This window comes from Aricia agestis, chromosome 5 (genome assembly GCF_905147365.1).
Source record: "Aricia agestis chromosome 5, ilAriAges1.1, whole genome shotgun sequence".
In the NCBI taxonomy this organism is placed as follows: domain Eukaryota; kingdom Metazoa; phylum Arthropoda; class Insecta; order Lepidoptera; family Lycaenidae; genus Aricia; species Aricia agestis.
The window spans coordinates 9,077,258-9,321,050 of NC_056410.1; the positions used below are offsets into that span (position 1 = coordinate 9,077,258).

Below are 243,793 nucleotides of genomic sequence, written 5' to 3' on the forward strand. Positions count from 1 at the left end.
ATCCCAAAAGGATAAGACATAAATTATTTTCTGATGGATGAAACCATAGGTTCTTGGTAGTGCCTCGTGTACTTAGAATACCTGCGAATTTGTGTAGCTCTAAGTGTGACACACTCTTTTTTTATTTGTCCTTTCTCATACTCTAAAGTCTAACGGATAGACGTGGGGCCGCGCCGGTCCCTATAAACAATATTGAGATACAGTTATAAGTTATTACAATATTTACTATCAGAGAAGTTTATTACTTCTCTGAAACTGAAAAGTAAAAAAAAGACAATCCAATGATCTATAATGTTTTTAACAATTACCTTTTTCTTATTTTTTTCGACACTAATCAAAGGAGAATTCCCCTTTGACCTCTTATAAATATTTTATAGAGGTTAAGTAACAAAGCCGAACTGTGGCTTTGATATAGAAAATTATTATCTACTACTATTAAATTACTATCTAATACTATACTATGTCGCATTACGGCTTACAATGATAGGCTGGTTTATTCTTAAAATCATTTGTGTTTGAGTTCTTATTGAATTGTTGAGATTTCGTTAATCCTTCCAAAAATTCCGAGAAATGGTCTGAGAATTTTTCATATTTTCTTGTATGTTTTAGCTATGTTTTGAGCTAACGCCGAGCATCTGAATAAGTGATGGATCGTTAGAGAAATGGCATGACACGCGAACCTTTTTATAAACTTATAGTGGCACGGAGCCCTTGGTAATTCATAGCTGTTTAAGGATTTTCGTAGTAAGTGACTTTGTAAAATTATTTCAAATTAACTTGATTACCATCTAATCTAATACCACGAACTGGTACGTGAACAAATCATTTAAGTGAGTTTAAAAATGAAATATTTCAATTTGTATTAAAATTTAAATGCGTATTAACTTGAGAAAGTGCATTTCGCGATATTGTATTTACTAGTTTGATTAGTTTTGTTTTTTGAATTTGAGATTTTAATAATGTGCACTGTTGCGACGTGCGCTTCCACTACAAGTAAACATAACTTCAGTGCCTATTTAACTTTAATATTTTTTTTATATTATCGTCTAAAGGCCTTTGAGGTTATTTCCCACAATTTTTGCCACAGCTTTTAAATTGCAGAGCAAGATAAATTCTATTTTCTTTAACTGGTGAATTACGTCTAAGTGCTGTAAAGTACAGAATAAAAATAGCAGTCTCGATAACTATTTATTCTGTTTTTAACGAGCCACTGCAAGAAGCTAAACGGTACTTTGTGCCTTTAAAATGTTTCCAGACAGCTCACTGTAATTATTAAATAATAGAACTTAAAGGAAACACTAAATTGAATACGTTATGTACTTATATTACTATGATGTATTAAAATCTTTGCTTGTTTTCATGAAATATTTTTCGTAACTAATATACGAATAAATACTGCAACAGTTTCGATTAAATTATGCATATAGACATAAAGTTGATGAACGTCAGTTCTCAAGTGACAGTCATAAGTCGTTATGTCATTAATCATTAATTATTATCTAATATATAAAATTCTCGTGTCACGGGGTCCGTGGTTGAACTATTCTGAAACGGCTCGACCGATTTTCGTGAATATTAGCGAGCATATCGGCTAGGGTTGAGAATCGGACATCACACCATCTACTTTTTATATTGATAAGTGTATTTTGTTGAATAAATAATAGTAAATTATTACAACTCGCGACTGACGGCGACCATTGTTTGTGCGACGGGATAGCGATGGACGTTGCCATGGTGACATACTTAGTCACTTCAATAAAATAATATGGACGAAAATCGAAATACTTTGTACGGCAAAACAACGTTTGCCGGGACAGCTAGTTATTTCTATAAGCTAATAGTAGTCTACCTTCGTAACAGGAAGGTTTGAGTCAACAAAAGATTCGGCACGAATTAGTTGGACCTTTCTTGGTAACTCGCTATAGACAATATTGTCGTCTCTTATTTACTTAGTTTTAATTGCTCGCTGACTATCACCTGATACTGCCTGATAATGAGTCAGTTAGTACTTAGTTAGTGTTCATAAGTTGTCGAGTCTTTGTACAAGTTGTTTATTGTTTTCAAAGCGCTAGTTCGCTAGACGGCGAAATCTTATTTAAACTTAATTATTAGTACCTAAAATTTAGAGAGGTAACAACAGTCAGACGCATTTGATTGTATAATACTCGTATGTACCTAATATACCATGTGAAGTTTATTGAAAGCTTTCAAATAACTGAATGTTACAAGCGTTTTCGGGGCTGCGTTTTTTACTAAAATTTGAATTGCTCTCGTGCGATTCCAGGGGCCTTACTCCCGAAACTGATATCGATTTCGATTTTCGATTTCAACGGTTTTTGACACTTTAGACATCTAAAATAGCCCTATTTTAGACGTCTAAAGCATGTCTAAAGTGTCAAAAACCGTTGAAATCGAAAATCGAAATCGATATTAGTTTCGGGAGTAAGGCACCAGGTCCGAGCATTTTCAGGTGCTGGGGCTCAATTTTCACTCATCGACTATCGCTACCATCTTGGGATGTCTTACTCGTACGTGACTTCGCGTGATTGAGACAGCATTCGATCGAAGCGACATTCGAGGAATCGAGTTCCCGAGACCCACGACGAATGTGTGAGCACTCTACCGAGCCACATTTACATTGTATTGACCTAGTGCTTAATGAAGTTTCAAATGCTTTATGGACGTGCGCTTAGTCGGTCCAGCTTAAATAAACACACTCTAATTTAAACGATATTTAGATTTTCGTTGTGTTTTGTTTTTAAACGTAGTTTAAAGTTAGTCAGAGGCCGAACTACAGTCGCGTCAAAGCTGGGATGGAGCGTGGACGCCGAACTCCGCTTTACCATGTTAATGCACCAGTTGATACGAAGAAAGGGATAAAAATGTACGAAATATTTTACTAAAACAACTTTCTTATTCGGGGAATAAAAATATTTCCGAGTGTTTATATAAATATTTGCATCATAAAGGCACTGTTAGTACGTTTCGCTACAGAATACACCTGTAAGAAATAAGAAAAGATTTCGCTTTTTTATTTGAAGAGGCTTGAAAATATCAGAAAATACGTATAGGCTAAAATAGGTAGATATGTTATGTGCTTGATATTTATATTTGTACAGTCGGTCACTTGATACATTTTATCAGGCTGTCGCGCGTCGTATAGCCGTCGAGTTTTCTCCTGAGAAAACTGGCTTATAGTGGTTATATATTCTAAGGGTTATATTTTCTAAGAAATACTTTAACCTTTATCTTATTCACTTTTATCTTTATTCACATGACCTGTTATTAATAATGAATGACGAAATATCAACCCTACTTTCGAGGTCAACCCACATTTATTTCATAGTAAAGACAGAAATAGTTTAAGATTATTCCACCGTACCACGCGATCGGCTCATAAACTTGAGTTTTGCGTTCCTACTTATTATTTACTATTTCAAGTCATGACAGTCTCTTTCATCGACATCGAGAGTCTGTTTGTCAATCTGTTACTACCTTAAAAGCTCATGTAAATAAACCAACTTTGATGTAAGGAAAGTTTTTTGAGACCCGAGAAAGGAAATTTTAAGTATAACGACCTCTGTGGCTCAGTGGTGAGAGCGTTGGTAGCTCAAGCCGGGGGTCGCGGGTTCGAATCCCGCCGATGGAACAAAAAGTTTTCAATGTTCCCGGGTCTGGATGTGTATTAAATATGTGTATGATATAATAAAAATCTTAAATATATGTATAGTATAAAAGTATTAAATATATTTCCGTTGTCTGGTACCTGTAACACAAGTCCTTTAGGTACTTAGCACGGGGCCAGACTGACGTGGTGTGAAGCGTCCATAGATATTATTATTATTATTATTACATAGCCATGTCGATAACTTTACACAATTGACCTTCAGTAAGTAACTTAATGTAAACTCTGAAAACTGAAAGAAAAATAGAAGAAGTTAACAATAAATTTGATGAGACGGCAGATTTTAAATTTGAATAAAATTTCGGGATACTTACTTTATTGAGTCAATTAATTTTATGGATGAATGGGCACATTTTAGAAAGATCGTCAAATCTAGACCGGTAACAATATCATTCAGTATCAATTTCACAGTATCTCTACACAAAATTTATAATATTAAATTGTGATAAGCTTTGTCCACACCGTGCCTTTTCTGTTCGTCAAGGGCATGCGTTAAAGCGCAGTCAACAGTGAACGTGAGACATGCCCGCGACGCATGCCCTCTGACCGTATCCAAAACTTAAAAAACGACAATATTGGCTTTGCTTTTCTTGACTGCGCATGCAATTATTGAATGCGCCAATATGAAAGTTGATGACGAAAATTGAAAATGAAAGTGCACAGTGTGGACATACGGCGATACTTTGAGTCCTGGGAAATGTTTTTGTCGATAGATTGCATAGTTTTTATCGAGGCAAAACATACGGTTACCGCGCAATTAACGAAATTATGCAGGCATCAAGTAGTTTATTATTCAGAAGCAATTAATCACAGTGTGCTATTTAAACTGGCTTCGCCCTAATCCTCGAGCTGTCATACGTAGTTAATACGAGGGATTATTAGTGAATAGTTTGATATTATGAAGTTGTGAAGGCAGAAACGGGCCTGTGGCGACATAATAATGCCGTCTATAACTTCGCTTAACGTTGAGCCGTTACTAAATTCAATAGGGTCCATAACTTTAACTATATGAGTGACTAATCGATACAGTGACAATTCTCGTGAAAACATTAGTATGAAAAATCAATTTGATAAATTATCAAATTATTGTATTATACTAGCTGACCCGGCAAACGTTGTTTTGCCATAAAAATATTTTTTAATAATGTGAACAGCCCTTATTTTCATACCCCTAAGGGGTATGAAATATAGATGTTAGCCGATTCTCAGACCTACTCAATATGCTCACAAAATTTCATCAGAATCGGTCAAGCCGTTACGGAGGAGTACGGGAACGAACATTGTGACACGAGAATTTTATATTATATAAGATTACTTAAATTAATTTTGATATCGGGTAGACTAATACATTGAATGTCACTTCGATATCAGGGTAGTCCGTAGTACACGATAACGCGCGCTTGAAACAGCCTATTCGCGAGTAATAGAGACGGTATTCGAACTAAGAGAATTGGGCTCTTGAATGGAATAATAACCTATTGTACCTGCCTGGCTTGTGAATATTATTAACAAGCGGGTCCGTATATAGCATAAAAATTGTACAGTACTAGCTACTCGTTTATCATACGGCATATTTTAGTTAAGTCTTAAAGTTAGTTAAAAATTTGCTTATTCAGCTAATAAATAAATATGAATAATCCACGTAAATTCAAAGCGAGTGCACGTCTGCTCGATTCCATCTTGAAATGAATATGTATAGGATGTGTGGATGACATTAAGTTGTGGCTGAGTTTGATAAATGTAGATTGGAGCTATGTATATCTAACTGGGGCGTCCAACAGTCTGCACAACTTCAAACGGAATTCAATTGTTTGTCTATTAAATTTTAATCAGCGCTTTATTATCATCTATAGAAATAAAACACTGTATAGAGCAGACTTCAAACGGAATTCAATTGTTTGTCTATTAAATTTTAATCAGCGCTTTATTATCATCTATAGAAATAAAACACTGTATAGAGCAGAAGTTCTCAAACTGTTTTTATTTTGTATACGATCGTCAAAATTTCGTCGCTGTAGATTGAAATCAAGCTACATTATAGAAACTTAATTAATGCATCACTTTTTGTCACGCACGATTTAGACCCCGTGTCTCCCGTGGACCCCTGGGGGTTCACCTAGACCATTTTTGAAATGACTGGTGTAAAGTAGCTAAGAGTTTAAAGCTAGCTTTCAGCGAAGAAAACAGTACTAGAAGTGGCTGTAAGTTTTTACCTTTGATAAACGATTATTGGGATATACGTAATACGTCGTCTATATGTTTTATGCAGAATACTAGCGACCAGCCCTGGAGTCGTACGGCACAGTGTACGGAGGAGACGAAAAATCGGAAATTTTCAATTTTCTTTAATTTTGAATAGGCATTAGTAAAATCAATGCGAGAGTAGAACACCCGCGTGTCAATTCACAATAGTTTTGATGCTACGAGTTACCAAAATTTAGCGTTTTTTTTGCGGCCCGGAAGGGAAAAATCCATATTTCTCCAAAACATTTACGTAATAAATAAAATTTTGTATTACACCTGAAAGCCTATTAAATAAGGTATATTTCAAGCCTTTTTCCTGATCCGCTGGGTCGATATTTTACCTACAATAAAATAATTTTCATTTTTAGTTTTTTTTTTTTTTTTTATGGGCTATCTAACACTGAAATAATCATCATAATTAAAGGAAACAAAGGGACATGAGGGAAAAAGCGAATTAATTTTTATAATATGTATAAGTACATCATACTTGTAGGACTGCGCTACGAAGTGTTGTATTGTGCATCGTTGCTACACGTAGCACTGTTAACTGACCCTTAGAATATATAAGAAGAATCCGAACCACAATGACAATAAAAATGGCGATAAACATAATAAAACTCCATTATCATAGGCAATTAAACAAACACGATAAGGACGATTCTGTAACTGAACAGAAGCTTTCGGAGGCAACGCTCATTAGCCGTGACAAACGGTCCTTCCCGTGCTAAACATTACCATTAATGCTGGAATTATGACTGGATACTTACTTCAGATGACGTTTTGACTAATGTCCAGACTCCAGAACAACAGGAAGGACGTTTACTCAAAACGCATTTGATAAACTTCATAAACTTCGGAGAAGTTATGGTGACCGCACATCTATCAGCACCGCAAAGCGCCGGAGTTTAGAATTCGATGTTAGAAATTATGTGAATCCTCGCACATTCGTCCGCACCTTATTTTCCTGTTCTGAGGTCCGCACCGTACACGCCGCATTTCATATAATATTATGCGATTCGTTCGACGCGTACGGCTCGTACAGTGCCAACAATTAATGTGCGATCAGCTTTAGAAAACCAAAATGGTATTCGACTTATGTGATAAGCACATGTTACCTTACCGTGGTTGCTGGTGATTTCAATCTTCAACTGGATCTTTTTTCTACAAGCAGGTTCAGAGAGTACTTGTGATTTTACTTTACACCAAAAATAGGAACTTTACTTCCTTATACGTGGGAGAGCCATGCTTCGGCACGAATGAGCCGGCTCGACCGGAGAAATACCACGTTCTTACAGAAAACCGGCGTGAAACAGCGCTTGCGCTGTGTTCCTCCAACCCTCCCCTATTCCCTTCCCTACCCTCCCCTTTTACCCTTTTCCCTCTTAAAAGGTCGGCAACGCACCTGCAGCTCTTCTGATGCTACGAGTGTCCATGGGCGACGGAAGTTGCTTTCCATCGGGTGACCCGTTTGCTCGTTTGCCCCCTTATTTCATAAAAAAAATGGGTGGTATTCTTTACTCAACCTCTAAACACAAATGAAGGTAGCAAAAGATGCCTATTCTTGTATATCTTGTACATTTTTTTTAACAAATAAAACATTACACACACTAAGGGAGATCGCAGACGACAGACAAGCCTATGAACACACGAATTGTACTCTTTTATTTATGGTTGAAGACTGTTGTCAAATTGAAAATTTATTTAGTTTCTTTTATTGAATCTTAAATACTGCATTAGACAATTATTACACGGCCAGTCTGTCATCATTAGACTTTATTAATCTCAGTACCGTATGTCGCAGAAATTATGTCTAAAAAATTATAAAGTCAATATTTTGACATTATAGAATATCAATAGAAATGCAATGATATTCTATAAATGCATTGGAAAATTATACCTAATTTAATTTTTTTGTTTTTTATTTGACGATTGGGTGATCTCTAGTATTTCTAAATATTCTGTAAAATAATTAACTGATCTGATTGATTGTGAAAACCATAACGTATTATTAAATTGCATTTTCCACGACAATATTCTTGAATTAGCTAAAATATTAAGCGCGTACACCACAAAAACTTTTTAAAAAGTAATTCATCAGTAAGCCTTCTGACATACCTAGCACATAGCCTAGCAATCGTGCTAGGCTTTGTGCTAGGTATGTCAGAACTAGGCACTAATTGCTTTAGTATTTAACTAATATCTATTAGTTAAATACTAAAGCAATTAGTGCCTCACGCTGGCCTCCATTACTGAAATTTGACACAAAGGAAAAGTAGCAACGAAAATATATTTATTAGCCTAATTACTTTATTGGCTTACATGCTAATATTTTCCAATGTGAATTACTGATTACACAGACATTATCGTAATTTTGTAATGTTAGTGGTATATCTATAATATTGCTAATAGCTTCTGCACTATTGAAAATGGGCAACTTCAACACTTTCAACAAAATCCTTCACTACAAATACAAAAAAACAGTTTCCATCAAATAGAACATAATATTATATTAAATTATTGTGTGTCAAATGGTAGGTCAAATGTATATGTATTTGTATGTATGCGTGGGTGAGCGTGTAATTGCGATTGCTCTTGTTATTTCTTTACACGATAACTTTACTTTGCAGAAGCTCGTAAGTTTGAGTTTTAAACGACCTGATGGTCGGCCATTATTGCCATCAAGATCACCGAACTATTCAGGAAGTATAATTACTCGGAGATAACGACACAGATGTCATTTTAGCCTTCATTTCAAACGCTTTATATGCAAAGAATTCTATTTAGTTTAAATAGAAGTTTTTGTTTATATGCAAGATCCATTGTGTACGTATATGTGAGTATATATTATTTCCGATTCCTAACTCATTTTCTTAATATTAAGCTATCTTCATTTCATAAACTATGACTATAATTCTAGTCTTTTAGATTTTTTTCGGTACAACTACTAAGTTGTACCATTAAACTCAAAACGGCAAAAAAACGAATCAAAATCCGAATTCAATACTCTCTCGTAGGCTCTAGGTCTGCAGAGAACTCGTCACATTTACAATTTTGTATAAACTCAAACTCAAACTTTTTTATTCAGAATAAATTTTTGCAAATGTTCTCTGAACGTTTACATGATGCCTACCACCGGTTCGAGAACTAACCCGGCGAGAAGAACCGGCGTAAGAAACTCTCACAGGTTTAATTATACACCTGTATAATTAAACCTGTTTTCGTAGACCCAATACAATACGCTTTTGATTGACACCTTCAGAAGTTTTCGTAGACCCTGTACAGTTCTCGTAGACACCTCCATATTTTCGTACACACATACATGTACGGTACTCGTAGACACCTCAGTTATGGTAGAGACCCTGTATGGTTTTCATAGACACCTGCAAGGTTTTCTAGAAACTTATATGGTTCTCGTAGACACCTGTACGGTTTTTGTAGACACCTCTACAGTTTACGTAGACACCCGTACGGTGGATGGACGGACGGATGGACAGAGCAATGACGATATAATGGTTCCTTATAGTTACAACAGAATCTGAAAATGGTGCATTAAATACTCGTAGTATTGTCGTCGATAAGACGGAAGCTATTATACTCATCCGCTTCTAAAACACCCACGACTATAATAGAAAGCTGTAACCAAGTGGAAGTCGTCTGCTTTGTAAATTAATCTAGACAGACTCTACAAAGTAAATGAGTTATTATAGGTATAACACGTTTACTTTTAAGGATTGTTTAATATTAAACCGCTCTTTTAAAAAAAATGCCAAAGTTTTGGGTCGTTCGGGGACCTAAGAAGAGCAATTACCGATCACATCAAAGATATCGAATGTCACTTTAATAAATAATGTTAGTTCGATTATTCGGTTATAAATCAATATTGAGTATCTCATTTGAAATACATTTTGACCAAAAACAGAATAAATCTTTTTAAAATTCCAACAACTTGTCTTTTTGGTGAGAAGTGGAAACAGCTAATAGAAAATAAAAAATACTTAAGTCGCAAGATTATACGTAGGTTTCATTCTAATTCTCTCCATAAAGTATTTGCAATAAAGCAACAGTACAAGGCATTCCACATTTTATTCAATGATTTATGAGTTATGACCAAAAGAAAACTCTCGACAAAAATCCAAGTATAAAGTTGTCAGCTATATTTTCTTTTACTTACGTACGTAAGATATATTTTCTGTTTAAAGTCTCAACTACCGAGCAAGAGTTTATCGTCTGCACAAGTGCGGTAAGTGGATATTTTAGTATTCTTGCGGCGATTCGTCTGCTAAACTTACTTTTGAGTAAAATATATTTTACATTTTTCGCTGATTTATACAATTCTAATGAAGCCGCAGTCGTACTTTCCCAAGAAAGTCGCAATCAACAAAAAAGTTTTGCTTAATCCGTTCATTTTATTTCATGGTTGAAGTATCGAATTAAATAATTAACAAATGAGTCAAATCGGTACCAAAATCCTTCGCTATATATAATATCGCATGAATAATGAGTTATAGCTTTGCTATTGAGCCTAATATTTCACAAGGTAATTTAAGAGTGTAAGATCTAAAAGTTGAATCCTTATTAATGCATTCGCGTTATTTATGATATCGTTTTTGTGTATTACAAAGCGATTATTTTTCCAAAAACTGAGCTAACCGCTGCAGATCTGCTTCAAAACAATAACTAAGCCATGAAAACGATGACAGTTTATTAGTACTGTCATATTCCCTCGAATAATTGAGTTTGGTCCCTGCTGGTGACGGTTTAATGGAACAACAAAATCCACGCGATTCTTCATGTCTGAAATCTGGGGTGTAATTCTCATTTATCGATTTCGATTTTCTGGCTGTCTTGCTCATACGTAGGATTTGACGCGTATTGCAAATGAGTCAGCACGTTGACCAAAGTGAGATTATGGCTATTAAAGTAGTTTGACCTTGAATTAGTTTTGTCCTGACTTTATTTAGTATTTTGGGTGTACCTAAAATCGTGAGTCAACATTATGATTATTTACAGATAATGCCGTGTATAAAGAGTTAGGACCGTTCCACACAACTTTTTTTACACTCGTTTGTATCGATACAAATGCAAGTTGAACGCTAAGCAAACGGAAGGAAGCCGTCACGTTTTAAACTTTATATCTGCAAAATCGCGATGAAAATGCGCAGAAGACAGAAGCGCAACAGAAACGCGCGTCGTCAATGTGCAAAAAATACGTCGTGAGGAGAGGCCCTAAGAGACAATATTAATATTATTATTATGTCGACGGTCTGAACTCTGAAGGGTCAACTTCTCTACATTCCGAATTCCTACATTTGGCAAGCAGCCAAAGACGAGGCCTTAAGAGCAAGTCCACACGCCGCGATGCGTTACGTTGCGTCGTCGCAACGCAAATATTTTGACGCGTAGCACGGGTGCTACGCCATCGCAGCGTTATCACGAAGCAGTCTTAACGTCCACTTCGTCTCGGGGGCTACTGTCCGTCATGTGTAGACGCAGCGCGCCGTGAAAACACCTTGGTTATTTGTATGTAAAACAACGCAACGGCAGCGCTGCGTCGACGCAACGCTGACGCAACGCGCCATGTCGACTGGCTCTTAGGGCACTTTAGGGTTCCGTTCTTTAAGGGTAAAATGACTATGTGGGATATGCGTGGAGGCCGCAAAAGAAGATCTTCCGACCGAGCGAGGTGTCATGCTCGGTCACGCCGAAGCCCACCTGATACATTTCAGCTATCGTATATATTATACCGACGCTCCTCGAAAACTTCCATAGCGGCACGCAGGAATGTTTGTGGGTACCGCCACATCACTCCCCTCCGAAGACCGGAGGTCGAATCTTAAAGTCTTGTCGCTTGAGTTGCCAGTGCCAGAGAGTTCCAGCGAGTCGGAACTGTTGCAGTGAGTCCCAGTGAGTCAGAACTGATGCTGCTGCACGGGATCCAGTGAGTCGGATAGCTGCCGTGCGGGGCCGATGCTACGTGCTGACCAGGAGAGATGTGCTCTGCTTGCTGACCGGACGGTGTAGTGAGAAAGCCCGATGATGCCGATGCGGAGTCGCCCAGCCCCTGTAGACAAGTAGCAAAACGCTAACGCTAACGCTAGCGCTAGCGCTACAAAATGTATGGATTTGACATTAGTATTCGCTAGCGAAGCGATGACTTATGTCAAATCGCATACATTTTGTAGCGCTAGCGTTAGCGTCAGCGTTAGCGCTTTGCCATTTGTCTACAGGCCCTGGCCGCGGTACATTGCGGCTAGGGGACGAGGTACCCGATGAGGCGTTTGCTGGCTGGCGTGGTGCGGAAGATCTTCCGACCGAGCGAGGTGTTATGCTCGGTCAGGCCGAAGTATATATACCGATTACCGACGCACTTAGAAACTTCGATAGCACGATGCAGGAATGTTAGGCGACTTGTGGGTACAACCATTAGTCTGTTTTGTCTGTCTGTCACCATATCCTAGGCTGTTAGTCCAAAGATTTTCTGACGCTAAAACAAAAGTTCCACCGACACTTAAACACCAAAAAGAGAATAATAAAAAATATTATTTCATCATACAACAAAAATATTATTACGTAACCTTTAGAGTGCATCTTCGAACGAACTTCACTATGGTTTTTCCACCCTAATGTGATCCTGTCGTATATAATCCATCGTAGGAAATGAAAGGCTCCATATCCAGTAATCAGTGTCCTACTAGATAGATGATCTTTTATTCTACGCTTACAGCGACAGCGGAGCGACCGAAGAAAATTTCTTTTATATTACCATCACGCAACGAAGATGATACCTATACTTACTCAATAGTTAGTTATCTTTTAAAAGAAAGACCCTTACAAATATTTAGGTAGTAAAAAGTTTTAAACTGCTTTTTTCGTAATTCATCAAATGCACCCTTTTGATGATATTTAGCGTCTTTGTTTGTCTCTAGCACCACTTCCAATATGAAATAACTTAATCTTTTTCAAGAAAAACCCTTACAAATATTTAGGTAGTAAAAAGTTTTAAACTGCTTTTTTTCGTAATTCATCAAATACACCCTTTTGATGATATTTAGCGTCTTTGTTCGTCTTAGCACCACTTCCAATATAAAATAACAAAAAATATTTTTTTGGGTATTTGAAATTATTGGCTATGTATATTTCACAATAAACGTAAGGATACAATATATTGTATCTACTTATATAATATACAGCCCGTCAAGGTATAATACTGTGCCATGAATCATGATTAATAATTCATCTGTGAAACGTCTACCTGAATTACAATAGTTGTAACAATGACGAATTTAATCAAAGTCTAACAAAAAGCTAAGAAGATGTCTTGACAATGGTCAAAGGAAAGAGAATAGCTGGGAATATCAATGATACTCGTAGCTAGGGTTACCAATTATTATACTCTTTTGAACAGTATTTTACTGTTATTCTGTATTCACAAAATTATTAATACCTTTACAACTCTTTAGTGTTGAAAAAAAGTTTTTCATTCATTTTATAACCGAGGGTCATAAAACTTGTATGAAAAATGCTGCTCGCAGCGCAGCGCCCCGTCCTAATGTGCGCGTACCTTTAAAGTATCTACACTAGAACGTCGCTGTTAAGCATATTTTGTGTTACATCAACCCATAAAAATGTGGTGTTTAGTTTTGAATGTAATCTAGTTTGCATAAATGCAAAACTGCATTCATTACGCGACAAAACGTATTTCTTTGTGTTGACACACAAATGCTTAACTGCGTCCAGTTATTCGCTTAGAGCGCCAGACGAACGGCACGTGTCGGCGGCACGCGTCGGCGGCAGTCGACGGCAGATGACGGCACGTGTCGGCGGCAGTCGACGGCAATCGACGGCACGTGTCGGCGGCAGTCGACGGCAGTCGGCGGCACGTGTCGGCGGCAGTCGACGGCAGTCGACGGCAGCAGACGGCAGCTGTAAGCGCTCTAAGAGTCGAGCGGTTAAGGACCCTGTTGCCAGACCCAATTTTAATTGTATACAAGTGGTTAAAACTAAATAGTGAAAATTAACCTTTCAAGTTACACCTAACTCATAACTATTTTATAATAGAACGAGCTTTTGCCCGCGGCTTCGCTCACATTAAAAAATATTATTTAATAATTTTAAAAATTATTATTATTAATCAGTCAGTCACCTTTGAGTTTTATATATTTAAGATATCCAATATTATCCATACTTACATCCATACTAATATTATATATAGTCTGTCTGACTGTCCGTCTATCTGTCAGTCTGTCTGTCAGTCTGTCAGTCTGCCTGTGTGTCTGTCTGTTACCTCTTCACGCCCTAACCGCTGGACCGATATTGTTGAAATTTGGTATGGAGATACTTTGAGACCCGCGAAAGGACATAGGATACTTTTTGTCCCGGAAAACGTACGGTTCCCGCACGATAAACAAGTTTTGGCGCAACGGAGTTGCGGGTGTCATCTAGTAATATTATAAATGTGAAAGTGTGTCTATCTGTTACTTCTTCACGCCCAAACAGCTGAACCGATTTTGCTGAAATTTGGTGTGGAGATACCTTAAGCCCCGGGAAAAAATATAGGATACTTTTTATCGCGGAAAAATGTACGGTTCCCACGCGATAAACTTATTTTCATCTATACTTTGACTACTTAAAGCGTGACTCTCGTAGCATACACTTAGTAGCATACGAAGGTTGCACTTAAACTGGTCGCACTATAGTTATCTATAAGTATATATAAAAATGGATTTTCAAATGTGTTAGTAACGCTAAAACTCGAAAACGGCTGAACGGATTGGGCTAATTTTAGTTTTAAAATATTCGTAGAAGTCCAGGGAAGATTTTAAAGTGACACAAAGTTCACCGGGACAGCTAGTTTTATATAAAAGTCGCATTATAAAGAAATAAAGTACGTCCGAATGTAATTTGAAGTCAATTTCATGTGTCGTCACGCAAGCTGCAATTATTTTTCACTCACACTGAAGCCATTCTCGACGCCTCTCCCCATCAAGCAGTTTAATGGAATAGAACGTAAACACATCTGTGATGAGGACCCATTATTAAAAGTGGAATGTAATAATTCTAAATCCAATCTTAATTTATCATAATACATTACTCAGGAAGAGTACCTAGTTTTGTTTTTGCTCTTGAAATTCATCATACAGAAGTAAGTAAGTACATTGTTTTGCAACTTTAAGTTATTTGAAAGAATATTGTGAGCGTGTGCCGTGCAGCCGCCAGTGCTTTAAATATTATACCAATTGAAGCTTTTCCAATGCACGTCTCAGATTTCATAAAGTTTCGTCAGCCTTATTAATTCAACTAGCTGTTGCCCGCGACTTCGTCCGCGTTAGCATAGTAGACCACGTCCCAAGTACTATTGTACAAAAATATTCAATGTACAGAATTGACCTTCCTACGATTTTATTATATTTAGATGTTCCGCGCGGCTTCGCCCGCGTAATTTAGGAATTTCACGCAACCGTACATTTTTCCACAAAAAAATAGCCTATGTCCCTTCACGTGGTCTATTCTTCATGTTTGCCAAATAACATAAAAATTGCTTCAGTAGTTCTTAAGATATAATAAGCAATTTCATATAATTTCCCCCGTTTTTTCCACATTTTCCTCTATTTCTTCGCTCCTATTAGTCTTAGCGTAATAAAAAATAGCCTATAGCCTTTTTCGATAAATGGAATATCTAACACTGAAAGAATTTTTCAAATCGGACCAGTTGTTCCTGAGATTAGCGCGTTCAAATAAGCCCTTTCAAATAATTTCTTCCCGTTTTTTCCACACTTTCCTCTATTTCTTCGCTCCTATTAGTCTTAGCGTAATAAAATATAGCCTATAGCCTTTCTCAATAAATGGGCTATCAAAGACTGAAAGAATTTTTCAAATCGGATCAGTAGTTCCTGAGATTAGCGCGTTCAAACAAACAAACTCTTCCGCTTCATAATATTAGTATAGATTTTCCACAGTTTCCTCTATTTCTTTGCTCCTATTAGTCTTAGCGTGATTTAATATAGCCTATAGCCTTTCTCGATAAATGGGCTATCTAACACTGAAAGAATTTTTCAAATCGGACCAGTTGTTCCTGAGATTAGCGCGTTCAAACAAACAAACAAACAAACTCTTCCGCTTTATAATATTAAGTATAGATAACTAAGTTCGTACAATAAGAGGGAAGCGGGCCCAGTAATTTATTTGCTGCGGTCGCTTCCTGCTGCGACCGAGCGTTCGGGGCAGGATATTGAATAAATTACACTAGTATGCTCGCATTCACACTTTTCTCTATTTCACGAAGTGGTATACAAATATTAGGCAGGGCCGGAATTTATATTAAAAAATAAAAAAGCCTTTATTTCATAGACGATTATTACACTAAGAATAAAAAAATAAACATTAAAAAACATTTTTACCACTAATGCCTTACTTATTATTATCACGATTAAGGGATTAAACTAAACATAAAAAATCTTTTTTGCTTACAAAAATACCGATTGAAAAGCCCAAAAAACGTTGTTCAAAACTTACGTACATTTAATAACATTATAATAAGTACGTAAGTTTTGAGGCATTCTTTGGCCATTCCTATGGTTTATTATTTAGCGGAACGCCTCCGTGGCCCAGTGGTTAATACTTTTATTACATGAAATATGCAGACCGACTCCTTTGTTATGTCCTAGTATTATTATTTTTTTTCCTAGTAAGTAGGACATAACATTACACGCTTTTGACGCTTATACACCGATATAAAGCTCTGTAGTATAGTCTATCAAGAAAGTGAAGAAATTAAAAAGTGGCAACATCGTAGTGTCATCCCTTTTTTCTAATGCGGGCGCCAGACATGTGATCAAATACGCAAATTCGCCAAGTGTGGCACTGACATTTGCCTATTTGTGCAAAGTTTGCTCAAACTTTGAAGCCCATGTCTGGCGCCGGCTTAAGATTGATTTGAAAGGGATGACACTACGATGTTGCCACTTCTTATTAATCTTCCCTTTTTTGACAGACTATATGTGGCAAAGTACACCCGCGGTGTCAGTGCCAAGAGCCAAAAAAAAAAAAAAAAACTGACGTCTGACAGAGGTGAGACGACAGCTGACAGACTGTCAGTGACAGTTGCCCTTTAGAGTTTAGACAAACATAAAACATTCATGAAATTTAACAAAATTTAATAAAATATCTTTGATATTTCAGTAATTTAATTAGTATTTTGTAATTTAATATTTGCTTACAAAATGTCAGCAAATGTTTCGCCTGTTAAACCATCAAAATCACAGAATTCAATAGAAACAGTAGAAGATTTCGAGAACCAAGTATGAGTTTTAGTATAATAAATCCACCTACTTTTACTTTGCAAGTTAAGAAAGTAAAATATTAATGTTGTTGCAGGATACTTTGATAAAACACGTAGATATATCTATCGTAGAGTCTGAGAAACGTGCAAATGGAACACTACATGTACGCGACCATTATACAGTCTATTTAATCGATCTCAAGTAAGTCACAAAATATGATCTTACCAATACTACTTAACTACTACTACTCTAACAAGAAATTATATGATATCTCAACCCATTTTTCTAAAGTCCTGAACTACTACATATTGTTTTCTGTGTTAATATTTCAACTACAACTTCTAGGGTCAAGGAACCAGATTATAAACTAGTGCAGTCTAAGATTAGCACTATTTGGAGACGTTATACAGAGTTTGAACAAATTCATGACTATTTACAAGTGACATACCCTCATGTTGTTATTCCTCCACTGCCAGAGAAAAGAGTAAGTCAATGAAAAATATGTTTCTAATAATTAAATGTTTAATATAATTATTCTACATGCACTTACAGTGACTTGGAAAATTCATTCTGCTTCAATTTAAAGTATAATTATGTGATGGCCTATAATACATTACAATATTTTAATGCAATTTACTACTTTAACTACAAGACAATATAAAAATAATAAGTACAAAGTGTTTAATGGTCACAATAATAAGACAAGTCATAAAATTTCATACAAAATATTATGTTGACAGTGACTATGTTGTCTGGTGAGTTTGCAATTTGCAACTTTAATCATTTATCAACTTAAAAATTTGCTTTGCAGGTTCTCTATGCTTGGAAAAAATCTGATACCACCGACCCAGAGTTTATAGAAAGGAGGCGGGCTGGACTTGAGAACTTTTTACTACGAGTGGCCTCTCATCCGAGACTCTGCTTTGATGATCAGTTCCTCAACTTCCTTCAACAAGAGCATGGCTGGAGGGAAACTATTACTGACAGTGGTAAGAGGGTTTTTTACTATATTGCTTATAAACTGGTTTTAAATGTGTTTTGACAATGCTTTTAGTTTTTGTTCCAGGAGTTATAGGTGGCAAGAAAATTAATATTGACTACCCAATTATTTATAAACATAATTAAATAAAAATATTTCAAGGGTTATATTGAACAAATTATTAATAACAAAAACTTTACTTGCCACTTAATAAAATAAGTTTTTCAATATGTCAATAGAAATTCTGATTGTAATTATTGTAATTAATAAAAAATTTCAGGATACATTCTTCAAGCTGAAAATAAATTGAAATCTCTGTCAGTCTCAATAAGACTAAAAAAACCCGATCCAGAGATAGAGAGCGTCAAAAACTATGGCAAACAACTTGAAACTAATCTAGGCAACTTTCTTTATACAAGGTATGTATAACTTTGAATATTAATTTGAATAAAAAGGAAAATTAACTGAGTTGTTGAGCCAAATTATGATGAATGCTTTGTTGTTATAATATTTTCTTATCCTTTTGCTTAAAACATTTTTTTTGTAGATCAAAAATAATAGAAAAAAATTATGCTCTCTGTAAACTCCATGCCCATTATGGAAAACTGTTCAGTGAGTGGAGTGTCATTGAGAAGGAGATGGGAGACGGGTTGCAAAAAGCGGGACATTATTTTGGTATGACTTAAGACTTTACATCCTCATAATTTTATAAATATTAAACTTTCCATCTGTGACAGTTTCATGCTTAAGCTTCTGAACCGTTTCAAATGATATTTATAGAATTATTGTTCTATACTATAATTTTTATTTCAATACAAATATTTTTATATCGTGGAAAACGAGATACAATAGCTTATCTATTGTTATCGCGGTCGGATGTGACCGCTTGGGGCTTCATGAATTAAATGGTTTAAACTTTAAGGTATAAAATTAAATGTTTCAGATTTTATAGCGGACTCTATTGAGTCCATAGCTGAAGACGAGGAACAGCTTGCAGATCAGCTAAAAGAGTATTTGTTCTATGCCGCCGCACTTCAGCAGCTGTGCGCCAATCATGAGGCTTTGCAGAGGGCACTCGAGAATGCCAACGATGCCTTGAATAGCCGGTAAGATATTTTACTTATTACTTACTCAGTTAAAAGAGTAGATGTAACTTTACTCTGACCATGTCATTTTAATAGTTTCGAATTGGTTTTGATGCCTTTGAAAATTTTTGACGACATTTGTCGACCATTGATTGAGCGTGTGGAAGCTCAAGCCGGGGCCGGGGTCGCGGGTTGTTGTAAGGCTGCCTTCACACTAGCGTTTGTCAAGCACAGGCGTTCGATGAACGTATGCGCGGCGCAGACGCCGCGACAATGCGACGCGTGCGTCGGGTTGTCGCCACTTCTCTACTGGAATAATCAGTACGCTGCGCTAGCGCCGCGTGTGCGTGACGTATGATAAATATTGGTTTCGCCATTCGAAAGTAAGAATAATAAAAATAATTTGAATCATTTTTGTGTTTAGAATAAAGCACAAAATAATCACTTTCACTTGACCATACACTGTATAATGGATTCTCCCATTATATCCTTTTATTTTTATTTTCTCGTTTCCGCCCTAATTTTCTTTTAAAAGTAAAGCCATAAAGAGTGCTTCCTCATCGGAATCCATTTTGTTAATGATAATATCGAAACGACAACGAAATTGTGTAACATCTGCGCCACGCTATCGCAGCGTTAGGACAACGCGACGCACGCGCTGCGTTGTCGCGACGTCTGCGCTGTGCATACGTTCATCGAACGCCTACGCTGGACAAACGCTAATGTGAAGGCAGCCTAACAGAATGTCAGTCAAATCTGAAGAAAGTCGTATGACATTTTTTCAACGTGAGAATACTATATTGCCGTTTGATATGATCCAGACAGGATCGAAGCTGTATTGACTTCTTTAGCGCATTACAATTTAAAAAGCTCGCTGTTTAAATATATGTCAATGTATTTCAAGTAAATAATCGAGTGTCGTCCACACAGCAAATTTAAACCGCGCGATTTTTCTTTCGTGAATTTATTCATATTATAATTTTTTATTGACTGTGCCGATACTTTCAAAATATTCCATGTGTTAAAGGATTGCAAGAATAAATCCGCGCGGTGAAAATCCGCAATGTGGACAGGCCCTAAGTTTCGGATTGGCGACACTAGTTCGCAGCGCCTTCGTTGCGCTTGTTCCTCGTTTAGTACAATTAAAAACTTGTTTCCAGGATATCGGAGCGCGAGCGCGCGGCGGCGGGCAAGGCGGGGCTGATGTCGCGTCTGTTCGGCGGCACTGCCCCCGACATCGTCCGCGACCAGACCACGCGCGCGCTCGACACCAAGATCGCCGCCGACCGCGCCGCCATACAGCACGCCGCTGCAGACCTCACGTAAGGGCTTCTATGGGAGTCAACTGCGAATTCCCATCGCATCGCATCGTAATGTTATTTTTACTATGAATTTTGTCGCAGATATATGTGACGCGATGGGAACTCGCAGTTATGTGTAGGAGCCCTAAGACAAACTCTTATATTTTTACCCGACTGCCCCGAAAGGAGGGTTACGTTTTTCGAGAGTATGTACCATCGTGGAAATTGATTCATAGGCAGTTGACGGACCAACGTCATTTGGTCGGATCATGTTAATTCAATGTTAATTGTGATCTGTCGGCTGGGTTTGACGTAACGCGACCAAACTACGTAGGTACCCCATCTGCCCTGCATAGTAAAAACTCTTATATTTTTACTCGACTGCCCCGGAAGGAGGGTTATGTTTTCCGAGAGAGTATGTATGTTTGTATGAGGGTCTTTGATATTTCAATTGTTGTTCAGTAGCCCTAGCACGGCCACCCGTAGAAATGCGAAAGTATAGACAAACCGTGGAAATAAACTTAAGGTGGCGTTCCGATCTTTTTTCGTTACGAAAAATTCAATTAAAATGCCACTTTATGACAGACTATAGTCCTAAAAATTCAAATAATATCCTACTCTATGACATATACTATAGTCTGTCATAAAGTGGCATTTTAATTGAATTTTTGCTGGTCGCGATTGGCCGCGGTAAAGATCGGAACGGCACCTTTAGTTTATGTATACTGGTGAAGCTACGCCATAGGCAGAGTAGACAGAGTTATAGAGTATACCGACTTAGAACTGAGGTTGAAATTTTTAAGTTTGACGTATAATGACAAAAGTCGTCGCTAGGGTCGTTACCTACTAATTTAGTTGTTTATATTTTGGCACATGCAAAGAAAACTGTCAGAATTCAATTTAAAAATCTTCATTTTAAAAATAAATTATACCAGCCAGCGCGCCAGCCCTTAACTTATCCTGGCGAAACCCGAAAGAAATGACAGGTATTAATACACGTCCGTCTCTTAGCAGTCGAAGTACTGGTAGTTATGTCTATTGTGCCATAGGTCGTGTGACGTGTCACAACGATATCAAAATACTTAGATACGACGTATGCCGTCAAAACTGTAGCAATATTTTTGCATGCAAAATGTGTATCGAGAAAATATTGTCTTCCTTTTTTGTCTTACAGTAATAACATATACTACTTTCTCTTTCGCTCATTTTACGCTTTAATCGAATCGAGAAAATATTGTCGTCCTTTTTTGTCTTAAAGTAATATCATATACTACTTTCTCTTTCGCTCATTTTACGCTTCGCTTTAATTTTTCTCTTAAAATAGAAGACAATAATTTAAATACTAATAAAATCTTAGTAATTACGTGTGAAACATTACACCTTTGGCTTTATTTGTATTCCTCGTTTTGTTACTGCACTGTCGGGAGGCACATGACGGCATTCTGGAGCGAAATGTAGCGAAAAATAATGCGGTAATTAATGAATTAAACACGTCCGGCTGTTACCGCGTCCTAAGGAACACTGCTCTCAGATGAGTGAGCTCACTCATTTCGAGGGTGACACATTTTTTGCGCTGACGATTGTATGGAATGCCTTTTCTAACGTTCTAATTCTATGACGTGTCAATATCGTCTTGTCAAACAGCTGTCATAATATATCGTAATATAGCTGTCATATTATATCTGTTTGACTCGATAGCCTACATAACTTAACTTTGCGGCAAATGAATTATCAACCCTTAAATTGTTGGGACGCTCGACAGCCAAGACGGTTGTCATAGAGTATAATAATAAGAAAACCAATGGGCAAATTTTTTTAATTCATAAATCGCCTAACTATACCCTGTTCGTTTTAGCCCGGCCGCACATTGTCCGAATTCCGATCAGAAACAGTTGAATTTCGCCGGACCGCCACCCCGCACACTATCCGAAATATCCTTCCGGCAAGTTCGAGCTCACTCGGCTCAATACAAAATGTAAGAGACAGCGCGGACGTTCAACTGTTTCGTATCAGAAATTTCGGACAATGTGCGGCTGATAATATGTGTGACACATAATAATTGGCAATAGTAGGGAAGTTACCTAAAACAATTAATCGATAATTTAAAAATATCGAATCACTTCCTAAAGGAATTGCAATCGAAATTATCGATTTCGTACTGACGTTTCATAGTGGCGCCGGCGATTTAAGATGACCGCCCCTTTTATCGATTTGATTTCGATTCAACAGAGTCAATCTCTATTGACATGAGTTCAGTTTCATGCATCTAACATTTTTAAAATGTTTTCTTAACAATATTTTTATACTACACAGCACACAGTTAATATTTATAATTTTATATCAATAAGTTAGCATTTAGCAACTTTACATTTTTATTCATTTACAATTATAGGAAACATTTGTTTTTGTAGATGGAATATAATTTATTACATTTTGTTTTTTTTTTTTGTTTTCTTGTAAAAAAAATCCGTAGCAAGAAATATGAAAACTGTCACATAGCATCTTAAAACGCACAAACTATAGCTGCTAACAGGGATATTTTGATTTCAGGGAATTTACAAAGAAAGCACTAGTTGAAATAGAATATTTTCAAAAGCAAAAGGACAAGGACCTGCACGAGTCGCTGGTCAGCTACATCACGCTGCAAGTTAAAGCTGCTAAAAAGGTTAGTTATCATGTTAATAAATGTTATCCTACTGCAAATTACTGAATCTAGTTTATAAGCCATACAATTTTTTGTGTGATTTTTTTATTATAGTTTGTGCGTTTTAAGATGATATGGGTGACAGTTTTCATATTCCTTGCTACGGTTTTTTTTACAAGAAAGCAAAAAAAAAATCAAAATGTAATAAATTATATTCCATCTACAAACTATAATTGTAAATGAGTAAAAATGAAAAGTTGCTAAATGCTAACTTATTAATATAAAATTATAAATATTAACTGTGAAATAGGAGTATAAAATTATTGTTACGAAAACATTTGAAAAATGTCAGATGCATGAAACGGAACTTATGTCAATAGAGATTGACTCTGTTGAATCGAAATCAAATCGATAAAAAAAGGCGGCCATCTTAAATCGCCGGCACCAGGGAAATGTCAGTACGAAATCGATAATTTCGATTGCAATTCCTTTAGGAAGTGATTCGATATTTTTAAATTATCGATTAATTTTTGTTAGGTAACTTCCCTACTATTGTCAATTATAATGTGTCACGCATATCATCATAAAACGCACAAACTATAGTAACTTGTATAATGTCGGTCACAAAATTTATAACTTATCTCGACATTGTTAGTGACTCTTGTAACTTCTTTCGAAAATATCAAATAAGTACCTAAAAGCGTGTTCAATAAGTATTAAGTGAAGAAACCTCAGTGAAAATGGCCTTTTATTTGTTTTAGAATCTACACACCTGGATGCAAATCAAGGAGTGTCTACAGAACATGTGAACACCATATCCAAAGAACCAATATTTGAAGTTTACTACATAAATATAAATTTTGTATGTCGAGTGTACAGTATTCACGTAAACGCTTGTAAATTATTTTGCGCAAAGTATAAAGTTTTGTAAAATCGAGGACGGAAACGACTTTCATAAACGCAATAATTAATATAGCTATTGAACAAAGTTCTCCCGCGATGCCTATAAGATAAGCTACTCTACGGTGACGTCATAATCGAGTAGCAATTTGTTTGGAGCATTTCGGGCAGGACTATTTTATGACATAAGTATCTATTTAAATTATTGTTCTATCTTGGAAAGTTTTTTAGCTAACAGTAATTCTTTCACCGATGTTTCTATTTCGGAAACGTCATTTAATTACCATCACGATAAAAATAATATCATCATGCCTATTCTATCACGAGTTATTAAACTCCACTCGGGCTAACTTGTCGCTAGCGGTCATTGACTCCTTGTCAAAAACTTGTCATTTTCCATTTAAAACCACGATTGACAATATCTGACACTTCATTGTCAATCGCGGTTTATATGGAAAATGGCAAGTTTTTGACAGGGAGCCAACGACCGCTAGCGACAGTTAGCCCGAGTGGAGTATAGTTGGTAATGAGTAGACATCGGATTATATGCATTTGCATATTTGCATACGAAACTCTGCAAATACATGTAATCCGATGTATGGCATCCATATTTCGGTACTTTGATCGTGCATATAATCCGTTGTCTAGTAATGAGTAATGACCATTGACCATACACGAGCCATCCATCCAACCTAGTGGTGTTGTCACAGTCCAAAAATTCCATGAGTTGTGAAAATATAATTATTGCAACATATATTTTGGCGACTGTGGTTACATGGTGCCATTTCGTATGGTCCATACGAAATGTAAGGACGGTATGGACGCCTCGTTTGTGGCTCTAAAGCTATAAAGATTCTTCAAAGACGTTTATTACTCCACCCATCTGATTAAAATGGCTGTAAATATAATATTCAACTTATTTTACATAAGTCAGCTGTTAGTTATTGTTCAATTGCTATTTTGGCTAAACATCCTCATTTAGCAGGTTTTGTGCCTAACATGGGAACATTTGATTTTACAACACGTTATATTATTATAATATTAATAATTATTGCTGGTGCATTCGAGAAATGAGATTTTGAACTGAACTGAAGAGTAATCTTGCAAATTGCAGGATTTGAGCGGGCTCTGACCCAAGGAGTCAGATTTTTTTAAATTATATATTGATCATAATAAAATTTCTAAGGGCCTGTTTCACCACTTCCTGATAAAGTGCCAGATAGGCTATCCACAACTTGTTTGACAGATTCTCCATACTCTATTTGTCAAGTTAAGTTGTGGATAGCCTATCCGGCACTTATCAGGAAGTGGTGAAACAGGCCCTAACTCTTTTATAGAGCCAACTATGTATTTTAAAAGCGATTAACCTAATTTTTTCTATTCAGCATTCCACATTAATATTTTTCTGTATGAAAATTGATTTTATTACAACATACTATTTTTTATATAATTGGTATCAATTTCTCAGAAAGTAATAATACTTACATGATAATATATTACCCCTATCCCAATAAATATATTACTTACCCCTATTATTATTAAGTATTATAGTCATTAAGTTATTTCGTCCAAAGCATTTCTTATCTCGATGTTAACACAGTTTTATTTAAACAATTCTATTACTGTTGCCTTGATGATATTATTTAAATGTATATTTTGCTGATATTTTATTTCCTTAAGTTATTATCTGTATATACGGAGATCAAACATGTTATATTCGTTTGTGTATTTTGTGCATCAAATTCACTAAAATAAAACCTTTTTCTAATAAAAAATAACATATTTTATTTATGTTCTTATAAACGTTTTAATACATAATAAATCTTACATACTCTTCGTTTTGCTTGTATAGTCTGTAAAAAAGGTGAAATTAAAAAGTGGCAATATCGTAGTGGCATCCCTTTCAAATCAATCTAAGAAAAAAGGGATGACACTACGATGTTGCCACTTTTTTGACAAACTATATCTCTTAAAACCATTTTTTTTTTAATTGTAACTAAGTGAACTATAAACCAAATTTTTCAATAATAGCTTATGTATATCGTGGACGGACAAAAAAGTTGTAGGTTACTTAATAATTCAACACAATGGTAAGTTGCGCCAATACCTAATAATAATTAATTACTATTATTGCTTATCCTGTGTTAGAATAGCACGACTTTTTATTTATTTTAAGAACAATGTGAAAGAAAGACCCGTCATTGTAAGTGTCGTAACATTGTAATATAAATAATAATAAGTGAGATTTAAGGCGCAAGTAACCTATATAAAGCCACAAACTACAGTATATTAGGGTATAATATGACAAGTTTTTTGAGGGGGGGGTCAATGACCGCTACGGACAGGATTCGGCAATACGAGGATAGTTCTACCAGATTTATTTAATTGACTAATAGGTCTACCACAATCTGATGGCCAAAAATAAGAAAAGAAATTGACTCTAGCAATACCGGGGTAATTGAAATACTTAAAACATTTTGATTCTTTTTTTTCCTTATAGCGGCTGATTCTGTGTGTGAAACATGTACAAATATAAAAATTTATCCAATGATCAAGGATATTTTTTGAAAATCTATTATCATCAGATCCTGGTAGACCTATAATTCAGACTATTCTCGTATTGCCTAATCCTGTCCGCAGCGGTCATTGACCCCCTCTCAAAAAACTTGTCAAATTATAATATTATCATTGTTTTCTATACAAACCGCGATTGACCAATGTCAATCGCGGTTTGTAGTAACAGCTATGTTTCTAGTCCGATATCGTATTTTGCATACTCGATGAGAATTCAGTTGAGATTATCATTTTAAGAATTTCCAAGAGGTTATTCGATTAATGTCTGATGGTAAGTAGGTATGTGTCTTTATAATAAGAGTTCATTTTTCATATAGCTTCTAGACTAAAAAGGTTAATGATTGCAAACGACAACTTATTTCATTTTGACTATATACTCCACTCGGGCTAACTTGTCGCTAGCGATCATTGACTCTCTGTCAAAAACTTGTCATTTTCCATATAAAACCACGATTGACAATATCTGACACTTCATTGTCAATCGCGGTTTATATGGAAAATGATAAGTTTTTGACAGGGAGTGAATGACCGCTAGCGACAAGTTAGCCCGAGTGGAGTTTAGCCGCTAGGACTATCCCATTAGTCTGCAGCTAAGACGGCACCGGAACATTTGTCACTGTCCCACGACAATAATAGCACGTGATGCGGCGAGTACGGCAACTATCGATCCTTGCTTGACCTTAACTTTATAAAGTCAACATTTTGTACACTTATAAAATATCATTTAGATTAGTATTTAATTGATATAAGAAACGCACGCCTGAAATGGATAGAGGATTATTATTGATTTGATTTATTTTGATTGAATAAAGGGCCCTTGCCCAGCAGTGGGACACCATATTATGCTCTTATGCTAAAAAAGGTAACTGCAATAACTTTCGTTCGTTCGTGAAAAAGGAATAAGTTTTATCCCCTTATGCTGTTACTTGTTACGCACTTATGGGGAGTTTCTGTTAAAGAGATTTTGAGTAGTTTTGATAAGTTAATAAATCACAAGATCCTCCTATAAACGCGGTTTAACACAGCAGTGTCCTAAATGTGGGGATAGACAAGAAAAACTTTTTTTATCTTGTTCTTAATTATACAGCCTATAGCCAATTTATCGAAAATGTATCTATCAACGTAACAGTTTGCTACCTCTGATACATAAATAATTGGTGGCGTGTCGGCATTGAATCGATAGGATATAGGTCATTTTGTAGTCACCACCTGCAACAGTGGACGTCTATCTACCATAAATAGAAAGATATTATATACAGAAAGTAACAACAAAGTGTTAATATAATACTTTAGGGTGTGTATATTATGTGTCAGCCACGGTCACAGCTGTACAGAGTTCTCTGTGAAAGTAGCAGCGCTGAATGAAACGTTGGGGCATTTCTCATAGAAACATAGAAGTTAAAAGCAACTCTTTCAGCGTACTTTCACAGTTAAGGGTGAAGTCATACGAGCGTAATTTGTTAGTTGTGAGTCGCAGAATTTCAGCTGGCAGAAATTCTGCTGCATCCAGTTTCATACAAAAGGCCTGTTTGATTCACACGAGCGTAATTTTGTGAGTCATGATTTGTATAAAAAGATATTTACGCGGCAGAAATTCTGCCACTCACGAATCACAAAATTACGCTCGTTTGGCTTCACCCTAACTCAACATAAACACATACACATTACACACCCTAAAGTATGTAAAGTATTGAACTTTGTTTTTACACCCTGTATATTTTTAATACATAATTGTTATTAAATAGTTGAGTATTACTGCTAATTAAGATGAAGCACCAACAAGTGAACGTGGACTACTGGACGATGGGCAAAACGATGATGGTGTACGCGTTTCTGGCGGTGCTGGTGTGGCTCATGTTGAGACTGTTCCAAGTGGCATTCATGCTGCCGCGGCGACTCCGAGCGCAGCAGTACAATGTTCAGAACGCTTTGAAACAGCTTCAGGTAAGATTAAGCAGCCTAGCGCCTGATTCTCTTATAGTGAGTGTGGCAAAGTGCGCCTGCCCGGCAAGTGCGCCATACAGCTATTTTTCCATGCTACTGTCTGTCTGTCTGTCTGTCTGTTACCTCTTCACGCTCAAACCGCTTAACCGATTTTGCTGAAATTTGGCATGGATATACTTTGAGTCTCGGTAAAGGACATAGGATACTTTTTATCCCGGAAAATGTACGGTTCCCGCGCGATAAACGAATTTTAGCGCAACAGTTGCGGGCATTATCTAGTTATACTTATATAGCGCACTTGCCGGGTAGGCGCACTTTGCCACATTCACTATAATATTATAAAATGTCTCTTTGCTAAAACCTCTTTGTACTCCACTCCCCGCGTAAGGTAGAGTCATGAAAACGATATAAGAACCTTTTGTAAATATTTGTTGTTCCTATTTCCTAATTCATATTCGCTCCACAAATTAAATTATGTTCAAAACTATTTTCACGTTATCTTCCTAGAAGTATTTGATACAATGTTGATACTTAATATCTCTTAATGTCTATTATGATTTAAGTGTCTGTCCATATACTTAGGGTGGGTTGCACCAGAGGCGTGGTTAAAGTTAAAGTTATGGTCAAAGTTATGGTTATAGTTAAGGCTAACTTTAACCTTAACTTTAGGAGAACTGTCAAAAATGGACGCCATATTTAATCATAACCTTGAGCTCGACAAGGCTTTGAATGAACGTGGCGAAAAAAGGAACTAACGCTGTCATCATACAAAAACGCCATTTTTGACAGTTCTTTTTTACCAGCAGCGCCCCCGCCCACGTTCATATATAGCCTTGTCGGACCAGCTGTCATTTGTCAAATTCTGTGGTCAAAGTTAAGGTTAAAGTTAATGTTAGCCTTAACCATAACCATAACTTTGACCATAACTTTAACTTTTACCACGCCTCTGGCAGGCGCGGTCCGAAGGGGGTGGGTCACAGGGGACATGACCCCTCCCCCCAAAATCTAAGGTCAAATTGAAAAGGTAATAATAAAAGGAAATTTCTAGCTATCCCCTAACCGTCACTGCGTCCGACCTTATATAGCTGTCAACCCAGAATCGTCCGAGGGCGCAGATAAAAAATAAATAGTGTAGTGACTAGTGAGTGCCCCCCCCCCCCAAATTTCAGGCTGCGACCGCGCCTGGCCTCTGGTGCAACCCACCCTTAGTAAATAAGTAGAGTAGGTTTCAGATGTTGCGATGAAGTGTTATTTTCTGCACTGTGTTAATAAAAACCAATACCTACATTGTCGTACCTAGATAAACTAGGTACTAAGTACAAGCATTGATATTTAATAAAGATAGATAAAATAATTATTATTATTGATGGTATTTTATTTAATTTTAGGAGAGGTATCCCGATCTGAATATAACGCAAGAGGAAATAGACAATTTAGAGACTGACGTGGAAAAGATGCTTAATGAAGACGACGATGAAAACAAAACAGAAGCAGAGAAATCTAAAACCGCCGTTATAGAAGAAAACAAGAAGGAATTATAAATCAGATGACGTAAACGACTTCTAAGATTCCTAAGAGTCGCGACTCATATTAAGAAGATTAAGAACCACAATTAACAAATTTGACCTATACCTAGGTATGGATTTCATATTGAGTGACTAACCAACTTAACTAATGACCAAATAAATTATCTTTTTATCAATAAGTTAATTAAATCACAGGTGACTTTAGGGCCTTTTCACCACTTCCTGATAAGTAAGGAATAGGGTATCCACAAATTAACTTGACAGATCAAGTATGGAGAATCTGCCAAAAAAGTTGTGAATAGCCTATTCGGAAGTTTATCAGAAAGTGGTGAAACAGGCCCTTAGTATTTTCTTGATGTAGCTGTGGTAGTTTGTAGAGACTGATCGTCTCTATAATCCAGTTCCCCCTAATGCCAATAAAGGCATGAAACTCTAAAAAATACTAATAGATACGCAAATTCCTAGACCTACCTATTAAAAACATAATTAAATTTAGTCATAACTCATAAGTATTATGTAAAAGATGATATAAATTGAACATAACAACAATATTAAGCAAATCACTAAATAAAAAGTTTATTAAGTATCAATTTTATTTTTCATGCCACAGTCAAGTGCAGAATTCTTTTTATTGATGCACCATCCTTATCCACTTATGAAAGCCGAAGATAGAGAACCCTCGGATGGAGTTCATAATGACATTGTGAACAAGGACCCTTAGGACTTTCCCACAAATACCGCGAGATGACGCTACGAATCGCAACCGGCCGGGTCGGAGGCGTGGTTTCCGCGAGCTTTCACCCCACTATTGATCGTGTCATTCAACAAACGTAAATACTTTTGTAAGCCGTTTTCGGTGTTTTTATTATCTATCAATGTCGCTGATACGTTATCAGCGGCGTAAACAATGAGCGCTGGTGTTGTCAGTATCTGTGTTGTTCGCGTGTGAAGATGACGAGGTCCAGCTACCGGCCGCTCGTGCCGCGCTCCTCCAACAACTCCATTGATAACAGAGATACCGGGTGAGTACTTAACTAGTTGTGGCACTTGTAGGGTGTGAAACTTGGGAACTGTCTCGTGAAAGTGATATCCCAAGTTCTATCAATGAAACCAACAAGTAATAAGTTCTAGTTAATTAACAAAAGAGCTGTAGCGTTTTAACTATTTCCTTACCTCTACGAAATATTATATTTTAATATTTTTAATACAAAAATGATAGTATTATAACCCATATCAGTGGTTATCGGCCCTGACGTTAAATTGTTTTGATTGTAATTGAAACAAAATATTATGGTTGTAGGGTACCTATGTTAGAAGTTACAATATACTTACTAGGTTAACCTTACTCATCCTAAAGGGGATGTTTAGGCCGATACGAAATTGTTATTTTAGGAAGCCGAAAAGTTAATTTTTATATTATATATTGTATTATCTATTATAAGTTGATTCCGAAAGCTTATTGACTCAAACTTAACTCAATTTAGCAGCTGTACCTGTGTCCGACCACGTTTTCTCTACTATAATATTTTATTACTAGATGTCCCGCGCGGCTTCGCCCGCGTAAATTAGAAATTTTACAGAATCCGTAGCTACATTTTCCCATAAAAAATATTTCCCCCGTTTTTCCCACATTTTCCTGAGTTTCTTCTGTCGTATTAGTCTTAGAGTAATAATATAATATAACCTTCTCGATAAATGATGAGTCTTACTCGATAAATGATCTATCTAACACTGAGATAAGTTTTTAAATCGGACCTGTAGTTTCTGAGATTGACGCGTTCAAGCAAACATACTCTTCAGGTTTATAATATTAGGTAGATATAGATTTTTTTTAATTATCGCTTGACAAACTCGAGTCTCGATCTAAAAGACTATGAAATGGTATAATATGGTAGTGATGATGATGATGATGATGATGAAGAATGTAATTTGCATAGTAGCATATGCTTTCTGTTCTTAAAACAACGCCGAAACTCCCAAACTTGTATCTATAAAGAATCAGGAATTCTCTCAGCACCTTCCGAACCACGGTATACCAGGTATATCTCGGTGCAAAATCTTACTTGTTGGTAGCATATGCTTAGAATACTTCTCACGAAACCGAAGTCACCATATGTTTCCCTATAAGTTTTGAGGAGTTCCCTCGATTACTTATGGATCCTTCATCAGATCACCACTTTTCTGAATATAATACCAAATTGGGATGATAGCCTATATACCAAAAGAAAAATTTTGAAAATCGGTTAACAAACGGCGGAGTAATCGTTGAATATAAGAAAACGAACATAACACCTCCCCCATTTTGAAAGTCGGTTAAAATTGTAGCCTATGTGTTATTTATTTAATATTTTAATCAGCACATGAATTGAATAACAAATTTTTTTTCAAATTAATCGTAGCACCATCTGTCAGGACAAACTAAAATTGAAATAGAATAATATTGAATGCGATGATAGCGCCGTCCGCCGGATCTAATGTAAAACATTCCAAAATCAACAACTCCTTATAAATAAGAAATTAATTGAAAAAACATTTTCCAGTAGACCAAACTGTAAATCTAAACCATTCTCGAATCTCCACGAACACACACAAAAAATTTCATCAAAATTGGTCCAGTCGTTTAGGAGGAGTTCAGTCACATACACACGCACACAAGAAATATATATTAAGATATTCAGAATATTAAGATACTCGTGATATGAGTTGTGACTTACCTACTACCATTAATTCGAAAACATTCCTCTACACCTCATGTTTAAACCGCTGAACCGACTTTGATGGAACTTGGTTCACTTACGGCCGTTCCCAATATTTGATCTATCTCTGGTTTTGCCCTATTAAAGATAGGAATAGCTCACATTAGACATTAGGGACATATATTTTATGTCAATTGTGAGCTATTTCTATTTCTAGTAGGGATAAACCAGAGATAGATCCAAATTTTGGGAATGGCCGTTAGATACGCAATAGAAGATATATGAGGAAAAATATATACGGTTTTGTGTGCTCTGCGCCATCAATGTTGCAAGCAGCCCGCAACATCCACTAAACAATAAATAATATTTCGTCCAAAAAAATTAAGCTCTCATGTATATTTTTGCAGATTACCTACCTCCGTATCTACTGTTTATTTCTGTAATATCCTTACATGCTGGTTAGGTACAGCATAGTGGCTGCCAACAAAGTCCCATCTGTTAGAATTTGGAAAGAAAAGAAAATCGTATCGTCGAGTTATAACATAATAGTAGCGCTTTCAAGAATGTAGACTAATGGGCACGACATTATTACATTTTCATTGTATTAATAATGTTGTAGTATTGCGTCAATACTTACTAATGCATTAAATATTCGAAGTGTCTAGTCGTCCGATTAGCGGGTGAATAAAATAATAGGACGACTAAGATTTATTTTATTCATCCGTTTACCGGACGACTAGCAAGCCATTAAATATTATGATATTAAGACGACACATTTACAAGTACCTAAATAATTGATAGTACAATGATTGTACACATAAAGTTATCTTGAAGGCGACGTATTTGTTGTAACTAAGGTACTTACACTAAAATGTAGAGAGGCACGACGACATTTATAATGTACCAATTACCATCGAGGAAGATTCCTATGCAATTGACAGACCAACGTTATTTGGTCGAATATGTCAATTCAATGTTAATTGAATAGACTTAATAGGTTTATGGTTAATTGTGATCTGTCAGCTGGGTTTGACGTAACGCAACCAAACTACTTAGGTCCCCGATTTGCTTATGAATCAACTTCTCTGATAGTACCTACTTATATCTAATTTTTTTCGAAAATTGGGCGCGTATCAATAAAAGTTTTAAAAAATACTGTAGTTAAATTTTATTATAATAATTGAACTTCAAAATAATTAAAAAAAAAAGACTTTAAGTACCTACTGTGAATTGAATAGAGGAAGTCGTTTTATATTACAAAACGCAAGATGCATTGTGGTTAGCCCTCTGTGGTTACCACACATCACAGGTTTATAAATAGTGTTCATCACGACCGATAAATCTACAGTATTCGATCCTATAAAATACCCAGTTAGTTGATAATATGCTAATGCCCAATTTCACCAACGTCTGATAGTGTCAAAAGCTTGTTAAAATCTCATGTCTTCTCTTTTATTCATATGAAAAACGAAAGAGGTAACGTGATACTGAATCGAGCATTAACTTTAACAGTCGTTGGTGAAATTGAGTTTAAAGCAAATAAGTAATAATTTATGGTACCATCCGATCTACTACTACTAAGTACTAGCACAGAATATAATATATTAGTAGTACCACAGAATAGATAATAGTTGGTAGTACCTACCAACTACTATAGTTACATCTATGATCTACTTCACGTTGGTCCATGATTGACATCGTGCATGTTATGCACTGCATCGAATTTATGGTGACATGGTCTTCCGTCATGGCCCAACCCTGAGGGGGAGAATTACAGGTATGAGGTAGGTGTCGTATTATGTTAATGTTATATCATGTAATTAAGTACTTATTATTATTAAACCTTAGTACTGGTATTCTTATGATAATTGGGTTTTGTTTGTATTGTCTGGAGTATGCAAACAAAACGTGTTTACCGTTCAAGCGGTATTGCAATTGATAAGTTATCTACAGAAGACATTATCAAACTTCCCAATACTGCGTAGAATATTATATTTAATAATAAACTGTAGATAATATTAAGTATGTTTATTTATAGGGATCTCCTTTTCATGTTTTCATGTTTCAGAACGTAATTTTTAGCATTTTGTATGCAACTTATTCTGAATTACTTTGTGCGATAGTGACAGAAACAATAGAAAGCCTAGTCATAGTTTACCACTGCATGGCGTAATATTTCTAATCTCGACAAGGGTAGAGAAGTAGAGTTGCACACTTGCACAGTAAGTAACAGCAGGCTCTCTTGCTACAATTTGTGTTAAAATATAATGCCTTCTATTATATTTATCGTGAAAGAACGAGATAGGAGACATACTATTTGGGGTTAACCTTAACACATAGGTAGATACCTACTTGGTGGACGTGAACGTGAACCTGCTATTAGAACTAAATGGCGAAAATATTAAAATTTAGGGATAGTAAAATCGTTGGTATGATGTTATTACTGCGATTGTATTGTCACACGAAGCGCATAAAATTACCACATTAAGCCGTCATAAATGTATGTAAAACCTTCTAAAACGCAGTAATCCTACATTTATAATCATAAATGAAAACATTATCATAGAAGATACCACTTCGTGCGTTCTTGTAATACTCTGGAGGAGTTGCCAAAATTGTGCACGTAACATGTAGAAAACTTGATCTTCACTAATTACCCTTCTAAATATAGCTCAGAATATTATGTTATATAAAATAAGCCGTATTCTCCGTTCAGTGCTATATGTCTGAGTTTCTATGGACCTTGTGTCGTTAGCATAAAGCCCCTAGGTCAGAGGTGAAATAGCTGAACAGTCTGTACCCACTACCCTGATTTCGCTATAATATTATGTAAGTAAGTTTTTAAAAACGATTTGTACCTAGTTGTTTTATAATATTATTTTCTAATTATTGTTTTTCTTTTCTTTTTATTTTGTAACTGCATTTTTGTTAGCATTAAGTTTCTCAAATAGGTATTCATTGGAAGGATGAGCGAGACAACCCCAACACAAGTTATTAACTTAATGGGGAGGTCTTATGTTATGATGTGAAGCAGGGAAAAAGTACTGTCCACCTTTTCTATTACTAGAAGGAGCTACACAGCCAAGCGAGAGAGAATAGGCGAAAATAAAATACGTATTTAGCGCGAAGCGGGCAAGGAGCAAATCAGCGATAGTCATGCGTCCTGCGTAAAAGCATCGATCAGACTACTGCGCGAGCGCCCGGCCGGCGGGGCGAGGGCCGGCCGCCCGGCCGAACCGGTTCCGCGCGCGCGCGCCACGGAATGTTACAGCTAGTGTGCGAATTTCTGTACACTGCAACATACATTGCGAGTAATTGCCGACTTGCCTAATTTGTTCGCTGCCCGTTATAATTTATTTAACTTAGAATTCTACTTTACAATTCTTATTCTAATTTATGTAAGTAGTTATTTAATTTATAATACTAGTTGTAAATAATCTATGATTTTGTTGTAACTAAGTTTAGGTTTAATAGTAGTTATAGTATACAATATAGGATAAATGACTAGATGTTGTCAGTCGTGAAATTAATAAAGTACAGTTGTATAAAAAAGTGTAAATATAAAATCAACTTTTGTAAATATGTAAAAACTATCTTTGTAAATATAACTTTTGTAAAATCTAATGTTGTAAATAAAATTTTGATAAAATTTGTAAAAACCTACTTCTAAAACTTATTTAAATGTAAATTTAGGAACTATAAATTTTGACAAAGTAAAATAAACTTTGCTACAATAATAGAATACGTGACTGAGGTCACTACACCAGCCCCCCCTTGAGACCGTCAAGGGCGATAATAATCGGGAAATCTAACTGTACGTCCGGATCTCGTTCTATAGGCAACTCTTTCGCGATCCGGTGGACTCTGATTCTCCGGTAGTGTCACGTGTGTATTTTTCTGCCTTTTGGGCTGTTGTGTTTGTGGTGTATGTGTGTGTGGCGTGGTGTCTGGGTCGCTAAGTACGTAGGCCGGTTTGACCCGGTCTATCGATACCGTGACTTTCTTGCCATTTACCAGTATAGTGAAAACTTTGTCGTCACGTTGCAGAACCTCGTGAGGTCCAGAATAAGCGGGTTTTAAGGCGCCACCAACAGTACAATCACGCAAGAATACGTGAGTGCAAGTGGCTAACTCCTTGAAAACGAATGTCGGACGTTTCCCGTGGTGACGAGACCCAGGTGAAGGCTTCAGGCTCTGGACTATGCCTCGTAGTCTTGACGTGAACTCAGTCAAGTCTAGAGGACAGTCAGGCTCTGAATCGAAAAATTCACCAGGTAGACGCAAAGGTTCGCCATACACCAGTTCAGCTGAAGTGGTCTGCAGGTCTTCCTTAAATGAGCTGCGGACGCCAAGCAGCACAAGAGGAAGTGACTCCACCCAGTTGCTGTCACCGTGACAGACTATGGCAGCTTTTAGCTGTCTATGAAATCTTTCCACGAGACCATTACTAGCTGGGTGATACGAAGTGGTTCGGTGATGCGTGAATCCAGCGATCCGAGAAAGATTTCGGAACAGCGCCGACTCAAACTGCCTGCCACGATCTGTCACGATGTCAGCAGGACAACCAAACCTTGAGATCCATCCACTTACGAGGGCTCTCGCTACGGCTTCAGCCGTCATCTCCTCTATTGGTATTGCCTCAGGCCAACGCGTGAAACGGTCGATTGCGGTGAGGCAATATCTGAAGCCCTGGGATGGAGGCAAAGGACCTATCAGGTCGATATGAACAAATTTGAAACGGGACGAAGGAAGGTGGAAGTTGCCAAGTGGAGCGCTGGTATGGCGAGTAATCTTGGACTTCTGACATGCTAAGCATGCCCGTGTCCAGTTCCTACAGTCCCGTCTAACTCCGGGCCATACGTATCGCTCAGAAACTAGCTTAACAGTAGCACTGGCACCAGGGTGACTAAGACTATGCAGACTTTCGAACACCCTTTTGCGCAGCACCCTGGGTACATAAGGCCTCCTGACGCCCGTACTGACGTCGCAAAACAGTTCCGTCTTCGCACCTTGAAATTGGATTTTTTCGATGCGTAGCGACGTCGTGCCTTCCGCGAGTTGTTTCAGCTCTGGATCGGACAGTTGAGCAGCGGCCAGCTGTTCAAGATCAATCGGCTGGGCAATCTCCTCAACTCGCGAAAGAGTGTCAGCTACCACATTGTCTTTACCAGATATGTGGCGAATATCGGTGGTAAACTGCGCGATCAGATCCAAATGACGGAACTGTCTTGGCGAGCAGTTTTCCTTCCGATTGTGAAACGCGAAGGTCAGGGGCTTGTGATCGGTGTAGACTGTGAAGTCCCGGGCCTCGAGCATGTGCCTGAAATATTTAATGCTCTCATAGATAGCAAGTAGTTCTCGATCGTAGGGTGAGTACTTCCGTTGAGAAGGACTCAACCCACGAGAGAAAAATGCCAGAGGCTCCCAGGACTCACCGTCACCACTCCTTTGCTGTAACACCGAACCAATGGCCCTGTCCGATGCGTCGGTGACAAGCGCTAACTTCGCCTCACAATCGGGATGAGCCAGCAAGGCGGCCTCACACAGACCTTCTTTGCAGGCTTCAAAGGCCTCAAGTGACTTACCACTAATGTTGACCGGGTGCGAACCCTTCACCGATCCTGTGAGCAGCTCGTTCAATGCAGCTTGTTGTTTAGCAGCGCCTGGGATGAACCTGCGATAAAAGTTCACCATTCCAAGAAACCTACGGAGTTCTCTTACCGTCTTCGGAATGGGGAAGTTTTTGATGGCTTCGACCTTTGTTGGCATGGGTTTCGTACCACTCTTTGATATTTGGTAGCCCAAGAAAGTTACCTGCGAGACACCAAAAACGCACTTGGCCGTGTTGACGACCATACCATACTGCCTTAGCCTCTCGAACAGCTGCCGTAAATGGTCTTTGTGGGTCTCCTCGTCTCTGGAAAAGATCAAGAAGTCATCCAGGTAGGCATATGTAAAATCCAGACCCCGTAGCATCTCATCAACAAACCGCTGAAACGTCTGTCCGGCGTTACGAAGTCCAAATGTCATAAATGGAAATTCGTAAAGTCCGAACGGCGTCGTGATCGCGGTTTTCGCGATATCGTTGGGATGAACGGGGATCTGGTTATAAGCCTTAACCAGGTCGATGGTGGAGAAGACCGTACAGCCCGATAAACAATGAGCAAAGTCGTGAATGTGTTTTATGGGGTATCTGTCGGGAATAGTTCGGGCATTCAGCATGCGGTAGTCCCCACAAGGACGCCACCCATTGTCCTTCTTGGGCGCGAGGTGAAGGGGTGAAGCCCATGCTGATTCCGAAGGTCGACAGGTACCACTCTGCAACATCGACTCAAACTCAGACTTTGCTATCTTAAGTTTATCGGGTGCAAGCCTGCGTGGTGTGCAAGAAACCGGTGGCCCAGGTGTTGTGCGGATGTGGTGAATGGTGTTGTGGTGTGTTGTGCGATGTATCCCGGGTGGACGTGTAATTTCTGGGTATTGAGCAAGAATGTCATGATACACAGAGTTACCAGATACCACCTTCACGGAAGAAATGCTATCGTTACGAGACGCGAGTGAAGCCGCCGTAACAAGCGTAGTCTTACCGTCTATGAGACGTTGATTTCGGACATCTACTATTAGGTTGTAGTGTGATAAGAAATCCACGCCTATTATAGCCCTCGTGACATCGGCCACAATAAAATTCCAAGGGAAGTCACGACGTAGCCCTAAATTTAAAACAATGTGGTAAGTACCATAAGTGTTAATAACTGAACCGTTAGCGGCACACAATTCAAAATTTGTTTTGGCACGACATTCTTTTAAAAATTTACGGGGAAAAACACACAAATCGCTACCAGTGTCCACTAAAAATTGTAGCTTAGTCTGCTTATCCGTTACAAACAGGCGACCGGCACTTGGGCAGTCGTCGGCCGCCATTACCGACTGCCTGCCGCATTTCCCGAATAGTCACAGGGTTTCACGCACCTGTTTGCCTTGTCCGCGAACTTGAAGTGGAACCAGCACATCGGATGTCGTCTGTAGCTCGACTGCGACCGTCTCGTCGAAGATGAACGACCCGGACGTTTTGAAGAATGTCCGGTTCTAGAGTGTGACCGCGACATACGCTCAACTTTTTGTGCTAGCGCTTCTACTTGCCGCGTTAACATCGCAATCTCACTAGATCCACTGGTGGCTGGTGAAACTGCTGCTACCTGCACGCTAGGGGATACTGCATCCAGAACCTGGTCAGCAAGCTCGGCAACCTCGTCCAACTTCATCTTGGCCTGTGATGCGATTATCGGCTGCACGCTGCTGGGTAGACGGCTGGCCCAAAGGGTCCTGAGAAGGTCATCAGGTACTTCCGAACCAGCTAAGCCTCGTAACCGCCGAAGAAACTGCGATGGCTTCCGGTCTCCTAACTCTTCGTGGTGCAGCAACTGCTGGACCTGCTTCTCACGTGACGCAGACAACCTCTTCACGAGCTCCGATTTCAACAACTCGTACTTGTTAGGTAAAGCTGGCCCCTCGACGATGTCCTCCACGATCTCCACGTACTGAGGTTCGAGGTGTGACACGGCGTAGTGATACTTCGTAGCGTCTGATGAAACTCCAGCCAGAGCAAATTGGCTCTCCAACGACGCAAACCACAGCTTCGGTTTTGAAGGGTAGAAAGGCGGTACCCGCACACCAACGCGATTTAACTGAAATGGCTCGCCTTTGTTCTCGTTATCGCTACCCGACTGCGACATCGTGTTCTTCGGATGGTCACCAATGAAGCAGGGAAAAAGTACTGTCCACCTTTTCTATTACTAGAAGGAGCTACACAGCCAAGCGAGAGAGAATAGGCGAAAATAAAATACGTATTTAGCGCGAAGCGGGCAAGGAGCAAATCAGCGATAGTCATGCGTCCTGCGTAAAAGCATCGATCAGACTACTGCGCGAGCGCCCGGCCGGCGGGGCGAGGGCCGGCCGCCCGGCCGAACCGGTTCCGCGCGCGCGCGCCACGGAATGTTACAGCTAGTGTGCGAATTTCTGTACACTGCAACATACATTGCGAGTAATTGCCGACTTGCCTAATTTGTTCGCTGCCCGTTATAATTTATTTAACTTAGAATTCTACTTTACAATTCTTATTCTAATTTATGTAAGTAGTTATTTAATTTATAATACTAGTTGTAAATAATCTATGATTTTGTTGTAACTAAGTTTAGGTTTAATAGTAGTTATAGTATACAATATAGGATAAATGACTAGATGTTGTCAGTCGTGAAATTAATAAAGTACAGTTGTATAAAAAAGTGTAAATATAAAATCAACTTTTGTAAATATGTAAAAACTATCTTTGTAAATATAACTTTTGTAAAATCTAATGTTGTAAATAAAATTTTGATAAAATTTGTAAAAACCTACTTCTAAAACTTATTTAAATGTAAATTTAGGAACTATAAATTTTGACAAAGTAAAATAAACTTTGCTACAATAATAGAATACGTGACTGAGGTCACTACAGATGTATTATGGCTAATTTGAGAAAATAAAGATATTTTTTTTTCTTATTTTTAAGTATATAAACTAATGATTAGCTTATATATACTTACGTTACATTAGTTACTAATCCAATATTAATACAGCTTCGATCCAGTGTAAATCATCTCAAATAGCGAAATAATATTGTTTTTATGTACTTCGTCAGCTATAAAAAATGCCAACGACTGTTTTTGCAATTTCAGTCAATCAGAACGCGTTTGCTATTATTTTGACATTTTATGAAAACACAATTTCGTAGTTTTTTCTCCTGAAGCTAAGCGAAACAATATCGAAGCTATATTGTTAAGCAGAATCGACCTAGTATAGTTGAGGAGCGATGAAAGCTCTGGCGCGACGCCAGCGAGTACGGTCAGGGCTACTACGACATTTGACCTTATCGATTTCAGCTGGCAACCGATGACCGTGTTGTATGTGAAATCAAAACCTGTACTTATAAGTCACGAACACTGAGGAAATGTAACACTAGAAGCCCGCATTGCAAATTACCTATGTGGAGCATGAACCCTAGATTATAATACGTTATAACAATAAACGAACAACGAAAAAGAAAGTGGGGGCATTTTTTCACCCATGTGTGAGTCAAAATACGCTACCGCGCTGCCAACTCCGCGTGAATTACGCATGAAGACATCGTGATTCGTGTAGCGTAGTTTAAACTTTAATGCAGCCTTTCCCAAAGTGGCCGATAATGCCCCCTTGTGGGCGCTGAAGGTCTGAAGGAAGAGGGCGGTGTGGGACCCAGAAAAAAATGGGGGCGTTGTGTAGTGGGCGGTGATTTGTAATTTTATTTCATCTAAATGCATTTTGAATGGAAACAATGGGGGGGGGCGATAAAACATAATTTGTTCTCAAAGTGGGCAGTAGACAAAATAAATTTGGGAACCCCTGTAAAAATTAAGTAGCCTCTTAAGGGCTGTACGCTTTGTTACGGTTGGATTTTAATGATACATATTTTTTTAATTAGTTCAACATCCTTAGGTTTAATCTAGGTCTCTTGTCCTGATCTATGTCAGTCAGCATCATTATGAAACTACATAAAAGCATGAACAAATGATATCAATCGTTATGATATTGAATGTACTGTCACTTCTTGGTGGAAATTCATCTTCAATAATTAAATAATTATACACTTTCCTTGCACTTATTCCACTTTATTTAAGATATTTATTACAAAATTGTTAAATACACGACCGGTTTCGAAAAACACCTGATGATGATTTTTTCGAAACCCGTCGTGTATTTAACATTCTATATGTATATATACTTATAATAAAATCGTAGAGGTAAAATTTTTGTAGTTTGAAAATAAACTTGAAAAAACGAGTCAGGGGCATATTAGAAGAGTACTAGAATACATTTTAACTGTTTTTGAAATTTTTGTTTCTCTGTCTGTTTGTCTGTTTGTCTGTTTGTACAGGCTAATCTCTGAATCCGCTGGACTGATTTCAATGAAATTTGGCATGATGATACCTTACATCCCTGGTCAACATCTTAGATAAAATTTTTAACCGACTTTAAAAAAAGGAGGAGTTAATGTTTACTTTGCTGTTTGTGGTCAGATTTTCAAAATTCTTTTTTTGTTGTATAGATTGCCCGAATTTGATACCATGTTTACAATAAAATCGGCCAAGTGCGAGTCGGACTCACGCACGAAGGGTTCCGTACCGTTATAGAGAAAAAATAGGCCAAAAGTTGTGTTTTTGTATGGGAGCCCCCCTTAAATTTTAATTATATTCCAATTTTATTATTAATTATTAAATAACACATATATATATATAAGGATTCTGTGAAAATTTCAACTGCCTGCCTGTTGTAATTATTGGTATCGAGCAAAAAAGGCCAAAAAAATCATGTTTGTTGTATGGGAGCCCCCCTTAAATATTGATTTTATTTTGTTTTCAGTATTTGTTATTATAGCGGCAACAGATATACACAATCTGTAAAAATTTCAGACCTCTAGCTATAACGGTTCTTAAGATACAGCCTGGAGATAGACAGAAGGACAGACAACGAAGTCTTATAGTAATAGGGTCCCGTTTTTACCCTTTGGGTACAGAACCCTAAAAACGGTGACTTGATAAGTAATGGAATTGAAGAAACTCCTCGGAATTTACAACGACAACCAAAGTGATTACCAATTCTAGCAAAGGTCGATCTTTAAAACTTTTCCTAATATTCGTAAACGCTTATCCAAACACTGGATGGATATTGACCACTGCGTATCTCAATTCGTTACCAGCCATGGAAATTTTAAAGTCAAACTTTATGGATCTAAGTTACTAGCATCGGTCGAGCACATAGGTAGAAATGGTAGAATATGTACGACCGAAGGCAGTATGTTTGAATCATGTTCTCTGGGAGAGTTTTTTCTGCCAAGACGAAAGAACTACAATGCTAGACAACCTACAGTGTAAATCTGATGTCGCATACTACGGTGATCGTGGACAGCAGGAAATTAATCCGTGCCTTCAAGCGTTTTTGTCATAATTATTATTGGCAACAGTCTAACACAACAAATTCCAATATTAATTTAGCTATACTTAGTACAGTTACAATTTTTATAATTATAGTTTATTTTCGTGGTGCATTAAAAATTTCGTGTGTAATGTAGATCCAAATAAAATAGTCGTAGATGGTGTTCAATTTTGTAAATCTCGATTTTAATAACATACATTCACGCGGACGACGTTGCGGGCAACAGCTAGTTTTGTAATAAATATCTTAAATAAAGTGGAATAAGTGCAAGGAAAGTGTATAATTATTTAATTGATATCAATCGTGATTCGTGGCCAATCATCCTGAGCCAACTTGGAGAGAAAGCATTTAAGTCTACAAAATGTATAAAATATTTACACCACACACTTATCATCAATATGCAAAAATCAAATCTATAACCAAATGAATATCGAATTTATTTGTATCCACCCCGCTATACCTACGTTATTCGATCATAGACGTGTCGATGTATCGTATGTGCACACGTACGGAACGGTTTCGGCGAGATGTGATTCGATCAGCCCCAGCCACTGGGTTTTCCATTTCCCGCTACATTAGCGATGTAGGTTGTACCGAGATATCTTGGTACACTCTTTAAGGATAACATGTTGTACAAGATTTTTGCTAACCGATTCAGTGCGGATGACACGGGAGCCGTGTCATACGCGTTTTTAACGTGTGGCGTATGACACGGGACCCGTGTCATTTGAAAAACGATTGTATCACCCTCAAATTACACTTTAGAAGGTTCTACTCTGAACAAAATCATCTTAATTTTCCACGTAGAACAATCCTATAGGCTTCGCCTCTGAATATTCTGTGATTTGAAAAAAAGTAGGGGCCGTCAACTTTTTTTAAAAGGTGCATTCATTGCGGATTATACAGCAGCCGCATCTTATGGGTTTTTAACGTGTGGCGTATGACACGTGAGCCGTGTCATTTAAAAAGCGATTGTATCTCCCTCAAATTACACTTTAGAAGGTTCTACTCCGAACAAAACCGTCTAAATTTTCTACGTAAAACAAGCTTATAGGCTTCCTCTCTGAATATTCTGTGAATTGAAAAAAGTAGGTGCTGTCTCCTTTTTTAGCCCACCGTACATTATCCGAAATTTCTGATCACAAAAATTCGGACGCCCGCCGGCTAACTAGCCGCCAGCTAACTAATCGCCAGGTCTATGACAGAATAATGTAACTGCAACTTATAGAACTTGTACTGACTTCAAAATTATGAAGATTGAGAACAGAAATACTGAGTACAGAATAAGAATTATTATTCAATACTTTTTAGTTCAGTTTAGAAAATTACCATTGTTTTGGACCTTGGAAGTCGGTTTAAATTTTTTTGTTTAAAAATAGTAATTTTACTCTTTTTAGTTATTCTTAAGGTTTTCTACCAGTTTTGGCGTTTTTTATAAACATAATTGTCACCAACACACCTTGGTAGCCATAACATCAAATTCGAATAATAGTATTGTGCTTTAAAATAACAAAATAATATTAAAATCATTAGACAAACTACAGAATAATGATCAAAAATATCAGTCTCGATCTATAAGACTATATAAAGTACTAATAACAGGGTCATAATTTGATGATGCATGGTGTAGTGTTGATGATGATGATTAATGTAATCATCATAGTAGCTTATGATTTTGGTATTTTAAACAACAGCGAAACTCCCAAACTCAACTAAATAAATCAAGTTAATACAAGCGTAAAAACCAAAAAAAACCATAAAGCTTTTTGAACGTGGCGGATGACACGGTAGCCGTGTCATCTACTTCTATGGCCTATGACACGGCTCACGTGTCACGGGAAAATTGTATGCCGCCACGACTGAAAGTCTTCAAAAAGGTGCGCCGCATTGAATCGGTTAAGTAAAATATCCCCCCTTTGAGTATATTAAAGGAAAATACAATATTTGTGCTGTATAAATTTTTTGTGATGTAAACTGCACTGTGCAATACATTTTTCTACATTAGAAACATCCAAGCAGTTTAAAACTCACATAATTACACAATATATTCAATTTAATCTGCCTAGAGATTCTTGTCACCTGCTTAAGCTATAGATTCAATATGATTTTTATCATAGGACAGGTGCTGGGTGGAGTTGAGTATGCAAAATATGTATACCTTATTCTGTAAACGGGGTTGAACTCAAGAAACATGCAGATTATGATTCTGAATTTTACCAGGAGTATTATTATTTATATTTATCGTATTGGTCTATTTTTACATATTTTTCATTGGACCATTACGTTTCTGGCAACATTCAGAATCACAATCTGCATGATTTTCTGAGTTCAACCCCATTCACTGCATGCGGTCCTTACATTTTGCATACTCAACTCTACCCAGCACCCGCTCTATCTCGTACTGTTCCGATAGTTGCCGATAGCGGCACGGTCAAGCAACTCACCAGTCACCAGATAGCTTCATAGCTATCAAAAGATAACGGACAATGTGTAGTAAAATCAATAACAGTACAAATCACGTGTTACATTATCATGTGTAATTACCGACATCAGACATGTGTCCGCGAGTCGCAATGCAATTATCGCTATTATTGGCTCATATCATAAAGTTAATATACCTAGCGGAATAGAGCAACAATCTCGAGCTGTCAAACGTAACCAAAATTGGTTTTCATCTGTGTGAAAAATATGTGTACGTACTACATATACACTTACACAAGCATGATTGAACATGAATTCTATGAGATTAAATTGTCAACGTGCGGCACGTGCCGACTGGACGTCAAAAAAAAAGTGCTGCTGTCATGTATCACACGTCTCTTTTTACCACGCAGTGCTACTGATAGTGGCATCTCTCTTGCTCAGGCCTTGGTTTCTCTATTCCGCTAGGTATATTAACTTTATGGCTCATATACGTCACCGCGGCACCGGCATCTCGGTGAAAGAGACAAGGGAATACCATATTGTGTTTATTTATATGCAGCTATGATGAGAACTCTATAGGTAAATATAAGAACTAGAGATGTTGCCGGCAACTCTGTAATCGAAGCCGCAACTTCGTTAATCGTTGCACAGAAAGTTTATGGCGCGGGAAATGAAAAATTGTTTTGTGATAAAATATATGTTTAAAATGGTTTAAATTAGTTTTTATTATTCGTAGGTTTAAATGTACTTTTCCGGGTAAGTATCAAATTTAAATGTATATCAAATAATTATCATTTAAATTCATTCAGCATTCATGTACCTGTACTTAAACAGACACTTGAATTAATAATAATATTTTCCAAAGGAAAATCAGTTTGAAGACAACATAAATTAAAACAAATGCTATCCCGACTATTACCAACGTCATCTACATGATAAGAGTGGCCCTTTTATAATAGCTGACCCATTTACGCCAGAAGCTACTGAGGGTTATCATTAGCGATAAAGAGATCACTGCACTTCAATAAAGCTAAGTGCGTAAGTGCCTGTAAATGGGAACAAAGTTTATCTAAGTCGGTATTTAAGTCAATAAAACTACTTACAATCAAACTGCAACGATCATAGAGACTGGAAAGTGTGAAGCAAGAATGGCAAGCTGACAACTCTCTGAAACACTGAACACATTATAGAATATACAGTGTGTAACATAAATAAGTGATAATACTTTAGACTGTGTACGTGTTCCTTGTAGAGAGTTCACTGTGAAAGTAGCAACTCTGAAAGACGAAAAATTTTTTTCACTTTTGTATGGGAAGGGCCCGAGCGTCACGAGTTACCCCATACAAAAGTGAAAAAAAAATGTGGTCTTTCAGCGCTGCTACTTTCATATTGAACTCTCTACAAGGAACACGTACACACCCTAAAGTATTATCACTTATTATTTTTAACATCCTGTAGAGCAGGGGTCACCAAATGGCGGACCGCGGTCCGCATCCGGACCGCCGACCCATTGTGTGCGGACCGAGCATGTTCGAAGATGATCTTTGTTCATCCTAGGACTTCAACATCTCCAGGATTTAATGTCAATATCTACAGCTTGCATTCACATTTCACTCCAAACTTCAGAGAGATAACATAATAGCTACTTACAAAAAAATGGTTACTTTTCTCATTGACATCTAAAAAATACCTTTGTAATTTCCATAATTACCTTTGTTTAATAAATAAAAATTAAGTAAGTATATAAAATGTGTGGACCGCGATGGTCATTTCATGTCTTAAAACGGACCCCGAGCGAAACTAATTGGTGACCCCTGATATAGAGTGAATTACAAGAAATAAATGAGGAATTTATTAATGATCTTCAAGCAGACTACTTACTCTACTACACTAGAATACATAATATACAAAAGATACCTTCAAAAAGGCGCGTAAGGCTAGCAATACACAACTCATTCTTTTGTAGTTTTTTTCTATCCTATTTCTTAAAAAAAAATAACGATCTATCGAAAACTCAAACGGAAATACAAAATATTTGTATCTAACCTTGTTAAGTTAGATACAAATATTTTGAATTTCCGTAAGTGGTAAGTTTTTTCGGCAAGACAGTTTATCAGAGTAATTTATTCACTTTTTACTTCCCCGTAAGCTCTCTTCCTAGCCGCGTGAATGTTGCTTGATCCCCCATCAGATCAACTCAGGTACTTAACGAGGCAGGCATTAGGCTGGTACTTTACTGTCACTTTCTAAATGCATGAGTGGGTGTGTTATGTCATGTTGTTAAGCCCTCATAATCCAACTCTACAACTTCTCTAAATACTTTGGACCGTCCTTTAGACTTACTCTTAATAACAAAAAGTTGTAACAAGTAACAACACTGCCAAACCAGTAACTATAATATAATATTAACTTAGGTACCTATACTACCTATCTAATATTGTAATAAAATTGTAGACCGTGTCTTCTCTAACTAGTAATTTTTATAAAATTAGGAAAACTAAATAACTTTTTCTAAACATATAATATTTTAAGAAACATAGATTGTATTACTCGTTGTTAGAGCAAAGTGCTCAATTTAATACATTTATTTTGGTTACTAGCAAGTTATATTTAATTAATTGAATAGATATTGCGCACATATAAACATTAGTCAGTGTTGAAACTTCACTATTTATTTGTTGAAACTTGTTAAAAATGATATTTTATGTGGCAATAATTTAGTTCATTTGTTATTGTAATTAGTGTGCCGAGACCGGACATGTTTTATTCGTCGATAAATCGTTCAATATTGGCATTAGAGTTTAAAAGCGTTTTTAGATGTTTCTGCTTTAATTGTTTTTACGTTTATTGATAATAATTAAAAAGAGTTAGAGAAGGAAAACTGGGTAATTTATCTATCCCGCTAATTAAGTCGTCATTCTTCAATCGTAGTACACTGTCTGTGAAATGTGAATTGTGATTGTCGCCCTTTGCGACTTAAGGGCCGAGGAACCTCTTTTTTAGGGTTCCGTACCCAAAGGGTAAAAACGGGACCCTATTACTAAAACTTCGATGTCTGTCCGTCTGCCCGTCTGCCCGTCTGTCCGTCTGTCCGTCTGTCCATCTGTCCGTCTGTCCGTCTGCCCGTCTGTCTGTCTGTCTGTCTGTGTGTCTCCAGGCTGTAACTCAAGAACCGTATATAGCTAGCCTTCTGAAATTTTCACAGATTGTGTATATCTGTTGCCGCTATAACAACAAATACTAAAAACAAAATAAATTAAACATTTAAGGGGGGCTCCTATACAACAAACGTGATTTTTTTGCTATTTTTTGTTCGATGTGAAATAACGGCCACACATAGGCACTCGAAATATTCACGAAATACTCAGTTGTATTTGTACTTAATAATTAATAATAAAATTTAAATAAATTAAATAATTAAGGGGGCTCCCATACAAAAAACACAATTTTCAGCCTATTTTTGCTCTATTCTGGTACGGAACCCTTCGTGGTCGAGTCTAACTCGCAATTGGCCGATTTTTTTATTCCCGAAGGCTCTCTCCGCCACTGGCCTCAAGTGACACATTATAACTGGGTAGAACTAAACTGGGTAGAAAAAAACTAGATGTTATTCGCAAGTAAAGAATTTAAATTGCGAATAACATCTAGTTTAGTTATAAAAATAACACGAGAAATACACTTATTAAATTATTTTAACAAGAAATCCATATTTTCAAACCTATGTTTCCGCGAAAACAGAATAAAAGAATTGGCAAATTTCCAATTCGGATGTTTGAAAAGATACGATTATCTCCTGAATCATGTTTTCCGTTAAATGAATTCAGTTCTTGATAAAAAATCTATGACTATGCTGAACTACTAACGAAGTTTAAAATATACAAAAATACAATATGGTTTTAAGTTTTAATAATAAGGTATGGGGCTTATGTTAAAATCATCATTAATAATAATTAATTATTACAGTTAAGTAATGAATACTCGACTTCTCTGAGTAAGTCCATACATGCTTCAGAGTCATTTAAGTTAAATGCTTATTTTAGGAAAAATAAAAAAGGGATATGAAAAGATTGAACCTGATTATTTTCTTGTATTCTCTTTTAAGAATAATCGGCCAAGTGCGAGTCGGACTTGCGAATGAAGGATTCCGTACCGGTATAGAGTGAAAGTAGACAAAAAATTGTGTATTTGTATGGGAGCCCCCTTAAATATTTACTTTATTTTAATTGTGAAAATTTCAGAAGTCTAGCTCTAGTGGTTCTTGAGTTACAGCCTGGAGACAGACAGACAGACAGACAGACAGACAGACAGACAGACGGACAGACAACGAAGTCTTAGTAATAGGGTCCCGTTTTTACCCTTTGTGTACGGAACCCTAAAAACAATCTAGTAAGTGTAATCGGAGCAATGGTAAGTGGTAGTAAAATAATAACTCCATCTGAGAAAACAGCGGGAGCCGTAAAATGGCGATACCATAAAAGTGTTTATTTACAGTTACGAATGGTCGCTCACAATGATATTAGGTTTCGGATTGAACGACAAAGCCTTATCCGAATTTGCGCAAATATATTAAACATATCACATTTCTACAGACTACGGGCTATATTCGTAATAAGTATTTAATAATAGTTTTCGTCTCTACCTGTTTTTCCTTAATTCTTGCCTTCTTAAATACAAATAGTGTAACGTATGAACTTCATACTTTCTCACGCCATCTAAGCTGCGAGTTAAATTTTTCTTACCTTACCTACCACAGACATAAAAAAATCTTATTAGAGGCAGGAATAAAGGAAAACGGGTAGAGAAGACGTATAAAATCATACTGTCTCACGCTAGCGAGTCCGCGAAAAATCAACTGCTTTATCTACCTCAGAAAATAAATATTCAAAATTTAGGGGCAAGAATGAAGAAAAACAGATAGGAAGAAAACTAACAATTTCCTTTACAAATCCGCGTTACTCATTTGTGATTATGAATCAGTTTTCCTAAAATTTGAAACATTTATTTATAATACAGCGGCGGATTATTTACGCAAACGTTTCTGTTGCAACTCTCGCCTCAATAGCAGTAATAAAATCTTCGGGTTTCCGTGTTTTCAGACAATTCAGAGAATGTTATTTTAGAGTATACCCAATGCACTAACGATGAAACATCATTTGTTTACTCGTTTACCTTTTGATAGATAGATATTGTATATTGATACATTCAAAGCTTTCTTTCAGGACTTTTATTTCCCTCAATGAAATGAGACCACGGCCAGTTTTGTATCTTAAAAGTCCTAGAATTGCGTCAACAGATTCGAGTGTTAATCTTTCTTTGTATTTCGTAGTATTCTAAATATTATGGGACTTGGGAGAGGGCGAAACTGGGTCGAGCTATTTCAACTTCACTGGCGGCTCGTGATAAATCTATTTTGGTATTTAACTAAACTTTAATTTCGAATTGTTTGGCAGTCTTAAAGGAATTATGACTGCAGTAAATATCAGTCCACTAGAAAGTAGGGCCAGAGGCTCATTTGAGGCAAATAATCGTAAATTGGGCATTGTTTGAGTTATCATATTAATATTAAATCATGATCGGGCTGAGTTTTCTAGGAAGTAACAGCTTTTGTAGTCTCTGGATTGGCCTCTGTTATATTATTATTATTACCTCACTCGTTGTATGTGTAGTAGATAATCATAATTCTAAGCACTTGTGGTAAGTACTTAAATACGTGGGAGAGCCATGCTTCGGCACGAATGGGCCGGCTCGACCGGAGAAATACCACGTTCTCACAGAAAACCGGCGTGAAACAGCGCTTGCGCTGTGTTTCGCCGAGTGAGTGAGTTTACCGAAGGCCCAATCGCCTACCCTATTCCCTTCCCCCTCCCCTATTTCCTTTCCTTCCTGTCCCTACCCTCCCCTACTACCCTATTCCCTCTTAAAAGGCCGGCAACGCACCTGCAGCTCTTCTGATGCTGCGAGTGTCCATGGGCGACGGAAGTTGCTTTCCATCAGGTGACCCGTTTGCTCGTTTGCCCCCTTATTTCATAAAAAAAAATACGAGTAAAATATAAGTTTGATCAATTATATTCAATTTCATACTAAGGTGCTCAGTAAACAATTTTGATAGCGAAAGTATACTCGGAAGTACCAGCTGAGCGCTGATATCTAGATTCTAACTTCTAGGTGATAAATTGAGTTTGTACATTGGTGTGACAACTTCACAGACCTGATAGATCAGTTGTAGACTAAAAGGAAAGTTGTCTAGCTCGACGTAACCGGTATGGACTAGGACTATGAGACTACTACTACTTATATTTTAGGTATTAAGATAACTACACGCGACGCCGCCCGGGGCATTCAGTACCTACTCCATCTACAGTTTTGTTACAGAATGTAACAAAACAAAATGATAATACTGTAGGCAGCGCTGAATGAGCAAAATTGTTTTCACTTTTGTGTGGGAAAACTCATGATGCTGGAGCGCATGCCAATAGAAAAAAATCGCTCTTTATTTGTCTACTTGCGGGCAGAACCGGAAGATATTTAAAAACCTTTCCTTGACGTAAATATAAATGATTTTAATATGTCTGTCAATCTTCGCAGAGACGGATTAGGAAAACAAAACAAAATTTTTCAACTTTAATATTTTGAAGTTTGAACTGAAAACTAAATCGGGAGTCACTACTCAGGAGTGTGATAATAAATATTAATTTTAAGGTATTTAATTAATATTTATTATTTATACGGCTCTTTTTAATATATATTTTTATACGACGCGATGGTTTCTGTTTATCCCGGGTAGTTCCGAGAATACATTCCTCTTTAAACTGTCTATCATAAAATTGATGGTAATGAAAAACCTTAAACCGACAGTTTAGTGTTTACTGATAGTAAAAGAGTGTTGGTATAATGATTATTATTCTAATTGCTACTATAGTAAAGGTAAAATCGTAATATAATAAAGCCACGGAACGTAATGTCTTGACAAACACACATAAGCTGGTTAAATAAACAGTAGCTTTATCTTATCAAGTACAATTACTTCACCTAATGGATTAGGAAAACCATGTCATTGTTTCTATTTTTGTTTTTTAGTGTGACATTCTCAACGACTCTTTGTTTTAAAGTTTTCTCAATAATCTTATGAATGAACGCGTCCAGAATTCGAAATATCGAAAACAAATCTAGAGGTTTTTCCTCATTTCTAATTTTACACAAGGTGTTTGGCTTCAGCTTATAAAAACTTGTAGGTAGAATAGATATAATACACTAAATTAATATTTATACACCACACTAGTAAAAAAATCCATGCTGTTTTAACTGGTCTTTCAAGCGACTTTTCTAACGAATCAAATAATATAATATAATAATATAATAATATCTATGGACGCTTCACACTACGTCAGTCTGGCCCCGTGATAAGTACCTGAAGGACTTGTGTTACGGGTACCAGACAACGGAAATATATTTAATAATTTTATACTACACATATACTTGAGATTTTTATTATATGATACACATATTTAATACACATCCATAACTCAGGAACTTTGAAAACTTTTTGTTCCGTCGGCGGAATTCGAACCCGCGACCCCCGGCTTAAGCTACCAACAGCCCACCAACTGAGCCACAGAGGTAGTCGAATAAGGATATACATTGGAAGAGGAAGATACATTGGTCAACAATTATTGGACAAATACACTCAGACAAAATATAGAACGTTACATCGGTTGTTTGCGGGTTTGAGTATACAAATTATAATTATTAATAATTCAACGAATAGCATGCGAGAATCAGCAGAGCTTTGCGCCGCTCCGCCGCGGTAGGTACTATTAGGCACCATTATTAATGTTACTCAGCATTAACATTAAATTAAATTTTAACATGCTAGCAGCTCTGCCAATCCTAAAACTGCTTTAATTAATGTCTTACGGTTTTTGCTCTTGTACACAAATATAAAATATACATTTTACTTTACAACAAGATATAAAATGTACAAATCCTATTTGCTACCATTTCTAAAGCATCTTTATTTTTTGTGATTTTTGCAGCTTCACTTAGTTAATATTATAGATGCTCATAGCAGACGAAGATATATCACGTATGTTATTGTAACCATTTAATCAACCTTCAAAACAAGTCATGTAATAAAGAAATTTAATCTTGTGTGCTGCAGAAGGCGGTCTGCGCAGAATAGTAAACAACATGGGATCAATACGACGGGCTCAATCACAGAATCACTCTCTTTCGGCCCCTCGGTGAAAAACAAAACTATCAATGTTACGTCACGTATGTAACGGTCCCAACTAATAATAAAATCTTATACTAACATTGATATCAATGAAGTTTTAGTTTTGTGTATCCGTCTCGCCGTTGTAAAACATTGCATTTACACAAATTTAATAGTATCCTAAGAAACTATTTCAGAAGCGTAGCGTATATAGAATATTTGTTTAGGAAAGATTGCCTTTTTTACTTTTCTCGTCTTTTGCAAGATAGAAGGAACTGGCAAGTTTCAGTTAGTTTTGCTTACGCAGGTTGGGGGCCCCAGTGGCCCGGGGGCTCATATAATTGGTACGGCATATATATAGTAAGTATACATATGTATATAGGTAGCTATACCGCTGAGCTATTTTATTTCTGTGAATGCACACTATTTCAATTAATTTGACGATTGTTGGAATTCCGTTAAAATGAAAAAAACTTCAGTACATTGTTAAATTTATAGGTACCTACACTAGTACATAAACAAAAGAAAAACACTGTACTGCGCAATTTCTGTAACCTGTCAACCCAGATTACAATATTTGGTCCTCCGTGAGTAATTTGTATTCTGTGATTTTGTCCATCGACAAGGCCATCGTATCTCTCCGATATCATCGAAGTATAATTTGACATTTAATTACAAGGAGTATAAAAAATAAAGTATTGTGATTTATCGCAGCTTGGGCAGACTTCGTGACCCCGCCCGCCCGGCGCCACTATGTTTTGTTACGGAGGGCGGAAGAAATAGAGAAATCTCATCTTCATAACTTTCGCCTAGAAATAAATCAATACAGCCTACAGGTGACATGTCAATAGCGAGGTTTTTGAACAAATAAATAGTCACTTACGAGACATATAATGTATAACAATTTTAACATGGTCCGCATACAATCTTTACCTATTGTATTATACCTAAACATATTTTCAAAGGTTAAATTCAAATTCGCACGCATTAACACCTGAAATAAATAGCAGTATTTTATCGATAGGAATCGAATTAAATAAAATCCAATAAAGATTGTCATCGCTCGGGATAGGACGTTGGGCACGTGTTAGCCCAGACTCGCGCTGTTCTTGAACTACGGCTTCAGCTTACACTTAGTCACCATGTCACGGTCCCGATCAAACCTAAATATTTCTGTATTATATACCATTGAAGCAAACACTGACGTTATAGGTGCAGCTTGTTTTTTTTCCTCTTTACTTTAATATTGTATGCTATTTTAAGAAATAAGTGGCTACATTATACACGTTCTTCGAATATGGTTTGTAGACCTACACTTTTTTTATGACTGTCTTCACTAGATTCCAAAAAATTGAAAAATTATAGTCAGATATTTATTTCAGTAAATAACATAATATTATTTCCTATTAACATTCACTGAAATAAGTTATTTTATGACAACAGTAAGTATAACTAACATCGTAATACCTAATTCAGCCTCAAGCGCCAAGCGGTCACATACTACCGCGAAACAATAGAATAGTTATTGTCTGGATTTTTCACGATCGAGGTACTACAAATCTAGTTCATAGTTTTACCATACGGTAAAAGGTTTACCATTTGCGGAAAGGTCAACTTTCTTCGAGACATTTGTAACAATAGTTATTTTATTCTCTTGTGAAGCTAGAATAGAAGAAAAGTAGCCTGCGGCTAGGTCAACGTGACGTCACAGCACAGATTAATAAAGAGCTGTTTGTGAACTAGAAACGAGGCTAACTTTCGATCTTATTCTTCTGAGTCTGGAGACTACGTAAATTGGAATACGTCCATATTATTGTAACTATACTCGCAATGTTTATTACATGATATTTTTTTAGTAAAAACTTTTTCTTCGGTCATAAATACAGAAACTTTTTTCCAGCAAAAAAATAGCGAGATTTATCTATTGTGGCACACTTTTATCATTTGTCATCTCCTTCGCAATAAAGGCAAGGGATCATTAGTCGGTAGGTTAAGAAAGTAGGCTGTAACTATCTTCTCTTTCACATTAAAGGAGTGCTTTTTAACACCTACATAGGTATACTGATCATGTTTTTGTAGACTCGGTTAGTATTTTTCCGGCCGTTTCATAGCGAGTAGCGACGTCATTAAAATTATGTTTACAGATATTTTAATCGAAAAGTTTATACACCTTTTCGGTGGTAGTAGGTTTAACTAGGCTAAGTACACTTGAGTAACAAATGTTTTGTTACAAAGACCAATTTCAAGTTAAAAATTACTTTGACATAGTTACTTCTGTAATCCATACCTACTTGTTTACTTCACAGTTTATACTCACTTGTTTTTAGGAAATTTATTTCTGCTTAATATAATACTAGCTATTTGACCGAGCTTTGCTCGGTATTCGATGAAAATGTCATTTTCTAAAAATGATTCCTAGCTAGATCGATTTATCGCCCCCGAAACCCCCTATATACTAAATTTCATGAAAATCGTTGGCGCTGATTCCGAGATTCCAATCTTTAAACGAGCAAGTCTTGTATATATATACAAGACTTGCTCGTTTAAATTATAAGTAGAATCAATTTGCATTCAAATGTTTCACAACATCTTATCTGCCACGAAATAGGCACAAACTTGTTTCTAATCCCACCTAAGTGAATCTGGCTAGTCTCATATTTTGAAATATCAACGGACGGAAATTGCTAAGTCCTACAACAAGCTCGCCTGTCTATGGCCGTTTTGTAAATTAAAATACAATGCTACTTTATGCCCTAGGCTATAGGGTTTTTATCTACCAACATTGGTCTAGCGACCCAGCCGACGCCGCTCTGTAGTGGCGCAGAGCAAAATGAAATCTATAGGGTAAAAAAATTGCATTTTATTTGAATTTTTGTCAGTTGGGTCCATAAATTACTTGAGGTGTTTAGGGGAGGGAGTCGAGTCTAATCTCACGTAATTTTTTTCTCAACAAAATAATACTATGTTGGTCCATTTCATCCAGATTGTACGTATGCTTAAGATTTAATCGTAAACGTAATCGTTATACGATTAAGATCATTCACATATTCCTTTGAAAGAAAATCTACTGACTGTCAAACCATACGTTTACGTAAGAAACCCACATTTTGAAAAATCTCACGTGATATTTGAGGTGGGAGGGGCGTTGAATAAAATCTCATCAGGGAGGGAGGGGAGGTTAAAATTTCAAAAAAACACCTCAAGTAATTTGTGGATGCTCCCTTACGTCCCGGTGATGGCATCGGTAGCAACTGGCAAGGAGAATGTATGGAGAATGTAGAGCTTTTATGCAATGGATACCATGTTTTGTTGGGTGTATAATTTCAAATAGTATAAATTGTCTTGTTGTGTTTTAATATTTAAAATAATTCTTAATCTATATTTACACAGAAAGGCAAAAATGTGTCTGGTTTCTATGTTAAGATATAGTAGTTTTTTTCGTAGAAAAATGTACGGCTCCTTTGTGATAATACAACACATAATATTGTCTGGGCAACGAAGTTACAGATAGCCTTTACTCATTAATTCAGGTTACATTTACAATTAATATTTCCGTCCTCTGTAGAGAGTTCATTATAACGAATAATAATTAACTGTATTCAAACCAAACGGCCAAAATATAGACGCAAAAATTAAAAATGAATGCACTGTTTTTCGAAAATAGCTCTCTTTAAAGACCTATAGCAATATTTGTTTTGTATTTTATAAAATTTTCATGTGGAATTATTCAAAATATGTTCCATTATATAACGCTCTACATTCATGTTCAAACTTCACGCAAGCTCGAACATTTCACAAAAACCTCCACAAAAATTTGCTCTACATACTCACTTTACTGTTTTTGCCTCAGCCGCGCCGTACTTTGAAAATTGAGAAGTGTATTTTTTCTTTTCATTTCCTCGCTAATGACTGAAAATCGGAAAGATAACTTTAAGTTATACATTCCTTAAGAATCATTAGATAAAACATAACAAAACCTAACAAAATCAAAGTTAGCGAAATTTAAAAATATCTCTTCTTTGTCATAGACACGTGAATACTTTTAAAATGATGCCAATTTTTAACTTAATGACGTCAACGTTGTTCAAGTTTTTTTGGAACCTGGCAATACTGAAGGTGGATGAAACGCTGCCAACTTTAGATTATTCCCTGTCGGGTTGTAAAAATGCTTTAATTAGGAGGGCGGAGGTGTAGCCGTGTAATATACACTATCTGTATGCGACAGTGACCGCAATGTTAACGCTCGTAAGTCGTAACCTGCAGCATCTACTGGGAAATGTTCCTACTTTCCTCTGCATCTAGTTTCGTATACAAACAAGAGTGTAAATTTATACTAACGTCGACGCTAATTTCCACCGTATCGTTACGAATAAAGGTCGAATTTTCCCCGCGGAGAACGTCCACAAGTCACTTTTTTGTGCCGCATTTCGGAGCTGGGAGTTGTTTGACTCTGTAGTCTGTAGTCTTACGGCGATCGTCGCGCGAGGAGGACGCGTGTGTTGTGTGCCAACTGTGTGATTTATATTCGGATCATGTGTTGTGGTAACTATGACCGGTGAAACTTAACTGTAGTGTGGAGGGTGATGCACTTGCGCGGTCTGCTACAGACAAAAGCGGCCGACATGAGAGGACAACCGGTTTGGTGAGTTCACTCACGTGTGAGATTAGAAAGCTTCTAATCACAACAAGGCGACGTTTAAGAAATCTGACATATTTTCCTAAATATAACCTCTACGAACGTTACAGTTCGTTTCCAGGCGTTTTCATAAAAGTCAATGCCAAAGGCTATTAGGAACGTGATTTTTACAGTAAAGATGTAGCGATTATAGAGAGTTATCTCAGCTACAATAACAAATTATGGGAAAATTGACGTGCCTCTACATTTAAGCTAGAGTATAAAGAAAACTGAAAATGTGGTCTGAATTTCATAAAACAAAACGACGGTCCAGTAATCTAAATTTTATTTTAAAAGAATTAGTTTACATCGTTATAATGCGGTATCATTTTGTTATATTTTTAATGATTTACATACTTACTATGATCATAATAGAAATATTATACATGTTCCATGTGTATAAACAATTGAATTTAAATAATGCGAAATATAATTAAAACAATGGGTATTTAAAAATTTTAATTTTTATTCAAGAAAATGTAGAGTTTTCTGTAATCGAGGGTTTACTATAAAGTCATGAAGCTATAGTTTGTACAAAAAAAAATCTAATTTATTATTCGTATTCCACAAAAAAGGGTCTTTGTGATTTTTTCGCCGGCTGTTAAAAATTAATTAGCTTCATGGTTTATAGCTACAACTTAATTCTTGTACGTGTAGAGAAAAAAGTTGCATATCCTGTTATACAAGTTTTAGTTACAGAATCACATACAATTAACGAATATTTAATTTATATTTAATTAATTTTTTCGTGGGAGAGCCATGCTTCGGTACGAATGGGCCGGCTCGACCGGAGAAATACCACTTTCTCACAGAAAACCGGCGTGAAACAGCGCTTACGCTGTGTTTCGCTGAGTGAGTGATTTTGCCGGAGGCCCAATCCCCTACCCTATTCCCTTCCCTACCCTCCCCTATTCCCTTCCCTTCCCTTCACATCCCTACCCTCCCCTTTTACCCTATTATCTCTTAAAAGGCTGGTAACGCACCTTCAGCTCTTCTGATGCTGCGAGTGTCCATGGGCGACGGAATTGCTTTCCATCAGGTGACCCGTTTGCTCGTTATTTCATAAAAAAAAAGAATTGAAAAGATTCAAGAATCAAGGCTAAAAGTTACTGTTAAGTGATCAGAACGCGACGTGATTTTATTCTGTAGAGCTTTCCCGGGTCTCTTTTATGCAAAAGCTATGGCGCGGGCGGCAGCACATTTCTAAGAACTCTACGTGTATTTTTTTAAGCAAACACTGAGAAAATGAGATTATTCACAGCAATATTAAGAGAGTGTCTATCAGTCTATTACTTTTACTCGTGAGCTACTGAATTTCGGACCAATTTTGATCAAATTTAGGATGGATATATTTTGAGTCCTAAGCTTTTTCTATAGGACAAACTAATTTCTGAACATATGCATTATGGACGATCCAAGAATATCTTGTATTCATTTTCATATTACATAATTTATTACATTTAATAATAATAATAATATCTATGGACGCTTCACACCACCTCAGTCTGGCCCCCGTGCTAAGTACCTAAAGGGCTTGTGTTACAGGTACCAGACAACGGAAATATATTTAATACTTTTATACTATACATATATTTAAGATTTTTATTATATCATACACATATTTAATACACATCCAGACCCGGGAACATTGAAAACTTTTTTGTTCCGTCGGCGGGATTCGAACCCGCGACCCCCGGCTTGAGCTACCGACGCGCGACGCGCTCGCCACTGAGCCACAGAGGTCGTCAAAAACATTTATTTTTTGTGTTATGAAAATAAAAGAATTGTTGCCATAAAAAGTACCTACCCTTAAATTACCTAATTTGTTTAGACATTACGAACAACATAGCTCCTGTAATTTTCTAGTATGAATTTTCATTACCATTTAATGTATTTAAGTAATTAAGACTTTTTTCACTTCAAGGAAGTAATCCTTAAAAAAATAACCTCCCAAAATAATTATTACGATTTTAAATTGTCTACAATTGTTATACGCATAATAAATTGTGTTCATGTTATTTATCATAATATATTTGCAAGGTTCTACTATAATAATTAATGTTATCATAATAAAATATTAAATTCCAGTGTCATGATATATTATGTTCCCAATGAACACTTCACCAAGTGAATCAATTGTGATGAAAGTTGGCATTTTATGTGTAAGTTGGTCCAATAATTGTCCTTATAATTTATAATTAACAATAAAACAAATTATGGCAGATCATTTTAATAATGGCCAATATACATTGTCGAATAGAAACTCTTTTCAGTGTTGTCAGTACAAGCAAGTTCCAATTTTTTTTAATTATTCATTTATTCGTAGCCAAGCAGGCCGCTAGTTACTTAATATTTGCTACGCAGGTACTAGAAATCGTAAACTGTTACCTAAATATTTTGATTTTTATCTTACAAACCAATATCCTTATTAATAGAGAGTTGGGATGAAAGTTTCACGTGCGTCAATTTTCTTTCGGCAGGGCTTACAGCCTGAAACTTACTATCTAGACACACGGTAGCGTGTCAAGCCAAGTTCGAGTATATAATATTATTTTCTACATATGTTCATAACAGGCCTATTTAAGATCCTGCAGGCTAAATATAGAGCCAGTTAGGCTATTAACCAATCATCGCTATTTGAAAAGGATGCGACACATTATCTCGTACACTTTGTGCACTAAAATAGAATATAGATAGTGTCTTAGGACATAATCTAATTTTATTCTAATGTCGAATATTAGCAGCCAAATAGAAACCAAGCATATTATAGAGGTACATAATATAATAGGTGTCTGATGCTGATTGAAATAATAATGATCGGAATTAAGAATTATAAAGACAAACGTGCTATGATTTTTAATTAGTAGTGCTTTATACATGAATAACATGGGATAATTAAGACGTCAAAAGTGACCATGAACTGTATTAATAAAACATCGCAGTTTTTTAAGACTGACAAGTAACAACTCACGATGCAATGGTAATTTCATTTTTGAATAGGAAAAGTTTAGCAAAGTTTGGAACAGAGGGCGCTACTTGCACATACAGCAGATAATCCGACCAAAATCTGACATATTGTTGCACACGTCTTATAAGAGTATCGACAGAAATGTTGTCAAACGCCGAACAAAACTTTTTGTGTACAGTCTAATGTCCATGCTAGTGCTGCAGCTCCCTCTATTATAGCTTTCTGCTTTGGACAAAATATTATAATTTATATATCCTATTGAATGAAATGAAAAATATAAACCTTGTGAAGTTATAAATAGGAACGCAATACAAAATATAAATAACCCAAATGTTAAATATTTTCATATTTTAGTATAATCTTGTTCACTGGTAAGTTATCATACTGCCTTGGACTAGAGCAGATAACCTAATTATTGTGTTATCCACTATGGAATTTGTTATTCAAATTAATTATTATTAAATAAGTGTTTTATATTTTATACTACAATGTAGAAAATATTGAAATAATTCGACGGAGAGCTGGCAATCAAATCGGTCATATCACATGTGGCTTCAGCTTTATTAAAACTTCGTTCCCACCACCCGATCGATTTAAAAATTTTTTGGGTGCACAGGAAGTACAGAGCAACAGTTTGGAAAATTTTTTAAAGCCCTGAACTTTTTCCCATTTTTTCCCCACCCCACCCCACTACACCCACACCCACCTTCCACGGCCTGTCAGCACGCAGATTATCAGAAAAGGTTGTTCAGACTTCAGGGAAGTAGCTGACGGAGTTTTAATGCAACTGAAGCCACATGACCGATTTGGTCATCAGCTCTTAGTCGAAATCTTAAGTTAGTAGTAATAGGTCTCGCACCAAACGGTGTGAGGTTCTGTGTCACGACTCATGATGGATAACCAAGATTGCGAAGCTGTCTATACAGGGTGTAACAAAACTAAGTGATAATACTTTACTATATATAGACGAAATTCAAGTGAAGATAATCATAATTATTGTTAGCCCAAACAGCTTCGGCTATCAAAATCGATATAAATCAAAGACACGAGCCAAAATAGCAACGTCTATTATTATCGGACTATAAACTAAAATTATACAGAAGATACGTCAGCACCCCGACGCGACGTATAACATCGAATAGGGTCGAGGTACTTGGAACTGATTCTATTTATTACATAGTGCTTTATAAAAATTATTGTTTTGAGTATTCATTTGTTATATAGACGATAGCGAAATGTAGAATATTCATTATTTGAAAAGATCCTGCTATTTAAAAGTTATTATTTTAACTATTCATTTATTATATAGGCAATAGCAAATATGCTTCATTATCTGACATGAAAACAAACCTGCAAAAATACGAAAACTAAAACAGCATCGTACTACAGGATTTTTAATTTTTTAACTCCAGACCTCGAAAACATTTTAGATTTAACTTTTTATTTCAAATCCATTAATTCGATTTTAAGATTCACGCAGTGACGGATTAACACTTAATCAAATTAAGCAATTGCCTAGGGCATCAGTTCTGTTGGGGCACCAGAAGAAGCACAAATAGGGCGTCGCGTCTCTCTCTGTCACGAATTTCACGTCACCAAAAATCACACCAAAACAAAACTAATGTTTGAGGCGGTAAAGGTTTAACTTAGACTGATTCTAGTTGACATACGGATAGGGGGGCTCACAGGCATAGATTGCTTAAGGCATCAAGTAGTCTTAATCCGTCACTGGATTCAAGGAATATTTTCTTGTATCATGTCTGGAAATTATTGTTCTTCAATATAAAAGTGAACAAATCCTGGCTTTATGCAGAATGTTAATTAAAAGCGCGTTTATTTTCGGCCAGGGTAAACACAAGACAATTTGCTCTGGCTATCTTGTCCGACCGTTGTGTGAACTACAAATTACGCAAACACGATGCTTAACGCTTTAATACCTTTTAAACTTTTATTATTCGTAGCTTGTAAACCAATTACAAAGGCAAACGAAGGATCATTAATAAAAACACAACTAATTTTTAAAATATAATATTAAGAGCTTTTATTTTTAAGACACACAGAGTCAGCTTCTATAATAAATGTGTGTCTGTCTGTCTGTGTGTCACCTCTTCACGCCCAAATCGCTGAATCTATTTAATTTTGAAATTTTGTATGGAGATACTTTAAAAGTTTGAACCCCGGGAACATCTTTTTTTAGGGTTCCGTACCCAAAGGATACAAGAGTAAATATAGAACCCTATTACTAAGACTTCGTTGTCTGTCTGTCTCCAGGCTGTAACTCAAAAACCGCTATAGCTAGAGTTCTGAAATTTTCACAGTTTGTATATCTGTTGCCGCTATACCAACAAATACTAAAAATGAAATTAATACTTAAGGGGGCTCCCATAATATAAGAAACGTGATTTTTTGGCCCTTTTTTGCTCGTTATCAATAATGACAAAATCTAGGTACTTGAAATTTTCACAAAACCTTAATTATATTTGTATTTTAATAAATATTAAATTAAAATAAATATTTAGGAAGGGCTCTCATACAAAAAACACAATTTTTTGCCTATTTTTGCTCTATAACCGTACGTAAACCTTCGTGCGCGAGTTTGACTCGCACTTGGCCGATTTTTTTAAACATAACCATATTGGATATTTTGTTTTCCATAGAGTACTTTTTATATAAATAAGCACATTGAGGAGAAACAAACTTTTCAGCGGAAGTAAATGGGTCGATTCAAAATAACAATTTTAGCACAGATCAATACACTTTAACGGTACCGTCGAATACTCATGTAACAGTAGACCGTACTCGCATAAGTGGTAACCTATTTTATCTCTACAATGATCTCGCCATAGTAATTTAATTACGGTTTAAGGTAAGACTAGTTTAGTAGAACAAGTAAGAAACATTTAAAAAGTCTTGTTCCAGGCACTATGTCAGTATTTCAGAAAATACTCTTTAAATGATTTACTACGGATGAAAAGGCCTTCTTTAGTAGAACAAAAACAAAGTAACAAATAAGTTACTTCAACAGTAACTTTTAACTTAGATTTCTGTATGTCTTTTGTATAAAGAAATCTCGAGTAAACTACAAATTGGATACTTACTAATAATAAAATCAATGGTTATTAATTTTTGTATGTAAACAAGTTCATCAAACTTATATCTATTTAAACTTTAGGCTTATGTACAGCTCTACATGGCTATTTTAAAACTGTAGATATTAAAACCTCAGCTTTTTAGACAAGTTATATCTTTAGCTTATCATAAACTTAACCAATTCGAACAGGAAACAATGAGATAATTGACCAAATGCATAATATCTACAACACCTGATATAGCTCAAAAGCGATAAAACGGTAAAGTAGAATAAGTATTCTGAAACTCTTTTTGGAGCTCGTTAATTTCGCTTTTACGTACGTGGTTCGTGTGTATCCCACAAACCCAGATACGAATTTTTACCGCGTGTTAGCTAATTTGTGATGGTTCGACTGACTCATTGATTTGGGATGTGGATTGTGGGTCGCAGTGGCCAACGACCTTTATATCTAGATCATTTGGGGCGTATCCGAGATAACATAAATTCGGACATTTCAATTAATGCAGGAAGTGTCTATATTAGTATTATTAAAAACATTTACTTACGGGCTTACTACAAAAGATTTAAATACCCGTTTAACAGTTGATTAGCGAAAAATTCAGTACAAAATGGTTTAAAAACAATTACTGTTCAACAGATGTTTATTATTTTGTGGTAAGACCGTTATATTTTTGTATGGTCCCCGCGTCACTTAAATGCTGGACCGATTTTGATCATTTTTTTCATCATCAAATTGATACAATATTTTTATAATATGGTATAGGCAGTTTTTCATAATCACCATCGCAAGTAAAAGTATTTTTCTGTTATAACGTCTACGTAGGTCTGCTGGTGTGTTGGGTATACTTTTCCTGTTTCCACCTAGCTACGCAAATCATCATCTATACAACTATAGCTATAATTATAGGTAAGTAACCTATTGCTATGATTTTATTATTTGCATATTTTCGTCATGTTTTGCATCAATTTACATCTCGCTTGTGACGACTGACGAGTCGTACTCGTAGCGAATGTCAATAGTCGTTATTGACATTGAAGCGAGTGAATTCGATTTTAATAATTCAATCACAATCGCGAGGGGCGCGTAATCGAATAAACGATTATTACACTCGAGACTGCCTCTTAATTCCAATTACACGATAAAAGTAAAAGTTAATTGAAACAATCGAATCGAATTAATGACAAATCCGAGTGAACGCCTGTAGAGGACCGAATGGCGTGTGCGGACGAGTAAGATATTTGGTTTTGTAACGAAACACGCAACACTTTTGGCACCCTGTGTGTAATGACATCGCTATTAATATACATATAGTATCGAGTTAACAGCATAATTCTAAATTGGTTGAAAAATTGTTAAAAAATACAGACATTCATCATTACATGGCGTCTTTATTTTATTTTTATTTATTTAACTCTTTATTGTACACAAGAAAAACATAAAAATACAATTAACATGGAAAGACGACACAAAGGAACTGCTTATTTCTAAAAGAAATCTCTTACAGCAGCCCTACCGCCCTACCCCCCATCTGCAAAGAACGCCTGCAAAGAACAAACCAAAAAATTATTTATTCCGGTAAAAAGTAAATTATATTACTGAGTACTGAGAGAATTATAGCGAGACCTTTGTTCTTATCCTTTCTCTGAAATTACAATATTATTTCTGTACCAAATTTGATCACAGTCGATTAAGCGGTAGCGTTAAGAGGTGTTGTCAGACAGACAGAAAGACTTTCGCATGCATAGTAATATGGATAACCACAATATGCCTCTTACTTATAACCGTAAACGAGAAATTTAAAGGTCACATCCATCAAGTTCCACTGAACATTTTTCAAACGTACGTATATTTTTTAAACCCATTGTGACTACATTTCACCTGCAACCAGACCTTTAAATGCCAGTGACAAAATTGAATACAGTAAAAATAAGAAAGAATAAGAACATTTCTGATATAAGTGAGGTATTCTGAATAATGTTAAAAGTTTATTGATTCCAATAGATAAATAGAGCATAAAAAACACAGACTTCATACAATCGTAAATTTCACAAAGAAAATCAACAGCTATACCACTCTGGGAGTGCCGGCAAAAGTAATTAACGAAACAAGAAAAAGCGGGCATTAAAAAGACAGAGATCTATTTTTCCTTACTTCTAAGTTACACAGCGCTAAAATATGCTCCCTGCGTCTTACGAATTTTGAATCAGTAATGAGTCACGTGTCTGACACGTGTTTAACATTTTTGAACCAACCCAATCAAAGTGCACCACGCAACTAAAGATCGACGACCAAAGAGAATAATGTAATCACTACGTTTTATCGACGACCTCCGTGGCTCAGTGGTTGAGCTCATGCCGGGGGTCGCGGGTTTGAATCCCGCCGACGGAACAAAAGTTTTCAATGTTCCTGGGTCATGGATTTGTATTAAATATGTGTATCATATAATAAAAATCTTAAATATATGTATAGTATAAAAGTATTAAATATATTTCCATTGTCTGGTACCCGTGAGTCGTGACACAATGTCTTTCAGGTACTTAGCACGGGGCCAGAGTCCAGACTGACGGTGTGTGAACAGTGAAGCGTCCATAGATAATATTATTAAACATTTTTTTACTATAATTTTAATACATTCGTGATACTTTTGTTGAGTTTTAAATTCTAACATATTATCGCGCTGCTCATATAAATGTTTTCAACTCAGACAGGATTTGCTTCGTTTGAGACAGCGATCGTAGATAGGCCGGTCAACGAACTCAATTTTGAATGTGTCTTTTTTCTCCTCAATCCAGTTTGGTATCCTTGAGTCGTGGTACAGATGCCAACGTTTCTTATAATGGTTTTATGAATGTAGGTATTTGCTGATTATGATATCAAAATATCTACTGCTTAGTACTCACGTACGGTTTTACTCGATCGAGCAATCACGTAGAGTAAAAATAAAAACCGCGGCTCCGGCTATCGTCCACACATTCAGCATTGCTTGATAGTTTTGCTCCAAATCGAATAATTCTAATCCAGGAATCGAATTAGATATATTTAATTCCATCGAGGCCGGCTCGATGCGAGCTGTGGCCTGTGAGTTTTGCGGTCCACACGGTGGTTTTTGCTCAAAACTGAGTAAAACCGTATGTAAGTACTTAGCATACATGGAAATAATAAAGACATCGTTCTAACTTTTACTACGCCAAACTGTAGAAACAAAGACTTCAAAAATTTGGCTGCAGTCGAATGCAAGTTTTTTAAAATTGTAAATTCAGTTCATTTACTTATAAGATATATATTAGACCAACTTTACTTGGTGATTCGCAAAAAAACTACCTACTTACTTACAAAACACATAAAGCATATTAATTTATGTGCATTCATTTAAATACGAAACATCAAATGAATCATCTTTAATAACTACGGACAAAGGTAAACTTTTTTACTAACCAGTTTGTTACATTTAAAAGTGCATATTTTGCACATTCATGTAACTTAAATTGCACTTAACTTAATCTTCACATGACAAATCTATTATATCATTAGAATTCTTTCAATGTTAACTAGAAACCGTACCTTTTGCGCCAGGTTAGAAACTATCCTTTATCTTTTCCTGGGACTCAAACCAAGTTTAGCGGTAGCAACGTGAAAAGTAGCAGGCAGACAGACAGATTCGCATTTAATATATGAATTTTAATTATAAAAATATTATTTGTGAGGACATTATGTTAAGAGGGAGACTTAACTGAGAGTTAATTGGATGTCTGATCCCAATTCAAATCAATAGTTTAAACATAGACCGCCGCCACTTCAGCTCTTCCCACAACATTCTGAAAATAGGAGCCAACTCTGCAAGTCTCTGACCGAATAATTTAGTATTCAAATTTCAAACTAGCATTCGTTTTCTGTGTGTGCTCAAATCCCAAAATAAAATGAGATTCAAAAACTAGCATTCGTTAAACGTTATAGGTACTTATATTAAGGTATGGTAATAAAGCACGGAAATGTTATAAAGTCCTGTCTACTAAAGAAAAGCTAGTTTTATGGTGAGAAAATTAAGCCTCCGTTTAGTTCTTTCGTCAAAAATACTTTGTTGAAAAAAAAATACACGATATAATTTCTATGTAATTTTTATATTTTTTTAAATAATATTGCGACAAGGTATAATATGGTATTGACCGTTTTCTTTAAGCTTCAAATTAAGGCTTAAGAGGCACTTGACATAAATAAAGCAAACGAAAAGCATACTTACTACCATACTTATGATTCGAAGTTATGGACCACGATGTCAAAGAAATTGAAAAGAAAATGTTATGAAAAATTTTAAATTATTTTATTCGTAGCGTTGACTAATGAGGTCGTCAGGGAGAGCTTATAAAAATATATTTTTTAAATTGTCCTAAATATTTAATTGCTGTATTAGGTCGGTAAGGTAGTATATTATCAACATAATAATATTTAAAAATATTGGTTTGCGACTATAACTTTTTAGACTAGTTAACAAGTAGCCCTGGGCTAAATAATAAAAATACAAATAATTTGCTGTCCGAAAAATTACATAATATTATTATCTACATAATTAATTTATGACAAATCGCCACACTAGGCGTAGCCTGTCCTATGGGGCCAATCAAATAATAAACAATTAAATAGGTAGGTACTTACTACCTAACAATAATTACTGTTGATATGTTACAAGTTACAACTTATACGAGTATTACTGTTATATTTCCCATGATTATATCCTCCGTGGTCTAGTGGTATAGAGCGCGGCTCTTGACTCGGAGGTCGTGGGTTCGATTCCTGCGTTGGAAACATGTTATTTCCAAGTTTGGTTAGGACAATGCAGGCTGCTCACCTGATTGTCTGATAAGTAAGATGATCCATGCGACGGATGGGCATGTAAAAAGTCGGTCCTGCGCCTGATCTCTCGCCGGTCGTGTCGGACTTCCGAACCACATGGTTATGAGAGTAAAGGAATAGAGACTGCTCTTGTGTACTGCGCACACACTTGGGCACGATAAAATTACTCCTGCGTAGCTGGCCTGGTTTCAATGAAACCGGCCACCGTCACTGAAACCGGTGTGGGAGCTATTATATTATAATATTTCCCATTACATTTTTTTTCCAAATAAAATTCTCATTGTGTACGTAAAAAATTTAGGATTCCATTTTTACGCGATGCGTACCTATCTAAGATTTCATCGCTACGTATTGAATCTAATAATTTCTACAGCCCACGTGTAGAATATGTAGAGAAATAGAAGCTAGAAATAATTTTTCGATTTTCCTATCTAATTTTAATCGTCCACAAAACAACAATCGTAATTACCGCCACGACAGAATTAGGGAATTAAATATTCACTGGTTCGTACATCACATGTGCAGATTATCCAATTGATAAATGACTGAGTTATTTTTACCAGCATTTTCTTATTTTTACCTACTGAGATTTCGACGCCATGATTATTTTGTTAATTATTGACTAGCTATTTGACCCAGCTTTGCTCGGTATTCGATTAAACACGAATAAAATGACATTTTCTAAAAATGATTCCTAGCTCTAGATCGATTTATCGCCCCCGAAACCCCCTATAATATACTAAATTTCATGAAAATCGTTGGAGTCGATTCCGAGATTCCAAATGGGGGGCGTCCACAAATTACGTGAGGTGTTTAAGGGGGGGGGGGGGGGGAGGGTCTCGACAAATCTCATCAAATCTCACGTTGGGGAGAGGGGGGTCTCGGCAAATCTCACGTAATTTTTTCTCAACAAAATAATACTATAAAAAAAACACCTTACGTAATTTGTGGACGCCCCCTTATACATATATATATATATATATATATATATATATATATATATATATATATATATATATATATATATATATATATATATATATATATATATATATATATATATATATATATATATATACAAGAATTGCTCGTTTAAGATTTGTTGAAGTTCGAAATCTAACGGTGCCTCTTCTCAATGGATCATGCTGGCCCACTACAAGCTATCGCCATTGTGTAGACGTTGTAATAGTGGCGCGCAATGACGTGGTCTGCATCCTGGGCCATTGTGTACTGGCTACTTTAAATGTATTGGTTTTGAAACGTCATGATAGCAAAATACATGGCACTTCGCAGCCCGTTCATGGATTAAGGAAAACATCTTGACTAAGGGTTCACTAATTAAACTTACATAATATTATATTACAGTCAACTCAACATATTTGCAGATTCTGCACTTTAAGAAAATTAACACAATAACCAATCTATTTGTTTTCTCATATTAGTGGTAAGTATATTTAATTTTCAAAACAAAATTTTAATGTTAGTAATTTTTTTCTTGTTTCAGGTAAGCATCGCATTATCGAGTCTGGATACTACAAACGGTTCAAATTCCAAATTAAAGATAGAGAAATTTGTATTGAAATTTGAATCATAACTCTACTGTTGGCTCTACATCCATCCATCTATTCTAATATAATAAATGTGAAAGTGTGTCTGTTACGTACCTCTTCACGGTTTAAGCGTTGGACAGATTCAGGTGAAATTGTTATGGAGGTGCCTTGGGTAATTTGGATGTTTATTTTGTGTAAAATGAACGATTATCATTATCGAACGATAAAAATTTTGAAATTACTGTGCAAAATAAAAACAAAGTTGCGGTTGCATGTTGCAACTTCTATATTTTAAGTTAGTGCAAAGGAAAATGTTGGAAAGTGTTATCTGTGGGTAACCTTTGGTCTTGAACTTGTGACCTTCTGTTACGACTTCACGCAAAATGTCTAATTTCAAAGGCACATCGCCGCTACCGCTCGCTCGTGCTCGCTCGGTACCGTATAATTCCCTGCAAACATGACATTAATCTCGAATGAATTACTAAGCAAACTCACGCTTAGATTGTTTTGCATTAGATTAACATTTTTATTTAGGAGATGCAATTAATTTTATTAGTAAGTGAATAGTAATAGATTCATACTTTTGATTGATACACAAAGTGCGAAAGAAAGTGGATTTTAATTTTAAAATTCTTAAAAAGTACCTATACAGTCAATATGTTTAAACTTGGGTTCTATTTATAGCGACATAAACATGAAAGGCATTTGAAAATAACGAGAACAATAAAAGAAGACATGTTTACTGTAAACAAATTCAAATAATGCATTTTCGAGTTTCCACTTCCAATGGTAATTTGTTGGGAAAACAACGGCTGAATAATAACATTTAAACACGACATAGCCGGCCTTGGAGCCAACAAATTGGCTAGGCTTTATCTAGCTTATAATATATCATATTATAAACGATGTTTTAGACCAAAATATCCAACATGGCGCGTAACATTTGCGAAAATTGCGCATAACGCGATATATCTGCCACGTGTAGACAATAAATTAAGTGTGCGTTTGCGACAATATTAATATTAAATGCATTATAAACTGATAAGTATAAATTATATTATAGTTATACATTTTAATAAGCGTAAAACCATTTTTGGAAACGCAATAAATTTTCTCAATTTTAACTTTTTTTTTGTCTAACTATTGTTTATTTTGATCTTGCTGTAAATTTTCGCAAGACTGTGTGTTTATTTGGCGAAGTAAAGAAAATGTTTTGCAACATTATAGGAAATGATATTATGTATTTGGATAATGCCTGGTATAACATGCTTGCAGCCAACCAAGTGCATTCGATAAGTTGTTACAAATGGTTGAAACGTTTGCGCATTAACTAACAACAAGATTTGATTAAATTTTAAGTAGCTTTTTCCTGCGGCTTTGCCCGGATGAATTGGTTTATTATTAAAATAGTATAGACATATCTACAAACTTTGATCTCCTATTCATAAGCTATTAGGGTAAGTATATTTTACTTCATAGGGTACTGCCATATCAAATTTATACGAAGTATTTAAGTGGTAGATCCATGCTTCGGCGCGAATGGGCCGGCTCGACCGGAGAAATACCACGGGCTCACAGAAAACCGGCGTGAAACAGCGCTTGCGCTGGGTTTCGCTGAGTGAGTAAGTTTACCGGAGGCCCAATCCCCTAACCCTATTCCCTTCCCTACCCTTCCCTATTCCCTTCCTTACCCTCCCATTTTCTCTCTTAAAAGACCGGCAATGCACCTGCAGCTCTTCTGATGTTGCGAGTGTCCATGGGCGACGGAAGTTGCTTTCCATCAGGTGACCCGTTTGCTCGTTTGCCCCCTTATTTCATAAAAAAAAATTAAAAAATACACTATTTTTTTTATTAGAAACTAGCCTGGTGTACACTTACTCGTATTAAGCCAGCGCATTGGGCCAACTTGTTGAGTACCTACGGAGTGTTGCTCCTAACTTATACCAAGTAGGCCTCTACATTGGCCCGATGCGCTGGCCAAGTGTGTACAACGGGCTTTTTTATAAAATAAGGGGGCAAACGAAACGGGTCACCTGATGGAAAGCAACTTCCGTCGCCCATGGACACTCGCAGTATCAGAAGAGCTGCAAGTGAGTTGCCGGCTTTTTAAGAGGAAATAGGATAATAGGGGAGGGTAGGGAAGGGAATAGGGTAGGGGATTGGGCCTCCGGTAAACTCACTTAATCGGCGAAACACAGGGCAAGCGCTGTTTCACGCCGGTTTTCTGTGAGAACGTGGTATTTCTCCGGTCGAGCCAGCCCATTCGTGCAGAAGCAAGGCTCTCCACGTATAAGAACTTTAAGAACATCTGTCACAATAGTAGCGAGATTTCTTCAATCAATCCATATAGGTACTCTGCATGTGTTTTACGATCATCTGTCACAACAGCCGGTTGTATAATCCAATAGTGTGCCAATGCCGCGAACTAATTACACACTACAAGATAAACACTGTAAATCTGCCCCTAATAAGCCTTCTATTTACAGTAAAGCCTGTAAAAATGTCGCATGTCACGTTTACAGGTTATCCAATTACTGCTACAGTCGGCAGTCCACAGTCCATACCCCACAGCACCGCCCACATCTCCGACAGACGACTGTACGCACAGATTACACAGTACACACTTAGCGAATCACAGTGGAATTTATATTGATCTTATCCTGCACGCTCAGTCTCTTTGTCTATCTACAAAATCATAGACAAAGAGACTGACAGAGGAGAATCTAAGATTTTGTCCCCAAAATCTATCAGTCATTATATTGTTTCGCATTTCTATTATGGTCACGCTAATTCTGCAGGAAGTAGTAAGCGACATCCATAAAGATGCTTGAGTTGAGAGGAACATTTTGAAGGTAACAAAAGACATTCACTCGAAAGAACTCTTTAAGGAATATTCCCTAATTTCGATGCTCAAACCTCTCATTATTATAATGGGGATTGCCGAGGGCTCGTCACGTTGTCGACGGTTTTAAGAATCTTCCAAAATATCGGCCCCCGTTCCTTTAATGTCAATAACATTATTCTTACGATGTAAGTGCTTTTAACAATTTTAAGGGCGTAATAAATGTACTTCATATCGAAATTGACATCATGAAAGCATTGTATGAAAGTATTTATTTTAGATTATGAAAGTACTACATGCGTTGGTGCTTGGAAAGCACTTAATATTAATTACTAAAGTGGTGTTTAATAGTAAAACATTTTTATAGTTTCCATTAATTATAAACATGAATAGACTTTAATATACGAACAAAATAAATGGCTATAGCCTAATAGGTATGCATTTACCTACACTTAAAAATCATGATTTCTTCTACTACTTACCATGTCTTTTCCAATTCCAATTCGTTCTTTCCTAGTCTTAAACTTTCTATTTGGTCCAAGAATCTTATATATTGATTCAGTCCCAACTCCCAACAGGAAAAGTTTCCCGGTTTATTTTTAGTAACATAACAGATATCTCTTGTTATCCGCATCGGGAAGTCTGTTGCTAAGCGGAGTCGCGACAAACGGCTGAGCCGAGCTGTATCGATTCCGACCCGGGTCTTCAATTCGCAGGTCAAGTTTAAAAATATTCCATTTCAATATCAACCCAAGATCAACCCCAACATTGAAATTTTAACGTTTAGAAAGAAGGTTTGGAAATTTCGAACAATGACTATCCTTTGAGGTCTGCGATTAAAACTTGATTGAACTATTAATAACCATGCCAATTAATAACCTGATGATGATTTTATCGAAACCGGTCGTGTGAAACATAATTGTAATAAAATAAATAATTAATAAAAGTGGAAAAAGTGCATGAAAAGTGTATGTTATTACTGTGAAACATGAATTTCCACCAAGAAGTTACGGTACATTCAATATCATATATTAATAACCAAGTCCTCAAGATTCATGCTTAACCGAGATTTAATTTTAAACTTCACTCGCAAACTATTTATTTTTTTTCAGTTTCAAAATTAGGCAATTAACAGCAATTAACTATTTCAATTCATGTCGTGCCCATAATTTATCATCAAACGTTGATAGACAATAATAATCTTTATCGACAAATAATTAAAATAATTGGACGACAAATTGATAAATGCCACGGTAAATGATATTTCTTATCTATTTTTCACACGAACCAAAAATAAAAAGTACGTCACAACTTACATAGGGGTTGTAATTATAGAACAGACAATAACCGTGGTCCGTGACTGACATCTCTTACGGTGACGTCATACTCATGATAACGTAACAATTACATGTCATATTCAAACTTTTTTAATGAAAATTGTGATAAATTGTGGTTTTATGAGTTTTGTTAGATTGAATATTTTAAAAATAAGTATAATACTTACTTTTAATGTTAGTCATGAAACGACTTATTAAAAAAATAATTAAAAAACTATGGTTTAAATATCCACTGACAACGCTCCTACTTTTAGATATTGGGTGTCGAACAAATCTTATAATAGTACATACAATGCAGACAAAATCACAGCCATTATCCCTACGAATAATAAAAACTAAGGAAAAGTAACTCCGTCAAAAAACATGCTCCACAATACTTGTCAAAAAAGTGGACCTTAGGTACACATTTCAATACATTTGCAATATTTAGGTGACCTTGAGCGGTACTAGGCTGACGATACATGACATACTTTTTTTACGTCCGTGACATGACAGATAAAAAGGAACCAAACTTAAAACGGTAATAGTATGGGAGTTACGATTCCTTAGTTTTTATTATTCGTAGCATTATCCCTAAACCATTATTCACATCTCTAATGGCCGTTCCCAATATTTGATCTATCTCTGGTTTTGCCGTACTAGAGATAGGAATAGCTCACATTAGACATTAGAGAATGTCAATTGTGAGCTATTCCTATCTCTAGTAGGGCAAAACCATACATAAATCAAATTTTGGGGTGATAGGGCAAAAGAAAAGTCTTCTTTACACAATCACACCACTAATTTTATTAAACGTGTTCAGTATTCCGTGCAACAGTTCTAAATTGGTACATTACAATTCACAAAAGTCCACAAAAGTTGTTAACGTACTTGTTTCACTAATCACTTTCAAAATCTGTAACGACTGTCTATGTGTATCATTATTATTGTTGTGTGACGCCAAGCCAAGACGTGACGCCAAGCGTGGCAGTATTGCCAACATAATAATTGCAGATGGCCAACATTAAACAAATTATCTAGTGTTGCTATCTATAATTAATCTATACATTATAAAACTTAAACTACAGTTGCGACAGAGTCGCCACACCACCCCCCCACGGAGAAAGGTAACCCGACGAAATTAATAACTAAGCATAATAATCGTCGAACTTTTTAAAACGTACACGTCTGCCAGACCTTGTGGTGTACGGCTGTTTAGGCTGATCTGTGTTTGGAGATGGTGCTAATTTATTTGTGGAAGATGTAGGAACAGAAACTGCTGTGTTTGGAGATGGTTGCTGAGATATCGGAGAAGTCGGTGGTGAAGAATCTAAAGTTGGAGAATTGTCGACATAGGCTGGTTTGAGTCTGTCGACGCTGACAACAACGGTCTTGCCCTTAACATCAATGGTGATAGTTTTGCCGTCAGTGGCCCGTTCAAGGACTTGATAAGGACCATTGTAAGGGGGCTGTAAGGGGCGACGGACAGTATCGTCTCGCAAAAATACGTGCGAAGAAGTAGCCAAGTCTTTAAAAATAAATGTAGATGGAACCGAGTGTCGTGAAGCTGGAACGGGTCGGATGGATGCCATGTGGCTCCGGAGTTTCACCACAAAGTCGGCAGGGTCCTCGAATTTGTTCGATTCAGCCACTGGAACCAGTATTTCTCCAGGAAGACGAAGGGTTTCACCGTAAACCATTTCAGCAGCTGTGGCCTTCAAGTCTTCTTTGAAAGCCGAGCGTATTCCAAGTAAGACGAGCGGAAGAGCCTTGATCCAGGAATTGCCATGGCACATTAGGGATGCCTTTAATTGGCGGTGGACGCGCTCTATCATTCCGTTGGCGCCCGGATGGAAGGCCGTTGTACGAATGCGTTTCGCAGCGAAATTCTGCAAGAGACGACAGAACAGGTCGGACTCAAACTGAGTACCGCGATCCGTGGTTATAATCGACGGAATGCCGAAACGAGGTATCCACTCCCTTGTAAAAGTGTCAACAACTTCTTCGGCTGTGATGGTACGCATAGGCCAGACTTCAGGCCACCTAGTAACCCGATCGATTGCTGTAAGGCAGTAGCGATACTCAGAGCAAATCGGTAACGGTCCAATAATATCCATATGGATGTGAGAGAACCGACCGGATGGAGTGTCGAAGGTGCCTAAGGGAGCAGAAACATGTCTAGATATCTTACAACGCTGACAAGCTTCGCAAGTGCGGGCCCACTCTCTACAATCTTTGTTTATGGAGGGCCACACGTAACGGTCAGCTACGAGACGAGCTGAGCCCCTAATGCTAGGATGACTCAGGTTATGTAGTTTGTTGAATATCGTGCGACGCAAGTCACGGGGTACATACGGCCGAGGCTTGCCGGTCGCAAGATCGCAAAACAGGGAGTAGCCTGTGCCAGGTACGCGTAATTTTACCAAATTAAGACTGGAATTGCCAAGTAATTGGGTCAACTCCTCGTCTGCTCCTTGGGAAGCGGCAAGAGCCTCATATTCTTGCTCTAAGGAAATGGCTTCTACCCGAGACATTGCGTCAGCGACAATATTGTCCTCGCCTCGTATATATTTAATGTCCGTCGTAAACTGACTAATAAAAGACAGTTGGTTAAGTTGTGGTGGGGGAAGCTTCTCGCGACGTTGTACGAAAGCGTACAGCAATGGCTTGTGGTCAGTGAAAATTGTCACGTGTTGGACTTCCACAACGTGTCGAAAATGCTGTACACTTTCGTACACGGCCAAAAGTTCGCGGTAATAAGCCGGCCACTCACACTGTTTAGGGGTCAACTTCTTGCTAAAGAAAGCAAGTGGGACCCAATTTCCGTTGACCAACTGTTGGAGGCAAGCACCGACATGAAGGCTAGATGCATCGGTAAACAAACCTAAGGGTGCATCAGCAACAGGATGGTGAAGGATTGTCGCGCCTGAAAGGCTTTTCTTACAGTCCTCGAAATTCTTCAGCAGTTCAGGCGTCCAGGGATATGGTTTGGAACCCTTACTCTTGGTAGCGGCCAAAGTCTCGATAAGCGGAGCCTGAAATTTTGCGGCGTCAGGGATAAAGCGCCTGTAGTAATTGAGCATGCCAAGAAACCTGCGCATTCCTTGGGCATCCTCAGGAGGCTTAAAATCTATCAGGGCCTGAATACGGTCCTGGGGTGGGCGCGTGCCATCGGCGCATATGGAATAGCCGAGGAACACTACCTCGCTGGCGCCAAGGACGCACTTGGACGGGTTTAAAATCACTCCATATTCTTGGAGGCGTCCAAACAGAGTGCGTAGGTGCTTCTTGTGAGTATCCTCGTCTGGTGAAAAGACCAAAATGTCATCGATGTATGGAAAACAGAAATCGAGACCCCGTGTGACCTCATCGATAAATCTCTGAAAGGTCTGACCAGCATTACGAAGACCAAAGGTCATGTAAGGAAATTCGAAGAGGCCAAACGGAGTCACGATGGCCGTCTTCGGAATATCGTCCTTGAAGACGGGGATCTGATGGTAGGCTTTCACCAGGTCGAGGGTACTGAAAATTTTGGCACCAGAAAGATTGTGCGTAAAATCATTGATGTGACGAACCGGATACTTGTCCGGGACAGTCCTGGCATTCAAGCCCCGGTAGTCGCCACAAGGTCGCCACAAGCCATCCTTCTTGAGCACCATCTGCAAAGGAGCGGCCCAGTCACTTTTAGATGGCCTTGCGATCCCGCATTTCATCATGTCCTCAAACTCCTTTTTGGCAGAAATAAGTTTGTGTGGAGCCAAACGGCGAGGACGATACGATACAGGAGGACCATCAGTAGTTTGGATGAAATGGACGGTGTTGTGCTTCACAACTCGGGGTAAGCCAGGAGGACGTGTGATCTCAGGAAACTCAGCGAGCACCTGTGTAAAAACTGAGTCGTTGCAGGCTACAGCCTTGACACTGTCCTGTGAAACCTGAGCCGTGACAGCAGATACAAATAATTTAGAATTCCCGTCGACAAGACGCTTGAGTCGGCAATCTGGCAAAAGGTTATAGTAACTAAGAAAGTCAGAACCAATGATAGGAGTACTAACGTCAGCGATGACAAAATTCCAATGGAAGTCGCGACGAAGGCCCAAGTTCAGATGCATGGAAATACTTCCGTACGTCTTGATTGAGCTACCGTTCGCAGCGCTGAGGTTGTACTCATTATCAGTAAACCGACCTTTAAGAAGCCGCCGAGGGAAACAGCAGAGGTCTGAGCCAGTGTCGATGAGGTACTGGTGCTTAGACTTCTGATCAGTGACAAAGAGTCTAGTCTGGCGGCTGGGTTGGTAACAATCAGTGGCCGCCTCTACTGACTGTTGCTGCCATTTCCCTGCGGCGCTGACCAGCTGCAAGGTTGGATGCATTTGGCTGCCTTGGTGTTGAATTTTTTATGGTACCAACACATTTTTACGGGAGCACCAGGTGTCGAAGTGCGAGAGCGACGACCAGCAGATGCGTTGCGGCTGCGTGAACGTCCAGGCCTCTGGTGAGTTAAGGAAGCAACCTGCTTACTTAGCTCGTCAACCCTTGCCAGAAGTGTGTCGAACACAGTAGAAGAAAATGATGAGGCCGGCGAAGAGCAAGAAAAAACTTTGCTTGGCCCGGCAATCTCAATGACCTTGTCGGCCAGGTCTGCCAGTTTCTCTAGAGTCAGGTCAGTCTGTGAGACTAAAATAGCCTGTACTTGCTGGGGTAGGCGTCTCATCCACAACTGTCTCAGAATGCTCTCGTCTGTGAGGGCATTGTTCGAGAGGGAGCGGAGGTGCCGAAGAAACTGAGAGGGTTTTCTGTCGCCTAGTTCTTCCTCTCCGACAAGTTGGCGTACCCGTTGTTCTTCGGACATTGAAAGACGTCGGATTAATTCCTCCTTCAGTTTCAAGTACTTGGTACCGTCGGTTGGAGGAGCAGTGATAATATCATCCACCTCTCCAGCTAATTTCTGGTCGAGCTGCGAAATGATGTAATTGAACATCGTGGTATCGGATTTGATTCCAGAGAGCTCAAATTGAGCCTCTACTTGAGCAAACCAAACTTTAGGCTTGTTCGGCCAAAATGGAGGGAGCTTCACGGAGACTTTGCAAATTTCCGGTTTGTTTTGGCGTTCTAGCCGTTGCTGTAGAGCTGCCTTCTCGGACTCCAAACGAAGAATGATATCTTGAGGAGTTTCAGCCATTGTTAGTAATTATTAGAAACCACAACCAAAGATCACAGACATGCAGTGCAGAAAAACAAAACCAAATAAACCCAAAATTAGTTTTTAAAAATTTGGTGTGGCAACGCTGATACAAAAATATAGTTACTGTAAGTAAGTATAAGTAGCTATAAGTTACACCAATAAACAATTTTTCAAAAAAGAGTAACACCTTAGGAAAAAAAAATTAAGTTTTACAATTAGGTTTACCAAATTATGTTAAAAAAAAAAAAAAATAATATCCAAAACCACTGGCAAACTTGCCTGTTAATATAGTTAGCAGGTAAGGCAAACAAAATGTAATATTTACAGCGAAACAGTGTAAAAACAAAACTTATGTTTGTAAAATATCCTAAAACCAAAACATAATATAAATCAGGCAAAAACCACGAAAACACACAACAAATTAAGGTAGAAAGCGTACCCTCACCGAAATGCGGCAAGTAATGAGGAAAAATATGAGTATAACGTTAAAAAAACAAAAGTTAGTTTCGAGCTATAACAACTCCGATAATAATTCGTTAAATAAGTAAAATATCAAAAAAAGCTTACCGAAATAATGTTGTTGTAACTTAAAACTGAATACTCACTGTAATTTCCTAAAAAAAAAATAATTAAAAGTGAAAACAGAAGTCGAAAAACACTTTGCACTTTTTCACGAGTGTTTGTTTACGTTTTCGAGTCTTTGACAGATGTCAGACGTCAGATAGGATGACAGACGTCAGATATGATGACAAACGTCAGATAGGATGACAGACGTCAGATAGGATGACAGACGTACCGATGCCGTCGATTGCCGAGGAGAAAGTTTCAATAGACACCGAAAGATGGCGCGACCAGTCTGAAACTTCCTGAATGCTTCACAGATTTTTTCCAAATTCTACTGAGAATGACTGGATTGATGTGTTTCAGCTGGGAAAACGTAGAACTTTGCAGGAAATTAATTTCTCGAGTCAAATGCCTTGGAAATTCCGGTGAAATGGTCCTGTTTGCGTCGGCGAAAATTGGCTTCGCCCGCACGTTTTACAGCTAACGCCGAGGCACGGAGTGTAGCGGGCAGGTGTAGTTCCTGTTCCCGAAGTCCGAATGGAAGCGTCGTGTAGCAATTGAGCCAGGAGTTAGGTATCACCAGTGCCGGAAAAGTAGGCTTGACTAACGAAGGCGGTCACCACTTTGGGGTGATAGGGCAAAAGAAAAGTCTTCTTTACACAATCACACCACTAATTTTATTAAACGTGTTCAGTATTCCGTGCAACAGTTCTAAATTGGTACATTACAATTCACAAAAGTCCACAAAAGTTGTTAAAAGTTGTTATGAAATGTGTCATCGCCTTCATCTAAATATAGAGCCTTTCAGCTTTCTTTGACCTTGTAATACCACACGAACTGGCGCCGGCCGTCGCGCACAAAACGCTTAGGTACGCGCCATAAAAAACAACCCGAAAAGGGAATAAAATGTTCTCATTCTTTATACGAATACTTAGGAAAGTATTTGAATTTCGAACATTATGGTGGTACTGGCGACTTTATCTGCGTTTATGTCGCTAGTGCTCTAACTTTAGCTTTTAAGATCTATCGGTTTGGATCTGTTTATGTTTTTGTTGTTTTTTTCGTATATTGGCCTTTTTGCGGGCCCCGTGCGAGTTTCTTACGCCGGTTCTTCTCGCCGGGTTAGTTCCCGAACCGGTGGTAGGCACCAGTGTAGACCCGACGTTCAGAGAACATTTGCAAAAATTTATTCTGAATAAAAAAAGTTGAGTTTGAGTTGGAGCTAGCTTTCAAGACTATATTACAAAATAAATAGGTAGTAGGTACGGAAGTGTGTCTGTGTGCTTATTAATACGTTATCTATTCACACTCATGGCGATTGCTGAACCGATTTCTATAAAGTGTAAAGAAATTAGCTTGTTTAATTATTTTTTTTTTTGCGTAAAAAAGTACAATTTCCACACGATAAACTAGTTTCAGTGAAACTAAGTTGCGGGCGAGTTCTAATTCGCTTTACTCCGAAGACTCTTCTAAGTTAGTTAACTATAATAACGCACAATTTAAAATTCTTTACAGACGACTGAATAGAGTTTTCCCATTCAACGTGAACTACTTTAATGTTAGCTCCGACTAAAAATAGCTTTCTTCAGACGCGTTTCCTATTGTTACTTCAAGTCTACCTTTTATCGTACTAGCCTGCTTCATATCAAGTCTTCAACGTACCTACTTCTGCTTTCATTTGGAAGTTGGAACATTGCTGAATTTTTTTTCTCAATCCAACATTAGGATTTAAAGTTTATATTTAAGGTTCCTGCAATAGGACTTGTGTAGCGTATTCTTCTCTAAAATAGCTGGCAACCCCCATGCAACTCTTCTGATGTTGCCAGCGTCTATAGGCGACGGTAGTTGTTTTCTATTTTTTTATATATTATGTAATTTTGTTACATTTTCTTTACAAAATCTTCTTCTTTAAATATATAAAATTCTCGTGTCACAATGCTAGGCCGCGTACGAAACGGGTTTACTGATTTTAACCAAATTTTATATGCATATTCATTGGGTCTGAGGATAATCGGCTACTGGGTACTTTTATTCTTAATAAGTGCATTTGTTGAATAAATAATAGTAAATTATTACAACTCGAGTCTGACGGCGACCATTGTTTGTGCGACGGGATAGCGATGGGCGTTGCTATGGGAACATACTTATTTACTTCACTTCAATAAAATAATATTATAGCCGAAATACTTTATATTATGGCAAAGCAACGTTTGCCGGGACAGCTAGTATTTTTATAATATTATATTATGTATTTTCTCTTAAAATAAACCAGTTGCAGGTGAAACTGTTCTACAGGTTTATAATAACAATTCACCCCACTCGTTTTATGGGTATGTATGAGCTACGAAATATTTAATACGGGTGTGATGGATCGCTCCTTCCACTGTGTTATTAATGCTCCTATAATATCAAAACCTTTATCTTTTATATTGCTCCATAAAAGATACATTTCCTATAAAAATAATACAGCTATATACAATGTATTACTATCAGAGAAGCTGATCGACATGCACATGCAGATAGTACAGCAGTAATTTAATTCGGTCGGGTTACGTCGGAACCACAGATCATGGCTATAGCCATGGTTATATATGAATTTAATTATAATTAAATTCATATATAACCAAATAACGTAGGTTCACCATTTGCTTGTAAATAAATTTATCTGATTGTACTAGGTACAAGTTACAACTTACAAGCTATCCTTACTAATAATATTATAAACTAGCTGTTGCCCGCGACTTCGTCCGCGTCAACATAGTATAACAACAAAGATGGATAGTCCGCTAACAAATATGAAAAAAGTAAAATATAACCTCCTCCTTTTTGGAAGTCGGCAAAATAGCTCCAGCCGTTTCAGAGATTAGCCGGAACAAACAGACAGACAGACATACAGACAAAAATTGTAAAAAATGTTGTTTTGGTGTATGTACCCTACATACATTCATATGCATGTAGTAAAAAACGGTTCTTTCAATATTACAAACAGACACTCCAATTTTATTTATATGTATAGATGTATAGATGTGAAAGCGTGGATGTTTGTTAGGTACGCTTTCACGCCAAATCATGAAAATTTGTACACATACTCTTATAGGTATCAGAAATAACATAGGCACACATAGGATTCTATTTATTAAAAAAAAATACGAAAAAAAAAAATTGACGTGGAACCGGACGAAGTCGCGAGCAACATATTTCTAGTCTTAGTACTTTCTACCTATTACGTCTATTCATGCTATAATTTGTATATTTGCTCTCTATTTAATGCATTGTTAAATCTAGTAATATTATGACGTAGTTAACGTAGTTGGTACCATAGTCTGTATGTAACTCTTTTTTTAAATAATAATTATGTCAGTACTTTGGTTACCTACTGTTTGTTGACTCAAATAAACTAAAAAAAACAGCTAGTGCTAAATATGTACCGCTACCATATAATATTATGTTACTTATTATACAAGTCCTTTAGGTACTTAGCACGGGGCCAGACTGACGTGGTGTGAAGCGTCCATAGATATTATTATCTGGGAGCACGGCAGTGCTCCAGCCAAGCTTTTTAGCAAAGGCACGGCCGTAGCATACTTTTCTCGAAGCGGTTCGCGGCTTTTTCACACCCCCTTTATCTTCGATGTTAACAAAGCTAGGGATTTAGAATTTCGGTGACTAGGAGCAAGTATTAAAACTAGCTTAACCTCCAAATTACATAACATTTCGATAAATAGTTTAATAGTTACGGATGATCAAAGTTACTACATTTTGTCATTAGTTTTCTTTATTTTATAATTATTATTGTGGCTTGGCAATTTTTTACGATAGATATGTATATTGCATGGCTATGCAATATTTTGCTTGGCGCCTTTTTACATATTTTAATGTTTTGGTGGGATTATTACTTATATTAAATTTCTTAGGATACTCTCAAGTCTATAGATAACCTATGGCTAATACTAGATTCTAGCTAAAGGTCTCTATGAGGTAATCAAGTCAAACCGTTAATCTCTCACGAAATATCAATCAGAGATGAATAATTGCTGACATAACGATCTGCATCATCTTGACGTCATTTTATTGCTGTCTGATGCATAACTGCAACACCTAGGCAGAGTAGACAGAATTATATGTCTATTGTGACCTAGGCCTTGTACATGCATTGTCAGCCAAGAATAAGCAATTAGTCAAATCGCATTGAGGTATTTCGCCCGCGAATAGTTATATTATTATTTTAAAAACTTATAAGTAGAGTACGAGCCTGCGACGGCCAGACCTTCGTGAAGCTCAATTTCATAATGAGCTTTACCCCATCTTGAAGTTCAGGTAGACCTTCAGAACAGGATACTTCCTAAAGTAGGTAGTAAATAGTAAAGCTTTTTTAAAATGAGGAAAGTCTGGCCGTCGCAGGCTCTTGGTCCATTATGGGATTTATATTAATATTTAACATATTAATAGGTTTTTAGGAGAGTGTGAAAGAGTGATGTTGTGTTTTTATATTATTTTCCTAAAATTGTGTTATCTGGGTTTCAATGTGTAATATTGGTAAGATATTAACCATGAAATATTCGTTGTCGTGCACAAGTGTGGGAAAGTGATGTTGTAACCAGAAACGAGCTCTTTTGTGTTCCCTCCAAAACTCCATCAAAAGTTTCAGTAAAGCGTCCTACCACTTTACTGAATCGACCGACTTGACTTTTTGACTATATTGACTTTATACTTAGACTTTCGACCTGACTGACCTGACAATAATATATAAAAAATTGTATTAAAGAATATTGTTTTCCCGCCATAATATTATACTCGACACTGGCCGTGGTTATAGCCGAAGTGCCATTATATGAAAAAAAAAACATATTAATATAAATCCCATTGACGCTAATTTACGTAACGCGTCGATAACTCAATACCCAAGTATAAAGATCCTATAGATTTTTTTGAATTCTTATCATCGCTATCGAAAGTATAAAAATATGTAGTTCGACCAAGTATTCAGAAAATAACTCCTGTTTGTTGTAATCACAGATCATAATATTCAACAAAATACAATTCATTTTATTCACAATAGCCTATTGCCAACAAAAGAGTATAATTTAAATGACAATAATTCATATTATTAACTTTCAGCCATTCCAATCAATTACAAAATATATGTGCTAGCATAATATTCTATTTTAAAATAACCTAAGCTTGTATCATAAAGCTAACGAAATATTTTATTTGCAGAGCTTTTGAAATGTAAAGCTCTAAAAATAATTTGAGTTGCATAAAGACAGACAGTGCACTCAAATAAAGTGCAAAACATTCTCAAATTGCTCAGGGGTTTTATGTTGATTAAGTTATTCATAAATCTTAAACATAACTAAATTCGCAAAAAAAGTGTAAAAGAAAAATTTTAACTCTTTCGTAAATATAGTCCAGTTATATTATAAACCTTTTTCTAAAAAAACAACCATGCAGTATAATATTATATAGTAAAACACTACCTCTTTTCTAACGTATTGTACAATTTTCAAGGAGTAAGAAGTTGTACTGTGTAATTAAAACGTCAATCCACAATTTTTGGATGGGAGAGATTATTAATATTAAAAACATTACAAACAATGTCAATTATTGTATGATTCGTTCAACGCCTAGTGTCTCGAAGTGGCGACCGCACCGAACGGTGAAAGTTAGCGAAACAAATAAATACAACTTATAATCCTTCGATCGCGGATTCTTGGAAATCTATAGTTATTCTATTGCTGTCGCGGTCTCCTATGATAGGTTAATTTTGATAGAGTTTACGTAGGATACTTAAAATAGAACACAAAGCCATATCCATACCAATGCTCTAAATGTGTTTGTTTGTTACCTCTTCACGCCCAAACCTCTGAACCGATTTTGTTGAAATTAGTTATGGAGATACTTTAAGTCCCAAGAAAGGACACAGGCTACTTTTTATACCAAGAAAATGTACGGTTCCCGCGCGATAAGCGAGTTTTGGCGCAACGGAGTTGCGGGCGTCATTTAGGTATTTGTGTTTAAAATATTTTAAACACAAATACCTAAATGATATAAAAATATATATAAAAATACGAATCATTTTTGAAACAAAAGAATGTCGTTATCGGGACATTACGTAATGTGCATTTCGTCTGGTGCACGGTGTTAAAACGGGAGCGGGGGCGTTGACCCCGGCCCGCACGCATCGGTGATTCTCTACTTCTCCTATTGTTACTACTGCTCATTAATCCGTTAATTAATAATTATATAGCTGAAATTGCCGCCCATCAATCCAAATGGCATATTAACGGTCCAAAGTTCTGTAAGTATATGTTTAAAACGTTAATTTAATATGGAAGACTCTTTTCGCAGTGTACCCAAATGGATGAGTATGTAACCACCTAGATTCTGCAGTTTTACCTACTGCAAAAATACTAATTAATTCTTATCGCAAACTGATAAAAATGCACACCACATGACACCACCGTCCGCGTCAGTCCTATAAATGCAATCAGGAATCTATTTTCAAACAATTTAATTGACTATTAAAGTTTAATTACGATATTATTTTTTAATTAAAAAGTTATATTTAACTAGACGTTCCGTGCGGCTTCGCCCGCGTAAATTAGATATTTCACAGACAAATTAGTCCACAAAAATAGCCTATATACTTCACGTAGTCTATTTCTTATTTGTGCCAAATAACAGAAAAATTGCTGCAGTAATTCGTGAGATAAGCCCTTTCAAATAACTTCCCCCGTTTTTTCCACATTTTCCTCTATTTCTTCGCTCCTATTAGTCTTAGCGTGATAAAATATAGTATATATAATATAAAATATAGCCTATAGCCTTCCTCGATAAATGAGCTACCTAGTACTGAAAGAAATTTTTAAATCGGACCAGTAGTTCCTGAGATTAGCGCGTTCAAACAAACAAACAAACAAACAAACAAAAAACAAACAAACAAACTAACAAACTCTTCCGCTTTATAATATTAGTATAGATTAAAAAATAATCTCGTAATTATTGTCACATTTGACACTAATGTTGTAAAGGCAAAATTTTGAGTACGTTTGTTTCTTATTTCCGTAAAACTACAGAATAGATTTTAATATTTGTCACGGTGTAGTAGGCTCTTAATTCGCTTCTTTTATTCCGTAAAGTAAATGAGTTTATGAGATAATGACCTTATTCTAATTAATATATACGTCGACTGCATATTTTAAGTCAGGTCATAGATTTTACTAATAGTATATTACAAAGTAAACAAATATTTGCATTATGCTCCACACAAAATAATAAGTTGGGAAAGGTCACGGATATATTTTGGTCTGTTTGCTTATTTCCACATTACTCAGCAAACACATCTTGTAATGTTTTGGTTAGACGTTGATGTTATTAGACTTTGTTAATCATCATCCACATACTACAGTGAGTTATTAAAGATTCTATAATATTTAACTTATTAAATACTAGTTAAAGTATTTGCGGGAACCGTACATATTCCCACAAAAAAGTAGCCTATGACGTTTTCAGTCGTCTATGATTGTCGCTAGTCAGGGCCCCCGCAAGGGCTACTGGCGCCTGTGTGCAAGAAAAGGATTTTGGCACCCCTTTAGGCAAAATTTTTTGGAACCTTGGTTTTGGCGCCCCTACAGATGGCAATTTGGTGCCCCTAGAGGATGGCTCCCGTATGCATTGCACACATTGCACATATGGTAGCGGGGGCCTGTCGCCAGTCGCTACTGACTATACTGAGGTCTGAGACCATTGCACTGCTCTTGTCAGCTGCTTAAACATTTATGCGGGTCCCACATTATACTTCAAACCAAAGAACTAAGTAATAGTGCTTTACAAATAGCACTACATCTATGTAACAAAACAAATTGATAATACTTTAGAGTGTACTGTATTAATTGTATATATTGAGTGTGTATGTGTCCCAGTAGAGCTTACTGTGAAAGTAGAAGCGCTTAAAGAATAAAGTTGTTTAATTAGTTATTGTATATTATATGCAAATTCATTTCGTCGAGATATTTCTGATAGAAACATATAAATTAAAAGTTACTCAGTAAGGGTGCTACTTTTACAGTAAACTCAGTAAATGTAGTACACATTACACACCCTAAATTATTATCACTTAGTTTTCTTAAACCAGTACAAGAGTTCAACGCTCCACTACTTTTGCTGGAAAATCTCTAGTTATATAATATTTAATTTCCTGTATCTATAATATATTATATGAAAGTCCACACAACGATCACAATTCACACGCATAGTGCATACTGCGCATTTAGTTCGTGATATAAAGAGCGAAAAATTCCACAGGCGACATCAAACTAGAGACGGAAATATCTCATTAATGCCATATAATGCCATATACGTACTTGTACACTCGCACACCAAACATTTCTAGTATTTATGGACTAATTGGACGTAAAGAGTTTGCCTTAAAAGGTTTCTAAGAAAAGTTATTGGAAACATTTGGCTTCCGCGCTGAGCATATTTTAACTTTGGTATTTTAACATAAGACCTTCGACAACTTTCGTGTATTTACTATGATTGCCTAATCATAAAGACTACCTGTCATAATAATAAAACGATGAACATTATCTAGATCAAAACAAACATTTGGGAAAGTGCTATCACAGTAGAAAGTTTCCGCCATTACTGATAAGTCGGTGTTATCTCTTAAATTACGCAAACCTTGTAATTTTCACGCTTGAGAATCCAAGGTGCTTATCACCTTCGGCCAGAAGGAAGTGAGCTTGTACTTAGGAGTTTGCAATTGCTTTAATAGTTTTTGGTTACGTTTCAAGTCACGGTTGGATTCGTTTAGGGGGATTTGATTTAAAATTATTGAAATCAATTCAATCTTCCTCTAAGAATTTAATCAAACGTTAAAGCCCGTCACAGACTTAGCCATAATATATATTAATATTTTTATAGCTAGGCATATTACTATATATTTTCTATACCAATTTTCGCGTGACCGTTTTTAGCTATAATATATATTTCTGGTAGCTACTTTAATATATATTATAGTACGGTATATAAGTATATATTATAGCTAAGTCTGTGACGGGCTTGATGCTTTGATCAAATCCAGATCCTATCAAAAAACAAAATAGTATTCTCTGGCGTCATACAAATTTCAAAACAACAATTTGTCGTAGTTTAGTACTTATTATATCAATACTGCATTGAAACTTAATCGAAATTCCACAGATATTTAAATTATAAGGTATCACTGTGCTTTGTTGTTTCACCAGACCCACATTATAGAGCAAAGCCTACACAAAACGCTCAGACATAAGCAAACTCTCTGAAGCCGCCAAAATAAAAAAGAACAAGATTTTTTGAATCAACATGAATGTAGAAGTAAAAGTACAGAATCGGGGTACTAATTGGCATGCAAAGTACAGACTTGGTACAGACGAGTTCAAAATGTTTAAACGTACAGTCGCGTCACAGGATACAGTCATTAGCCGCGTCCTCCATCAGCGGCGTGGGGGACGCTATTTTCGTCCTCCTCCCATATTAATGACGGCAAATTGCTCCCACCGAGACCAGAATAGTAGAAACACCCGCGACGCGTGTAAAGCTGAACGTCCACAGGCCCGCATTGCACGCAACCGACTTTAGAGACTTTATAGAAGCTCATACGACAGCGTTTACTTATTCGGACCGCCCCGCAACGGATTTTAGTATAGGACATTTTATTTTCTGTCGTCACTCCGACCCATGACGATCTACTGTGACTTATTATTTACTCTAATGCGTACACGCATTAGAGTACCGTACTCAACTTAATGTTGCTCATAAATTGGACGATATGATTGGGATTGGTGCCACGAATTTCCTCTGTGGAATAAGTGGATGAATATTCGTAGCACAAAAAGTGCTTGTTTCCTCTCGGTAGTAGAGCAGGACAGTCAAGGAGAAGGCGAATAAGTGCTCGCAGAATCTGCAAGTTGTTATGGTAGTTGGTACTAACACTTAATCTTGTAGGTGTTTGTTGAGCTGCAGCTACCTATATAGTATACGCCGACGCCTCCGTGGTCCAGTGGTTCAGAGCGTGGCTCTTGACTCCGAGGTCGTAGGTTTGATTCCCGCTTTGGAAACAATTTATATTGAAATTTGGTTATGACAATGCAGGCTGATCACCTGATTGTCTGACAATTAAGATGATCCATGCGTCGGATGAGCATGTAAAAAGTCGATCTCTTGCCAGTCGTGTCGATCGTCCGTCCGTCTGGGTTATGAGAGTAAAAGGAATAGAAGGAAGGAAAGAGTGCTCTTGTATACTGCGCACACACTTGATTACTATAAAATTACTCTTGCGTAACTGGTCTGGTTTCAATGAAGCCGGCCACCGTCACCGAAACCGGTGTGGGAGTTATTATATTATAGGCCGACGCGTACCATAGAGAAAACGCGTACGATACCGATAGGTGGATGCCTACCTTTAACCCGTGTTTAAACACGCGGTGGGGGCGCTGAAAAGAATCATGTGAGTTCACGTTAATAACGTGTCTCAATTATTAAGGCCCATAATTGTTGGCCTTTGATGTCTGGCTTTCAGTTGAATTTGAGGGAACCCTCCGCACCCTCCTACAAACTCTGTGATGTTCAATTCTACATTACCTAATGTAGAATTGAACATCACATAGTTTTAAGAGACTAGCGTACCTTTAAAGTACTTCTAAAGTACTTAATATAGTCTACCTACCAGCAAAGTACTTGTAGAGTGTAGTCGTGACCAAAGGTAGAGCCTCAACAGCCTTGGCGCACCGACTTTTTCCCTCCATATTTTTGCTAGTTGGAACGCTTAACGAGCCCCGACGCTTAACTAGATAGCTTTGAAAGTGATCCGATTTCAAAGAGTTTTTACATGACTTCTTTGCTGAAAACTAAATACTTTGCGTAATTTTTACTTGTCTTTTTCAAGCTTATTGAACTCACGAAAGGGGTTTTTGTATATTATTTTTATATAATTAACTTACAACCGCACTCAGGGACATAATATTTTAATGATGACACTTCAATTAAATGGAAATTTTGACACATAATATACGGAGCTTATGTCAAAATCTTTACTTATTACAGTTAAGTAATTAATATTTAAATTTAGTGTATTTATAATAATTTTAGTGTATTTATTTACACATAATCTTTACATGGCGTTAAAGATTATGTGTAAATAAATACACTAAAATTGCCGTAAATTTTAAAGCAACAAAATCCATTTTATAGTCGTCTAGGTATAGGAATAAAAACTGTCTGAACAGCAGGTACGACTATGACGAATGAGTTTTGTTCGCGACCACTGAGTCGGAAAGCCTACGGTACCAGCTACTGTTGCGCTGATTCGCCATACAATAATATATACATTTACATTTTCGTATATGTTAGTCTATATCAGCATCTTAACAAATGTACAAAATTCAAAAGTGTTTCCAAAAAAATTCCAGATTTCAAACATTATCTATGTATACAACATAGCAACATAAAAACATGTAACATAATATTATATACTTACGTATGTATATGTATGTTTTTGTGTTTGTGTTCGAATATCTCTGGAGCTACCATTCCGATTTCAGTTATTCTTTTTTTGCTGTACTCGGTATTGTTCAACTTAGGGAACGGTGCAAGGTTCGTCAAAATCGGCTCATTAGTTTTGGAGATAGGTAGTTTTAATTCTCAATCATGTACACTTTTGAAGTCGGTTTTATCTTCTTAGAATACTATTATACAGAATTAAAAAAAAGAGATTCTTTATCGATCGTTTGTCAGTATATCTTAGTGTTGAGTGAGTATCATTTTAAGAACACAGTTGCCCTACTGTATAATACTTTTACTATGGCGATACTGTTTTATGGGCTATAAAACAAATATCATCAACAACAAACATAAAACGTGATTTATAACACGCAGAACAAAACATCGTTACGCACACGGTTACGCATTATTAGTTTGAAGAATAACAATTAATAAAGTATTTAAGAACAACTAATAGGTAGCTACAACTGAAGTAGAATGTAATACAGCTAGACGGAACTAAACGTACGACGTACTTTGTCCTTAAAAGATTAATTGCATGAATTATTTTATACTTTGATATTGAGATGATATAATATCTTCAATCTACGTTTTCTAGTAATACAATAGTAGTTAATTTGATGCGTAGTCCGTAGAGTCTTAGTTGTAAAACGACCACTCTATATTTTGTTAAACGTGCTACATTTTATGACAAACAACATTTATTTGATACATACAACATATCAAATTCACATTGTAGAGGAAAAGTTTATCAAAGATAGACGAAGCTTGATGACGTAGATATTAAATATCTAACAATTTATGAATCACATAAAACCCACGCGCTTAACCGACCGACGACCGTGTCACCAAAGCATAAAAATTAAGAGTTTAAACGTCACCAGCTTTGCAGTAGGTATGCAGGGTTACTTACTTAGGGGTTTGCCGCCTTTAGGGGGTATAAACATCGAAATCGAATGGATTTTTAATCTATTGTATAGCTTTAATCGCGGGCTTTTGCGCTGCGACCGAATCAAGAAATTCCGTAACGAAAAAACCTAACATTATTGTAACGTCGTTTCAGTTCGGCAGACTTCGGCACGGTGTTTGTGTGCGTGTGACTAGACGTATGCGTGAATTTTGAGGTTTTTGACTTAGATTTAGGTGTAAATTTTTAGAAGTTGGTAACACGGCAGCTATGACTGTACTCCTATGCCATAGAAGTCACAAGCTATAGTTTGACGGAAGTCACCTATTTCATAAGCATTGACTATTCGAACCACCATTGTTGAACAACTTCACCCATTGATTGCTGAATACAGTCGGCAAAAGAGTTCGTCTATTTATTTGCCTCCTTTTTGTTCAATATAAATAAAAAATAATTTTAAATTTTTAAAGTGTTGCTAAAACTCTGCTGCTAAAAAAATTGTTGCTGAAACTTGGAAACGGCTGAACTAACCCTCCTATTTAGTCTTGAAATATTAGGAGGGAATTGATACAAAATTCAATAGGTAATCTAGTATTATATTATGTTCTTTAGTTTATACACAGAATTCTGAATCGGTCAGGCTAAAGTCCACTAGCAACTGCGACTTGACGAAGCATACCATCTCGCTTAGTCGGAAAACTCTTTTTGGGGCTTCCACTTATATTCTGTAGTCTATAAGAAGTAAGCTATTTATAAGAAAAATAAAATAAATTTAATGACTTTCATTGAATAACAAAGAAAACATTGAATCCATTAAAAATTAATATAATTATCTTTCGCAAATTCGCAATAGAACAAGTAACAAGAGTCCTCTACTATCTATCATCAACTTTTAACCCCAGTGTCAGGTTTAATTACTTTTACAACAGTGAGCAGACCTCTTGACGGCCGTGGGGAACTGCATTTTAATCAGATTCTACGCTGGGGAAAATGTGACAGTAATACGTTTCTAGGACTGAATTGCATCATCTATTTTCTTAATTCAATAATGATAATAAATTGAAACGTTTTATCATTTTACAAAGTTATTCAATCCACACTGATACTATAAATGCGAAATTGGGTTTATCTGTCACTGTCTGAATTTTCAAATATGTCTGAAATTTTGTATGGAAATACTTTGAGTCCCGAGAAAGGACATAGGATACTTTTTATACCGGAAGAGTGTTCGATTCCCGCGCGTCAAACGAATTTTGGCGCAACAAAGTAACGGGTGTCATGTAGTGAAGAATAAATAAATAACAGGGATTTTATAATTATTTTTTTATCGCCACAAAAGTAAAAAACACAATAAATATAATACGCATACCTCATAGCTTTAGAATTTGGATACGCCCATAAAGTTAATATACCTAGCGGAATAGAGCAACAATCTCGAGCTGTCAAACGTAACCAAAATTGGTTTTCATCTGTGTGAAAAATATGTGTACGTATACAAGCATGATTGAACATGAATTCTATGAGATTAAATTGTCAACGTGCGACACGTGCCGACTGGACGTCAAAAAAGAGTGCTGTTGTCATGTATCACACGTCTCTTTTTACCTATACTCTATAGTGACATCTCTCTTGCTCAGGCGTTTGTTTCTCTATTCCGCTAGGTATATTAACTTTATGGATACGCCTCAAAATCTACTTTATCACATCGATATTCTAACTTTCTATCGGCAATTATGACGGTGACTGTACCTGGTCCATTGTATTGTAATAGCTGTCAGCGCGGAAGCGGCCTGCAGACTACTGATTACTAACCGCCTTCTTTCACCGGTGATCAACCCGGTGTTCCGTTCTGGAGTACTACCGTACTCCAGAACGGTACCCCGTACTTACCATAAACTTATAAATTATAATGCATAGAGTGCATAGACCAACAAAGAGTGCGAGAGAGAAGAAAATCCTTTAAGGAATTATAACAAAATGAAAAAGAGAGAGGTAGTGTAATGTGAACTCTGACTACTGTTTGACAGGTGGTCAAAACTCGGCACCCGCTTTTATGCCCTTTCGGTATTTGCAATTTATTATTTAAATCGTATGTTATTTTCAACAAATACTATTATATATAACAATAATAACTTCTTCTGTGAGTGATTGCAAAGTAAATCATGGGAATAATCCTGAAAAATATACATTTCACAGGTAATTAATCTTCATGTCGTAATTGCTACGACGTGTTTATTTTTGCTAATATCCTGTCTTTAGTTCTCTATTTCAAATAAAATATTGTTAATCCTTCCTTTTACTTCCATATTTTGCGTAACTAAAGGTACTTTTGTTCTCAAATTACACAATTTTTGAAGAAAAAGTTTTTCATCATAATTTTGTACATATGTATACGCTAGTGCTTGAATCAAATTTATCGATATGCCTATCGGTATTTAACAATAACATAAAACTAATCTAAAAATGAAATGGGGGTGTAAAAGTATTATAATATGTATTTAATTTAAGAATAAATAATATAATATGTGTGTTGTTTACTTTCAACATTATATTTGCATTTCTATTAATGTAAGGCCTGATTTGTCAGATAGCTTTTACCTGAGTAATAAATAAGTAACTTTATAATGTTTATATTATTTACCCTTATAAGAACCTCATGTCATAACATATCCGATGATTGAAAAATCACCCCAAACCAAAATGTGTATCTACTTTTGAATGTCACCTTTGTTCTGCCAAATAAAATATATGATAGGTAACTAATATAATTTGAAATACAAAATCTGTCAATGTTGTATATTATTTATTTCTCATAGAAACTCAGGTAAAATAACTCGAACTCAACTCGACTCGATTATACTATCGATAGTAAAAGATACATCACTAGCACACGCACACATTGACAGATCAAAAAGTTGTCAGGTGGTCTATACGATAGTATATAAATAAGTCTATGGTACTTACAGTATACGGTACTCTACGGTACTCTATGATGTCTCAGTTAAAAGGCCCATTCACACTCGGTGTTTCCGGCCGGCAACACCGAGTGTGAACCAATCAGTGAGGCCCATTGCAGGACTGCCGTGCAGTCCTGCCGTGAATGGGCCCTTTTACCCACACAATACGTCTAATTAAAAGAAAGTCTATTACTCACATCTTGCTTAACACATGTATACAAATTACAAAGGCCTGTGGCGTCAGGCTTGCTAGCTCGGTTCGGTCCAAGCCTATTTTAGTCATTTCACAACTTACTTCAGTAGCACGATTCAGGAATGCACTACTTGGTTCTTGACAATCTTAAGTGGAACTAGAAATTAGACTATACCTATATATAATATTATATTCTATCTGGACGCTGTTAAACATTTGTGTAGCCCCCCAAAAAAACTTATTGAGATATAAATGCAGTTATGTTCTTTAGACCATTAATTCATCAAGCCCCATACGCTCACCGGTGAACGAGACACAATAGAATATCTATTGTGTCTCCTTTTCCCAAGATCGACGGGTTAATTAGAACAAGACTGCATCTATAACTCAATAAAAAGTTGTTGGTCAATACACAAATACTTAACAGCGACCGTCTGAAGGTTGCGGAACGTCTGACTTGTCTCTACAACTCCACCGACTTACAAGGCAGGATCGCTTATGTTTTACATCCAGAAATAATGTAAAGAATGGTTTGGAATATACCACTAGTCACTACGTATGTCCCTCGCGTGTTGCCAATAAAATTATATCGACACAATACCCAGGCCCACTATAAATTCCTCACATTTTCTGCTTTCTGTTTCATCGACATTAACGTGCACTAACATTTTATGTGTACATCCGTTCGTGCAGATCATTACGTAAATTGTTTTTTTGTCTGTCCAGCCGAACCGCTGTTTACGGTTTTTTTATTGTTGCAGAAACAAGCCGAATCGTCTTAATGTAATTACAAAGTCTGTGTAGCTAATAGGGTTGCGTCAATTAAATATGGCGTGCCGAGACGATTGTTAATTAGATGAGTAATCAAAAAAAATCGGCCAAGTGCGAGTTGGACTCGCGCACGAACCCGTACCACAATAGTGCAAAAATAAATTTTGTTTTTTGTATGGGAGCCCCGCTTAATTATTTCATTTATTTAAATTTTATTATAAATTATTAAAATACAAATAAAACTGATATGAGTATTTTGTGAATATTTCAAGTGTCTATAATTATGTATCGCCGTTATTGATATCGATTATTGAGCAAAACATAGCAACGGTCAGACATTGAAGTGTTAGTAATAGGTTCCCGTTTTTACCCTTTGAGTACGGAACCCTAATAAAAACCGAAAAGAACCTAGTAAGATATTATTTTTTATATCGCTAACTGAATTATTATTTCTCAGCAGGTATACGGCATCTGTTTTTGCGTTTCCCCGCTGTGTTTATAATGTTTGTCATCTTTTTAGCGAGTGGACGAGTGTTCTAAAAGTGTCTTGAACATTCATAGTTTTTATTCAAATCACGTTTCGTTGTCACGTTTTGTGGACGTCACAATGTGCGCGGGACACTGTAGCGCGTATCACGGAGCGTGACAGTGACATATTTTATGAGCACGTTATCATTTTAAACTTGTTACGTGAAAACGACGAGCTTTTTCTCATTGCGACTTTCCGTTGAAAACAGCAAAAAACCTTTTTATTACTGATAAGCAAGAAAGCTTTAGATTTAGAGTAGATTAGTAGGAACTTGTTACTGAAATAAGCCTCTGTAATCAGAGCATCTAGCCAAGACGTTTTCTTTATCGCTTCTTTATAGAATCGCCGATCAAAATGCGAATATCAAATATCAAATCCGAAACGATAAAGAAAACGTCTTGACAGACGAGCCATCAGCCAGAGCTTACGGCACAAATCGACATAAATTCTACCTTCGCCTAATATCGAGCTATAATATTGTTTCTTCCTCCCTACATTATTTACGTCAAACCTAATCACACTTACTGATAGTTTATAGTGTTTATTTAGCTTACGAGATGTAATGAGGTAATTAAGGAACACATTAGATTTACGAAAATACCTCGTACCGTGTGTTCTCTCCAAGGCTGTGACTATATTAAACTGTTCTAGTGCGCCAAGATTGTGAAATCGTTCTAAAATAAGTACTGCATCTGTCGTCTACCTGACCGAGAAAATTGTGTGCGTGACCGAGAAAATCTCAAATGTAATTAAATTTATTTATTTATAAATATATTAACCACAAATCGCCCAGGGACTATCTATTATCCGTAATACAAACTATCCTATGTTTTTTTCTGACAATAAAAAGAACGCCAATCGCCATATTTAAATAGTTAGGTCCTAACGGTTTGAGCATAAAAAATTTAGTACAAGACAAATATACAAAGTATGAATAATAATATAATTAATAAATTAATAACTGAGTAGCGAGTAGAATGTCTAAATATTATGTCTCAATCTACCTTATATCTAGGTGCCCTCAATTTTTACGAATAAACATAAAACTACATAACTGTACTCGGCGAAACATGGCGGTAGCGGTCATTGACTCCCTGTCAAAAATTTGTCATTTTCTATATAAACCACGATTGACAATGAAGTGTCAGGTCAGAAACACGACCTTTGTATGAAACAGAATACAGCAGAATTTCTGCCAGCCTTCACCTTAACCTTCTACTTCTTACTCAGAGCTTCACCCTAACATGTCATTTTGTCCGTAGGACGACGTCCCCACCTGGCGAGCCACTGGTCCGCGCGCCGGTGGGCAAGCCGCGATGTCCGCCCGCCATCTCGCGCCTCCGCGTGGAGAAGGTGGAGGGCGGGCTGGCGGTCGCCGGCGTGGTCGTCGCCGCCAACTGCCAGATCATCCTGCCGATATTCGGCTTCCTCTTCATGCTGGTCGGATGCGTGCTTACAGGTGAATATAATGCACTGGATGAGGAAGTTGTTTGAGTCTATTTTCGTAGATTATCATACGTGCATTGGATAAGTTGCTGTAATTTATGTTGAAAATCGCTCAACAATTCCTTTGAATTCAGTCCACACACAATTTAATAACTTAGTTACTAAACAAGAGTTCCTTAAAAGTTGAGATAGTCGAGGCCCCTCTTTACCAGTCTCACGATAAAATATTATGTCACTTGATAGCTCTATGCTCTACGATACTGCAGAGCACTGTAAGTGTACTAAAATCAGTACCATTATTATTAAGCTGTGATAACTTCTCGAGCTTATCGCCAAGAAACATAATACAGTAAACAACTATAGAGCATTTATAAATAACAATCACAAAGGATTTTTCCTCTGATTTCGAATTTTAGGAACACGAAGCAAAGACAATGCATTGTAAACATCTATTGTATTGCTATTTATAACAATAACCCGTCAAAGTATAAAATTCAGAAGCCTCTATCATGCTCCACAGTTATTAGATGGAGTTCATCTCGATAAGGGTTGTGACATGGAGCTAATCAAGCCAACGAAGTGCTGTTCTGTGTATTCAGGTCGCCCTAAATTCTCCTGTCTCATCAAATTTACGTAATCTTGACTAGTAACTATTCCGATATTTCGAGGAAATGCTAAAATGGAAATGGTTTTTTACTAGCCCACGCTGTCCCACTGTTGATTATTTTATTACTGACTATTTTAAGAAATAACATTCTCAATTCTTTATCTCGATTCTAATATTTTTAATCAACAATTAAAACTGTGTAATTTCCATCCATAGCGGCAATTCTTTGGACATTCCCTTTGGTTCAAATAAAAAAAAAACAACAACTACAACATTTTTTAAGACAATGTTACTTTCATCCATAGCGGCGTCGTACCGCGGCTGCGGCGAGAACGAGGAGCCCGACCACTACGCGGCGCGGATCGCCTTCACTGGCAACTCCCGAGTCCTGGGACCCGTGTGCATCGTCGCCGGGGCGCTCATGACGATAGCAGGTGAGACATAAAGATAGAGGATAAAAGTGATAGAGAAAGAGAGAGGAGGAACGAGCTTCCTGACCACTACGCGATACGACGCGAATGGCCTTTATCAGGTCAGAGAGCGCTAACTCCTACATTGATCAACTTTAGAGTATAGCAGAGTTAATAGAGTGTAGTGGAGTAGATAATATAGTACAAATTAAAATTTATAATATGGGGTCGCTTCCGTCCAAACAAGAACTTACGTTACGTTCCGAAAGATAGAAAGAGACAAGTGTTTTTAAAGAAATGTATACTCGATCTAATACAAATGCTACATATTTCCACCAGTTAATCTCATCGTGGACAATGATTCATCTTTTTAAACTGATACTTTGTCAAGGAGTATAATTTAGTAAAATTCATCACGCTACGATTCACTGAAATTCCTGAAAAATTGTGGGTGTTTAGGAGGTCGTTGCCTACATCTAAAATTCTTACGTGAAAGAGTCATAAATGTGTCCTATAAAAACTAGTCACAATATCACACTGATATAATATATCTTTCAAGTCCAATATTACGAGTTAAACTATTGCGTTATAAATTATAAACTATTTTTACAAAATTATACTCAACTTTGATACTCATCCAAAGATTGCGTTAGAATTTAGAATAAACTGTTAACAGTTTTAACAGAACTATTTATAATATCTGTGAACCCTGACCGTCTTAATAATATTATAGGCCAAGAGCTGGCTTTTACATTAATATTTTACTTATAAACCTAATATTATAACTGCTAAATCTGCCTTTGTCGCATAAAGACTAAAGTGCTTGTAAATTTTAATAAATCATATCGCTAATAATAATTTAATATATATTCATATTATCATAGCATCTAGCAAAACATATCTTAATCTTTAAAAAGCTAAACAAAATTAGGTATGTACTCAAAACATAATTCAATTTACAAATAACAGCAATAATATATGAGAATAATGTAATATAAGAATTATTGAGAACTCCCAGCATCTTAAGTTATTGCAAAAGAAAATTGAGAGCGTATACTGAAAAGCTAACTAAAAAGTCTTGAAACTGAGATATCTGTATCTAATATCTCCGCGTCGCGTCGTATACAGACTTCAAGAATGGTTCTGATTCCACTCGCCTGTGTAGTGTGTATGAAACCTTGCATAGAACTGGGTCACGAAGTATAGCGTTGAGAAGAAACTCTCGTCGCGTCGGGTTAAATATTATACAGATGTTCTACGACAGTGTTTTTCAACCTTTTTCTATGAGGCTACCTCCCGCGGTAGGAAGAAATATTTCGCGACCTGCATTTTTATCATGTTTGTATGTTTATGAATATGCAGGGTGCAGCAAAAGTAAACTTGATAATACTTTAGGGTGTGTATAAAGAGATATTGTATAGAGTTCTCTGTGAAAGTAGCAGCGCTGAAGATTTTTTTGTCTTTTGTATGGGCAAGCGTCCAGCGTCATGAACTCTCCTATACAAAGGTTTAAATATAGTCACTCCTTTCAGCGCTGCTCTTTTACAGCGAATTCTAAAAATTATGCTACTTATTATTACATCAATATTTATAATTTATTTTACTAAAATAGTTCTCTGAACGCTCACATGTTGAAAAACACTGTTCTACACAAATACCGCGCCGCTTTGAAATTCTATAAACGTTTTAATTCGATGCGTGCAATAACGATGTTAGAAATTAAACGCTCTGCGCTCACGGTCTTTAAGCTTAACAACCCTCGTTTGAAACGCCGAAAATTGGCAGGCGCTTATCCACGTGTATTGGATTTCTCTGAAACTTTCTATAGAGACGCAAAAGTTCGTTGAAAGTATGTCGTTCGCTCCACGTAGAGTTTCGTATCTAAAGTTTGACATTTTCAAAACTGTTTAATGTATTTCAAGTTTAGAATATTTTCTTTGATGAGTACCTTGGTATGTGTTTTTTGATTTACTTTTTTTTTATTTCAGGAATCGTTCTGTGCATGCTGATGCGCGCCGCACAACGCCGACAGAGAAGGTTGGCCTACCACTGTCCCATACACGGGGACTTCTACCCCCTGAGCCCCCAGAATACTAGAAAATATTCCCGTAAGTAAAATATATTTTCACTTGTAGTACTGTATAGTATATAAGTAATTGAAGTATTTAATTTTACTGCGGCGAATACTAAACTCTCGTTTATCAACGGTGCTATGAATAATATTGTATTATTCGTAAATAGTAAATACGAAAATGTAAATAAAGTATTATAATACTACATGTACACTAGAAATATCATAAAAACGTGGACTACATTCAAAATATCGTAAATAACAATCAAAATATTATAATATAGCGTGTACTCGTAGCTGTGTGCTACACCCCGTAGCACTTCGTAGAGGCTTTCGTAGAGGCTCCAACACAGGAGTTTTCAATGAATCGCGGTCGCAAGTTAAGACATATTTTATTGATAATTTCACTTTAATTTATAGGAAATTTTGACACAAACTCATTATCAAACACATTATTAGTTATAAACACATTATCAGTGAAATTCTCCATTAAATTAATTAGCTTTAATTAATGTCTTCAAGCGCGGTCGTAAGGACCGATTTTCTTCATCCCTTTTATTTTGTTGACAATTCGATTTCTCAGTAGCGTTCAGTGTTGTATGTTTCGTCAAGCGCTAGTAACACGCGCAATTAGCGTGCTACAAATAGCTTGGCGTTCTTTCAGTATGGGAAAACGTTACACCTACCTAAACATTGAAATCATGCAAACGCCGTATTTAGCATTACTAACGATTGTCAAACATAAGGAGTGGGAAGTAAAAAACTATCTGTTATGTCGCGTCAATCTTCGAGTCTAAAACAAAGATACCAAGCAACATAATGCCTTACAGACTTATTTCTTTGTAACTTTCAAAAGCATGTAGCTCTACACTACGAGTATTTTACTAGCTATACTGAAGAAGCATATAAGGGAAATTATATGGGTAGTCTATGTATGTTTGAATTATATATGTAGGTATATTTCAATGTAGTAACACAGGATAAATTGCGTGGTTGGGTTAAATTTAGTTTCTAACTTTTGATTATAATTATAGTTTAATTTTAATATTCATAAGTCATAATTAAACAAACCCTTTCGTAATGTGTTTATTTAGTTATCTCCAAATAATATTATTAAGTATATCAAAGTCCTCTCAATTATTATCTCAATAGTCTCTTACAAAATGAGTAAGTTCTGTGTCTAATTATTATTATTTTTACTTTACAGGTAGCCCACGAGGCCTATGGCGCTGGCTGCGTGGATGGCTGGGCATGGTAGAGGAGGGTGAAGCACCCCGCTGCCCGCGCTACACCGAGCCCGCCTCGCCGGCCCGCGCGGACGCGCCCTGCCCGCCCCCATTACCCTTCTTAGTGCCTAGCGATTCTGTTGTGTGAGTGTCTCTTCTGTTATGCCACCCTTATGCACTCTTTGAAGAACATAGACTAGTCGAGCCATAGAGTAGCTGTTGTCTTCATAGTATAGAAATATTAAAAAGAAAGTGTCCCACCAACAACTGCATTTAATAAAAAAGATAAAGTGCTTACTGTTATTATTTATTTCTGTAAGATTTTTTTTTCTTAAGATTTTGCATTCAACTTGTTATTTATTATTATTAAGTATAGTATTAAGTGCATTTACTATCTTTCACAGAGGTATGGCGTCGGTTTTGGGGGCGCCGTTAAGTCCTGAACAAACATTTGGCTCGATAAAGTCGCTCGCGATATCGCGAGAGGTGGCGAGTTTCCCGCTATCTCGATCACCAACACCTCCGCCTCTAAGGTAAACAAATAGGAAGTTAATAATCTTTTAAAATTCAAAAATAATAATAAGCAATGAGTATGTTACGTACTCTGATTTATTTTAATGTAGAGTTTGGTAATAAAACTTCATTGTAACGTCAACGATTCGCAAATACTTTGACCTACGTTCTTATTAATGTTACCTATTGTTACAGCTACCCTACATTCTCTGACGAAACAAAAATAATTGAGAGCATACCGAACGCGGTGCCCAAACGGTCAGAGTTCGAGTACGGGTCGCCGTGCAACTACCGCGTGGTGGAGTGCAAGTACACCACCACGGACGAGATCCGCCGCAGCGCGCCCACCACCGCCAGCGTCCACGTCACAGACAACAGGCAGCGCCCCGCCACGGTCTGTGTCGCCATACCCGACGAGGGCAAAGGATAAAAAAAAACTCCAAACGATTGTGTTCCTCTTTATGTTTGTCGGATATTGGAATAGGTTCGAAAGTGATAGTGTTTCGGTTCGAGTACAGACGGCCTCGTTCGCTACGGACTACGGAGTCGCCGAAGTGACCATTCCATCTGACCGCAGAACTTTGTGATTTATTATAATCATAATTTAAAAATGTACTTTTAAATTATAAATATAATCTGCTCAAACTATCACATTGGTCTTCCGATAGAGCTCACGTGTAACAAAATAACACCATTGGATACTGTTTAAAATTAATATATTATATGTCATAAAAGTTTTAATAGACGTGCATTTAATACTGGAAGTCAACTCAATTCTGCAAATAACACTAGACTCTACCAGTACGTACTTTATTTTTATGTCCATCAATGTAATAAAATATAATAGGTAAGTAGTACTCTACTTATACATCACTTCAAAGCAATAAAATGTTACCTCTGTATATATTACAGCTTGTAAAATTAATGTTGTGCTATTAAATACTGCTGCTCACTTATATTTAATTAAGATGTAATTCATAAGTATAGTATGTTTGTTTATTTTGTTTAATATCCTGCCAATGTATTGTTATTTTGCCGAGAACCAGTACCGCGTTCCGAGTAGAACGTGTGTTTACAGTGTACCTTGCTTTATGAAATATTTATAATATTATAGACCTAAAATAATATGTTAATTAAGGCAATAAATGTTTTTTTTTTTTCGTTATTGTTAATCCTAGCTAGGTCCATTCATTTGATTGCGTCAAACGTTAAAAACTTACAGTTGCGCTAGTGTTGACTGTCGATCTAGTCTTCAGCCTAAATATTCAATGGTATTTTTGTTAAAATATTGTTGTTTCTTTTTCGAATGAGATAACATAGTATACATTTTTCAATTACAACCATACTTGAAACGTAGACATTAATCTGAAATGTGATAATATATAATATTATATTGATTTATTATCTCATGCACCTGAATCGTAGCTTGCATTATTACCTACTTACCTAATTGAATTCGTAAGTATTGTTAAAGGTGCTCTCACACTGCCGTTAGGTATCGTTATGTAGTTCACTTGGATAAAAAAAAAACTTCAGCGGGCTTGGTTTCAATGAAACCGACTACTATTAACATGGGAGGCATTGTTATTAGATAATTTTACACTATAATATTGTAAGCAACTAGTTAGACAATAATAACGTAATTTTTTGACTACCAAAACACGTTGATTATCATCTTCGTAACGGTAAAGTTAAGTGGAATATAATTCGTTACTTATAACTGCCGTGTGGAAGCACCCCATTATCTGGAATAGCCAAGATGGTTGCCAAAACACAACTCATGACGTCCACGGATAGGGTTAGTGTCATCATTTCTGTTGAAACGTGCTCATAAGAGACAATTCCATAGTAGATAGTAAAGGATGTAGATAGGCGAGACCGCACTAGGCGTAGCTGCATAAAAACGACACGAAAATTCTCGGGCAAATACTCTTTGTATGAAAATGAATACAAAAGTCAATGCTTATATCAATGCGTTGTGTAATATGACATACATTTTCTTCAATTCGGTGTGGATATCTTATATATAAAATTCTCGTGTCACAATGTTAGGCCGCGTACTCCTCCGAAACGGCTTTACTGATTTTAACCAAATTTTATATGCATACTAGCTGACCCGGCGAACTTTGTTTCGCCTTAATGGCAATAAATAAGCAGTTTTTTTTTTTATTTTATTCGAAAAAAAAAAAAAAAAATTAAATAACTACATTAATCATTCATTATTATTTCTGTATTTTAGCATATTTTTCTTCACTTAAGCTAGCTGACCCGGCGAACTTCGTACCGCCTAACAGTCAATGAATGTCGTGTTACTTTTTAGCTGAACTAATTTAGGCTTTGATGAACGTAAAAGCTCGATTGAAATCAGCTAAATATCTTGTTCTGCGTCGCAAATTATCTATTTGTTGACTTCTGTTGTTCGCTAGACGATTCTGCATTGCCAACCGAGCTGTTTCACGGGCTGCTTCACTTTGCTCTCGTGATTGAGAAGCACGAAGTCGAGCCATACTATTGCGGCGCTGTTCACGTGCAATTTCTTGTTCTTCTTCAGTCCTTTCATTTGCAGTATTTTGTATTCTTCTTGCATTACGGCTTTGTCGGGAAAGATTCGATCGTCTTGGTCGCGGCATTATTAATTAAACTTCACTTCACTTCAATCCACTTGTTAATTATTTATTTAATAGAAATAGTTTTAATATTGATTTCTTACAAATATCAAATTGTCATCCATACGTCATTACATAGCTGTCATTTTACGTCAATTACATAGCTGTCATTAAAATAACATGTTTTGTTATTCCAAGTCTGATTCTTTTTTGTTATACCACGTTTTATAGTGACTGACGTTTCATGTCAAGTCACACAGGAACGCTGTCGAACGGGATAAAAAGTATCCTATGTCCGTCTCCTGGCTCTAAGCTACCTCCCTACCAATTTTCAGCCAAATCTGTTCTGCCGTTCTTGAGTTATAAGTGGTGTAACTAACACGACTTTCTTTTATATATATAGATTCAGTGGGTCTAAGAATCGGCTACTGGGTACTTTTTATATTGATAAGTGCATTTGTTGAATAAATAATAGTAAATTATTACAACACGAGTCTGGCGGCGACTATTGTTTGTGTGATGGGATAGCGATGGACGTTGTCATGGTAACATACTTATTTAGTCACTTCAATAAAATAATATGGGCGAAATACTTGATTTATATTATGACAAAGCAACGTTTGCCGGGACAGCTAGTTATAAAATAAATTTAACTTAATACCCAGTATTTTGGGACGTGATTTGCCGCGTCGCGTCGCTCCGCTGCATTGCAGTTATGCCTAGTGTGGTCTCACCTTAATAATTATACAAGTTGCGAACACAACAGTATAGCAAATCATGTTAATACAAATAACCGCGTTTTGCCCAAGAGGGCCTCCCGACGACGCATGCCAGCTAGATATGCTGCGAGTGTGAGTGTGGTGCCAGGGTAATGCGCTGTAAACGCGGCACCTCCCCTTTCGCTTCCCGCGCCCCTTTTTGAAAACGGACGGCACGCGCCGCCCGCCATTTTGTTTTCAGTGGATTTCGAGCCGTGAGACTGCGCGTACGTACCTTTCAGTCTCCCGCGCAATACACACGACGTTCGCACCGCAAGCAACATCGTCTTTCCGTTGTGTTAATAATTTATCGTAGTAACTATATACTGTAAAGTGTAAAGACTGTAACAAACTGTACCACTGATCCACAACTTTGCTTAGTTAGTAAAGTCCTGAAACCACACCCTGAGTTCTCATTTTCTGCCTACCGGCAGTGGCGCATCCCTTTTGGTAGTTCCCAGTACTAAATCTGGCACCCACGCCTATATCTGGCGTCCCAACAGTGTGGATTAGTGGTAAAACTAAAAGTGATCAAACAATTCGTGTTGTAACTTGTGAGTGTGATTTTTGTGAACCCCGTGTGTCGAATTCCGCGACGCGACTCCGTACCTACCTACATTTGTGCGTACGCGATACACATTACGTACGAATTATCCGCGTAATAATAGTAATGACGCGTACAAGAAGTAAAGTGAACGCGGAACAACCGCAAGACATCTACAGCGACGAGGAGCTAGATACCGCGACTCCCGCGCAAAAGATGGCGGCCGCGCCCGCGCCATTATTTTCACATGGCAACAGAGACGATGCATCAAGCATTCCCCATTCCTCTGTGCCACCTCCGCATCAGCATGAACACCAGGAGTTCCAGCATAATGACGCCGAGGGTGACGATGCAACACGCATTCCCCACCGCCCCTCCGCCCCTCACATTGCTGACACAACATTCTCACAGCAGAGTGTTTCTATGCTCCTCGAAGGCCTACAAAGAACGCAAACGAACGCTATAAAGGAAATTCTAGACAGCGTTCTCGGCCACCGCGCGATGACCTCGACTCCCGCGCCGGTGCCTACTGAAAGTGGGAATTTTGCGCGTTGTAAGGCTGTGTTTAGCGGCGCACCTACCGAGTCCATAGAAGGATTTATAGACGCAGTAGAAAGCTATAAAGAGTGTGCCAACGTGACTGATAGTAATGCAATAAAAGGTATGTCAATGTTGCTAACGCATGACGCGGCCACCTGGTGGCAGGGCATTAAAAATCAAGTGACTACATGGGACGAGGTCGTAATTAACCTACGGAGCGCCTACGGCGACCGACGGCCGCCCCATAGAATTTACCGCGACTTATTCGCAACCGAACAACAGATCGAGAATACCGACGTGTTTGTTGCTAAAGCGCGCGCCCTGTTATCAAGGCTACCACAGAATGATTTGACTGAAAAAGTTAAATTAGACATGATTTACGGCCTTTTAAACGTGCGAATAAGAAAACGACTCCGCAGAGAGGAATTTACTACATTCGCCGAGTTATTACAACATGCTAGAAACATCGAAGACTCCATGGGAGAAGAGGAGCGACGAGCATCAACAGCGAGGCCATCGCCGGCCGGCGCGAGTACTTTCCGCACCGCCCCGGCCCCCTCCGCTGCCGGCGCGCAGACACGAGGCGTGCCCGCGGTGCGCGCGCAGCCCGCGGCCTCCGCCGCGCTGCCACTGCCGCCGCCGTCCCGCGCTGCCGCAGCCCTGCACGCGCCCGCGCAGCCGCAGCCGCAACAGCGCGGCGTGCCCGGCGTGAACGCGCCTCTTCGGGCTTCCCCGACGACCTCGGCCTCCGCCTCGGGTCCCGCCCGACGCTACTGTACCTACTGCAAGCGCTACGGTCACCGCCGTGAACAGTGCCGTAAGTTGGAGAACAGAGGTGAGTCTTTCAGAGACACTAATAACGCGAGTGAAAATGCCGTAAATAAGTTCTATAGTGTTAACGACAAGTATACCAGTTATATTGAAAACGTACCTACGCCTTGTAAAGGTACTGTACCGAAATGTAAAAAGTCCGGTACCGATTTTGTACAAAATTCTTATAAATTTCGTAGTCACAAAATTAATGACGTAATAATTTCGCACATGTGTCCCGAGGGAAAGTGCAGTAGCTCAGATTTATCACATAACGTTCCGTGTACTTGTTGTAACGGTGTAATGCTAAAGTGCAACAAGTCCGATTTGGCATGCAAATGTAGTACATTTTTTGTTGACAAGTTCAATGACGCTACGATGACCTGCCCGCAGGTAAAGTGTGATAAGTCTGATTTTTCACAAAATCATGTCGACACCGACAATAATGTTTTTTCTCAAAATAACGCTAAGGGTGCTTGTACATGTAACGGTACATTGCAAAAGTGTAATAAGTCTGATTTTTTACAAAATTTTGTTGACACCAACAATAATGTTTTTTCTCAAAATAACGCTAAGGGTAAGCGTACATGTAACGGTAGATTGCAAAAGTGTAATAAGTCTGATTTTTCACAAAATCATGTCGACACCGACAATAATGTTTTTTCTCAAAATAACGCTAAGGGTGCTTGTACATGTAACGGTACATTGCAAAAGTGTAATAAGTCTGATTTTTTACAAAATTTTGTTGACACCGACAATAATGTTTTTTCTCAAAATAACGCTAAGGGTAAGCGTACATGTAACGGTACATTGCAAAGGTGTAATAAGTCAGATTTTTCAGAAAAATCGACTCAATATGTCAAAAATTTTAATTTTACTGATGATGTTAATTTACTATATTGTTATGATGATAATTATGTACGTATTAAGGACGATGACGACTTGTTGGCATGTAGCGTCGGTGATAGTCCCGTCAAACGTCGCGACTTACGTCCCATTTTCAAAATCGAGATTTTGGGAGTAAATGGTACAGCTTTAATTGATACTGCCGCGAAACATTGTATTGCCGGTCACACGCTATATGCTCTCCTTCTACGTAAAGGCCACCCGCTCACGCCTTCGACGAGGCAGATTAAACTCGCCGACGGCCACGCACGTGAGATGAACGTTCTCACTACCACGTTGCAGGTCCGGTTGGAACACGTTATCATCACAATACCATTTCTTATTTTCCCCGAGTCCGGCGACAACGAGACGTTGCTGGGTATAGATTTCCTTAGGGCTATGGGTGTCGTTATTAATCTCTCCAAAGAAATATGGTATTTTGACAAGAATCCTCGTGTTAAACATACGCTACTTTTCGAACCAACTTCGCGTGGCACTACTTGTGCCTCCACAGACGTTCTCCGGGATGACGAGGGTACTCAGCTGGAGTCAGCAGAGCGAGAGGAACTCGCCCAGATCCTCGTTAGGCACGCGCACATTTTTCGTCCAGGGGGAGCGCCTACGCCTTTCGCGGAACACCGTATAGATACGGGTGAGCACCCACCGATAGCAGTGCCCCCATACCGTCTGAATCCTGCGAAGAAAGAGGTTATGAAAAAAGAAATCGAGAAAATGTTGCAGGAAGATATAATTGAAGAGTGCGAGTCCGCATGGTGCGCTCCGGCGTTGATGATCCCAAAGGCTCGTGGTGGCGTCAGGTTCTGTGTAGATTACAGGCGCCTGAATGCTGTTACCAGGTCGGACACGTACCCCATGCCGCTGATTGATGAGCTGCTGCAATCAACAAAAAGGAACTGCTTCATGAGCACGCTGGACCTTAAATCGGGTTACTGGCAAGTTAGCGTCCGAGAAGAAGACAGGGATAAGACGGCCTTCATATCTCCTCTCGGCATATATCGCTTCAAGCGCATGCCCTTCGGCCTCAAGAACGCGCCTGCCACATTCCAGCGGCTCATCGACCGCCTCCGCTCCTGCTCATCTTTAAAGGATGTAGTTCTATTGGCCTACTTAGATGACCTTCTCATAATCTCAGAGGGGTTTCAACAGCATCACAAAGACCTCGAGGCCGTTTTCGAACGCCTGACTGAATACAACCTCTGTGTCAATAGGGAGAAGTGTGTCTTTGCAAGGGAGAAAGTAAAGTACCTTGGACACATAATCACACAGGAAGGCGTCTCCATCGACAATGATAAAGTCAGTTCTGTACTCGAGATGAAGGAACCGACCAATCTCAAGCACATGAGAACTTTCCTTCAAACGTGCTCGTGGTTTAGGAAATTTATTCCTAATTTTTCCCAAGTGGCTGAACCACTAACACGTTTGACACGAAAGAACCAAGCATGGACTTGGGGCGCAGCTCAATCACAAGCGTTCAATGAACTCAAGCGGTTGCTGACTTCAGCGCCCATTTTGATTCAAGCTGATTTTAGTCGACCTTTTATTTTACGAACGGATGCCAGTAATTACGCATTAGGAGCTGTCTTACTTCAGGGGGAGGAAAAAGAGGAAAGACCAATTGAGTACGCGAGTCGACTCCTTACCTCAGCGGAACAAAACTACTCTACCACCGAGCGTGAAGCTCTGGCGGTGGTATGGGCAGTCGAACGTTTCAGATCCTACCTCGATGGGCAACCCGTTATAATAGGAAGTGATCACCAACCACTCCGCTGGCTGCTGACTTTAAAATCGCCAACCGGTCGGCTAGTGCGATGGGCTCTCAAACTCCAGTCATTTGATATACAATACCAGTATACTCCAGGTAAAGCAAATGTTGTGGCCGACACCTTAAGTAGGCCGATCTGCTCGGGAGAAACCCGCGATCAATGCGGCATTTGCTCTGTAATAATAGACGTACCTGTGAAGAAACCGGATCTGTTGAGGCAGGAGCAGCTGGCAGATCCAGAACTGGAGAAGATTGTCAAAGACCTTGAAGCCAATGACGAAGTCGCAGCCCAGCGTTGGACGGAGCGGGGATATATGATGGATCAAGGAGTGTTGTACCGGTATAACCCCGACTCAGACAGTGAATCACCACAACTCGTAGTTCCAGCTGACCAACAGGAAGACATCTTGAAGCAATGTCATGACTCTGCGGTAGCAGGGCATCCTGGAATTGACAATACTTACCGAAAAGTATCGCAGCTTTATTACTTCACTGGAATGCGCAGGATAATAACTGACTACGTGAAAGCTTGCGTTCAATGCCAAAGATATAAGGCCAGCAATAACAAGCCTCCAGGCCTCCTCCAGACGCCCGTCATGAACCAACGTAACGAGGTGTTGGCCATAGATCTATTCGGCCCATTACCAGAAGGAGAGGAAGGAGAACGGTGGATATTGCTCGTTGAAGACACGGCCACAAGATGGGTAGAGCTGTATGCGATAAAGGATGCTACAGCTGAAGCCTGCGCACGTGTCCTCATCGAAGAGTTCTTCATGCGGTATGGGTTGCCTCGCAGGATCATATCTGACAATGGAGTCCAGTTCATCTCGGCAGTCATGCGCCAATGTATGTCAGTCCTGGGTGTGACACAGAACTTGGTGCCACTATATCACCCAGAAGCCAACCCAGCAGAAAGAAAAAACCGCGACCTTAAGGCACAGTTAGCACGATTGGTTGAAGGAGACCATAGGACCTGGCCCAAGAACTTGCCGGTAATCAGATTTGCCCTGAATAGTGCCGTGTGTCGTACAACAGGAACAACACCAGCTTACCTGACATTCGGAAGGGAGTTGCGGTCACCTTCGGAAGCAACACATGACCAACGTGCCATACTTGACAAAGATAACTTTGTCCCACAAATTACACCCTACTTACGACGATTCCTAAACTCTTTATCGGCGATTAGAGAAAGAGTCGAAAAGCAGCAGGATAAGGCGAAAGAATACGCCGATCAGTCGCGTCGTCAGGTGGACTTTCCAGTGGGTGATAAGGTCCTCCTAAAATCACACCTTTTGAGCAAAGGTTCAAAGGCAGTCACTGCAAAGTTCATGCCGAGACGTGATGGTCCTTACGTCATCGCCAAGAAGATAAGCCCTACGACGTACAACATTGCGCGTATGGAGCTGCCTCATGAGATTATAGGGAAGTACCATGTTCAAGATTTGACTCGGTTCATTGGTAACGATGATACTCCGCCTGAACCAGTTAACCCCGTCAAGAAACGCGGACGACCGAAGAAGGTTGATGAGCAGCTAGTCCAGGAACGAGGGCGTACACCTGAACTAGAGGGGGAGTATATAGCAAATCATGTTAATACAAATAACCGCGTTTTGCCCAAGAGGGCCTCCCGACGACGCATGCCAGCTAGATATGCTGCGAGTGTGAGTGTGGTGCCAGGGTAATGCGCTGTAAACGCGGCACCTCCCCTTTCGCTTCCCGCGCCCCTTTTTGAAAACGGACGGCACGCGCCGCCCGCCATTTTGTTTTCAGTGGATTTCGAGCCGTGAGACTGCGCGTACGTACCTTTCAGTCTCCCGCGCAATACACACGACGTTCGCACCGCAAGCAACATCGTCTTTCCGTTGTGTTAATAATTTATCGTAGTAACTATATACTGTAAAGTGTAAAGACTGTAACAAACTGTACCACTGATCCACAACTTTGCTTAGTTAGTAAAGTCCTGAAACCACACCCTGAGTTCTCATTTTCTGCCTACCGGCAGTGGCGCATCCCTTTTGGTAGTTCCCAGTACTAAATCTGGCACCCACGCCTATAACAGCTATTTCATATATGTGCGATAACAAAAGAAGACTAGTTAGATTTATTTTAGAGCTTCTGACGTAAGCAAATGGCATGAAAATAAGGGTCAATTCAGACCGCAACGCGGCGCGTAAATGCATTTCTAAATTTGTATGGATTTGACAGATTTGCAAGACGTTTTGACACGTTCACGAAATCTGTCACAATTCAGTACAAATTTAGAAATGCATCTACACGTCGTAGCGGTCTGAATAGACCCTAGTTATTCGAACAAATCTAGCCTAGAATCATCTTGAGTCTAATCTAGATAAGATATTGTGCCTTTTGATAAAGGTATCGGAATGAAATCGGTAAATTTAAATGATTTTGTAACTTAGCTAAATGTACATAGAAATACATAATATTATCAACATGGTACAGTCGGCGCCAAACGTGAAATAATTAATTGAACAACTCAATACCTACCTACAAACATTGCTGCGGCAACAGTTATTATAGGAAATGTACTCGACTGTGCATGTTTTTTTTATAGATTACTAAGCTTTTGTATATCACAACTTGTATAGTTTCGTCCTTGTCATTACGTAGGATCACATAATATGACATAACGTAGGTAGCATAGGACATTATAAAAATATTTAATTTGTGATGATGGCATTTACTGGCCGAGTTGATGAGAATGTACCGGTGTGTTATTATTAATTAGTTAAGTGCCACGCCTAATTATACCTATTGTATACATAAGTAAGCTTATTTAATGTTGTTATTCTAGATATAAGAATCAAGTGAAAATACAAATTTGATTTTAAAATGGTTTGTTCATTTCCGGCCCTATTTGTGTACAGGACCTACGCGCTACCTAAGGTGCAGTCTGTTTGAGATAAGTTTCTAAAAGGATGGATTAAGAAATAAATAAATACTTTCTTAATATCATTTCATGGCCCATGGGTAATAATACAAAATAATAAAAAATAATTATAATATATACACCCCCGCCCCCCGCCCCCTTCAGAAATAGTATCTTGTGACAGAAAATAGAAATGCAACAGCCAACAGGTGAAACAATTTTGCTATCAAACAGAAAGTTTGTATGTTATAATTATTTATGGAACTTAGTTTCTAGGTAAGATAAAATTTGATTTAGTAGTTATTACTTATTATTATAATACTAATAATAAGTAATAACTAAAAAAGGTTGTCTGGCAGAAACTGCTGCTAGCAGTAAGACCGCCTATTTGTACATAATTTTCCTTTATTGTGTTTTTGAAGTATTCTTCGATCGCGGATTCTTGGAAATCTATTGTTATTTTATTGTTGTTGCGGTTGCCGGTGTCCTTATGGGGGTAGGTTAAGTTTAGTTTTAAGTTGTACAAATAAAGTATTTTCTATTCTATTCTATAATGTCTATATCCCTGATTTTTATTCGAGGGATTAAAGTTCGATTAGGTACCTAAACTGTAAGCCTTTACCGTCGCTAACATGAAAACGCATTTTAAGAAAACTTACCTAGTAGCTGCATAATATTTAAATAGAAATTAGGCCATTGGGTATTTAAATTCAAAAAAGTTATTTCACACTGATTTCCTAAACAGCTCCTATAAACTATAGTTTCTTATCTAATCGTAAGCTAATAAATTGTGGGAATAAGGTGTGAAGGCCGCAAAGGAAGATCTTCCGGCCGAGCGAGATGGTATGCTCGGTCAGGAGCCCGCGTGATACATTTCAGCAGCTGTCGTATATATGTCGCAACTCGCAGCCGACTGGTTTAAATAGCCGTTCAAACAAACAGCTAGCCCTTTGACTGAACAACGCCATTCAATCACACGGCTTTACGTCGTTTAGTCGACTTGTTGACTACAACGTTCAACACTACAGCTAGAGAAGAAAGAAAGAAATTAACTAGGGTGACTATTAGTTTAATATGTAATTTGGGAGAATAGAAAAACTTTTTGTATTTTTAAATTGAAAGATTATTCTCGGATTAAGTTTAAGGGGTGACAAAAAGTTTAATGCAATAAGTAAAAATACAAAATTCTGAGGCGTGTTTTGTGACGGTCGCCGGCAGCTGCCGCAGCACAGTCACAGTTCTAACCTAACCTACTTTTGGACTTTCTTGTGTTTGTTTTTGTTTTGGCGGGGGGCTGCGCCCCCCGAGCCCCCCTTTTATTTGGTGACGGTCGCTGGCTGCTGCCGCAGCACGCTCGCTGCGCTCGCTCGGCTCCCTCTGTGTTGTGGTCTAAGTTCTAACCTAACCGAACCAACTTTTGGACTTTCTGGATTGTGTTTGTTTTTGTTTTGCCGGGGGGCTGTCCCCCCCGAACCCCCCTTTCGAGGGGGGCTGAAAAAACTGTATTCTAACTAATTTTGAACATATTTAACACATACAATAATTATAACTGATTTATTATTTATGGAATTGCAATAAATACCTTGGTGATGTATATTTCATAATCCCGTAATTTCTCCTCGAGTATTTGTTGAAATTTTGATTCACTCGTATGTGTCTCCATAATTTTTGTCTCTTTAATAACACTTGTAACTTTTATTAACTACTTTCTTTCCGAAAAACAACCACAAACACCAACAAACACCTGCTAGTTGACGCCATATTGTCAATAAAACGCACCTAGCGTCGCAGCGGTGCGCGCTGAACTACTTCAATTAGACGGCGGCTTTTGAATCAGCTGTAGTGTTGAACGTTTTGAGCGACTTAAATATTCAATCTAAAAGCTAGACGTGTTATTGAATGGCGTTGTTCAGTCAAAGGGCTAGCTGTTTGATTGAACGGCTATTTAAACCAGTCGGCTGCGACATATACATGGTGTAACAAAAATAAGTGATAATACTTTAGGGTGTGTACGTGATCCTTGTATAGAGTTCACTGTGAAAATAGCAGCGCTGAAAGACCAAAATTTTTTTTCACTTTTGTATGGGGAAACTCGTGACGCTCGGGCCCTTGCCCATACAAAAGTGAAAAAAAAATCGTCTTTCAGAGCTGCCACTTTCACAGTGAACTCTCTACAAGGAACACGTACACACCCTAAAGTATTATCACTTATTTTTGTTACATACTGTATATTATACCGAGTACCGACGCACTTAGAAAACTTCGATAGCGCGATGCAGGAATGTTAGGCGCATTCTGGGTACCGCCACAAAATATTGCGTCCTAGAACATGGTAGCCGAATGGAAAGAATTTGGTTATAGGATACAGCCGTAGTCGCCAAATTGCGGCCCGTGGCCGTTATCAGCTGTGCAGCCCGCGACAAAGTAAATTATTTGAATGTTCAACTATTCTCATAGAAAACAAGAAATGGAACAGCAAGTAATGGAAAGGGCGTAAGCGACAAAATGGTTTTTGTCGCGTAATTTAAAAACCATAAATATATTTCATTTAAGTTATAGGCAAATATAAAGTGTATGCTTAAACCAATCTATGTACAAATTTTGGAAGCTTAAATCACTCTCCTCTGTTGGCAAAATTAGAATCCCTTTTTTAACACAGGTCTTTTTGATTGATTATTCCGTGATATAAAAGTTGACTAACGTGTTATGCTATGGGTAATTCAAAGACAAAGATAATATGATGAATACTGACAGTGAACTTTAATTTCTAATTTCTTAGTTTTAGTCATTGCTGAGAAAAATCGATATCGCTACAGCCAAATTATCAAGGCGTCGCCTTAAAAAAGGCAGGTCGCTGTAGCCCTGACTTCAGTGCGACCCATAAGGATCTATTGCACTAGAGTATCATCCCCAACCCAATACTGGTCATAAATTGAACGATATGGATGGGGTTGGTGCCACTAATTTCCTCTGTGGATGAGTAGTCGTGGCGACCAAGGTGCCTGTTCCTGCTCTGTAGTAGAGCAGGACAGTCGAGGAGAAGGTGAATAGGTGTCTCATCCTCCTCCTCACAGAATCTGCAAGTCGTTAATATGCTACAAATACCCATTCTGTTTAGGTGTTTATTGAGCTTGCAGTGCCCAGTTAGACTTCTAGTAAGGATTCTTAATTGGTTTCTACCCAAGGTGAGCACTTTCTTGTTGAAGCCAGGAATTAGTGCCTTGGAGTGTTCAAGGCCAAGGGTCTCAGCCCATTTCTTCCTGCTTAGTCTTTGACCCCATTCCTTGAGCACTTGCTTTGTGGTACTGGGAGGTATACCACACTCCACAGACCGGTTCTGGGCCATATATCAGTCTCTCGGCCTCAAGCCTAGCCGGTTCATCGGCGGTTTCATTGCCGGGGACGTTACTGTGGCCCGGGACCCATACTAGGCGGATGTTGTTATTCCTTCCCAGCATGTTTAACGTCTCAATGCATTCCAGAACCAATTTGGACGAGACTTCTGAGGTAGTCAGTGCTTTAAGTGCAGCTTGACTATCGGAGAAGATACAAAAAATCTTATTAACTGGGGCCATCTCTAGTCTTTTTAGTGAACAACCGAGGATAGCGAAGACCTCAGCCTGAAACACGGTCGCAAACTTCCCCAAACAGGCGTATTTGCCTTTTGGTGGCCTGCCTCCGTAGAATCCGGCTCCCGCACGCGGTTGTCTTTCCTTGATCCATCCAAACTATATCAGCTATCGCTAAGACGGACATCGATTGGCATTTTTCTTTCCCAGTCCTCCCTGGAAGGTATAAAAACCTGGTATCTGATGGCATGGCCATTACAGGTGATTCACTGAAATCACTGAGAGACTGTTCCAGCTGTCGAAATGGGGTGGAGACTGGAGGTCTTGCGGCCTGCCCGCCGTCCTGGCCCTGAGAGCCACCTTTTTGGCCTCCATCTGAACAAGTACGTTACGTACTCTGCGCAAAATGAAGTGTTGGAAACAAAATATATTTTGATTCAGATTAATAAAAGTCAATTTTCATGATTTTTTTTGTTTCAAATTATCAATATACCAGACCGACCACCTGGGTACACCCATGCCCCCAATAGGATGTAGCCCCACGCGAAACTATAATACAATGGTTAAATTACGCGATACTTAATGATAAACGTAACTGGCTAATTCTGGCGGGTTATCGTTAATGTTTAGTTAACAAATTCCAAAATAATAACCTAATCTAGTTGTGGTATAAGGCGATTAGTGTTCTCGACCAAAAAAAAATTTACGAGAGTACTGTCTCGCCACTTTACTCAGTAGACTTGCGTAAAAATGCATTAGTGTGGAACTGCTCTTGAAGCGCTGCTCACATACCCTGCGGCACAGTGCTGGCACTCACATTGTCATGTGTGGCCCTTGGTCAGTAAAGTGTGACGACCGCTGCTCTACAAGCAGTGATTAGTTGATATAAAAACTATAGTTAGTATTAAAATGTGCCAAACATTAAATTTCCTTAAACGTACCGCGTACATTAAAGTAATGTTAATTACGGACTTTAAAACTGTTAAGAAGACGTAGAAAAGACCGTATTAAAGTTTGTGGACCGTAGCGTAGTATAAAAGTCCCACGTAGACAACATTATCTGTTATGTTGACCCAGTTACAAGATTTACAACTTTTCCAACAAAATAACGCTGGTGTATTATATTGGTCGTTTGCACATTTCATGGTGTTGCTATCCTTGTACGAGTTACTGTGAATACTGAATAGTAGTCGTTAGTCTAAAGAATTGAATGATTTAGTACTGAGTTCGAAAAATTGTATCGTTAGGTATGTTTTTCATTAAAAAGATAACATCGACGAATTAAATCGCCCATGGACACTCGCAGATAAGATAAAAATAACTAACCTCACAGTTTTTGGTACTGGCAGCTTACCAATATCAATCGACTTCCTGACTTGCTCTTTTTGGCGGGAAGAGGAAGGCGCCTTTTTTGAATAACAATTTGCAAAAAATTATATTTATAGTTTTTATACATTAAAAGTAAGTTAAAAGTAGATAATATGCAGGACGAGAGCGACGGAGATGATCCTAACTATAAATCTTCGTCATCGAAGAAAAGGAAAATAATTGAAAACTCAGGCGATAAGTACAAACCCTTTCTTAAACCTTCATATTCAAGAAAATATCCTGACAATAATTACAACGGAGATTTTATTGTATTTGTCGAACATTGTAATAAGGATACAAAAATAGGAAACATGAACCCCCTTAGCCTTTCGAAAATTTTCAAAAACGCAAAAGGAGTTTATGAAAGAGCTAGAATAAGCGCCCGCAAAATAAAAATAACTTTCAAACAAGCGGCATTAGCTAATGATTTCCTCAATGCATCATTTATTCAAGAAAACAATCTAAGAGCATATATCCCAGCAGCCTCTGTGGAAAGGGTTGGGGTAGTTAGGTACATTCCTAAGGAAATTAGTAATAGGGATTTGTTTGAAAAAATAAGTAGCGATATTGACATAATTGGTATACGTAGATTTATGAAAAAAGAAAATAATACATTTGTTCCGTTAAATACTATTACTGTTACTTTTTCTGGCACTGTATTACCACAATGCATTTTCTTAGATGGATGGAGATATAAGGTTCATAATTATATACCTCCAGTTTTACAATGTTTTAAATGCTTACTTTTCAATCACTCTGCAAAATATTGTTTTAATGAACAAGCATGTTCTAAATGTGCAGAGAATCATTCTTATAAAGAATGCACATCAGAAGTTTTAAAATGTAAAAACTGTGGAGGTAATCACCTAGCTATTTCTAAGGAGTGCCCAATTAAGGCTTCTAAAATTAAGAAAAACATATCTTTGAGAGTTAATAATTCTACTTATGCAGACATAACAAATAATTTAACATCTTTCCCACCTCTTACAAAAGCTAATCCTCAAAATGTTAAAATTGTTCCAGAAAAGATATCAGCCCAGGACATTATTAATAATCAAAAAATTTTAGAAGCCATAATAAGCACTATTGTAAGTATAGGAAATTCTAATGAGATTAAGACTACAACACATATTAAAGAAACATTCATTAAAAACTTTAATAAGTAATGGATAGTATTAATATTGTACAGCATAACATCCAGAGTTTAAATAATAAAAAACCTTTACTTCAATCACTCTTAATAGATAAAGAAATAGATATAGCTTTATTAAATGAAACATGGCTTAAAACTTCAAGTCCTCGGGTTCATTTCCCTGGGTATAATTTCATTTATAAAAATGCTACAAATGAACACGGAGGAGTGGCAATAATTATTAGGAATTCTATAAAGTATGTGCAGCATCCGACTCCAAATTATCAAGATATACAGACTATTGCCATAACCATAGAAACAGGTATAGGTTCCATTACAATCCTTTGCATTTACAGTCCACCTAGAAACAAAATTAATAAAACAAAATTAAAAAGAATAATTAATAATCTTCCTAAACCTATTATCATATCGGGTGATTGTAACGCCCATCACATAGCTTTTGGTTGTACAATAAATAATACAAGAGGACGAGACTTGTATGAAGTTATAGATGAATATAATTTATGTATTTTAAATACAGGTTGTGCTACTACAGTAGGCAGACCAAACAATAACACTTCTGCAATTGATGTTACACTAGTGAGTCCAGAGTTGGCTCCCTATTGTGAATGGCATGTCGGTGACGATCCGTTGGGAAGTTATCACTTTCCAACTTTTACAAAACTTAATACTTCTCCTATGCAATATGACATAAATAAAAATGTAAATAAGTATTTATTCAAAAAAGCTAACTGGGATAAGTTCTTTAATATGTCAAAAGATCTATTTCAAGATTTTGAATATAATTTACAAAATCCTTTAGAAAGTTATAATCATTTCTGTGATCTACTAAACACTTTAAGAGATGAATGTGTTCCAAAAATTATAATAACTAATTCATCTAAAAAATTTAAAAAAAAGGTACCTGCTCCGTGGTGGAATGATATTTGTGATAGGGCTGTAAAGGATTGTAGAGAAGCTTTGGAAAAATATAGAAGTAATTTAAGTATGGAAAATTATATAAATTATAAGAGATTAGATGCACTCAAAAAAAGGATTATAAAAGAGGAAAAGAGAAAAAGTTGGCAAAATTTATGCTCTACATTTAATAGATACACCCCAGTCACGAATATTTGGAATTTTATCAAAAAATATAAGCGTGTAGGTTCTAGCATACATAGTAAATGTGATAGTTTTGTACCAGAATTTTTAGACAAATTTACAAATGATGAAGAATGTGAAAGTTCATTAGAAGATATATTTAAAAGTAATAATGATAGTGAATATTTCAACTTCTTTATGAAAGATTTTAGCTGGGATGAATTTTATAGTTCCTTAATGTCAAGAAGAGATTCTACTCCTGGACTGGATAATTTTCCATATTTAATGATTAAAAACTTACACAAAAATGCACAAGCAGTTCTTCTTAATATCTACAATCACCTATGGTCCAAACAAGTTATTCCCGACGAGTGGAAAACTCAGTGTGTTTTGCCCATTCTGAAAAAAGATAAGCCAATCCATGATCATAATTCTTACCGTCCAATATCACTCACTTCATGCATTGGAAAAGTTTTTGAAAATATGATAAAAGTTAGGTTAGACTATTTTACAGAAACTAATTCAATATTACCAGATTTTCAGTTAGGTTTCCGTAAAGGAAAAAGTACAGTTGATGGCTTTGTTTCATTTATAAATGATATTAAGAATTCTATAATGGCTCATTCAAATGCAATTTGTGTATTTTTAGATGTGCAAGGTGCATATGATAATGTTAATTTGTCTGTACTTATTAAGGTTTTAAGTGAATTGGGGATTCCTGGTAGGTTTTTAAATTGGATATATAGATTCTTAAATCACCGTCTTGTCTATGTGAAATTTAATGATATACTACATGGTCCAAAATTTGCACATAAAGGCTTAATGCAAGGAGCGATATTGTCTCCAATCCTGTATAATTTATATACATCACAAATTTGTAAATATGTAAAAGTATTAGGTGTTAATGTTCTACAATATGCTGATGATATAGTTATCTATTGTATTAATCGTCTACTACGCTCGGCCAATTGTAATATTAATTTAGCTCTTAAGCAACTGTTAAATTATTATAATAACAAACTAAAACTAAATATTAATTCTTCAAAAAGCTCAGTTATGACTTTTGGTAAAAGTCAATGTAATGTTCAAGTTAAATGTAATAATGAAATCATCTCACTAGTAAATGAACATAAATTTCTAGGTATAGTTTTAGATAACAAACTTAAATTTAATGTACATATAGATTATATATGTAATAAAGCTTACAAGCGACTCAATATATTGAGATGTTTAGCAGGAGTTTTTTGGGGTGCTGATCCAAAAATTCTCTCAATGTTGTATAAAAGTTTAGTTAGGAGCCACTTTGACTATAGTTGCTTAGCATATATTAACGCTAGCGCTAGTCTTCTAAAAAAGTTAGATATCATTCAAAATCAAGCACTGCGCATTATAACTGGTGCGATGAAATCCACCCCTATAAACTCAATGGAAGTTGAAACTTATATTCCTCCTTTATTCTTGAGACGACTCATGTTAGCTAAGAAATACTTTGTTAAGATGATTGCAATTAAGTCCTCACTTCCTGTAAGAAAACTTAAAGTATCTGAGGAAATAACAAGTTTATTAGATTCTTCTGTAATAACATCACAAATTATTTCTACAAGGATTTTGCCACAGATGCCGACTTTGTTACAGTTGGTTTTAAATATGACAAATGACATTTATTCTAGTGATCTATGGCCAATTTATGACAACTTTGAAGGTTCTCTAGAGAAAAAATATTTGGTAACAACTGGAGACATCTATGGTAAGACCGACTTTCTCAGTTTTATAGAAAAGAAAACAGACTTTTACAAAATCTATACAGATGGGTCGAAAACTATAGATGAGGTTAAATCGGCTTATTATGATGAATTTCTGGATGTTACCAAATGTTTTATAATCAGTAATATGTGTTCTATCTACACAGCCGAATGTTATGCTGTTTATATGGCATTACAATATATAAAAACTTTGTCATATGTAAATAATTTTCTTATAATATCAGATAGTAAAAGTGTGTTAGTAGCTCTAGATAATAGTAATTTAAGTTTCAAAAGTAATTATTTAATTTTTAAGATCAAAAACATTCTACATGAATTAGTCAGTAATAACATTAATATTGAATTTCTATGGGTTCCCTCCCACAGAGGAATTGCTGGAAATGAGAGGGCGGATACAGCCTCTAGAGGACCACCAGATGAGGATCATAAGGACATCATAAAAGTGCCATTTACAGACCTCTTTTTGACTGTCAAAGATGAAATGTTTGAGCTATGGAAAAGAATCTGGAATATAGTAAAGGTTAATAAGGGTAAATGGTACAGTGACATAAAGAAAGATTTTTCAATCCCATGGTATTACACTGTACAGTTTGAATCAAGAAAATTCACATCAGTAATAACAAGGATGAGATTTGGACATTGCTTGGTCCCCTCCCACCTCCATAAATTAAGAATTTTAGATGATGCAAAATGCCCCAAATGCTTAGAAAATGATGCTGACCTCAAACATATAATCTTTGATTGCAAAGCACTAGGTCTGGACAGAATTTTACTCTGCTCTGAAATAGATAAAATTTGTAAAGATGAAGATATAAGTGTACCCCGCCGCCCAGAAGATTTACTGTCTAATTACAATTTCTTCAAATGTTTATACCGTTATATATGCTCAACGATGGAAAAAGTTTAAAAATAATTGTAAATAGGTACCGTAGTGTTTTGTTTTTTTTTTTTTTTTGTAAATAGTGCTTAGTGTGAACATTGGTGAGAGCCTGTGGTGAGAACCAACATAGAAGAAAGACATTCCTTTTTTTTAATTTTAATCTGTTGTATTTTGTATTATTATTGTATTTTTTTTGGAGCAAAGGACTCGTTTCCAGCTCCCAATAAATAAAAAAAAAAAAAAAAAAAAAATCGACTTCCTTTGTGTGAATGCTAGACGGAGGCCATCTTGAAATCAGTTTCCGAGTACACAAATAATACTTAAAATTATTGTACTTGCTAAATTAAATAAGGGTTAAAGATTGACACAGGAGGTATAAATTTTAATATTTATTTTACAAATATTAAAATACATATTTAATAAATGTATTTATAACCACGAATTGCAAAAAGTTCTTCAATAAATCGAATCAGCTGTTAGCCGTCAATCGATGTCAACAATGAACAAATTACATAATTTTGTTTAGAAAAACAGTGACTATAAATTTTTGTGTGTGTTTAAATTGTTTGTTGCCTTCTACAGAAAATCAGTAAATCTAGAAGTGTAATAAACACGAAAAAAATACCAAGAATTACGAGTGATTGTGACCAGTGAACATTTTGTAGAATGTAGCCAATGAATGTAGTCCAATATTTTAGAGATAATGGATCGAAATAATAGTTTTATAGAGTGTTCTGGATTTTATTTTATACATAATTTCGATTCTGGAAATTTAGGACATGTGGAACAGGTGCAAACTGATTTAATAGGTAAGTATCAAACAGTTTATTTTTATGAATCAACAGAAAGTACAAAGTCATTATTCTAGCTTCCAGAAAACGCTTTTACCAAATAAAATAATTTAATGACTTAATTTCTAGTACACAATACAAAAATTAAGTTAAATATTTTATAGATTACCATAATATATCATGTTATATTTTTTCATTTTCACTAGCTCCATCGGTGAATGTGAAGACCAATTCACCTGAAACTCCTGACTATGAATTCAATTTATGGACACGTCCCGACTGCGCTGGCACAGAGTTTGAAAATGGAAACCGGACATGGTTCTACTTTGGGATTCAAGCTGCAGAACCTAATGTTCTGGTAACCGTTTGCCTATAAACTTAAATAAAAAAGCTTGCTTAATTTTTTTTATAAATAACATTAAAATATTTTTAGGTGCGGCTAAATCTAATAAATCTTAACAAACAAGGCAAAATGTACAATCAAGGAATGGCCCCTGTTACCAGAACATTACCTGGAAAACCACAATGGGAGAGGATAAGAGATAGACCTGTTCATTCGGTAATGTTTTACTTAGTTTAACTAAGTCATTTAAGGTAGCAATGCACTCTGGGTAGCCTACAGAAGCTATATTTAAAGTTATGTTTATGATAATATTATATGGGTGGTCACTGGTCATGCACCCACAAAGCTATTTCTTTCTTGAGAGGCCCAGCTGCCTAGTGTATTGGGGGCAGTAAGATCATATTTTAAATCATACTTCTCAAACCAAAGTGATTACTGATTATATTATTTACAAAGTAGAATTTCAATACATTAATTTTATAATTTCAGACTGATGATAACACATTCACTCTGAGCTTCAAGTACCGTACTGCAGAAAACCCAAAGGCAACAACATTTTTTGCCTTTACATATCCATACTCTTATGCTGAGTTGCAAATTGCACTAAATGCTATAGATGAGAAAATGCTCCCCTCACCATTGCAACCAGCCCCTGATGACATTTACTACTGTAGAGAAAATCTTATATATTCCCTTGAAGGTAACCTCTATTTTGTTTCAAATATGTGATATCTTAATTTCTTACAAAAAGTATTTAAAATATTTATTTTTTTGCGTTTCAATATGCTAGCAATTGACATGATATGATTTGTTACAGGAAGAAGAGTTGATTTACTGACAATATCATCACACCATGGAATCACAACAGAACGGGAAACTAGATTGAAAAATTTGTTTCCAGACAATAAAGACAGACCATTTAGGTTTCAAAATAAAAAAGTAATTTTTTTTTATTTAATTTTTCTACTGCTGGTTAACAAAATTAAAAACTAAAAAATTAACACCATGAATACTTTTAAAGATGGTAATATTATTCCAGGTCGTCTTCATATCAGCAAGAGTTCACCCAGGGGAGACTCCATCAAGTTTCGTGTTCAATGGTTTTCTCAATTTACTTCTCACAAAGAATGACCCCATAGCAATACAACTGCGCAAGCTCTATGTGTTCAAAATGGTTCCATTTTTAAATCCTGATGGTGTTGCCAGAGGACACTATAGAACGGACACTAGGGGTGTGAACTTAAATAGAGTTTACTTAAATCCCTCCCTTACGTTGCATCCCTCGGTTTATGCGGCTAGAGCTCTAATCAGGTAAAATTCATTTAATTATTGCATATTCATAAAAAATATGAATTGGTTTTTTATGTATATTGCTTTTTTATGTGAACACCGTTATCCTTGAAACCATCAAATGAGCCCATCAAAATGAACAACTTTTTCTATGAGAAAAATCCTGGGAACTCAAAAAAACTTTTTTTTATGAAATAAGCAAACGAGTAAACGAGTCACCTGATGGAACACAACTTCCGTCGCCCATGGACACTCGCAGCATCAGAAGAGCTGCAGGTGCGTTGCCGGCCTTTTAAGGGGTAATAGGGGAGGGTACGGAAGGAAATAGGGGAGGGTAGGGAAAGGAAAAGGGTAGGGGATTGGGCCTCTGGTAAACTCACTCACTCGGCGAAACACAGCGGAAGCGCTGTTTCACGCCGGTTTTCTGTGAGGACGTGGTATTTCTCCGGTCGAGCCGGCCCATTCGTGCCGAAGCATGGCTCTCCCACGTCAAAAAACCTGTCTTCATACCAATACAAATGGCCGATCCAGGCATCCGTATGGGTATGAAGATGGCATTATTTTTTTTGAGTTCCCAGTGTTGTTCTCATAGAAAAAGTTGTTCATTTTGACGGGCTCATTTGATGGTTTCAAGGATAATAGTGTTTACACACACTGTATACATGAAAAAAGCAGTTCATATTTTTATTACTTCCTTTATTACTTAATCTTATGTTTGTGTTTGTTTCTTCAAGGTATCATCATTTTGGTTTCGAAAAGGAAGATGAAATAATTGAAGACACCTTGACCTCTCGAAGCCTTACTTCTATTAATACAGAGGTAAGACATTAACTTTAAATACATTAGTTTCCTAGACCAATACTGCTCATCGAACGAAAAAATCTCTAAAAGCAAAACTAATATATCAATCAGCCACAGCCCACAACACTAATTAATCTATGTTGTCTTTCTATTTTGTTGTGTTCATATAATGCGAATCTCGCGATGTGGATGTTTTGCCGAATAATAAACATTTGTATATTTTTTTATTTCACGACAGAGGCAGCACCAGCATATTAAACAAAAAGTTTTGTTTGACGACGTTTCTGTCAATATTCTAATATTATGATGTGTACAGTGCTCCCAAAGTGATAACGCGCATAGATATTTTCGTAATTTTTCGGCAACGGTCGTATTCGGTATTTACCGAGGGTCGGAAGACGTCGCTGCAAGCGCTGTTTTAAACTTAACTTTTTTAATAAAACCGGCCAAGTGTGAGTTGGACTCGCCCATGAAGGGTTCCGCATCAGCAATGAGGTTTATTTCTATGAAATTAAAAGGTTTTTGATATTTTTTTATATTTCAGTTGATTTAATGAAAGTTAAATTAAGGTTTACTATTTATGACGTATAAAAAAACTACTTGCTAGATCTCGTTCAAACCAATTTTCTTTGGTAGTTTTATAGTAATGTACATCATATATTTTTTTGGAATTATCATGCCCCTAATTTAGAAGTTAGAGGGGGGGACACACATTTTACCACTTTGGAAGAGTCTCTCGCAAACTATTCAGGTTAGAAAAAAATAATGTTAGAAATCCCAATATGATTTTTGAAGACCTCTTATAGTTTCGGAGAAAAGTGGCTGGGACATACGGACGGACAGACAGACATGACGAATCTATAAGAGTTCCGTTTTTTGTTATTTGGCTACGGAACCCTAAAAACAGCGCTTTGCAGCGACGTAGAGGCGCCTGACGTTGCCATGGTAAAGCCGCGATGGCTTCCCGGTGAGTTATAGCACTTATTAGTTTTGTCCACACTGTGCCTTTTTCTGTTCGTCAAGGGTAATGCATTATAGCGCAGTCAACAGCGAACGTGAGGCATGCCCGTTATTGCGACAATTAGCGAAGATTTCCATGCGCATTATTATTTTGGGAGTACTGTACAACGTTTTGGTCGATTTATTTTCTGTGTGCGTGCTAGAAGCGCCCTCCGCTTCGACTTCGATTCGCTATTATCTATGTTGGTATTTGAGCGGAACATAATATACAAAAATCATACTAAAAACTACTTTCTTACAGAATGTAGATACAAAGAAAAAGAAAGGTCAGAGTGATAGCTCCAAAAACGATGTTTATAACAAGAGGTTTATCAAAACTACCAGCAAAGCATCCGGCACACCTAAGTCGCTGTCGTTCAATAAAGATTCTAAGTTAGTGGGTGAAGACACTTCTTTAGAGGAGCAGGTAATATTATGTTTTGTCAGTATTCCACAACCTGTTCTTATTTTAAAAATGTTTTGGTGTCTCAACTCTCTTTATAGTAGTATTCTACTCTTTGACATGTTTATCCAAATTATAATAATTAAAAGATAAAAGTTTATGCTTCAGTAGGTAGCGCTAATAACATCGATAGCTCGCGTTAATCACGAATTAAGCCTAAGCTCACTCTAGTTAAAGTTATCTGGTTAATTAAATGCGGATGGCTTTTATACATTTTTAGGGTTCCGTATTTATACTAGGTAACTACCTAGTATAACTACCTAGTATAACCTAGTAAAAACCCTAAAAATTTATAAAAGCCATGCACATGCCTACTGAAATGAACATTTTTTAAATTCAAAGTCCTATCACACTATTCATTAAAACTATTTTTATACAATATTAGAATAATCATTTAGAAAATAAAAACTTTTATGTATCACACTCGCATCTGACAAGCCAATTGGTACCTCTAAGTTTAGACTTAACCACCATCGGCCATGACCGGTTTAGACCTTAAACGCGTCATGGCCGATGGTGGTTAAACTCTGGAGCGCACTACATAATTAAGGCGTCGCCTTGATAATTTGGTTGTAGCGATATCGATTTTTCTCAGCAATGACTAAAGCTAAGAAATTAAAGTTTATTGTCAGTATTCATCATGTCTTTGTCTTTATCTTTTATTGCCCATAGCATAACACGATTGGTCAACTTTTATAACACAGAATAATCAATCAAAAAGACCTCTATAAAAAAAGGGATCCTATATACATTGGTTCAAGCATGACACTTTAATTTGCCCGTAGCTTATATGAAATGTATTTATGGCTTTTAAATTACGCGACAAAAACCATTTTGTCGCTTACGCCCTTTCCATTTTTTCAGAAGCCGGGCTGTCCTCTCATAGAAAACAAGCAATCTAAAACATATTATCCAACACGGTTTTTTACTTTAACGCGGCGTCACCTTAAACACAATCTCTAGGTGCAGTTAGATAGAAAATATTAATTTTAAAACTTTGCAGGTATATGATCTGAAGCTTCAAGAGATGTCAGCACAAACTAGCGACACCAACGCTCAATCAGTGGAACCGTCGCTATTGGACGAAAATGTACTACGGACATGTTTGGGTACCAACATCCATCTCAGCACGAGCGAGGAACTTAACTTTTCCGGCAAAAATCCCCTAAAACCCGTAAGGGAAACGTTGAAAAATAGTATAAGCCTTCTTATGGAGTCGAGTACGTAAGTAACAACAGTATAGTGTATATAAAGTAATTAGGCGGGTCCACACCAAGCGAGTCGCCGCGGCCGAGGCCCGCCTCGCGCGGCATGCGCCGTACGCTCGTCGCTTGGTGTGGACGTTGCTCGCCCGAGGCGGGCGCATGCTCACGCTCGGGCGAGCGCGCGCGCGGCCGAGCCGAGCGGTGTCGGTTTTTTGAAATGCTCAAAGGTGCCTCGGTCGTTTGCCTCCCGCAATGTGGACGTCACATGTTTTGTTTTGTGCCGCGGTCAAAAATGAATCAGAGTCGACAACTAATAAGCTTATACGCAGCAAATGTATAGCTTTGGGATGCCAGGGATCCCAATTACACTAACAGAGGGATGAGAGAAGATTCTTGGAGAAAAATCAGCCGCAAAATGAATATTCCTTTTAAGGATCTAAAAAAATGGAGTCTTTGTTAGGATCATACAAACGAGATTCTCCTATTTTTTATAGTTGTGTATAGCAAAATAAAAGCATAAGCTGCCACGGCTGTGCGTACGTGCGGCGCCATCGTGTCTTTGTGAGCAATGGCTCGGGCTGTTCGAGCGAGGCAACCTTGCTGTGTACGTACGCCTCGCCCTCGGCGAGCATGCCTCGCCCGCGGCTGCTCGCTAGCCGCGCGCGGCGGGTCTCGCCCGAGGCGGCTTGCTTGATGTGGACCCGCCTATTAGCGAACGATGATAGGGGTCATCCACATATGACATACTACATCGCAGTGTAAAGATTCATGCTAAATATGATAGTACATAATATTGAATAGGGACCTAAAGCCTAAAAAGTACAGAAAAGGATATAATAGAACATAATTACATTTAAAGTATATAGTTCAAATAGCAATATTTTTCTTCATTAGGTGCTGATGTAATTAAATGTATCTCAGCAAGCTAGCACCGTGTTAAAAAAAAACTTTTTTTAGCGAATCAAATGATTCAAAGCCCGAGGGAGGCAGCAGTGTGCGTATGGGTTGGTGCCGCGACTGCCGGTCGCATATGCCCGTGAGTATCATTCATAAGCCAAAAAATCGATAATTATGTGAATTTTGTGTACAGGGGAATTTTTTTTTTTGTTTATACGATTACGAAGCTTCGTTTATACAATTTTCATACAAGTATTATTAACTGTCCGTGACGTGTCGCGTTACGTGGCTCTACTGCTATATTGATCTGAAAAATAATTTTGTAATTTTAGGTCCGATCTGAAACTCCCGTGTACCATACAATAGAAGAGTACAGAGAACATCAACGACAACAAATTGACGAGCAAGAGGGAAAGGTAATCATTTACGTAATTACTTAATCAGAGGCCGACAGATCACGTCTAAGTCTCGAAAGCAGCGGGGCGGAGCGGCGGCCCGGCGCGTGGCAATGTCCACCGCGTGCCGCTCGGTTTTCGGGGCCTGTCCATATAAATCTTTACATTGTCACGCGCTGCGCCGCTCCTGCCTCGCTACCCGCTAGTTTTGATACTGAAGCCTGAGGGTTTTTTAAGTTCACAACAAATAGCATTTGTTTGTCACAACAATTGACACGACAGACTATATTGCTACTTATCCGCCTGGTGGCAGTTGCGTACTAGGTAGGTAGGGAGGTATCGGAAAATTCTTACTGATAGGTCTTAAAAATACGAGTCTACCAGGCATCTCTTCGTGTAAGTCGAGTTGCCTCTCAGCGGCAATATAGAATATTGATAATAGCGTATTTTTAAGAGATAAAACTGACTTCAAAATTATTAGCAATTAAAAATTAAAATTCCCTATCTCAAAAACTACAAAACCAAATTTGATGAAACTTGCAGTATTCCAAAGTTGAACGATACCGAGAACAACAAAAAAAGAATCACTTAAATCGGACTTGTAGTTCCGGAGATATGCGAACACCAACATAAAAACATAAATAGAGACACATTTGTTCAGATGCTGATATAGACCTACTTGTTTGAAGTCGGTTTAAAATCTTCATTGCTCTGATAAGATATTTCGTGTGTAGGTGCACGACGCGGCGCGGCCGCCGCACGGCGACAACGTGTACTTCTGCACCAACTGTTACAGGAGGTACATCGTCACACAGCCCACAGAGACAACTGTAATTATTCATACTACTTACTACTTGTAGCTCTAGTCACGTGAGACCAAAATGTGATACACGGACAATGATTTTAGAAAGATCCATATTCCGTATTACAGACATTATAATTTGGCAATGTTTATTCCTTTTCTGTCAAGCCACTTTTCTTGTGTATCAAGACACTTTATATCTTTTGCTGAATATCACTAAATGGTCTCACCATAACTTAACATGGTTTTGAAATAATTATGTAAAGTTCATATAAAGATTAGGAAGTTTGGCCCGATATATTTTTTGTCATGACATTTCTACTTTGATAGTACTTAATTTGGTGTATAGGTATCTTAACCTTATTTGGAAGGCAAATAATATTATTATGTTGTTTTATTTCATAATATGAACCAACATTGTATTATAAATTTCATATTTATGGTTCCAGGAAAAGCCTGCGAAACCTTCGAGTGCAAAAATGGAGCCTTCGAGTGGTAGTGCGGGAGACTCAGTCGACAATGCGCCAGAATCCAAGAGCATAAAACCAGCAACAAAGATCCCAAAGAAGAAAATGGCGGCGATCACGCCGCGACCACGTGACGTGGTGAAAGAGACTGAGGAGGACTCCGGCTTGTTCCTCTACATTGACTTACACGGACACGCCTCGAAAAAAGGTCAGCGTAATAGAATCCTATATGTATATTATAATAGTATATAATCAAGTACATGTCGCGTTACGCGTGGCGATAAATCAAGCCATTTTGAGGTTATGTTCGCTTACTTGTTTTTGTGTGTTGTGTCAACTAACCAGAAATGTTGACAATGTGACAGGAGTTATTATTTTGTAAGGATTTAATCGTTCTAAACAATAAAAATGATTACCTCCTTACTTATTAAAATAGTAACATCGAAGAAATCAAAGACCTTTAAAGAAGAAATTGATTCCTAGGCAGTTGACGGACCTTCGTCATATTTTGATCGAGTTGTGTCAATTCAATGTAAGCCGTGATCTGTCGGTTATAGTGCGCGTGGAACTAGTTGGCCGCATAAAGTTAATATACCTAGCATATATCTATAGAACAGAGAAACAAAGGCCTGAGCAAGAGTGATGTCACTATTAGTACCACTGCGTGGTAAAAAGAGACGTGTGATACAATATGACAGCAGCACTCTTTTTTTGACGACCAGTCGGCACGTGCAGCACGTTGACAATTTAATCTCATAGAAGTCGTGTTCAATCATGCTTGTGTAAGTGTGTACGTACACATATTTTTACACACAGATGAATCTAATTTCGGTTACGTTTGACAGCTCGAGATTGATGCTCTATTCCGCTAGGTATATGAACTTTATGGTTGGCCGCGCCTTAGGTATGTGAGCGGTGGGACGGAGAGGCGGGGGCGCTTGATTTTGACAGTTCTGGCTTGGCTGGTAGACAAAACGCACAAGTGATTGCAATAGCAAGATGAGTCCGCCGATAAAAAGATAATCTAAGGAAATAATATTCAAAGTGCGTACGTTTTTTAAAAGCGGAAAGCCGATGTCAATAGTTTAGAATATAAAACTGATCAATTGTCTTTAATTTATTATTTTCAATAATTATTTATTGAATAATTATTGTTCGCGATATCTCGAGATTGGTGGTCGCTGTCTAATCTCATGTGCGTTGCGAGCAGCAAGCAACCCGCCCGCTCACCCCTGTGGCCTGTCCCTACCTAAGGCGCGGCCAACTAGTTCCGCGCGCACTATAGGTTTGACATAAAGGTATTTAATTATAAAGCAATGAGTTTCTAAAATACTAGAGAAGCAATGTCTTACAAAAGATTCTCAGAAATGCGTAACCACTTTTTGTTCAAAAGACAATGTCAAGTCATATATTCGTTATGTCATTATGTATTATTAGTATTAATCATATGGCAACGCGTTGCTACCGTAAACTTCCAATCTAGTTACGTTAGTAACATAGAATATCATTGTTATAAAGATAATAATATTAAAAAGATAAAACCGACTTCAAGTTGCACGTAATTAAGAATTAAAATTCCCTATCTGAAAAACAACTGAATCGATTTTGATGAAACTTGCAGTATTCCCTAATTTGAACGATACCTAGTACAATAAAAAAAGAATCACTTAAATCGGACTTGTAGTTCCGGAGATATGCGTGCACAAACATAAAAAACATACATACATACGCTTTTGAAATTTGGCACATTTGTTCAGCAGCTGCTATAGATTAAAATATACAAAAACTGGACAGTTCTGGAAATATTACATACATATCCGTGCGAGTTTCTTACGCCGGTTCTTCTCGCCGGGTTAGTTCCCGAACCGGTGGTAGTTCAACGTTCTGAAAATATTTGATTCAAATTTATTCAGAAATAAAACAATTTTTATTTATTTTATTTATATACGTGTCGAATTGATAACCTATGTATCTCGCCGATTAAAATCGGTGCGGTAGAGGAGAGGGGGGCTAGTTCTAACAGATTTCAAATATTGTCATTTATCTTCTTAATTTGAAAACTTTTTTATATGGCCTGCATATACTAAGCTAAAAATTCATCTAAATTACTTGGATTCAAAGGGAGACGCATTTTTTAAAAAAAGTCAGCGGTTAAAACTTGCCCCGTTTCGGGGGCAAATATTAACAGTGACGGGATAAGTATTAACGCTAACAAAACTTGTTACAATTTCATTTAACCATGGAAGTAAAAAACAAAACAATATTGAAATGATAATTTATTTATTTTTTGACATACAAATGTTAAATAACAATAAAAACTTCTCTCAAATAATATACATTTCCTTTTCTGTCATCCACCCTGAGCTGCTATGGATTTTAGTGGACCGCCTGCAAAAAATTTGAATCTGATCCTCGGAAATATGAACATTGTTGGTATGGTGTTGCCGATAGCGTAAGGATCTGTACCGATGCTGCCAGAGTGATCCACGTACCTCTTTCGGCAGATGTGGCAGCTCCAACAGGCTTGTAATACCAAATATTAACGGGTTAATACTTACCCCAGTCCTATTGTTAAAACTAGCCCCCGAGGACCTTTTTGGATATAACTAATTATTTAAAAAAAATTATACGTATATTCAATCAAATAACACGGAAATGTAATTAAGAACTAAATAACCATTAATTATATAAAATCTGCAATCGCAAAACCAATTACTTAAAGCATGTATCAAAAAATTCGAGACGTAAAAATGTTCGCTTACCTGTATTTTTGCACCGATGTACAATAACTTCATAACGCGGCGGCCGGTGGGAAACTCAACTGTCGCAAATCGTTCACCGACGTTGCCCGAACTTATAACATTGAACGTCTTGCCGTGTCGTCATTTAATTTAGTACTAGCTGTTTGACCGAGCTTTGCTCGGTATTCGATAAAACACCAATAAAATGACATTTTCTAAAAATGATTTGTAGCTAGATCGATTTATCGCCCCCGAAACCCCCTATATACTTAATTTCATAAAAATCGTTGAAGCCGATTCCGAGATTCCAATTATATATATATTTATATACAAGAATTGCTCGTTTAAAGATATAAGATATAGTTATAGACTTGTTAATACTTACCCCTGTTAAATGTAGCCCTCCCTACCTACACTCCACCTGCAACCTAAACTCGCACTTGGCCGCCCCCCCTTATCAAAGCTATATATAGGTACGCCCACAAGTGCATAATGCATAGTATACACACAGTTTCAATATTTTTTATTGTGCTATGCATCCATAATATATCAATCAATCAAGTATGCTTCCAGGTATATTCATGTACGGCAACCACTTCTCTGACGCGGAGCGGTGCGTGGAGTGTATGCTGCTGCCGCGCATGATGTCGCTCAACTCCCTCCACTTTCACTTCTCCTCCTGCAACTTCACCGAGAGGAACATGTACCTCAAGTGAGTGAGTCGTTTCATCCGTAATGATACGAGTTGAATGAGAAATTAAAAATTAATAATAATTATCTTCGTAACTAATGAAAATCAAGGGGCGTAAAATGTCATCACCTTAAAACATCACATTCAATATATTTTTGAATCACAAACACAGAACGAGATTCATCATTTTTTAAATAACAGACTTATCAATTCTTAACACCTTGGATATGCTCAATCTTAAAGCCATTTCTTTTGAGACAAATAGCATTTATTTTAATTAATTTTTAATGGCATGTATTTAAATCAATATCTGTATATTCCCTTTTCTCGTTCAAAATATTTGAAAGTTTCACCAAAAATACTGACTTGCACACTAATTATGCACCCTAAATAATGCGAATTCAGCATACTATGTAAAGTTGTTTGCGAAACTGTTTTACTGAACAAATAACTATTATTAAAATAGTATATCTAACAATTCCTTAGTTCAACAAATATACTACAACTTTTTAAAGAAAAACCATCACCTAAATTACTTTTAGGAACATCATTTATTCTAAATAAAACCCAATTTAATCTGTTATGTTCATGTAATTAAGAACACATAAACATCATCAAGAGCTAACTTAACATGGACTAAACTTTGGCACAGTGAATGGTAACTCAGTTTATAAACAATAATAATAAACAATCGGCAAAGAGCGAGTCGGATTCGCGCACAAAGGGTTCGGCTCCTCCGGGTTAGGAATTGCACTCTAGGGGTTGACAAGCTAGAGCTACTAAAGAAAAAAAAAAGAAAAAAACAACTGGCTTCAATTATTATGAGTCGACGGAGTCCCGCTACGCGGGGCTCCTACTTCTGGGTGGTTCACAAACTGGGTGGCTAACCTAACCCAATCAAGTCGTATTGGGCCAACATTGCTATTAATTATTTAAGAATCATTAATAAATTTATTAACCCATACAATTACATTTTGATAATTTTTCTTAATTTTTATCAAGAAACCTTGAATTATATAGTTTTGGAATGATAAAATCTTTCACATAATATCTCATCATAATTACCAAAAATCTTTGTCGCTAACACAGAAATAGATCAATATATGTGGTCGCTAAAGAGTAAAGAGCGAGCGCAAAGGAGTGAGTGCGGCGTTAGATGAGGAGGCCCCAACATGTTTTTCAGTAAAACCCCAGAATAGATAATAGTACAAGTAGTAAAACAGAGAAACAAAAAGAAAATAAAGTTAGGTTAAAAATATTTTAGTTGCACTTGTCAATTTATAGACTTGTTTTGATAATAGAAATTGATTTTATTGTGGTGCACCTTTCGATATCGTTTTTAGAAATTCCGTTGTAAGATTGTCCAATTTAGAGTGCAAGTTAGTATTTTTGATAAACAATTTAAATTTTAGTTATACAAATAATATATCCGATGTATTTTTGGTGTGAATTCGGTTATAAAGGTCGTCTCGTTTTGTATGATGTTTAAGTTTTTATTGAAGGACATGTTCAGTTAATCAATTGTTTTTTTTGATCAGCATTAGTTTTTCTGGTATGCATTCAGTTAATTAGCGGAGTTAGGGTAGTGTGCTGAAAAACTATTCTGATGTGCATTTAATAATATCCCATTATTTATTATTATTAGTTCACCCTGATCGGTGACCTGCAGGCTGATTATGTGTCAGGCGAACACAATGCAAGAGGCGTTTGATAGCCGATATTGTACTATCGAAGAAATTGAATCATAGGCAGATGGCGGACCTACGGCATTTGGTTTCATTTGAATTCAATATTAGCCGTGATCTGACAGCTGGGTTTGACATTACGCAACCACATTACGTAGATCTGCTATATCTGCCTATAAATTATCTTCTCTAATAGTACAATGTTGCATTGTTGCTAGATACATAATAGTCCTACATAATTATTCATTTTGTAGAGACCGGCGAGACGGCATGTCGCGCGAGGGCAGCGGGCGCGTGGCGGTGCTGAAGGCGACGGGTCTGGTGCGGTCGTACACGCTCGAGTGTAACTACAACACTGGCCGGCTCGTCAACGCCCTCCCGCCGCCCGTGCGCGACGCCCCGCCCCCCGCGCCCGCCACGCCCCCCGCTCCGCCCACACCGCCCAAATACACGCCGCACATATTCGAAGAGGTAAACCCATTCAAGGTGGGCGCACGCCAAGTGATTTAAGTAGGAGTTTCATAGTGTAGTAGTAGTATAATATTATATTCTAATAAGTACATAGATATATTTCTTAATAATGTAGTGTAAGAAGTAAAGCAATATGATTTCGTAGTACCCAACTGGGTATAAAATTATAAATATAAATAAATATTTACTTGTGAACGTTACAACCACATTACAACGTTTACGTTTATGAAACTATAGAAACAATATTTATATGTAGTACATTATACATATCTCGATTAACATTTCCAATTACTCAATTATTTTTGTATTATTGTAAGTTTTTTGCCTTTAAAGTCTATCGCATCGCATTTATTAATTATTACATCCTAAGCTCATTAGAAATAAACACCTTATTACTTTTAATAAGGTTTGTCAGATCTCAAGTGTAAAATCAAAGGAAAAAAGCGACTTTGTTTTATAATATTATTAAACAAAGTCGCTTTTTTCCCTTATGTCCCTTTGTTCCCTTTAATCTTTGAAACTACGCAATGGATTTTGATGCTGTTTTCTTTAATAGATAGAGTGATTCAAGAGGAAGGTTTTTAAGTATAATAACATTCATTAAATAGTGCAGAAATACTGTTATTGTTGGGGTTTCTGATGTGATGTTGTAAATAATTACATTTTTTCCGCTTAAATTGCAAACGCAGGCTGAACCCTACGAGACTTAGGCTGCCTTCACATAAGTCGCGAGTAGTGCGGCAGCCGCGCGACTTCTATACTAAAACGAGCCGTGCGGCAGCCGTCTGCCGTCGTTTTAGCGCACTACTCGCGACTTAATGTGAAGGCAGTCTTATCAAAATAATGTACTAAGTATTGTATGCAATGACAAGGTCTACAGAAAACTCCGCGACGGTATATGTCTATTGTCTATCTCTTATGGATACCCCACAATAACAGTTTAATGTCATTTACTTTTGTCGACAAATGATGGCTAATTTTCGAAGCGATTTTAACCAATTCGGCATTAATCCTTATTCAATTAAACACTTTAAATACATTGTTGATTTAATATAGATCTATCATCTATATGGCCCTTTACAGCATATGATTTAAATGAATATTTTCGAAGATATTTAAAAATTGCGAGACGTAGCTTTTACGGCGGTAACCGACCAATGCGGCCACGGGTAGTAATAAAGAATATAAATCAAAACTGCTGAATCGATTTTAATCATTTTTTCAGTGGCTAAATATTTTATACTCGTGCGAAGCTGGAGCGGGTCGCTAGTGTATAATAATTGGCTATAATATAAAGTAAAATAAGGGTGTAACTTTACTGAAAAGATGGCCAAAGCCATAAAAAAGCCTGCCTTTTTTGTACTATCAGAGAAGTTGATTCCTAGGCAGATGGGGGACCTACGTATTTTGGCGACAGATCACAATTAACATTGAATTGACATGATCCGACCAAATGACTTTGGTCTGTCAACTGCCTAGGAATCAACTTCCTCGATGGTACATTTTCATTAAACTCCAGAAAAAAATATAAGCTTAGAAAAATAAATTTAAAAACTGTAAAGTATAAGTGAAACACTGTAATCAATCTCAAACCTCATATTACGTCGCAGGTGGGTCGATCCCTGGGCGCGTCTATACTCGACGTGACGGGCCATCACCCCAACTCGCGCGTGCCGTGCTCCGAGCACCGCAGCCTCGCCGCCGTGCGCGACTGGCTGCGCGCGCACGCCCGCCCGCGCCCGCCGGTAACTATACCTAGCGTGCGTGCACGCACTGGCGTACTCGCACTGTGCTAGCGTGCACGAGTGTTACCGTGCTCACACATTGTATACTCTGATTTTTGCTAAAGTAACAGCCAGATATTACTGCCCCTATTAATGGACAAAGGAGATTTGATTGTATTTTGTATTATTATAGATCAGAGTACGGTATGTGTGCACTGAGCACGTGCGAACGCGAATAAGCAATAACGTATTTATTCTCACACATTTTGGTAGTTTACACAAGATAACGCACAGGCATGCCAACATACACTTTAAACACTTGTTTTTATTTACAACACAATAATAATAAATAACAAGCTTTGTAAGCTTGTTATTTATAATTGAAATGAAATAAAATATTATTTTTGTTTCGAAGTTTATTTTAATTTCCCTTTTAATTTTTTTATTTTATGCATGCAACATTTCGCACTGTACACAACAATATAATTTTAACAATGTAACTGTTTCTTTTTTTTTTGTTTTGTTTTGTTTGAATGGTAACACGAGTCTTTAATTTTCAGTGCTAAACAACCTAAAACTTCTAAATCTCCAGCCCCTTACTAAATTCTTTGGGTAAGAATTATATTTGAGTGAAATGTGTCGTCCCTAATAAATTAATCCCTCCTTCTCGAGATTACTAAAAAATAAAGTGCAAAGATACCCCTAAAATTTGCCGGGATTCCGACGGCGGCGTATATTCAGCGTAAACTTTTCAGCTTACCGCGTCTCGACTGCGACCCAAGACCACGTCACCGTCGCGGCCCCCGCTTTTCACCCGCTCCAAGGTCGCCACCGAAGAGAGGAAGGAGAATGCGTACGCCGGCGCCAAGAGCGACTCGGAGCGGCGCCGCAGCCCGCCCGTGCTGGCGCAGCGCTCCGGCCACGAGGCCAACAACATGAAGTTCGCCAAGAGGAACGAGCCCGTCAAGACATCAGCCCGCATCAGGTACCTGGCCGAGAACGAGCCCAAGCCGAAGACGCTCAGCACCAAGCGAAAGAACATCCTGGCGATTCGCAAACCGAATCCGACGAAGGCGCAGATCGGCGGCGTCAAGACCAAAGCGAGCCGGCGGTCCATCGACGACGACGGTCCGCGCACGTCGGCCATCCCGAGCAAGCTGAGCAAGCGCAGCTTCGCGCGCTCCGTGCGGGCCGGGACGCGCGCGCGCCCGGTCCCCTCGTCCTCGTCCTCGGAGGTGGGCGGCTGGGAGGAGGTGGCGGGCGGCACGGTGCTGGGCACCGCCGACGCCGCGTCCGCCCCCCGCCGCCGCCCCTACCCCGCCCACTCCCCCTCGCGCCTCAAGAAGATCCGACTGAAGAATGTGTTGTAGCGCACACCCCGCGCACGACCCGCCGCAGCTGCTCGAATGTGTGCCGAATGACTAGCATTAATTTATAAATCTTTGGTACCCAATTGAATCTTTACACTGTTCCTGACTTTTGAATGTGTCTATACTTTTTCCGTAATGAACATCTTAAATCGGGATTTTCAATCGAATGTGTTCTAATAAATAGTAATGTATAACTAGATTATGGAGTCTGCAGGTACGCGTAACGCGTTACCTATACCACGTTAATTTTTTGAAAAAAATTTCAAGTAGCTAGGTATTCGAAAGAACCATATTTAGTCTGTTTTTACTTAGTATCTAGGTATTTAGTAGTAATATAGTTGGGACTATAATATTATTATGCTAAATGTTGATGGTACCTACTTACTATGTGTATTTTTACTCATCTTAATTTACTTTAACCAAATTGGTTTATATTTATTTGTCTGAGCGAGACTGACTGTAAAATAATTTATTTCATTTAAGTAAAATTCGTACATTTTCATTTAAAATTTAAATAGTAGGTAAGTACATGTATCATTTTATTTTATTAGTTTTTTTGGAAAACAAGACTGTAGCAAAAACATAATAATATTATATAGGTATTCTCTTTTGTTTGACTGAAGAGACTTTAATCCTGAGAGATACTTATTTATTTAGTAATCTTGTTCTATTTATTAAAATTCAGAATTACTTTTTGAACTTATTATACTTACTTACTTGTATTTAAAAGCAAAAGTTGTCAGCATTCTCTCCATCCAAATTATGTTGTTATTGTGTATTAATTTAAGACAAATGAGCAAAATTAATGTTACATAATATTATGTTTTATATTGTACAGTCACAAGACCCATAGCAGACAACAAAATTTTGCTATTATTTGTGTAATTATGTTCGTGAGTTGTAAATGTAACGTGCTATTTTTTACTTGATAAATTTGTAAAGTAATATAATAAATAATAATATAGGCATAATAAACTTAATCTAGGCAAACTTGTCTTATCACAAATTATTTTCTAGCTTTGGTGGAAGTGATAGGGTACTTTTCATGTGCAATAAATATAATAATAATATTTTACTTTACTTTAGAATGCTGTAATTGGATGACAAGACGTGTTTTATTAAAATTAGTTCTATTGGTGGTCAAAAGAGTATGAATTTGAACTAGTATAACTGTGACTAGTAATTTGTGCAAATGAAAATCATAGTCAAATTATATTGTATAATAGATAATACTTAAATTAACATTTTTACTATAGAAAGCCTGTTTAAATGCATAGTATTTATCTGAAATAATATTAATATATTATCAGCAAGTCTTTTTTTATACTATCCCTAAAGTCTAAACTATATTGCATGGGTAATGTAAAACAAGTGGTATTATTACCACTGTCTTAAATTTTTAACTGTGGACTGGAATACAGCTTTGCCTTATGCAATGTGTGCACTGTGCATCAAATATCAATGCAGCGGATCGCGCGATCGGCATGTCATGGGACAACTCAGTTCCAGGGTGGTGCTTCCGTACACTTAAAAGATTATGCGTTTCTTTGAACGGGGCATACAAACTGTTAATGTGTGCAAAATTAATAAATCAAATAATATATTTTGGCATAATATAAAATTTTATTGCTAATAAATAACTTTTGGACGAATATAGGCTGATATGATGATGATGAAATAACTTTTTCAATTTAATTTATATAAAAAAAGTTAGTGAGTATTTAAAAGAACGTATCGTGGTCTCCGTGGTCCAGTGGTTTAGAGCGTGGCTCTTGACTCGGAGGTCGTGGGTTTGATTCCCGCGTTGGAAACAGTATGTTATTTCCAAGTTTGGTTAGGGCAATGCAGGCTAATCACCTGATTGTCTGACAAGTATTAGATGATCCATGCGTCGGATGGGCATGCAAAAAGTCGGTCCTGCGCCTGATCTTTCGCCAGTCGTGTCGTTCTTCTGTCCCACGGGGCTATGAGAGTAAAGGAGTGAGCACACTGAGACGGGCCGTGCCGGGGCTCAGCGTGCCGGGGCTCATCGCAAAAATCCGCCTCTATACAATTTGTATGGAAGCGGAAATCCGCTGCGCCCCGACACAGTGTGCGATACGCGCATCCGCTTCCATACAAATTGTATGGAGGCGGATTTTTGCGATGAGCCCCGGCACGCTGAGCCCCGGCACGGCCCGTCTCAGTGTGCTCACTCCTTAAAAGGAATAGAGAGAATACCTGCTCTTGTGTACTGCGCACACATTTGAGCACTATGAAATTACTCCTGTGGGACGGTTTCAATGAAACCGGCCACCGTCACGTCCGGTGTGGGAAACCGGATATATTTGTACAATTTTATTCAAGGTGCAATGAATAAGATAAAAAAGATTATCATCATAAAAAACTTGAGAGGTATCAAGATTTTTTACATGAGAAATAATAACTTGTAAATCATGTACAGCACGTAGTTTGCATGTCATTCGCATCATTCACTACAATAAACGATCATGCATGCATTACAGCACGTTACGCATGTCGTGCTAAAAAATTAAAGAAGTTGTAATTCAATGTACAGCACGTAGTTTGCATGTAATTCGCATAATTCACTACAATACACGATAATTCGTGCATTACAGCACGTAATGCATGTAATGCAGAATTACCGTTTAGCGAGCGCTTAACAGTCTGCAGAGACCTATACGAATAGATGGGCACCAGATCCAATATGTAAAGGAATATGTCTATCTAGGGAAACAAATTTCCTTCAACAGCGACAGTAATGAACAAGAAATTGAAAGAAGAATTAGAAGCTCATGGAACAAGTTTTGGTCACACAAAGAAATCTTAAAAGGATATTATAATTTAGAGCTAAAAGACGGTAATGGATGTCTGTATTTTGCCTTGCCTCACCTATGGTAGCCAAACATGGGTGTACACTAATAAGGCCAGAAACAGATTGCTTACTACACAACACGCCATGGAAAGAAGTATGCTAAGGCTAAGGAGGATACATAAAGTTAGCAACAAAACCATTAGAGAAAGGACGAAGGTTACAGACGTTCTCAAACATGCTCTAAAAATGAAATGGCGATGGGCAGGACATGTAGCCAGGGTCCCAGACCAAAGATGGACTCTCAAAATCACAAAATGGAGAGGCCCCCCAGGGAACAGACATCGGGGCAGACCAAAAATGAGGTGGATGGACGACATTGCCGAAGTGGCAGGCACAAACTGGCTAGAGAAAGCAAAGGATAGACAGGTTTGGAATGAGATGGAGGAGGCATATATCCGGATGGGGTCAAGGCTACAATAACTTTTACTAACATAGTTTAAGAAATATACTAACTCAAAATAGGTTGTAAACAAATCAAATTGTATAAGTCTAGAATAAATATGCTTTATTATTATTATCTATAGCGGTCCTTGAGATACAGCCTGGAGTCATACAGACAGAAAGACAAACAGACGGACCGACGGACCGATGGCGGATGGACAGACGGACAGACGAAAAAAATCAAAGTTACTGAACATAATTTTTTTTTGAATTTTTTCTCCACCCCACCACTCCCACACCCACCGCCCACGGCCTGCCAGCATGCAGATTATCAGAAAGGATTGTTCAGGGAAGTAGCTAACGTAATTTTAATACTGCTGACCTTTTAGGTCATCAGCTCTCTGTCCCATATATTTTTTTAAGTGACTTTTAATAAGTATGGCACCATGGCAACGTCCATTGCTATCTGTATTATATATCTGCTATGTCGCTATCCCATCGCACAAACAATGGTTGCTATCAGTCTCGGGTAATAATAATTTATTATTATTTATTTATCAATATAAAAAGTAGCCAGTAGCCGATTCTCAGACCTACTGAATATGTATATAAAATTTGGTAAAAATCAGTAAAGCCGTTTCGGAGGAATACAGTAACTTACATTGTGACACGAGAATGTTATATAAAAGAAGATGTCAATGGGGCAATTTGATGCAATAAAAAAGCTATAACTGTGAATCACTTTATTCCAATTCACAGTTAATGAGAATAAACTTAAAAATTTACAGCCTGCGTCCTCGTCTACCACCCTTCCTGCGTGTGGAGTCTGATGGCACGGGCGTAACATCCTCAATGCGACCAATTTTCATGTTGGAGCGAGCCAGAGCTCTCAGAGCAGACTGAGCACCTGGTCCTGGTGTCTTCGTCTTGTTGCCACCGGTGGCTCTGAGTTTAATGTGTAAAGCTGTGATGCCCAATGTTTTGCATTTTTCAGCAACATCCTGAAAGTGAACATACATTTTGTAAACAATTTTTGTGAAAGTAGAAAATATTAGATACCTAAAAAACTTTGTATAAACATTTTAACACCTCCATCGTGGGTATTGCAGACACAATTGATTTTCTAATTGTTATAGTGACAGCTCTCTCACTGTTAATGAAATTTATACAAAATGCATATATAAAACACTGGTATAACTGCTACTAATATTAATAAATTGTTGTACTTATACCACAAGAGGATTAATGAATATTTTTAGGTTATAATAATTTGAACCAAAACATTGGATGGGAACATAAACTAGAGCATAAATTTTACCTGGGCAGCTAACATAGCAGCGTAAGGGGAAGCTTCATCACGATCAGCCTTAACCTTCATGCCTCCGGTTACCCTGGCGATGGTTTCCCGTCCAGATAAATCAGTAACATGAACGAATGTGTCATTGAATGAAGCGAAGATGTGGGCAACCCCAAAGACGGTTTCACCGGCTAAATGCTGGGGGCCTAGTGTAACCTGTACCTCCTCTTTTGCAACTTTGTTTTTCCTGGGAGCCATGGCTTAGCCTGCAAATAACGACAACACTTGAAACACTTTTATATCTGAGAAAATCCAAACAATCACTGAACAGTTTGATGTAGAATTTTTTCACTACAACTATTGTTGTATACTAGAGCCGATTATCGCTTTATTGCATTAAAAATCACCTATTTTTGCAACTTTTTCATAAAATATTTTTAATACCTTTCGCTATGAAAGCTGTCAAACACTAAAAAGAAACTTCAAAAGTTTCTGACAGCCGCTTGTCATTTTCATCATTGACACTGCATTAAGGTTCTACGGTTACTGTTACTGCTCTACTACTACGTACTGCTCTACGGTTTTAAATCAATGAATAAGGAAACAGATGGAGGCGACATAACTACAAAAAAGTGTGGCCAGCGCCATATTGCCAAGTACTAAACATGGCGGTCTATAGTGATGGGACACTCGGTTGATATTTGTCGAGGACATCGATAAACTAACATGTTATAAGTGAGCGTCCTGTTATATTATATATCATATTGATATCAAAAATGTTTTTTTTTTATATTATATAAAAAATATCATTTTTGCCTATTTTGTCTCTAGGTATTATAGTACCTAGAGACAAAATAGGCAAATATGGTTTTTTTATTATATAGGAGCCTCCTTAATTTTAATAAAACTATTTAATTTATTTTAAGTTTATTAATTATTATTTAAGTTGCCATTATTGATATCGGGCAAAAATTACCAAAAAATCCGACAAATACTAGTTGTACTCGCGCACGAAGTGTTTACAGTTTATTTTAATTTTACCATCAATTATTATTATTATTAAAGTATGTATACAACTGAGTATTTTGTGAACATTTCAAGTGCCTATTTTTTTCGCGATATATCGAGACCGATATTGATATTTTTTCAAATATCGATGTATCGATATATCGATATTTTCTTTCAATTTCGACATCCCTATAATACGACACTTTGACAGTTTATGTACCTCGGAGAACCGGAACATAAAATGGCGGACCGGCCACAGTATTTTGATTTGGTAGAGACCATTATGCCGAGTCCACTTATAAAAGTCAATGTTTTAAATAGGGTAAACTGTAAAGTAAAACCTCAGTCCTCAAGTAGGTACCTAATGAAGTAAAACGAATAGTGATTGGACATGGATTGGACAGTACCAGTCATTGGACAAAGCACAAAAACACTACAAAACAATGGACGTGTTTTCCATGATGGCCCGGCCGCACCTGCGGGCTGCGTCTATCATCCGAAGCTGCGTGCTATTTTCAGTCTGTCAAAAAAGTCATGAAATTAAAAAATTGGCAACATCGTAGTGTCATCCCTTTCAAATCAATAGAAAAAGAAAAAGGGATGACACTACGATGTTGCCACTTTTAAATTTCATGACTTTTTTGACAGACTATACATCAGGCGTACGGAGCGTACGGATTTGTTGCTTTGTATTGATTTATATGGTACTGCATGCACTGCATTGGCATTTCTGCGCCTGAGACCGGAATTTATGTCGATGACGTCATCCGCAGTGAAGGCATTATTCAGATTCCGATGGTTTTAAGCTCTGACGTGTTTGCGACGACGCGACGGCTATACATAAATACTTATTCACGATGAATGACGATATTTTAATTACTTTAGTGAAAAATTAAGATGAACTTTACAATCTTAAAAATCAACATTATGATAACCAACTAAGGAGAAACAATATTTGGGATGAAATTGGGCAAATAATGAATTTCATTTCCTCTTGTTTCTCTTGTCCTCTTCTGATAAAATACAGCTAATTACAACAATATCCTCGTCACTATTCTCCATTATGAAAATGCACGTTAACAGACTATGATGGACTAAAAATAACTTTTCCAATCCTAAATGCGAATGCAGTGGACGCACCCCATCGGCATTTCGTAAATGACGACGCTCCGTACGCCCCGTACGCTCCGATACCGATCCAGTGGACGCGCAGCTTTATAGTGACAACTTGCTACTTCCGGTACCATAGACAAGTATACGTCACTGCTGGCAGCCAACAGATTGAAGATTTCGTCTTTTACTACAAGAATTAGTAACTTTTATAATCAAAAGATATTGTATTTAAGCACGAAATATTGTGATAAACTTCCATTAGTGTTAATTAATCTAGTACAATTTTAATAAGTGAGTATTTACTGGCATCTGATGCGATTTTTGTGTAAAAAGTAATCTACGCAAATGACGTTTAGTCATTCATGTTACCCAATTCACTTCGAGTAATTCGACGATTTTACTAGAGTTTGGGTATAGCTAACATAATTTTCGTTGTACACATATATTTTGCTATCATACGAGAGTTTTACCAGTGCGTATCTGCGTGTTAGTTATTTATATGCAAGTCATTATGAAACAGTGGATTGTGTTCATAATGTGATTGTTCTCATCTGTATTTTCTTTCTTTTAGACTAAAAATGTTTATCTGGGACTGGTTTGCTGGTGTTTTAGGATATTTGGGTAAGATTACTTTATTTAACTTACTAAACTTATTCTTAAAACTACAAATTTATTGTAGTTGTACCTAAATCTAATAAGACTCTATTTTAATAACATTTTAGCTTTCAGACTATGTTTAAACTGAGTTCTAAAGTGCTACAATACTTTATTTTATTTGGTGCTTTAAGTTTAATATCAGTTTAACTGACCTTATTAGTTATAGGACTTGCTTTATTACAGTAGCAAAAACCTTGACTAGTATACTAATTTAGAACCTAAATTACAAACATACTTTAATTATAAATTGTATTAAAATACTATACAAGTATTACCCTAATTAACATGAATTTAAAAAATATTTTTTTACTATAATTTTACTAAGTTATGTATTTATAATCTTAAGTAATATAATCAACTGGTTATTTCAACCTTGAAGATATTTTAATCCATGCTGCATGCCACAAATCTGTTTATCTACAATGTTATAACCAAGAAATTGTATGGAAGGAAAATATTCAAAGTAGTTATTTCAAACACTTGGAAATTTTTACTATCATGTATCTAATAAGGGTTCAAAGTTCAGATAAAATTATTATATTATTCTAAAATAACATTCAAGAAACAAAAATAATATGATTGTAATACTAAAATCTTATATTATTTTGATGGTAACAGTAAAAACAAATCTTTTTTGCTTTACTGGAATTTAACCAGTTATTTGTTTTTTTTTTTTTTGTAAAAGCATAAAACGTAGAACACACTAAAAGTTAAAATATAATATAATTCATGTGTAATTCTTTTTTATTTTGTAGGTTTATACAAAAAGTCAGGGAAACTACTTTTTTTGGGTCTAGACAATGCTGGAAAGACAACGCTACTTCACATGCTAAAAGATGACAGACTTGCTCAGCATGTACCCACACTCCATCCAAGTGAGTATTAATTTTTTTCGAAGTCATAAAAGATAATGGCTCTCGTCTAAATCATCTGAGATTTGCTGATGTAAGGGAACATACCCATACTACGTGATCCATTTAGGGGGGTCTTCAAAATACTACGCTCGCTGTCTGTGTCTGCTACGCTTTCACGCATAAGCCACTGAATCGTTTTCGATAGGCGCCGTCCAATCACAGGCCTTCGCGCCCGCACTGGCCCAATGAGAGCTCGCGTCTCTATAGACGCGAGCTCGCGTCTATAGAGACGCGAGCTCTCATTGGGCCAGTGTTGGCCAGTGTCTCATTGGGCCAATACCACGATTATAGAATCGTGGTATATAAAATATACGTGGGAGAGCCATGCTTCGGCACTAATAATGGGCCGGCTCGACCGGAGAAATACCACGTTCTCACAGAAAACCGGCGTGAAACAGCGCTTGCGCTGTGTTTCGCCGAGTGAGTGAGTTTACCGGAGGCCCAATCCCCTACCCTATTCCCTTCCCTTCCCATCCCTACCCTCCCCTATTACCCTATTCCCTCTTAAAAGGCCGGCAACGCACCTGCAGCTCTTCTGATGTTGCGAGTGTCCATGGGCGACGGAAGTTGCTTTCCATCAAGTGACCCGTTTGCTCGTTTGCCCCCTTATATCATTAAAAAAATAATAATAATAATCGCACTGAACATTACCTTATTATGGTACTAATCTTTCGCGGGGCGTTAATTGACGTGATTCGAATCAGCTCGTGGAATCGAATCAGCTCGTGAATTCGAATCAGCTCGTGGATTCGAATCAACTCGACAATTCGAATCAAATTATGTTCGAATCAATTTAAAAACTGACTTGAATCGAGATATAAACGCCATGATTCGAATTAATCGAATCAAATGTGATTCGAGTCCCATCACTACCTTAAACCTATCATTGATAAATAGTTTATGGGTAAAGTTGTGTAATTGGGGGGCTAAATAAGCTTAAAAATTTGGCATAAAATATAAAGTTTAATTTTAAAAATTTAAATATTATGTGCACACTGCACAGCTGTTTTGATTTAAGGGGTACCAGGGTTTTTTTTAAAAAAGCTTTTGACACCAATTTGACACCAATTTTGTTGACATCGCGCGCTATAAACTGAAGTCCACGCAGACGAAGTCGCGGGCAACAGCTAGTATTCTATAAACTTCCTAACCTGTTGGCTTAGAGCATTGAAAATTTTATATTTAATACATTATTAGTTACACTACAGTTCCTCACGAGGAATTTTTAATCGAACAATAACGTCCATGTGAAAAGTATAATTTTCTTCTATTTCGCCCTATCAAGGAGGCGGCGAGCGTCGTAACCGCCACTGTACAAGGCGCGTTGATATGAATGTTATTTTAATGTCCTTTACGTCGATATTCGTACTGACAGACATCGACCTGCTAATTTCAGGGCGGTATCAGCCTTAATTTGGCTTGTAAATAAATATTTGCATTTTCTCTATCAGCGTCGGAGGAGCTGTCGATAGGCAACATGCGGTTCACGACGTTCGACCTGGGGGGGCATCAACAGGCGCGGCGCGTGTGGCGCGACTACTTCCCAGCCGTCGACGCCATCGTGTTCCTCGTGGACGCATGCGACCGCGCGCGACACGCAGAGTCCAAGGATGAGCTGGACTCGCTGCTCACGGACGAGACGCTGTCGAACTGCCCCGTGCTCATCCTCGGCAACAAGATCGACAAGCCCGGCGCCGCCAGCGAGGATGAGCTGCGCCACACCTTCAACCTCTATCAGCAGACCACGGGCAAGGTAGATGACTTGCTTTTTTTGTTATAGCGCCTGTACACACTCGACACAGGCCTAGCGCGAGTGTACATACACGGCGCTCTCGTCTCGCCTCGCGCTCTCGTTCTTGTCTCGGTCGCTCATAAGTAATAGATTTTATTACTTCTGCAGTAGGTCATTATGTGTAGTTGGGTAAAATATTATAAGTTTATCAGAATCAGTATTAATTATAATAGGTGTGATGACTATTTTTTTTTCTTCTTGGTAATTAAAGGATCATTCGAAAGTAGAAACATCGGTGAAAAAATTACTCTGTTAGCTTCTACGTTAGCTTTAAAAACTTTCCAAGATACTTATTATCACAATTCAAAAATCTAATAAAATAGACCTTCCCAAAATGCTCCGTACAAAGTGCTACGAAAGTATGACGTCACTCTTTCGTAGTTTGTACGCATCATCGGGAGAGAAGTTTGTTCGATAGGTATGTATATTAAATATTGCGTTTATGAAATGGTTTCATAACAAATGTTGCTTTTTGTTGAAAAAAATCGACTTATCTATCGAACTTTGAAGGCTAGTAACAAAAATAATACAAAAGTTATGAAGCTGAAATTTTGTAAATACTTATTTTTTACCATTATATCTTTATTTTATTTAAAATATTGCTTATCTTTAACCTTGTCATCATCCCTATTAAAACTGATTCATATTAATTTTAAGTCATAATCATCAGCCTCATAGTGAAAAAACCTGTTGTTTAATTTGTTGAATAAAATATAATTTTTACAATGTGTAATCTAAACAATGTTCTTTAATTTCCAGGGTAAAGTATCAAGGTCAGAGTTGCCCGGGCGACCGCTGGAGTTGTTCATGTGCTCTGTCCTCAAGCGCCAGGGCTATGGAGAAGGTTTCCGTTGGCTCGCGCAGTATATCGACTGAGCGCTCCACAGTACACACCACACAGCTCTGTCTCGTCTGGCTATTGGTAAAGTCGCACATGTTTTTAACTATAATGAAACAAGTCCAGCTAGCCAATGTATTATATATTATTAGGTCAATATTAGTTTCTCGAATCTGAATATTACTTTCCATCTTCCAGCAGCTGTTTTAAAGCAAAGTGTAGTGTGTTGAGCCTATACAAAAGGCATTATACAAGATGTTAGTGTAAACCTACGAATAATAAAAACTAAGGAATCGTAACTCCCATACTATTACAGTTTTGGTTCCTTTTGATCTGTCATGTAACGTCAGCCTAGTACCGCTCAAGGTCACCTAAATATTGCAAATGTATTGAAATGTGTACCTAAGGTACACTTTTTTGACAAGTATTGTGGAGCATGTTTTTTGACAAAGTTACTTTTCCTTAGTTTTTATTATTCGTAGGTGTAAACACTGTTATCCTTGAAACCATCAAATGAGCCCGTCTAAATGAACAACTTTTTCTATGAGAACAATACTGGTAACTCAAAAAAATCTGTCTTCATACCCATACAAATTGCTGATCCGGGCATCCGTGTGTGTATGAAGATGGCATTTTTTTAGAGGCTCATATTTTGATGGTTTCAAGGATAACAGTGATCTAACACTAACACACTGTATATTAGATCTGTAAACAATGGAAAGTTAAGCCTATGGAGACTAAAAAACCTATGTTACGTTTTACAGTATCTAGAAGCTTGCTTCATTTACAATGCCAATTGGCAATATAATATTATGATAATTGATAAGGTATCTAATAAGTAGTAAATACACTGCAATGTTAATATTGAAATCTCAAGATAAAGGCACCAAATATAGATCATTCGAACATTATCTCAAAGTTAGCAACTGGCCAGACGAGCATACAGAATGAAATTTTATTGATTTTAATTACTCATATAAACTCAATATTTTTAATAGAAGATGCTGGCACCCATACGTATTGACTTGCTAACTTTCCTGGAATTTATGAATACAGGTCGACTATTTGTTAAGTCATAATAATTATTATGATGAAGCAGTAGAACCAAAACATGTGCGATTTTAACGAAAGCCCAAAGTATACAACTAAGTATGGTAAAGAATTATTGTATAATTATATTTTTTGACTATTGGTTGCCACTCGTTTTCAACAAGTAAAGTGGCTTTTGTGCGTTCTGAAATGGCCATGCTATAGAATGTCAAATTTCGCTTCCTAGTAATGATATTCCAGTTATTATACTATTATTATAATATAAACAATTTAACATTTTAGTTGCTTCAAAACTTCTGGTAAATAATAAATATTGTTAATATTCATACCGAGTAAAATAGATCTTGATAATAAGTTTATATTATCTTAATTCTATGGAATGCGTTTCTTGAAACTTGAATTAATGAATGCCTGTAAAAGCTAATGAAAGACTTGTAATTCTAATTATATTATTATAAAATGTACAAAGTTGTGTTACTAGTGAGCGAAAAGTCAAGGGCCATAATAAATTTCTTTCTTCGTTCATTCATAAGGGTAAGGTCTCTTGTGTTGCGTCTTCTGATTAAAAACATTTAAAAATCTTTCGCCTTATACAATTTAAACCACTTAAAAGTTACAGATTGGTTATAACTCGTTTACATTAATTAGTTAATGGTGCAATTTTATGTATGTATGGGTGGGTAACTTTTAAGTTCCAAGTCATAGATAGTCTAAAACAGTCTAAATAATAGTTGATATCTCGATCATGGGAATCACAGACACAATGGATTTTCAATTGTTATGCGGCACCCGGGTGCCGCGTGGGAGTTGATGGGTTAATTTTTTGGTCACTGTCCTAAAGATTTATAACAAGAAAATTTAGATTCTTTTGACAGATCTAAAGATTTTGAGCCTGATCCTCGCTTTCCTTCTTTTAGTTTAAATAATATGTAGCAAACATAATGTGATTATGATTTGGCTATCAATATTTATTTTGGTTTTATGTTTCTCATTCCATTTACAATGCGTGATAATTTTGACTCAGAATAGCGACAATGTGGTGTATAAGCTTGAACGATATTTATGACTATATTTTTAGATTTTTTTGTCGTTTAATCATTATTTTCGTCGAACATAATAATTCTAATAGGAAACGGCTGTAATTCGGAATGTTGTAATTTTTTTTTTTCATATTTGTATGTATCAATTTCATAATACATTGCACAAAAGTATGCTATTATAATATACAATGGTATGGATTCGATTTATATTAAAATATCTAAACTAAAATCTTATAATAATTAAAAAAGTGCGTCCCACGCGATCGTTTTACACATTTTTTAAACCCAAGAAGCCGTATTCATTTTACTATTATATCAAAGTTTTCCAGTCGTACTACGACTAACGTTGTTTTTCGGTATATAATTTGCAGTTTAAGTGAAAAATAAATTTGTAATAAAATTTATAAGAAAATTACTTACTTTTTATTTTCCTTTCCACCCTCTTAAACGAGTTAAAACCTCGTTAAATATTCAATAAAAAAGCTAGACGTGTGATTGAATGGCATTGTTCAGTCAGAGGGCTAGCTGTTAGATTGAACGGCTATTTAAACCAGTTGGCTGCGACATATTGATGAGTTTCTTAGTTGTTAGCCTGGGATTTCCTCTGTCGGTGCTTTCAGGAATTGAGGTGGTGGGCCGTGGGACAATGCTAGTAGGGGAGGGGAAGGTGCTATTTGTGTAGTCACACGAGCGTCATGGATACCTAGTTGGTTTTTTACATCAGGTAAAAGTTAAAACTGATAAAAAAATAATAAGAGCGTTTTTTTATATTTTAAGTTATTTTTTTATTTAGGTGGGTTTTTTATTAAGGTGGGTTCAGAAACTACAGCCATTTTAAAGTCTCGAAAAAATATATATTCAGAAAATTGCTTATTTAGATAAATTATAAATTATATATTTTAGACAACAAGTACTAAATCATTTAGTTTAGTGCAAAATAAAATATCTGCGAAAATATGAAGCTTTATTTTTTTATAAGTATTTTAAAATGTCCCTACAGGCTTATCTAACCTTTGAATCGTCACTCGTCAGTGCTTTATATGGAAGCTTCTTTCGGGTAAACATCCCCTATCTTAATCTGACAGATCCGATGACATTTCAATATAAAAAAAAAACCCACCACGTGAGAAATCTGAATTTCTATACCATGATAACTAGACACATGTCGGAAGCCTATACAAGCTTAATCTGACACGCTCAAGCTTGTCCCGAAATCCCCTCTTCCCCTCCCCAACTACTTGTTGAAGGAAGAAAAGGATGTAAGAAATAAAATTTATTTGATACTAATTAAAATCTTTAATGAATGAAAAATGCGATAAAAATATTAAGTATAGAATATTATTTCTAAAAGATATAATTCCGCTAGAAACATAGTCTAGTGGAACGGTACTCAGATTCAGGAATGCTTTAAATAAATAATTTGATGGTAAAGCAAATTCACTTTCTCGTACCTCACTCATTAAAACGGGTGGTGCTGTATTTACATCCAGGTCTGACGCTATGATATTGCACAAGTAACACTTACAACTAGTCGCGAGGGGGACGCCGCGCGGCGCGCGTTCTCCGCTACACTACTATATCGAATACAACGACATCTATTATCACAATTGAACCCCGGTGCGGTGCGGAGAGCGTCGCCCAGCGCGGCCGCGCACGCACGGTGCCCGGCTCCCGATGTTTTATTTCTATTTCGATTCTCAGAACCGACTGATCTTTTTATTTTTTTTAGTAGTGACGTCCCACATTTGTCATAAATAGTACATTATACACTTTATAGACACTAAACTTTAACGTGTATCAAAAGGTTTTTTCATACAAAATTAATATTTGTATTTGACTTTGCGAAACAATGTCTCAATATACATTGTACATAAATTACACTACCTACTTACAATAACTATTCGCGCGCCCGCTCGATACTCTAGATTCATGTTTCAATGGTTAACAAAAGTGTTATTTAATAAAACGTAAGTGGAGTTAAACTTAGAAATTCATGAGATTTCTTGTTGCATATTTTAATAGCTTCGATAAAAGGTAGATAAATATCACATAATATTATTTTGACCAATAAAAATAATTTACGACTGTTTGACCTAACGATTGTTTTGACAAATGATTTCAAATAATGCAGTACTTGCCTAATCTATATTCTACGACACTACTGTACTACTGATGTGCTGCAGCGGTGCGCGCGAACCTACAAGCTCTACGAACGTGGAATCGACATCCCGACCGGAGGCCGACCCGAGCCGACGCACACATCGGGTCCGACGTCGGCTGCGATCACGGCTGTTAAAAGTGCAGGTGTTGCAACGTGCGGTCATCTTATATACGTCGAAATTTGTTTACCTATTGTGGTCAAAAACTATTGCTTATATACTGTCCGGTCATATTAGTAACGATATGATTGTAAATTGTAATACTAGCACGTTGTATTCCTGCACCTTTAGTGCTGGATCTGAGGTCATCAGGCACAATACGGTATAGAGTTGCCACTAAATGTGCACCCTTCTGGTAATGTGTCGCGGCGTGCGACCGCCTACTTACATCTAAACTATACGGCGAATGTTCGATAGAAAACGAGTAAATAAATTTCCGCGCAACAATAAGAATTATAAAAATTTTAATAAAAAAAAATAGCGACGACAAAACGCATGTATATAGTACATCTAAAATTAAATTACACCTAACTCTACGTATAGTCTCAAAACGGTCACATCTAAAACGTAAAACTCGATAACAACGATGATTTCTATAATAAAGTCGTAACTCTTAACCTATTTACACGGGGCGCTGCGTCGCGCCACCAAAAATATTATAAATCGATCTCTACTCATAAAACTTTGTGGATATTGTCTTATTGAAATACATCACGCATCAGCTTATTTAATATAAATCTGTACAGTAAAAATATAGTTCTCAGCGCGTACTCGGCTCCGGCAATTCACTGTCAACGCTAAGACATAGTCAATTATGTATAAACGTATTAACGCTTAGCCTCCCGAAATTAGCCTATGGGTCGTGAATTGCGAGAAAATTAGTGCAGCTTTGGTAAGAAGCGGGCGCTCATATCAAACGCTAATACTCCAGGTCCGACAAGGTAGCGTTTTCATTTCAATTATCACACCTTTCGCCTAGAGTTGAGTTCATTAGTCGTCAACGTGGCGTTTAATTCATCCACTTGCGGCAGTTGGGGGCGCCGCACATGCACATGATCTTGTGAGCGTCGTCTTCTATGTCAAACTTGTAATCGTACGCCAGCTGTGGACAAAAACAAATATTTAGCTTTTTTCTGTTGTGCATCACGTTGAGATTATTTCATCTCGTGGAATCTCAATTATTATGATTATGAACCGTCATTATACTTTACAATAAACTCGATTTGGTATGCAAAAATTTCCAACAGACGTAAAACTTCTTATTATTAAAAGTAATTCAAGTTTAAAATCCTATTAATATCACTATCTAGTAAGGTGTAACAATGGGCTTACCTCCTCGCCGCGCGCGATGCGGCGCTTGGCGAAGATGATGATGCGCACCTGGCGGTCGACCTCGACGGTCTCGGCGACGCAGTTGGGCGCGCACGAGTGGTTGATGTAGCGCGCGAGGCCGCCGCTCAGCGTCGCGTCCACCACGCGCCGCTCGTCCAGGCGGAACATGTAGATGCCGCGGTTCTGTATACATTGACATTTTCATCATCGCGTCACAGGAAATGCCACATGGCAATAATGGCAAAAATGCAGATGCATTGAGTCAATTCGGTCACAAGTGCAAAACTATTGAAGTACAACTATCTTTATTATCGTATTAGAGGACGAAGAAGTCTGAATCATATAAAATAAACGATTGTTTATCACATTAAAGAGTGTTTCTATTTCCCTCTTACATTTACATAATATCGAGGCTCAATCGGAAATACCTTTTAACTTAGTAATTTTAAACGGAGAGGAATGTATACCATAATTGAAACCACGAGACATCCAAAAAGATTTCTTGCGACAAGTACACTGTTAACTACGAAATATCATCGTTCTGGAAAACTCTTGACCACCAGAATCTTCTGGCTTGACAAACAGTCTCAGGCTATCAGTTAGTTTAATTATGTGAAAAAAAATATTCCATATTTAGAATGTACAACAATTACCTTAGCTTCGTATTGTTTTTCGCGTATCTCAGAGAGCTCCGACCGAATAATCTCCCCGATGTACTCTATCACCATGGTGTGCTTCTCCAGGTCGCGGGCGGCGTATAGACCGAGACCTTGAATCTTAGATCTGAAAATATAATATTATATTACTCATTTAATATTGCACTGCTATTTTTTGTTGAAGATATGTGTTGTATATAATGCTCTTTAAAGAACGACAATTTAAATGGTTGAATTTCTCAAAAACATTATAATTGTCTTTGGCTGTATATGTATGTATACTATTATACCAATAATTTCTTTAACTCATTTACCTAGTTAACAATATCAATCAAATAGGGTTTACTCTAACCTAGCTAGATAGACGTTGTTGCGCCACTCGAGTTTCATCTTGCGGTACTGGCTGCTCTTAGTGTGGACGAACTGTTTGGAGTATGGGCAGGCGGGGGAGTCAGGTGCGGGTGTGGGCGGGGCGGGGGCGAGGGGGAGGGGGCGTGGCGCGCGACGCCACCCGCGCGTGCGGCCCTCGCAGCGGGCGCACCCAGTCGGGTTCACTGCGAGTCCGCCCTCGAGCAGCGCTGACCGACCGAACTTGAAACGGTAGTCTGTCAACGTCTCTATGCCTGTAAAGAAAATCTATTAGCACTTGATAGGAAAAAGTACGATACCGATCGTAGGGAGGTATGCGATGTCCGACTTTAAGCTTAGTCAAGTGTAAGTCTTTCTAATCAAATGTAATATAGTGTGTTACTACGCTGCGCGCTGCTACGTTATATTAACTTTTGTAGACGTATCATAAATATTGTCAATTAAAAGTTTTACTGAAGTAAGATAGTAATTCAAAAGTTTTATATTCAAAAAATCTAATTGGAAAAAATGATCTCACCGGGTAAACTCTCCAAAACTCGAACAACTGCTGGTTCAGTCAACCCAAAAAGATCTTCCCCAGTCACATAGTTGGGCCATATTTTCAATACACCTTCAGAGCATTTACTCTCCCGTAAAGTAGCCACAGCATCCAAAACCTGTGTGGATGGATATTTTTTTTTAAATTTGCTTAAAAACTAGGAAAAATAAAAACTAAGGAAGAGTAACTGTCAAACAATTTGGCCACGAGTCTACAAAACGTGACCCGAATTTTGCATACTTTTTTATGCATGTATTCGGTACACAATTTTGTGTAAATATAGAAGTGACAATTAATGTCAACGGCTTTATTTCGTAAATTTGAGCGTTAGTGATTCGTTGCTATTGCCATATTTTAGTGTGCGAAAAGGAACCTTTAAAACGGTTGAAGTATGGGAGTTACGTTTCCTTAGTTTTTATTATTTGTAGCATAAATATAATACAATTATAAGGTGTAATAATGGTAAAGCTTGTTGTTACTATTTATTTTTGATGAGGGGTAATAATTATTAAATCTTAAACAATAAATATTATTGTGATTACCAGATCAGAAGCATTGTCAACATTATAATCAACAGCCGAATCATAACTTAAAGCCTCTTAAGGGTCAATTCAGACAGGCCCGTAACGCGACGCGTAGATTACATTTCTAAATTTCTATGGAATTGACAGACTTCAATTGCGTGAGACGTCATGCAAATCTGTCAATTCAATTCAAATTTAGAAATACATCTACGCGTCGCGTTGCGGTCTGAATTGACCTGTCCTTTAAGACATTTTATACAAAGACGGATACTAATTTGCACTTCAAATGAGGTTTAGAATGGTTCTCGACGTTTGTGCTCTACAATGTTTGACGTCCGACGTCCGTGATGTATGCGACGAGTGCGGGTTACCTGTGCCCAGGCGGCGCGCGGCGTGGGCGCGGCGACCTCGTACCGCGGCTCGTCCTGCAGCCGCACGTGGAACTGCGGCCGACCCTCCAGCTCGGAGATCCAGCACACGTAGCGGCTGCGGCTGTTGGCGCGCCGCATCGACCAGTAGAACCGCACCTTACGACACAATTCACAATTTAAATTGTCTGCAACCTCCTTCGCTGGATATTTAAACGTGTACTAGGTATAAGTGTCTTGTCTTTTTGTGTGACTTAAAGAAGAAAATACAATATTTAATAATTCAAAAACAATTTAAAAAAAGATTAACGATTAATTATTGATGTAGAACATGATTGTTTATTTGCTTCTACTTACTTGTAAACTCGATTATACTCCACTCGGGCTAACTTGTCGCTAGCGGTCACTGACTCCCTGTCAAAAACTTGTCATTTTCCATATAAAACCACGATTGACAATATCTGACACTTTATTGTCAATCGCGGTTTATATGGAAAATGACAAGTTTTTGACAGGGAGTCAATGACCGCTAGCGACAAGTTAGCCCGAGTGGAGTATAGTAGTAGTAATAATAATAATAATAACTAACTATTATATTTTATCAATAAGACTTTTGTCTTTGTCAAATAAAATACAGAGTGTAACAAGACAGAAGTGATAATACTTTAGGGTGTGTGTTTTTTAATAGGTTTCACTGTGAATAGAGACGCTGAAACAGTGAACATTTTTTTTGTGATTTGTATGAGCAAGCACCCCAACGTCATGAATTTGTCCAATACAAAAGTTAGAAAAAGTTACTCTTTCAGCGCTGCTACTTTTAAAGTGGACTTTATACAGGAGACATAGGGAATGTTATTATTCGACAAATTTACTATTCGAATAATTCGAATATTTTACAAAAGTTTCCGAATAATTCGAATATTATTCGAATAATTAAAAATTTTTGGAAAATGCTGAAAACTCTGAACCAAAGTAACAAAAAGCTTCGCACAACCATGTACAACCTATTTTGTTAATACTACGAAGTAAGCAATTCTAATTTTTACTTTTATCAACATAAATCTTTGTAAATACATAGTTAATTTTTATCATTAAACACTTTAATTTTTTTATTTTAAGGTTATAGCTGGGCAATAAAAGAATGGCTGTAAAGTGTAAACCGTTTTCGATCGTAGCACCTTTTACTTTTCTCATGTGATTATGCTTGAAAGAAGACAATGGATACAGATCGTGAGCGACCATTACTGACGAATGACGATACTGAAATCCATGACTGAAAGGAGTTTATAATACGAGGGCTGCTATTTATGTATCCGGAACTGGCCACTTACAAGAACAATATTTAAAAAGTAATTACAACATTTGAAAATAGAACTCTTTGGTTGAAGAATACATTTTGTTTCATGTGACTGTCAATTATTTTTCCATTGTGGCGTCATTTTGAAAATTGCGTGTCTTCATTTGCCATGGATTTAACGCGTGAACATTTTCGTGCAATGATTTACTACGATTTTCGGCGTGGGCTAAATCAACAACAGTGCTTTATTCAACTCACCGCAACTTTTGGAGATGAAGCACCATCAAAAACCACTGTTTATCACTGGTACAGTGAGTTTAATCGTGGGCGGTCTATGCTCACGGATGAAAATAAAGAAGGTCGCCCAAAAACAGCTGTTGTCCCACAAAATATAGATGCTGTGCGGGAACTAATAATGCGTGATCGTCATGTTACATATCGCGAGATAGAGGCGTCCTTAGGCATAAGTATGACGAGCATACATAAGATATTACACGAACATTTGGCTGTAAAAAAAATATGTTCGCGTTGGATTCCGCACAACTTGACAATCGATCAAAAACGGGCTCGTGTCGATTGGTGCAAAAAAATGATAAAAAAATACAACCGTGGTACGTCAAAAGCCGTTTATAATATCTACACAGGTGATGAATCTTGGATCTATGCATATGACCCCGAAACTAAACAACAGTCAACGGTGTGGGTGTTCCAAGATGAGCCGAAACCAACAAAAGTTACTCGTGCAAAAAGTACTTTGAAGCAAATGGTCGCCTGTTTTTTTGGAATTAATGGACATGTGGCTACAGTGCCATTAGAGAATCGTAAAACGGTTAATTCTGAATGGTATACGACCATTTGTTTACCAGAAGTCTTTGAAGAAATAAGAAAGGACAACCGACAACGCAGAATCATATTACATCACGACAATGCTAGCTGTCACACCTCAGCTGAAACAACTCAGTTTTTGGAGGGTCAAAAGATCGAATTGACTGGTCATCCGCCGTACAGCCCTGATTTGGCACCTAACGATTTCTTTTTATTTCCATACGCGAAGAACAAATTACGTGGTCAACGTTTTTCGAGCCGCGAAGAGGCTGTTGATGCGTTCAAAATGCACGTTTTGGAGATACCTCAATCAGAATGGAAAAAGTGCTATGAAAATTGGTTCCAGCGTATGCAAAAGTGTGTCGATCATCGCGGCGAATATTTTGAAAAGCAATAAAACCATATTAAATGATATATGTTTGTTTCTTTTTTTAATTCCGGATACATAAATAGCAGCCCTCGTATCTTCATTTTTATGTCTTTAGGCAAAATCGTTATTTCGCCTAAAAACATGCAAATGAATTTATTAGACGTTTCTAAAACATGGTCAACAGCGACGATGAATGGTCGTATACTCATTAGTTAGACTAAAAACAGATTTATACAGGGTGCAATTAAACCTACCTACCAAATTTTTTTGGGTCTTAGGTATCATTAGGTGAGTCCATTAAACCAAAAAAAATAGGGTGTTAATTTTTTTACAATAACATATTTTATCCCAAAAAAAATCGATGCACAATGGTCACTTCATAAGTTAATAATAATTGCGATATTGCGACCGAGCTAAGTACATCGCGCCGCACAGATATCCAGTCGAGACCGGTTATGCGTAGGGGTAAAGCGGGGGTGACGCGCGGGGTGACGCGCGGGGTGGGAGGCGGGAGGCCCGCCGCCCGCCGGTCGCCGGCGACCGTTTAGTACCACGCGCGTAGTTGTATAGCTAACACGTAATTATTTTGTTTGTAACGGCGCCCCCGGCCCCCGCGCTTTAATCAGTGTCTGTTACAATGTACCCTAACCACGATCGAGTGTTATGAAATGTGGAGGCATAGGTGGAGGTGCTACATTTTTAGTGGCGAAAGTTTACGCGGAACCCAGAGACTGTACGAGCAAGAAAGCGTTCCTCGTCTTCGTAACAGCTGATTGATGATTCTCGAATGCAGCAGCTGTACCCTGAATCTGAATCGCGAGACAATCAAAGACTCGGATTATGGACAGTTCGCACTTCGCAACACCTGCACACGCCTAGCCAGCCTCGAAGACATGCCTCTGACGAGGTTAAAAGTGACAAAGTTGTGTTTAACAAACTTTTAAAGTCTTAAAGACAATGTGCAAAACGCGCTAGACTTTGCTTAGAGCAAAACGGATTGCAGTTTGAACTCGTTTGAACTATGCTAAGTGTAGACAAGATGGAAGTAAATAAGATTTAGAGGTGGGTTGTTTTAATTTTTATTTTTTAATTAGTTTTATTGTGTACATAAGTTAATTGAATTTTTTAAATACGCCTAAATGCAAAGGATGTGGTTGAGATTTATTATACATTTCTAAAGTGCTTATTTTTCGTAATTAAATCTTTTGATGTGTATCAATTAATTTTACTCTAAACATACCTGTCTACGTCCTTTACATTTGACGGTCCTAAGTTCGTCAAAGTATGAAGGGAAAATTCGCAACTAATGATAATAACAAGAATGCAGTGACGGATAATCAAATTAAGCAATTGCCTAGGGCATCACGTCTGAGGGGGCACCTGAAGAGTAAAGGTTCAAAGACCGATTCTAGTTGAGATACGGATAGGGGCACAGGCATGGATTGTTTAGGGCATCAAGTAGTCTTAATCCGTCACTGCAAGAATGTCAATGGAAGGGCGGGGCGGGGCCTGGGCCGCGCATGTGTCCATATTTTGTGGTGTTTGGTAGGATAACTTTCGGAGGCTATTTCTCAAAATTTTAGTACTGAGTGATTATAAAAGAAGAAATACGTGTATTTTTATTTTTAACAAGGATCAATATATCCAAATTTGGCAGGAAGGTTAAATTGCACCCTGTATATTATAATACACACACTGGTAAAATTAGAAGAACATAGGTAAAAAGGGCCACAACTTGAACTCAAGTGGGTCGGGTTGAGTGAAATCCTTTTTTATAGTTTCTAAGCTCATTTAAGAAATAAAATATTGAACAAAACTGGCAAGTTCACAGGTTTTTATAGCAATTATGCCCTAATAAGTGTTTTAGATGATTGACGTTGTAAGTGTTCCTGATACGAATGGCGTTTTAGCGGAGTGCAATGTATGCTCAGCTCATTTGATTGTTTGGTTTTTGGAAGAACACATTGCTTAGATACAAAATTAGTGATTTCTCAGCATCTGTGACAGCTAGAGCTGTAACCACGATAGAAAAAGGTCACACCTACCGTTTGATCACTCAGGCCTTAGGCGTGTCGGCTTCCGTGGTCCATCGTAACTTTCAACGCTACAGAGAGACTGAATTTTACGTTCGGAGACGAGAACAAGGCAGATATCGGGTGACAATGGTTCAGGATGACCATTTTGTAAGGAAACAAACCTTAAGAAATCGACCTCAAACTGCTATGCAGACACGAAACCTGTCGGAACAGGTCCGAGATGTACGTGTAAGTGATTGTACAATAAGAAGAAGACTTATAGAAGTTAAATTTGCCTGTAAGGGCACCAAAACTAGAGACATGATACCGAAGAGCCAGGCTAAGATTTGCGCGTGAATGTCAAAATTAGACAAGTGAGTGAAATCTTGGGCTGTACAGTGATGGGAGCAAATTCTGTGTACATTTGGTTGACAGGCGATAAATAATGTGGATAAATCGTAAGGAACGCTATAGGCTATCAAACTTAACGGAAACAGTGGCTTATGATGCAGGCTTCGTAATGGTTTGGAGTGACATATGATTTGGAACCCGCACGGAGCTGATGATTATTGATGATGGTACTTTGACAGTACAGGGCTATAGCACAGACATCCTGGAACTACATGGTGTGCCTTTTACACATTTTTAGGTAGCAACTTCAATTTTATGCGCGTCCATAGAGTAAAAAAATCGGGCATTATTACCTAAACGATGCTAGCGTATCCCAGGTGGAGAGGCGAGCGCGGTCTACGGATGTGGATCCGATTGAAGACGTGTGGCACATAAATGGGTGAACGGTACAAGTTAAAACCTCGGTCTAAAATGTGTCCAGGAGCTCGAGTTGGCGCTACTGGAGGAGTAGGAGAATATCCCACAGGAAATGATTGACAATCAAAATGAAATATATATATAGTATATATAGGCGTATCCAGGTCCTCTTGAGATCCATGGAAGGCATTACTCGCTTTTAACATGGCATTTCTTTAATAAAAATTGAGAATTTAACTTAAAAACTTACTACTGAAATTTAAAAGATTTTCTTAATTTTTGATTTTTGCCGATTTTTTTCTATTTTTCATGTTTTTATGCCTTAAATTTATATATTTTTTTAAATAATCAATTAGTAAATAAATAAATAAATATATAAAAAAACAGTATACAAAAGAAAGTTTCAAAAAAAATTGAAAATTTTGTTATGTTCCTCTAATTTTGCCGGTGTGTTTATTATCATTAAAGATGTAGAATATTCATAAATAATATTATTTTTCTGAAATAAACTTAATTATGTTCTTATTCCATGTTAATTTTATGTTTGATAGCATTTTAAACAAAAATAAAAAATATTTTTACTATTCCAATTATTCGAAAAATAAATTGGCGAATATTCGAATAATAAAATCGTCGAATATTCGAATAAAACGAGTATTCGAATATTCGAATAACATACCTGGAGACTCATCCACACCCTAAGTATTACCACCTCGTATAAAACTTACAATCTTATATCCAATCGGGTAGATGTAGTTGGGTGTGTGGAAGGCCGCGAGCTGGTGCGGCAGCAGGTGGCCGGGGCTGAGGAAGATGAGTCCGCCGACGCGGATGAGGTGGTTGGTGTCGGAGTGCAGCATCACCGACGCCACCTGCCGCTGCTCGTCGCGCGACACATACACGCGCCGCTGCACGCTCAGCGTCGTCAGCTCGTTGTCTTTCTCGTTCTGTATGAGATACATCACGATTCACGTTACACGTTACGAAAGCAATCATAAAATGTAAAGTATTTCCAATGCAATACCAAATTAACAAGTGTGACGTCTTTATGTTTTAAAAAACTTTCCCATCAGGATTTTTCAAATTCTTATTTTAATTAAAAACTAATATTGATTGTGCTGAAAACATAACAATGCGCCTTCTTTTGAGTTTCTTTTACATTGTAGTCGTGCAATAATTAGTTATATTTTATTTGCATTTTCCCTTTACAACTTTTATATTATTGAATTTACATTCATACACTTTAGCATGATGAATAAATGGCATTTTTCTACCAAACCAACCTTAGGTGCATGCGAAGTACAATAAGCCGTCTTGTTCTTGTGGAAGACGCAGTTGTCCTTGACCGCGCAGCCCAAATGGTAAACGTTGCCGCACCGCACCTTGAAGCAGCGCACGGTGGCTCCGAGGCGGCGGCAGGCGGCGCAGGTGGCGGTGCAGCCGGCCGCCAGCGCGCCGTCCACGTTCATAAGCGCGCCGCTCACGGTCTCGTACACGTCGGACGACCACAGCGCGCAATTGAGGTGCACCCAGCGGTCCACGTCGCAGTTGAGAAGACGCGACGTGCCGTCGCCCACGCCGTCCCCCTGCACGCCGCACAGCTCGCACTTGCGCGTGTCCTCCGTCGTCACCGGCATTATGGCCACCCCCGTGCGGAACACCAGCTCCGTCAGCTCCCGGTCCGTGGGCCGCTTGTACTTGGAGGGTGGTCCGATGCAGCCCGGGTACCACGACTTGTATCGCACGCCCTTGAATTTCTCCTTCTCCGCCGGTCGGTCCCCGCGGTCGCCGCTGTCGTCGCGCTCCACGCTCTTGAGATCCTCGTCTAGGGCGCTTACGTCGTCGCCGACCTCCTTCATTAGTTCGTCGTTGTCGAGCGAGTCGATGAACGACAAGTCCATTTTTTCGTCCTTAATATCCGGTTTTATATCTAGATCGTCGGTCTCCATGCTTTCGGTGGAAGCCGTGTCGAAGTCGTCTCTGTCCTTCGATAGATTGTTTTCTACGTCTGATTTTGTATCCTCCTTGATGCCGCCTTTAGTCTTTCCATCTAAAATAATGTTTGTCGGTCGCCAAGCGAATCGTTCGTAGCATTGAGTGCTGCAGAAATATAATTCCGAATCGCTATCACATAGTATCTCTCCGGCGTTTCCTTTGTTTGCCGACAGAAGCGGGAACTCCGATGCTTTCGCCCTGACGACGGAATCTAAGATAACTACATCGCAATGACGGCAAAACTTCGCCGCTCCGTTGAGAATACTTTGAATATCTATTGGAGTTCCTTCCTTTCCGTCCTTACCCTTTGATCTGTACAATCCGAGTTTATGAGATGGGGGAGTCGCCGTTCGTTCAATAATTTGATATGATGTTGGAGGTGGTATGTGCAATATTCCGGCTAGTTCCTTTAAAACGCCTAGTATGTCTTCGGCGGCACCAGATGTAAGCGTGAGTGTCACTGTGACATTTTCGTTACCATCAGTGCTACCAGGAGAATCTTCCGACTTAGTTTTCAATGGACAGGGTGTGTCGATACATTTCAATGCTTTCTGTGTGTCTTCCTCATCCTTAATTTGATAGAGAGATAAAGGTTTAACTCTAATTGGAATCGGTGCTATTAATGGAATAATAGGTGATGCGCGACCGGACTGTAGTTGTTCCTCCTCTTCCTCGTCTTCGTCGTCATCGATAAGTTTAAGACCAGGGAATCTGTCGTTAGGATCGATATCGAAACTCTCTGGACTGGAACAACTAACGATTGTGTCTGGAGTATCAGTGTCTCTTTCCTTACAAATAAACTCGAGCTTTTTCTCTTCTGGATCTTCTTCAAAAACAATCGGTTGAAATTCTTGGTCGTAAAACCCTCTTTGTGTTGATGCTGGTGGCTTTTCTGGGAGGGGTTCCTCCTCACCAAATGGTTTGGTATTGTAATAATCTGCAACATTCGGAATTTTCGCATTGCCGAATTCACCAACCAAATCGCCTTTGAGTATGTCGTAGTCTTTATTTTTAAGCTTTGTAAGATCTCCTGAACCAAAAAGAGGGCAAACAGCGAAATTAGTAGTGAGAGAAGGTTCCTGTATCTGCATCGGTGTCAAAGTTCTCAGTTCAGACATCAAATTATCAATAAACATGTCATAATCTTCCTCATACCTAGAACCTTTACGAAAACGCTTTTTCGCGTTAGCTGCAGTCATATTACTTTCGGCAGCGGCTTTCATATTCATTTGCATTTGTTTACGCTTTTTCTGTTGATATTCTCGCCGCTTTCTTTTCTTGGCCTCGGAAGGCGTTTCTGAAGGATTAATTTCGGAAGAATTATCTATATGAACGTTTTCTGGGTATTCCTCCTTCATTGGTTGATCGAGTTTACCTTGATCTGATGCTGTTGAAATACCAGACGTGGCTGATTGCTGTGAACTTTCATCGAGCAACTCTTTCTTAACATCCAATGGCGTAAAGGGTCTATGTACGGGACTCTGTTGAGGAGGAGCAACCTCCTTTTTTATTGCTTGCTGTATTTGCTGATGTTCATAGTTCATTGCGTAAAGCGGTAGCGACTTCATGTTAGGTGAGCATTCGGGCACTGGCGTAGTTTCTTCTTTGTTTATTAACTTTATAGGTTGCTTCCTAACATCCATTAACGATTGTGTTGACGTTTGTATCAAAGGTGACATCGAAGATGTCGGAACCGATGTAAGGACTGATCGATTCGGGAATGGAGAGTTTACCGTAGTTATTTGTCTAGGAGAATTTTTCGGTATCTCCACTTCTTGAGTTAGGGCTTGGGGGAGGGTTGGCGGCGGTATAGACGGTCTCGCTAATTGGGCCTCTAAAGATGGTATCGTACCAAGCGCAGGAGCTGTTCTTTGTATAGTTACTGTACGTTGAGGCACAACACTCGCCGACGTAGTTGTTGTTTGCAGTAGTTGTTTTAACAAAACATTTTGAGTCTCATCGTTCTTTTGGTTAGCGAGATTCTGTTGTTGCATAGGCTTATTATTCGAAGTTTCGGCTGTCGCAGTTGTAGGATTAGGATCATCTGTTTCCATAGGCTCCGATTTTATAATTACAGATTCAACGCTATGTCGCTTAGCAGGTTGGATGTGACCAACGACAACCTCACTTTTAGGTTCATCTGTTGATTTAGATCTTTTAAGTGGTGAAATTAATTGGGTATGCAGTAACTTTGAAGACGTTATAAAGTTGATTGATCCCTGCGTTGGTTTTGATTGAATTTGACTTATTCCTGGAGTAACGATACCGTGAGTGCGTACAGTTACGTTGGGAGGCGGCTCTTTATTGTTTATTAATGATCTGGATGTCATAACTAATGCAGGAGGTTGACTTGAACTAATACTTTGTGGATTAAATTGTAAATTCGCCGTGCTTATTTGTCTTGAAGGTTGAAGCAATGTATGTCCTAAAATACTTGTAGATATTCCTGGTCCCTTAGGGAATCCTCCTATACTTGTACTCAGTGTATTGCTGGAATGCATCATAGGAGTTGAAGAATTATTTTGTATTTTTGATAGAGCTGGCATTTGAATTATTTGAGATGTCTTCGAATTAATCATTTGAGAATCGTCACCAGAATAATTCTGAATTGATACCAAAGGTGACTGTGCTGGAGATTTCATTAACGTGTTTGGTATGCCTCCCGGAGAACTTATCGGCGATACGATAGGTGATTTTCGTAATTGTCCCATATTTGAAAGAGTATTCATCCGTGAACTGATGATTTGTGCAACGCTTATAGGTAACGCATCCGAAGAAGGTGCAGAATTTTGAGGTTTCTCTGTTCTCTGAACAGGAGAGGGACGGGAAGTAGTAACTTCAACTTTTGAAGACGGTAGTAGTGTCTCGAAATTTACTTGCGTGGGAGTTGTGGAATCACTATTCTTACGCATCATAGTCTGCGCTTCAACTTTTGGAGCGTTGTTATTAAGCGAAGACATAATAGTACATACTTGTTGTGATACATTAGCCATATTAGATGTGAGTTCAGTTGGTTGTGATAGTGGCGACAGTTGAGGCACTGTAGCTGACTGCAGTCTTTCAGTATCTCTTGCAGGAAATGCTGTTTGTTCATTGACTTCTTTGGTTTCTTTTTTGGCAAGATTAGGAACGTTTATGTTTGTATTTACACCGCCTGATGATTTTAAACTATGTTGTTTAACACCATATGTTTTTCCATCATCTGTTATATTTTCGAAAATAGATAGCATATCTTCAAATGATTCTACATGCTTCGTATTTTCTTCAACGGTTTCCGGGTGCTCGCGCATGGTTATGTCGTTGAGGTATCGCTCTTGAGATGGTGTCGGAGATGGTATCGATATTTGTACCGATTCTTGAGTCATATCTGAAGTTATTTGCATATTAGAATCGATTACCATCTCTTTAGTTTGATTTGCTATAGCTTTAATAGTTTTAACAACATTTTCCTCTGTTTTACTCTTTGATGGTGATGGACTATTAGAGACTTGCTCTTGTAAAGACTTATTGTTATAGGACAGAAGGACATTGTTACTTTGCAAGTTATCATCCGGTTTATCATCATCATCTCCCTCCATAATATTGTCGGGAATTTTTTCTGGCACAGGATCTGGACTCTTAATATCAGCTTTTCCCAATAGAAGGGGTGTTCGATCCGTTAAACATAATGAATGTGGTAATTCAGTTTGTTGACTGATTTCACTTTCTATATCGATATCTTTTGTCTCCCTCTGAGGTTTACCTTTGTTCAATTGTTCTCGCGAAGATATCGATGTTAAATTCTGTGAAGTACTTGCATTTGAGCAGTGAATTTCTGTGTTACTTTCTGAAACCACTGTACTATCTGGAGAAGCAGCTTCATCCTGGAATATTTTTGCTGGCAAAGTAGCATCATGCGTCATGGATAATCCCAGCTTTGTATTCGATAAAGATAGACTTATTGGTTTTTCTATTGTTTTAACGATTTTTTGCTTAACTTGGTGTTGAGTTAAAATAGTAACTGGAACTCTTGGAGCACCACCCGCGGTGTTAGAAGTTGCTAGTGTTATCACTGGATTTAAATTTGTACCCTTCGGTACGTTTGACGAGATAACGCTTATCACAGAGTTTATTGGCTTTTGCAAGGGTTGCGAAGACATGTTTACTGCTAACTGAGAACTATTTAAGTTGTTCTGTCCTTTTTTAATTTGCGCTTTGGCAATGCCACTGCCGTGCCCGGAGACATTAGCTATTGGAACTGAAAGGCTTTTTAGAACTGGAACAGATATAGTAGTATTGGCAATAGATACCGAAGCAACTGTAGCTTGAGAAACCTCGTTAAGGATTTTAGTATTCGTGTGAGGTGATAACACTGTAGCGCTCAGCACTGGAAGGCGAGACAATGCTGAACTTTGAGAAGTATTGAAAATTTTGTACTGATGTCCACCCGAAGGTTGCGTTGCGGGAGCCAAACTAATAACTGCCACAGTCTTTGTCGTAGTTTCAGTTCGTGTCGCTGTTTTGTCGGATGCTATTTCTTCTTCGGCTTCGTCTTCGGGCTTGCCACTGTCAATCAGTTCCTCAAAATCTTCCTCGGTAGCGATACGCTCCTCGGGAGATATCGCACCCGGTTCAACGACAACTATATCATCGTCGTCCAATTGGTCGACATAATCGTCGATATCCTCATCGTCTTCTTCCTTAGAGAAGCTCATCCTAGCGGAGTCATCTGCCGCGGTGTATTCAACGCCGTCGGTAGAGTACAACACATACTTTCTGTTATCGCTCGTTTCGCCGACTTCTTCCGAAGGAGGGGCGGCAGTTTTTCCAGCAAAACGAGGACGCGGCGGCGTGCGTCTTTTGAGTATAGAGACCTTGTTCAGATGAGACGGGCGGCGGCGCTCGTCCTCCTTGGGCCAGACGGGGGCACCGCCAAACAGGCCAGGTTTAAAGTAGCGATATCCGGGTGGGAAAGGTGCAGCGTGGTGCATGTGTCCACCGCCGTGATCCTGCTGGGCGGCCGCGGAGGGCGCGGGAGAAGCCGCGGGCGAGGCGCTGGGTGTCGGCGTGCGCACGTGCGGCGAGCGGCACACGGACGGCGACGACGGCGCTCCACCCATAGGGCTATACTGCTGACGTTGCAACATCTGCTGCCGCTGAGAATAAAAAAATACTGTATGTTCTCTATTTCTTAAATATTTAACAGCCATATAGGTTTTAATATATTAAAATAATTTGATGAACAATTGCTAATTTTGTTGTTAACTTGTTAAATAAGCAGACGATTTTAATTATTTAAATAATGAGTAATGTAATTTTTTTAATGCATGCATAATTAAAACTTACAGTTATTTCGCTATTTGTATTTCCAGGCGAAGGTAGCGGCTGAGGGCTACCTAGAGGAGATGTTTGCTGTCGGTTTCCAAACGGTCCTGCCATACGCATACCTAAGAATACATAATAAAATTTTGAAGAAATTGTAATTTTGCCATCTTTTTAGTAAAAGAAACTCGCATGGGGCCACCATGCGAGTTTCTTACGCTGGTTCTTCTCGCCGGGTTAGTTCCGGAACCGGTGGTAAGCATCTTAGTTTTCTATGACGTCCAAAAAGTGTATTCATGATACCTATTTTGAATAAAAATATATTTTACTATATTTATTTATTTATAAAATAAATGTGTAATTGCATTAAAAACTTCGGATAGAGTCCAGATTTACCTTGTTGATGGTGAGGTGGACGAGCAAACCGTGTAGGCAAACCAGACCCTGGCACAGGGCGTGAAAATCGTCCAGTATGATAATCCGTCTGAAAATAAATATACTTCGGTTTAAAATTTTAATAATCACAAAAATTCTTTTTAAAACTGTTTATACAATATTATACAATATTATGCATATGTTTCATTAATACCTAATTCATGTGTCTAAGAGCAACTGTTCCCGATTAATGCCAGGTATATTATGTTCCATCTGCCGTTGATGCAATGGGCATTAACTTTTCCCAACGAAGGTCCCTACGTTACTCCGCACGCGTAAATAAAGTGTATCCCGGGATCCGTACATTTTCCCGCGAAAAAAATAGCTAGCCTATGTCTTTCCCGGTGGTCTATTCTAAACCTGTGCCCATTATTTCTGCCCAGTATTTCGCGAGATTATCGCGTTCAAACTGAAAAACTGTTCAGCTTTATAATATAAAATGTAGATAGAAGGAATCGGAATAAGTCTCTGGCATTTAATTTTATACACAAAACAACATATTTTAAGATATCAACGCGACAACATGCTGCAATCACGTTTTGAAAGTGCCACGCTCAAAGGAACCTTCGTTGGGAATAGTAAATGCCCATTGCATCAACGGCAGATGAAACAGTATACCCGGCTTAATATTATGGAGTCTGATACTTTACTGTAGTCTGTAAGTCTGCGGAACACTCGCTCCCAGTCTATAAGGAGATCTAAGACGTGAAGACAAATTATTTTGCCCATTCCCGGTTTATAGAGTATGTTCCACTAAATATCAAATGCAAACATTATATTTTGTATTATATTAATATGGTATAACACATACGTTCTGTAGCTGAGGTGAGTGCGAAGCCACAGGACTTTGTATTTGTGACTGTTGGTATATCTGAAATTAACACATAATAATAATTATTATTGGTGTCCGTTAATGGTAATTATACAATAATTGGTTATTATTCTATTCTACATAGTTTTCCACGGATTAGTTTTTACCTGAGGACTGCGACTCGGTGTAGGAAGTTGCGGACTCGTCCTCTGAGCTTGAAGTTGTTGTAAGAATTGTTGAGGCGACATCGCCGATTGCAATGGAGATTGCTGCGTAGACATAGGAGACTGTTGCAAGTGCATAGGCGACTGTTGTGAATGCATGGGGCTCTGTTGGGGGTGCATCGGACTCTGCTGCGGATGCATCGGACTCTGTTGTGGATGTATTGGACTTTGCTGTGGATGCATCGGGCTCTGTTGTGGATGCATCGGACTCTGCTGATGATGCATCGGAGAATGTTGGGTCTGCATCTGATTCTGTTGATGCATCGGCGATTGTTGGTGTATAGGTGATTGCTGGGGATGCATAGGACTCTGTTGCGGATGCAGAGGACTCTGCTGGGGGAGATTTGAAGTTTGCTGAACGTGCATTGGAGATTGCTGCGAATGCATCGGAGATTGCTGGGTGTGTAGCGGCGACTGAGTAGACGAATGCAGAGGCGACTGAGACGTGTGATGCAACGGCGACTGCTGGGAGTGCAGAGGGGATTGCATCGGCGACGACATATGATGTAAAGGCGACTGCGGCGCCAAAGTATGGAGGGGAGATTGAGAATGAGGCGACTGAATATGCAGCGGCGACATCGCCGGCCTCGATCCAGGAGGGCGTGTGGTTTGATTGCCCGACGGCATAACATTTCTGATGTTCGCCAGCTGCTGCTGACTGAACTGTACCACAGATTGAGGTCTTTCTTGAATCCCGGACAATTGACGTACGAGCTGCTGTTGAGGAGCACCGGTCTGCTCTATAACAAGCGTGCGACCGCTTTGAATGATACGGCCTTGCGTATTAAGCGGGGACGTCACGAGCCCGATTCTTTGCTGTGATAGCTGTTGACCGTCGGAGCTGAGCACAGCTTGTTGTGTTCTTATGAGTGTTTGTTGTTGAATACCGGTTCCCTGGAGTCCTATTTGCATAGGTCTATTGATCGTCGTCTGTTGAATCTGAGACGATTGTCCCATATTTTGATTTTGGCCGAAAACAGTTTGATTCGAGATTTGTGGTTGGTTTATAATACTTTGTTGTACAAGTTGTGGATTTTGCTGACGTTGCTTTGTTTCATACTCCTGAAACAAAGTAAAAATTCACACATTATCTTATATATAAAATTCTCGTGTCACAATGTTAGGCCGCGTACTCCCCCGAAACGGTTTTACTGATTTTAACCAAATTTTATATGCATATTCAGTGGGTCTGAGAATCGGCTACTGGGTACTTTTTATATGGATAAGAGCATTTGTTGAATAAATATAGTAAATTATTACAACTCCAGACTAACGGCGACCATTGTTTGTGCGACGGGATAGCGATGGACGTTGCCATAGTGACATACTTATTTAGTCACTTCAATAAAATAATACGGGCGAAATACTTTCTAATATGTCAAAAAAAAGTTTGCCGGGACAGCTAGTATTATATGTATTTTAATTTATAGCTTGTGATTATTATATAGTCTTATTCAAAACAGATACAAAATCCTTACCTGTATCAGCATGCTGTGCTGACGTGCTTGTTTTCTTGACGCCTCCAGATGTTTTTGCAGCGCCTGCTGCTCCGTCGACACACGCTGCAACTCGGCGGCGTCGTTGGGCATCAGCTCGTTGCCCGACTTTCTCAACTGCCGCTGCTTGCTATTCAGCGACTGCAAACGAAATCGTGAATTAAATAGTCAATACATGTGATAATATGGCAACGCGGGTACCTATCGATAGTCCTGTCGATCCGCGCACGCGAACCGACACGTTTCCCTAGGCGGAGATCTAGAATCGCCATCACGAATCAAACGGACGCAAAACACGCGACTACAAAGCGCACGAACACAAAAGCTCACTACGCGGACTCACCTTGCGTATCTTGCGTAGTTTTTGTACTTCTTGCTCGTAGTAGCGCAACTGGTCGGAGGCGAATGCGTTGTACTGCTTGAGCCACTGCTCGTACACGAGGCGGGCGTGCTGGTCGCCGTCGGCGGGCGGGGGCGGCGCGGGCGGCGGTGCACCGGCGTACAGGGGCACGGCGGGGGGCGCGGGGTGCGCGGGCGGCGGCGGCGCCCCGCCCCCTGCCCCGCCCCACTCACCGCCGTCGCGCTCCTGCTCGCGCTTCTCCTGCTCCAACAGCTCCTCCAGAAGCAACGGTTGCTCCTGGTTTACGTTCTGACGGTTAAACGTTTGTTTTCACATCGCTGTCAAACCGTTCCTGAGTCGGTCACGTTGTTACGGCGATGATTTAAAGGTGAATCAAAAAAAGCCTGTCTCATCGCAGGATGCAATTTTTCTAACATTTAAATTTCATTTACTTGAGCTCATATACAGTAAAATATATTTCAATAGACAAGCAGGTCCTTTGGCAGTTGTCATGCACTTTAATTAAATTTTTACTAACAAACAATACTTAATTATCATGATAGCTTTTTATTACCATAAATGTGCATTTACGCCAGTTTATGTTGGTAACTAGTTGAAAACTACTTGGTGCAGTTCTATGGCAACTTAAAAAGAAGAAAGTAGTGTAGTTTTAGTTTAAAGAGGTGTAAAACTAAAAGAACATTCTTAATTGTCTGGGAAAACATTGTGCACTTCTCATTTAATCTATAATAAAGATTTTTGAGACAAATTATAAATACTTATTGCCTTTAAATTATATTGTTGCTTTCGTTGCTTTAAATAATTTAAAAAGTTTTAAAAAGGGTTTCAAACATTTATATTTAGGGCTTAAAAATACAACTAAATATTATGTTAAGTAGATGAGACAGGCAAATTTTTTATTTTCTAAAGTGGAATATTTTACGTACTTAATAAAGATATTGTTATTTTGTTAGTGTATATTAGAAAAGATGCTGAAAAATGTAAAAGTTAGTATTTTTAAGCATGCGTGCAACAAACAAGCAAAAAGAGGCGCTAACTAAACCGTGACAAGCATTACCGGAGCCCCAATTTTGTGTCGTAAAAGTATTTAGGACATATTATAATGTATGATATGGAGGCCCTCCATTGGAGGGATATAATATTTATTTAGTTTACGATTTTAAATTCATAATTTTTTTAATACAGAAAAAAATTAAATATCGATACATAAAGTGAAAACCTTTATGGTGAATAAGAGTTGTGGAACGTCATCGACATGTTACATAAAGTTTTCACTTGTCATATTCATACTTTCAAATTTCAATTCAATAGACTTTATTTGGGTTGTGCCGGTGGGAGGGGCGTGTCGGGCAGGGACGGGGGAGGGGCGTCAGCTCTGACCTGCAACAGCAGCGGGCGGCGGCGCCAGTCCGCACGCGCGCCCGGCGCCTACGCCACATGCAACAACACCCTGAATCGCGATCTCCGCCAACATAGCCGACCTAGCGCTACCGCGTACCGGCTCTACACCTGTCCCGTGCTGAACTTTTATTTTGCGTTTTATTGAGCGTTGGCTTACTTTTTTTTGGCGAGGGCAAACAATGAATTCACGGCGACAGAGTAGAGCCACGTGTTCGTATCGGAAGTGATCAAGACGAACGAACACGACGATGGCGAATAAAACATAGCAGAAAGTGAACGTATGGTAAAATTTTTTTCTCGACATTCGTTCGGTTTGCGAGCGCAGACGGTAGGGACGTAGTTTAAGGAAGGTGAAATATATTTCACCATCTACATAAATGGCCTTATTATGCTACCAAGTACGATTTATTCCAACGGCAGGCCAATTTTTTTATTTGTTTGAATGTTTCAGTCATTTCAAAAACCAGAAAACGTAGCGTATCAGTGCTCATTAATATACAAACGGTTATAATAATTCTATTGAGGTATGTTTTTGATCGATTATTATTTTTATTGGGTCATAATTGCTTTTTTAAAATATAATAATATCATCACTTTTTTGTCAACTTGAAAATATTATGCAAAGCCATTGACAAAACACACAAGCTAACGACGACGAACACAATCACATTCGCAGTACTTTTACATTTAATAATAGTACGAGGTTTACAGAATACAACGTTGTCCCATGCAATATTAGTTTATGATGGTCGCGGGTAAATACGTAAAGACTATGTAGAAATCATAACCAAATCGTTGTGTTAACCTTCACCGATGGAAAAGTAATATTGCTGGATTTCATTGACCACTTACTATCGAAATTAAGCGTCCTTTATTTTATACCGGATTCATATTTAAACAGCCATTTCGGTTTTAAATATGAGTCCCCTTATGTTATAGCATACGCAATACAAGAAAAGCTTTCGTATCAGTTCAAAAATGTACGACTCATTTATATTCAGGCCATCAAGATTTATAAAGTACTTATACCACATGCACATCATATTGATGAAGTCTTAATTTAAATATATGTATCTCATAAACAATATTATTTTAATATGAATTTAAATGTGTGGAATGGCCTTTGAATGACGATGTCACACTATCGTTTTCTAATGTAGGACACATTAAAGTCTGATTAATATATTTAAGAAATATTTTAAAACCAGATTCCAATGTTACTCTGAGACAACACAACCAAATTACACAGGTTGACTTAAAATTGTCACAATTAATGTTCATTCTTATCGGAGACAGTTTTAAATCCTTACTAGTTTAACTAATTTGACAGGACTCTTAAGTATCTCCATACAAATTTTCATACACAATAATGATACCACCATATTTTGTTATCCTAACAAGACAAATCAAAGGTCATTCAGTTCAACACATCGTTTGGATTTACGTGTAAATTTGTAATATACGTGCGGCAAGTACCTGTAATTGTGGGTATGGCGGCGGCGGCGGCGCGCGCAGGCCCGGGTACGGCGGCGGTGGCGGCGGCGCTCGCACAGCGCCCGCCACGCTTGATACTCCCGCCGCGTTCGCCGCACCACCAGCATTCGCCGCTGCACGGAAGAATTACGTTTTTAAAAATTGTTTACTATTGTCACTTCTCTCTTTCTTATTAATTTCAACTAACATCACGCTTACTTCCAAAAATATTTTCGTTTATAAACAAAGCAATATTTGAAAAGGTATTTTTCTGTAACAAAATAATTTCTTACTTTTTAAGAACTCCTCGACATCCTGTAGCACAGGATGTCGAGTGAGAAATGTGTGGAGTAAAATACACCTTTAAAATTTAATACGATGTAATAATAGTCATTAACTCATTAGTAATGATTATTATAACATAAAAACTCGTGATCTTACCCAGTACGCGCTCTCTCTGTTGGCGTAAAAGTGCAATGGTCTCGGGCGGCAGTTGCCTCACACCTCCTGTGGCGGTAACTCCACCAGCACTCTGTAAACGAAAGAATGTATTAAACACTTGTTGAATTATAGTTGAAGTTCCTAGAACTTTTTTATACAGATACTTACATGTGTGAAGTTGACGTGATGTCCTGCGAACTGCAATTGGGGGCGCTGCAACATGGCGCGAGCGCCCTGCTGCTGCTGCGCTTGTTGCATCTGCTGCGGGTGCTGCACTTGCTGAGATTGCTGCACAGAAACGTGACGCACATTATCTACCTTACCAGGGGCCTGATTAGTAGTTTTTGGATTTAGGTATCACGTGCACCAGCCGTGCTTAGCATTGACCATAAGTAGTTATTGGTCAAAGCTACGCTTTAAATTCCGAATCATAGTCTCGACATCCCATTAGACTCAGTTTTCTTTTTGTTAAAGCGCGGGTAATTAACGAATTAAATATCTGTTTAAATATTGTATTATGGTAAATTATTAAAAAATATTGCGTTTACTTTTCTCACCTGTGCTTGTAACTGCAAATTAAACATTTGTGACATGGGACGTTGCCATTCGTTGTCCTGCTTGGTGTCATCGCCCTCAGGTTTAACTTCGGCTTTGATAGCTTGCAATGCGGACTAAAAATATTACAATTTAAAATATAATGCCGTAATTTTTTCTAAACCAGGCCTGGCTATTATCCTGTCGCGAATGACGGATAATTTTAAATATTGACCTATTGCTCTTGCTTCTTTCATTCACAGACGAAAATATAATGTTATGATGTAATGGCTATTTTGAGAAAATACAGTTTTTTTATAAAATCTTAAATTATAGTAAATACTAAATAAATAAGTAAATACCTGCAACGTAATCTGTTGGTTCGTCGACATCCTCTGGGAGTCTGAGAAAATGCGGTTCGCCGCCGTAGAGGGAGCTTCAGATTTCCCGTCCTGTGATTCAGGTTTGCTTCCGTTATTTTCAGATTTTACTTCAGATTTTATAGACTCGATGTTTTTCACTGCTTTTTGCAGTTCACTGTCCATCTTGTCGTCCGTCCTTTGATCTGCTTCGTCCCTGAAAACGAAGATAGATATTAATATTATGATCAGCTGGGCTATGGGCGTAGCCACATTGGGGCAAGCTCGGGCGCTTGCCCCACCCTGGGTCTGACCTGACTAAACAAAAACCTTTTTTTTTCAACTAACTACAATAATAATATCCGTAAGAAAGTTACACAAAAAAATTAGACGACATGAAAAAAAAGTGCGATCAAAACAAAAAGTCCGCACGATTTACGCGCGCATCGCAGCGGTCTTTTGAAAGCGAGCCGTATGGTAGTAGTAGACGTAGTGCATGGTGGGTTTTTTTCTATCCCCCTAACATAGAGATCCTCTATGTTAAGGGGATGAAAAAATGTTGTATGCTTTTTATTTCTTTGAGAGATGCGATGCGAGTTGATGGTTAGAAGGCTGGATGGATGACGGAGTCGTCACTCACTCGGGCGTGCGCTTGGCGTGTCGCTCGGGCACGTCGATGGCCAGCTCGAGGCCGTCGAGCAGGGTCTCGGCGTCGTTGAGCGCGGCGAGCTCGGGGTCCGCGTACTCCAGTATGTTGAACTGCTCGCCCATCTCCGCCGTCAGCGACTCCAGCAGCTCTTCGTCGTCCTCGCCGCCGAGACCCGTCAGGATGTCCACCTGCATATTGAAAAACCGTCCAAATATAATGCAACCGTCCAAATAGTTGCTTTTCTCAAAGGTCTTCCTTTGAGGAAAGCAACCAAAAGTTATACTGCACCGACTGAGCTCGGTCAGGCCGAACTCCAGTGACGTCATTTCAGACGTTATATATATATATATATATATATATATATATATATATATATATATATATATATATATATATATAGCGGCCCGCCCCGGCTTCGCACGGGTGGACATTGATTTTTAAATAATTTTTTTTCAATCTTTATTTCAATGAAGTGGCACCCGGCTGTCGCATTTAAACTATTATATTATAAATCTATTGTGTCTGCGATTCCCATGATCGAGGGAATAATAATTAATATTTACGTGGACTCTCCGGGCGAGCACAACCGCGCGGCGCGCCTTGACGACGCCCAATTCGCAACGTGCAGCAGAAATCGTAATATTTTAATTTCGCCATAACATTCAAACCAAACGTCCAATTTTAATCATTCAAAGACCAAATATTATCTATATTAACTGTACTTAGTAATGAAATAATTTATTTTGATAAGAATTAATGCCATGAGTAAAATAAAGGCAATTAAATGTAGTCCAAAAACATTTCAAGATTTTTTAATAAAAAAATGGTGATTGTGCCTCACTCAACATAGATAGGTATAGTGTGTCGCGGACTTTTTTGTAGATATTTAAAAGATATACAATTACTTAGAACATTTTATGGTTCTATCTTTTATAGTTTAGGCAGCGTACGCGAAAAAAGTAACATTTCTGGTTGATTTTTTACACCTTGCGTCCGAAAATCCCAAATATCTTACGGAACCCTATTTTTTTCCAAAATAAAATTTAGCCTATGTTCAGCAGAATTAATGTAGGATTCCAATGGTAAAAGAATCTTTCAAATCGGTCCAGTAGTTTCGGAGCCTATTCAAGACAAACAAACAATCAAATCTTTCCTCTTTATAATAGTAGTGTAGATATCGAGATCGCGATCGCGATCTATTAGAAAGTATTATACGTATACATACGTACTTATATACAGGGTTACCTCGTAAGTCGATCTAGATCCTTTTAGGGGCTATAGTTTAGATCATTTCTGACTGATTTGACTATGAAATACCCTATCCTAAATCCAATGGTTTTCGAGATAAACTAATTTTAAGTATTTTTCATAAAAAGTCCATTTTTCACCTTTTGTTGTATCTCCTTTTTGTAATCTGAGGCTCTGGTATGTTTGTTTATACGTTTTATTTTAGAAGATGAATTGCTCTACCCATTACAATAAAAAAAAATACAATTGCAGAATAAAATGAGTCGTAAAAGATGGAGAAAAGTAAAAAATCAAACAAGAAAAAAACCTAAGATGTGTCTTTCTTTAAGCGATATTTAAAAAAAATCTATGGAAGTCTGTTTGCAGATGAGCTTAAAAACATCTCTATTTTGTCAGCTATCCAAAAAGGTATAACATTATAGTGTAATAGCAGTTTTTATTACAAAAAACTCAGATGATAGCCTCCCCGGGCATTGAAATAAAATTATTAGTTAGTTCTAAAAATTAAACAAAAAAATGTAAACAGTAAATATTTATTAAATTTTGTTTTTACAGTTCATTTTCTACATGTCCGCCTCTGTTTCGGACACAAATTCTCAGTGTTTTTCTCAAAGCTCTTTTAACTACTCCAGTTGTTAGTGTAGTTCGCATTGTATCGGCTGCATCAATAATCTTTTGGCGTAAAACTTCTACACTCGTTATGGGATTGGGGTCGTCATACACCAGAGTCTTCATGTGTCTCCCCCCCATACGTAGTAGTCCATGGGGGTTAAGTCGGGACTTCTGGCTGGCCATGGTGTAGGTCCACCTCTCCCAATCCACTTATTGGGATACGTCGTATCTAGCAATTGTCGGACTGATCTTCGGTAAGGGCAACCGTCGTGTTGAAACCACATATTTTGGGTGATTTCCATCGGTAAGTCCTGCAATAGTTGTGGTAATTCTTCAGTCAAAAAGTTTTCATATGTTTCTCCATTTGAATTTTCAGGTAGAAAATATGGGCCAATTAAATGGTTACAAACTATACCCATCCACACATTCAAACTAAATCGCCTCTGGGATCCCTTTGCTCTTTTCTTTTTTGGATTTCCGTCTGCCTTTGAGGCCCAATAGTGAGAATTGTGGTAATTTGTTATACCATCTTTGTCAAATTTGGACTCATCAGTCCACAAAATGCGTTTAAAAAAATTTGGGTCTTCTAAATCGGCATGCAGCATAAATCTGCAGAAATCCAATCTCCTCACAGGATCGCCTTCTTCGATGACTTGTACGGGCGTGTAATGGTATGGGTATAAGCCAGCTGTATGGACGGTGGACCACACTTTCCATTGCGAGCATCCAAGATCTCGGGCAACAACACTCGTTGTTGTAGTTGGATCTGATCTAAATCGTTGTACTATATCGTTATCTTGTTCGTCGTCATCATTAACACGTGGACGACCCAAGTCAGACCGTCGTCTTGAAACTGAACCAGTCTCTCTAATTCGTCGGTAAACTCCATCAAACACACTGACATCTCGTTCGCACGTATCCCATTTCAAACAAGGACACTTAACAAAAGACCGGAATTTTTGCTACCTGGGGGCCTTCTAACTAAGTTTTTTTATGAGGTTTTGATATTACCCTATAATAATATACCTTTTTGGATAGCTGACAAAATGGAGATGTTTTAAAGCTTATCTGCAAACAGACTTCCATAGATTTTTTATTGTATCGCTTAAAGAAAGACACATCTTAGGTTTTATTTTTGTTTGATTTTTCACTTTTCACCATCTTTTACGACTAATTTTATTCTGAAATTGTATTTTTTTATTGTTATGGATAGTGCAATTCATCTTCTAAAATAAAACGTATAAACAAACATACCAGAGCCTCAGATTAAAAAAAGGAGATACAACAAAAGGCAAAAAATGGACTGTTTATGAAAAATACTTAAAATTAGATTATCTCGAAAACCATTGGATTTGGGATAGGGTGTTTCATAGTCAAATCAGTCAGAAATTATCTTAACTATAGCCCTTTAAAGGATCTAGGTCGACTTACGAGGTAACCCTGTATATACATATATATACGAGCTTTTGCCCGCGGCTTCGCTCGCGTTAAGAAGTATTATTATATACAAACTTTCATCCCCTATTTGAACCCCTCGGGGTTGGAATTTATCAAAATCCTTTCTTAGCGGATGCCTACGTCATAACATCTACCTGCTTGCCAAATTTCAGCCCGATCCGTCCAGTGGTTTGGGCTGTGCGTTGATAGATCACTATGTCAATCAGTCAGTCATCTTTGAGTTTTATATATATATAGATAGATGCTGTCATAAAAACTCAAAAAGATGATCATCAAATAGACAAAATCTCAATATTTAGTATGATTTTACCTCGCCAATATTTCCCGTGTCCTGTTCAAGCTTATCCATGTCTCCGATGTCCATTTCGTCAGTACCTTGATCGCCTCCGGTCTCTGGCTTATGGTCACCCATTGAAGCTGCACAAGTATTCGTTGTTAGATGTTAATATAAATTATTTTTAAAGCGAAATTTTGTAGAGAAGTGAAAAAATGTACGTGTCTTTGCTGTCTTTAGCCATATTTCCACTACTGCCTGCCCCAGTAGAGGTCGGTAATAGTGGAAATATATACTTAATGTCACATAATTAGGACATTGTTAAGATAAAAACTACGGTTTATTTTCTCCACACTAAAAGCGAGTTGATAGTGTCTTAATTCAACCAGCAGAACGTTGTGGAGTTTTTTTTTATTATTTTTAGTTTAGTGAATAAATAATTAAGATAAAAATCATACCGTTTCCTTGTGTCATAATATTTGGCTTTTGTTCCATGGCTTGAGCGTTGGACGCGTTTGCAATGTTCTGTTGTAGGAGCGTTCCATCCGCTGCGACAAGACGTTGTTGTATGATTGCTGCAAGAAATTAAACTCATGAAAACGATAGAAACCACAACTATTTTGTTGTATAACTGTTATAAGTGGAAAATAAAAATATGTATGTAGAAAATTTCTTGTTTAGAATAAAAAAAAACAAATAAGCAACAAAAGAATAAAGACGGTTACATAGTCGAAAGTAATCGCCACGGATCTAATTTCATATTGGATTTATTAACCGATTCAATGCGGCGCACCTTTTTGAAGACTTTCAGTCGTGGCGGCATACAATTTTCTCGTGACACGTGAGCCGTGTCATACGCCATAGAAGTAGATGACACGGCTACCGTGTCACCCGCCACGTTAAAAAAAGTTTATTGTTTTTCTTTGTTTTTACGTGTTTATTAACTTAATTTATTTAATTGAACCCAAACCATTGATGTGGTCGGAAGGCTACGTTGTTTTGAATTAATCTCGAGTAGTTTTTTTTAAGTTTTTACCTGAAAATGGCAGGTAAACTATTTTTTTATTCAGATGTTGCAAACCTTTTGTAGGTTTCAAAGTTAGAAAAAATGAGTATATTAAATAGATCTGGGTTTCCGATGTAAATTATACGTTTGTAGATAAATTTAAAGAAGTTCGTTGTTAAGTTTTTTTAACCGACTTCCAAAAAGGACGAGGCACCAACGTTCGTTGGTGGTCTGATGATGGGGACCATGAGGAAATAAAAAAAATGAACTAGCCAATTCCATACATAAAAACTAAGTTTTCTCGATATAATATTATATATATCGATTTTCGATAAATTTTATAAGCACGATAATTGGGTTCCAGTAATTAAGCTTATAGGTACAAGACTACTTTTAACCGCAGGGAAACGTTTTATTCCTATGGAAGATATAGATAAGGAAGTTTGCGGAAACAGCTAGTTAGAAATATTTTCGAAAGAAACAACTTAGATTAAAACAAAAATCGTTAGTGGATTAGTAATACTTGGATGTTAATTCAAGTATTTGTCTACATTATTGTTAAAAAAAATTGCGATAACTTAAAAGTTTAAAATAAAAAATTATAGAATAATATGGGCTCCCAATATTACTTCTTTATTTTCTTAAAAGTTTACTACTAAAAAGCCCGGCCGCACATTATCCGAATTTCTGATCAGAAAAATACATTTTGACACGTCAGAATTCTGATAGTATGCGGGGTCCACAACAAAATGTATGAACAGAGTGCGTCCCGGCGGGGGTCCGGCGGGCGTACGGCCGCGCCGGGCTAAAAAAGAAGACAGCCCCTACTTTTTTCAATTCACAGAATATTCAAAAACGGCGTCTATAGGCTTGTTCTACGTGGAAAATTAAGATGATTTTGTTCAGAGTAGAACCTTCAAAAGTGTAATTTGAGGGAGATATAAGCGTTTTTTAAATGACACGTCTCACGTGTCATACGCCACACGTTAAAAACATGTATTTTTTTTTATGAAATAAGGGGGCAAACGAGCAAACGGGTCACCTGATGGAAAGCAACTTCCGTCGCCCATGGACACTCGCAGCATCAGAAGAGCTGCATGTGCGTTGCCGGCCTTTTAAGAGGGAATAGGGTAATAGGGGAGGGTAGGGAAGGGAATAGGGGAGGGTAGGAAAGGGAATAGGGTAGGGGATTGGGCTTCCGGTAAACTCACTCACTCGGCGAAACACAGCGCAAGCGCTGTTTCACGCCGGTTTTCTGTGAGAACGTGGTATTTATCCGGTCGAGCCGGCCCATTCGTGCCGAAGCATGGCTCTCCCACGTATGACACGGCTCCCGTGTCATTCGCACTGAATCGGTTAATAGGAAGTAATTAAAATAAAAATTATTATTTTAATGATCAAAAAGATTAAGCTAGTACTAACTGTGATCTCGCTGTAGCAGCGCAGGCTGCGGCGCGCGCGGGCGCTGCTGCACGGGCAGCGGCGGACGGAAAGGCGGCCCTTCCACACCAACCGCCCCGCCTCCGGATCCGTCGTCCGCACCACCCTCTATAATAATTAGTTTGTTTACGACCTTCACATAATATATCCATGGAAACCGTAAGCTTCCCATGCAACATTATGTAAATAATAATTGTTTCATTGACACACGTAAAGTACAGACAAACACAGTAAGGAAGATAGGCATTACATATAAAAATAATACTTGTAAAAATACTAATAATGCACTTTTATTTAGTTTAGTAAATGACTTATGATTAAGTACTCTCTCACTCAAAATCAACACATCAACTTTACAATGTTTTGTTCTATAAGATGGATATTATGCACGAGTGAAAACAAAATAAAAAAGATTTAATTCTACATACGCGGTGGCCACATTTTGTCAGTTTGTCGCTGCAACAGGTCGCGCAGCTGGCGGTTGATGTCGTCGCCGTACATGGGGAACCGCTGCGGGGTGAACGGCGCGCGCTCGCCAGCGGCCGCTGGCACGCCTCCGCCGCCCGCCACGCCCACCACCCCCACTACGCCCGGCGGACTTGTCTCCGCCCCGCGCAGACGCTGCATGGCTGCTACAATTTAACAAACATTCGTACACGTTATTTTAACCCCCGTCAAAAAGTAGGGATGTTATAAGTTTGACATATCTGTCTGTCTGAGTCGGTCTGTCCTTGGCATCGTAGCATCCAAACGGGTGGCTAGTTTTTCTTTTATTAGAATGAAATGAAGCGGATGACACAGACCTTACATTAAACTAAAATATCTTCAACAAATTATAGCATTTTAGTACCTTGCATTCTCTGGTCGTGTATAATCTGTTGCTGTTGTTGTGTTTGTTGCTGGCGCATTTGTTGCAACTGTTTCCACTGTCGTTCCTGCTCCGCTTCCCGTGCATTTCTATGTTGATTGCACGCTCTCTCCTGATCCTACACGAATACGACGTATTAGCAACAAAAATTTTCACTTAAGAGGTTTTAGGCATGCTTAATATACATAACTTCAAGGAATTGCTAAGCGGATAAATTATAGTCTGTCAAGAAAGTGAAGAAATTAAAAAGTGGCAGCATCGTAGCGTCATCCCTTTCAAATCAATCTAAGAAAAAAGGGATGACACTACGATGTTGCCACTTTTTAATGTCTTCACTTTCTTGACAGACTATATTTTTTCTAAGATTTGAATAAAAGTTTAAAAAATACACTTGTAAGATTGATTTATTTTGTTTGTGTCTGTCAATCAACTTTCCGAAGAACAAAATACTAATCTAACATATTTCTTTGAAGCTACTGCAAAAACACAACTACACACCTACTTTAAAATATATAAAAAAAAGTAACGACTGCTTGTATTGATTTTTAATGTTTTCTACATTCAATACATTCTGTAAATAATAATACAACAATACACTTTATACATAATTGTGCTTCTTACTAACTCGATACACAGAGTGGATAGCAGTGGCGAAGAGTCCATATAACCCGATTCCCGCTTCGATTCGGCTTCCCTTTCGGAAAATCGAATCTATGGGCCAAATACATTTTTATCTAATAAATATGTTACATACTTAAAAAACTTATAATTCACTAAACGCCTACAAAATTTTATATGCAATAAATTTTTCTCTCACTTGAAATAGTTTGAATTAATAATTAATCGCCTACAAATTTATATAGGCATCTCCGATAGAAGCCGATAAATTAGCGGGTTATTTCTTCATACAACGATATTTTTCTCATTTCTGTGAACTGATCGTATTGTTCTGTCTCGTTCTAGCACGCGCGAATATACTCGGAAAAAAGCCGATACCCGGCGAGTTATTACGGAGAAAGGTTAATTAGCAACGCACAAGTGCGAGCGAGAAAGATGAGTCGTGAAATAAAATTGTTATGAGTCAAAATATGGCGGATGAGTGTTTGTAAACAACTTATTTGTTTTGTGTTTAAATGTCGAATGTTATTTGTTTTAGCGTTAAGAAGAGTGCAGTGACGCGAATTGAAATTAATTTGTATTGTGATTTGTTAATTGTGACTCGTACAGCTGAGACTGTTGTCTGATAGATTATTTGCTGTCGAACTTCGAAGGAAACTTCGTTTTCCAAACTTAGTTTTGAATGACCGCATACAGTGCCGTCACGCATACAACTTAACTCAGAAGGCATTTTTCAAAGGCATCATTATCAAACTTGAAACTCGAACATTGTTGAACATATTCAGTGCTGAGCGTTTTGGTAAGTAGATTTTAAGTGGATAGTTGGAAACGGTATCTTCTCAACATTTATGAGGTACAGCCATGGTAGAAACAGCAAAAAGCGCATTAAATATACATTCCTATAAACTTTTTACCCTTTACTTTACGCAGCGTGTTATATGTATAACAATATTATCAAGACGCAATGTTTTTTTGCACTGGCCAACTACACATAGTATCCTATTTCTTGTGTTCAAAAGTATTTGACGGACTGTTTTAATATCATATTTTCATACCTGTTGTTTTTGCAAAAAAAAATCATTAGCATGTGACAGTAAATTCAGAAAAGAAGTAATTGTTTTAATCTGTACTTTGTGTACAAATAGGAAAGATTTGTACAGCCTCTGAAGAACCAATTGCTGTTAAGTTTATAACATACCGATACAATTTTTCATCCATTAAAATTTTATATTAAGTATTTAACAAACATTATTTTGTCTGAATGCGTTTCTAGTTTGCATCAATTAAAATTCTTATACAGGGTGTAACAAAACTAAGTTATAATACTTCAGGGTGTGTACGTGTTCCGCGTGGAGGTGTGTGAAAGTAGCAGCGCTGAAAGACCAATTTTTTTTTTCACTTTAACACGTGACGCGACCCAGCGCTTGCTTATACAAAAGTGAAAAAAAAATTGGTCTTTAGCGCTGCTACTTTCAGTCGCAGTACCTTTTAAGATATTTTGATGCTGTACATGTGTTATCTATACTAATCTATACTAATATTATAATTCTGCAGAGTTTGTTTGTTTGTTTGTTTGAACGCGCTAATCTCAGGAACTACTGGTCCGATTTGAAATTTTTTTTTACTGTTGGATAGCTCATTTATCGAGCAAGGCTATAGGCTATATTTTATTACGCTAAGACTAATAGGAGCGAAGAAATAGAGGAAAATGTGGAAAAAACTGGGGGAAATTATTTGAAAGGGCTTATTTGAATGCGCTAATCTCAGGAACTACTGGTCCAATTTGAAAACTTCTTTCAGTGTTAGATATTAGTTAGAGAGGGAAATGTGGAAAAACGGGGGAAATTATATGAAATTGCTTATTATCTTAAGAACTACTGGAACAATTTTTATGTTATTTGGCAAACATGAAGAATAGACTACGTGAAGAGACATAGGTAATTTTTTGCGGAAAATTGTACGGTTGCGTGAAATTCCTAAATTACACAAGCGAAGCCGCGCGGAACATCTATACAGTGTGTAACAAAAATAAGTGATAATACTTTAGGGTGTGTACGTGTTCCTTATAGAGAGTTCACAGCGAACTCTTTACAAGGAACACGTACACATCCTAAAGTATTATCACTTATTTTTGTTTCACCCTGTATATAATAAAATCGTAGGAAAGTCAATTCTGTACATTGAATATTTTTGTACAATAAAATATAATACTTGGGATGTGATCTACTATCTAACGCGGACGAAGTCGCGGGCAACAGCTAGTTAAGTAATAACACTGGTCGGCAAAAAAAAAGTCCGGGAGCAAAAAGCTTACTATGTGATTTCAATTGGTATTCGAGTGGTATACAAATCTGCTTACAGATTTCCGCTATCACGTCTAGTTTTTCGGATAACATTAAAATTTGGCGATTACGTGCATACACCTGCCATTTTTCTAACTGAAACAATCAAAATAAGAAATATTACAATGTTTAATCTATATATTAATACGTGAGCCAAAAACTTTGTATCCCTTTTGACGAAAAATGGGGAAACGTAGGTGAATGAAATTTTGCACAGTTATAGTTTATATGGTGAAGGAGTGCATCGAGCTATTATTTTGAAATTATGCTTTTATCATACATGTTTTTAACAAATAAAACATTACACACACTACAATACGCACAGTGCACACTCAAGAAGATGACAGATTTTTGAGTGAAAAACCTATACATACGAATTATACTCCTTTATTTATGGTTGAATTCTGATGACAACAAGTTGACAAATTGAAAATTGATTATAGTTGTTTTTATTGAATCTTAGATACTATTAGACAATGCTTACACGGCCAGTCTGAGATCAGCTGAGAGACAAGAGTTGAAAAAAGTATGATAAAATCAATATTGTTTTACAAAATAAATTATAAGCAAAAAACTTAAAAAAAAAAGCTTTTATTTAAATACTTTAAAAAGAAGAAAATAAATTTCCCCTTAAAAATTCTAACTATTAAGTTATAACCTCAATATATTATACAATTTGCATGATAATAAAAGCTTGTCGCGTGATTTTTTGTTAATAATAAACTAGTAAATGCCAATTTAACTCGGTAAACTGATATTATATTTTTTATTTTATTAAATTGACAGATTGTTAAGTCTCGCGACAAGCTTTTATTATAATGCAAATTGTATAATATATTGAGGTTATAACTTAATAGTTAGAATTTTTAAAGGAAATTTATTTTCTTCTCTTTAAAGTATTTAAATAAAAGCTTTTTTTCAAAAAGTTTTTTGCTTATAATTTATTTTTTGTTTTTTAGTTAAATCTCTGACTAGATTTCTTGAGTCTGCTTGATTGTAAGTAGTTTGTTTTGTTTCAAGAATTAGTTAAAATCTGATTAACTTAACTGAATTCTTTTAAGAATCGTACTTAATTTTACGACTAAAAAATTTAATATCACCTAACAAAAATGACCGGATTCAGGACACGACACGACACGACACGACACGACACGATACGACACGACACGGCACGACAGGACACGACATGACTTTTCAGTTTACTCTCAATAAGCCTTTTTGTTTGGTACCCATATTGCAGAAGTGCTTTAAAAATAACTATATTCCCCTATCTTAGATGAGCCGCCATATTGGATGTAGAATGACATTACATTCGTTTCCGAGTTACTCTCAATGAGCCCTTTCATTTGATACCCATATTGCAGAAGTGCATTAAAAATAACTATATTCCCATATCTTAGATGAGACGCCATATTGGATGAAGAATGACATTACATTCGTTTCCAAGTTACTCTCAATGAGCCCCTTCATTTGATACCCATATTGCAGAAGTGCATTAAAAATAACAATACCTCTATCTTGGATGAGCCGCCATATTGGATGTAGTATGACATTACATTCGTTTTCGAGTTACTCTCAAAAAGCCCTTTCATTTAATATCCATATTGTAGAACTGCATAGAAAATAACTATTTCGCCATCTTGGATGGTCGGCCATATTGGATTTAGAGTGATGTCACATACAATATCATGTATTGTCATCCGAACTAAACGTGCCTGCAAAATTTCAGCTCGATCGGTTATCTTTTTTTAATTATATATCTACTCCAAAATTGAATTCCAAGATTTCATCCGAACATACATACTTACATACATACAGAGCAAGTTAAAAAAAGCTTTTAATATGGATAGTAGTTCTAATGTCGTTAAAACTAAGGTCGAATTTCGACCATTGGGCGATCTCTAGTTTTAGTAATAAGTCATATTACAAAATGTGTCCCAACCATAAAGTTAATATACCTAGCGGAATAGAGCAACAATCTCGAGCTGTCAAACGAAACCGAAATTGGTTTTCATCTGTGTGAAAAATATGTGTACGTATACACTTACACAAGCATGATTGAACATGATTTCTATGAGATTAAATTGTCAACGTGCGGCACGTGCCGACTGGACGTCAAAAAAAGAATGCTGCTGTCATGTATCACAAGTCTCTTTTTACCACGCAGTGATACTGATAGTGACGTCTCGCTTACTCAGGCGAGACTAGAGAAACAAATTCTCTATTCCGCTAGGTATATTAACTTTATGGTCCCAACACCGGTGTCCGACCTTTTAATGTCATAAAGTATGACATATTTTATTGACAAATTGGCTCCAATTATTCATAAGAAAATCGTTATACTTCTAAACTATATGACTTAGAGCACAGAAGTAAAGGAATTTATTTAAGATGAAAACCTCTTCTTTTTTTAAAAAAAGTCTATACGTGGGAGAGCCATGCTTCGGCACGAATGCGCCGGCTCGACCGGAGGAATACCACGTTCTCACAGAAAACCGTCGTGAAACAGCGCTTACGCTGTGTTTCGCCGAGTGAGTGAGTTTACCGGAGGCCCAATCCCCTACCCTATTCCCTTCCCTACCCTCCCCTATTCCCTTCCCTTCTCTACCCTCCTCTATTCCCTTCCTTTCCTTACCCTCCCCTTTTACCCTGATCCCTATTAAAAGGCCGGCAACGCACTTGCAGCTCTTCTGATGCGTCCATGGGCGACGGAAATTGCTTTCCACCAGGTGACCCGTTTGCTCGTTTGCCCCCTTATTTCATAAAAAAAACCAATTTAATAAGTTAGATTTTTTACAAAAACGCATTAACTAAAAATTATGAAATAGTTTTTTCTTAAACTTTGTTTTTTCTATGTTTAATTACACGAAATTCCTAACATATTGTATGTGCAAGCGTAGTCCTCAAAGTTTAGCTATCAAATGAGACCTTTTTTATCTTCATAGGATATTTATCAGATTGTAAGATGAAAAGTATTGGTCAGATTACTGTGAAAGCCCCAGAAAAACTAAAATGTCTGCCATTTTACAACCGTCAGAGAGAGAAAAAATTTGAAAGCCAATTTGTCGATAAAATATGCCATACTTTATGACATTAAAGGATCGCACACCGGTGTCGGACTCGGGACACATTGTATATAGTTTATTTGATCCACAAAAGTAAAATATTGAAAGCAACTCATAATATAATGTCTTATTTCAACTTTACATCCGTACGTCGCTAACTTGTCCAAAACACTTACTGCGTTCGCGCGTCCGCTAGTATTAATAGATTTTGGTACTTTCTAACACAGACAGACAGAACACAACTATTTAGTTACTCGATGACGCCCGCAACTCCGTTGCGCCAAAACTCGTTTATCGCGCGGGAACCGTACATTTCGTCCTTTCCCGAGACTCAAAGTATCTTCATGCCAAATTTCTAAATCAAGTTAGCTAAATCAGTTCAGCGGTTTGGGCGTGAAGAGGTAACAGACAGACAGACAGACGGTCAGACAGACAGACACACTTTCGCATTTATTATATTAGTATGGATGTTCTGTGAACAGAACAGCAGTATTTGTGAACGTTGATAAATTATTAGTATTTATATATTGTATTAATAACGTTCACAAATACTTTCTTATCTGCTAGTATAAGAAATCAATTGTACAAAAATTGCTATTGTGTCGAAATTAGACGTGCTAGGTAAATTCTAACTATATATTTGGATTTAGCTTGTCCATATGTATTACGTCCACATATTATACACTTCTTTGCTCTTATTTTTTGCCGACCAGTGTAATTTATGGAAGGGGATTATATGTATATTTCTTAATTCACATGCTGTGTTACAATTTTTATTTTTATTGACTGTTAATAATAATTAATTAATTAATACTTATATTGTTACAACACATTAATATTAAGTACCATTAATATAATCAATGTTATTATTATATTTTATTATTTCACTTATGTTAATTTTAGTTTTATGAGACTTTACTTAGTAAATTATGGTAATTTAATATTTCCTTTGTATGACGGTCGCACTCAGAAACACTTAATAATTACTTAACTGTAATTTAATGAATATTTTGACATATTAATCTTCATGTTCATCTTCTGTGATAATATTCAATACATAAAAGTTAAGTAAGCAGTAAATTTTTCAGAGTGTGATTGTTAAGATTCTAAAAAGTATTTAAAGGTTTTTTCTCACATCTTGAACGGGGAATATCAATCAATAATCATACTAATTACATCTTGTGTAGGGATAAGTTATTCTGATGCAAATTATTTCATCTAGTGTACTGTTTTCAAATAAAATACTATATTTGAATTATAAACCAATAACCATATTATTATTATCATTATCATCGATATATTTAATTACCTTAAGTAAATATTAATAATACAATATTTCATTTACTCTACACAACTTCCATATAAATATAACATATCATGCTCAAAACAACGTAAAAGTAAATGTAAGTCAAATTAGTTAGAATTGTTAGCACTAAACCAGCCACCGAATCCAATGTTAAAGCCAACGACTACCAAGACAAAGCGAAAATAAAAAAAACGTCGTTACGGCGAGCGGACGCGAGTCCAGGAGGCGTTTCAATTGCGGGACCTATCATTAAAAGCTAATAAATTAAAAAAAATCACAACATTTAACAGCCAAAAAATATTGTTGGGTGATGACAAATTTTGAAGTTATTCAGAGTAGGTGCAAGGACCGCGAGGTGCGAGAGCGCGAAATCACCCAACAAGAGTCGAAAAGCTACTCGCACACGCACGGCGCTGTTGTCATCGTGTAGTGTATACAGTTGAATAAGACCCATGTTACCACAAGCCTGTTCATCCGTGGAATATGATATTATACTATATAAATTACAACTTTTCCAGTTTTAACATGAAACTAATAGAACGGGAAAATATACATAATTTTAAAATATTCCGTTCGACACTAGCAGTAACCCCAATAAGGTAACGTGTAATAAATACAATATACTGTAGAAATATACTGTTTGTAGGCACGTGGATGTGGATATAGGTGTGTGGGTGTGGGGTGGGCGGGGTGTGCGTGCGGGTGCGCGTGCGAGGCGGCGGCGCGCGTGTACCGTGTTGCGGGCGTGCGGTTCGGGGGCGGCGGGGGCGGCGGGGGGCGTGAGGCGCGGCAGCGTGCGCATGATCTCGGAGGGGGTGAGCACTCGAATGTGCGCGTCCGCCTCCAGGAGCCCGCCCGCCGTCACCGTGACGTTGGGCGCGCGCACCGGGGCGGGGGGCGCGGGTGGCGCGGGGAGCGAGGGCGCAGGCGCGGGGGGCGCGGCCGGGGGTGCGGGCGACGCGCCGGCGGCGGGGGAACGCGCCCCGCTCTCCGTGTCCGCGCTACCGGCCGACGTACTCGTACTCTGCCGCGCGAACCAACGCATATTGCCATTATCTTGGGCGCTCACAATCCGCCGGTTACTCCTCCGATCGGATCCCGAAACCGATGCGGCGCACTCGTTAATGTACGAACCGAATCAGCTTCGTAGATCAGAGTAAGGTATATATAAATGAAAAGGAGCTATTTGATGGCGGCTACATTATAATAATAAATACCTATTCATTTGGCACCACATTTTGTGTTTTGTATAAGTATAATGGAATTTTTATTTTTGATAATCATAGCTGATAAACTAGACATGTACTAGTTGCCAAAATAATTTCTACAGATATATTATGAATTGCAAAAACTTTGTTATATCACCCAAGGCTAAAAAATTGTACAAAGTACACTTTCATTGTCTTTCGAACGTTGCGTAGTGTAGTTTGTACGGTGAGGAGCACACGGTGAGCACAGGGCGTGAGTGGGTTAGCACAGGGGGTCACGGGGTCACTCGGGGCAAACCGGCGCGGGGCGGGGGTACGTACCTGTTGCGCTCGCTTCATGCGCATCGCACTGCGGTTGTCGCGGGCGCGCTGCAAGTACGGCGCCTTTTGTTCCGACGGCAGCGCGCGCCATTTCTTCAGAATCTGCTTGCACCTGTCCACCCAATTAGGAAACTCTGTTTTCCACTCGGGATGGTTGGTGTTCGCGTACAACACGGCCGATATTGTCGCCGCCGACCCTAAGCCTAGGCGTACCGAGAGATTTATTATTATTAAAAAAAATTACATTACAAGTATGCGGCAGATAAACAACAATTATTATTATAGATCTGACGATATAATCTTCATTATTATAAATCCGTGGAGTTTTGTAGTGAAACTTTATAAGAGATACATCATACAATGTAAATAAAAAGTAAATTAATGAACAACATACTCTCGTCCGCTCGCATCTTGTCGGCGCTGCGCTGGTTGTATGTGGGCGGCTGCGCGGGCTGCTCGCTCCAGCCTTCGCCGTACAGCGGGCTGAGCGCACTACCGCCGGCGCCGCTCACACTACTGCCGGCGCTGTTACTGCATAATAAATTTATCGTTACCAGGATCTATCAGTGATCTGTAATCGGGGATCTGGTATTGATTTGATACAACGTTGTAAAACTCGTTATGTGCCTCCTTAGCAACAAATACTAAAGTAATTAATAAATACTAAAGTATTCAAAATATTTTATATTTGGAGATTATTTTATTATTTAATCCACATCTACGAGTCAAAAAGTAAGATATATGGGACAGTATTGTGATTAGTTCACTATTATTTGATAAAACTTTTTTCTCTTGTGCTATAAATAATACGTACTTGCTGTTGAATTCATTTTGATACTGATTAGGATATTCCAAGGGGCTTTGCAGTTGCTGGCGTTGTTGAGAATACTGAGAGTTCGGCATTGTGTTGACATACGAGACTGAAGATTCCTGAGATTCCTAGACAAAAAAGAGCAATTTCACTGTTTACACATAATAAATCTCCTCAGATATTTAACAATATCAGTAAACTATACATTAACATTAATTAACAAGATTTTCGCTGTTGGAATTTGTCGTTACGTTCCGTAACCTCTCGCTGCAAGTTTCTTTTACTCGTTCCCGAATGTATCGCTATCTCATTAAAATAAAAAATGTTACTTGCTTACGAAATTTCACACTCTACGCGACCGGACTTCGAATGAATTACCTGCGAATCATCAGTGAGAACGCCTTTGAATATCTCATCGACGTCATTGCTGTCCATATCGGGGAGCGTGTCGCGGACCATCGCGTCCAAGTTCACGCCCAACAGCGAGAGATCGTCCTTCGGCGAAATGGTAGACGCCTGCGACGACCCACCTGCCTCTGTGTTGACAATTGAGAATACATTATTAAAAGTAATATGCACTACTATCGCCTTACTGATATAAAGATGCACACTTCGTAGACGTATACAGATGTTATAGTAATACAATATTTTGATTTTAAATGTAAATTACCTACCCAACATAGGTTATCAATCATAAAACATTATTTGGACATTTATATTGTTATTAGGAAATAATGACCAAATCAAAGCACAAGCATATTTTTTTTTAAATATTTATGAGAGATATTAAGGCTAATGTGAAGGATGCGCTTGCTTTTCTGAGCATAGCTTCTGAAATCGGGGATTTAGACTGTCTGGGATGTATGAAAGACATAATGGCCGAGGCGTTTACTCGATTTGGTTGTGTTGACATGCGACGCCCTGGAACAATGTTGTGACGCCGCGGGGCGTCGCGACGCCCCGGGCACAGTTTGGGAAGCCCTGGTCTATATAAATACTCCCTCACTTATAAGACATTACACAATGTTTTTTTTTACTATGTTTTTTTCTGTCAAATAGTTTCCTGACTTAAGTATATCAGAAAACGAAAAACATTGTGACAGTCTAATGAAGGACAATTCTAACTTACCGCTTATAGTTTCAGACTTGAAGTGCTTAATATCAGGAGGTGCGTCTTGTTCACTGGGCTGTGGACCGAGTATGGCGTTCTTTAGAGCCGTGGAGTCTTCGGTATGCTTTAGTTGGCTTTCCTCAGGAAATTCTAACTTTATCTTAGTATCCACACCACTTAGGTTCCCTTCTTCTTTTTCTTCTTTCGGCTTGAGTGTTTTAAGGAAGTCAGACTCCTCCTGCAGGCGTAAATTATAATTAGACGCTTTTAAGCATTCGTGTACTAATCCTTAAAAAAACCGTATTGAGTTATGAATGCAGTTTAATGTTCTTTAGATAATTTAGAACAAGACTGCATTCAAAATTTAACAACAAAAAAAAATTGTCAGCAACAAATAATTGTAAACAAGAAAAATCAATTTAATTAAACATGGAAAATAAACATTCCATTCTTTAAATTTTGAGCATAAACCAGAATTCGTCTATTGTGGTTTATGTGCTACATGTTGCTCAGAGATTAGTGGAACTTATCTCAACGCGCGAGAATCGTATGTACGGTTCATCGTTCGTACGTAGCGCGTTTTAGCACGAAACTAATCATATAATATGCTTTCCCAGTACTCAAGAGTATATTATAGCAAATTTCATGCAAAATCTATTAGCGGCATAAGCTTGAAGATACTTTCTTTAAACCGACTAGCACACCCGAATGTTTTTTTTTTTTCAGTAGTACACCGCCTCTATCAGCATAGTGCATACATACCTAAGTGAGCGTGATATACACCGCAGTCCGCAGTATACATACCTGTGTGAGTGTGATGTACACGGAGTTGTCGTGTCGCGCGTACGTGTGCAGGGCGGCGAGCACGTCGTCGCCGTCGCTGTCGGAGTTGTCATCGCGGTCGCGCCACTCGGCTCGCGTGTCGCGTTCCCGCCACTCCGGGGAACGCGCGCCCGGGCTCGCAGAGGCCGCACCTGACGGCATGTTTTTTTTATTCGTCGAAAAGAAAGGATATGATTTGGCATAGGCTGTTTAATACATACTTAGGGCCTGGCCCTTAATCAAGTTTTACTTTTTAATTTCTGATTAACTTTGACAATTAACTTTAAATGTAACTATACTACTTTCTGTTACAAGCTTTGGCAGGTATAATATAGATTTTGGTGGTAAAGTTAACACAATTCCTAGGAGTGGTAATATATTATGTGGTAGTATTCTTACCTGAGGAGCTAGCCGGTTTTGTAGGCTCCAGCAATTCTTTACCAAAGAAGGCCTCTTGCATGTACGGCGGGAATTGTTCCATTAACTTAGAACGCGGTTTGCGGCGAGGCTTTCGCTTGTTACTAGGAGAATCTGAAATTTAAGATTTTATTAGTAACATTTTATATTTAAGTAATTTAATAGTTTTCTACAACGTTATATTTTATTTAAAATGTTGGATTAACAATTTATAAAATCAATGAATAAAATAATATGTTGATAAAAACAAATGTTCACCTGAAGCTCCCTGCACTCCATCTAGATTTTCCTCATCGGCTTGTGCTTTTAGTGTAGTTTGTCTCTGTCGCACAACGAACCCTCCTATTCCGAGTTTATTTAAATTCCTTTGCCGCTTCCGCCTCAGTACCGTGAGGCCTGAATCGGTTGTATAGATGGTGAATCCTTCTGGCACGGGGCCATCATTGGCCACATTCCAAAGTATACCCTCTTTCAGATTCGCATTGCCAGGCAAACCTACAGAAAATAGACTTCTAAATACTAAATTGCTGTGACATAATTTGTATTATTCTTTTTAGGGTTCCGTACCCAAAGGGTAAAAACGAGACCCTATTACTGAGACTTTGATGTCTGTCCGTCTGTCTCCAGGCAGTAACTCAAGAACGGTAATAGCTAGAGTTGAAATTTTTACAGATTATTATGTATTATTTTTGCCGCTATAACAACAAATACAAAAAACAAAATAAATTAAATATTGGATTATAATTAACTAATCACCAGACCTGACGTATGAGGTACATAGCGTCAGTGTTAGTGTGACTTTTTTCAAGTAATTACTTTTTGTTTGCGTAGATAAAAATGAATTGTAGGCTGTCTTATTAATTTTGGGAACCTTCTACGTCTAAAAAAGGCCAGTTGAACAGAATATTTCCAAAAACGACGAACAAATTGAATTGATACCGTAGCTTTCACATGAGCTCTCTAGCCTTATTGGTTGGCCAAGGATGAGGGTGATGAAGTTGGTAAAAAAAGCAACAAAAGTCATCAATTTTGCACAATGAAAATTTGTCATGTATATTTCATGGAAAAACGTCGCAGAACCCGAAACGGATGTCAATTAAAAAGTGCCTTATGATTTGACTTGTGGTGATTGTTATTTTTTCCTAATTAATATAATCCTTGATAAGTAACATAAACCGAAAAAAGTTCCTATGTTTAGAAAATATTTTTTGGTAATTTTATATAAATCCCCCCCCCCCCACCGAAACCCCCTATATACTAAATTTCATGAAAATCGTTGGAGCCGATTCCGAGATTTTGCTCGTTTAAAGATAAAAGATTTATAATAAATATTATTATTTTTTTCAATATATTTATGTCATTTGAAAGTATCCTAATAAATAGACTGCAATTGTCACCAGAATTAAACTTTAGCGACACATCAGGAGGCGTTCAAAATGACATACGTATCCCATACGTACGTCAGTGGTAATGTAACTTAATTGCACGTCAGTGGTTAAGGGTTAATGTTAAATGATAACCAAAGATTTAACATCTTAAAACCATAAAATAGTAAATGATCACCAACATTATACATTAGCATTTTAATGTAAAATTATAACCAAATATACTTTTATTTAGCAAATATCCCATTAAAGAGGAGAAGACATATAGACGGACAGACAGACATCGGAATCTTAGTAAAAGAGTCCCGTTTGTACCCTTTTGGTACGGAACCCTAAAAACGGGACTCTATTACTGAGACTTCGATGTTTGTCCGTCTGTCCATCCATCTGTCTTTCTCTAGGGCCTAGGCTGTATCTCAAGAACCGCTCCAGCTAGACTTCAAAAAATAATGGCAACCGGTAGGCACGTTGATATTTTCGCAAAGGCCTTGATTATATTATGTTAACTTCAATAATTAGGTAATAATAATAATAAAAAAATAATTTTAAAAAATAATTCCCATACAAAAACACAATTTTAGGTCTAATTTTGTTCTATAACGGTACGGAACCCGTTCCGTCCGACTCACACTTGGCCGAATATTTTGTTAAAAATATGCTTACATGTTTTGTCAATCGTAGTGATTTATTTGGACTGAAATATCGCATTGATTTGCTCACAAGGATTTGGTGATCATTTACTATATTTGGAGATCATTTACAACATTTAGTGATCATTTACTATATTTGGTGATCATTTACTATATTTGGTGGTCATTTACTATATTTGGTGATCATTTACTTTATTTGGTGATCATTTACTATATTTGGTGTTCGATTACAATTTGAAGTGTTGTCATGACTAAAATAGCTGGTAGTATTGCAATTTTAGACTTTATTTTTTGGTGTTAATTATCTTTTTTTGGTAAACAAGTTTAGGGTATCAGTGCATTTTTGGTGGTCATTATATTTGTTCCCTTAAATATTGAAGGGGGGCTCCCATACAACAAACATGATTTTTCAAACATTTTTTTGCTCGGTATCAATGATGACAACATTCAACAGGTAGGCATTTGAAATGTACACAAAATACTCAGCTGTATTTGTACTTTAATAATTAATAATAACATTTAAATAAAATAAATAAATAATTAAGGGGGGCTCCCATACAAAAAAACACAATTTTTTACTATTTTTGGTCTATAATGGTACGGAACCCTTCGTACGCGAGTCCAACTCGCACTTGGCCGATTATTTAAACACAACAATACAGTCGTGGCATTTATCTTTTACATAGACAAAGTCCTTATTCACACCATAATAGTCTTTAAAACCTATGTATTACAGTTTAACATACCTGGTTCCTCCTTGACTTCGGCTGTACTGTCAGGTTTGGTGTCATCTCCCCCTTCTTCTGCGTTCTGAACCACTGTTTCAATAGATGCCATTATTTCTAATCCATTATTGCCAGCGTCAACACACACACAGAAAAGTAAGTAAGCTTTAGTTTGAATATGTACTACATGTATTATGTATACTACAATAATAGTAAATATACACTACAATCCGAGTCTTTTGGAAAATTTTTATACTACATAGAATAGAATATCCCATCAAAAACATCCTGTAAAAAAACCAAGTCTCGCAACTCATTTTTTATACCGTAAAAATTTATGAGATCCATGCAATACCAAGTCGGTTAATTTATTCAGTCCCTACCTAGGGACCTTCTGTCTCAAGTTAGTACGTAAGTTATTATCATATCAATATTAAAAATCTTTTACGTTTTAAATAAATAGATCGACTTGGACATCGCATGATTAGATTTAGTATAACTACTTGTACTATTATCTATTCTGTGGTATAACACTATACAGTATCACACAGCACTACGGGCTATATAAGAGAAATATAAAGGGTTCCCTCACGATAAACAAATTTATAGCCTGCGGCTTTGTATACTAGCCGACCCGGCAAACGTTGTTTTGTCAAAAAGTATATAAAGGCCTAATTCTAATTCTTCTAATTCTCAGGTCTTACGAATATACATACAAAATTTCATTAAAATCGGCTGAGCCGTTTTGGAGGAGTTCACGCACAAACACTGACACGAGAATTATATTATTATTAATCGCAGTTTTACAATCAAAAATGCTTTTAAACTCACCAGCATCCTTCTCGTTGTTGTCGTTCTTGAAGCGTCTCTTGCGGCGCGTGTGCGTGATGCCCAGGTCTGCTTCAAGCTGTTTGACGTGGTGAGCGCCGCGCTGGGACAAACACACGTCGTCGACGTAGTACTCGCCGGCCAGACCGAGCGCGTGCGCCGTCAGCCGCGCTCCGCCCCGCCCCACCCCCGGCGACGACGACCGCACGTGCGCCGGCGGCACGTCCCGACCACGACATATCACACACTTGTACCTGATAGAATCCGCATAACACAGTAATAATTATTATAATATAATTAAAAAACAACTTGTGCTATTTGTGGCGGTACCTACAATTCGCCTGACATTCCTGCATCGCGCTATCGAAGTTTTCTGAGTGCGTCGATATATATACGACAGCTGAGATGTATCACGTGGGCTTCGGCCTGACCGGGCATAACACCTCGCTCGGTCGGAAGATCTTCCTTTGGCCGCCACGCACATATCCCACATAACCTTTATTTTATTTATTTCTATTTATTCGGAAAACATAGTGTTTATTTAATTTATAGAAGGCTGTATAAAATCTAGACACCATTTACACGTTTTCACATTTAGACTTTCATAATAGTTGTCATCAAAATCCCCTCCGGCTCGCTCAGAAGACGTCAACTGCTACACGTTCCATATGCCCCTACCGCCTACCGGCAAAATGCGTACATCGTGCGAGCTAGCAAAGCGTACAATACAGCGTCTCAAAGTACCGACGTAGATCTATTTAATTCTAATATTAGAAGTCTCAGAAAAGTGTTAACAGACCATTTTTTTAATACTACTGATACAAGCTAATTTAGTTTATGATAATGATTTGCACATTACTGATGCTGACGATCCAAGGATATGCTATCATTTTTATTGCTGTCTTTTTTTATATAATTTTATTCATCACAGTGCGTCAATTTGACGTCAACCAAATTTATGTACAATCTAAAGAAATACCTAGTCGCGAAAACGTTTAATCGGCATTTGTATTGTTACTTTTGAATCCTACCTTTGTAAGTTTTCCTTTAAAATAAAAAAATAAAATAAAATAAAATCAATTTTGGCCCTGTGATAAATCTTTACAAATACATACCCAGCTCGACAGCAGGTCTCGGCGTCTTGTTCTGTGCGTATGGAGTCGCAGGCTCCGTGGAGCCAGCGCGAGCACGTCGTACATTGGATGATTAGCTCGCCGTCAGAGTAAGGCTCCGAACACACGCAGCAGGATACGAACGACGCACACGGCGCGCATTCTATATTATGATTTTCAAAAATATTTTACATATGAGTCACTATTGACCAAATTTGTGTCTAAAGAACACAATGATGATAGAAGACTACGCACCGGTGTAGTCCTCACACCAAAGCTGCGTATCCCGCGTGCCGCAGACGAGGCAGCGCCGGCAGCGGTTGCAGCGCCACGCGCCGCGCGGTACCTCGGGCAGCGTGGGGCGCGCGCAGTACGTGTGCCAAGCCGTGTCGCAGTCGTCGCACAGCACTAGTAGCGGCTCGTCGCCCCGCGCGCCACACCCCTCGCACACCGTGCAGTCCAGGCACCGCCAGCCCAGCTCCACTATCACTTGTGACACCTGCAAGCGATTGCTCTTAATGTACTGTCAGGAAATATATTCATAGACAGATGGCAGACCTACTTTACTTTTCAGTTTACCATTTACCACGTTTCTTTGAATCAATTTCTCGAATAGTACTCAAACTTTGAGTCCTAGCTGCTTCAGGTAGCAACCTGGCCCTTACTAAAAGGAGTTACTAATCCTTAATTTAAGGAGCTCAAATGCAAACAGACACTCCAAAAGGTATAATATAGCGACATGTTATTATTAATCACGAAGACATAAAGTTTGGTAAAATCATTGTTAAATGCCGTGTTGTTAAGATTGTTAGGAGAGTTAAAATAATGTTCCTGCTTAAAAGACGTTACACAAAGAAAAGACCAAATGTCCATAATTGATTTAACTTCAATTTATGTATTCTCAATTGCACAAAATTGGATACTTACTTTAATATTAACACAGTAAGGGTGATATGTTTGACCACATTGGGAGCACGCGATCAAGCAGCCCTCTGAGTCAGTTCCTATAGCGCCGCACATCACACATAGATCTTGCGTCAGCACAAATTTATCTTTGCTTGAACACAGCACAAGCTTATTTTCCACTCCTGAAACAAAAAATACCTATGAGTGACTTCAATGTTACATATTAATTACTTTATTATTATATTTATATGTTAAAGAACAGAACAGAAATGTATCATCTGTGAAACTTAAATTTCTACCAATCACACTACACATAATAATTACAGTATATTTACACCGGAAAAATTCAAGCAGACCATGTAAAGCTATTTACTGTAAATCTTTTTATAAGTTAGAGGTAGCAGTATAAATGGTAAGTCACCTGGATCATCCTCAGCAGTTTTGTTATCAGGAGCTTGAGGTCTCTGCAAGCCCAGGCCTGGTACTCCAAACACACCCCGCATTTTCGGCTTTGTGCCACGTTTCCTGCCAATATCCAACAATGATCCTCGCTGACGTTTGGGAAAACCGAACTTTCCAGCAGCCGGGAATCCACCTTTCATTTTGTAGCTACTCATCTTTTTCTTGGCCACTTTAGACGAAACTGTAAATGGCTTTCCCTTCCCGAGACCTATGTCAGGCTAGAAAAGAAACAATGTCACATAATTATTATTTTCTATATTAAGGCTCTAATTAATGTTATTTCCGCTATGTTTACCTTTGGTTCAATGGCAAGTGGATCTTGTTCTTGAGAACTTTCGTCGCCAAATGATGAATCTTGTGATGTTGATGCCAAGTTGTCATCTTCAAATGCTATTTAAAAATGAAAAGAAATGTAAATAAAAGGCAATAGCAGTATTACCTATTACAATTATACCAATGTAAAATTATACATTTCAATTTTAAATGAACAAAACTCACATGATGATTTAGAAACAGGTGCCTGAAGATTTTGTGACTTGCATATTAAGCATGTGTACTCGTATGATGGATTTTGTTCCTTCTTTTGTCTGTATTGTTGAGGATCAGCTTCTGGGTCGCATGTACCGTGCACATACCTGTTACAAGTACATAGTCATATAAAATACAACAACATGCAGAACATAAATTGGGAATGGGTGTGAAACAGCTGTATCTCAAGTGAAAGAAGATAACCACGTTCATTCTTATATTAGCCACATAGTAGATCTTTGTAAAACTATAATAACAATTATAACAACCAAAGTAATAAAAATATTTCTCATCTAGCGTAAAAACCTTTTAATTATTATGTAGACCCATGTGCACAAAATTGTATAAAAACTTCCACAAAAATAGCTTTTTATAAAGAAAAAGAATGTTTTTTGCTCTTAATATAATTTTACTTGTGTTACCTGCGGCACGTGGCGCATCTTATCATATCGCGGTAGGCTGCGGCGCGGTAGGCGCGGCGGCACAGCGGGCAGCACGAGCCCTTGTTGCGCTGCTGGTAGCACGAGTCGCACACTGTGTAGTGAGCATGCCACCGCGACGACGGGCCCGCGCCCGGCGACCGCGCGCCGCAGTCCGAGCACACGCGGCAGCACTAAACATTATTGAAATCATTAGTTTACTAAATGACCTAGTGAACTTCATATCGCTTCCTTTGCAATATAGAACTTCCTTGGACTTCCATATATAAGTGGAAGACTTAAATAATTTTCAAAACTAAAATTAGCGAAATCGCTTCATTTTATTTATTTTTCATAGGAATCTTCTCTGATAGTACTAGCTGTCCCGGTGAACTTCGTGTCATTTTAAAACCTTCCCTGGACTTCCACGAATATCCCAATCCGTACATATACTATAACCTATATTAGCAGAAATTTTCTAGGATACAAGCAATCTATTTAGCTGCAAAACTGTCAGTTGTAAAGTTCCGTACCTTACATTTCCAGCCGTACTTGGGCACTGTGGTCATGACGGGTCTCAGACAGACGGCGTGGTAGAGCTTGTCGCAGTGGTCGCAGGACACGGCGCGCGAGTCGTGCGCCCCGCCCTCCCCGCGACACACCTGACACACGCGGCACGACCGACACGCCCACCCCGCACGGACACCTGTTAGACACAGTATGCCTACTATGAAACCGTTTTGAGACTCCGCTCTAACAGCGTAATTTCGTTCTCGTTTGTTAGAGTAGGACGCGACATTCTCGTACGATTGTTTGAGTCTCAAAACGGTTTCGTGGTACGGCCCCTGGCTACATTTATAGCAAGTCTCGCAATTCGTACACTTTTGAGTAAAGCTCGACGGCTCGCGTCAAGTAAGTTCGAAGGAAATTAGATTTATTTAATGCTATAGAGCCGGCTCGATGCTAGCCTTCGAGTTGTGAGTTTTGCGGTCCACACGATAATGTTTGCTCGATTTGGAATAAAAATATCGTGTAATATCGATAGTGAGTACTGACATTACGTTAATTAGAAAATAACTGTTTGACAGACATTGCACACAAAAATCTGTTTTTTCGTATTTTAGTAATATATATATATATATATATACATATATATATATATATATATATATATATATATATATATATATATATATATATATATATATATATATATATATATATATATATATATATATTTTTTACTTTTTGATGAAATATTTATTATTTAAAATTATGTCTAAATATCCATAAAAATATTTTAAATGCAATAGTGTGTTGCTGAAATTTGGTATAAGTATGAGTCCGTAAGGACATAGAATACTTTTTATCCCGGAAAAATGTACGAAAATTCGTTTATCGCGTCGATAAACGAATTTTCGCGCAACGGAGTCGCGGGTATGAACTAGTTATACATAAAACACAAGTAAGGTACACTTTTAAGCAGGGCCGTAGCTAGGGGGGGGCATAGTGGGGCAATGCCCTACCTTAAAATCACAATGCCCTACCTTAAAAATACCAATAATCGGCCAAGTGCGAGTCGGACCCGCCTACCTACCTACCTAACCCTTAAATTTTTGTTTTAACTTTTATTATTATTTATTAAATTACATATATTATTAAGGCCTTTGTGAAAATTTCATATTTAATTTATTTTGTTTTTAGTATTTGTTGTTATAGCGGCAACAGAAATACACTAATACAATAATCTGTGAAAATTTCATTTCTCTAGCTATTACCGTTCTTGAGTTACAGCCTGGAAACAGACGGACAGACATCGAAGTCTCAGTAATAGGGTCCCGTTTTTACCCTTTGGGTACGGAACCCTAAAAAGGAAGACCTAAAGGACTTGCATTACAGGTATTAGACAACAGAAATATACTTTATTCTTATATAAACTATACATTATATAGTTAAGATTTTTATTATACCTTTAAAAACTTTTTGTTCTGTTGGCAGGATTCGAACCCGCGTCCCCCGGATTAAGCTGCCACACGCCCAACCATTGGGCCACAGAAGTCGTCGATAATAATTCTTTGTTCAGTGTATAGATGACATTTGAATCACGATTACATGAAGCGATGCGTCCATTTAATTATAATCTTAAGAGGATTCCACACCGCCCTTTTTTCCATACAAACGTTGTCCCCTGTTTCCTCCCTGGATAATGCTAGTAGAGTTATAATTTTTTTCCTGAATATCTACGGCCACTAATACAATGTCCCTATGTTTTCTTTTTTTTCATAATTTAATTATTAAATAAGATATGAACGTTCAAAAACCCAAAAAAATGGCCAGATTTTCCACTGTGTTCAAACGTCCAGAAAACAGATTTGGCTAGATTATACAAAAAAAGCAAAACATAGGAACACAGCTCAAGCCTTTTTTTAATCTTTAATGAAAAAAGTTCTTAAATCGGTTAAGTTTTGGAGAAGGAATCAGGGGACAATGAATCGTTGATTTTCTGAATTTTCTGCAGTTGTCTCTATCGCGTTCTGCGGTATAGGCTTGAGGTAAGGGAGACAGCTATAGATATTACACGTACTTTTTTTTCATTTCTCTAGCCCCTGTTGTATCCTCTTAATGAAAAAAAAAAGATGTAGTACTGCAGTGCGCGAGTCCACGTTTTCAACTTTAACTGCAATTAATAGGCCTCAAAGACTGTCATTGGGTCACGAAAGAATGGCTGGTATGGTATTTCTGGCCTTTGAAAAAAAAGAACAAAAAAAAGTTGATCTGAACGAAATTCTTCGTACCGTCCTGGCTTTCACCCGCGCAACCCGTGTTCTCGTGCTCCGTACGTCGAGGTCCCTCCGTACGTCGTAGCCGTCCCGCGAGTTGTGCGACCGTGCCGACCTTACTGCAGTGCGCCGTAAAACCATAGCGTTCGATATATCCTTCTTATATTTCTTTGGAATATAAGCGGGATTATCGCCTGCTGGGAGCTGCACTGCCTTTGACTCACCCGTCGGGAGAAATTCTGGCGTTGGGGTCACGGGAAGCCAGTTCCCCTTAGTGTGTGTGCCGTGTCTTGTGCGTACACTAAGTGACCACAGTTCTGTGTTGTTGTGACCATATCGTGTGTGTCCTGTTACGTCGTAACTGTAAGTACTTTTATTCTATGCGCAATGAGTGACATTACTTAGTGTATAGTGTTAGACTTTTATCATGGCCGATCGCGACCCGCGGCTATGCCGCGACCCGCGTATCCGCCGTCGTGCCGACTCGGATTCGTCGCGCAGCTCGACCTCGAGCAGGTCCAGCTCGCGTACGCGCCCCGAGCAGGCCGTTTCAATTCCGCCCACCGAACTGAGCAGGAGCGAGGCGGACACCGCCCGCCACGGACCGTCTTCGGCATTCGCGCGGGGAGGTACTGATACCCTCCCGCCCCAATGCGCCCCGACGGTGGCCCGAGGCGAGACCGGGCTCCCGACCCGCCCTGCCGACACCAGTTCGGCCGCCCAGCCGCGCCCACAGCGCAGCACAGCCGAGGTGCGCGACTCCCGCCACCCTCCGGCCTCATCCGGACGTCAAAACGTCGACAAAGCGGGTCCCGCCCGCCCCCCATCAGGTACAACCCGCACAGCAGCGCCCGCCCAACCGTGCGCCGCCCGCCCAGACACTCTGGCCTCCTCGCCTAACGTGTCCGACCAGTCCGCGACGCCGCATAGCCGCCGCAGCACCGCCGCCGAGGCATTCGCGGGTGAGGGGCATTCTCCGATGCCCGCCCTAGCCCGCCCTACACCCGGAGCACCCGAGACGCGCCGCCTAGCAGTAGCATCGACCTCAGGTGCGGCCCCCAGCATCCCAGGCGACGGCCGCCCTACGTTGGGTGATGCCCGCCCAGCCGGGTCGCTAGTCAGCGACCCCTCATCGCAGCCCGCGCCCCCCGCGCAGGCCACCAAGCGCCCACGGCAGGATGTCGCTTCGTCGAACGTGTCGCCGCCTGCCAAGCGTACCGACCGCCCGGAGACGTACGCAATGGCCGCCTCCCCGCCCGCCCAATCAACCAGTGGCGGATTTACATCGGGGCACCCCCGGCCCCCCTCACCCATGGATACCACTGCAGCAACCACGCATACTGCTGCAACATCAATGCCTTCCCCGCCCCCCCGACGTACCCCCCGCTGCCCCCCGCTGGTAGTGGAAGTACTCAAGGATTGGGTAAAACATTTTCGCAGCTTAAGGGAGATCCTAGGCCACGCCCCCAACGCCCGACCATACGGTAAGGGCGTGAAATTCGTTCCCGAGTCCGAGAGGGAGTACAGAGCCATCCAGCACTATCTGACCGAACTCAGTAAGTCAGAGAGTTTGAGCTGGTACTCGTACTCCCTCCCCCAGGACCAAGGATTAAAGGTAGGCATTTACGGCCTACCTATGACTACGAGTACCGAAGACGTAGTACAGGAGCTCGCAGAATTAGGGTTCGAAACACTACACGTCTCTCGCATTTTCGCCCGTCAGGGCAGACCAGGATGTACCTTCTACGCCCTCATGAAGCGCACCCCCGGCCTCATTCCCGGCATCTATGAATTAACAGAACTCCTAAATATGCCGGGAATTAAAGTGGAGGCCTGGAAGAAGAAGAAAGGACCCGCGCAGTGCTACCGCTGCCAAAAGTTCCGGCATTCGAGCCAGAACTGTCACCGGAAGGTAGCCTGCGTCAGGTGCGGCGACGAGCACGCCGCAAAAGACTGCCCCCTCCCCCCTGATGGAGAGCCCCGTTGCGCGAATTGCAAGGGGCCTCACCCCGCCAACTCCAGAGATTGCGAGGTGTACCAGCGGGAAGTTAACAACAGGTATGCGGGCCCGCTGGCACAGACCACGCAAAGAGAACGTCCCCTACCCCCCCGTTCGAGGGATCCCCCCATACCGGACCAGGAGGTCCCCCCCCCTCCGCCTACAGCCACTTCACTAATGGCAGAGGCTAATGACCCGATTCCACGGAATCCCCCCACTTCCGCTCCTGAATCCCAGGAGCGGAAAAAGAAGAAGAAAAAGAAGTCCACTAGAAGGAGGAAGTCCAAGTCGGGTGGTGCGACTTCCACAGCCGCCACCGACTCTGAATACGAGCCATCTGCTCCACCACCTAATGAGGCGACTTTACCGCCTACCCCCCTTCCACGGCGCACTCCACGCCCCCCTCGTGCCTCTCGCACTCCTGCAGCAAGGTCTGCCACTACAACTACCGAAACAAACTCGGTTAATTTTGCCGTTCTGCCGGCCAACACCCCCTCTCGCCCCCCTCCCCCCAGACGGGAATGGAGCAGGCAAAGTAGGGGTAATGCAACCTCCTCCATAATGGACACCATACAGTCCCTTCTCTCTCTGGTCATGGATACCTATGCAAGGATCCAGGCCGGAGACGCTACTCTTTCCGCCATTCTACGGGCGCTCCCTGAGGGACTGACCCTCATTTCCAACCTGGTTTCCCAATGGCTACCACAGCACCCACAGAATTAAAGGTCGTGCACTGGAACGTCCGGGGGGTCCGCGGCAAGGCTGTCCACATAATACATGTCCTAAAAGAATATGGTGTGGATATAGCCTTGCTGAGTGAGACCCTCCTGTCCCCTCCGGACCGTTTCAGAGCGCCGGGGTACCATGTATACCGGCAGGATTTCCTGGGAGGAGATAGAGTCTGCAGAGGTCTCGCTGTCCTGGTAGGCAGGAGACTTTTGCACCAACTTCTCCCAGCTCCCAACGTTTCCTCCATCTACGCCCTCGGAGTAGAGGTACTTCTAGGCCATACCCGTACGCATATTTACGCGAGCTACAAACCACCCGGAAGGCGTTTAGATATCTCCGACATCACCGGACTCCTATCAGAGGAGCCCACAGTGATTGCCGGAGATCTAAACTGTAAACACCCTGGGTGGGGCTCGCGTACGGCGAACGCGGACGGCCACCGCCTTTTTGCCAACGCCGATGGGGCCGGGTACTCGGTGGTGGGAACTTACACGCCCACCCACATTCCAGATAACCCAGCCCATCTGCCAGATGTCCTTGATGTGGCTATTGTTAATAACCTGTCCGGGGACATCCATCAGGAGGTACTCGAAGAGGCACACGGCTCGGACCATCTCCCGGTCCTGGCCATCATTCGTGCAGCTCCTGCTAGCATTCCACCATTGCCTCCGCCCCCTTTCCGTGACTGGGAGAAATTCTCCTCTCAGATGCACGGGACAACGCCTAATTTCCCGGTAGATTCTGTAGAGTCAGTTGATGCTATGACTCTGCAGATCACCGAGGCGATCTCCGCGGCTCTAGATGCGGCAACTCAGCCGCCTCGCCGCAGGTTCAAACGTCCCTCCCTGCCTCGCCACGTAGCCGAACTCCTAGGTGAGAAGCGTAAGGCTCGCCGGCTGTGGCAATCAACTCGTTGCCCAACCGCTAAAAACCGGCTCAACCGGCTGAACGAGCAGGTCAGCCAAGCGCTTCATGACCTGAAGGCGGCAGACTGGACCCAGCGCATCCAGGAGGCAGGTGAGGATTGGCCATCCCTGCATCGCTTCTGCCGTAGCCTTACTAACACAACTCCCCCTGTCAGACCACTTCTGCACCCGGACGGCAACCTTCGATACCGTGCCGAGGACAGAGCAGAGATTCACGCCAACCACCTAGAACGCCAATTTTCTCCACTATCGACCACCGCAACGGACCACGCCCAGGCTGTTTCCGAGGAGGTAAGGGCAGCCCTTCTCTCTCCCCCAGACCCCCCCAATTTTAGTTTCTCCCCGAGAGAGGTACAGAAAGTACTCTCTCGGTTGAAGCCTCGCAAGGCTCCCGGGGCGGATGGTATTTCAAATTCCGCCCTACGCCACCTCCCCTTCAGGACAGTGGCCGCCCTGACCCGCCTTTATAACGGGATAGTAAGGACCGGCCACTTCCCTACCGCCTGGAAAAAGGGGATCATAATTACCATTCCCAAGCCCCATAAGGATCTCAAACGGGCCGAGGGCTACAGGCCCATAACCCTCTTATCAACTCTCTCTAAGACCTTTGAGGTCCTTCTCAAAAAACATCTGTCCCCCTATCTTCCTCCTCGAGAGGATCAGTTCGGATTCCGCTCCGGGCTGAGCACAACTCTCCAGCTGGTGCGCGTGGTTAACCATCTTTCCGTTGCGGCCAACAAGAAGGAATCCACGGTCGCAGTTTTTCTCGATATGGAGAAGGCGTTCGACAGCGTGTGGCACGACGGCTTGCTCTGCAAGCTTATCCGAGCAGGCGTCCCCCTCTTCATTGTAAGACTACTCGCATCTTTCCTTTCCGACCGGACCTTCCAGGTCCGTGTCGACGGGGTCCTCTCAACAGAGCACCCCATCACCGCAGGTGTCCCCCAAGGGGGCGTTCTTTCCCCAGATCTTTACAAGCACTACGGTAGCGATGTGCCTAAAGATCCGGGCACCTTAGTGGCGCTGTATGCCGACGATACGGCGTACTTCGCCTCCTCCCTCACGGTAGATCATGCGGCCATCAAGATCCAGAGGACGCTGGACCTCCTCCCAGACTGGCTGAGCAAATGGCGACTGGCTGTCAATGCAGCTAAGTCCCAAGCGCTCGCCGTCACCAGGAGACGAGGACTTCCGGCCCCCCTGAAGATCGGAGACGCCGAGATCCCGTGGGGCAGAACGGCGAAATATCTGGGGGTAATTATCGACCGCTCCCTTTCCATGACAGCCCAGTGTCAGGCAGCGGTGAACGGAGCCAAGGCAGCGGTAGCCCAGCTGCACCCGGCCTACTCATCACCGCAGATCCCGCTCAACATGCGCATCGCGCTGTACAAATTGTATGTTCGCAGTCGCCTCACGTACGCAGCCCCAGCGTGGCACCATCTGCTCTCTGCTTCGCACAAGCGAATGCTACAGAGAGTGCAGAACAAGGTGCTACGCCGAATCGCCGGAGCGCCGTGGTACGTGAGGAACGACACCATCGCGAGAGATTTGCGCGTGGAGAGCGTTGAGGCGTTCGTAGCGCAACTCTCTAAGAATCTATTCGCGCGAGCGGACGCCTCGCGCCTACCTGAGTTGGCCAACCTGGCGCCGTGGCATGCACGACCGCCGGACCGCCACCGTCTGCCCAGAGACGCCGTCCCAGAGGACATCGCGGATGTTCCGCCCACCAGCCATTGAAGAGGAGGAGATTGTACCGCGGCACCCAGCCGCGGTGCCCACTATCACCGTGGGATCGTTCTTCCCCCTCCTATCCCTGCGCCGGCACTTTACATGTCGGCGTATTTTTCTATTCCGCCTGGGGCCTGACGGCCGCGACAGCCCTATTGTCGTAACCGTCGACCCCATGGCGCAACTTCCCCCCGTCCGCCGTAAATAAAAAAGGCCGGGGTTCGGAAGCCTTTCCTCTACCCTAAAAATTTCCCAGGTCGCTTAGATCCGCAGGCGTGGTAGCATGGTGTGTGCGGGAGTGGACCCATACACGCTCCCTTGGTCCCGGCCGGGGCCCGCACGCACCATTTGGATAACCTGCTGCGTCTGATGTTCGATTGTGGCCTGGTCAGGCGTGGTATGGTCTGTTGCTCTTGGTTTTCCCCGCGTTCTGTCGCGGGGGTTTTTCCGTAAAACGGTATATATAAAATGATATTTTCCCATGCAGAGGGGTATAGCCCCTGGACATGGTTTCCCACCCGGGGCCCCTTCGCGGGACTCGGCGTGTGGGAAGTTACGACGAAATTCTTCGCATTTTTAATAATATGGCGAATCGTAGAATTCAGCTGTTTTAAATATTTTATGTTATTTTATTATTAATTATTATTTTAATAAGTTTGCAGAAATAATAATAATCTAAATATATTTTTAGTCGTATCTATTGACTCGTATCACCCAACCCAACAATTAATTATTATTTCCTCACTCTCACTCACACGTGGATCGCTACATCCAGAAGTTTAACCATATTGTTCGCTTGTTCTTCGTAATTGAGGATTTAATAATATGTAGTTCTTAGATATAGTGCTCATGCTTTGTCGCAGAATTTTTTTAAGTATCTAAGAATAACTATTGAATGAATTGAATACATCATTGACCTAGAGATAAATCAAAACAACAAATACTAAAAACAAAATAAAATCAATATTTGAGGATTCGTGTTTTTTGGCCTTTTTTGCTGCATATTGATATTAATGGCAACAGTAGGCACTGGACATTTTTGCGAAATCACTTAATTAATTAATAATACAATTAAAATAACATTTATATTTAAAGGGGGCTCAATTACAAAAAACACAATTTTGGCCTATTTTTTATCTATAACGGTACGAAACCCTTCGTGCACGAATCCGACTCGCACTTGACCGATTTTTTTTGCTTCCGCCCTACCTGTAACCGACGCTGCCCTACCTCAAATTTGACTCTAGCTACAGCCCTGCTTTTAAGGCGACGCCTTGATAATTTTGCTGTGGCGATATCGATTTTTCTCAGCAATGACTAAAGCTAAGAAATTAAAGTTCATTGTCAGTATTCATCATGTCTTTGTCTTTGAATTACCCATAGCATAACACGATTGGTCAACTTTTATAACACAGAATAATCAATCAAAAAGACCTCTGTAAAAAAGGGATTCCTATTTTGCCAACAGAGGAGAGTGATTTAAGCTTCCAAAATTTGTACATAGATTGGTTCAAGCATACACTTTAATTTGCCCATAGCTTATATAAAATGTATTTATGGTTTTTAAATTACGCAACAAAAACCATTTTGTGGCTACACCCTTTGCATTTTTTGCTGTTCGATTGCTTGTTTTCCCAATTGATTGGTTGAAAACCAGCAATCTAAAACATATCCAACACGGTTTTTTACTTTAACGCGGCGTCACCTTAACTTTGTGTAAAAAATTATTTGTTCCTAGTTTGTTCAATCCATTTCATCAAACTACAAATACTATTGTCATTGCAAGTCACAAAAATCCTTTGTTATACTATAAAGGTACTATTCTGCTGTTTAATGGGTAATAAGACTTGAATGATTAAGGAAAATACAATAATTTTGCATTAAAAAGTGAAATTGGGGTACCAGTTACTGGTTAAAAATATATTATATTAAATTCATAATTATCATACCAGGCAATTGTGCCAGTCCCACACATGTCCCATGGAAATGTCCACCGCAGGTTACACATGTCATAAGATTTGGAATGTCACCGATTGTGTGACATGTTCTACACTGTATGTCAGCAGGACCTGGGAAAAGTTTTGATAAGAAAATAAAATAATCAAACTTAACACTTATCAATAGTTACATACCCACACTATACTTACTTATCAATGGAGCTTGGTATAGGTGATCTTTGCAAAATGCCGATTTAGTTAAAAAGTCCAGTAGACCACCAGAAGCAAGAACACATGGGAAATGAAAATATTTACTGCAGCTCATCTGTAATAAAAATACAATAATATTTCAGCAGGTTATCCATTACTTAAATATAGACGAATTGTTTTTACATATTAAAATCATACCTTGCAAGGAATACTTGCTCCATGCTTCTGACAAAAACCACATTTTCTATATAGAGCCGAGGTAACAATTCCTTTGACTCTAGCTTCCTCTAATTCCTCCTTTTGTTCTTCAGATTCTGATGTACTAGCAACTTGATCTTGAAAAGGTGGACTAAACTCAAGGCAACATCGGTGAACATAAAAAAAATCTGATGATACCAGCGCTGACAACTCTAAAGGCTCTATGTGACCAATTATAGACAGCTCATCTGTGTGCTCTATGTTGTATAGAGGTGTTCTGAAAACAATTTTTCTAATAAATACCTAAGATTCTTACATAAGAATATCATTGAATAGTCTTATAATGTATAGCTGTTTATTAATAGAGTAATATACAGCCATAGGAATATTCATTTTATTTATATGAAACAATAATATATATCATCTCCATTGTGCATGACTCAGATAGAGATTTTAACTTGTGTTTAAAAAATGGCATGTTTATTGCCCACTTTTTTTATTGTGTGATCAAAATAAAGAAAAATAAAATACTACTCACTTGCATTTACTGAAAGCTTTTTGTCTTCTACTCAGTGGTAATGCAATTTGTTGTTGACTGGGGTCAACCAACTCGGGGGGTGGTGAGGTTAGTCCAGCCAGCAATTGTGTCGGGGTAGATGGGGTCCCGCTAGCCGGTGTAACATTGCCTGGTGTGGTGCTTGCGGAGTTGGTAGCTGGTGTGCTGCCACCTTCTCCTTCCATATTGCAAGCAAACTGCCTCATTTCCCCCTGCCCCAGCTGGCTGCGTTCACTAAGGTTACATAGTGCGCACACTTTCCCTGGCCTATAAAGAAAATTTTAAGTAAAATTTTTTGACCAGCCAAATGCCAGTAAAAAATATGAAAGAAATGTACTTAAGCCTCTTATATTTGTTTCATATTTTAAACACTTATTATTAATTAGTTTTGTGTAGCAACAAATCTACAAATTCCATTATCTTATTATTCTAGTTCATGAGAAACAGCAAAGTGACACACAAATTGAAAGCAGTCTTTAGCTGTAAAGGAGTACTGGTTGTTCCCTTTGTGTACTTGTCTATATTATACACTTGTGATGAGTGCATCAATGTGTTGCATCTTTCTTTCGTTTAAAATTTTATATATCTTTATTCTTTTATAATTTTCATTTGCTACTTAAGGACGCTATCACAAAAATTATGACAAAAATTAGCAGGTCAGTACGAATATCGACGTTAAGAACATTAAAATAACATTCAATATCAGCGCGCCTTGTACAGTGGCGGTTACGACGCCCGCCGCTTTCTTGATAGGAAAATGTATGAAGAAATTTAAGAGCGTTTCTTATTTTTCTTTTAAATGGAAATATTATTTATTTTTATATAAAATATTTAGCTATTCGTATGGGGGACTAAATAAGCAACAATTTTTTTGTATATTTATTTTCCTTAGTTCAGTGTATAGCTATAAAGGTACCTAATCAAACCCCATTTTTTAATCTTTTGCGATTATTGTGATGGTTAAAACGCATTTATGTGAAAATTTTGTATGCGGCTATAAAATTTTTATAGTATAGACGTGGAGATGAATATATTATCTTTCATTTGAAACCAAAATATCCTCGCAGTGTGACTCCTAATTCTTTAAAATAGTACCTGAAAATCGCTGATATTTGTGAAAAATGTGATAGCGTTCTTAAGAGGCCGGATACCATTATTTTTCAGCTTAAAATAGTAAGTACTTACCTAGGTTCCTGCGTAAAAATTTACTACAAAATATTTAAACAAAAATATTTTTTAGTGTTTTAATATTTTGTAGTAAATTTACTACCAAATATTTAAACTTTAAATTTTTTAGTATATTAAATATTCTGTAGTAAATTTACTATTTATTTATATATTTTTTTGTGTTTCACTATATTTTTTAGTATTTAAATATTTTGTAGTAAATTTACTATTTATTTATATATTTTTTAGTGTTTTACTATAATTTTTAGTGTTTAAATATTTTGTAGTAATTTTTTACGCAGGAACCTAGGTAATTACTATTGTAAGCTGAAAAATAACTCAAACATGTTAAATATTTTCGTATGAGAAAATGATTTTGGTATTACGTATGTATGAGAATTTCAATGGCACCCGGCCTCTTAACACACAAAACTGCAAAGTATTAATTTAGTAAAAGAAAGCCAATATAATCTAACCATTTCTCAGGAGTATAAGGTGGTTCTTCTGGTGCTGGCATAGTAAAGTCATCCTCATCTATTACATCATCCAAAGCTTCATCTCTACTGCCTCTATGACGCTTTGCACCTCTCAATGAGCCTGGATTTCCTCTATATCTAAAAGTACAAAACTTATGTGCAACATGAATATTAAGAAGTTAGTGTTTATTTTATTTTTTGATCTAGTTTCGGTCTAGTCGAGTAAAACAAAGACTGATTGATTGGTCTAATTATTGTTATTTGTGAAATAATAAAGAAATAATTATTTTTTACAAAAGTACAGTCAATAAAGTAGTTGTAGAGTGCGCGAGCGGGAACCTCAGAGATTTCTGCTGGAACTTATTCATGGTGCGTAGGGACAAAACATACAAAAAGTCCTTAAGGCGAGGATAAACCCCAATTTGTTATTCCGTGACTCCCGGTTTACCTTGTTCCAATATAATAAGCAAGAGTTAAAAAATATGAGATATAAAGCACAATATTTAAAATACCTTAAACCATAAATATTTTAATAAAACGTAATACTTTGGCTGTAATTAATTTACAAACTCACCTCCGAAAAAACTCTATTTCATCGAAATATAAGTATTAACTAGGATAATTATACATTTTATTTGAATAAATTGTTAGTAAATCTATATTAAAACTTCTTTAACCGAACAATTTTGTTTCTTAATATTTATTTCCAAAGATATTTAAAAAAAACATGAAAAATAGAGAAGATTCGCCAGAGTTATTACAGTTTTATGCTAAGCTAAAATGAATCTTATTGCGATGCGTATACGCTTGGTCTTTGGTTGTATGCAAGGTTATCGTTTTTGATTGAGATTAATCCCCGCCTTAAGTCTAGGAGGTGAGCAGGAGTGAGGTGAGGGTGACAAAAGTCAAAATTTTTGGTTTTTGGCTAATAACTAAAATACGATGCGTTGTAGCAAAAATGTTCCGCAATAAAAAAACTTATTAAATTTATAATTTTGATTCTATACACTTTTTCCGAATTCTCATCCGTTTTCGAACTACACGCTCAGGAAAAGTGACAATAAAAAGTGTTTTATTTTTAAATATTCCTTTCTAATTCAGATTGAATAGTAGCTTTACCGCTTCTATGCTTCGTTCAGTAAGTGAGAGGGCTGTAAGCATATCCCCTCATCCCCTCATTACACCCCTTGACGCGGCAACGAACCAGTAGTACTCCTGGTGTTGCAGACGACGCAAGGCATTACGGTTACCAGTTCCCATCACATGGAACATACACTAATTGTTAGCCTGCTTAGTTAAATGTATAAAAAACATTCGGGAATGAGCTGATCCTCAAGAGTAGGGGTTTTTTCCAATGTAGATAATTTCTTGACGCCAAGGACAATAGGCGACTTACCAGCGCCATAATATATTTTATCCCTGCACCAGGGATTGTAGCAGCGGCTAATGTAGATACCTGAGAACGATTCTGAAACTTCCACACCGTGAACGGATGAGAATTGAATAAGCTTTTATTTCGTTATAGAACTTTATTGCCACAACGCATCGTTTTTAAGGTATTAGCCAAAAACTAAAAATTGAGACTTTTGTTACCCTTCCCTTCCCTCAGGCTCACCTCCTAGATGTCAGGACTTTTAGTATGTTTTGTCCCTAAGCACCCTGAATAAGTTCCAGTAGAAATCGCTTAGGTTCCCGCTCACGCACTCAATACCCTCATTTAAGTCATTCCTTAACCAGACTACAAATAATTAATAAATAAATCACAAAATCACAAGCTTTTATTACTATCTCTAAATCAACTTCTATATGAAACAGTCAATATAGAGGTAAACCTTCAATATTGAAGTTTTGAAATAATTTTAATATTCATTGTAGCTTGTAGACAATTTTGAACAAAATTAATTACTGAGAGTCAAGATTAAGATTATAAACCTTTGGCTTCGGCCAAAGGTTGTGGCGATTGCCGATTAATCGGCTTCAGCTTCGGCCAAAAATAGACCTTCGGTCGGACACTAGTTGCTAGTTACAGTATAAAACACACTAATTAGATAAGTTCTTTACAAGTATATTTGTTGAATGCTTAGAGTCATACTTCAGCACAACAATTTTTAGACAAATATTTAACGTCCAATAGGAAAGCATCACATTTTATAAGTAAATAAAAATCGGCTAAGTGCGAGTTAAGCTCGCGCACGAAGGGTCTTCCTAGGGTAGGGTACCTCAATTGAGCAAAAATAGGCAGAAAATTGTGTTTTTTGGTATGGGGCCCCCCTTAATTATTTAATTTATTTAAATTTTACTATTGATTATTAAAGTACAAATATAATTGAGTATTTCCTGAATATTTCAAGTGCCTATGTGTTGCAGTTATTGATATCGAGCAAAAAATAGCAAAAAAATCAAGTTCGATGTATGGGAGCCCCCCTTAAATATTAATTTTATTTTGTTTTTAGTATTTGTTGTTATAGCGGCAACAGATATACACAATCGGTGAAAATTTCAGAAATCTAGCTATAGAGATTCTTGAGTTACAGCCTGGAGACACACAAACAGCCAGACGGACAGACGGACAGAAGGACAGACAACGTAGTCTTGGTAATAGGGTCCCGTTTTTACCCTTTGGGTACGGAACCCTAAAAAAGGATTTGGCATTGCAAGACACATAAGGTTATGAAATTAAAAATAACATACCTCCTGACAATTTTTCCTTCTCGTGCTAACTTAGCCCCCTCTTTTCTAGGTCTACCGGGCCCTCTTCTTCCAGATGTGAAAAATGGCCTAGTGTAAGGCTGCTGGTGAAAAAATGCTGGTTGGGATAAAACTGCATGGGGAGAAGCTGGTTCTTCTCCCCGTGGAGATGAGGCACAAGATGTTGGTGTTGACGCAGGACCTGCATAAAATTCTGCAATGTTCCAATGAATACAAATAAAAAATGTCTAGTCTGTAAAATATTATGACAAACTAATCTGCTAAAATTTTTGTTTTCTGAAAAGTTAGGTGAATATTAATTAACTTTTAATATATCGACGAATGGCTACGCAAAAATTGTTCAAATTGTACCTGCGGACGGAGGGGCTTCGCATTCTTCTTCGGATCCATCATCACCTAACAAATCTACATCTAAGACTCCTTCATCTGGTACGTCCATCTACAACATGTGTTGAAATGAGCTTACTAATAAAAGATATTGAGTTTATCATCTCACTGCGGCGTACACAACAACAAGAAATAATATAACAAACAAGAAATAATCAGACCGCCATAATGAACGACAAGTGCTTCATAAATGTAAGCAAATAAACTTACCGCAAAACAAGCGATGGACTTGGAATGTACCAAACTCAAGATATAAAATAGTTTTTACATTATCCACACATTTTTAAGCATATGAACACTAAACTAAATAAATATTACATTAAAACATTCGTTTGCAATATGAACGCAAACCACAGCAAAAACCAAGATCACGATAGATAAAAAATCATAGACTATAAAATGGCTTTATACCATTTGGTTTATACTTTATGGTTTTCGACAAGAAAGTCATGACCATAGATCAAGTATTATAGTAGGTACCTATAGATGTATAATGCGTTTCATCAAATAGTTCCTTTGCCGTCATGTTGGCACTAATGCAAATTAGTGTTGCCCATGTGTTGCCTCATTATCCTTACTGTGCTACCTTAAATTAGGGGAGATAATAATATTATGTTATCACAAAATACTTTTAATAATTCCCTAATTTTATATAATTCTAACTTTCGCCCGCGGCTTATCCTACGTTAACGTCTATCCCTCGGGGACCGTTCTCTTTCCCGGGATGAAAGGTACCCTATGTCCTTCTCCATACCCCAAACAACGTGTACGTATGAAATTTTCATGATGATCCACTTAGTACCTACTTCATGCGTGATGGCGTAACTAACAAACGAAGTCACTTTCGCATTTACTAGCTAAAAGCCGAGCTTTGTGAAGGCTCGCGTCGTTACACCTTGACTGACTGATGATAGCACATTTACATGTAAATAAAAGTTACTATGTTAAAGCACAAATCAATAGGCGTGGTAGTTTTTCCGTAAAGTGTACCACAAAATGTACTGGTTGTGGGATATACTAGGGCTCGCTTCGCTCGCCCTGATAACAATAATATAAGTACTATCTTTTACCCGCGACTTCGTTTGCATGACGCATGTATGTAGTTTTCGTCACTAGAAGTGCGTTTAATCAAATAGTTCCTTTGCTATGATGTTGGCATTCCTGTCTATTAATAACGTAAACACGGTAGACACGCTCTGCGAGTATTCATAAGTTTTACTGTATTTCAGGGTGATTAAACTGATGCTGGTAACCCTATTTCACTAAGCTGAAATGGCGGCAACCTGAGTTATTCACATTTATTAGGCCCCCGTTACGTTTTTCACGTTCACAAAACACTTTCACTCTGAACCCCATCATTCTTTCACCACTCTTTAATGTTTTTGGCATGATTTTCTCACGAAATCACAGTAAAACTTAAGAATACTCGCAGAGCATGCCTGCCGTGTTTACGTTATTGACAGACAGTAATGCCAACATGACGGCAAAGGAACTATTCGATGAAACGCACTCTAGTCTTAGCCCGTCATCGCGTGGCCATTTTGTGCTTATTTTCATACAAGTAGTGTGCGTTTATTTTCTTGAATATTTCTATTTGTCGATTATTTCGAAGCACCTCAAGATACAGGAAAGAAAGTCAATTAGTTCATGATATCAAAGACTTCTATTTAAACTGATGTAGACATGCCATACGCACAAAATGTTCCGCCGTTCCAATAGAGCTAATTCACACCATTGCAGTCAGACGTCAGTCTTCACTGGCACGCTGTACGCTACGGTCGTATGCGAGTGTGTATGGTTAGCATAGAAATTTTTAAAAAACTTAGTTTTATTTTCAGATACTAACTGTAATCAAAGGGCAAAATGCTATCTTGTGTTATAAGATTTTGTAAAAAATATACAAATAAATCTTCAGAGATCACCTTTCACAGGTAACTATGCAGGTTGTTCACAATACATGAATAATTTTTACCTGACTACAGCAAAGCAAAAAGTAAGAGTTATGTGTCTCACAGGCTATGCATGTATGTATCGACATTGGAACGGAAAAGTCGCTAACCTCCATATAGCATTATAGGTTTATGATGTAGTAAAAGTATATACTTTTAGTTTCTGTGTGTGAGTAATGTTTCGAGTGTATTGTTTTAGGATTGCTTTTCAAATGACATTTCTTAGAGTACACCACTTCTACCTCAGTTTAAATAGAATTCTTTGCATGATATCGATTAACTATAGTTCAAGTGATGAGAATCCGTAAACACACGTAAAAAGCTATGCAATTTTTATAGCCAAATTATTAATTGATGTGACATTTTTAGCACTAATGCCTTATATAGCACGAATAAAGGATTAATAAACTAATAAATTATCTTTTTAGCTTACAAAAATATTGATTGAAAAGCCCAAAAAACGTTATTCAAAACTTACGTATTTAATGTTAAATTCACGTGTTTGAGGCATTCTTTGACCATTCTTATGGTGTATTATTTAGCGGAACCACAAAACTCAACAATATCTAGCATTAAATGTTCACTAAAAACCTTTATTACACTTTTATTACGTGAAATATGCCGACTGACCTCCTTTGTTATGTCCTAGTAAGTAGGACATTACATTACACGCTTTTGACGTTTATACACCGATATAAGGCTCTCTCCAGTCTATAGTACCTCAATGGTCATGACAGGCGGGAATTTTTTACTGCCGATACACACTCGCACGCAAAGAGAATGTAATATACTACGTAACAAGAGGTCGGACTTAGAAGAAAAAAAATTAACATTTATTATTTTTTTAAATTGAAACTAAAGTTAAAATTTTTAAGTGCAAAACCTTCCACTCTAAACATACCAAAAAATAAAAAAAAAAAAGAAATGAGCTCAAATAAATGTTTTATTTCAATAAAAATTATTGTACATAGCTAAATAAACACAAAACAATAAAACAGATTTAATCCACAAGGTTTAGACAACAAATCCGTCCGCTGCTTACGCTCCGATTCCGATTCAGTGGACGTGCATCTTTATACATACACACATAAGTATTATTACTTTGTTTTGTTACAGCCTGTACATACGACAGCTGAAATATATCGCGTGGGCTCAGGCCAGCTGTATACCACCTCACTTGATCAGAGGATTTTCCCTTAGTGGCCGCACCTCTCATAATCCCATACCTTCCTTCTCCTCCTCCTTAAATCTTCTTAACAACCATTGCCTGCAGACTAAAATGTTGCAAACTAGTACAGGGACCTAAAAATCTGAAATGAATGAAAAGTTTTTCATTTAAGTACTACATTTCCATACATAAATTATTATAGTTCATAACCTTAATGTGCAATTAATTACTACAATAAATCAATAGACACATTTCAACATTTTCGAAATTAACTGCATACATAGGTACTGATACATTATAATATTTTCCATGAAATAATAATCTATCTTTTTCATATTATTATAGTTTAAGTTGTAAATTATTACACAAATATGCAAATAATCACTATGACATACTTTGTATTAGAACACAGTATGACATAGTTATGTTTTGCTTCAATTTATCAATTTACGGTTATATTTACATTTTACAATGGCTTACCTTTTGTTTTTCAATAATTAATCCACTAATTTACAATTTTTGAAAGAGTTGCTACAAAATAATTTTCACTAACTGACAATCGAACTTTGAGTTTTAAACTATTCGTCTTTTTTATCAACCAATCACAGTCGATCTTGCTTAAAAATAGCACAGATTATCCAACTTAATTTAGTTGCTACGTTTAAATTTGGAACCCAATTTTTTTTTGTTCGAAAGTTTCACCCACCTGCTCGCGCGCGAAAGCGCGCCGCGGATCGCGTAATCTGCCAAATTTACTGATCCACATTCGCAAAGTTCGCGACATGTTCGCAATGTTGTCACTTTTTAATTTCTTCACTTTCTTGACGCACTATAGTTTGCGCTCTTGATCCGTATTTATCTTACTTTATATTATAAACTAGATGTCCCGCGCGGCTTCGCTCGCGTAAATTATTAGGAAGTTTACGGAAATCGTATATTTTTTCGCAACAAAATAGCTTATCTCTCTTCACGTAGTCTACTCTATATATGTGCCAAATAACATACAAAATTGCTTTAGTAGTTCGTGAGATAAACCCTTGCTAATAATTTTCCGTTTTAACCACATTTCCGTTTTAAACACACTGTCATGACTTTCTTGACGCACTTACAGTCTGTCAAGAAAGTGAAGAAATTAAAAAGTAGCAACATCGTAGTGTCATCCCTTTCAAATCAATCTAAGAAAAAAGGGATGACACTACAATATTGCTACTTTTTAATTTCTTCACTTTCTTAACAGACTGTAAATACCAAAACCTATTAGCCCTTCATCGCGTGGCCATTTTGTGCTTATTTTCATACAAGTAGTGTGCGTTTATTTTCTTAAATATTTCTATTTGTTGATTATTTCGAAGCACATTATGATACAGGAAAGAAAGTCAATTAGTTCATGATATCGATTAACTATAGTTCAAGTGATGAGAATCCGTAAACACACGTAAAAAGCTATGCAATTTATAGCCAAATTATTAATTGATGTGACATTTTTAGCACTAATGCCATATATAGCACGAATAAGGGATTAATAAACTTATAAATTATCTTTTTAGCTTACAAAAATACCGATTGAAAAGCCCAAAAAACGTTGTTCAAAACTTACGTATTTAATGTTAAATCCACGTGTTTGAGGCATTCTTTGACCATTCTTATGGTTTATTTTTTAGGGGAACTACAAAACTCAACAATATTTAGCATTAAATGTTCACTAAAAACCTTTATTAACACTTTTATAACATGAAATATGCAGACCGACTCCTTGGTTATGTCCTAGTAAGTAGGACATAACATTACACGCTTTTGACGCTTATACACCGATATAAGGCTCTCTCCAGCAGCGTTGCCAGAATGTTACTTTTGTAACATTTTACGTTACTTTTGACCCTTGCATGTTACATTCATGTGACATGACTAAAGATGTTACTTTTACGTTCCTTTTGGTACTTAATTGAAAAAAAAAATGTTTGAAACCAAAAATGCGAAAACGGAACGCACTAAGTTTTATTGAGTTTTGTCGTTACAGCTGACAAGGCTTTAAATGAACGTGGCAAAAAAGGAACTAACGCTGCTATCATACAAAAACGCCATTTTTGACAGTTCTCCTTTATCAGCAACGCCCCCGTCCACGTTTATTTAATTAAAGCCTTGTCGCACCTTAGTTTTAAGTTTTGTTTAATGATCTTGTTTCAGTTCATCTCTATCTTAATTATAGTATGTTTTCGTGCATTATGGATCACCCCCCCCCCCCCCCCCCCCGGCATTTTATTATAGGTATATAAGTAATACGAAATGTTACTTTTCCCCTTATTATGTTACTTTTCGCATGACAATATGTAACTTTCGAACATACAGCTCTGGCAACACTGCTCTCCAGTCTATAGTACCTCAATGGCTGCAGCAAAGGGTATGGAATGAATGTAGCCGTTGGTGACAAAATATATACTAAAATATAACCTAAAATAGCTGAAACAAAAGCTGCTAAATGATTTAAAATTTACCCTCTTGCTACTGTATACTTACAGCTTGAACGAATTCTCAGAGAATAAGCCGTGATCGTTTCATTTTTTCGTAGTTTGGCAGCTGACTGTCAACTTCATAATTGAGTGTCATGTTCAATTTGTGTTCAACAATGATTAAGGAAAAGTCAATGGTGTTCAATAAAATTCTAACAATTTCTGTCAGAACTGTTAGGATGTTATTGAACATGACACTCAATTATGAAGTAGACAGTCAGCTGCGAAACTGCGAAAAAATGAAACGAACACGGCTATTGATAACTCTCAATGAGAACCGGAGAACCATCGGAGAACAATCTGTTATCTGAAGACTTACTACGAAACCGTTTTGAGACACAAACAATCGGACGAGAATGCCGCGTCCTGCTCTAACAACGTCATTTCAGGTTTGTTACAGTAGGACACAACATTCTCGTACGATTGTTTGAGTCTCAAAACCGTTTCATGGAACGGGCCGTTCAGCCGTTTTACAGACAGGCAGAGAGACATACACTTTTAGACTAGTAAGGATGATGGTAAAATAATAACTGAACATTTAGGAAAGTAAAAATTTTATTGTAAATATATTGACAAGCATTAAATGCACAATGCAGAATGTTAACATCAGTCTTGAACAAGAAACAATATTATTAAGCTCTCTTATTATAATAGTTTTAATTTCATAAGGTTTTAAAAGTATTAAACTTTGTAACATAATAAAATACCTTAGATATAAGTAAGTAATTGGTCCTGCTTTTATTAAGTACTTAATGATAATTTTATTATTGAATGTACAACTTACTGTGACTGGTTGAAACATAATATTATTATAGTTCGTAGTATTACAGGAAATAATAATATGGTAAAATAGATATTTAAAAAAATAATAATTTTGTTGTACAGTTTACTCTATTTTACTTCTTTTGTGATGATGATGTATCATTATATTAATAATTATTATTATAAATGCATGACATGTAACAACTAAAGGTAAGACCGTACTACGTGAAGTATCGCGCAGTGTCGTGTCGTGTAGTGTCGCCTTATAGTATGTCGGAGCGTCTGTTCCTACACAGAATCAAAAATTATAGATAATAATAATAATAATAATATCTATGGACGCTTCACACCACGTTAGTCTGGCCCTGTGGTAAGTACCTGAAGGACTTGTGTTACGGGTACCAGACAACGGAAATATATTTAATACTTTTATACTATTCATAATATATTTAAGATTTTTATTATATTATACACATATTTAATACACATCCATGACCCAGGAACTTCGAAAACTTTTTGTTCGGTCGGCGGGATTCGAACCCGCGACCCCCGGCTTGAGCTACCAACGCGCTCACCACTGAGCCACAGAGGTCGTCTAGATATAGGTAGATAAAGCGCTTATTCCACTTATCCTAGCTAGGAAGTCCTAGCTAGGACCTTAAAAAATTTAGTCAAGTGGAATAACATTTAGAAAGCTAGGATCCTACCTAGGATCCTAAATCGGAAAAAATGTGGCTTCTAACTGACTAAATCAGTGTTGCCAGATGGTTTCAACCTTTTATTTGTAGTGGTAACTGCTAAATCTGTATTTTAAAGTCAATTTATATTATGTTATAAGATCTGGAATCCATTCGTAGGTAATCCACTGGATCTCGGCAAAAATCTGTCAAAAATATAAATCCAAAATCCGAAAAAAAAATGGCGCCCAGCCCCGCCCCCTTTTTTTACAAATAATGTGATATTTTTATATCCAACCCACATTTTATGTTTCTGTGAAAAACATTAATAGCCAATGAGTTTCTCGTTAGTAACATAGAATATCATTGATAATAGCTATGTTAAATTTTCTATCTATCAAGCCATCATAATTATATAATTTAGTCTGATTTAATATTCTTTTCACAGTATGTACTTTGAAAATTATTTTTCTGACCCTTTGATTACAAATTAAACAATATTTTGTTATAATCTACACGACGGAACCCTAATATTAGACCCTTGTATCAACAATTCATCGAAACATCTTGAATTGTTTATAAAAACAGCCTTGATTTACGACCCGAAAGAACCGGTTTCGTTTAAGTCTGCTGGAGTAATTTGTATTCTGTGGTCTGCTGGTTCCAAGTAGTTCAGAAAGTTCATAATTCATAATTTTTCGTGGGGCAAAAATTCTTTCAACCATCTTTTTCGCCTTTTATTTATTTTTATTTTCATTGACCCAACAGCTAAGCCTATGAGAAGACTACCACTTGTCCTATTTAGAAGTCCTAGCTAGGATCCTACATAGGAGACTAATTAGTTCGCTTCTTATTCCACTTGTCCTAATTTAGTGACTAAATCAGTTGTCATTTTGGTCAGACGTCTTCTTAATGGCTCCAGTTCTATCAAAGCAACAAAAAATTGGTCTTCTCATAGGCTTAGCTGTTGGCTCAATGAAAATAAAAATAAATAAAAGGCGAAAAAGATGGTTGAAAGAATTTTTGCTCCACGTAAAATTATGAATTATGAACTTTCTGAACTACTTGGAACCAGCAGACTTACGAAATTACCTACGAATGGATTCCAGATCTTATAACATAATATAAATTGACTTTAGTACAGATTTAGCAGTTCCCACTACAGATAAAAGGTTGAAACCATCTGGCAACACTGATTTAGTCATTAAGGAGCCACACTTTTTTCCGATTTAGGATCCTAGCTAGGATCATAGCTTTCTAAATGTTATTCCACTTGACTAATTTTTTTAGGATCCTAGCTAGGACTTCCTAAATAGGATAAGTGGAATAAGCGCTTTAGCACTTTAACTAAAACTATATACAGTAGACCCGCGTTAATCCAACAAACGTTTTGCACGGCTGTGACAGGTTATCGGATTTGTCGGAATATAGAGTACAGAGTACTCCTGGATACATTTTTACATATTACAATACCTTAAAATCATAATGTACATAAAAAGGTTCTTTCTGAACCATAAATCATTTTCCTAAAGCTAGGTACATAACAACAAGCGACATGTAGCTGGTATGCTATTTAATATTTTTACTTTTTCACAAGCCAAGAATTTGGCTTCTACGACTACTGCTTTTATTGAGCAGGATACTTACCATAGTATTAACGAATTGGAACATGTTCCAAATAACCATTTAAATTAGAGAATAAGACAATAGAGAATGCCTCTGGCAGTTATAATAACTCAAGTTCACGGACGTAAAAAAAATACGGACGGATCGCCATTAAGAAATGAGTGAAGCACCCTTAATAAGCCCAGGCGATCATGTGTACACATCTTGCACAAACACTCGCACTGTAATAAGCCGATCGTACCGCCATTACGCAATTAGACTGCATCGCGGTGACACGTCTTTGTCATTCATAAATAAAAATAAATATGCCATCTTGTGTTGTAAAATGGTGCAAGAACAATACAACCTTACACAAAAAACATGAAGGAATAATATTTCATAGGTAAGATAACATATTTTTAAAGTATTTTGATAAAATAATGTAAATATTAATTCAACTTCAACAGGTCAGTAATGTCCATAACAAAGTGGGGAAATTTTCCCCAAACCGGGGAAAATTTTAAATTATTTTTAAATAATCAAATAATTAATTTTATTGTCTTTTATTAGTGTCATGTAAGTATTTAGCATACTATTGACCAGTAATTAGGCAGGAATACAATAATAGGGATGTAGACAGTAAACGAAATCTAATACAAATTATAGTTTTTTTGAGAGTTTGTATTATAGAATTACCGAAAATGGACATATTTTACTTTATACCTTTATAATGCTTTTTTATATTTAATAAGTGATTTTTTATAATTGAAATAAGAGTGTATTTATTTTTTATACATATTTTTAGGTGTAACAAAATACTTATGTACTATCAGAGAAGTTGATTCCTATGCAAATCGGGGACATAAGTAGTTTGGTTGCGTTACGTCAAACCCAGCCGACAGATCACAATTAACATTGAATTGACATAAGTATTCGACCAAATAACGTTGGTTTGTCAATTGCATAGAAATCAACTTCCTTGATGGTACATCTGTAAAATAAATATATTTCCTAAAAATAGTCTACACCCCTATTAATTTCTTAATTTACAAAAGTGGATATAATTGTTGTTTGACGACCTCTGTGGCTCAGTGGGTGGGCTGTCGGTAGCTCAAGCCGGGGGTCGCGGGTTCGAATCCTGCCGACGGAACAAAAAGTTTTCAAAGTTCCTGGGTCATGGGTGTGTATTAAATATGTGTATAATATAATAAAAATCTTAAATATATGTATAGTGTAACAGTATTAAATATATTTCCGTTGTCTGGTACCCGTAACACAAGTCCTTCAGGTACTTAGCACGGGGTCAGACTGACGTGGTGTGAAGCGTCCATAGATAAAATTGTTGTCTTAGATTTCCTTCAGTAGTAGGGGAGGGAAGGTGCTATTGGTGTAGTCACCCGAGCGTCATTGAGACCTAGTAGGAATGAAAATATTGAATGGACCTCTAGACCAGGAATAAATTTAACACCATGTTAGGTGATTTGATTTGACGTTAGCGCATGGTAGAACTCTCGATAGCTCTAACAGGCCGTTAACTGATTTAACAAGCCATTATTTATTTAAAATTACTTGATTGTTTGATGAAACGGGTTTCGGGACTTAAGTATCTTATATATTTTCGTATCCAGGTTTCTTATATAGGTTTCGGGGGCGATAAATCTGTCTAGCTAGGAATTATTTTTATAAAATGTCATTTTATTCGTGTTTTATCGAATACCGAGCAAAGCTCGGTCAAATAGCTAGTAATAATTTTATTATTGTAAATGTTTGTACATAATCATTATTACTAATAATGTTATGTAAATAATATACTTCTCTGTACGTAATATGTGTTTTTTTCTATCTATAGTGTCATAAAAATAATATTTTCATTATGACATCTTTAACAACCGCTTACATTTCTGAAGCGAAAAAAACATAAAAATATGTTTAAGTATAAAAAATACGAGGGCTGCTATTTATGTATCCGGAATTAAAAAAAGAAACAAACATATATCATTTAATATGGTTTTATTGCTTTTCAAAATATTCGCCGCGATGATCGACACACTTTTGCATACGCTGGAACCAATTTTCATAGCACTTTTTCCATTCTGATTGAGGTATCTCCAAAACGTGCATTTTGAACGCATCAACAGCCTCTTCGCGGCTCGAAAAACGTTGACCACGTAATTTGTTCTTCGCGTATGGAAATAAAAAGAAATCGTTAGGTGCCAAATCAGGGCTGTACGGCGGATGACCAGTCAATTCGATCTTTTGACCCTCCAAAAACTGAGTTGTTTCAGCTGAGGTGTGACAGCTAGCATTGTCGTGATGTAATATGATTCTGCGTTGTCGGTTGTCCTTTCTTATTTCTTCAAAGACTTCTGGTAAACAAATGGTCGTATACCATTCAGAATTAACCGTTTTACGATTCTCTAATGGCCCTGTAGCCACATGTCCATTAATTCCAAAAAAACAGGCGACCATTTGCTTCAAAGTACTTTTTGCACGAGTAACTTTTGTTGGTTTCGGCTCATCTTGGAACACCCACACCGTTGACTGTTGTTTAGTTTCGGGGTAATATGCATAGATCCAAGATTCATCACCTGTGTAGATATTATAAACGGCTTTTGACGTACCACGGTTGTATTTTTTTATCATTTTTTTGCACCAATCGACACGAGCCCGTTTTTGATCGATTGTCAAGTTGTGCGGAATCCAACGCAAACATATTTTTTTTACAGCCAAATGTTCGTGTAATATCTTATGTATGCTCGTCATACTTATGCCTAAGGACGCCTCTATCTCGCGATATGTAACATGACGATCACGCATTATTAGTTCCCGCACAGCATCTATATTTTGTGGGACAACAGCTGTTTTTGGGCGACCTTCTTTATTTTCATCCGTGAGCATAGACCGCCCACGATTAAACTCACTGTACCAGTGATAAACAGTGGTTTTTGATGGTGCTTCATCTCCAAAAGTTGCGGTGAGTTGAATAAAGCACTGTTGTTGATTTAGCCCACGCCGAAAATCGTAGTAAATCATTGCACGAAAATGTTCACGCGTTAAATCCATGGCAAATGAAGACACGCAATTTTCAAAATGACGCCACAATGGAAAAATAATTGACAGTCACATGAAACAAAATGTATTCTTCAACCAAAGAATTCTATTTTCAAATGTTGTAATTACTTTTTAAATATTGTTCTTGTAAGTGGCCAGTTCCGGATACATAAATAGCAGCCCTCGTACATTTAACTTGTCTGAGTTTACAAAATTTAAAAAGTAGGGAAATTTATGATTTATATGGCAACCCTCATATCACGCACACGTCCTACACGGGCGGCCATAACTAGGCTTCACTCGTGATTAGAGAAGGTTACGTCCGTATTTTTTTTACGTCCGTGCTCAAGTTTGAATAAAAATTTTAAAAACTTCAAAGATTTAAGTAATAATAATTGTAATGTAATCAATCTGGTGCATCAAAACCTACAAGGAATGGTAGGTAAGGAACTTGAAACTGAGTTATTTTTAAAGGAATTTGACGTTGATATTTTGTGTATTTCTGAACATTGGTTCAAAAAATATGAACTCATTTTCAATTTCAGTAACCACCAGATTGCCAGTTCGTTCAGTAGAGAGGAGGCCATAAGAGGTGGCTCTTTAATATTAATCAATAAAAAAATTAAATTCAAGGAACGTAAAGACATTATTAGTCTCTCCACTGAACGAATTATTGAGGTAGCCTGTATAGAGTTGAGTCATCTTATTATTGTGAGCGTATACAGGCCTCCATCAGGATTATATGATTCATTCGAACAAGTCATGGAACAAATTCTATACAAAATATGTGCATCTAATAAAAAAGTTATAGTCTGTGGTGACTTCAATATAAATTTATTAGATTCGACCCCCACCACTATTAGATTCACATCTTTGTTTAAATCATATAATCTTCTTAATCTATTTTATGAGCCAACTAGAGTATGTGATACAACGGCCACTTGTATTGATAATATTTTTACTGACATTACTTCACAAAAAAAAGAAATAATAAATAAGCTTAGCTCTGATCACTGTGGACAGTTAGCTTCTTTTAATATAAATTGTGATAATAACTTAGAGGAAAAGCTTGTATTTATTCCTGTGAATACTAAACGCATTGAGAAGTTTAGAAATAATCTAAGTTCAAGTATTCAACTATTGAATGGGTCGAATAGCTCAGATGAAGCTTTTAATAAATTATTTAAGATAATAAGAACCCAATTTAACAGTGTGTTTACTTCAGTAACGGTTAGAAATAATAAAAAAATGAAAAATAATTTTACTAAATGGGCGACTGCAGGAATTAAAATAAGCAGGCAAAGATTGTATAGTCTGTATGAAGAAAAATGTTTTAATAATAGTGTAGCATTTAAAGAATACGTTAAAAACTATTCTAAAACTTTTAGAAAAGTTTGCAAATCTGCTAAGGCTATGTACATAAAGAAAAAGATTAAAAATTCCAAAAATAAAATTAAAACTACTTGGAAGGTAATAGCTGGTGAGACTGGAAACGTCACCTGTCGTAGCTCGGATTTTCAACTGTATTTTGAAAATAAAGAAATTACCAATGACCTAGAAGTTGCGACAGCCTTTGAAAAATTCTTTGCTGACATTCCGGTTTCAACTACGAAAAACTTAAACTCCTCACCTGCAGCTGCCGAAAAACTACTCAAAGATAATGTACAGGAATGTAATGTCAATTTTAAGTTTAGAGAGATTGACCCCAAAGACATTATTGATACTTTTGAATTATTAAACATTAAGAATACCACCGATCTTTGGGGATTGTCTACAAAAATTATTAAATCAGTAATTGACATCATAGCTCCTCATCTAGCAATGATTTTTAATAACTGTATAGAGAATGGTGTTTTTCCTGACTTAATGAAGCACAGCAAGGTTATACCTTTATTTAAAGCGGGAATTAAGTCGGATCCGACAAATTACAGACCTATATCGATTTTACCGACTCTTAGCAAAATATTTGAAAAAATAATTTTAAAACAGCTATTGGTACACTTTAATTCAAATAATTTATTACACGAAAATCAATACGGTTTTACTAAGGGTCGTTCCACAACGGATGCTGGTATAGGTCTTCTATGTAGTATATTTGAAGCTTGGGAGGGATCGCAGGATGCCTTAGGTGTCTTCTGTGACCTCTCTAAGGCCTTCGACTGTGTCGAGCATGCTACATTGATTAGGAAATTACACCACTATGGCATAAGGGACTCAGCACTCAACCTTTTGACATCTTACCTCAAAAATAGGACTCAAAGGGTTGAAATCAATAATAAGAGATCAAATGGAACCAAAATAGAATTAGGTGTCCCACAGGGATCTATTTTAGGCCCGTTTCTTTTTCTCGTCTACATAAATGACCTACCTTATCTAGTTAAGGATAATGATAATGAAATAGTACTTTTTGCTGATGACACTTCACTTATTTTTAAAGTGAAGAGACAACAGTCTAATTACGACGAGGTAAACTGTACTCTTTCAAAAATAGTACATTGGTTTAATGTTAATAATTTACTTTTGAATTCTACGAAAACTAAATGTTTAAAGTTTACTTTGCCCAATGTACGGCAAGTTCAAACCAATGTACTATTGAATGATGAGAAAATGAATTTGGTGGACACTACTGTATTTTTAGGTATTACACTAGATAGTAAATTACAGTGGGGTCCTCATATTGCTAAACTCGCAGATAGACTCAGTTCTGCAGCATATGCAGTCAGAAAGATTAGGGAAATTTCTGACGAAGACACTGCACGATTAGTATACTTTAGCTATTTTCACAGTAGAATGTCATATGGTATCCTTTTATGGGGAAACGCTGCCGCTATTAATACTATATTTGTGCTGCAGAAGCGAGCTATACGTTCGATTTACAAAATGTCTACATTTGAATCTTTGAGAGAAAAGTTTAAAGAAATTGGTATTCTGACAGTAGCTTCTCAATACATTTTAGATAATGTAATACATGTTAGAAAAAATATATGTAAATTTAAAGCCAAAGGTGACATTCATTGTAGAAACACCAGAAATAAGTACAAGCTAGATTTGCCAGTGATCAGACTTAGTAAAGTCAGTAAATCTAAGGTCAATGTATACGCCTTTTCAATAAAATCCCAGAAAACGTTAAAAATCTTTCCATTAATAAATTTAAGAAAGTAGTCAAAGAGCGTTTGTGTGCCAAAGCCTATTATAAGGTCAATGATTTCATAAATGATGGCACATCTTGGGAGTAGGATGGCTGCTTACAAGGCTACTTCTACATTATTGTACATGACTTACTATGTATGTATGTTGACATTGTATAATTTTAAGTTACAGCATTGTAAATTTTATTTTAAAAGATTAATTTTTTTACCTCACTTTTTTTTGGTAAAAAAAGTGGGCCCCGTGCGAGTTTCTTACGCCGGTTCTTCTCGCCGGGATAGTTCCCGAACCGGTGGTAGGCACCGTAGCTAATATTAACATTCTGAAAGTATTTTCTTAAAATCTACTCAGAAATAAAACATTTTTTTTTTTTAACAAGCTGTAACCGTTGCGTGCATTGTAACATTACGTACCTTAATAAAGATTGGGCAAAATAATGTTTATGTACCTAAAATAGCCAGTAATAGGCATGTCGGATTATTAGGGCGCCGGATTAGACAGGGGCTGGACTAGCGGGGGTCTACTGTATTTTCAATTATCACTTATATATGCCTACATTTTACGTCATTATAAGATTGAACTATATTAATGAAGATAATTATATTTACTTACACTTATCTATTTTGCTGTTCATATCTGTTAAATGGCTTTTCCAACATTATATCAGATAAATACATCAACAAGGAAGTGTGTGTAAATAAATATTATTTTATATATAAGGGGGATAAATATATCTTTCATTGTGAGAGCTGCAAACTTGTGGAATAATTTACCATGTGACGTTCAAGAGTCAAGTTCACTAGTTATTTTCAAATCAAAGCTGCATAACCATCTTTTGAACAGAGTTGCTCAATAAATAATCTGTAGCATGTAAATATATTAGATATTAAGTTTTACTCTAGCATCTGCTGTTTTTACTGTTTGTTGACTTTTTGTATTACCCTGCTTATTTAATAATGCAATATCTCCATAGCCGCAGGGTTGCCTGGAAGAGATCGCTTATAGCAATGGGGCCGCCCTTGCCCACATTTTACTGTAAACATGTTAAGTTAGTCGAACTAGTTATAATTTGTGAGCAACAAAGAGTTATCTATCTATCTCAGGGGGACACCATAATATTTAGGATAGATTGTTGATCATTACTGTAAGCAATTTTGTACTTACATTACTTTGACATTTTTTCAAAATATTTTTTCTTTTCATCTGGGTTTGGAATTATCTGAAAACCATAAAATTTTGGTTAATCACAAAATCAACAAAGAATGTTCAGTTCTACATTAATACCTTGATCGTGGGAATTACATAGATATTCAATAATTGTTATTGCAAAGTAAGAGCGCTTACAGACGAACGGCACGTGTCGGCGGCAGACGACGGCAAGTGTCGGCCGTAGTCAGCGGCACGTGTCGGCGGCAGTCGACGGCAGTCGTCGGCAGTTTATCACGCTTGCAGTTGTGAAGTGCCACGTAAAGGTAAGCGTCCACATAAACATACTGGCTAGTCGGTAATCCGTACGCTGCCTATTCAGCAGACATACTGTGAAAAATCCGTTTGATGCAAGACGTCCGTTGCGTACGATACAGACCTGTGGACGCTTACCTTAAGGCGGTACGTCAGAACTGGGAGCCTACCACCACCTCTACTAAGTGACACCGTTTGACAGATAAGCATTTATTACTTTAAAGTCAAGCTAGCGATCTTAAAAAAGTTGATATTTCACAGCGGATTTAACAATGCTTTGCATTTTTTACTGTTTTTTTAGTAAAATTATATTTAATAAGTGAGTATGGTAATGTTATTGTAATCTTACAACAAAGTGTTATGAAAACATGATAGACTTAGGAAAGGTCGTGGTAGGCCCCCTGCAAGCATCATATACTGTCAACGGCTGCCGTCGACTGCCGCCAACACGTACCATTGACTGCCGTCAACAACCGCTGACACGTGCCGTTCGTCTGTAAGAAGTTTTACAACAATTGTATACATACTGTATCTTGGCCTGGTTTCCATCCAGCAGGGCAAACTTCACCGTGATTATCAGTATACTGAAATGCTTGAACTAATCTCAATGTCTCATCTACAGAGCGACCAACGGGTAAATCATTCATAGTGATTTGTCTTAAGATACCCTTGTAATCAATAATAAATAATCCTCTTAATGTGTGTCCCACATCTTCTAAATAAACACCATAGTCTTTAGCAATGGAATGTGTTAAATCACTAAGAAGTGGTATATTTATTTTTCCAAGGCCACCTTCTTTTCGGGGAGTATTTATCCATGCAAGGTGAGTAAAGTGCGAGTCAACTGAACATGCTACCACTTCAGTATTTATTTTTTTAAATTCCTCAATTCTCTCAGAAAATGCCAAAATTTCAGTCGGACACACAAATGTGCTGAAAAATAATTGATAAGGGAAAATTTTTATTATTTAGTCTATTGTTGGAAATTACAAAAGGTTTTTGAGTAGTAAAAGTAAGAACTTACAAGTCCAGCGGATAGAAGAAGAAAACTAAGTATTTGCCTCTGAAACTAGATAGTGATAACTGAGTGATTTCTCCATTAACAACAGCAGTTGCCTCCCACTCTGGAGCCGGTTTTGATACTAGAATCAAAAAAGAAAGTATATTAGGTCATTGTACCAACTAACATTAATAAAAAAATACATTAAAAAGTAATTATTTACTCATAGCTTTAGTAAATTGTAAGTTGTGATCAATTCTCCTAGCACCACCAGGGAAAACATTGCCGCTTCCGAACGAGTAACACGAATCGCTCTCAAACAATGTTCCATTACATATTGTTATAAATAGAGTTGAAATGAATATAATAAAAATATATTTCATGGTTTTATATTTGTTGATTTTGTTAACTTTGAAAACATAAATTACTATTGTACGTCTAATAAAATAAAACTTTAAATAAATGCAATATTATCACTCTGAATAACTTGTTGTCATCCGTTGACAATATTAATATTATGGCGGCTCTCGACATATGGCGGCTCTCGACATATGGCGGCTCTCGACGATATGGCGGCTCTCGACATATGGCGGCTCTCGACATAGGCGAACGCGTTGGCCAACGCGTCTGCAGACGCGTTGGCCCAATGTGTAGAACGGGCGTTCGCGCGTTGGCCGTAGGTATTTAGACGTTGGCCGACGCGTCTGCGAGCTTGCCGCGCGGGTCGGAAATGTCGGCAAAAGATCAAAGGACATTTGTCGCAAGCTTCGCGCTCCATCCACACATAGGCCGCGCGATCAGTTCGCCCGGAGCGGCGATGAAGAGTGCACGTTTCCTTCTTGTGGCGAATTAACATCTAACTTGACGAAATGGCGAACAATATGAGTATCGAGAAAACATTTAAATTTATTGGGCCCTATGGGTCTATACAGACGGACCGCATTTCTACTGCAATCCAACCGCAAATTGCAGTTGAAGTGCAGTTTGAATGCAGTTGACACGACTGCAATAGAACTGCAAACCGAACGCGCAGTCGGATTGCAGTTGACTGCAGTCGTGTGAACTTCATACCGACTGCATCCAAACTGCACTATCCCACCCACCCGCACGCTCCGCTCTCCCGCGCATGGAATCAGTAGCAGTGCAGTTTGGATGCAGTCGGTATGCGGTTCACACGACTGCACGCCAACTGCAACTGAACTGCAATCCGACTGCGCATTTGGCTTGCAGTTCTATTGCAGTCATGTCAACTGCATTCAAACTGCACTTGAACTGCAATTTGCGGTTGGATTGCAGTTGAAATGCGGTCCGTCTGTATAGACCCTATCAGAGTAAAAACTGCCTGTGGAACCAAAAATCATATCAAAAGTTGCAAAAAAAATGAGGTTATTGGACATTCTATTTTCCTCACGATGTTTTTAGGGTTCCGTACCCAACGGGTAAAAACGGGACCCTATTACTAAGACTTCAACGTCTGTCTGCATTTCTGTCTGTCCGTCTGTCTATCTGTCCATCTGTCTGTCCGTCTGTCTGTCTCCAGGCTGTATCTCAAGAACCGCTATACTTAGCTAGATTTCTGAAATTTTCACAGATTATGTACCTATATCTGTTGTCGCTATAACAACAAAATATACTAAAAACAAAATAAATTAAATATTTAATAAATACTTATATATTATTAATTATTAATCATGATAATTATAATAAGTAATAAGTAATAATTTTTATATAAGTATAATAAATAATAAGTAATAAAAAAATATATTTTAATATTATAAAATATGTAAAAGTGAGTTTATTTCTTTGTTTGTTACGTTTTCTCGCCTTTTACTTATTTATTTCGAGAATACCCTTTAAAAACTTTTTCTTGTCCACATTTACAAAGTAATTATAAGCTGTGAATAAATATACAGCTGCAGCTGTTAGCGACTCAACATCCATTTTGAATCCGTCCGCACATTGGCGCGATCCAAAGCATACTGAACGACCTTCCTATGTGTGGATTACTCACAAACGCCGTTGCAAGCGCACTGCCAACGCGTCTGCAGACGCGTTGGCCAACGCGTTCGCCTATGTCGAGAGCCGCCAATAGGCGAACGCGTTGGCCAACGCGTCTGCAGACGCGTTGGCCCAATGTGTAGAACGGGCGTTCGCGCGTTGGCCGTAGGTATTTAGACGTTGGCCGACGCGTCTGCGAGCTTGCCGCGCGGGTCGGAAATGTCGGCAAAAGATCAAAGGACATTTGTCGCAAGCTTCGCGCTCCATCCACACATAGGCCGCGCGATCAGTTTGCCCGGAGTTATAATTATGATAATTATTATAATATGTAATAATTTTTGTATGTAATAATTTAATAAATAATAAGTAGGTAATAAAATAATTACTTATATTATTTTAATATTATAAAATATTATGTAAAAGTGAGTTTATTTCTTTGTTTGTTACGTTTTCTCGCCTTTTATTTATTTATTTCGAGAATACTCTTTAAAAACTTTTTCTTGTCCACATTTACAAAATAATTATAAGCTGTGAATAAATAAACAGCTGCAGCTGTTAGCGACTAAACATCCATTTTGAATCCGTC

The 243,793-nt window shown here is 37.8% G+C and overlaps 10 protein-coding genes and 1 long non-coding RNA gene across 16 annotated transcripts; 8 read left to right on the plus strand and 3 right to left on the minus strand.

Annotated features, from left to right (window-relative positions):
- Positions 1-17,064: 17,064 nt before the first annotated feature.
- On the plus strand, positions 17,065-24,457 carry LOC121727282 (sorting nexin-4-like). Its single transcript, XM_042115015.1, has 10 exons — positions 17,065-17,226; positions 17,303-17,409; positions 17,554-17,692; positions 18,020-18,197; positions 18,468-18,606; positions 18,735-18,862; positions 19,131-19,293; positions 20,433-20,594; positions 23,124-23,238; positions 23,979-24,457. Exons 1-10 carry the CDS (start codon positions 17,149-17,151, stop codon positions 24,024-24,026), a joined length of 1,257 nt encoding a protein of 418 aa, XP_041970949.1. The 5' UTR covers positions 17,065-17,148; the 3' UTR covers positions 24,027-24,457.
- A 3,497-nt stretch (positions 24,458-27,954) lies between these two features.
- On the plus strand, positions 27,955-30,296 carry LOC121727286. Its single transcript, XM_042115019.1, has 3 exons — positions 27,955-27,985; positions 28,437-28,635; positions 30,024-30,296. Exons 2-3 carry the CDS (start codon positions 28,459-28,461, stop codon positions 30,174-30,176), a joined length of 330 nt encoding a protein of 109 aa, XP_041970953.1. The 5' UTR covers positions 27,955-27,985; positions 28,437-28,458; the 3' UTR covers positions 30,177-30,296.
- A 729-nt stretch (positions 30,297-31,025) lies between these two features.
- Positions 31,026-106,566, plus strand: LOC121727284. Of its 2 annotated transcripts, none has more exons than XM_042115017.1 (7): positions 31,026-31,183; positions 99,701-99,897; positions 100,797-100,925; positions 102,890-103,009; positions 104,180-104,342; positions 104,603-104,731; positions 104,907-106,566. In XM_042115017.1, the coding sequence occupies exons 1-7, from the start codon at positions 31,113-31,115 to the stop codon at positions 105,139-105,141; spliced, it is 1,044 nt and encodes a 347-aa protein (XP_041970951.1). In that variant the 5' UTR covers positions 31,026-31,112; the 3' UTR covers positions 105,142-106,566. The 2 variants fall into 2 exon arrangements, with proteins under 2 accessions (XP_041970951.1, XP_041970952.1); XM_042115018.1 differs by lacking the exon at positions 31,026-31,183 and adding an exon at positions 58,867-59,142.
- Positions 106,567-108,745: 2,179 nt separating this feature from the next.
- LOC121727087 lies at positions 108,746-110,373 on the plus strand. The gene is made up of 2 exons (XM_042114763.1): positions 108,746-109,994; positions 110,363-110,373. The coding sequence occupies exons 1-2, from the start codon at positions 108,746-108,748 to the stop codon at positions 110,371-110,373; spliced, it is 1,260 nt and encodes a 419-aa protein (XP_041970697.1).
- Positions 110,374-120,506: 10,133 nt separating this feature from the next.
- Positions 120,507-121,802, plus strand: LOC121727283. Its single transcript, XM_042115016.1, has one exon. It carries the CDS (start codon positions 120,575-120,577, stop codon positions 121,625-121,627), a length of 1,053 nt encoding a protein of 350 aa, XP_041970950.1. The 5' UTR covers positions 120,507-120,574; the 3' UTR covers positions 121,628-121,802.
- A 3,968-nt stretch (positions 121,803-125,770) lies between these two features.
- LOC121727281 (cytosolic carboxypeptidase-like protein 5) lies at positions 125,771-142,941 on the plus strand. Its single transcript, XM_042115014.1, has 17 exons — positions 125,771-126,146; positions 126,335-126,486; positions 126,562-126,687; positions 126,961-127,171; positions 127,289-127,410; positions 127,511-127,782; positions 128,496-128,580; positions 129,824-129,988; positions 131,028-131,248; positions 132,187-132,265; positions 132,459-132,542; positions 133,256-133,351; positions 133,773-133,998; positions 137,105-137,243; positions 139,162-139,378; positions 140,989-141,123; positions 141,858-142,941. Exons 1-17 carry the CDS (start codon positions 126,041-126,043, stop codon positions 142,470-142,472), a joined length of 3,051 nt encoding a protein of 1,016 aa, XP_041970948.1. The 5' UTR covers positions 125,771-126,040; the 3' UTR covers positions 142,473-142,941.
- Positions 142,942-146,456: 3,515 nt separating this feature from the next.
- Positions 146,457-147,556, minus strand: LOC121726973 (40S ribosomal protein S14). Its single transcript, XM_042114638.1, has 3 exons — positions 147,470-147,556; positions 147,047-147,291; positions 146,457-146,729 (listed from the first exon to the last, which is right to left on the minus strand). The coding sequence occupies exons 2-3, from the start codon at positions 147,281-147,283 to the stop codon at positions 146,511-146,513; spliced, it is 456 nt and encodes a 151-aa protein (XP_041970572.1). The 5' UTR covers positions 147,284-147,291; positions 147,470-147,556; the 3' UTR covers positions 146,457-146,510.
- Positions 147,557-149,280: 1,724 nt separating this feature from the next.
- On the plus strand, positions 149,281-153,528 carry LOC121726972 (GTP-binding protein SAR1b). 2 transcript variants are annotated; one of them, XM_042114636.1, is made up of 5 exons: positions 149,281-149,437; positions 149,718-149,767; positions 150,559-150,678; positions 152,169-152,470; positions 153,269-153,528. In XM_042114636.1, the coding sequence occupies exons 2-5, from the start codon at positions 149,725-149,727 to the stop codon at positions 153,383-153,385; spliced, it is 582 nt and encodes a 193-aa protein (XP_041970570.1). In that variant the 5' UTR covers positions 149,281-149,437; positions 149,718-149,724; the 3' UTR covers positions 153,386-153,528. The 2 variants fall into 2 exon arrangements, with proteins under 2 accessions (XP_041970570.1, XP_041970571.1); XM_042114637.1 differs by lacking the exon at positions 149,281-149,437 and adding an exon at positions 149,517-149,618.
- A 788-nt stretch (positions 153,529-154,316) lies between these two features.
- Positions 154,317-155,852, plus strand: LOC121726974. The gene is made up of 2 exons (XR_006035604.1): positions 154,317-155,127; positions 155,205-155,852. It is a non-coding gene; the product is annotated as an uncharacterized LOC121726974 (long non-coding RNA).
- A 1,415-nt stretch (positions 155,853-157,267) lies between these two features.
- Positions 157,268-224,262, minus strand: LOC121726971 (histone-lysine N-methyltransferase 2D-like). Of its 4 annotated transcripts, none has more exons than XM_042114633.1 (51): positions 224,093-224,262; positions 223,847-223,934; positions 223,478-223,676; positions 220,787-220,924; positions 219,126-219,410; positions 218,588-218,864; positions 218,390-218,504; positions 218,192-218,311; positions 208,614-208,786; positions 208,084-208,274; positions 207,632-207,768; positions 207,429-207,523; positions 207,093-207,351; positions 206,693-206,853; positions 206,021-206,264; positions 205,769-205,928; positions 204,657-204,907; positions 203,847-203,942; positions 201,324-201,560; positions 201,048-201,179; positions 200,631-200,800; positions 199,845-200,064; positions 199,094-199,251; positions 198,719-198,843; positions 198,299-198,435; positions 197,905-198,107; positions 189,027-189,162; positions 188,605-188,808; positions 188,159-188,284; positions 186,189-186,305; positions 185,767-185,873; positions 182,130-182,326; positions 181,493-181,706; positions 181,154-181,267; positions 180,765-180,884; positions 180,597-180,687; positions 180,159-180,289; positions 177,264-177,569; positions 176,903-177,061; positions 175,368-176,486; positions 175,201-175,260; positions 174,351-174,438; positions 173,979-174,079; positions 167,942-173,788; positions 167,387-167,605; positions 161,387-161,542; positions 160,471-160,609; positions 159,937-160,207; positions 159,582-159,711; positions 158,929-159,111; positions 157,268-158,698 (listed from the first exon to the last, which is right to left on the minus strand). In XM_042114633.1, exons 2-51 carry the CDS (start codon positions 223,932-223,934, stop codon positions 158,606-158,608), a joined length of 14,799 nt encoding a protein of 4,932 aa, XP_041970567.1. In that variant the 5' UTR covers positions 224,093-224,262; the 3' UTR covers positions 157,268-158,605. The 4 variants fall into 4 exon arrangements, with proteins under 4 accessions (XP_041970567.1, XP_041970568.1, XP_041970566.1 ...); XM_042114634.1 differs by having other exon boundaries at positions 203,847-203,918; positions 223,478-223,688; XM_042114632.1 differs by having other exon boundaries at positions 188,605-188,805; positions 223,478-223,688.
- A 6,096-nt stretch (positions 224,263-230,358) lies between these two features.
- LOC121727483 (peroxiredoxin) lies at positions 230,359-241,662 on the minus strand. The gene is made up of 5 exons (XM_042115362.1): positions 241,433-241,662; positions 241,234-241,351; positions 240,737-241,142; positions 239,913-239,967; positions 230,359-230,556 (listed from the first exon to the last, which is right to left on the minus strand). The coding sequence occupies exons 1-4, from the start codon at positions 241,590-241,592 to the stop codon at positions 239,914-239,916; spliced, it is 738 nt and encodes a 245-aa protein (XP_041971296.1). The 5' UTR covers positions 241,593-241,662; the 3' UTR covers positions 230,359-230,556; position 239,913.
- Positions 241,663-243,793: the final 2,131 nt, after the last annotated feature.

Bases quoted from the DNA above. Each gene is read 5' to 3' on its own strand.
- LOC121726972 (XM_042114636.1), top strand. From the start codon at position 149,725: ATGTTTATCTGGGACTGGTTTGCTGGTGTTTTAGGATATTTGG. The intron at 149,768-150,558 runs GTAAGATTACTT...TTTATTTTGTAG, and splicing joins TGGTGTTTTAGGATATTTGG to GTTTATACAAAAAGTCAGGG. The intron at 152,471-153,268 runs GTAGATGACTTG...TTTAATTTCCAG, and splicing joins ATCAGCAGACCACGGGCAAG to GGTAAAGTATCAAGGTCAGA.
- LOC121726971 (XM_042114631.1), bottom strand. From the start codon at position 223,934: ATGGACGTACCAGATGAAGGAGTCTTAGATGTAGATTTGTTAGGTGAT. The intron at 207,352-207,428 runs GTAAACATAGCG...TTTCTTTTCTAG, and splicing joins CACTTGCCATTGAACCAAAG to CCTGACATAGGTCTCGGGAA. The intron at 198,436-198,718 runs GTACGTATTATT...TTTATTATGCAG, and splicing joins CAAAATGAATTCAACAGCAA to TAACAGCGCCGGCAGTAGTG.
- LOC121727281 (XM_042115014.1), top strand. From the start codon at position 126,041: ATGGATCGAAATAATAGTTTTATAGAGTGTTCTGGATTTTATTTTATA. The intron at 132,266-132,458 runs GTGAGTATCATT...TTGTAATTTTAG, and splicing joins ACTGCCGGTCGCATATGCCC to GTCCGATCTGAAACTCCCGT. The intron at 133,999-137,104 runs GTCAGCGTAATA...GTATGCTTCCAG, and splicing joins CGGACACGCCTCGAAAAAAG to GTATATTCATGTACGGCAAC.
- LOC121727283 (XM_042115016.1), top strand. From the start codon at position 120,575: ATGCAGGACGAGAGCGACGGAGATGATCCTAACTATAAATCTTCGTCA.
- LOC121726973 (XM_042114638.1), bottom strand. From the start codon at position 147,283: ATGGCTCCCAGGAAAAACAAAGTTGCAAAAGAGGAGGTACAGGTTACA. The intron at 146,730-147,046 runs GTAAAATTTATG...GTTCACTTTCAG, and splicing joins CTGCTATGTTAGCTGCCCAG to GATGTTGCTGAAAAATGCAA.
- LOC121727286 (XM_042115019.1), top strand. From the start codon at position 28,459: ATGAAGCACCAACAAGTGAACGTGGACTACTGGACGATGGGCAAAACG. The intron at 28,636-30,023 runs GTAAGATTAAGC...ATTTAATTTTAG, and splicing joins ACGCTTTGAAACAGCTTCAG to GAGAGGTATCCCGATCTGAA.
- LOC121727284 (XM_042115017.1), top strand. From the start codon at position 31,113: ATGACGAGGTCCAGCTACCGGCCGCTCGTGCCGCGCTCCTCCAACAAC. The intron at 99,898-100,796 runs GTGAATATAATG...TTTCATCCATAG, and splicing joins GGTCGGATGCGTGCTTACAG to CGGCGTCGTACCGCGGCTGC. The intron at 100,926-102,889 runs GTGAGACATAAA...TTTTTATTTCAG, and splicing joins GGCGCTCATGACGATAGCAG to GAATCGTTCTGTGCATGCTG.
- LOC121727483 (XM_042115362.1), bottom strand. From the start codon at position 241,592: ATGAAATATATTTTTATTATATTCATTTCAACTCTATTTATAACAATA. The intron at 241,352-241,432 runs GTAAATAATTAC...TTTTGATTCTAG, and splicing joins ACAATTTACTAAAGCTATGA to TATCAAAACCGGCTCCAGAG. The intron at 239,968-240,736 runs GTATGTATACAA...TATGGTTTTCAG, and splicing joins GGAAACCAGGCCAAGATACA to ATAATTCCAAACCCAGATGA.
- LOC121727282 (XM_042115015.1), top strand. From the start codon at position 17,149: ATGTCAGCAAATGTTTCGCCTGTTAAACCATCAAAATCACAGAATTCA. The intron at 18,198-18,467 runs GTAAGAGGGTTT...AAAAAATTTCAG, and splicing joins GGAAACTATTACTGACAGTG to GATACATTCTTCAAGCTGAA. The intron at 20,595-23,123 runs GTAAGGGCTTCT...TTTTGATTTCAG, and splicing joins CACGCCGCTGCAGACCTCAC to GGAATTTACAAAGAAAGCAC.
- LOC121727087 (XM_042114763.1), top strand. From the start codon at position 108,746: ATGACGCGTACAAGAAGTAAAGTGAACGCGGAACAACCGCAAGACATC.